This window comes from Balearica regulorum, chromosome 21, assembly GCF_011004875.1.
Source record: "Balearica regulorum gibbericeps isolate bBalReg1 chromosome 21, bBalReg1.pri, whole genome shotgun sequence".
NCBI classification, from domain to species: domain Eukaryota; kingdom Metazoa; phylum Chordata; class Aves; order Gruiformes; family Gruidae; genus Balearica; species Balearica regulorum.
This window is the reverse complement of record NC_046204.1, coordinates 8,258,288-8,527,907: the sequence shown is the minus strand read 5'-3', so window position 1 is coordinate 8,527,907 and position 269,620 is coordinate 8,258,288. Positions and strand designations below refer to the sequence as shown.

Below are 269,620 nucleotides of genomic sequence, written 5' to 3'. Positions count from 1 at the left end.
ACTCAGTGGATAAGGAATTGGCTGGATGGTCACACTCTAAAGAGTTGAGGTCAACAGCTCGATGTCCAAGTGGAGACCAGTGACGAGTGGCGTTCCTCAGGAGTCGGTGTTGGGACCGGCGCTGTTTAACATCTTTGTCAGTGACATGGACAATGGGATTGAGTGCACCCTCAGCAAGTTTACCGATGACACCAAGCTGTGTGGTGTGGTCGACATGCTGGAGGGACGGGATGCCATCTAGAGGGACCTGGACAGGCTGGAGAGGTGGGCCTGTGTGAACCGCATGAAGTTCAGCAAGGCCAAGTGCAAGGTCCTGCACATGGGTTGGGGCACTCCCAGGCACAAGTACAGCCTGGGTGGAGAATGGATTGAGAGCAGCCCTGGGGAGAAGGACCTGGGGGTTTTGAGGGACGAGAAGCTCAACATGAGCTGGCAGTGTGGGCTTGCAGCCCAGAAAGCCACCCGTGTCCTGGGCTGCGTGTCCAGCAGTGTGGCCAGCAGGTCGAGGGAGGGGATTCTGCCCCTCTACTCTGCTCTGGGGAGACCCCCCTGCAGTACCGAGTCCAGCTCGGGGGTCCCCAGGACAAGAAGGACATGGAGCTGTTGGAGCAAGTCCAGAGGAGGCCATGGAGATGGTGGGAGGGCTGGAGCACCTCTACCATGGAGACAGGCTGAGAGAGTTGGGGTTGTTCAGCCTGGAGAAGAGAAGGCTGCGGGGAGACCTTAGAGCCCCTTCCAGTCCCTGCAGGGGCTCCAGGAAAGCTGGAGAGGGGCTGGTGACAAGGGCAGGGAGTGACAGGCCAAGGGGAATGGCCTGAAGCTGCAGGAGGGGAGATGGAGATGGGATGGGAGGCAGAAATCCTTCCCTGTGAGGGTGCTGAGGCCCTGGCACAGGGTGCCCAGAGAAGCTGTGGCTGCCCCTGGCTCCCTGGCAGTGTTCAAGGCCAGGTTGGATGGGGCTTTGGGCAACCTGGGCTAGTGGAGGGTGTCCCTGCCCATGGCAGGGGTGGGACTGGGTGGGCTGTGAGGTCCCTGCCCACCCAAACCATTCTGTGATTCTATGATTCTATGGTTTCTCCTGACAAATCCAGAGGAAAGCCTGAACTGTGCCCCTGTCATTAGTGCTGTGGCTTTTAATTGCTGTGGAATGTAATTAGCTGCTTTCCCCATCAAAGCCCTTGCCGTACAGCTGAGGCCAAGGAGTCTGAGGGTGAAGAAGAAGATGCCCCTTTGAAAACATAGTGTGGCCGGAAGGAAAATAGCTTGGGCCTTGTATTTCTGACGTGCTCAGAGTGAAGATCCTGGACGAGGAGAGCGTGCAGCTGCACGAGAGCAAACTCCAGCTCTCTGGCCTTGTGCCCACCTCGCAGCGCGCACTGAGGAGTATCCATGCTCCCAACACAGAGGTGAGACTCTGAGAGGGCTTGGTCTCAGCAGACAGATTGCAGGAACTGATGTCTCCTGCAAATGAATCATAGAAGCATAGAATAGCTCAAGTTTGAAGCGACCCATAAGGATCATCAAGTCCAATTCCCTGCGCCTTGCAGGACTTCCTAATATTGTATTGTAATAACTGTATGACTATGAGGGTCGTCCAGACGCTCCTTGAAATCTTGAATGAGGGTTGGTGTTTGTAGCTGCAGCTGAGGGTGCTGGAGAACAGATGAATCAATCCTTCGGTAGGGATGGAAAGGGACACCAAACACACAGCAGATTGCAACGGCTCTGTCGGTGAGGAGGGACTTTGTGGGGAGTTGAAAGCCCGGTGCACTTGCCATACTGCTCCATCCCCGAGCTGCTGCACCATGAGATCCTTTCTCACTTTGGTTCTTTTGCAGATTTAGAGTTGTTAAAAGACCTTAGTCTTAAAGTTAGCTCTAAAATCAGGAGAAATAACCCAGAGCTGTGTGGTTGGGAATGTTACTCCTGCGAGCCAAAAAACCTCGGACGAAGCTGACCGATAGTATCGACTACATTGACCTGAATGAAGATATGCCTCACCTAACAACAGGAACCACCAGATCCTCTTCATGGCCCCGCAGGAATGGACACTGCACCACCTCGCCTCACCTCACCTCACATCGCCTCTCCCTGGGGAGCGGTGGCAGGCAGGATTTGGCGGGTGCTGCCGGGTTCCAGACGCAAACAGAGGAGCTGAGCCCCGAGCTGGGGCACCCATCACCTGTTGCCGCCTGTATCAGCGGAACCCACACTACCTGGAGGGGAGAAGAGTCCCGCTGCAGTAGGGGGGCACAGCCCAGAGCCATCTGCTCCCCATCGAGGCCGGCACTTCCTCGCTGCAGCATTGGTGTCGAGGCTGCTGCTTCCCTGGAGCCACCTCTGCTGAAGGCTGCCAGAGGCTGCCCTTCTGTCGTGTTGCTCTTCCTTCCTTTCCACTCTCTCCTGTGGTGCTTTGGGGTAAATGGCCTTGAACGTTGTCGATACTCCTGCTGGGTCTCCGTCTGCGCTGCTGCCGCTGCAGGCAGGGAGAGGCAATGGGCACTGGCGTGTCAGAGCTACCCCCTAAGAGCACGTCTGCAGTCAAAAGGGATCCGTTTGGTGCCTTGCCTTTGGGTTAGACTCTTCTTTTGAAGCTGGGATTACGAAGAGGCCCAAGGAACGGCAGCCTCCAGGGGCCTGATGCTTTTCTTGGCTTCCCCGTGGGCTGAGGGGGTGAGCGCCGAGTGCTCTGTCGGAGGCTGAAGTCTGGATTCGGGGCCCCCTTGCCAGTACCCGGTGGAGACAGAGGATGGGGATGGGCTGGGAGCTGGGACTCGGGAAATGAGAGAGGATCCCAGGTGGAGTCACCCGGGGTAAAACCTTAAATGCTACACGCGTGCACGCAAGGACTCTTCCCTCCAGGCCAGGCAAATAATGCTATTATTTGGAGCTTTTTATTTCTGCCAGTTGCCGCGCGGTCTCCTCCTGCATGCTCCATGCTCTCTCCAGGTCCCATGTCAGAACTCTAATTGTCTGCATCAGTGGTTCTTTCCAAGAGGTGTCAGTGGTCTTGATCTCTTCTCTTCTGGCTTGAGCGGCTGCCTGTGTCTAAAGCAGAGGGTGCAACTTCAAGAAACAGGAAGAGAAAGGCAATGCCCAGCCCTCTCAAACAAACCTGCTCTTGCTGCCATTTTCATATTTTAACAGCCTACAACGCTATATGGAGGAGGATGAGGAGAAGGCTGCGTATTCTTCAGGCACACGGGTCCCACGACGCACACAGCAGCACTTTGACGCAGCCTTCTGCAGCTCCCCAGCTTCCCCACAGGAAAGCCGAACCCACCGCACTAACAAAGAGAACTAGATGCCCAAGACAAAACACCTAAAAGGCCATGACCGCAGCCACAAGTGAACGCAACGCCGACTACACATACAAATGGTCCGGGAACTGACCTGCAGACGTGGAGTGAGACCACGCATCTCTCTGTCTGCTTCTTGCGCTCGCTGCTCCCACTGTTTTCCATACAGCGCTGTTGTGGCATGACCCTCCTCAGGAGTCGCCAAGCGATGCGGCAGAAGAGCCACCAGCTCTCGCAGCTCCTGATTTCTGGCTTCGAGCTGCAGAGATATTTCGGACTCCAACTCCAGCTGCGCGGAGAGCTCGCACATCTGTACGCGGGGAAAAAACAATCTGCCTTAGGCTCTGTGGGGCCTACAGCCTCTGCGAAACTCCATCAAATGTATGGACCGTGATCATGGCTGTTATCAATCCTCTGCGTTTGCATTTCAACCCAGGGAAAAGCCCCTTGGATGTCTGAACGTAAGCATGCCTTTTGGGCCCTTGCTGACAAGGCCGCTGCAGCTTCCATCCGTCCCTCCCTTCCAAAACGGCAGCACGGCAAAGGCCCTCGACTCCTTCTACAGCATCAGAAGGCCCCCGTGCCTGTGAAGATGCTCTTTTGCATTTCATGGCATTCCCTGCATTTCCTTTTGCTTCCATCGCACTCCTGTTCTGCCCCATTCCTTCTCATACGCACACCCCTGCGCTAATGCCGGGGGCGGGCAGCGTGGCAGGAGGAGACCAGAGGTTCAAGGCCTTCCTTTTAGAGGGAGGGTGAAGCCTGGCTTACGAGACAAAAAGGCAAACCAAAGGTTACTTTCCTTCCCCCCAAACCACCACTACCAGGGAACTAGACGCCATCTTTGTGCAGAGGCCGAGAGAAGAAAAACCGTGCAAAGAAAGCAGCCCGGCCCAGAGACGTTTGGGAGCGCGTGGCTTGCGATATCGCACCACCATGGCCACGACCTTTGGATGGTGTCGGAAGAGTCTGGAAAGCGCACAGCTGCTTCGTTCTTCCCCACGCAGGTGCTGCCCCCAACCCACCACTGCTTTGCCCCTCAGCCTCCACACAAGCTCCCTGAAGAGCCGGCTGAGTTTTACAGGGCGAGAGGGGAGGAGGCAGGAGCTAAAAGCACCCTCTGGTCTGGACAACAATTGTTAAGGATGTCGAAGCTCGTAACGTCCTCAGACAAATCTCTCCTGCATTTGTTGCCCGACTATTTTCTTCTCTCCCGGCCCTTGAAGGAAAGGAACAGCTTCCTATATGCTAACACGTTGACAGACTCGGTATACCTTGGCCTTAGCCTTGTCCAAGTCCTCTTGCAAGATGGAGTTTTCTTGCTTCAGGTAATCCCGTTGGCGTGTGCAAGCTCTCAGTGAACCTTCTGCTGTCAACAGCTTTCTGAAAGCATCGTCGAGCTCTCCTTCCAGCTGTGCCACTGTTCTCTAGGGCAACAACGTCAGAGGAGTGTGAAGAAAGAGGTAAGAAGCCAAAATCTCTATTTTCACTGTCAGCTACTCGATAGTTCATATACCGAGATCACTTTTCTAAGTGCATCGCAAAGCGGATTGTCCACGGGAAGAAGATGGCATCTGCACAGCTGACGATCTCTGCCATCCTTGGCAAGTGAAGACAACTAAAGAAATGTCATCTCCTAAGGAAGATTCCTCTTTCACAGCACGTTCTTCTCAGAAGATGCTGAGACTGTGCCCTGGCGGGGTCATGCTTGTTTCTTAAGATAATGCCAAAACCGAATCGGATGCCGACGCAAGCGCTGGAGTTGTCCTGCGGCCAACTTTCTCCAGTGATCAGAGGCAAGGCTTCCTATAGCCGACTCTGCGTATCAGCCTTTACGCTCTTCTTCTGCTACGCACACAAAAACCAATGCATGCCTAAGCATTTCTATGTACCTACGTGTCCATAAGCATGCCTCAGGGCTTGCCAGGACCTTCCGCAATTGCCACAAAACCAGGACAAACCAGAACCAAGCTGAGTGATGGACTCCCAGGCACATACCTTGTACCTGGCGACTTTTAGAAGCACCAGATAGCCTTGGGAACTGCTCCCCTTTAAGTCAGTGCTCACCTCCCCTCTTCTCCTACTTTGTCAAAGGCATCACTCACCATTTGTTCCTGGGCGGTCTTGTTCTTCATGTCTTCCAGCTGCTGGCGGAGTAAAAGGTTTTCACTCCGGAGCTGGGCCAGTTCGTTTGCCTGACTCTGGGCCTGATTTAATTCTCTTTCTCTCATTTCTATAGCCAACGTCTTTTCTGACAGAGTTTCTTTCAGGTTATACACTTGGTTTTCCAGCCCGCTCTTCTTTCTTTTGGCTTTCCTCAGCTTCTGACAGAATGAACGGTTTTCCCTCTGGAGCTGGGCTAGTTGTTGCTGCAGCCGTTCCACCTTCTCGACAGCGTGTTTTCTCTCTTGTTCTTTCCTAAAGTGGGGAGCATACTGTTTCTTTGCCTGCCTGTGGGCTTGACTCAATTCTCCTTCTCTCATATGTAAAGCCAATGTCTTTTCCTGGAGAGTCTCTTTCAGTTGGCCCACTTCCTTTTCCAGCATGCTCGCTTTTCTTTCAGCTTGGCTCAGCTGCTGAGACAACTTCTTGTTGGTTTCCATCATGTGAGACACATACGTATGTATACTGAGCCGATGGTCATATTCTCTCAGAAACAATTGTAATAACCGATCGCTTCCAGTGCTCAGGCGGGAAGGGCAGGGATCCAGCCCCTCCGTTGGTATTTGGGCTCTGACGTCTTCTGCCTGGTCAAAGTTAAAGAACGCAAACGGACACAACTTAGGAAACGAGCTCGAAACAGGAGATAGCGGCAGCATTTCATCTAACCAGAAGAGGACTGTCGCCAACGTGACGTCAGATGATCAAAGAGTTTTCAACAACTCTGCATGAGACATTATTCATGGAAAAGTCTGATGTGGCATTAGCGTGCAATATAATCCGATAACAAAGACTCTAAGTTAAAATCTTTGGGTTTACATACCTCTCCACCAAAGCTCTTGATCTCCTCGGTGGCTTCTTCATCTGCTTGCAACTTAGGGAGGGCGGACTCCAAGTATACGGCAAGCTCGTCTATATTAAAACCAGATATTTTTGGAACTAGAGTGAGCGAATACAACTCCTTGATGCCTAGAGCGCTTTCCAAATCGTCATGCTTCCAGACACAATCTTAGCACAAACGCAGGCCGCAAAGCCATGAAATCCTAGCGAGCAACCTATCAAAATGCGGATTCAAAATCCATCTATTTTCCTGCTTGGGAATTCGTTTCCCCCAGTGTACGCGCCTTTTCTGTATGCCAGGGAGATCACTCAAAGTGACCCCAAACGAGCCCAAAAGGAATCAGTCTCTTGAGAATTCTGCTTTCCAGGGACAACGTCTGGCAGTGCATTTTTTGCTGGATCATAAGCAACACCACATCAGCATTTCCAAATTTCCTGTCTCCATGGCAGCCTGCCAAAAGGGCAGGCCACAGGCCTTTTCCCCATCACCTCCTCCACGCTGGGGAGTCCTACCTGTGCTCCACCAAGTGGGTGAAAGCAACGTAACTCCAGCAGCTCCTGCCCCATGGGGAGCGCTGGATGCTGACACCTCTTTTGCTTGGCCTGGAGCAGCTTCTCCCTCGCTTTCCTGCTCCCAGGGGTCCACTGGCCATGCATCAGGACTGTGCCTGGAAAGACAGAAAGCACATCCAGTTGTACACCCTGCTTGTGGCAGTGATAACGGCCCCTTCCTATTCCGCCTTTCCATATTGACCTCCCTTGAGAACGAGCACCCACAGGCACAAAGCTAAGCCCTGGGGGAGGAAAAAAGCCCAGGAGTCTCCCAAAGAGCACCCGCCTGCTGGGGCCCCCTTACCTGTCGTCCCTGTCCTGGCACTTCCTGTCGCGCTGCTTCACCAGTGGCTGCACTGGGGACAAGTCGCTGGTGGCGGCTTCCTGGCGCAGCTCAGTCCAGGCCCTCCGGCTGCAGCTCATTGCCACCACTGCTCCCTGAGGACACGGGCCCCACCCGCGCCCTCCTGCCCCGCAGAAACCAGCCAGATCCGCTTCATGTCCCAGCAGGAATGGACACCACTGCCTCGCCTCACCTCACCTCTCCCCGGGGGAGTGGTGACAGGCAGGAGCTGGCGGGCGCTGCCGGGTGCCGGCCACAAACACAGGAGCTGAGCCCCGAGGAGCGGCAGGGCACGGGCAGGTGCCTACGGGCTGACCAGCACCGGCACCACTGGCACCAGCAGCACCAACTTCACCAACTCCACCAACAGCACTGGCACCACCAGCACCAGCAGTACCAGCACCACCAGCACCGGCACAGCACCAGCAGTACTAGCACCAGCAGTACCCCCGGCACAGCACCAGCAGCACCAGCAGCACCAGCAGGTACTGTGTGTGCAGGGCCTGTGCCAGCGCCCCAGGTCTAGTGAATGTGTACGCTGATGTCATGAATGGCTCCGTGACATCATAAGGCGCTGGTGGCTGGGTGGGGCCAGGGGAAGAGGTCGGGGGGCAGAGGGGCGCGTGCTCAGAACCTCTCTGCCACACACAGGCCATGTGGCCAAGGGAAACAGCCCCAGCGCACTGTGTCCAGGGGCACAGGGGTGCCCAAGGCCACCTCTCTGAGGCTCCCACCTCCCTGCACGCTCTGCGGACCCACTGTTCTCCTCTCCCAGCACCTCCGCAGCGCTCGCCTGCGTGGGAGATGGATGGGCTCGGCCGAGCAGGCTCTCGCCAGCAAGGCTGCCTGGAAGCACAAGAGACGGTGGCTGGACACCCCCATCTGCCTTTTTGTGCTTCCTGGGCTCCCGGCGTGAGTTCTGGGGCACCCTGGACCCCTTGGTGTGCCTCTCCTCGCATCCCTGGAGCCCTGAGTGTCCCTCTGAGGGCACCCCAAGCCCCTGGTGTCCATTCTGGGACGCCCCTACACCTTGGTTTGCTGTCTGGTGTTCCCAGTCCCCCCGAGCGTGCCTTTCGGTGTGCCTGGGACCCCTGCGTGTGCCTCTGGGGTCTCCCCGCACCCCTCAATGTGCCTTCCAGGGTGCACGGCATCTCTGCATGTGCCTTTCGGTGCACCCAAAATCCCTCGGTGTGCCCTTTGGTGCACCCTGGAGCCCTCTGTCTGCCTCAGGCCCCTCAGTGTACATTTTGGGCTGCTCCGAGACCCTTGGTCAGCCTGTCGGGTTCCCCTGCGCTTGTCGATTTGCCTTTTGGTGCTCCCACGACCCGTGCCTGTGCCTGTCGGGGTGCCCCCGTCCCCTTAGGGTGACTGTCGCTCTTCTCCAGTGCAATTGGTGTGCGACTCAGGAGGCCCAGAGGCCCTAAGGATGCCTTTCTGAGCACCCCAGTGCCCCTTGGTCTGCATTTCAGGCCACCCCAACTCCTTGGCCTGCCTTTGGCTGCAGGCTTGGCAGTGGAGCAGGAGAGAAAAGAATCACAGGATGGTTTGGGTTGGAAGGGATGTTTAAAGCTCGTCTAGTCCAAGCCCCCTGCCGTGAGCAGGGACATCCTCAGCTAGATCAGGTCGCTCAGATCCCCACACAACTGGACCTCGAATGTTCCCAGGGATGGGGCATCTACCACCTTGCTGGGCAACCTGTACCAGTGCCTCACCCCCCTCAGCATAAAAGGTTTCTCCGTTATATCTAGTCTAAATCTACCTTTGTTAATATAACAAAAAAGGTAGCTTTTAGTCTAAAAAAATTGTCCTATTGCTACAGGCCCTGCTAAAAAGTTTGTCCCCATCTTTCTTATCAGCCCCCTTTAATTCCCCCCAGCACCTTCTCCAGGCTGAACACCCCCAACTTGCTCAGCCTGTCTTCATAGCAAAGGTGCTCCAGCCCTCTGAGCGTTTTTGTGGCCCTCCGGGCACACTCCAATGCCCTCCAGATTGATTTTTGAGGACTTCTATCCTTCCTGCTCTGAGCACTCAGATTTCTTTGGTTCCCCCTCCTGCAAACTGTGATTCCTAGTCATCCCATGTCCTCCTGAGGATGCACAGATCTCTTCCATTCTCACTCACGTGCACTCAGATCCCTTCTCTCCCCCACAGCTCACACTCTCATCCCTTCTGATCCACCTTGTTTCATTCTCTGGATGTTCAGATCCCCTCCTTTCTTCTCCACACACGCTCCTATTCCATTTCCCTTGTCCCCTCCCTCTCAGCGGGCACGTGGCAGGGACCGGTCGGGGTCAGACGGTACAGAAGGGAACTTTTCTGAGTTTATTCGCAAAGCTTGCAGTTTTTGACTGGACAAGGAATTTGGGTTCAGGGGGAGATAAGCTTCACCCTAGCCCTCCTCCGCTTCACTGAATTGATCTACAAATTCCAGTCTCCAGGTGGATCTGAGATGATGCACACAGACAGCTGCAGTTAGGGAAGTTAAAACAAAAGCTGTTGAATAATTTCACTGAAATATATCCCAGAAATCACCAGGTCAGTCCATTTGGCAATTCTTGCCCTGCAGTCCTTGTCATCCCATGGCAACAGGAGCCCAAAACCTTGCAGTCCAGCTAATATTTTACAAACATATTTCCCCGTTTAGAAGTTCTCGGAGCTGATGCTCTGACTCTCCTCTTGCAGCTGGGAGGCTGTGGTGTCTCCAGGCGAAGCTACATTTAGGTACCCGATCTCAGAAGGTTGAGAGGGGGATAAGCAAAAGGATGAGTCTTGGCTTTCGGCTTCTCCTTCAGGCTTCGTGTCTTGCGTGGCCTTCAGGATGCTCAGAGAGTCTGGCGGTTCTCGCGATGGGAAACTGAAAACAAATTTCCTCTCTTAAGTCATTCTGCAAACTCATCTGACCCTCGGCCACCTGCACGGCCCCAACGCTCCTCCCAACGTCTCTGCGAGGCAGTGCAGGGCCATGGTCAATGCCTTTCGCTTGGACTAAGGCTTCGACGCTCTTCCTCCAGGCAAGTAGCTGATGGCCCTCGTCTACCTCAGAACGTTCTCTGACTTGCAACAGACTATCCGTCACCCTCCATAGCACCCAGAGGCTGCGAGCAAACCCACTGCACTGGGTCTCCAGCAAGCAAAGACCACATCTGCAGAGTCTGTCTGCCTCCCGCTTGCCCGTTTTGGCACAGATCGTGCTGCTCCTGGCTACGCAGGTGGAGAAATAGCTCAGGCTCCCTCCTGCCCCATAGCCTGGGATGTGGGTCACAGCTCCGGGCAGCAGTGGTCCTCTAAGCCTCATAACCTCTGGTGTAAAGACACTCGTCCAAAACCACTGGGCACCAGGCTGATTTCTAAATCCCACAGCGTTCCACAAGAGATTTTGAAAAATTTACTTCTCCATCCCCTTAGTTTCATGGAGTCGTTTTAATACCATTGTCTCTATAATTTGACAAAAAAAAAAAAAAAAGAGACCCTTGGAGGTGAAAACACAGGGTGGAGCAGCCAGAATGCTCAACTTCTCCCTCACCACACGCAGAGAGGCATTCCCTGCCTCCTCCTCTTACCCCACAGTACCTGGTACGGGGAGATGGCAACACCTTACTCTGGCGTTCAGAGAAGTTAACACTCTTCGAGTCCTGGAAGGAGGAACAGAGATTTTCAAAGGAGGACATGCTTGTCAGACCCCGAATTTCAACATACAAACTTGGTATTCAAAGTCACCCCAGTTCTCCCCGTGAACTCCAGCCCCACAGAGGCACCAATCATAGATTTGTCCTTTGGGTCTGAATTTAAACTTAAAAAAAACCAAAAACCAAAAAACCCCTAAACTAGCCCAGGTGAAACAAAGAAATTGTTTGGCTTTCTGGGCTGCAAGCTCATACTGCTGGCTCATGTTGAGCTTCTCCTCCCCCAAAACCTTCTCCCCAGGGCTGCTCTCAATCCATTCTCCACCCAGCCTGTAGTTGTGCCTGGGAGAGCCCCAACCCATGTGCAGGACCTTGCACTTGGCCTTGTTGAATACGATGTTTACCTAGGCCCACCTCTCCAGCCTGTCCAGGTCCCTCTAGATGGCATCCCTTCCCTTCAGCTTGTCCACTGCTCCACACAGCTTGGTGTCATCGGTAAACTTGCTGAGGGTGCACTCAATCCCATTGTCCATGTCACTGACAAAGATGTTAAACAGCGCCGGTCCCAACACCGACTCCTGAGGAACGCCACTCGTCACTGGTCTCCACTTGGACATCGAGCTGTTGACCTCAACTCTTTAGAGTGTGACCATCCAGCCAATTCCTTATCCAGTGAGTGGTCCATCCATTGAATCCATGTCTCTCCAATTTAGAGACAAGGATGTTGTGTGGGACAGTGTCAAATGCTTTGCACAAGTCCAGGTAGATGACGGGCTGTCACTCTTCCCTTGTCCACTAATGCTGTAACCCCATTGTAGAAGGCCACCAAATTTGTCAGGCACGATTTGCCCTTAGCAAAGCCATGTTGGCTGTCACCAATCACCGCATTGTTTTCCATGTGCCTGAGCACACTTTCCAGGAGGATCTGCTCCATGATCTTTCCAGGCTTCCACAGAGGTGAGGCTGACCGGCCTGTAGTTCCCTGGATCTTCCTTTTCTCCCTGTTTAAAAATGGGGGTTCTGTTTCCCCTTTTTCAGTCAGTGGGAACTTCACCGGACTGCCAGGGCTTCTCAGATATGACGGAGAGTGGCTGAGCAACTTCATCCGCCAGTTCCCTCAGGACCCGCGGATGCATCTCATCAGGTCCCATGGACTTGTGCACCTTCAGGTTCCTTAGATATTCTCAAACCTGATCTTCTCCTACAGTGGGCAGGTCTTCATTCTCCCGGTCCCTGCCTTTGCCTTCTGTGACCTGGGCAGCGTGGCTGGAGCCCTTGCTGGTGAAGACTCAGGCAAAAAAGTTGTTGGGCACCTCAGCCTTCTCCATATCCCAGCTAATCAGGTCTCCTGTTTCATTCCAGAGGGAGCCCGCATTTTCCCTCGTCTTCCTTTTATCACTAACATAGCTATAGAAGCTTTTCTTGTTGCTCTTGATGTTCCTGGGCAGATTTAATTCTATCAGGGCTTTTGGTTTCCTAACCTGATCCTTGTCTGCTCAGACATTTCCCTGTATTCCTTCCAGACTACCTGCCCTTGCTTCCAGCCTCTGTAGGCTTCCTTTTTGTGTTTGACTTTGTCCAGGAGCTCCTTGTTCATCCATGCAGGCCTCCAGGCATTTTTGCCTGACTTCCTCTTTGTTGGGATGCATTGCTCCTGAGCTTGGAGGAGGTGATCACAGAATGGCAGTGGTTGGAAGGGACCTCTGGAGATCATCTAGTCCAACCGCCTGCTAAGGCAGGATCACCTAGAGCAGGTTGCATAGGATCGTGTCCAGGTGGGTTTGGAATCTCTCCAGAGAAGGAGACTCCACAGCCTCTCTGGGCAGCCTGTCCCAGTGCTCGGTCACCCGCAGAGGGAAGAAGTTTTTCCTCATGTTGAGATGGAACTTCCCGTGTTCCAGTTTGTGCCCGTTGACCCTTGTCCTGTCACTGGGCACCACTGAAAAGAGTCTGGCCCCATCCTCTAGACACCCACCCTTTAGATATTGGTAAGTGTTGATCGGATCCCCTCTCAGTCTTCTCTTCTCCAGGCTAACCAGCCCCAGCTCTCTCAGCCTTTCCTCATACCAGAGATGCTCCAGGCCCCTCATCATCCTCGCAGCCCTCCGCTGGACTCTCCCCAGTAGTTCCCTTTCTGTCTTGAACTGGGGAGCCCAGAACTGGACACAGAACTCTAGATGTGGCCTCACCGGGGCAGAGTAGAGGGGGAGGAGAACCTCCCTCGACCTGCTGGCCACACTCTTCTTAATGCACCCCAGGACACCATTGGCCTTCTTGGCCATGAGGGCACACTGCTGGTCATGGAGAGCTGCTTGTCCACCAGGACTCCCAGGTCCTTCTCCACAGTGCTACTTCCCAGCAGGTCACCCCCAACCTGTACTGGTGCTTCGGGTTGTTCTTCCCTAGGTGCAGGACTCTACATTTGCCCCTGTTGTATTTCATTTGGTTCCTCCCCACCCAACTCTCCAGACTGTTCAGGTCTCTCTGAATGGCAGCAGTCCTTGAATACTAGCCAGCTTTCTTGGGTCCCTCCAGGGCTTTGTCCCATGGTATTCTACCAAGCAGCTCCCTGAAGAGCCCAAAGTCTGCTCTCCTGAAGTCCAGGGCAGTGAGCTTGCTGTGTGCCCTCCTTGCTGCCCTGAGGATCTTGAACTCCCCTATTCCGTGGTCACTGCAGCTAAGGGTGCCCTTGAGCTTCACATTCCCCACCAGCCCTCCTTGTTGGTGAGAACAAGGTCCAATGTGGCACTTCTCCTCCTTGGCTCCTCTATCACTTGGAGGAGGAAGTTATCATCAATGCATTCCAGGAACCTCCTGGATCACTTGTGCCGTACTGTGTTGTCCCCCCAACAGATATTGGGGTGGTTGAAGCCCCCTGTAAGGTCCAGGGCTTGTGAATGTGAGGCTGCTCCTATCTGTCTATAGAGGCCTCATCTGCTCGGTCTCTCTGGCTGGGTGGCCTCTAGCAGATCTCTGCTATGATGTCCCCTGTCCCTGTGCTCCCTTTAATCCTGACCCTTAAGCTCTCGGTGGCTCCTCACCCATCCCCAGGGGAGCTCCATGCACTCCAGCTGGTCACCGACATAGAGGTGACACCCCCTCCCCTTCTCCCCTGCCTGTCCTTCCATCCCAACACTCCAGTCATAGGAGCCATCCCACCACGTCTCCATGATGCTGATGAGATCACAGCCCTGCCGATGTGTGCGCATCTCTAACCCCTCTTGTTTGTTCCCCGTGCTACGTGCATTTGCATGGAGGCGTTTCAGTTGGGCCCCGATGGAGCTGACTTACTGGCTGGAGTGGCTGGAATTCCTTTGTGCTGCACTTCAGGTGCTCTCCTGCTGACCTGCGATCCTTCTCCCGGCTCTGCGCATCTGTTGCTGGCACTGGCATCAAACTGGTAGGAGTGAGATGGATTGAGGTTCCCCTCATAGTCATAAAATAGCCATAAAACCAGAGAAGTGCTGGGAAGAGACAGGCTCCCAGAGCTGTGGACATCATTAAGTGCCTACCTGCTCTGCAGGGTGGCAATCGTAGACCGGGTGCTCCAAGGGGTCTCCTCTTGGTCAGTTATCTTCTGGAGGAGCCGTCGTCTTTCCTGGAGTAATTTCTCATTCTCAGCAGTGATCTGTGCAATCAGCGCCTTCCCCTGAGCAGTGTTGCAGAAGGAAATAACAACCAGCGGTTAACGCTTCGCTCTTCTCTGTCCTCTGTAAACCTTAGAGCGCTTTAACAAAGGGGTCACCATCAAGCACGTTCACTCCTAGAAGTGATGCGCTATTTGATGTAACATACCTCAAAGAGGCTTTTGAGCCACTTCCCAGCAGGAATCTTTCTGAGGCAAAAAAATGATGAAGCTTAGGCAGTTTCTGAATGGGATTTGAGGACACGAGTTTCCCCCGAGGGCAAATTTGAGCCAGGAATTTCCCTTTGGCTTTTTGATCCTACAAGGATGGGCTGGTCATTCCTGCTCACAGGGCAGGAGCAGCACCTCAGGCAGAGCTCTCCTGTTTAACAGTGCAATCCCGCTGCCTGCCAACCAGCTGTTCCTAAACCTCATTTCCTTTTTTCCTAAACTGCATTTTGTTGTGGGGGAAGAAGGGATGCCCCCACAGACATGCTGTAGCCTGCTCCCCACGTTCCCTTGCGGTAGAAGCCCTTGATGTGTTCTCTCACCTTTTCCACTTGGAGCTTTGACTCGCTGAGCTCATTTTCAAGCTGTTTAATTCTGCCATCCCTTTGTTTCACCTCATGGATAAAAGTCTCCTTGGCCCTGCGCATCTTGTTTTTGTGGCGGAGCTGCATTTCGTTGTATTTCCTGAGGAGACAGAGACACAAACATCAGGTTATGAAATTCTTTTGTGTTCTGGGTCAAGAGCAAGGTAGAAGATGTCCTGTATTTATTCAGGCTCTTCAAAGCCTGAACTGGGAGCCTCAGCCATCTACCCAGCTCCTTTCTGGCTGCACAGCTAAAGGCAGAATGAGACACTGACTCTCCGGACTGTGCTTTTCACTGATCAGTTTGGGGTTTTGTTTGTTACAAAGGTTAAGTGTCAACCAAATTGAGGGAAAGGGACCCAAAGCATTGCCAGAACTGATACCCAGCTTTACAAATCCTTGTGCTCGCCCCTCTCAGCTCTTTATACCAAGCAGGGTTATAAAGTCACCGAAAATTGGAAGGAACGGGGAAAGGGTAAGTTGTTTATTTGGGTGGGGATGTGGGTGGTTAAGGGGAAGTACTTGTGGATGGGGGGAAAAGGCCGAAAAAGAAGAATCCTGAACAGCAAGGGTCAGGTTGCAGAAAGAGCTATTTCAGTGAGCGCTTCTTAGAGCTGCAACACTGGGGTTAAATATTTGTGTCTACTGAGACTTGTGATCGTTGCTCTTCCCCTCAAACTCATCCCATTCAGGCAGTGCTCTTGTTTATCTAGTTGGGATAGAAGGGAAAATAATGTCAGAAAAAAAAAAAAAAAAAGATAAATCTCTACCATGTAAGGGACATTTGCCCATGTTTGCTCAAAACTCAGGACAAAAAGGCTACTGTGCTTTGAATTACATCAAAAGTGCTCTGGGGAGAAACAAGTAGCTCCATGGAGTATCTCTGCCAATGCCAGACCCTAAACAGCAGCACCCACAGCCCTCCCCAGGCACCCATTGTTTTCTGCGCTGCCTTCAGCTGCCAAGGAGAACACGACAGCAGACGTGCGATGCACAACATAATTGCACGCAGGGGCATCAGGTTAAGGCAGATCTCTCAGTGCTAAATGCCTTGAACAGGAGAGCCAAGAAAGGCTACAGAACAGACAAATCCAGTGGCTCTGCCGGCACATAAATGGCAATTCCTGGGCAGGTTTTTTTTGTGTCTACACATCCCCTGCTGCTGCAGTCATTACCTGACATACAGGTCCTTCTGGTTCAGGAGACGGACTCCTTCCTCATAAAGGGCTTTGTTTTCCTCCTTCAGCAGTGAAAGTTGCTCTGAAAGCTTCTGGTTCTCCTTCTGACACTGGAGGTGCTGGAAAACATCTATTTCTTATTTGTGTGTGTGTGTGTCCCCTCAGCTGTAGGGGTCCCTCTGCCTCCTTTTGCTCTGGTCTCCAAAGCTGGGAGTGTGGATTTCTGTCCTGCTGGGGGGGTTGTAGGCTTCAACAGGGCAGAGGGAGGCGATGCATCCTCCCAGCAGCGGACTCTGCCAAAAATTTTCCTGCAAAAAGCTCTGCAAGAAAAGGGAATGGCCTCTTCCCCCCCCTCTCTTCAAGTCCTCCTTCTTTGCCCTCAGAGCTGCATCCCCAGGAAACCTACACGAGATGGGACGGTGCTTTTCCTCCAGCTCCTGTTTAAATCAGTGGGATCTGCAAGGACTCGGCACCTGGCTGGATTTGACCCTATTTCAGCAGTTCCCAGGTACACATTTCACACTGCGAGGGTCCCATTTCCCCCTAGAGCTCAGTGGTCTGCTCTGGAGTCCATCCCTTGGGTGATGGGGACCCATCCATGCTGCAGCTCACCTCGCTCGAGTCAGTTTTCCTTTCATCTTCTAGGACATGCAGAGTCTTGGCCTGCAGCTCCACGTGCATCTTGGCCAGCGACGCCTCCGTCTCCCGCGAATGCCAGAGCTGCTGCCGCAGTTCCTCCACCTGCTGCTCCAGGAGCTTCCTAAAAGCATGTTGGTGTGACAGTGAGACGCTGATGTGGAAGCCAGCCCACAGTGTGCCACCGTGAATTCAAGGCTGGCTGGGGATCTAAAAACATCACCACACTGCTCTGCACCTGCCCTGGGCGACATCGAGGATAGAAAGAAATCAGTACAGCCTGGTTGTCCCATGTCCCAGCGGCACACGAAAGGGTGCGTGATGTATCTGGGATCATCATCCCAGCTGCACAAGACAGGGGACTGCCGGCATCTTTTGGTAAACCAAATCACTGGGCTGGCAGGAGGGACCACGCACTTTCCGAGGCAGCTGAAGTCTCCAAAAATCTTTTAAATCTCAAAGAGGGAATCCTGTGGAGCTCTGCCAGGGACTCTGGCAGGTCAAAAGGAGAGACAGGAGGTAAAACCAGTGGTGCAGTGACTCCTTGAGCCCACCTCGGGCCAGCCACGGAGCTGCAGGAGGTAGCTGCAGGCTGGCACAGCAGCGTTTGCTGGCACGCACCTCCCCTCCGCACGCAGCACTGGCCTTACGCAGCTCTGGGTACCTTTTCAGCTGCTCCTCGTGAAGTTCTTGCTGCACACGAGCTTCATTTTCTCGGGCCTCCTTTAATTCCTCCTCTAGGAGTTTCTTGTCTGAAACACGGGCCTCTGCCAGCAGGAGTTGGTGTTGTGAATCTTTTAGCTTTTGCTGGAGTTTTGAAATCTCGGATTAAAAGTGGACACAGATTAAGTTTTCTGAATTTATAGGCCAGTTAACTGAATCCAAGGGATTCCCTTGGATCCCTCAGTATCTGAGTCATGGGAATGAAAGATTTGCTTGCTTCTACTCAAAAACACTTCTGCATGTCTGTGTCAAAGCCCATTAAAAGTAAAACCTTTCCAACGGCTCCCAGCTTTTGGATCAGATACTATGTCATGAGTTAGCAACAATCCTTTTTGCACCTAAATTGATCCTGCACACTTCAAAACCAAATCCAACGATTAGTGCAGGAACACGGCAGAATGGAAAACACAAGCTTTTGCAGTTTACCTGATAGCAAACAGCAGCAAATTTCCTTGGCAGGAACATGATCTGGGCTCCCTGCGCTTGCCAGCCCTACTACCAGTATTTTCAGAGATAATGAGCTTTAGAGAAAGGAGTTGAGCCATCAGATTTGGCTTCTATTGCCTTGATTTTGCTCCCACTAACAACAGACATTTTTCCTAAACTATTTAGCCAAGTGATTGCAAAACGGACTAGCAAAACGAACTTCAGGGAATCAATTCATGAGCTGCCAGTGCTTCTTGTTCCTGAACTGCAGCTGCACAAAACTGCTAAAAACATCCCTCCTGTTAACTTAGTTCACGCTGATGAGTTACCTTTTTTTGTGCTTCGCATACTTTAGATTTCTCCTGCGCAAGTTTCTCTTGCAGACTGCTCTGCAGTTTATCAGCCTGGGAGCACTTCAAGAGCTCTTGTTCGAGTTCTTTGACCTTCTGCTGGCTTTTTTCCCACTGTGCTGAGAGAGAGGAGCATGTTTCAGTTGCGTCCGAGAGTTTTGCCCGGGCTTGCTTCAGCTCAGCTTTGACCTGAATTTCAAAAGAAGAAAAACATCAAGTTTGCACTTCAACAGATATCATCTGAAATGTCCTGATTAGGAAAGAGTCAACAGGATTACTAGAGAGTGAACAACAATCAAAGAGAAATACAGGGAGCAAGTAGAGCACACACAAAGTTTTATTTGGAGGCAGTGCAATTTCCACGAAGCTCAGACAGAGCACGCTTGAAAGCCCTGGGTGCTGTACGGTCAAGGGCAAACGAGGCCCAGTCTGCTAAAATCAGCACCTCAAACCTCCCATAGCTTGTAAAATGATGTGATGCTCTCTTTAAGCAGTTCTCCCTGCTCTGTTCCTACCTTGGTGCATTCCTGTTGGAGCAAGAGATTTTGCTTTTGTAAGTCGACGTTCTTCTCCCTTTCGTATCTAAGCTCCCTCTCGGCTGAGCTGCACAAGTTCTGAACACGACGCAAGTCCTGCCGCAGTTGCTGCAATTTTTCCTCCTGCTGCTGGAATCTCTCATCAGACAGACTCTGCAGGAACAGCAAAATGAGAAAAGTTCCACGGAAGTTAACTTCAAGGAAAGATAAAGACTGGTAAATAAGAAAGGTAGAGGGATACCCGTAGGATTTAAAAGCATTTAAATAGGAAGATGGGTAAAAAGCCAGCATTTCTTCTGTCCCCACACTATGTCCTGCTCCCTACGCTGTCCATCCCCTCAGAGAAGCTGATACAACTCCTGAGGCTGAGGGAGAAGATGCAATAACCCGGATGAGGGAATAAATCCCTGTTAAAACCTGTCAAACAAAAGCAAAACCACCTGGGTTGCTCTTAACTCTTGTGCCAGAGTCTCACTAAGGCAACTAAGCAGGAGCAGCACATCCAGCCGCGGCTCCCAGAGGCAGCAGGAACAAAGCAAGTCCTGGCAGCAGTAGAGGAACAGACACGCTGGCACGGTGCAGCAGCAGCCTGGACACCATGAGGTGGTCACCGACGGTCTATGATGGCTTTCAGAAGATAACTGAGCTCTTGGGTTCACCCATCTTCTTGCAAGTGCCTTGCACCAAGCATGGGAAGGACTTTTAGCCTGTGCACACCAAATCCCTTCTTCCCAGCATCGCTTTCAGCGATCTGTCGATCTGCATTCCCGCTTTGCATCTTCGCCCTCTGCTCTCGGGACCAGATGAAATCTAGTGAAGACCAAGCTTCCCTTCTCAGATAAATCCCCAGATAAATTCCCAAGCTGGGAAGTCTTGATCCAGCACTGTGGGATCTCAGTTGTCCTCAAGATCAGTTAGGTTTTGTGGGGTTTTTCCCCACCTGCTTCTATCGGGATCCTTTTCAGCATCCCCTTTACACCCTGTATCTTGCTTTGGTCTGCTCTAACTGTACAGATTTGCTGCTTCTTGGTATCAGCACGACTGATCCTCCCCTTTCTACTCCCACACCTGCCTACAGGCCACCCTGTCCTCTCTCTTCCAAATTCTTCGTGTAATCCTTGCTCCTCCTCAGACGCCCTGTCCTGGGGACACAGGAGCAAGACTTGTGGGAATAGCAAGCCAGGTCTATTTCTCATACTCCAAAAAGGAGCTGAGAAAGAGCTCCAAAAGCTCTAAAACATCATTTAAGGACTGTATAACTTATTTCTTTCATGTGCACTAAGGGGGCCAATCGGTTTGTCCAAGTTCCCACTACATCCAAAAACACAACAGAAGGAAATTATGACATTCATAATTTCCAAACATTTTCCCCATGGAAATCAGTCAACCTCATCTCCCCTCTGCGTGCTAACACTACAGGACTGCCTTCCAGTCCACTTTAATTAGGTTTTGCCACTAAACTACTGAAAAAAAAAGTACGGTGCAGATGGCAAAGCTGCCCATACCTGTTTAACGCTCCCATCTAAACTGACTGCAGAGCTCTGAGACACGAGAAACCTGTTCTCTCTACGCACCATGCCTTGATTCATCCTCCAAGTTTCTTCAAGCATGCTGCCGTCCTGCTCCCGGGTAGTCAGGAGATCTTGTTTTAGCTGGGCAATTTCTTCCAGTAACAACCGTTTTTCTTCATTGCTGTCTTTTAGCTGCTTTTCTAGCTCCTCCCTCTTCTTGTTGCTTTCTAGTAATTCAGAACTCGAAGGAGAAATAGTAAAGGAGAGAGATAACTATACACATCCAAGAGAAACCACCCGCTGAAGGGGAAAAACTCGGGATACAAGAGTCCAGAGGAACACTCACGGCAACAACTCAAGTATCTCGGGAGGCCCCAAAGGGGATTTAATCCTGGTTCTGGCAGTTCTGGGCAAGGGTCAGTCTCCTCTGGACACTGACCCACAAAAAAACGTGTGTCCAAAGGTTCAGCTCTCAGTCATTCACGAGCAGGTTAACCGCTGGCCAAGGAAACGCTCGCCTGGGGCCACGGGCGCTGGTCTGCGCTCACAAGCGGCACAGAAGCACTCACCGTATGGAAGTATGGGCTCAGGTCTCCCGCTCATTCACCAAGCTGTCTGACTTATCTCAATCCAAAGTATATGTCCTTATAAGCTAACCTACCTGTCTTACCCTGGTTTTATTTTATCTCAGTACCTTGTTACCCAGATAACTGAGCTGACTAACTTACGCTGGATGTAATCCAAGCTTTTCCTTACTAATGTGAACCTGAGCATGGATGCTCCAACTCCAAATTTGTATTAAATTTTTGTAAAAAGGCAGGAGTCAGGGAGACCTGTAAGAGGTTTAAATTACAACCTTGCTGCCTGCTGACATCTGGCCTTCAAGGACAACCAAAACCCACAGCAGGATGTATATCATCAGCTGCTGCACCAGCTCCCCAAGGAGCCCTAGCCCACAATGGGAGCTCTTTGGGACCATGTTAGTCCAAATACTACCTCACTCCAAGAGAAGAAGCCTCCTCCCTAAGGACAACTCTCACTTATGTTCTTCAGAATCTAGAATAGCAGCATGAAAAAAAAAAAAAAAAAAAAAGGAAAAAAAGGCATGGTCCTGACTAATCACAGCATCACTAAGGGAAATGCTTATTCACCAAAATCTCTACAGAGAGACGATTTCCCGATAAGGAAGACACAAAGCTGCTGTGCCTATTTTTGCCAACAGCAGCACTACAGGGATTTTTAAAAGACTAAAAAAAAAAATCAGTCAGGAAAGATAAGGAGCAGAAAGTACCACAGGCCTTGTTAAGGTTTACCAGAGCAGTTCTTGTTCATCCCTCAAGTTTTTGATCTGTTCTTCCAAAAATACTACTTTAGCCATCTGTTCTTCATATGTCTTTTCATCTGTACATAGATCTTCATGTTTCTGCTCAAGTTTATTAATCTTTTCTCTTTCTTCTGGGAGCTCAGAGACCTGTAAGGTCAGAAAACACCACGACTTTGATTTTCTTTGGTCTCACGGAAACCTTTTGAGCAGTACAAGGCAACCTGTGGACTCCATCAAGACATGGCTTGTGGTTCCGTAGCTAAATTATTGTAGTTCTTCACCCTTGAAGAGACACGTGCAAATCCTTGTTTTCTGCGTGGGAAGTAGCTGTGTGTAAACTATCATCAAATCACATTTCTTTATTTGATTTCATCCTTCTGTTGCCCATCTGTAGTTCTCAGGACTTTATATCATGCGTCCTATTTCTTTACAAAACTAGCAACTCTTGGAAAAACGGGAAGAGTACTAGGTATGTATTCAGCAGTCTCACACAGAGAGTGTTCTCCAGCCAAGTCAGCCCAAAACAACTTTCTGCTCTCCACTTTCAACATCACCTAAGACATGGAGAGAAGATGCCAAGAAAATAAACAGGGTGGAAAAGGAAGGCATGAGGAGCGCATAAGGTCACAGGAACTCCCAGACTGGATCAGAACCAGAATCTGTCTAGTCTAATATCTCCTGCTAAGCAGTGGTGAAACCATATCCTTCAAAGAAAAATGCTATTAAGCCCACTAGATGGTAGCGATGACTTTGATTCCTAAACCTTTTTAATCAATAGCTCCTCCTGAGTGTATGCTAGTACTAATACTTCAATTCCAGGTCTTATCTACACCAAGATGAATTTATTTACACTTGAGTAATATATTCTGGCAGCTTCTGTCTGCATCAGACACCAGAACAACAGGGATTTCTTTACATTTCTCACCTCTGTATCTAACTGTTATCTTTTTGTAACAGGATACATTAATGAGATCCCTGCTTGCTGATGTTCTTTGGAGACTCAGGAAGTTATTACAATGGCTTGTAAACTCTGATTTGGAGTCAGGCAACCCCTGGTGAGGAAACCACAGGAGTTAGCAGATGTAATACACCCCTAACTACAAGCTCAGGAATAGCTTTCTCCTCTCAAATGTACAAAAATGTCCTAAAAACAAGAAGAGAGTTCCAAACAAATGCGAAGAGCTCTTTGCATAGCATCAGTTCATAGCACATCATTAAAATCTACAAGAACAAAAATATGGTCGAATTTACTCGCCCTTTCTACGCGCTGGACCTCCTGACAAACACAACACTGAACAACCTCAAATCTTGACCTCCAGGTGTACATCACCCCTGAGAACCCGATGATTTCATGTCGAGCTGATTTCCAGCACTCTGTTGGTAAACGATTTGTCCCAGTACAGCTGCTCTATCAAAAGGGAATGAACGCATTTGTGAAGTCAGGAATCCCACCAAACACGTGCAGAGTCTTCTATTTTAAAGACTGTTACAGTCTAATGCAGGCCACTGGATTTCATCTCGTGATCCCTTCGGTGGAAAAACAATCCCCTCCTTAGGCAAAACCACCGGCCAACCAGTGGCTCAATTACAACCAATCTTACAGGGAGGGATGATTTTGATTAAAAGGTCTCTGGATTACAAGTAGATTGAATTATTGGAATGCAAAGATTAAAGAGGGACTCTTCCCATTTTCCTCATCATTGCCCCAAATCAGGTCATTCCTTTTTTGTGTATTCATAGACTGACCTAGCCTCTTCCTAAACTGCTCTTCAGCAAGGCTTGGTCTGCATCCTGAGCTTTTACAATGTGAATTTATTGCCTAACAGCACTACGAAAGTCCCGTCCTCTAGATGCCACTGTTCCTCCAGTAAGAGTCTTGTGTACACGCAGTTGCACCAGCAGTTCAGGACTTTGGTTTTACTTACATTCAAGGAAATGATACAACTCAGAGCTGGCTTAAGGCCTTTCAGAGTGCTAAAAAAAGGGGTTTGTAATAGATGTAACCCCCTCCTGTGCCAGCCTCCCTCAGGTCCCCCTTGTCTGCCTGATCCAGGCCACAGATCTGCAGCGCTCCTAAATTTTTTGCCTAATTTTCAGTCCCTGTCCTGCCTATGTCTGCACCAGCCCTTGTGCAATTTTGCTGGCATCACATGCTCTCTCTCTTCTACAGCCCAACTGGAAGACGAGAGCACCAACAACTCTCCCAGCAGAGATAAACCACCCAGAAGTCTACATAGCAGTTAATTACTTCAATTAAAGTGTCCTGAGGTCCTTAGGGCTCGTAACAAAAAGCAGCACCAGGATCCCAGCAAGCTGCTCATATAGACTTCTCCAACTCTTAGGTGTTCCGACTTCTTTTCCTGCCGTATTCTGGTTAAGAAAGATTACAATCGATATTAAAGGGGATCTGTGTTAAAGACTCAGAATTAGCCGTGATGGTCTTGGCTCAAATCTACAAGTACCCTACCACGTTGTGACATGGAGAGATGAAGGCTCATGATGATGAACCTTATGATCACAAACAACTCTGCAATAAATACCTAAGTGTGAAAACTTCCATTCTGCCCTCCAGAGAAGGCGACTTTGGCTACAAACTTTGAATTACTGTTTTTTTATTAGATTCACCAAAAGGAAAAATAAATTACTGAGTTAGAGACAGTTCCGTTAAAGCAGATGGATTTAAAACCATCTACAAAGAAGCTTTGAAACTGGCTGGACTAGAGAAATGCATCAATAGAAGTCAAGCAATACACCTGGGGGGCAACTGGGAACATTTTATGGAGTGACAAAGGCAAATGTCTCCTGCAGGGAGTGCCACTGCAGGACCTTACATACCTGGCTGCCCAGTACCTTCTGCTCAGCCTTCAGATCTTCTCGTAACAGTTCAAGCTCTGATGCAAGTTGCTTTCTACGCTCTCTCCGCTCTCCCAGTTGACTTCCCAACTTTTCTATCGTTTCCTGACAGCTTTCCAGCATCTAGAACAAGCAAAATTAAGAATCACTTCTACAGCATTATTTACTCTAGCAAAAGAGGAAACAAATTGCAGAAAATGTGTCTTCTAGAAAACAAGGATAGGAAAAATGGTTCTCAAAAATTGCAGCAGGATTCCCACACCTTATACCCAGGTGTGGCTGGACATCTCTGAAGGTCTGGAGCATCCACCTGACCCAGGATACCTTGGGAAGGTCATCTCCCACATGTAATAATCTCTATCTGGCTTATACACCCAACAGATCCAATTGGCTGGCTGGCAAGTAACAAATTGACAGCAAAGTCAGCCCAAAACCAGCTGGGAAACAGCCTTGTAAAGTACCTACGCACCACCTGGCTTTCACTAGACCCCAAACGAGAGTCAAGCACCTTTACACGTCAACCCTTCACCCTCACCGGGGAGTCAACAAGCTCCACAGTGCCGAAGGCAAGACAATCTCCTAAGAGAGATGAGTTATCAGGGACATAATATTGGCATGTTAGCTGCTTTCCTCCAAAGACAACCATCTGTCTTGCATGAGCTGATGGGCTACACATTCACGGAAGATGGTGACAAAGAGCATTCACAGGAAAAGCTCATTTAACACGTTTCTAAACAAAGCAATTTATTTCCCAAGGAAAACCTCTTACCTCTTGCATCTCTTGTGCTCCAGATGATGCCTGCTCTTCCCCACTCATATCAGTTTTGCTCTTCTGCACTTCAAGTAACTCTGTTTCTAAACTTGTGATCTTAACATAGAGAAACTGCAAGTTAAAACCAAACCAGCGCTCACAACTAGTACTACCTGCACAACTACTACTAAATTGCTCCTTGTGCCACTATTACAGAATAAGCCCCATGTTTGGAAGCAAGGAGTAGGAGGGGACATAGGCAGCCACCAGCATGGACTAGCTCCAGCTCACACCTTTCATCCTGCGGCTCCAAAGGGTGAAGGAACCATTCAAGGCCAAGTCAGAAAATGGAAGAACCCTGCCCCACAAAAGGAGAGAAACGACCCAGACACATGGGTCGTGGGGCCTTCTACATGCTGCTCTCCCAACACAGAGGACCCCATGAGACCCTGATTTATATTGTGGCCATCCTCCTTTCCCATGCTGTTGCACTCCCCCACAGCTGATTTAACCCAAGCAAATGTTTGATCTGGTCTACCAGGACTTGTCCTGGTCCCTCCACCGCTCAGAGGAGGTTGTAACTCCCTCCTGCAAGGCTCCAAGGACTCTTGACTTGAGCCAGAAAAATGCTGACCTCTGTGCTTCTCCTAGCAGGCAAGAGTTTCTCCGTACACTCTGCAGCTGCACCATCTCTCCCGAAGCATCTGCCCTCATGGGGGATCTCGTGGGAATGAATATAAGTGCTGCAGTTTTAATGGGCTTAAAGGAGCTAGGAGCAGTCCAGCTTCTCCTCCCCATTCCAGTTCCTGCAGACCCTTTTGCAAGATCCAAGTCTCGGCACTCGCAGCCACTCTGCCCCGCTGCCAGCCAGCACGGCATTCGGCAGCCTCTCCTTTCAGCTCCTTACGCTCAGAAGAAAGTTTGTGCTGGTTTTCTTATTTGTAAACCACCAAGCTGGCCTCCCTGAGCTGGGTTTCACTCAACGAGGCTGCAGAGCGAGCGGGGGACATGGAAGGAGATGAAGTTCAGCTGCAGGTGAAGTCCAGCTTCATCTGTACACACAAGCAACATCCATTGTCCTACTCATACACGAGCGTACGGTGAAGTATATAAGAAGTCTTAGGCCTTTCTCACCCTGCTTTCTTTGCACTTATTCGGAGATGATTTTTCATTCCTCTCCAACGAGAAGCCGAAGAAGTGCTGAGTCTCTGCTGATCCACGTCCATTTAAAGTGATTACGAAGCAGCAGGGCAAAGCCCCGGAGCTCTGGTTTCACTGGCAGGCTTCAGGCACAAGATGGCTCTGTTGAAGCCCCCAGGAGGCAATGATCTCTAACACAGAGGAAAGCTGCTGTGATAGTGTGCTTTTTGGGGGGTTGTTTTTGTGATTGGCTTGCCTTTTTTTTTTTTTTTTTTAAAAAGACCGATGATGTGACCCAACCTATGCGTTAAAAGCAAATCGGTGGGGTGAAACACCCAGGCCTCTTACAGAAGAGCTAGAAGGCAATAAACTCCCCTCCTCTTGCACGACAAGATGATAGGTTGGGGTTCAACAAGACTTTGAGTTCTGGAAGGGATCTCAAAGGCAAAATACACCTCCCTTCCCCACCCCCAGCCAACCTTTGGTCATGAAGCTGATACCTGGTAATGCATTTCCATCGTTTTGTTTATTTTTCCTCCAAGCCGCTAACTTTTAAGCATTTAAGTTGCGTTGGTAAGTCCCGTGCCAACGGCAGAACAATACTCACATTGTATCCTGGTGTCCTTGTTCTGAGTCAGTGGCCTAATAGCCAAGATTTTTGTAGGCATGCCAAAACAGAAAAGACTTGGAAGTCCTTCCCACACGGGGCAGGCTGGCAAATACCCAGCAGCGCTGCTTTCCCCAGGCTCCAGCGCACCTGCCTTCGTGCAGCCCTTCCCTCATTACCTCCGAGGCACCCAAAAGCCCCCTGGAGATGAAGGGTGCAGCTTTGCATCTGCAGATGTTGGATCTAACCGAGGGTTAGCCCACTTCTCCGCCATCCCGCAACCTCCCTGTCTCTCCTCCGCTGCCCTGCATGCTTCATTTCTGTCTGTCTCAGCTACAGTGGCCGCAAGCTCCTGCCAGGCGAAATGCCTTGCATCTCCTTGGCTACTCGGTGCGTTCACTCTGCGTCCCCCAAGCGGCGTTCCCAGGGATCTGTTTAACAACACACTGAGCAAAGAAGGGATTTCTCCAGACTGAAAACCCATCTTGTTTGATTTGTGGAGGGTTGTGTTTATTCTACTTCAGTGGGAAAGTGGGAAACGTTTTAGCGCGTGATGAACAAACCCTGATTTAAACAAAAGCACAGTCATGGTGGACAGACCTTTTGCCGTTCCCATCACAGAGTCTGCCCTTGGCTCCTCAGTTACACACTTGGAAACACGGTATCTGTGGGCATCCTTCACTAAGATATTTGAACATGCCTTCAGTCTGGTTTACTGTATTTAGAGACCTTTCCCTCACAGCCAGAGGCTACTGACAAGTTATTCATCTTTTCTTCCTTTGAACGATTCATCTTGGAGATGTGTGGCCACTTCAGCATTCACATGGGATACGCCTTCACACTTGCACTATCTCCTACATCACGTTTTAACACAACAGCAAGTGTATGGACAGGTCACTCCTGACTGAAAACCTGTGCGTGCCCTTCCTTCTCACCTCCGAAATCCAAGGTCCTCTAGGGACACTATGGACTGGTCCTGCCGCCTGGCAATCCAGGACCACTATCACTGCAGCAAGCACCTCAACCACAGCCCAAGGAAGGAAGAGCTTTTGGCCAGGCAGCAGGGCTTCAGCCGAAGGAAGAAACCTCCGCAGCCAGCCTTTTGGGGAGAAGCCCACCTACCCATCTAGCAAGACTAACTTCTGGCTTCCTCTGGCTATAAATTCTTCAACTGCCTTGTCTGTGAGGGACCACGTGCTACGGTAGCGATGCTTCAAATGGTATTTTCCCTGGGGGCAAGCAGGGACAAACCAGTCCTTAAGTGCCAGTGCCCGTCACAGAGTGACACCTCCAGAGTGATGGAGGGTCCATCCAGTAAATCAAGGCTAAAGACCGCTCTGACAAAGGCAGCACAGACTGAGACGCTTCAGCAGTAACTTAATCTTTGCTTAAAACGTGGATGAAGATGGCTCTGCAGGTGTTGCAAGGCGACCTTAGTTCTGGTAAACCGTGATAATCAATGTGGTGCTTCAAGTCTGCAATTTTCACAGAGGTTCCCTGTCACATGCAAACGAGCGGAAATAAAGACTTCTATCAACCTCCTAAAGGCAAAAGATGATCTGAACAGTCTTGTCCTGTTAACAGGAAAAGATCCAGATCGCCCTGGGTTGAGCGTGCCCAAAATCGAGTAGGACAGGTGTTAGGAAGACTGGTGAGATCAAATCTTGATCAAGATTGAGCAGAGCTTCTCCAGATGATCAGCTTATCACCGCTCTTCAAAAAGGTGTGTCCAGCCATGCCTGCCCCATTCAGCAGCAGATGCAGTAGCAAGAGAGCAGATGATGAGAGAAACTCACTGTCCCCTCAAATTCAGTATTTTCAGCAGGGATGTCCCCAGGCAGTACAGATCCTGGCCCCCCACACCCAGAAGTGCCTCGGTGTTTGCCACAAATCTCCAAAAGCGCAGTCTTTTGTCACCAGCATGTTTAACTGGTGACCTTTCCTGGGATCAAGGAGCATCAGTATCCCACACTGACCATTTTCATCTGATGGACAGATCTGGAGAGGGGTTAGGGATTCCAGTCAAAGCCTGGACTTCTATCACGGGTGCCAGGTTAAGGGACAACTCATGGGCTTCAGTCTCACCTCTCTCCTGAGCCTCAAGAGGACTTGGGGCTTCTGGAACTTGCTCTTCAGTAGGAACCACAGGCAGAAGAAACAACCGGAAAAGCATTTCCTGCAGGAGACCAATGCTGAAGTCTATCAGGAGCACTGTTGCCATCTAGGACAGCCTCTCAGGGGAGGAAATCAGAGCTTCTAAGCTACAAGAGCTTCAGAAGAAATAGCTCCAGAGAAAAAAAAAGATGCAACTTGAATTTGAAATAAAGAGGCTTTGCTTCAGCTCAGCCAAGAAACCGAACAGTGCACAGCCCACACGTACAGAAAGGCTGTACGGGAGGGGAACGTCGCCTGATCTCACTCCTGTGGATGCAGGAGGTACTTTAGCTACTGAACTTCGCTTGCCCAAGCGCCAAGGAGCGGGAAGAGACAATGTTGCTGTAACACTGGGGGGAATCTGCGCCTCCAAGCAAGCATCACTTTCTCACTGCTGGAATTATATTTCTTCTTTCTTTTCCCCTCTTTTCTGAAACTGGCAGATTTTGCTTGTTGCGTTCTTGTCAAACTAAAAAAGCAGCATGCAGGTTTAGGTCAAACATAATTGTATTTTACTAATCAATATGCAGAGAGAAAAGCAGCTAGAATTAAACAAAACCAAACTGTATTTCTTCCATTCCTTACTTACTTTCCGGTGAAGTCCTTCCACCTCACTCTCGAACTGCTCTTTCTCCTGCTTGGTTTGGATCTGCGTCTCTCCCAGAATCAATTCCAGCTCTTCATTACGCTCAACCAAATCCTCATGCTCCTGCTCCAGTTTTTGCAGCTTGTGAAGGAGCTGTGAATTCCTGCCCTCGATGTTTTCAATTGCCTCTCGGCACCTACGCAAAGACCAACATCACCCAGGCTAGAACTGCTACGTAAACACATCGACACACATCCAAACCGCTTACTGCTGGCAAGGAAATGTATTTTTCACTATGCAGTATTATTGTCCTGCTAATTTTGAGTCTTGCATCCAGTATGACCTGTGCCTGCTCTTATTTAGGTGATGATGCATGGGAATTATTAGTGATGGGCTCTGCAAAAGTAACAATGAGGGTCTGGGGACAGAACTGGTCAGGGCATGAGGATGCCAACAGCAGAGGGGCAACGGAAAATTCAACTGCTTGAGGTGGGGGAACAGGCTTGGGCATTTGAAGGGAGAAAGAGGGATGGAATCAGACCGCCTTTCCTCCTTGAACCTGCTAAAAGAGTCTCAGCAGCAGCAGCAGCTTCCTGAGCAGGCCACAGGAGAACAAAGCTTTGACTTCCCTTAAAAATCTGAATTTACATATTTATAAGTCTGAAAGTCAAGGGTTTTGGTTCACCCCTGGACAGCAACCAAATCCAGAGGAATCTTCCCAGCAACCAAACAATTTCAAACACCACGCTTTTGTCTGCAGAGAGCCACAAAAGCCTAAGCCTGGTTTTTTTTTTTTTAGGAAAGCAACAAACTGTACAAAGTGCCAGAAAACAGCCTTCATTCTTGATACCAAAGGCTACAGACCCACTCAGGACTATGTTACCTCCAAACTTTCCGATTTGGGAGCAGAGGAACAAAGCTGGTACCCGAGAGTGTTCTAAAGAACCCAATACTTAAATACACTGTGCAAGACAGAATGCCAGCAAACCAGAGCACCAGATAACCACCGTGAAAATACAACAGGTGAAGAAGGATTTCCGCATTGCTCACCTTTTATGAAGTGTTTCACTACCCTGATATCTTTCTTCTTGATCCGAGACAGTTTTGCCTGAAACATGGTCTCCTTCAATCCTCCCTTCATCCTTTGTGCCCTGTGTCTCAAGAGAAAAATCAAAAGTTAGCACGTAATCAAGACTGATATCTTAGCATAATGTGATTCCAAAGCTACCCGAGTCTCTCATAAATAAACAAGACAACCAGAAAACATGAGCTGCTCTGTCCGCATTAGATAATCTACCAGCCGCAGGAGGAAAAAACCCCAAGACCTATAACGATATGAAGGCACTCATGGGTATTAGCTTACGCCAACAGACGTAGTCCACACGTCATGCCCAGCGTAAATCCTACATCACACCTGCAAAAGATGCACTCACACATACATAGAAAGGAAAACACAAGCGTTTCTGCACCCATTTGCTCAATTCGCTTTCTAGAAAGGCAAACAAAAAGCCCTTGAAAATACCTGCAGCAAGCACGCTGCGACTTCTTCGGTCTCGGTGGGCATGGGCAACAGAAGTCCTTGCTTCTCGCTTTTCTGATACTCACAGATCTCCTCTTTGAGCTGTTCAACCTTCAAAAGGAAAACACTCGCTTTTATTTTTGGTGAATGTTTATCTCTGTCTTAGAGAATTAAGATTCCCCTCAAATTTGCTGTAGATAAATTGCAGATTTACTTATATTAACCACTCAGCTTAAGGGATCGGTTGAGATCATGCGGCTGCTCCAGCTGGGTGGCCTCAGAATATTGAGAGAGCTAAAGAGCAGTAAAGGGGGGAATGCTGTGCTGCATTAAAGGGCAAGTGAATTTTTCTTCATTTAATTCAATTACTGATGATGCACCCATCAGTAATTGAACAAATTGTACATCCCCTTTTACTGGAGGGGATTGAGTGCAGAGGCATAGCCAGATCACAACCACTATTTCTGAGGACACCTTTGAGTCTTTGCTGTTATCGATGGGATCAATATAATATTATTAGCAGGTAACTCTTCACACCACACAGTCACTTACTGGCACACGCACTCTTGGTTGGAGCAATAGCTGGGAGGCTAACTCCAGCCATTTACTTGGAAGTGCAGGGTCACACCATGGTGGCTTCTAGGTGGGTGTTCGAGTCCTGCAGGCAGCGCTCACCTTCACCAGATGAAGATACAATCCTGTACTCCTTGAGTGTGCCCAGCAGCACACGTGGACACCATCTGAGCCTCACACAGGGACCTTGCACAGGTTCAGCAGACCGTTGGTGTCCCAGGTTTATCATTTTTTGCAGATTTAACAGCACTGCTAGTCTCTGGAGCTATCAGCCATTGCAAAGCTTTCATATGTCACCTTCTCAGCATGCACTTTTCCTTTCTTCAGCCTCTTCAGCCTCCACCCACACTCACAGGCGCCTGCAGAGCCCACTCACACGAACTCACACCACGCAGACACCAGATCCTGCATGGTTGAGGCTCAATACTCCAACTGGTGGAGGTCACGGCAGGAGCAAGGTCAGTCTCCCATGGACCACCAAACCAGACCCAACTGGCCAGCTTGCTCCTCACCCTGCTGTCCATAACTCACAGGCAGAAAAAAGGACTTGAGGATGCAGAACTTCTGTGACTCATAATAAAGGACACTTTCAGCTTCTGCAAACTAGAGATCATGGTTTTCTAACTTTTCTGCCAACAGTTAAACCTCATTCTATGGCTTAACAACATGGTTGGTTGGAAGTGATTTGGAATTAAGAAAATGTAAACCAAGGAATATGAACTAAATAATACTTTTTGTAGACCCAGAAACAGACTGTCCTGTAAATACAAGGTTTGAGAGTACAGATTTGCTTAGACGCTACGCTGAGGAAGAACCAGCAACTTTTTTAAATGCAAGGAACAGAATTACATACTAAAATTTTGAAATTCTCAAACATGAATATTCAAGAAAGTAAATCTTCAGTATTATTGTAAAAAGATGGGCATGGTATTCTCAGAGATACTTATATTAATTTAAAAGTACTCATTTTAATCCAAGAGACTCATGAGATAGCTGCTGAGCTATCTGTGCTGGGATGGCATAAGTAATTAGAGACTGCTGGCAACGAATTACAGCCCGCTGAAGGACTGACAGAAAGAGTTTGAGGGTAAAGAACAGAAACAGAATTTGTGCCAAATGACACATTTTAACAGGAAACAGATTGTTATATTAATTCACTCTTGGCAACCTCGGTAAGGAACTATCTTGTTGATAAAGCCCTTTGCATTTAAAGAATCCTAAATTTATTAGGTTGAACATTAAATTAATGGTAATGACAGTCAGTTAAGAAAGTCTACACAAAATGAAGAGGAAGAAGTTTATCTTCTACTGAGCAAATCAACATAGCCACATTAAAAAGCCAAAGAGGCTGAGAGGTATCAAAACACGAGCATAAATTTAAAATTGTTTAAAAAATAGCTAGTTTGGGGTTTAGACTAAACTTATTTGCTGTCTTTAAAAATGGTTCCCAAGAAAAGGTAGAAATGTTGCTTCTTCTGTTTCCCCACTTGATTTTGCACAAATACTGGCTAGTAACAGAAAGCATCGAGCTGATCCTGTGTGCTGGGCACAGGAAAGGACACATTTCAGGGTGCTACGCTGCGAGCCCTAAAGCACATCTGCAGCCTGAGCACGCACAGCCCCCTCTGCTTGGTGAAGCATCGAACTCTTCCTGCACCGCAGGATACTACGAGAACTGAAACTTTTCAGGGCTGCAGTAAGAGCAGCTGCTTTAAAACACTCTGGTTATTTATTCCACCTGTTTCCCAAAGTTTATTACTCCACGAGCCACGAAACATCAGAACTGCAGCTCTGGAAAGACTCACGATAGAAAAGAGGGGAAATAGGGCGAGTTTAAGACTTGGGCTGAAGATCAGGAGCCAGCCCAGGAGTGTCGGCTATGCAGAGGCTCATCGATGCCACAGCAGATCAGGAGGCGGGTACTCACCAAATCAAGGAATGCTTTTCTTTCCAAATCAAGCGTTTGGACCCGTGCTCGCAGCGCCAGAATTTCCTTGTCCAGCCTGCTGTTGTGCTCCATGGCCGTCTGTAGCTCGGTCCCGTCTGTACAGAACAGAAAAAAAAATGGGGTGACCAACACCGGTTCAGACCTTGATCTCTGCTGAGCTCAGAGGGGAGCTATCACATGAATAAGGTTTGTGAAATTCCATTGCCCTTATGCAGAGGTGTACGATGGCAACAACGCAGCGGGGAGTTCCCCATACATACGGGAACGTGTTCTCTTACTCACGTAGTAGAGGTTTACATTTCAGAGATCCAGATTCAATAGCAGCGCTATGTTTATTATAAGAGCACAGCAGTCTCTCCATAGTTATATTCCAGGGATTCTGTTTACCTCTAGATCATGCAAAATGCCTCAAAATTTAGGTATGGGTTTCACAAACAGCTAGGCTAAGCTTCGAAAAACCCAAACAGCCATATTTCCTACTTTCATCATAATTTGCTACAAGCAGAAACACAATCAGTTAATGATTAGTGTTGTGCTAGCATTAATATATAATAATGGCCAGTACAGTAACAATTATGGTTGCGTACCAACCCTTCAAGTTCTCATCAATACACATACGCAACCCTCACACCAATTAACGCAGACTATCGAGTATTTCAAGTGCAAGAAGTAGGAAAAGATACTTGTATTGGGAGCACAATGACAGAAACGTGTCCAAGTATACACTGGTATCCTAATAAAAATTACTGAGAAGACCGTTTTCCTTGCAGAAAAGGAAAGATTATTTGTTCTTTCTCCCCTTTTCAGCTTAACAATGGGCACAGGAAGTTTCAGCTTAAATTTGACTTTTATTCAGCCAAAAACAAAAATATATCTTCTTTCTTGGTCCCAATCTGACAAAAAGAAAAACCACAACCCCAAACCCCTGTTTCAAACAAGGATTTTGACAGTGGATTTTCAGTTTTGTAATCTGAAATAAGAGGCAAGGAACACCTTCTACCAAAGCACTCGTTTTGCTGAAAAGGCCATTTACCACTACAGAAAACCTTGATAAAATTCTAGATCTTCTCTCCTTGCGATTAGTGTGACTTACCACTCTCTCTCCACTCATTCACCCCTCCTTCCCGGCTCTCAGGTGCTTGCAGGGCTGACCATGAGACCGATTCTACAAGGATAATAAAGAGACAGTTTTGCTGTGGCAGACCGTTTGTATGCTTCTGAACACAACTCTGCAACATTTATTATGCACTTTTTAAATATAGAGTTGAAGGAAAACTAAAGGAAAAAAATTAAAGCAGCAGACAGCTAGGCACACAATTTAAAAATCTGTAATTGCCAAAGACCCAATAACTGGGCTACAAACTGGTCAGGAGCAACGTTGTATTTTCTCTTCAAGGCAAGCAAGCGACTGCAAATTATCACTGAACCAAAATACACTGTTTAAGTGGAGTTTTACTAAAGATCAGAGATTTCATTTGAGGTCTGTACTAGAAAAATCAATTTATTTACAGAGCTGTTGGCTCTGAAGCTCATCAGGAGGAGAAGGCATGCAGATGTACATCACCAGTGAAGCCACTAAGATGTTATAACACTAATTTTGCACACTAATACTCGCAGCAGAATAAACCACACAGATATAACAAGTGTTAAATCCTTACTCACAGTTTGGAAAGCCTTATATTCATTTGATACTTAAGAAGATTACAAAACACAGATTCCCCACGCAGGCTACGATCCACTGAGAAGAGTCGCACGCTGCAGCCCGTCTGTGATCTGGAGAAGCAGTTCTGTTTGGAGGCTGCAACACCACGCTCGCTCCATCCCCTGGGATGCACGTGTATCAATCGATACACAAAGCAGATGCCGGCAGAAAGCTCATTTCCCTGCCTTTGATTAAAAGGCTGTAAACGATGGGTTGGAGGCTGGCGAGAAGGTTTAAGCTAGGTCTGAGTGTTGTGTGTGAACTGTGAGGTCAGCATCAGGATCTGCGAGTCACATATAAACCCTACCCAGGTAATACCGGTCTCCTTAAGTAAATCAGTCTCTGCAAAGGGACACGGGGCAGGAACATGTTATCTCATCAGGTTTTGCTGTTCTCCACCAAAATTCTGCATCATGGATTTTGGGACAACGTAAGTAACCCAGAGGAAAAGCATCCAGAAAGCAGTGTTTGGCTCAGAAAGTCTCCTGTAGGAGGTAGCGGTGAAGCATCTGGCTTTAAGGACCACTCCAATAGGAGCTTTATCAAGTAGTTTGATTTCCCTCCAGAAAACTGTTTATTTTTACAGTCAGTATTTAAAAAAAATAAAAATGTAATACTTAAGGGCTGGACAACAACAGTTATTTCAATAGGGAGGTTAAGCAAATATTAGCAGCGATAAGAATCTAACTGAAGACTACTGATAAGCTCCGGTTATAAGCACTTGCTAACAGCTCCTAAAGAGGCAGCATCGCAAACACAGCATCTGAAGAACCTAGAGAGGAGCGGTCCAGCTGTGCTAACGCTCTGTACGGGGTATTTTAGCCACTCTGCTTCTGAACCAAGTCATCATTTCATCTCCGTCCCCTCCCAGGGGGTATGAATTTCTCCCTGTATGTGAGCCAGGGAGAGGAACGCAGTCAAGACACCGCTGCTGTAATCACACATCGCATAACCCCATGTCTCGGCTTTCCCCACTCAGAATTAATTGATTTGTGACTGTGAACAACCACATTCAGACCTCCTAGGTACCAGGCTAACGTCTGACACTGATTTTTTCCCACATTACAAGCAGAGAAGACCCAGGACAGCCCGCCTCCAACTCCCCTGGTGAGGCGTCCAAGGCTTACACTAACCAGAGCCGGGCTGAGAGCAGGCCAGTAATTAGGAGTGGCCACAAGAGAAATGCTTACCTATTTCGTTCTGCTCCTTTCTTTGTGCATCCAGCTCATCTGTCAGCCTCCGGATCTCCTCCTGGGCCATCAGCAGCCTCTGTGCAGCCTCACCCAGATCTTGTTCAACTCTTGCACGTGATGCTCGTTCCCTCTCCAGCTCTTCCCTGTAGAACTGAAACACAAGGGCTAACAATCCAACAGAAAAGAGATGACCCTCCCGGTGATGTGACTGGGTCAGGTCCCCCCTCCGCACTCCTCCTGACCCACCAGAACAAGGGTAGCAACACAAAAAGAAGATTAGCTCAGGGAAGCCGCTGCAGAGGCAGCGGACAGACATGCAGAGGACAACCCTCTTCACCACAGACACATGCCAAAAAGATGCTGAACACCATGCCATGGCTGTTTCCCTACAAAAGGCTCTGGTTTTCCCTCCCTGAGACAACGCCATTAACGATGATGCATTTTCAAACAGATAATACATGAGATTTTCCAAGCAGAAGGCCCCACCACACCCCATGGGAGTTTGCTCCAAGGACAAGTCAATTCTGCACATTTGTGGTCCCATGGCTGTTGTGGGAGCTAGCCCCAGGCCAGCCTGGCACGGCTATCCTCCCCTTCCAGTCTGCGCTTCATCCTAGAGTGCAGGAGAAAGGCACTGCTCCCACTGACCTGTGAATCTGCAGAAAAGTCATTTCAGCTGATATAAAAAGAGTTATTTTGGTCCACTCATCTCCAATGACATTTTTTAGACATAGCATTGATGGAGGTGAGTGCTTCCATGCCAGGCCTGACCCAAAGCTGGGGGGACATTAACTCTGGCTCTCAGCAGAAACAGTTAACTCACGTCTAGCACCAGGCTGATGTGGTTGCACAGCCTGAAGTTCAGACCTCACTCACATCCCATCAGCTAAAACCAGTAAAAAACCTCACGGCATGCTCAAGAACTGACGCACTGCTTGAAATCTCAACTACGTGCCACGTCATCAGCAAGAAAACGTGCAAATGTATTACCTGATTCATTGTCTCTCCAGTAACCCGTGTCAATTCATGCTGTTCCTGGAGTTCATCTTCTAATGTCTGATGAATGTGATCAAATTCATCCTGGCACAGAAAGAAATTTTAATAAATCACCACCACCAGAAAGCATGCATCCCTCGAAACCAGCATGTAGAATTTTCAGCTTCAACCTATTTTGATTAGACAGGATTTTGTAATCATACCTTACATTTGAAGGGAACGTTTCAACCAAAGTCACCCCAAATCCTTGTGAAAATCCCTCAGTTGTCTCAGCTAGTAGTGGGAACTCTGCGGGTTCACGACTTCTTTTAAAACCTGTCATCTCCTTGGCATCTGCCTTTCAGAGCCTGTGGGCTCAGCTTTGCCCAAAGAAACATACGTGGGCTGAGCCTGCTTGACTCGCTTTATCAGAGTAAGACTGGGTTACTTCCCCATGTCCCTCTCTCTCTTGAATCACTTACTGAGTTAACAGATCCCTGCTCCCCTGCGCACATCAACCAGCATTAAGGATTTGCTAACGCTCAAGAAGTTGGTCATCATTAATACTCTGCACCTTGGCTCTAGAGAGGTGAGCGCACTTGTACACGCCATACCTTCTGCCAGAGCTTAGAAAGCATTTCCCCACGTATACATTAGAGATGACTACACAAGGACACGTGTTTGCACCCTGGCTTTTTGCATTAGTGAGGATGCATCAAGAAAAAAAATAATCAATTATGCTTGAGCAGTCTAGCTAAAAGCTGCATTCATTTCTGTAACAGACAGGAACGTCTCTGGACCTTCAGTGTAAGAGTGAAACGAGTACTGAACAGGTCATTTGAGAATAAGAAAGGCTACACGTTCCAGTAAACAGAGTAACAAGAGCAATTAACCTATTAACCTGTAACACTGCTGGGACTCTAATGATTCTGTAAAACAAGAGTGATGCTACCCCAAACAATGGGGTGCTTAATCAACAGTTTCTAGTTCGCAAGCATGGGCAGCAATGACATCATCAGGGGACTAAAAAACAAAAGTCTGCTTTAGAGAAACTGTTTTCATGGAAACTAAATCTCCAGTATCTCTTTCACCTGGTTTTAAAAACACAGAGAAAAAAGGTGTCTGGTATAAGAACTGCAGAGAAGTTGTGTTTGATTAGCAGTGAGGAGCATTAAGCTTATAATGTGTTTTAATCATCCAAGAATACATTTTCCTTTAATAAGTCTCATTCCTCTAAACAGCTGCATGAAAAGTGGGTAAAAATGAGGTATTTACAGCCCTGTCTACCTACTAGGGGACTCTGACACCACATACCAGGAGGAATTCAAGTGAACTCCACGCACAGACAGCCTATATTAAAGATTTTGCCTTGGCTTTGTCCTTCGCCCAGCTGCAACACCACTCTCTCCATCTTTACCCAGTAGTCAAGACCGGCCTTGTTACAGAAACACGGAGCGTTAGGAAGAACGGTCCTGAGCGGGGCCTGCGAGGAGAAGCTGCAAATGCTGTACATCACACCAGAAGTCTGAACATGACGTAACTGCTGGAGCTCTTTTTCATAGACTCATAGAATGGTTTGGGTTGGAAGGGACCTCAAAGATCATCTAGTTCCAGCCCTCTGCCACGGGCAGGGACACCCTCCACTAGCCCAGGTTGCCCAAAGCCCCATCCAACCTGGTCTTAAACACTTCCAGGGATGGGGCATCCACAACCTCTCTGGGCAACCTGTGCCAGTACCTCACCACTCTAACAGTAAAGAATTTCTTTCTAACATCTAATCTAAATCAACCCTCCTTCAGCTTGAACCCATTCCCCCTTGTCCTGTCACTACACTCCCTGATAAACAGTCCCTCACCATCTTTCCTGTAGGCCCCTTCAGGTACTGGTAAGCTGCAATTAGATCTCCCTGGAGCCGCCTTTTCTCCAGGCTGAACAATCCCAACTCTCTCAGCCTGTCCTCACAGCAGAGGTGCTCCAGCCCTCCGATCAGCTTCATGGCCCTCCTCTGGACTCTCTCCAGCAGCTCAATGTCTCTCCTGTCCTGGGGCCACAGAAGTACTCTTCTGTACTTCGCAGGGAAAAAATGGCGTGTTTGCAGCAAATACTTGTATCAAGTGACAGGCATTCACGTGTAGATTATTCAGGATTTGCAGAGAGGCATTTTCTATCCAAGAGTAGGAGACAGCGCATTGGGGAAGTTTCTCTGCCCCACTGCAAACCGATTCTTTGATTCCAAGGTGGATATTTACACCCGAAGGTGTTATTGTACCATGGATGAATCCTGAATGACACCCAACTCTACGACAGTCAGAGCATCCCAGCCAGAAAGGGATGCTCTTGAGGTTGGTAAAGTCCCAAGCGGCACAGAAAAGGCAGATAAAAAGGCAATTGTTCACCGCCTCTTAATACAAGAGCTGGAGAGCATCAAACGAAGCCAGGAGACGGTAAGTTGAAACGAAAGAACTTCACGTGACAGTAGCTGAACTGTGAAGGTCCTTGCTATAAGATGTTGAGAATATTAAGAAAATGGCATGGGTTTAACAAGCAACCAAATTCATGGAAGAGAAAAATTAATCAAGGACTACTAGATGCAAGGATAGCGCAGCTGGTTCAGACACTGCACACCACTGGCGACAAGGGAGCATTTCTGAGGAACTGTCACGACGTATTTGCCCTCCTATGACACCGTCTTGTGAGGTTTCACATTTGGCTTCTGGTCAGATGGTTCAGCACAGCCCAAAGCAAACCAAGCTTCGCAGCGGGTCTGCAGAGCCTCTGCCCTTCGGCAAGCTTGCTCAAAAAAGGCCAAGAAGTTTTTCAACTCCAAACCTTTTCCCCTAAGCTCGCCCACTGGGTGCCCAGGCAGGAGCAACCCCTCTCTCTCCAGAGGGGCAAATCAGCCTGGACGCATCTGAAGCAGCAGCAGGAGATTGGGAAAAAGAAGAACAACTTAACACTCTGTATCACAAATCCTGCAGGGCTAAACAGGCTCTAGACCTGACCCAGTGCAGCAATTTTAATGCTCCTGTACGCCCAACAGCCAACAACTAAGTTCCACGAAATGGTCATATCCAGGAGTAGGTGGAAATCGGTGGCCTTGGTGGGACGGAGATCTCCCTCCCCAAGGTGATCCATCACAAACTGCCTCTCCCACACACAAAGGCTGCTCCTGCTCCTCCACCTTTTGTCAGTGTTTGTCATCTTGAGCTCAGAAAGCAAAAAATCAAGACATGGATGGTCCTGTCTAACCTGCCAAACATCCAGTCATGCTGTGAAATTTATTTACTGAACTCAGTTTGTAAGCAGAGGTTGCTTAACTTCCATCCTCTAACTTGGCAGCTGGAAGACAAGGGAAGAGCTTTAATCTCACCTTAAGTATAGGGAAGGTTTTTTCTTAAATTAATGATTTTTCAGGGGAACTCAGTCATCTGAAATACAATACTGGATCATCAGGAAGTCTGGATTAGTAGAAAGTCATTATTACCCAATGAAGATTCTCAGACCAACTATATCACAAACTCTTCATCATTCGCTGTGTTAAAAGTAATCCTATTCACTATCCCTAAGCAAGACATGGGAGCAAATCAAGTGTATATATACAAGTGTGAAAACTAATAAAGAAATCAACTTCAGCAGTAAGAATCCACAGCATCCTCATGGATAGGAGAAATATTTTTCACTTTAAAAAAAAAAAAAAAAAAATCTCAAAGACCACCTTTTCCTCAGTGCATTTTCAGTCAGCCTGAGCGGCTAAAGCAGGAGGTACCTGAAGCTGCACCGCACACAGCCTGTCCACGTGGCCGCGGGAATTCCACTTCTGATCTGCCATCTCCAGTTTCTCCAGCAGTGTCGTTCTTTCCACCAGTAAATAAGCAATCTGTTCGCTGGCATTACTGTGAGCTATTTCGGACAAGCCTTCCTGTTCCAGCATCTCCTCAACCTCCTTCAGCTGGGCTTCTGCAAGACAAGGCTTTCCGTGAACAGAGGAACAAATGAAGCCCAATTCCTTCCAGGTCTGCATCCTAGCTCCTCTAAATGCTCCCCACAACAGCCCTGGAGCTCACCAACAGCTCATAAAGCATTTCGGTGGTTCTCCTCCTTCCCACCTCCCTTTCTGCCTCCCAGCCCCTGTTCTTATCTCAGCTCTATTCCCACTGTCCCAACATTTCTGATTCCTCCCGACGTTTCTGCTCACATCCACTACCTTGCCTGCCAAGCAAAGCGATAGGATCTGCTACACCTAGACTGAGTTCTCCTGCCTTGCGTTAAGTGGGGGAATTATTACAACCATTTTCCTCTACCCAGCAGCTAAATTTCACCAACTTGGTTATCCCCAACCCTTTTACCACTTAATACAGTTTGGTGGAAATTAAACAACAGATTAAAAAGAGAGAAACCAGACAGACAGGCAATCACATAAATGTTTCCTTTGGAAGAAGAGACACAAAATACCATCTCAGTATTTTCCTAAGGACTCTCTGGTAGGGAGGCAGATCTGAATATCTTATTTTTCCCCATGCACAGCAGCGACGTGCAGCAGCACCTGGTGCATTGTGCACAGCCCGTGCTGGAAGTTGGGGGGTTGGATCCCACGTGGTACGGTAGGAAAGCATGGTGAGGGACCAACAAGGGCCTGAAGCTGCTGAAGAAACAGCACCCCGTGGGCACAAAGGGACTCAGAGTACCTCCTAAAACATGACTTTAGAAATCACTCCCTGAACAGCGGTTCCTGACCCATTCCTCCAAAACCAGGTATAAACCCAGGGTAAGGACACTTCTGGTAACACAAGCCTGTTCTTTGAAGCTCTCCTGTAGGATTGAAGGAGCAAAAAATCCTTTTCAAATTAAACTGTCAATTCTTTGCTGCTTATCCCAAAATTACAGCTAGGAAGACTCTGTGCTGGCCTCCAAGGCAAAGAGATGACAACGACATTTACAAGAAAAGTTGGTTTATGGCTAGGGACCATTGTATTTGTGCAACAAACATTGTTAAAAAAGAGCCCTTCACTTGCATGGTTAGAAATTTATCTGCCAGAAGAACAAGAGGAAGCTTCGGTCTCCCGTGTGGTCAGGGCAGCAACGCCTGCACTGGATCCAAGAGCTTGTTAAGCTAAGGAAGGGTTTTTCAAAACCTCCCTATGTAATTCATATTAAAAAGAAAACCAACAAACCCTGCTCCAAATTTCTAGCCCAAACCAGATTATAAAGGTTTCCAAGTGCGGAAGGATGGGAATTGGGAGGATTTGTGGGGTTTGTACGGAGGAAGGAGGGATATTCACATTCTTTCACTGCTTAGGGAGCTGGAGTTAGACTTCTGAAGTTAAGCAGAGCAAATATTCCTCATACTCCTACAGAGGATACATACACAGCTCTGGACAAGCCTGTTCCTCACTTCTATCCACTGGATTTAACAAAGGACCCAGTGCAATCACATCCTAAGGCTCAAATCAATCGCATGTTTCCACTCTGCATTTTGCAGCCAGCTCCGTCCAGCCCTGTGGATGGAAAACACCCTGCGGTTTCTCGTTCGCCTTCCCCTGTGGTTATAAATTACAAACTGTTCAATGAAGAGGTCAAACATGGCTGACTTGCAGCTTTCCTGCGTGAAGCAGAGCAAAATACTGTGTTTTGCAGTTTAAAAATAGCTGGCTGCTTGCTCCATATGCATTATGAAGAGCCCACAGCTCATACTCAACTGAAAAATCCCCCTTGCCTTCAACTCACCTTGCAATTTCCTCCCATCTAAAATAAGCTGAAAGCTGCTCTGCTTTATGGCCAAAAACAGGACAACCATCTCCCTTTAGTACTAACACTCTGAACTCATATGGTGGCTCCTACACTGATAGTTTTACTTGCAAGTACTTCCCCTACACTTAAGCAGTATAGTTTGGGGTAATGAGACTTAGAAATGTTCCACGGGCTGAAGAGGAAAAGGACCTGGGAGCATGAGGGGAGTCTGCCGTACACAGCACGGATCACCTGCTTGTAAAAGCCCAGTAATTTCTTACAGGTATCTCAAACACCCTCCCTACCACATCCAACACATCCTATTTCCCTGCCCGCAGCAGGGGGGTTGGAACTAGATGATCTTTAAGCTCCCTTCCAACCCAAACCATTCTATGAGTCTGTGATTCTATTTGAGAAGGACAAACACCTCGTACAAGCAACGTTACACCACCAGCACGTATCTCCTGCACCACATCTGCACTCGCTTCTTTGGAAGCCAGTTTTATATTTGCAAAGGTGTCTGACCCCAGGAAGTTTCTCTAGAAATAAGCAATTCACTGGTACCCTCACACCCACGACAGAAGTTGCATCCTCTCATCCACATTGGGTACATTTAAGCAGAATGGCTGTTACAATAACCAAGCTCAGGCCATGACTATTTATTCTTTTTGTTTCATTTTTTAAACAAATCAAGGCAAGCCCCCAATTGCGTTGTGTTTTCCTGCCATTACATTTGTTTTTCAGAAAAGGCTTTTGATAATGCAGTGCATGAGTTATCGATCTGCCCTCCAAAAACACTGAGGCGTATTTGACAAGAACCATCAGAAACGGATTATGAACTGCCTCGAGGAAAGGAAAAATTTCATTCAGGGCAGAGGTACCAAATGAGGTAAAGCTCAGATCAATAACTCAACAAAAAACCAGCAGCGGCTGCTCTCTGCAGTAACCCTTCGAGCCCGTTCTGGGTAAGAAGTAAACATGTAAGTAGAAACTTACTTTATATCAGAAATAGCTTTTAGCAGATCAAATTGCTCCCAGCAACCCTTGGGTGAAGCAGAGCTTTGGGTCTGTTTGGCTGCTTTTGGAAGCGGGTGCTCAGCCCCGGGAGCCCGCCCAGGTGATCTCCTGCGTTTACCCAAGCCTGTGCCTCTTCCCGTCCCCAATCCACCTCTCAGCTCCCCAAAGCTGGGACTCCCAGCTGTCACTACAAGATGGGGACAGATCCTGTCCACTCGCAGGTCAGGCCTCTCCTTTGCTCCACAGGCGTGAACCAGCCTCTGTCCTCATCTGCCCTTTCTTATCTGAACTCGTTATCACCCCAAAAGCTCCCAACCACCATCCTCTGTTCTTGCCTTGCCCACATTTTTGTTTTAGGAGCCTGGGAGCCTGCCTTTCCACAAAACCCTTCTCCAGCCCCATTTCCAGCCTGACCTTGTTCCTACAAAGCACAACCAGCTACCCCGCAAAAATAAGAGGGGGCGTAAGACCCAGAGGACAAACCAACGTCTAGTTCAAGGCCTTCGGCCAGAGATGACCAGTGGAGTTTTTGGTTTTGTGACCTGCGAAGCAAAAGGCCAGTCCCTCAAGAAAACAAACTACAAGCATCCCTAAACACATCAGGGCTGGCATCCCTCACAGCAGAGGACAGCCTGGCAGAAGGTAGGGCTTTATCCACTGCCCAGATCACTAAATGATCAATGCATATCGCAGAACCGCAGCTAATGTCATCAGTGAGGTAATAACAAGTCTTAAAAAACAAAGGCTGACAGCGGTATCCCAAAGCAAACTCCTCCAGAAAGCTGCACGGAAACACCATACGGCACCAAAACACCGCAGAACCACAAAAACCCCTCGGGGACGGCAGGCTGGTAACAACTTGATTGCAATTAGCAACCGACCATGGACATAGACCGAGATCCATGGACACAGATCTTGGTTTCCTGTCGAGTGTTAATCATTGCTCAACAGCCACAAGAATCCTTAAAAAAAAATAAAAATGGAGAAAGTCCAAAGCAGCAGAGCAACTATGAGGAAATAAATGCAAAGCCAGCTTTTGGGACGTTTTTGTCCTTCGCCTGCCACCTCGTGGGGAAGATGAGAGAAGAACCAGTAATAGTTTTCTGCCACAGCGATGCTCCCGAAGGCTCATTAGTCATTTAAAGCCTTGCGTGCCAGCATTGTCAACACTAAACGATGGCTTTACGTGCCCAGAGGAACCAGATTTTCAGGCAGTGGTTAAGCACACCCATCTCTGAAAAGTCCCTCCGCCAGATGTGCTCCCCGAAACCTGCAGGATGGCCAAAACTGAACAGAGACTCAAAACCGCAATTTCTCAAAACTATATTTGCTGCACCAAATAAAGCATGCATAACAGAGAAACTCTTCGAGCTGTGCTATCACCTTAATTTAATACACACCACAAAAGGAGGAGTTAACGATAACGGTGTGCTGGTAGCAGTACTCAAAGCACAACAGAAGACTAGGAAGACTGAAGAAAATCAAGAATTAAACCCAGCAGAATATGTTTGTCCTTACTGGAAGTGATTCGAGAGTTTGAGAAGAAAGCAAATCATTTGAAGTGAAATAGAAGTGAAATCATTTGTTTTAAGCAAAGTGATGATAGTAAAATAAGCACACAGCACAAGTTTGGAATCACCATCGCAAACATACCACCGTCCTTCAAAGTTGTTTTAAAAAACCGTGGACTTTAATGTTTAAACCAAAGCCAAAGGCAAATTCACTGAGTTCAGAGGGAAGGCAGCTCGGCACTCAGTTACCTGAGGAGTCACTGTCAAATAATTTGCAGTTGGAAAACAAACAGCACCATCAATTCCGTTCTTCAAACAGCCTCTGGAAGATGCTTAGTGCGACAATGGAGCCACACGACGTGAGAAACTGCCAGATTTGCTGGATAAAGGCAGTAAAAGCAGACAAGAAACTCTAAGCCTGTCACAAATCAGTTCTAACAGTTCATGAACACTTCTGCCAGCAACATACCACGCAGGCTGGCCTAGCAGAACTCGCTGAGAAACGCTGCTCTGCTCTTAAAGAAGCTTTAAAGCAGCTCTGCTGAAAGACCCACACACCACTACCTGGTAACACATCCCCTTGGACCATGTTTCGGAGGGAAAGGAATTACCCTGCTGCAGCTGCAGCCGCGTCAGCTCAAGCCTGAGCTGTTCATTTTCTTTTTCATATTCGATGGTGATAGCATCCCGTTCCTCCGTCAGGTTACGGACATGACCCACATAGCTTTCCACCTAGAAATAAAGAAAAAATTGCTATACCTGAGCACGCTTATCGACGCCTGGCCAGCGAGTCGTTGGCGCAAATAGCTCTCAACCCCCAGGTATTTACAGGATAACGTCAAACATGGGTAGGACGCTACTTCTTTACGCCTCTGTAACGTCTGGGGATGTTAAAAACTTGACTGAAAGGTCTGCAAGGTGGGAGGGGATGGGGGGACTCTCAGCCCCGGCTCTGTGGGAGGAACCGGGCCGTACCCCCGGGAGTTCTGGAAGGCAGGAGGAAAGCAGCTTTCAGCCGTGAACCCCCATCAGCCGTCAGAGGGGGGAAACGGGTGCGTTTGGGCCCGCAGGGGTTAAAAACCGAACGGGGTAACTCTGGCCTCCTTCTCCCGGCCCTTACGTCTCTCATCTCCTCGGCCCGCCGCCGCTCCAGGTCGCCCAGCCGGGCCTCGGCGCGTCGCAGCAGCCGCCAGGCCAGGCCCAGCTGCTCCTCGGCCGGGGCGGCGGGGTCGGCGCCCTCCGCCCGCAACCAGCGGCGGACGGTCTCTGCCGGCACCGGGGCCTCCGCCTGCGGGGGGAACCGAGAGAAACCGTGAGCGCGGAGGAGGGGCCCGGCGGAGCAACTGCCCCCCCCCCCGACACCGGGCCCGGGCACCCACCGGGGCGGCGGCGGCCGCCTCCATGCGGCGCGGGCCTGGGCCGCAGCCCAGCCCCGCCTCCCGGCGCCATGGCAACGCGGGGGCGCCGGACGCCCCGCCCCTCAAGCCGCTACGCGAGCACGCCCCCCCGCGCTGAGGCCACGCCCCCCGCGCTGAGGCCACGCCCCCCGCGCTGAGGCCACGCCCCCCGCGCTGAGGCCACGCCCCCCGCGCTGAGGCCACGCCCCCCGCGCAGACGGTTGCTCCTTGAGGTGAGGGTGGGGGTGCAGAAGCAGGGTGACAGACTGACAGAGTGTCCCGAGCGGGAAGGGACCCGTGAGGATCAGCGAGTCCAACTCCTGGCCCCACACAGGACCAGCCGAATCAGAGCATATGACTGAGAGCGCTGTCCAGACACTTCCTGAACTCAGTCAAGCTCAGTGCTGTGACCACTTCCCTGAGGAGCCTGTTCCAGTGACCAACCACCCTCTCGGTGAAGAACCTTTTCCCGATATCCAACGAAACCTCCCCCGTCACAGCTCCATGCCGTTCCCTCGGGTTCTATCCCTGGTCACCAGAGGGAGGAGATCAGTGCCTGCCCCCTCGCTCCCCTCATGAGGAAGCTGTAGGCCACGATGAGGCCTCCCCTCAGTCTCCTCTTCTCCAGGCTGAACAAACCAAGGGACTTCAGCCTCTCCTCATACATCTTCCCCTCTAGACCCTTCACCATCTTTGCTGCCCTCCTTTGGACACTCTCCAATGGTTTGATGTCCTTTTTGTACTGTGGCGCCCAAACCTGCACACAGTACTCGAGGTGAGGCCACACCAGCACAGTGTAGAGTGGGACAATCCCTTCCCTAGACCAGCTAGCAATGCCGTGCTTGATGCACCCCAGGGTACGGTTGGCCTTCCTGGCAGCCTGGGCACGCTGTTGACTCATGTTCCACTTGCTGTCGACCAAGACCCCCAAGTCCCTTTCAGCATGGCTGCTCTCCAGCGTCTCATCGCCCAGTCTGTATGTATAGCCAGGGGTGCCCCTTCCCGGGTGCAGAATCCGGCACTTGCCTTTGTTAAACCTCATGCAGTTGGTGATTGCCCAGTTCTCCAATCTGTCCAGATCTCTCTGCAAGGCCTCTCCGCCCTCAACGGAACCAACAGCTCCTCCCAATTTGGTATCATCTGCAAACCTCCTCACGACACCTTCTAGTCCTACATCCAAGTCATTTATGAAGACATTAACAAGAACTGGCCCTAAAATTGAGCCCTGGGGAACCCCACTAGTGACTGGCCGCCAGCCTGATGTAACCCCATTTACCATAAATGTCCCATTCCTGCCATCAATGCCATAAAACCGGTGGCACTCAGGCTCCCCTGTTTTCACCCATGCTTCAACTCCATTGCACAATCAAAGGATCAACCAAAACACTGCTGCTGGCTGCAAAAACTAGCAAAACAGGCTGAAGGTTTTTCCAGTTTTCTTCCAAACGCCGAGCAGAGCCGCTGGAGACAAAGGGCTTCCCCAGGTAAACCAGTAAAAACGTGAAGGCAGGATGGAGAAACTGCAAGGGACAAGGTAGGCTTCGCCCTGCAGAGCCAGCTCACCAGCTGAAGGCACTGCGCAAGAGGATGAGGAAAGGAGAAGACAATGACATGCAGAAAAGGAATGTCACGGTGCACAGCGAGGACCTTCGACAGAGCAGAGACTGGGGTCCTCAAAAAATGAGGTATGGATGGTCCTGGATCTGCAGGAGCTGCTTCCCACTTACGGTACCGCTACCAGCTGGTGCCCAAATGCTGCCAGCGCTACGGGCGTTGGTGGGGTGGCAGCTCCCGAGGTCTTTGTTCAATGCCCCACGTGAAACAGGACCGGCACCGGATCGAGGCGGCTTCGGCTTCGTTTGGGTTTTAAAAGTCTCCCGGAGCCAGGGCTCAGCACCCTGAAGGAGGGGGAGCAGCAGTGAAGCCCACAGCATTACCCACATCTACGGACAATCTCCGCTTCTCTCTCCACCTTCTGCAAACACCAGTCCCAGCCGCGTAGTTGTTCATTTTTCTCCTCAGTGACTTGCTGGATCTCAGCACTCCTGACGAATCTGAACACCGTACCAGTCCTTCAGCGCTCAGTGCTCGCTGCTGAGCCCACCCTCACCGTCTTTTCTCACTGTTCTGGGTTTCCTCACTTTATGCGCACACCTAATTTTCAGATGATGTCATTACAAAAGCACTGTTGCCTTCTTGAACGCTCAGTGGTTTTAAAAAGAGCAGAGTCTCACCTCTGGAGAGGCTTCAAGTGCAAGAATCACATTCTCGTGCATTACTGTCTTTCTTTACAGACTTCCATTGAAATTATTTCATGTAAATAGACACGCAGTGGACAGCGGCAGAGCTGCAGTTAAGGTTTTTTTCCCCCACAGACTTGCACACTTTGCTTCTTGCAAGCACGAGGAATATATATGCTTCAAAGTTGGTAATCCTTTAGAGAAAGCCAGGAGCATCCTGGTTCTAACCGGCTCCATTTTAATCCCATCCACGAGGCAACTCTTCTCCCAGGGCTGATCGCTGCCACCTCACCCGCTCACACCCTCACTGCCGCCTCCTCCTCCTCCCTCTCAGTCCCCAGCCACGCTCACAAGGCCACCGCTTGCGCTCCGTGTCTCCTTGCCTCTATCCCAGCAACCTACAGACACTCAAGACAGAAGGAAAACGTTTGCAAAACAGCTGGTTTAGGGACACTGCTACAGTACTGATTTTTTAACCATGTTTCTGAGCAGAGTTCTTGAAGCGCAGGTCCACTCATCTCCCCTGGAACAGATGCTCTCTCCAAAGCAGTTCCCACCTAGTTTCTCCTTCAGCCTTTGACACATTTATTTCACCATCCACTCTCAACACCAGCCAATTGTCAGCTCTGCTGCTCCAGTATTAAAAACAGAACATCTGATTTTCTGCAAAGCACCATTCCTTCCGTCCAACAATTCGAAAAGAAACTCTGAAGAGGCAGATTCAAGAAAATCTTTTATATACAGACATATATACCATTTTCTCCACCTCCCGGTTCTCCCAGCCCCCGGGACAGAAATAAAGCAATATATCCTTTCCTTCATTAAGACACTAGAACAAATATCATCCTTTGGAATGTTTTCACTTCAGTATATTTTTCTTTTTCAAAGCAAGCAACAATAACCATTTACCAAGCTGAAGGAAAGTTACACGGTTTTGGACGGCAGCCTTTCCCACAGCGTTTCGCTGAGGATTGTTTTATTTACCTGGGACAGAGAATTGCTCCAGTTCCACGCCCTCTCTAGTACAGTTTCCCTTGTTTCATTCAGAGCCGGTCCTCAGACTTTCTTCTCTATAAATGCAGTATGTTGGCCCTGAAGATAGCTCACTATTTTCTCCTCTATTTCCATGCCTTGCGCTACTTCCTCATCAGAAAGAGATAACGGAGTCTGGGAGTCTTTGGTTACGATAATAACAGAGGTTCTCCGTGACTCCAGGATATTTGCAACCACCACCTGGTGACGATATTTCTCCAGAGCCTGCCGTGATTTATCGATTAAGATCAAGGGATCCGTCTCTAGTTTAAATGAAATAACAAACGCCTCCGGGGCCCATTCTTTGACAAGAGGAGACAGCATTTTTGGCACCATCTTCATTGTGATCTGCAGAGAAAAGTTTCAGTATAAACATTATGATGAGTTTTAGTAAGAGATACAGGGGGAGCTAGGGAAATTCCAGCTTCACTTTGTGTTATATTTACACTGGGAAGTTTTCCAAGGCAGTATTTGGTCAGATCTCACCAAACAAGGTTAAAATGTCACTGGCATGCACTGTAAAGTTAAATTAAATTATCGGTCTGGTATTAACAATAAGCAGGGTGTTCTTAAGCAATGAAGCAGGCCCACAGTAACTGCATAAATATTTTGTTATTTAAGAGCTAAAACTCACTCTGGGAACATAAACATAAGCAGAGGAACATAAAAAAAAAAAAAGAATTATGACTGCAAAAGTCTGAGTTTTCAGGTCTCCAAAATCCAGGCATTTATTGAACCTTAAGCCTTCTGTCTATCAACTCTTTAAGCACAAATATGCCAAAGCACGGCAGGGAAAAGTAGGAGTCCCTGTTCTTCAGCTTCTTAACCTCTGGGTCTGTCCCTGGGAATCAGGTCTGGTCTCATTTTTCCCACGCTAAGGATAAACAATTAAGCCTAACAACTTCTTAAAAGCTAATTAAACTAAACAAATTGGGTATTTGTTATATACAGAGCTCTAGATCCACCTGCTCCCGTAGATGAAAGGGACCTGGGCGTGAGACACGCACTACACCTTTGGGCTGTTGTCAGCGTTAAGCAGAAAGAAGGAAACAACTCCAGCAGCAACTGTTCTTCAGCCAAGACCCACCATCTCCGTGCTGTAAGCACCGACAGCTTTAAAGGGATATTTCCACGGGATTCTGCTCCTGTGGAAATCTGCCCTTCATTCCCACAGGCTTTTATGGCCAGCCAGCCGTTGCTCTGCCACCTTCCTCAGGTTTTATTCCCAGCCAGTCCCCAGGCAGCCGTGACACCGGCAGGATGCTGGGCCAGCCGGGGTGCTGGGAAGGGACCGGAGGCCGTGCCCGGGGGTGCCTCACCTGCAGGGGCCCCTCCAAGGACTGGATCTTGTGCTCAGGCATCTCCGAGGCAGGGATGTAGAAATCTGACACGGCGGCTGCCAGGTAAAACATGACGCTGGAGCCTGCGAGGAACACAGCCGCTGTCACCCGCCGCAGCTGACCCCACGCCCCGGGGTCTGACACAGTCACCCACCGGGGCCGCCTCGTCTCCTCACAGCGAGCCCCAGGGGCGCCCAGGGACCACCCAGCCCCTCACGCCGGGGTGCTGGGCCCCCCACGGGGCCACTTGTCCCCTCACGCCTGAGCCCCACGGGCCCTCGGGCCACCTTGTCCCCTCACGCTGGGGCCACTCCGGGGCCGGGGGGGGGTGGGGGGGGGGTGTCTCCTCACGCCTGGGCCCCGGTCCCGTCCCCTCACGCCTGGGCTCCCCGCCCCCGGTGCCGTCCCCTCCCCGTACCGAAAGGCGCCAGGGCACGGGCGGCAGCTCGCAGCAGCGCCAGATACTCGGTGAGCCCGGTGAACTCGATGGCCAGCAGCGCCCCCGCCTCGGTAGCGCGGCGGTAGTCGCGGAGGGCGGGCAGCAAGGCGGGGAGAGCGGCGGGGTCGGCGGCCACACCGGGCGGCGGCCCGGGGGTGAGGCGGAGGGCGTCGAGCAGGGCCGGCCCGGGCGGCGGGAGGGCTCTGGCCCAGGGGAAGGCGGAGCGGGCCCGGTGCAGGAAGCAGACGCCGTAGCCGGCCCCCACCAGCCGCTCGGCCGAGGCGGCGCCGCGCCTCCCGCTGCTGAAGTTCTCCAGGAAGCGGACGGCGCGCGCCTCCAGCGGCACCTGCGTCCCCCCGGACGTCACCAGCGCCACGCGCCGCCCGCGCGCCGCCTGCCCCGCCGCCCAGGCCCGCACGCGCTCCTCGGCCGCCGCTTCATCCGCGCCGCCCGCCGCCATGCCCGCGCCGCCCCTTCCCGCCCCTTCCGCCGGAAGTGCGTCCGCCCCTCCCTCCCCTTGCCGGAAGTGTTGCCTTGGCAACGCGGCGGGGTTCGCGGGGAGGGATGCTGGCGGGGTCCCGCCGTTGCGAGTTGTGCGGGGCGGCGGCGCGGCTCCGGTGCGGGCGCTGCCGCCTGACGTTCTACTGGTGAGAGCTTCCCCCCGCCCCCGCCCCGGCTGCGGGAGGACGGGGGCAGGCCCCGGGTGAGGCCCGGGACGAAGCGTGGGAGGGAGCCCGGGAGGCAGGGAGCGGGTGCAGGGCACAGGGAGAAGGCCCGGGGCGAGGCCCAGGAGGGGCAGGAGTAGCCCTGGGGCACAGGGACCGGGCAAGGGGCAGGGACCAGCCCCGGGACGAGGCTCAGGGCGCAGGGAGAAGGCCCGGGGCGAGGCCCAGGGGCCAGGGACAGGGCGAGAAGCAGGGAGAAAGCCCGGGACAAGGCTCAGGACACAGGGAGAAGGCCCAGGAGGCAGGAACAGGCCCAGGTCAGAGCAAGAAGCAGGGACTAGCCCCACAACAAGGCTCAGGACACACAGAGAAGGCCCAGGACAAGGCCCAGTGCCAGGCCTAGGATACTGGGACAGGCTCTGGGCAAAGGCTGAGAGACAGGGGCAAAACCCGGAATGCGGGGACCAGCCCTGGGATGAGGCTCAGGACAGAGGCACGAGGCTCAGGACAGAGGCACGAGGCTCAGGACGCAGGGATGAAGCCTGGGAGGGAGGGACAAGGGCTCAGCCGCAGGGTAGTGGGAACTGGAGGGAGCACACAGCAATCGCTCACCTGTAGCGTTCCTCCTCACTTCCAACAGTGCCCACATCAAATAGAGGGCAGCGCAGTGAGCGTTCTAGATGTTTACACAAACATCTGCAGTTACACAGGGTCCTCAGTGAAGTCATATGTTAACTATACATTTTATGGGTTTCACAATAACTCGGGGGTTGTTTGGCTTTGGGCTTCGGTGGGTTTTATTTTGTGTACCGCAGTGTTGAAAGCCAGGCAGTTGCTCAAACCTGACTGTATCAGGAGTCTTGTGAGTGATTTACATAAGGTTTTAACGTACAGAATCATCGGCAGGACAGCGCTGTGGTCCCGTTTGGGAATGTCAAGTGTATGTGAGATACTCTGTCAGCAGACTGGTGGCTGTTGTGGGTGATTCTTGTGGTGAAAGTCCAGAAGACGCAACAATCTTCCCATACATCATTTCCAAGCAAACAAAAATACCGTTCTTACCTTATTTTGTTAGTGATGTAGATCATCAAAAAGCTGACTGGGTTAGCATCCACAAGAAGATATGCCAGCTCCTGATTCCAATCCGCACATCCCTCCCTTTTTTCCTTTCTGAAAAAGAAAGAAAACATGGCATGGAACAGTTGGTGAAGAGGCAGGTATGTACAAGAAAAATGAATCCCACTTCAGAGAACTGCCAGTGAGATTGAATTTGATCTCTTCTTCCTATATTTTGATGTATGTAGCGTTGGGAGGGCACCTCGTTGGTTGTTCAGTACTTAGTTGCAGAGCTTTAATTTATTTTTTTGAACAAGAACTCTATAATAAGGGGAGGGGGAGCATCCTCACTCTGATTCCACCTTTTTCGCAGTCCTGACTCAAAGTCCTGAGGTTCCTTAGGCAGCAGCAATCCTGGATCTCCCACTTTGCCAGATAGTTAGTCCTTCTCCCCAGTTAGCCCAGCATCCAACTGACTTTTGCTTCTCAGAGGTTGTCATGATCCGTCGCTGATGAGGGGGATTCCCCTTTCTCAAAGCAGGGGAGCAAAGAAATAAAGTCCCTTCCCTTTGTTTACCTGGCCAACATTACACGCCCTTTCCCACTAACTACTGTCTTTTATCTCTGCATTTTGGCCTCGTGGGTGGTGCAGATGTGCAGCTCCTTTCCAACCCAAGTGGTTTTCAACTCTTTTTTGTTGTTGTTGTTGTTGTTGATGGGGTGGCAGGATCTGCTTTTCCGCGATGTTGATAAAATAAAATAACCCACCCAAATACATCTGCTGCTTAAAATCTCACCCATAAAAATAAATTATCCTTCTATCGTTGCATAACTCCTAATCGCAGAATAATAGGACAACAGAACAGCTGAAGGTGAGCTGGTAACAATCAAACGGTGTCACTGAGAAGAACATCATTAATCTTCTGGATTTTACATTCTATGTTATTTGTAAGGTTGTTTCTGGGCCAGGTGCTAGTGCTTTGGTGACTGGCTCGTTGCTGTGGTCTTTCGTGGGAGCATCCAGAAAGAGAAGGCCTAAAAGAAGCAAAACCTGTGTAGACAAAAGTCCTGCAACAAGCTTTAGGCAGCAGATTCCTGTAGGTTTTGTAGGAATTGGGTGCTGACAACCCAGTTTGATTTTGAAAATCCCATCTGCTTGAAAATCACATGTGAGATTGTTGACCAAAGTCCAAGGAAGGTGTGTTTAGAACTGTATGTCCCAGAAGTGTCAGGAAAAACGCAAAAGCTCCTTTGTTCCATGTGACATTGAAGTTCATCTTTCATAAAATCTGCGAAGAAAAAAAAGTTAAAATTGGTCTTGTTGTGGGCAGTGGCAGAGGTTTTTTTGCACCCTTAATCGCTTAAAGCTTTGCCAAGAAACTTTACCTACATATTGAACACTGATGTTGAAAGCATCTGTTATTATGTCACTGAATTTATAGCAACTAAAATTATGACACATTATACATGGCAAAAGAGCACGTGACTGCCAGATCGAGGAGGTACTCCCTGATTAGATGGAAGCTAATCACTTGGTTTTATTAGAATCCAGGAGAAGACAGCAGGAAGACGGGGCTGGTGGAGAAGGGAGAGTCACTCTTGACTAAAGTGCACACCCAGGTTAGCCCGCAGCTTGAGCCGAGGCTTGGAATGACTTCATGGGAAAAGTCAGAGAGAGCAGACTGTGTTTTGTTTTTGGTTTTTTTTTCGAAGTAGAGATTTTTATAGGATCTTTAACAACCCTATTACATTTGTTCTTTGACCTTTGTCTCTAGGCTATTTAAATAAAATAGAATCTGGGAGCGTTATGTGCTGGGACACTTTGTCTTCCTTGTCTCCTAAGGAAGGAGTGAAAAAGTGGAAACACCCTGGTTTTTTACCTGCTTGTTTTCACAGCGAGACTGCAGCTGTGAGCCCACAAGTGAAGGCTGCCTTCATATACAGCAAGGTATAGGGCAGACAAGGGTGGGCCTAGACTGGCTGGAAGAGCGGTACGGAGAGGGCAAGATTATTTAATGCCCTGTCTTGCCAGCTTCATCACATTCCTACTCACAGAGCCAACAAAAATGCTTTAAAAAAGTCTTTTATTGCTCAGGGAAAAGCTGTGTAGTATCATGATGATCAGAAAAGAAAAAAAAAAAACCTTCTGCTCAAAGCCTGCCCATAGGTTTATTATTTTTTTGAAGATTTCTGCTGTACTTCACAAACTCCTGCACGGTGTTTGTTTAGAAAACACACAGCTCGAGCCTTAGTCAGGACACAGGAAAGCTTGTGAACATCAGAATGCCCTTTGGCTTAAGGGAAGGCGCATGAAGTTGAGAGCCAGGCGGTGTTATGAGTTTCATACCTCTGTACTCCAAAGCTTTGTTGATAGAAATCTGCTTTTGTCAACATAGCCGGGGGGGGTGCCCGCAGACGGTACCTCCAAACTGACAAAACTCCAAGTTTCTGTTTGTAGAATAGCCTCACCTGCCTGCGTGATGTCAGCTCACCGCAGCCTCTGGGTACGGGAAAAGATCCATGCCTCAGCCAGCTACAGCAGTCCTCCCGCACCGCTGCTCGCTCCAGGTTTCAACTCTGACTGAGAGCCTGCCTTCCTCTTTACATCGTCGTTTCTTCAAGCGCGCCATCGTTTTTGGTGCCTGTGAGCGAGTAAATGGATGTGGCACCGACCCCCCGGTGTGTTCCCAACACCCTCCGCGCCCACCTGGAGCAGAGCTGGGGTCCTCAGCCGCCTCAAACCCCAACTGGGGCAAAACTGCGTGGGGGCATCTTCAGAGAAACCTCTGTAATTGCAACACACATGAAAAGAACCCAAAGTGTGCAGGTCTGGGGGCGTGGGGCTGATGAAAACCAGCACAGGGCCAAAGCTAACGAACCCCCCAAGGCTTGTAACTGCGCAGTCTTAAATATTCAGTGCTGCAGGGCCGCCGTGGTCTCCTGCCCTTTCCTCTCCTCCTGGGAGCTGTGCAAGAGTCTAACCCGTAGCTTGTCCTCACTGCAGATGTTTTAAGATAGCTGACGTTGTGGGAAGCAGCGATGATCCTATTGACAAGGAGTAAAAAAAAGAATGATCCTGATCTCCAGCACCTCCCCAGATGACAATCGGCTCGATACCCACGCACCAAAGCCAGTGCCGGTTGTGATGGAGAAAGGGTGGCATGGACCGAAAAGGCAGCCTGATAAATAACAGCGTTTATTGCTCCTTGCCCTGAGCGTGTGCTGACTTTCTCCTGGGCACAGGAGAACCACACGGCTTGGTTTTGGTGCATGCCTTTTTCATTCTCTATCTGCTGGTCGCTCAGGCGCTAGAGAGGGGATGGCAGCTGTGTTTTCTAGCTCTTGGCTCTCCTTGCTGTAGCAGAGTGTTGTCGCTTTGGGGTGTGTTCTTCAAAGCTCTCGTTTATCCAGAATGGATGTCCCTTTACCTCAGCCAGGATCTCCAGGAAACACTCGCAGGCTGTCCTTGAGGTTCCCTATCCCTAAACTGTTCCTTCACCCTTGGCATGATTCTCTCTGCCCCTCTCTAACCACTTAAAGCTCAGCAAAATGCCAAAGCCTGGCCTCCAAAAGCACTGGGATTTGTTTCTTCAGCCGCAACTGTAAAACAGAAGGCAATAAAGAGGTAAAATGGTGTTTTCTGCCGGCGCTCACTGCCCAGGCCTGCCCGTGCCTCCTAGCAAGAGGAGAGCGAGTGCCTTACCATGGCAGCGCTGCTAGGCACACCAGCAACAACATTTCTTTCCAGGCAACTTTCCCGCTGCACCACTTTTGTGAAAAGCCGACGCAGAATTGTTGGGAGTTGGCAACAGTTACGCTGCAAGCAAAGAGAAATAGATAAATAAGCATCTTGGCTCTTTTTTGCTGGCATCCCTCAGCACGTCGTGAGGGCACAGCACCTACAGCTGCCACAGAGCTCTTGGCAGTGAACGGGCGTTCAGAGATACGTTTCTGGAGCTGGTGAATAGATCAGATGCTGCAAAGGGTGAAAAGACCAAATGTGGACTGCAAGGAGCAGCAAAAGGCAGGAAGCGATGATACCTACGGGAAACGTTCTGGATTCTGACAACAAACAGAAATCCTGCAGAGGCTGCTTGACCACCAAACCCAGCTTGGGTGATGGGTGTCCAGGGGTGTAATGCACGAGGGTGTTCTGATTTTAACCGACTTTCCAGGCTCTGCACCCAAAAACACCAGGCCCAGAGCTGGCCGGGAGAGGTGGGAGGAAGCTGCAGCACCACGTGAGGAGCTCTCTCCCTGCTTCCAGCCGATGTCTCCCGCAGCTGAAGCTGTGCCATGCTGGCAGCAGCTTGGCAAACCATACGCTCCACTGCCTGCTATGAGTCACCGTTATTACCGTCAGCAAAACCTCGTCGTAGCCCCTTTGTCTAATCTTTTCTATGGTCTTGTGATGATCATTTTCTGTGCTTCACAGCTTTTATTGCTGCAGCCTTATTAGTCCTTTTTCGTAGGCTTCAGGAATTCTTCACCTCCTCAGACACCACATGACCTAGGAGGGTGTCCAGAGCTGTTCCTGCTAGAAGTAGGAATGAAAGCCAGGCTCTAATATGACAGCTTTAATTTCCATCCATTAATTACAGACACAAACAATGTTACAATCACTGTTTTACAGTTTGCAAACTTGAATGTAAAAAGAGACGGTGCATATTCTTTCTCCTTATCCTTGGCTCCCTCTGTCCCATTTCTGTGTTTCCCTGCAGAAATACATCATCGATCTCGCGTACGGCACAGCCCAGGAGTTTGTTTTGGATGGAAAGCATAAAGAAGCGATTCCTGCAGCTTTGCATGCCCTGCATTTCAGTACTGAAGTGTACGGCTCAAATTCTGTGCAATTGGTGCCTGCTTATCTCCTCTTGGCCGAGGCCTCCACTGGCAAGTATTGTCTAAATAGTAACTTGGCAAGGGCAAGACCTCCCTTGGGTCAGGTTTCTGGTTTCCTTTTACCATTTATCAGGGAAGGACCAGCTCTGCATTTCAACATTGTGCCATGCCTCTACCCTGCCCAGCCTCAAGGGCATTTCAGAGAGATTTGAGAAGTCACACACACACCCCTGCTGCCTATTTCTGTGTCCCTCTGGGGAAAAGAATCAGTCATCGGGGATGGGAGATCAATGAAAGTAAATGAAATGTTTTCTCCATCTCTACCGAGTCCCACAAGAGAAGCGGTATGAAAATCTATTCTTTGCCTCTGTGGTTTCGTATGACTCTCAAAAGCATTAAATTCCCGAGGGTGGGTGGTTGCGCTCTTATCTCAGGGAACCGGCAAACATTTCTCAGGCCGTGTCATCAGAGGAATGCCTCAGCTCATTCACAAAAGCGTGCTCTGCCTGCAGCAGAGCTTTTTCTCATTGACTCTATGCTTTATTAAAAAAAAGTCAAATTAGGGCTCTGCGTGTGGAGAACCACTCTCCTCAGCTGCAGACGTAAAGGACCGAGAAATCGCTGTAAGTCGTTGCCATTACGGGAGTGTACACAATGCTCTGCTGGCAGAGCTGAGCTGTCTCAGGGATTGTCATAAATCGGGTGGTGAGAGAAGGCAAAAAAAATCCCGTGAGTAATTCTAGTGTGATAATACGTCAGTCATTAGTGGCTGCCTGTAGCTAACCTGTTTTGAACACATGTTTCAGAATGCAATATGCAGTTTCTGGCTTCTCCTGTAGTTCTAGACACTCGGTCTGTCTGTAAATTAGATTTTTGAATACCTGCCTGACTAAGGAGCACTTGGGAGAGAAGGAAGGAATCCACAAACTAAGTCTCCATATCAAATGACTGCAAGGGTATAGCAGGCAGTATCCTGTACATTTCTAAATAAAAAAAAATGCTCTTTATCCTGCTTATTTCGACGTGTCATTTCAGGTGTTGGCCATCTTCCGCAGGCATCCAAGTATCTCTCCCAAGCCGAGTGGATTGTCCTCAGAACTCCAGACTGCAGCGCTGATATTCAGTATCAGTTACATCGTGGTCTGGGACTCTTCTGTGCTGCTGAAGGAAACTTTGAACAGGCTTTATATCACCTGGCAAATGATGTAAGACAACTCAAATACAGAAACACTTCAATTTTTCTTCTCTGATGCTTCCAGATCGATATGAAAATCCCAGCAGACTTGTAATCTGATTTTAGGTACCAAGAGGATACATGCTATGAGCACCTGACATGTCTAGATCTAGGACACTTGTGCATCCACGTGTTACCAAAGTTGTGTTTTACCAGTTTTCCTTATTCCCTTGAAATGACATATACCTTGTCTTCACTGCATTGCATCTGCTTATAAATGTATCTGTCAGCTTGGTTACGGCCCCGAGATGAGCAGACGTTCCTACCCCAAACTGTTATAATTGGCGTTTATTTGACACATAAGTTCCTTTCTGTTTTGGCTGTCATTTTCCTCAATACTCTTCTGTTAGACAGCAGTCCTCTGCCAGCTGTTATTTAACAAATGCCCATTTAACTATTTAAATGTCTGCTTCAACAGCGTTTTCCCCGATTCAATCTGTTTAGCCGGGAAAGCGGTTTGTCAGATTTGAAGTGGTTGTTGCCAGCTGTGTTCCTGAGGATGCTTTGCCTGTCATCGGATCCCCCAAAGGCAGATGAACTCCGCGACATCCTATTTATGTCCCGTGTAGACTAAATTTATCCAGTGCAGAATGATGTATACCCACGACTGTGAAACTTGATAGTAGCTTTGTGTGGGTGTAAATGATGGGGAGAATTAGATCCTTTCTATTATAATATATACAACTCCATCTTTTCTTAGTTTGGAAACCTTTTGGGAGATTCCCCACTGCTGCTGGGTTTTTTAGGTTCAGAATCTGGTGCCTGAAAGAGTGTCAGGTAATAATTTTTTTGCTATTAGCAAGTGACTGGTGTACATCAGAGCAGCCCAAGACCTGTCTGAACTTTGGCTGCGTGTCTGAGATCTGCTGAGAGTCACACGCCAGCTCAGAATAGCTGGAATGCACCGCTGCCTTCCCACTCCCCTGGCTTTGCCCGGGACTTCGGGGGGGAGAAACGGGCACTCAGGGCAGGACTGCAGAGCTGAAAAGCGGCACCAGGTTGTGCGTTTGAAGACGTGAGACATACGGGACGCACAGCGAGAGAAGATGTGGGAAACCTGCCCCATGCTTCAGTGGGGTAACGTGTTGTGATAAGGGTTCCTCTGCCCCAGCGAGCGGGGGATTCGGGGGCGTTGCATTCCTTTGCGTAAACCCCAAAATACAGCTTTGTTTGGTACCACATTCTACAGTCATAACTAGGTATAGCTAACGCTGGAGTTACGCAGAAAAAACCTGAATGCTTCCAGTATTATTATTCCGTAACGAAAAATTTCCCAGGTTTGATATGAAGGTTAAACTTCTGCTTTGTTTTGTTTTTTAAATACTGATTTCAGATTTACCTCGCTAGTTCCACGTTTGGACTAAAATCTGTTGAGACTTCTGGAGGGTATTTCCACATGGCTAATATTTTCTTTCACCAGAACAAAATGGACATAGCAAACTCACTCTATGCTAAGGTTGGTAAAACCACAGGTCATCCTTTATATTTTTCTTGTTATTTTTTATTTTCTGTGTTCTTTTTTTTCCTGTTCCTGACTGCCCTTAATGTGACAGTGTCTGTATCGAGCATCAGCATTGCCTTTTAGGATCAATCCCAGAAACCCTTTTCATCCTTAAATATTCCTCTCAGTTAAAACCAGGAGGGAGAAATTCTGTACTCGGTTAAAAATTGTTATGCAAATTGTCTTCAATTTGGACAGCCAAACCTTGTTTAAAAAATAACTTTGCTACCAAATACCCCGCGCTAGAGGTTAAAGAGATTCGCAGAAGCAGAGAGAGTCACTGAGGAGTTTCCGTGCCCAGGGAAGAATTTCTGAGCAGCAGCGGAATACAAACGAGCCGCGGAAAATTTACGCTGAGAATCAATGAAAAGTCACACTGATAAAAGACGGTCAGAATGGAGCGATCAAGCAAGGGAAGTTACGATTATCTAATCACTCTAATAACTGAAAAAAAATGAGCTTTCAGTTTTTTGGCCTGATTTTCTGCGGAAACGGGGTGTTGGCAGTGCATGATCTGCCTCCCTTCCCCTCGCAAAATTCAACCAACTTTTAGTGAGTTAGATTTGTTCAAGCTTGATGAAAATTAATAGTCCGATGGAGAAGCGAGCTTCCAAGTGAGGCTGCCACTGGGAGGAGAGCGGTCAGATCGCCATGAAATATCCAGCTTGGCAGCAGCCAGCTCCCTACCTGGCAGGCAGTCCGGTTATTGTGGTAGGGACATGCATTGCAGGGCACATTGTTTATAGAATGCTAAATAACGTGTATTCATGCAAATGAAATAATTCATTTGCTTCCTGATAGGTAACCGACATCTGGCATGCCTTTCTCCTGAAGTCACTTCAGGTGCAGGAGCAAATTCTCAAGTCACAACCGGAAATGTCTCCGTTCACTGAGGACAAGAAAGTCAGCGATGACCGTATGAGTAAGCACTGCTATTGTGCAGAACTGTTTGGAAGACGGGATTTTAAAGAATCTGAACATCCCGCCGCTTATATTTATGGCATTGGGTTTTGTGCAGCATTTCTGTAGGCCAAATTTAATGGGAACAGCGGGTGTTTCTGAGGTTGATGCTCGGGGGATTGTGCTGGGTGAAGCAAACGAGGCCACTTTGGGAACGAGAGTGTTCAAATGGAAACACGGCTTTGCCCTTTTTGTTTACGGGCTCCTTCCCTTGGCCGTGACTGTAACAATACAAGATTTTTCCCTTTCGGGATTCGATTCCACTTCAACATTCTCGTTTGTCTGCAGTTCCTTTGTCTCCATTTAATTACGTGAAAGTGACATTTCATCTCACTTAGGTGGGTTTACAACTCTGAAGCGGTAGGACACAATGGAATAGCATGTGCTGATAATTGGATGTATTAATCTGGAGAATACTCCCAGGACGGAAGCTGGAGAGTCTCCCTGGGACATAAAGGTGGATAAAGCATGAGGAAAGCCGCTAGCGTGCACGGTACTACCGTGAAGTCAGGCTAGAGTCTGGGTCTTCTCCCCTTTCCACCATCTACGCTGATAAGAATATTGTCAGAGGAGAGAAACGTTGCTGTAAATCCCATTGTCTGGCATTGTCTCCATCCCATAGGAGCAACGGCAAGCCAGGACTGCGCGACACCATCTTCAGTTACGGCAGGAGTAGGAAAGTTACTCTTTTCATGCAGCTGTTATGACTCCACATCCTTACTAAGGGCTAATCAACACAATTACTGACTGGATGAAAAGATAGCTGTTAGTGGGTATGGAATTTGTGTGGAGCTGGGATGCCGCGTTGATGCTTGTAGTAGAAATGCTTTGATGTCTAGAAGAGATAATCGGACAGTTTTGAATACATTATCCGCCATGCATACATACATCCAACAAGATTATTTCCTTCTCGATGCAGCTGAAGCCCAGCAATCAGAAGGAATCCGAGTGCTGAATGCAGTACTGCGTATCAGAGAACAGGCACCAAAGCCACAACCTGGGGAAACTGCGAGAGTTTTGCACGCTCTTGCCATGCTTTATTACCTGACCATGGATTTACCAAAGGTGAGTTTTATCCGGTGCCTAACTCTGTTTCGGTGCTCGCCCCAGCCCGGGAAGCCAGTTGTCTGCGTTCACCTGGCACCTTCCTGAGTCGACAACAGCCTCGGAGCGCTGGGTGACTGAGGATGGAGCTGCCAGCTCGCGATCCGTGCTCTGCCAAGGCCGATAAATCCCACTGGATCTGTTTTGGTCTCTGCCAGACCATCCACAGTAGTTATCCACATTTTCTGGGTTTGTCCTTTATCTGGGATGTCCTGGCCCCGTGGCTGCCTGTCACAAGCTGCATTTAGACTTCAGGTCAGACGTTATGCAGCGAGCAAGACGTGGGCCAGGCACATGTCTCTCCATGAGCCAGACTCCTTGTAATTACCATGATGTCGATGTAGGTTCACTCTTGGACCCTGTAATTCAGTTTTGAATTTTCACTTCTGTATTTTTATGGCTCAGAATTTCAGATATGACTGTTAACTTCAGCGTGCCAAGTTCTCTGCTCTAGAAATCGTTGACTTTGAGGAAGTGCTGAACAGTAACCATCTGGAAATCAGGCCTCTGTGTTCGGGCTAAGCACTCAAAAGCCCAAATTTCTTCTGCCTGTGTTTTGGAGGGTGAAAGTACAGATTACTAATGGTCTTTTAATTGTGTCAGAGAAAGCCATAATGATGTGAGTCCATGGAAGACACAAAGAAACAAATCCAAATGAGAAAAAAGGCAAAGCTTTATAATTGTGAGAATGTCTAATCCCTGGAAGTGCTACCAAGGGAAATGAGGGATTTAGTCCAGACAGAGTCGATACAGCTGTTTTTTTCCTGAAATAGCTTTGGGAGTGTTCAGATGAGCTGCTGTACTAGACGGGAGGTAACAATCTCCAGCGCAGGGGGCTGGGGTTCATGACCTCTTCTGTCTGCACCACTGGATCCGAAATACGGGGTCTGCTGGCAGCTTTCCTCCTCGTACAGGTCACCCGCTGAGCGGCCAGAGCCTGGATCTGCCCCAGCGCAGCTACTCCAGTGAGCCTCCGTGGGTATTTTAACTATCCCTTGAGAAAAGCCCAATTCCTGACAATTACTTTGTCTTTTCTCTTTCGTTCCAGGCCGGAGAGCTGGGGGTGAGAGCCTTCGGCCTGGTGCAACAGCTGCCCCAACAAGAGTCTCAAGAAACCATTGGTCGTTTGCTGAAGTTGATTAACTCCAAGCTCTCCTCCACGAGGTTTTCTGTTTAACTAAGGCAGCTGAAAACAGAAAGCATGACAAGACGCAGGTCCTTTCTGCTGCTACCATCTTCCCACGTGTCCCTTCCTGTCTCAAAAGTGTTTGAAAATTAAACATTTTGATACCAGTTAATTTTCATGTGCTGCTCAACCTCCATAGCCTGTCACAGAGTTACAGCACAAGAGCGGGAAACAAAAGCAGAACCACCACACAATGCCTAAATCATTATCTAATGATTTACGAATAAGCAAACAGCCTCTTACGTCCTCATGCTGTCTGTCCAGACACTAAAACAAGCTGAGGTGTGTTCATTACCGGTTTCCTCAATTTACCTTTCAGTTTGATGAGGGAGGTACCAGGGAGGGGACGCAGGGAAGCTCCTTGCTGCACACCTACCTCGGGTGGTTGACACCTGCTGCTCAGGATGTGGTGGCACCTCTCTGCAGTGCCCCTCCGTCTCCATCTACACTTTCTCTTTTTGCAGTGCTTTAGAGGAGTCTCGTAGCTCTGGGCACTGAGAGATTCACTTGTTCCGCTTGTGGAACCACGAGAACAGCGTGAGGGCCCATCTGCAGCCTCAAGGGAAAGGAGTAAAAGGCCAGCTAGCTCCAGTCAGAGCTTCCAACACAAAGGCAACGTGGTTTTCTCGGGGCCGAGAGCTCGCCAGCACGTAGGCATCCCATCGACTCTGACGCCAGCCCCAGAGGAGGAAGCTCCTCGTGTCACCGTGCGCTTCTGCCTGCAGACCTGCACCGAACACGCTCCCAACGCGCAGCTCTCGGGGGCGTCTGGCCTGGCGGAGCGGCAGGGCACGTGCGACCCTTGGCGTGAGGGTGACGGGAGGTTGGAGAGGGCCCGGAGAGGACTCCAGGGGAGCGAGGAGGGGGAAACACGGTCTGTGCGGTGAGCTCGGTGCAGACACCGAAGCGCGTGACAACCTTGCGCAGCTGGGAACGAGGCGAAGGGAAACTTGCCCTGCTGTGAAGGGCTGAGTTCAGCTGAGCTTTAAGCCTGCGATTAAGTCTCATTTACTTCAGGAGGATTTATGAGTGCATTTAATTGCCTTGCTGAATTGGGATGGAGTCAAGTATGCTTTTTTTAAATGCTTTGTCAAGCCAGGACCTGAGCAATTAGATGGGATTGATGCTGCTGGGAAAGGGAAAGTCTGGGGTTTGGTCAGGAGTGGGACAGCACTGGTTGGGGTGACCAGGGCCCCACAGCAGACGGGTGGGAGATCTCCGGCTGCTCCTGCGGGAGATGCCGGGGGCAGGGGGCACATCCACCCTCAGCTGGAGTGATGGGGGATGTAGGGGGACACTGGGAGGGGACGCTGCTGGCACAGTGCCTTGGTGCTTGGAGGATTTGGGTCACCACGGCCGGGGATTTGGAGCTGTGGGCGCGAGTGCGGCAGTAAATCCCCTGGGACGCTCTGCAGCCAGGCTGAGCCTGCGAGATGTGCTGGGCCAGCGGCTTGGTGTCACCGCTCCTGGTGTCACCGCTCCTGGTGTCACCACTCCTGGCTGTTTAACGCCATTTAAAAAAAAGAAAAAAAAAACAGTGTGAAAATTAACTTTGCATAGGGCTGAGTGTCTGCAGGAGCAGCCACAGGCAAGGGCTGGGAATGGAAACGTTGGCGCAGGCGAGAAGAGCCCTGGGCAAGTAAAGAACAGTTTTGGGGAGCTCTGATTTTTACAAGAGCCATTTCCGACGACACAGCTGTTTGCAGTGCGTGTGCTTCAGGACAGAGACATTTTAATAGAAAAAAGCCCGAAGTGACCAAGATCAGCATTTCTTTGCCCGAAAGCGTTTAGACCTGCAACGCTTGGCCCCACATCAGCACAAAGCAGGGGGAAGAGGCAAAAAAAATAATTCTGCCAAGCAGCAGCACCCTCCCTCTCCCCTCCCCACCTTGCTCAGCTGCTCGCAGCAAGAGGCCAGACGATCTTCACAGCCCCAGGGGCAGGTCTGGGTCCAAGCGATGGCAGGAACGCAGCCAGGACGATGAGGAGGATGCAGTGAGGGGGTGGGGGGGCTGCAGTGCTCCGAGCTTCCCCTCACTCCAAGCAGAGGGGAGAAGCCCGGCTCAGCCGAAATAAAGGCACAGGACACGGCCAGCTGGGTCGCTGCACACATTCTCCTTTATTGTTAGCACACCACACACCTTTCTCCTTCCTCTTGGCACTTATTTTTATGTATTTTGTCTTAAAAAAACACACACATGCACGCTGCATGGGCACCATGCTGCGCAGACACAATGAGTTATCACAGGGTATTATACAGATTCCCCCCCCCCCCCCCCAACCTTTTATTTTCTTGCAAGTGTGGTCAAGCGTAATCACTTTGAAAACAGACAAATAAGTTAAAAAAAAAAACACAACCCAAAAATCCCAAATATTATCTAAAAAAACTGCCTGTGGCTTTGGGAGTGTGCCAGTAGCTCCCACAGGGGAAAGGGATGGTTTTTGTGGGGGGAGGGAGGGGGCGTGTGTTTTTTTGCAGTTTTGCTTGAAAAGGACAGTATTTCTCTTTTTTTCCTTAGGTGTTTTTGTTTTTTGTTTGGTTTTTTTTGTTTTTTTTTTTAAATATACTACAGCCTGAAATTCAGTGCAATAGATATAACTACAGTGCAGGTAATGAACTATACAAAAGTCATCCTAACCATGTACAAGCTTTTCCTTAGTTGCTATAGAAACTATACCTTTGCATCTGTACCTTTTTGTATACATTATACAGTGTGAATATACTCCAAGAATATTTACAGTACTTTGCTTGTCAAATCAGAAACGCTATAACTTAAACATCTACTATTAACAACCATTGAACAAAAATATATATAATATAAATATCTTCCAGTCTATACACAGAGCAGGAACTGGATGTATCCTCATGATGATGAATTTTGGTGAGTCCGGGACTGGGGTTTCATCATCAGGCAAATATTGCCGAGATTAAACCAAAAAAAAAAAAAGTGATATTCCCTCTCCTAGCTGAAATTCAGGGAAAGGAGAGAAGCCGCTGGCAGAGACGACACTCTGCGATGGGACACGGACCTTCCCCAGCGCTCGGGTCCCACCACTCAGTCCTCGGCGTGGAAATCCCCACCCGCGAACCCAGCAGGGGCTTGAAATCAATTAGACTGCTTTAAAAAATAACATTTTTAGATTTAGTCAATTTACATGATTTTTTTTTTCTTTGTTCTTTCCTAGGATTAGAATGTTAAAAAAAGTTTTCAGCTTTAAAAACTTCCACTATGTGATTTCTCATTAAAATAACCTATCGCGTCGTTAAAAGTGGGAGCCGCCCTCCCACTGGCGGAGGTTGCGCGGTTGGTTTTTAAAACATCTATTGGTTTTGAAATCCTGGACGCGAAACCAGCTAATAATAATAATCATTCCTAGCAGAAAAAAAAAATAAAATAAACCAGTGGGGGAAGTCTGGAAAAGGGGTGTACGCAGGAGCGCCGGACGCCCCGCTCCCTCCTTCCTGGTTTCTGTACAAAAGAATTTTAAAAAATAAAACCCCAAACTCAGGAGGGAAGGCGGGCGGCTGGGAGGAGCCAGGCAGAGGTTAGACCTGGGAGTCGGCACCCAAGCTGTGGAACTCATCCGGGGTTTTGTCGCTCTGGCTCGCTCCCCCCTGACGGAAACCCGAGGCGATTTCGTCGAAGGTCCGACCCTTTGTCTCTGGCACCTTGAAGTAGGTGAAGATGAAGAAGAGGACTAGCAGCACCGTGAAGATGATGAAGACGTAGGAGCCGCAGAGTTGCTGGGAAGGAGAGGGGAGGAGGAAGGGGTGAGTGACGGACCCCCCAGCGACCCCCCTGCCCGTACCCGCCATCGCGGCCAGGACCCGGCTCCTCCATCCCTTCCGGAGCTGGAGGGGCCCCCTCAAGGTCCTTCCCCAGATCCCAGCCCTGTCCCTCTTCCCTCGGGGCCCTCACCCCACTGAGCCGTCCCAGCCCAGCTTTCAGGGCTCAAGAGACGCGACAGGAGCCAACCGGTGCGAGGCGAGGCTGGCCTGCCCAGGCCCTGTTCCCACCAAGAGCGCCAGGAGATGATTACCGCGATGTACTGGAAGCCCATGCCCACGATGAAGTTGGAGGTCCAGTTGGACAGCCCAGCAACAGCGAAGGCAGCGGGACGAGGGCCTTGGCTGAACAGTTCCGCCACAATAAACCAAGGGATGGGGCCTGGACCGATCTCAAAGAAGGCCACGAACCCGAAGATGGCCACAATGCTGAGGTAGGACATCCAGGGCATTCGGTCCTAGATCGAGGGACAGAGACAAGGTTGGGTCGGTGAAGGGGGACGAAGCGTCTGGCCATCCCAGGCTCGAGCGTGGTGCTGGCAGAGAGGCCACGAGGTCAGAGACTGGATTTCTGGGACCTCAGGAGAGATCTGGGCAGCAGAGACCCCTCAGCCACCACCCCTAGGAGAACACGTCCTTCCTCCTCTCCAACCAGACCTCTTCCTCCTCCTCCAGGCCGCCACAGCAAGGGGTGGCAGGCTGGACCTCCTCCCAGCCCACCCATCCCCTCAACACCCCCCCGCTCACCAGCAGCGTCAGGGCGACGGTCATGAGCACCGCACACCCTGCCATCCCCGCCAGGCCGATGAGGTGGAGGGTCCTGCGTCCGGCTCGCTCCACCACAAAGAGCTGTTGGATGGAGACAGGTGTCCATCAGCATGTCCCCTGCCTGGAGAAACCCTCCCCCCCCCCCCCCCCCCACCTTCGCCGCTGAGAGCTTGGTGGGCCCAAAACTCACCGAAACGACAGTGAAAGCTGTATTCACCACGCCGGAGCCGATGGTGGCATAGACGGGCTGCTCCACACCCGCCGTCTCGAAGATGCTGGTGGAGTAGTAGAAGACCTACAAGGGCAAGGATGCACCATGAAGAAAGGAGTCAGGCCTTGGAGCCAGCACGACCCAAGCTCTGGGTGAAACAAGCTGACCCGTGGCAACTAGGTCCCCCCAAAACTCACCGCGTTGATCCCTGAGAGCTGCTGGGACAGCTGCAGGACAATCGCGATGAGGATGGGCTGGCGATACATGGGGGAACGGAAGAGTTCCATTATGGTGACCTTCTTCTCCCTCATCATTTGCCGGCTCTCCTCCTTCATCTCCTGGAGGTCGCTGCTGACGTCCGTTGTGCCCCGCAGCTTCTTGAGGACTAAGGGGAAGAGGTGGGGTCAAGAGCAGCCGAGGACCCTCCTGTGTGGTGGGACGTGCTCAGGGACGGGGTCACTCACCGCTCTTGGCTTTGTTCTCCTCGTTGCGGTTGATGAGGAGGAAGCGGGGGCTCTCGGGGGCGAAGGGCAGGATGATGCACTGCAGCAGGGCAGGGACGAAGATGAAGCCCAGAAGCAGTGGCCAGAGCGAGTCGTTTCCCATGATCAAGTCCAAACCAAACACCTGAGGATGAGAGGAGTTGAGCCACCCTTTCCCAGTTCAAGTTGGACACCACTCTGCTGCTCACAGGTGCACCGCGGGCTTGGCCACCCATCAGAGGGACAAGGACAGCCGTGTTGCTTCCAGGTGGCCAACAGACATCACATCACAATGCTCCCCATCCCAAATCTTGAGATCTCACAGTGTTCCTGCTCCCACTGGGCTCCAGGTCCATCCCTCCAGCCCCAGCCCCATCTGAAGGGCCACGCAGATCCCCAGCGCAGGCAACGCTCTGCACCGCGGCACTAAACCCCGTCCTCTGAGGAACATCAGCATCAAAGATGGGGGAACACCCCCTCCCCCCCCAACAGCCAGTTCTCTGGCACTTACTTGTGCGATGAGGATGCCCAAGACGATGCCAAGCTGGTGGAACGTCCCCAACGCGCCACGCAGCGCAGTGGGCGACACCTCACCCACGTACATGGGCACAAAACCAGTGGTGAGGCCGGAGTAGAGGCCGATGATGAAGCGGCCAAGGATGAGCATCTCAAAGGAGAAAGCCATCTTGGAGAAACCCATGAGGACGGCTGCTATGAAGGCGAGAACGTTGGACATCAGCATGGAGTTGCGCCTGGGGAGGGAAGGGAGGAGGGTGGTGAGGACCATGGGCGTCAGGAGAATCAAAGATCAGCTCTTGGCAGGAGCGGGGTGTCCCCAGGATGGAGTCAGGCTGCATGACCCCCTCGTTGAGGTCCACCATGCTAGTGCTCACCGTCCAAAGCGATTGACAAAGAGCCCCACGGAAAAGGATCCGATCATGCCTCCGACGGAGAAGATGGCGACAGAGAGGGACCAGAGCGTGGTGAGGGTGGCAGGGCTGATGGGCTCGTCGTATCGGTACAGCCAGGTACGGTTGTAGAAGTCCTCAATCACCTGCAAAACAGGGTGGAGAAATCAAGCCGTGGGTTAAAACCATCGCCATTTCATCTGTGCCACCGCTGTTATGAATTGCCCAGCCACCTACAGACCCTTGGCCGGCAAGCGCGGCTCACAAGACGATGTGTCACAGAGCTGGGAGCCGCCCAGCCGCCGGGCCAGTGGCTCGGCTCCAACCCAAGAGAGGAGGAAACCTGATGGGATGCGCAGGGGAAATGCAGCCAGACAGGTTCTGGTCTCGCCCTGCTGAAAGAGGCTCGGCGTTGCCAAAATACCTTTCGCCTCACCGGGCGGCTGCGGGGAGGTCACGCTCCTCCCCAGGGCACGGGAGGCTGGGAGGGATACCTCCATCACCAGAGGAGAAGCAACGCAGGGGTGAGATGGCAGAGATGCTGGAGGAAGGTGAGGAAGCAGCAGGGTCGTCCGAGCAGCTGATCAATTCCCATCCCCTCAGACACTTCCTTGAATTTAATTTCTAGGGGGTTTTTTTCCGCAATACTTCCGTAATGCAACACTTCCACTGATTCTGCAACACTGCAACGCTTCTGCGACGCTAACATCCAAGACAGGTGCTTGTTTTTAATTACTGTCTTCACAGAACACCCTTTTTAATATATCTTTTATCTTATCTTTAAAGCCAGCCCACTGCTGAAAGCTTCAGTTAAGTTATTTAAGGGTCACCCATGCCCAAAACAAAAAAGCAAAGGGCTCGATAACACATCCGACCAAGCCTGGCTGGAAGGAGCAAAGATTTCATGCAAGCAGGGGAACCTGCTGCGGGACATCCAGCCACTCAAAGACCTTGCTGCTTCCAAGGGTTCCTTCCGCACGCGCTCAGCTCCCCGTTGTTTGCACAATCGCACTTCATTTTCTAGTTCTTCCCATCGCTTCAAGCACAAAGGAGAGGCCCTGGCAGGGGCTGCACAAGAAATACACCCGTGCCACACTATAAATGTCAATAACGTGCCTTTTTTTTTTTTTTTTTAAAAGTTGTTCCTTTTACAAAGCCCCTAAACCATTAGAATTTCAATATTTAAGCGATTTTGTTTGCCTCCTGCTTCACTTGGAGGTTTTGACACTTTGGGGGCTTTTTCCCCTTTTCCTATCATGACCAAAATAATTGATATTATTGTTTGGAGAACCCAGGACTGGCTCAGGCTTTCGGTGGGGGTAAGCAGGTCTCCGCACACATCCCTTCAAACCTCGCAGTGCTCTAAATTCCTCCCTACTTTCCCCAAAAGCCTCCAGCTTTCTCTCCTTGAAGCAGAAGAAAGTTGATCCAAGCAACAGCGGATGCCCCAGCGCTGGCTGAGCTACGCTGGGCTGTGGCTTAACAAAAAAGAACACCCAAATACCCCCTGCCTGGCCCCTTTACCTCCCGCAAAAAGACGGAATGGAAAAACCCACCACGAGCCAGTTATTGGGAGAGGAGGAGATAAAAAAATTACGAGTTTAAAAGCAAGAAGCATGAAAAAAAATAATTCCATTTCCCAAAATTTAGGGTTTTTTTCCCCCCCTCGTCCTCATTTCATTTCAGCTGAGTGTTTTCTACCAGTCCTTGCCCAGTTCCGGGCCGTCCCCTCCACACATCACCTCTGCAAACACACCCCACAAACACCAAGCCATGGTTTCAGCACCGGGGAGAACTGTATTAAGACGACCCCAAACCCAGCGCTCAGCCCTCCACGTGCAAAAGGAGCCTTTCCGCAAGGCCACGGGGAGCTGCCGCCAGCAAACGCTCCTGCGTTCGCATCGCTGAAGCCAGGGGACTGATGCATCCCAGTCCTGCACCCCCATGCATCCCAGTCCCAGTCCTACACCCTGATGCACCCCAGTGCATCCCAATCCTGTGCCCCAACCCCAATTTATCCTCATGCCAATCTTGCACCCCAAAGTGTTCCCCATCCCACACCCTCACCCTTAAAGGTGAGATGAATCCCAGAGCATCCTGCCCCCAATACAGAGCACCCCAAATCCTTTCCCCTCATCAGTGCTGCACCCCAAACGCAGTGTCACTCACCAAGTGACTCACCCCTAAAATACACAGCCCATCCCTGGCCTGAGCCTCAAGGGCCTAATTCTGAAAAGCACGAGGGAAACTGAGGCAGCACCCATTGTGGGGGGGGGCCCTTGCTTTGCTGGGGGTCTGCAGGAGCCGGAGCTCAGTCCCGAGGGAAGATCCCAGCTCAGTGGTCCCAGCCCACGTCACCCAGAGCGGCATCTCCCTGGGTCAGGATGGAGAAAAGTCCTTCAACTGCTGGGAAACCACGCGCGTCCTCGGGATGCGGGACCAGGCTCCGACGCAAGGCGGTAATTATAGAGCGCCTGCTCCCCGTGGCACTGGAGCTCGGGGAAAAACGAGGGCAGATGCCAGAAAGCAGCTCCTCAGCGCATTTCCAGGGATTTCAAACGTTGCTCCCGTCTCCAGAGGATGCTCGCCGCCAGCCAAGCACAAACATTGCCAGCGCGGACTGATCCCAGGAAGGTGAGCATGGGTCAGGATTTTTTTGAGCAGGGCGATGCTTTCTGCAGACAGATGCATGCACCATGGCTGAGGGTGCTGGATGGGAATCGCAACCTCTGGCTGTACGAAATCCTGCTCGGGCCACTCACCACGATTAAATACAATGTAATGCGGTACTTTGAATAAAGGCAATTCACGTCTTTTTTGTTCTTTCCACGCTGATGGGGTCTGGGAAGTTTTTGCACAGGGTCTTCTCTCCCACAAGGGGTTTTTTCCAGCACTTGAAGCAAGATTTTTGCAGGCCATTCGCTGGTAATGGGATTAATGGTCTGGTGGCGTGAATCCTGCCTCGGTGGTTTTAATTATTTGGGATGGCACAGCAGAGGCTTCGATGATGCTCTGCTCTCACGCAGCAGCAGCGGTACCCCGGTTTGTCCCGGGCAGCTTTGCCCAGGACACGTTGAAGTGCCACATGGGATTTCTGAGCTGACGTTTCCAAGTCTTTAAGACTCGAAAAGCCACATAATTTGCAGAAAGCCAACTTTTTCCAAGGCTCCCACGTTACCTACCAGTCGCTGGAGCATCCTGGCCCCCGCAGCTGTGCTGAGGAAGGAGCAGCTGCCTCCTGCTCTCCATCCCCCTTCGCACACAGCCTGCCCCAACCGACACTCTCTCCTCCTGGGGATGTCCTGCCCCCAACGCTCCGGGATGCAAAGCTCCCATCGGAGCAGTGTTTCCTCTGCTTCGAGATGACTCAAACCCTTATTATCTCCCAGATCTTCGCTAAGAGCCGAGGTTAAAAGTTACGCCCAGAGACCATCCTGCTGGCGTTCCTGGGATTTTTCCCGGCAAAAACACTAACCGAGGAGGAAACTAATTCTCCTGGGAAGGCGGGAGCTAAATAACTCTCTCGCAAATCCCATTACAGGCAGTAAGCTGCCTAGCGGGATGTACTATTTTAGCCGAGTTGGCAGCGGATGCAGGTTTGTTTTCAGGCACGGGGAGGTTGCTCGGCACACGCTCACCTTTTGTGGGGCGTTGATGACGCCGGTGTTGTAGCCGAATTGCAAGGAACCCAGCACCGCTCCTCCCACAGCAAGCATCAGGCGAGCCGTCATCTGCAGGAAAAGTAGGGGAAAAAACCAAAAAGAAGAGGGGTTAAACTTGGGGTCCCAGCTATGCCCCCTACATGCACTCCCATCGGAAAGGTCCTCCAGTGCTTCTTCCTAGGGAGCAACAAGAGGAAGAGGGATACTCTCAGGGCTGCAAGCATGAATATGCACGGTAAAAGAGAAATTTGCCTTTTTTTTTTTTCTTTATGGCATCCACACAGGCTAGGGGAAAAAAAATAAATTTAAAAAACACTGTTTGGGGATTCCAGGAATTTTTTGCCTCTGAGTGGGGTGGGAGGTTTTATGAGGGTTTGCAGGGTCCCATCCGAGGGCTCCACGTGACACCCAGGCAGCATGCCAGCACAAGATGCTTTTGGGGACGCCACGGTGACACCACCGGCCGGCCGAGCATCATCGCAGCATTGGCATCAGGATGCCCCAGACAGCTACCACTAACGAAGTTTTTGCATCAGAGTCTAATTAACAGTCGCTAAGCAAAATCCCGGCTATTTGGCAAACCCTTTGCCCGCCTCCTCTTCCTCCTGCTTAAGCCGGAGCGACAATCGTAGCCTTGTTTGGGAGCGGGGTCAGGGCAGGCCAGCACTCCGGCCACCTTCGTTAACAGCCCAATTATCCCAGGCAGGAGATTTTCCCAGCGCTCAGCCCCAAGAACCAGGATCCGACATTCCCAGTTAATCAGCTTTGGGATGATCCACGTGAAATTTATAAGCCCCTTAATTTGGGGGGCTGGGCTCTCCCCAGTTATCCCAGGTACTGGTGCATCACCCCAACCCAGGGATGCTCCCCCGGTGTCTCGGATTAATATTCCCAAGAGATTGGTGCCGGTCAGACCCCACCTAAGTGCAACCCCTAAATCAGGAGGGCTGACTGTAAAGCAGACACAAAATAAAAGCCTATTTGCTTATTTAAGAAGCATTTTCTTTTTTTTTTTTTTTTTTAAATAAATACAAATAAGCGCTGCTCACTGACCTCGTCTCTCTGGCCAAGCCGCCTCCCCCCACATTAAAGTTTACAGGGAAAAAGCAACAGGGAATAAAGCCAGCCCCGTTAATGAAGCTCATTAATTAGGCTTGGCCCCAACACAACTAATCAGGGAGGTTCTGGCACTTGGTTTTGTTCAGTGCGTCCAAATAAACCCAACCCGAGAAGAAAATGCCCCGCTTGGGAGGGCAAAAACAGGCTGGAAAGTTGCTGGCATCCCAGAAAAACACGGAAAAGCTCCAGGAGCTCGGAGAGGCGAAGGGACAGAGTCGGTAGGAAGGCCGATGGCATTTTTGGAGGCTCTCCCCAGGCAGGGTCACCGTGAGTCAGCTCCTCCTGCTCGCTTCGGACTTCCCAGCTCCAAACACGCTGCCCAGCCCGATCCGGGAGCCTTTCGGCTTTAACCTCGCCATTAAAGGAGAGGCTTAAGATGGCGAGTTAGGGAAGAAAAAAAATAGAAAAAGTTTATTTTTAAGGGCAGCCTTGCATGGGAAACTCCTGCAAAACCATGCATGGGGTTTGTCGGGTTTTGTTTTGGTCTTTTTTTTTTAACTGCTTGCAGAAGAGACCAGCTTTATTTGGAGTTTAGGGGGGAAAAAAAAAAGGCAACATACTTCCCCTCCTTGCTTTTGCGCCATGAACTTATTCACAACCTGGAGGTGTCCAACACTCATATTTTTTTTGCTACTAACACCTATACCTTATAGGAAGGTGAGCATAGTGCCTGTACTTTTAATAAATCATATACACTTTTTTGCTGCTTCCTGCTTCCTTCATCACTTGAATGAGGAAGCTGAGACGCTTGGAGGAGATAACTTGTGGGGTGACAGCACCCCCCAACCCCACAGCACACTGTGGGCAGCTTTACAACTCTTTTGTCTTTTCTACCCTTTTGTCTTTTACCTCAACACGGAAGGACTTCAGGATGCTGCCTGCCTCATGCAACAAGAAAATGAATAACCCTTTAAAAAATTAATAATAATATTTTTTTTTAAAAAAAAAAAGGTGTCCCAGGGGGGAATTTCAGGAAAATTAAAGAGTCCATAAAAATTAGCCAGGAGACATTAACGAGCATCCCAGAGGCTGATTGCAAGAGGTTCTGTCCTGCGATGGATGCAGGGGATGATTGCGGGGAGGGGGACGCAGCCTCGCAGCACCTTGCAGATTTATTTGCACACTTGTGCACACTCACCAGAGTGAAGATGACCAGATCCAGCCATTGCCTGAGATAACACGGCTGCACGCTGGCTCCCAGCCCAGGACAAAAACTTACGCACCCACCGAGGGCCGGGTAAAACCTGCTCCTAAAGCCACGGCATGTGCCACAGCCCCGGCATTTACCGACCGGGGGTTTGGGGTTTTTTGCAGCCAAAGAAGCAGGGGTAACACCAGCACCACGGGGATCAGCTGAGATTTTTGGGATTATCAGCATGGGAGAAAGCTCGCAGTGAGGAGAAGTAGAGTCAGAGCAGCCTTATTTTTTTTTCCTTTTTTTTTTTTCTCCTTTTAAAGGTCAGCTGGGGACGGCGACACGATCCGAGTTTTGTAACCGCAAGAGCGTCTGCGATGAGCCCGGAAGATGTTTTCGCATGCAAAAAAACCAGAGCAGCCCAGCTCCATAGGCAGAGAAGCACCTCCAGCTTCAATAATACTAAATATTAAATTTAAGGGTGGAGGGGTGAGCTCGTCCCCCACCTCCCAGCACCCCTACTGCCAGCTGCTTCCATAAAAATCCCTTTCGTCCTTGCAAAACGCACTCCGGATCTAAGCATCGCCCACGAGAACGCAGCAAATTGTTCTGGCAATTAATTACCTTAAAGAAATTTAATCATTTCTAACCCAAATTTATCTAACAGAGTAGTTAAGATGGAAAAGCAGAGGGAAGCACATCGCCGGCTCCATTTCGGTAGCCGGGAGTTGAGCCCGGCCGGCAACGCATCAGACTTCTTCGTTACGAGAGCAAATTTCTTTTTAATTCCTCCCCCCATCGACGCGTTGCCGGCCGTCACGTTCCCAGCTCCCAGCCCCAAACCCACACCTCGCCCCGAAAAAAACAAACAGTGCTGGGGTAAAGCCAGCTTTAAATAAAAAAATAAAAAGATATAATATATATATAAATCATTATATAAGTTTTTTAAAAGAATAGTATTCCCAATGCTCCAAAGCTGGGGGGCCAGGGGTGGGGGGGAGGGTCACTTGCTAGGGAGAAATATAAGAGATTTAATTGGAATAAAATCATTATTTTTGTTTTTAGTTATGTGTTTCCCAGCACTTTGCACCGCCACAGAGCGAATTTTTTTATTTCCTTCTCTGGAAAAGAAAACCTACATACTTGAATAGATCCCAAAACACTCCCGGGAAGGAATATTTTGGGGGGCAGCATCCCCAGGCGAGGCCCGGACAAGCAAACTCTGGGGTCTAACGTTAATGACCGCACCGCAATTAACTCACCTTCCTCATTTAGGGCCTGACGTCGCAGCACTTTAACCCACCTTCACTATTACAAATCGATTTGAGGCAGGTCAAGGAGCTGGAAGGATTCAGCTGCTGGCAACCAGTCAAATGAGTTTATATTATTTAATAATTCAATTTGGGGGGGAAAAGGGGGGGGGGGAATTGATAGAAATTGGGTCAAAATGGTGCAAATTGCTCAGGCTGCGGTGCGACCCAGCCGTACCCCGGCGCAGCTGGGGGGTCCCAGGGGTGTCACCCCCGTGTCACCCCCCGTGTCACCCCAGCCTTGCACCCCGCAAAAAGCAAACTGGGCAGCTTTGGAGCCTTGTTACCTTTGTCCTCACTCCCAAACTGGGGCCAAAAGTACCTTTTTTTGGCTCTTTCCTTCACATTTCCTCACCTCAAAAGGCTTTGGGCTTTTTTTTCCCCCCTCGAAAAAAGTCCTCCCGAGGTGCGCTACGACGGCGGGAGGCTGCGGGCTGAGTTGCTTTTTGAGGTAATTTTTTTAAAAAAAAATGTTTATTTCGCGGCGCGGCGCCCACGGGCGGGCACCCACGCGTGTCCGCGTCGCGCCCGACGGCTCGGGACACCACCAACCACCCCAACCGGACCGCCCGCGGACGGCCGCTGCTTCTCCGGTTGTGTAACGCGGGGAAGGGAGGGAGGGGAGCGGGACGGCGGGCATTCTCCACGCGCGGCGCGCTCACCTTGCTGCCGGTCTCCATGGCGGCCCCGGGGTGGCGGCGGGGCGGCAGCGGGGCTGGCGGTGGCGGCGGGCCCGGGCCGGGGGGGGCGGTGGTGGCGGCGGTGGTGGCGGCGGTGGTGGCGGAGCGGCGCGCGGCGGAACGGAGCGGTGGCGCGCGGCCGCAGCGAGGGCATTGAAGCGGCTTAAGAGCGCGGGCGAGTAGGGGGGAGCGCGCGGCGGCGCCCATTGGGCGGTACGGAGAGAGGGCGGGGCGGAGGGGGGCGGGAGAGGGAGGGAGGGGCGGGGGCGGGGCGGGGGCGGGGCGATGAGGGGCGGGGGCGGGGCGTAAGGGGGCGCGAGCGGGGCGGGAGGGGGTGAGCGCGTGCGGGTCTGCACGTGGGCATGGGGGGGCGGGGGGAGGGGGTGGGGTGGTGCACGTGCCGGGGGGGGGGGTGCGTGCGCGTGTGCGAGCGTGCAAGCGCGTGCGCGCCTGCCTTTGCACGCGCGCGAGTGGGGAAGTGTGGGCGCCCGCGGGTGTGCGCGAGCGAGTGTGCAAGGGGGGGCGTATGCGTGTGGGTGCGCGAGTGGGTGTGCAAATATGCGCGTGCCCGCACGTGTGCTTGCCTCTGCGCTCGTGTGTGTGTGTGTGTGTGTGTCACTGTGCACACGTGAGCGTGCTTGTGGGCCTGTGTGTGCACGCGTGAGTGTGCAAGTGTGTGTGCTTGTGTGTGCACACGTGCGCGCGTGTGTGTGAGCACATGTGAGTGAGCAAGTGTGTGTGTCTGGACATGTGCGAACCTTGTGTGTGTGAACATGAGTGTGCGTGTGTGTGGCTGTGCCTGTACATGTGTGTGCGCTTGTGCAAGCACTTCTTTGCAAGCCCGAGCTGTGTATACACGTGCGCACGTGTGTGTGTGCCTGTGTGCACGTGTGCACACACCTGTGTGTCTTCGCACGTGCACGTGTGTGTGTGCGTGCACCTGTACACGTGTGCGTGTGAGTGCCTTGTAAATGTGCACCGGCACCTGCGTGTGTGTGCACGTCTGCAATGCATCGGGGGGGGGGCGTGTGCGTCTGCGTGTGCGTTCTGCAGGTGAACGCATCTGTACGTGCCTGTGCTTGCCTGTGCGTGCGCGTGCAACCACCTGCACGTGCTCGCCTGTCCGTGTGTGTGTGTGTGTGTGTGCGGATACACGGGTGCAATACCCCGGGCCTGGTGCAAAACCTGCACCCGGTGCAATACCTGCAGCTGGTGCGACACCCCGCGTGCATTGCAAACCCTGCGCCGGGTGCAATTCCCCCCCCAATGCGATACCCCGCGCCCGCTGCAAAACCCTGCGCTCGATGCAAACCCCGCGTGCATTGCAAACCCTGCGCTCGATGCAAACCCTGCATGCATTGCAAACCCTGTGCTCGATGCAAACCCCACGTGCATTGCAAAACCCTGCGCCGGGTGCAATATCCCCCCCCCCCCAATGCAATACCCCGTGCCCGGTGCAAAACCCTGCGCTCGATGCAATACCCCGCGTGCATTGCAAACCCTGCGCCGGGTGCAATACACACACAACGCAGTACCGCAGGCCTGGTGCAAAACCCTGCGCTCGATGCAAACCCCGCGTGTTTTGCAAAAACTTGCACCTGGTGCAATTCCCCCCCCAATGCGATACCCTGCGCCCGGTGCAAAACCCTGCGCTCGGTGCAAACCCTGCATGCTTTGCAAAACCCTGTGCTCGGTGCAATACCCCGGCCCCCGCGCAGAACCCCGCGTGCTTTGCAAAACCCTGCGCTTGATGCAATTTCCCCCCCAATGCGATACCCCGCGCCTGCTGCAAAACCCTGCGCTCGATGCAAACCCTGCATGTATTGCAAACCCTGCGCTCGGTGCAATACCCTGGACCCTGTGCGAACCTCTGCGTGCATTGCAAACCCTGCGCCGGGTGCAATACCCCCCCCAATGCAATACCCCGGGCCTGGTGCAAAACCCTGCGCTCGGTGCAAACCCCTGCATGCATTGCAAACCCTGCGCTCGGTGCAATACCCTGGACCCTGTGCAAACCTCTGCGTGCATTGCAAACCCTGCACCGGGTGCAATACCCTGGGTCTGGTGTGAAACCCCCGCACGCCTCGCAAAACCCTGCACCGGGTGCAATATCCCCCACATGCAATGCAATACCCTGCGCCCAGTGCAAAACCCTGCGCTCGATGCAAAACCCCGCGTGCATTGCAAACCCTGCGCCGGGTGCAATACACACACAATGCAATACCCCGGGCCTGGTGCAAAACCCTGCGCTCAGTGCAAAACCCTGCGTGCATTGCAAACCCTGCGCCCAGTGCAAAACCCTGTGCTCGATGCAAAACCCCGCGTGCATTGCAAACCCTGCGCCGGGTGCAATACACACACAATGCAATACCCCGGGCCTGGTGCAAAACCCTGCGCTCAGTGCAAAACCCTGCGTGCATTGCAAACCCTGCGCTTGGTGCAATACCCTGGCCCCTGCGCAGAACCCCGTGTGCATTGCAAACCCTGCACCGGGTGCAATACCCCGTCCCCCACGCAGAACCCCGTGTGCATTGCAAATCCTGCACTGGGTGCAATTCCCCCCCACGCAATGCAATACCCCGGGCCCAGTGCAAAACCCTGCGCTCGATGCAAACCCCGCGTGCATTGCAAACCCTGCGCTCGATGCAAACCCCGCGTGCATTGCAAACCCTGCGCTCGATGCAAACCCCGCGTGCATTGCAAACCCTGCGCTCGGTGCAAACCCCGCGTGCATTGCAAACCCTGCACCGGGTGCAACCCCCCCCCAACACCCCCGCTGAGGTGCGGGGCAGGTTGGGAGCAAACCGAGCAACCCCCCTCTCCCCCTTTGCCAGGGTGCAAGGAATATTTTTGGGGTGCGCACAACCGCGAAGGCGGAGGGAAAAGCGGCGGGGCAGGGGGTTCTGGGTGGATGTGCCGGCGCGCACGTCCGCCAGCTCCTCCCATCCCCACGGCCCACAAAAGGGGACGCCGGGGGTCCCGCGCGGGGACGCGCCTCCAGCTCTTTGTCCACCCTCGGCCACCCAAAGCTCCCCTTTTTTTCCCCCTGCCCGGAAACCATTAAAAAAAAAAAAAAATCATTAAAAAGCATAAAAATCACTGAAATTTCAATCGCCGCGTTGTTTTTTCTTCCATCCCCCCACCCAAAAAAAAAAAAAAAGCCCCCAAAAAATTGCAAAAGAAAAAAAAAAATGCAAAAGCAGAAATTGGGCAAAAATTCCAAAAAGTCAAACTCAAGAATTACATTGATTTTCCTAAAGCTGCAAAATTTTGCTCCAAATTTGACCATTTCAGGCAAATCCTCAACTCTAAACTCCAAGAAACATAAATTTTACCAATCCCAACCTCTTCCTTTTTTTTTTTTCCCCTTTTTTTTCCTTCCCCTTTTTTTTTCCCCTTTTTTTTTCCCCCCCTTTTTTTTTTCTCATCCCAAATGGGAAACGGGGAAAAAATTGAATTTTTTTTTTTTTGGTTTGTTTTGGTTTGTTTTGCCGATTTGGCATTTTTATGATCAGGAGAAAGAAGAGAAGGAGGGAGGCGGCGGGTCGGGAATGCTGACGCAGGGAAAAGGGCGGGAGAGCGCTAATCCCGGCCGTGCCGACGAGCCCCGGGGGATTTGGGGATTTGCTCCGACCGTCCCTTCGAACGGGGAGGGGAAATGGTTCAAATCCCATCGCGGGGCTCCCCGGGGCGTTGGGGGGGACGGGAATGGGGGAAGAAAAGGGGGAATTGGGGATTTGGGGGGCGGGGGGGAAGGGTGAAGGTGGGGGGAGGCCAGAGGCCACGGGGATGGGCTCAGGGATTGGAGTGGTGGAGACCAAGGCCACGGGGATGGGCTCAGCTTCTCCGTGAGAACTCAAGTTGGGGGAACGGTGGGCAGATGCCACGGAGACGGGCTCAGGGATTCCAGCGGCCGTGGAGGCCAGAGGCCACAAGGATGGGCTCAGCGTCTCCAAGGGATTGGAGCTGTGTCAAGGCCAGAGGCCACAGGGATGGGCTCAGATTGTCCGTGGGATTCAGGTTGGGGGCGATGGTGGAGGCCACAGTGATGGGCTCAAGGATTTGAGTAGTGGAGACCAAGGCCACAGCGATGGGCTCAGGGATTCAACTGGTGGAGGCCAAGGCCACGGTGGTGAGCTTGGTTTCTCCAAGGGATTCAAGTGGCCGTGGCAGACAGAGGCCATGGGGGTGGACTCAGCCTCTCCAAGGGATTCAAGTGGTGGTGGAGGCCAGAGGCCACAGTGATGGGCTCGGGGATTCAACTGGTGGAGACCAAGGCCATGGTGATGAGCTTGGTTTCTCCATGGGATTCAAGCGGTGACAGTGGACAGAGACTATGGGGATGGGCTCAGGGATTTAAGGGGTGGAGACCAAGGCCACAGGGATGGGCTCAGATTCTCCATGAGAACTCAAGTTGGGGGAACGGTGGGCAGATGCCACAGAGACGGGGTCAGGGATTCAAGTGGCCGTGGAGGCCAGAGGCCACAAGGATGGGCTCAGCATCTCCAAGGGATTGGAGCTGTGTCAAGGCCAGAGGCCACGGGGATGGGCTCAGATTGTCCGTGGGATTCAAGTTGGGGGGGATGGTGGAGGCCACAGCGATGGGCTCAGGGATTGGGGTGGCCATGGAGACCAGAGGCCATGGTGATGGGCTCAGGAATTCGAGTGGTGGAGACCAAGGCCACAGGGAAGGGCTCAGCTTCTCCGTGAGACTCAAGTTGGGGCGGGGGGGTGGAGGCCACAAGGACGGGCTCGGGGATTCAAGTGGCCATGGAGGCCAGAGGCCACGGGGATGGGCTCAGCTTCTCCATGGGATTCAAGTGATGGTGGTGGACAGAGGCCACAGTGATGGACTCAAGGATTTGAGTAGTGGAGACCAAGGCCACAGTGATGGGCTCGGGGGTTCAACTGGTGGAGACCAAGGCCATGGTGATGAGCTTGGTTTCTCCATGGGATTCAAGCGGTGACGGTGGACAGAGACTATGGGGATGGGCTCAGGGATTCAAGTTGTGTCGAGGCCAGAGGCCATGGTGATGGGCTCAGCCTCTCTGAGGGATTCAAGTTGTGCCGAGGCCAGAGGCCATGGTGATGGGCTCAGCCTCTCTGTCCTCACCCTCTTCCCCGCTGCAGATTTCTTCTCTGACTCACCGTCACGGCACACGTGCGTGCACACATGCGCACGCATGCCCCACCGCCACGCGGCTGGCAGGATTTCTGCTGAAAATGGCTAATTCCCCACAGACGAGGAAATCCGGTCTCTTTTATATCCCTCTCCTGTGTCACATCACGTTGTCATCTAACGACGTCATTATCTCGCGGCCTCTCCCATCCCTACCCACATCCCCAGCCGTGAGGACGCCCGTGCCATGGGTGTCCCGGGGACACACAGGATTTTGGGGGGTTTTTTGGGCATCAGCTGCCGGTTTTTGGGGGCAAAGTCCAGGCTGGGACAGTCTTTCCGGGGATTTTTTTTAGGTAATAAAATCGGCATCACCGGGCGGCGCAAGGGGAGGAATTTGGCTTTGCCAGGACTCAATGCTGTCAGCGTCTCCGCAGTCAAAAATCCCAGATTATCCGTAAAAAATTTTAGCACTTGACCTCCGATACCGAACATCCTTGGGACGGAGTTAATCCACTTCGGGGGGGGAATTTATTTTAATATTTCCTGGGTCTTCCAATGCATTTGAGGAATTTTAAAATAAATCCCTGAGCCAAAAATTTGGGTGTTTTTTTTTTTTCCCCTTTTAAAATCCAAGCAAAAATCCCCAAAAAGGTGATTTCCAGAGATGCGCCATCCCAATTTCTCCCCATCCCCAAAAAATCATGGAAAAAAAATCCTCCAAAACCCAACCACCGGAGCCTGTAATTCCCATTGCTGCTTTCACAACAGCCCCAAACAGCTGGAAGCAGCTGTCAACATCTGGCTGGCACCGCACCCCAGTGACCCCATTGCCATACCGGCAAATTGGGTCAAACCGTGGCGGTTTTGCCGGCGTGAGGCTCTTTGAAGGCGCGGGTTGAGATGAGGTCGGGTCAGGAAATGGCTGAAGCTGGAAACGTCAGCCCAGGTGATGAAATTTGGGTCAAAGTCCATAAGGAAATGGAGATTTGTAATAAAATTGGGTTGGGCACAACCTTTCTCAGGGATTTCAGCCTTAAAATATCTCGGGTTGATTTTTCCGTCGGGATTTTGTCTTGCTCCCGGAGGGGTTTTAGGCTTCATCCTTACCCAGGGGATGGTCCTGTCGCATCCCGGCACCGCTCGTCCAGCTCAAGGGATGCGGTGAAGCAGCAGCGGCCCCATCACCCCAACCCTGGAGCCATCAAAGCGCTTTAACGTCCCTTGGGTTTGGAGCTAACGCCTGGATCCTCTTGGATTTCACTTTTTATCGTTAAACCAGGACTAGTTAAATCCCTCTCTTCGTTAGGCCGGGATTAAAGTGCATTAAACCCTCCAGTCTCTGGGTTGGAGCGAGACAGATGGACGCTCCGTGTCCAAGAAAGCGAGAACACTGAACCCAATAAAATCAATTATTGTCATTTAATTTATCTCAATTAATAAGCACAGAGCCTCGTTTAAAGTTTTCCAAGCTGGGCAGCGACTTTCTAGTCCTAAACTGCGCTGGGTTTGGTGGCTTTTCACTCTTTAAAACAGAGAAAAAAGGGAATTTCTGGTTTATCCATTAAAGGGGGAAAATGAATCCCCTAGTCCTGGGTCTTGCAAAGGTTGGGTTTGCATTTCACCCTTTATTTTTTTCATTTTTAGGGCAACCCCACGTGCATGGAAACATGGGGACAAAAGAGGCCGGGGCTAAAAATAACCGGGTGAGTCACGCCGCAGCGTGTCGTGCCGACGGAGCCGGAGCCGAAAACTATGAGAAGAGGCGGGGGGAAAAAAAAATCCATTTTCCCTTCGGCTTCACACGTTCATGCGAGCGGATTCCTCTTCCTCCTCCAAGCAGAAAGAAAATGGGGTAGAGAGATACATACACACGCACGCACACATTTCCATACACCTATATACGTAGACACACGTATATACGTATATAACGCTGCTTTTCCCTGCCCGTAAAAACTCCTTGGACGTCCCAAACTACCCTCACCCAGCCAAAATTGCAGAAAAAGGCGTTTTTTTCCCCTTTTCCATAACACTGAGATGAAATAATTCCCGTTTGCCGGAGTTTTCTTCCCTTCGGGAGCTATTTCTGGAGCCAAAGGAGGGCGGCTGTTAACGAGAATAATTAATCATTAATGATAATAAGTGGATAACGGCCACTCCCGTGTCTTAATTTGCAGGGATGCTCCTTTTTGTTTAATTTCTGCTTAATTCCGTTATTTTTTTCATCCCGTTGCCACGGTGTAGACGATGCTATGGGGGAATTTGGGCTGTTGCGGGGTTTTTGTGGTTCAGCCACCGGGATTTTCTCCTCCTGGGGAGAAAAACGGGTGGAATAAAGACATTTTTGCCTGTTTGCTGCCCCGAGGCCGAGCGGCCGGCACGTCCCCAAGGCCACCGACCTCGGCTCAAGGTCGCCGCGATAAGGGATCCACGAGCAAGAGTCACGACGGCGGTGCCCCAAAAACTGCTGCCAGCAAAGCCCCCTGCACCCCGGCACCCCGCAACCACCTGCCTCCCCTCCCCGGCATCACCATCCCAAAATTGTTCAGAATTTCGGAATTCTCCAGGTTTTGGGGGGGATTTTGCAGCAGCCGGAGCATCCCTCGGCGCCCGGAGAAGTTGCAGGTTTGCTCCCGGTGCGATGGCGTTCGCTGCAGGCAGATTTTTGTCTGCCCATCCCAGGTTCCCTGTTGGGCTTGGCAAAGCCAAAACTGCTGATTTTTCACCCAAAATAGCTTTATTTTGCTAATCGAAGCCATCCTGCTAGCCTGCAAGCTGCCGGTGCGGAGGGAGCATCCCCCAAATGGGCTTTCGGCAGCCGGTCACTTGTGGGGAGCCTGGAAAGGGGCTGGAGGATGATTTTGGGGGGATTTTTAGGGGTTTTGGGGACGGGGAGTTGCATAAATGTGGTTTTAGAGGCTGGGAGCGTCATCGTTGTTGCACTATGAAGTGTGAGGGTGGGCTGGGGTCTGCCGGGGCAAGGCAGGGTGAGATGCTCCCCGCATCCCGCTCCGGATGGAGAATGAAGATCTAAAGAGCTTTAGGGATGCTCCACGGAAGGCCATTCCATTTTTAATTAATTAATTGAATAAATCATTTTCCTCCCCCTCCGCACAAGGCTGGAACCGGGTGGGTTTTTCCCCCTGCACCCCCGGGGAGCACGTCAGATGTTGGGCGCAGACAGGGTCGGTGTCCCAAGCTGTGAAACACCAGAAAGGGAAAGAAAAAGCTCCAAAATCCTCCTATCTTACATTAAAACTCCCTCCAGCTACGGGCAAGACGGGCTTTGCCCCGCCATTCCCTTACTGGACCGGGAAGCGCCCGGTTTCTGCACTGGGAATACGTTGGAGCAAGCTCGCATCGGCAATTACCGCCCCGCAGGAAGACGGATTAATCCCCATTACCTAATTAACTCGCTGAATAATAATTAGTCAGGTATTTCTTTGCTCTTCAGTCATAAAAACTCTTTTGCAGGGGCATGTTTTAAATCCGGTCCCGTACATCAAACGCGTTTCTGCTAACTCAGAAGTAAAAGAAAAAAAAAAAAAAACAAAACCAAAACCATCCCCCTTGCCCCGGGGCAGGGAGCATCATCCCTCTGCCCCGTGTGCTCCCGCTCCGGCTGCGCTGGGCTGGGGGTTTGGAGGTCATCATCCTCCCAGGATGATGCAATTTGATTTTTTTCTGGGGGTCATATTCCTCCCAGGATGGTGGAATTTGATTTTTTTTGGGGGGTGGGGTGGGGTGTCATTATCTTCCCAGGATGATGCAATTTGATTTTTTTTTTGGGGTGCTCCTGGCATCCCGCCATCTCGCAAAGACTCACCCGCCCTCTCAATAACCCCGTTCCCCAAACTCATGACTCAGCATCTCCCAAAAATTCAGGAGGCGGATTGCAAAACTCATGACTTGACCTGTTCTTTTCCAAGCCGGGAGAAGAAGAAAAGCCACGCCGCCGGCTCGCCTCCAAAAACAACCCAAAAAAAACCCAACACACAACCTCCCCAAAAAGCGTCTCCGTCAGCTTTGGGATTTATTCAAATTTTTATTTAGGGTTTATAGACGATGAAGAATGAAAAGGTTGGATAGAAATTATCTGTGTCGTTATTAGCTGCGTCAGGTTGGGAGAGGTGAAGAGTCAGCAAACTCATGCCCTGAGCATCGATGGGCGAGATAAAGCAGAGCTTGCAACCCTTTTGCTCCTGGATTTGGGGATATTCTCCCTATTTTTTTTGGGGGGGTGATGCAAAGCCATCGGATAAAATCGACGGCAAATAGCCCCCCGCAAATAACCCCCCCCCACCCGTGGTTGATTTTCTCGCAGTGCTGGGTCGCCGGCCCGGCGCTTCTCCCAATTAAAAGAATTAAAGAAAGGAAATTGGAAATGCGGCCCCCGCTGCACCTCGTCTGGAGTAATTAAAGCTCGAGGTTTTCATGAGCGGCCGATTAAATACAAAAGCAGAAAGAAAGGGAAATTCTCCGCTCATTAGAAGAAAGCGGAGGCGGTAGAGCGGGGGGCTCGGACCCCCCGAAAATGTGGGGTGATGTATAGGGTCTTGCTGCGGCCGTGGGGAAGGGGAATCTGTACCATTTGCTGGTAAATCCCCAACTTTGGGGTCGTTTTCCTGGCTGGATTGGGCCGGAGGCGATGCCGAGAGGCTTTTTGCACCTTATCTGAGCAGTTTGCAAGGTTTAATGCTTTTCAATCCAATCTGGAGGCTCCGATGGAGCCTGAAAGTCCCCGATGGCCAAACCGGCTCCGATATCTTCCAGGCTGGATTTTTCCTTCCCCATTCCCAGGGGCTGTAAATGCGACGGGACCGGTTCAAAGCCCCAGATCTTTGCCAAAGGGCTGCACACAGGGCCTGAGTCCATCCCAGAGTGCACGAGCGCAAAATATCCCCCTCCATCTTAACCCCACATCCCCCAAAATCCTTCATGCACCTGCAAAAGTGGCTTTTTCCCTGTTTTCAGGATTTGCTTCCCATGCAATTCCATGCAATTATCCCATGCAATCATCCCATGCAATCATCCCATGCAATTATCCCATGTAATCCCATGCAATCCCACGCAATCCCATGCAATCATTCCATGCAATCCCATGCAATCCCATGCAATTATCCCATGCAATCCCATGCAATCATCCCATGCAATCATCCCATGCAATTATCCCATGCAATCCCATGCAATCCCACGCAATCCCATGCAATCATCCCATGCAATTCCATACAATCCCATGCAATCATCCCATGCAATTCCATGCAATCCCATGAAACACCAGGCGATCATCGCATGCAATTCCCATGCAATCCATGCAATTCTCCTGCAATCCCCATGCAATTCCCATGCAATCCCATGCAATCATTCCCATGCAATCCCATGCAATTCCCATGCAATCCCCATGCAATCCCATGCAATCATTCCCATGCAATCCCATGCAATTCCCATGCAATCCCAAAAGCCAGACCCTGCGGGCAGCATCAGCGCCGCATCCCGCAGGGAGGGTGGGATTGAGACAGAGCAAAGCCCTCGGCACCGGGTTTTTTAGCACCAAATTCTTTGCATAAGAGCAGAGAGAGATAGGAAAATGCTGGAAAAGCAAGTGCTTCCCGGCACGTCCCGGCATGCCGGAAAACCGGCCCAGCTGCAAACATGCCGGTGGGTTTGGGGGATGCTCAGAGCATCCCGAAAAAGCCAGGTGTCCAAAAATACACCCCCCCCCCTCCGAGGTCCTTTAGGTGCTTCAAGCCCCAATTCTTGGGGGGGCGGGGGGGTCAGCCAGGCGCACCGGGACGGTGAGTGGTGCCGGTGAGTGGTGCCGGTGAGTGGTGCCGGTGAGTGGTGCCGGTTGGACGGGCCAAAAGTTTTGGGGATGTCAAAGCGGGGTCACCTGCGGATCCTGCCGGGGCTTGCGAGGTTCCCACGCAGCCGCTTTCATCCCTCCCTCAATTTTTAGCCTCCGAAATTCTTGCGGCTTTTGAATTACACCCTGCGCTCCCCTGCCCGGCATTTCTGATTTATTTTTACCTCCTTTGCACATTCCCCGGCTCGTCGGGGGGGGTCAATATTTTAGGGGTTCCCCCACCCCCCACCCCATTGCCCAGGACCCCCCCCCCCAAAAAAAACCAAACTTGATGCTCTGCTTTTGCAAGAGGAACAAAAGAAATCCCAAAACTGAGGTCAAATCCTGACAGCACCCACCCAAAAATGATCCACCCCGGAGCTGCAGGGACCTGCCCTCCCGCCGGTCCACAGGAGCCCCAAAATTTTTTTTTTTGGGGGGGGTGGTGTCATGCCAAGGCTTGTTGCCTCCTGTTGCAATAATTGTTGCCCGTTGCCGGCTGGCGGTTGGGGAGGGTGGCGGAGATTTGCTCCAGCACGTCGGGCTCCCGGCCGGCAGCAAGCGGCGGCTGAGTCCTGGGAAAGTTGTGATGCTGATGGTGCCATTTGCTGGTGGGATTGGCAGGGGCCATGGGGGGTGAAGGACATCGGTGGGGTGAAGAAAAATTGTGGAGGTGGACATCCATGGGGTGTAGAACATCTACAGGGTGAAGGACATCCATGGGCTGAAGGACATCTATGAGCTGAAGGACATCTATGGGGTGAAGGACATTCATGGGGTGAAGAAGATCCATGGGGTGAAGGACATCCATAGGGTGAAGGACATTCATGGGGTGATGGACATTGGTGGCGTGAAGGACATTCATGGGATGAAGAAGATCCATGGGGTGAAGGACATCCATAGGGTGAAGGACATCCATGGGGTGAAGGACATTGGTGGGGTGAAGGACATTCATGGGGTGAAGAAGATCCATGGGGTGAAGGACATCCATGGGGTGAAGGACATCCATGGGGTGAAGGACATCTGTGGGGTGAAGGACATCTGTGGGGTGAAGGACATCGGTGGGGTGAAGGACATCTGTGGGGTGAAGGACATCGGTGGGGTGACCACCAGCAGACACTTTGCAGCATCTTTTGAGCAGGGACCCCCACCGAGAGGGGACACACAGGTCACTGCGGGGTGGGGGATGGATTTTGGGGTGACGCCCCAGCCAGGCTCCAGCACCCTTTCCAAGACGTGAGGAGGAGGAGGAGGAGCAGGACGAGTTCCTTCCTCATACCAAGCTCTTGCACAAGGGCGGAGGGCAGCGGGGTTGGGCATGTAGCGGCCTGACGCCGGGGTGATGGGCACCATCTTGCCCAGGAGCAGGCAGCTGCCTCCTCCCTGCCTCTCCCAGGCGCTTCATCCCCCGGTTCCCATTTTTCGGGATGCTCCGGAGCTGGATTCACCTTCCTGGGAGGAGACGTCCCCCTGGGATGGGGCGGGGGGGGGGCAGCTCTTTTTCCAGGGTCACGGTCCCCTCCAGCAGCCAAAACCAGTCACGGGTACCAAACCGTGGGGCTGGGGGGGCTCCTGTGCCCCCCCCGGGGTCACCCGCTTTCCATCCACTTGTTCTCGAGCCAAATTTAGGCAATTTGCACCCAAAAAAAAAACCAAACCCAAACCCCTAAAAATGACCGTTCCCAGCCCTGGGTGCATGGGGCACCCACGTGGGTGCTAACGCTGGACGCCCCCCCGGCTCGCGCGCGATAAATATCTCTTTTTTAAAGTTCCTTTTCGAAAAGGCAAGGAGGAGGGGAAAAAAATAACGAAAAATGAGCTCTAAAAGGATGATATTTTGGGATGATCGATAGCAAACGATGATATTTTGCCCCGGCGGGGGGGGGTGGGAGCTGCGGCGGCGTTTGTGCTGCGTCCGCAGGGTCAGGCCGGGGGGGGGGTCGGGCAGCTCCCCTTGCACGCTCACCGCCCTCGCACGCTTGTGCCTTTTGCGCGCTCGCTCCCCTTGCGTGCTTTGCACGCTTGCTCCCCTTCCACGCTTCCTCCCGTGCACGCTTGCTCCCATTGCATGCTTTCTCCTCTAAAATGCTTTGCACGCTTGACCCCCTTGCACACTCGCCCTCCTTGCGTGCTTTGTGCACTTGCTCCCCTTACACGCTTGCTCCTGCGCATGCTTGCTTCCCTTGCACACTCGCTCCCTTTGCAAGCGTTCCCCTTGCACACTTGACCCCCTTGCACGCTCGCTCTCCTTGCGTGCTTTGTGCACTTGCTCCCCTTACACGCTTGCTCCTGTGCATGCTTGCTCCCCTTACACACTCGCTCCCTTTGTAAGCTCGCTTCCCTTGCACACCCACTCCCTTTGCATGCCCGCTCCCCTTGCACGCTTGCTCCCTCGCACACTTACTGCTTGCCAAGAGATACGAGGCTGAATAAACCCAGGGAAGGAGAAATCCCCCCTTTGCCCCCCAAAACGCCGCCCCCCCCCCCCCCAACCCGCGGGCGCTGGGGAGGCTGCAGGCATGAAACCCCCCCGCGACGACAACGCCGAGCGCCATCGCTCGCCCCGCCGGCCTCGAGCGCGCGGGAAACGCGCTTCGCCCCCGTCGCCGTCACCACGTCATCCCCATTTTGGGGGGATTTCAGGGGGCGGAAGCCCCTCACCCCCTTTCCCACGGCCCCGGCCCCTCCCCGGGGGTTTATTTTCTCTGCCCCCCACGGCGCGAGCTTTTCTCTCCCTTCCCTTCCCCTGCCCAAGATTTCCTCCCGGCTTCCTGGCCCGCCTGTTTATTCCCTTTCCCGCTCCCAAATCCCGGATTTCTTTGTTCGCCCGACGGTAATTTTCCATCGAGGCTCCGAATCCGACACGACGCCGTAAAATCCTCCGTCACCGTGCCGAAAAATTCACGTCCCACCGCAAAAATAGCGTATTTATGATTTTTTTTTTATAGACAAAACCACCCCCCCCACACTCATTTATTTTCCCATCGAATCCCTCAAATGAATTTCCAAAGGAGGTTGGAAAGGTGTGAAAATAAAATAAAATTGGGAGAAAGAAGCCGGGAAAAAAAAAATATATATAATTCTGCATGGAAGATTTTGCCCAAAATATCAAATTTTCCAAAATTTTGGAAAAATTACAGTTTCACAGCCATTGAAAATTAATTAACATCTGGATCTGAGATGCCAGGGAACAGCTGGAAGAGTTTAATTCCCAGGATAAGATTATTCCTGACGGAAGAAACCCCTGAGGATGCTGGTTTGGGATGAGCCGAGGGCTGGTACCCAGGCGGGATGCCGGGATGCGGGGCGCTGAGCCGGGCGGAGATGCTCGGGCACAAAATTATATATGAAAATAAATATCTGGGGGGGTTGGGGTCTTTTTTGCACTAGAAAGCTGAAAAATAATGTATAAATATATATATGGGGAGTTTCAGAGTCCTTTTTGCACTAGAAAGCTCCAAATTATATAAATATGTAATATCTTCTAAAAAATATTATATTTATAGATTAATAAAATTATATGTAATGTATGTTATATTGTAGATATATAATAATATACTATTACACACAATATTATACTATATATAAACTATATATATACTATATATACGCTATATTATATATATAACATAATAATAGAATAATTATTTATAATTCTATATAAATAAAAGACAATATTATACAACTATGATGGAAATAAATGGAATGAAAAAATATACTAATAAAGAATTAATGAGAAATTTCAAATCCTTCCCGCGGCAAGCTGCTTTTTTTTTTTTTAAGTCCCTTTTCCGTAGGGGACACGGAGCAAAAATAATATCCCGGCGAAGGGAAAGCGGGGCCGGAGAGAAGGCTGAGCCCGTACGAACTCGTGACACGCGTGGCGCCAGCCCTGAGCCCTTAAATCCCACGGTGGGGGCGGGGGATGGGGGGGGGGGATTTTTTTGGGGGGAGGATTTTTTCCAAAATCTAGGGGAGCTCGACCCATGGGTTACGGGGTTTTTTTGGGGATGTCCCCCCCCCCCGTTTAGCATCCCGCTGGCGGTGGGTACCAAAGGCCAGTGACGCGGGCAGGGATGCAGGAGACGCAGCATCCTCCCGCATCCCACCGCCCGCGCTCGTTAGGAAAGGCCTTTTCTAACGAGCTTTAATCCACGACGGATTTTTTTTCTTTTTTTTTTTTTTTTTTTCCAGGCATTAACATTTTTCGGATATTATTCTCTGCCGTCACCTGACGTCCAAGGAGGTTTTTGGGGGCTTTTTTTTTTTTTTTTTTTTTTTTTTTTTGTTGTGTGGTTTGTTTTCCTCTTCCCGGAACAGCCGGAGAACAAAATAAAAAATAATAAAATAAAGCACAAACGGGGGCATTCGCGGGGTCAGGAAAATTCCAGAAAGGTGGGAAAAAAACCGTGTTTATTTGATTCAGGAAACCCAAAAAAAACCCCCTCCCGGTGCTATTGAAGGCGGGATGTGCGTTGTGCCCGGGCGGCTCCCGCTAAGGGCGCGGGGGGGGGGGGAACAAAGCGGCGGGAACCCCCCGTGGGGTGGGGGTGCAGGGGGGGAGCGGGGGGGGGAGGAGGAGGAGGAGGAGGAGGAGGAGGTGTGAGCGCTCCTCAGCCGCTCCAGCGCAAAGTCATTCCCGTCCCGGAGTCGCTGTTCCCGGCGGAGCACGTCGGGGGGGCACAGGAAAATGATAAATGTCGGGGGGGTACGAAGTATTAGGTTTATTAGGTTTATTTTTCCATTCTTTTATTTTCCCATTCATTTATTTTTCCATTCATTTATTTTTCCATTCATTTATTTTTCCATTCATTTTGCTATTCTTTCATTTTCCCATTCTTTTGTTTTTCTATTCTTTTATTTTCCATTCTTTTATTTTCCATTCTTTTTTTTTTGCACTCTTATTTTTACATTTGCTTTTGCATTTTTTTATTTTCCCATTCATTTATTTTTGTACTCCTTTTTCTGCATTCTTTTATTTTTACATTCTTTTAAATTTTTATTTATTTTACCACTTTCGATTTTGCATTTTTCTTTGTGCATTAGTTTATTACGGCGTTACTTTACTTTTGCATTACTTTGGGTTTGCATTATTTCAATTTTTTGATGATTTTTTTTTTTTTTACTATTTGTATTTTTGCATTAGTTTTATTTTGTGTTTATTTTTCTGTTCATGTGGGATTTTATTATTTATTTTACTGGTTTTATTTTCACATTCGTTTCTTTTTCTATTGTTTATCTTATTATTCTCATTTTTACCTTCCCCGATTTGTTCGGGTTTACATTTTTCATTTTATTATTTTCATTTTTGCCTTACTTTGGTTTTGCACTATTTTACTTTGGCATCATTTTACCTTTCCATCATTTCCTTTTCATATTATTTCTGATTTTCTTTTCGTATTATTCTTCCAGTAAAACACTACATTTTACCCATTTCCAGCCCTTTTTTCCGGGTCTCCAGCCTTAGCGGAGCATTTTCTGGCTCCCCGAGTGCGTCCACCCCCGGCAGCTGATGTTCATCCTCCAACCTCGCAACTTCTATCTATGAAAAAATGGGGCCAAAGCCATCCAAAACCCTGTTTAAAACCATTTCAATGAAACATTTCATTTCTCAAATGCATTAATTTTTAATTATTATGATTTCTATTTATTTTTATTTTATTCTTATCTTTATGTTTTTATTTATTTTTACTTTTACTTTTATTTTTCTTTCTTTTTATTTTTATTTTATTTTATTTTTATTTTTATTTTTATTTTTATTTTTATTTTTATTTAATTTTTATTTAATTTTTTATTTTTATTTTTATTTTATATTTTTATTTTTATTTTTATTTAATTTTTATTTTTATTATTGCAGTGGGCTCCTGGGCAACAGGGGATGGAAAGAAAAGGGGGTTTGGGGGCACGGGAAGGGGCTGCGCTCTTTAGGCCGGGTTTATCTTTAGGCCAGATATTTTTAGACCGGCTCTAGCAGTAAAAATATCCCTCTCGGGGGGGGGGGGTCCGGGCTGCAGAAATGCAGCTCCTGGGGGTGGGGGGGGCTGCTGGGGTTCCCTGGGGACCCCCCCGCTGCCAGACGAGTCTCTTGGGGGAACCCCGCTGCAAAAATAGATTTATTGGGGGACCCCTTGGGGCAAGACTGGGTGTCTTTGGGGACCCCCAAATAGGTTTATTGGGGGACACCGTGCTGGGAAAAAGAGTTTTTTGGGGGGACCCCCCCATGCTGCAAAAAAAAAAAAAAAAAAGGGTCTCTTGGGGGACCCCACGCTGGAAAATTAGGATTCTTGGGGGACCCCATGGTGGAAAACTGGGTCTCTTGGGGGACCCCACGGCGCGACAAGTGGTTTATTGGGGGACCCCAACGCTGTCGTGGGGGACATCGTGCTGCACAAAAACCAAATAGGTCTGGGGGGGCCCCACGCTGCAAAACTGGGGGTCTCGGGGCACCCCAACACTGCAAAAATGGGGTTATTGGGGGATCCTGTGCTGCAAAATGAGGGGTTTGGGGGAACCCCCGTGCTGGAAAAAAAAAAAAGGTCTTTGGGGGGACCCCACGTTGCAAAATTGGATCTTTTGGGGGACCCTGTGCTGAAAAAACGGGTCGGGGGGGGCCAGGCTGGAGGCGCCACGTGTCCCCTTGTCCCCCCCGCCGGCCACCAAACCCCCCATCGCTCCAACCCCCGGGCCCAGCTTTGGGGGGCACAACCGGGTTTTGGGGTGCAACCGGCCCCGGCAAAGACTTTTCTGCTCCAAATGGGGAATTTTGGGGCTGGTTTTTCTCCGCTGTTTTTGCTGGACCGGGGGCGCGGGGCCGAAGCGCTGAGCGGATTAGCGGGGGGAAATCACGCGGGGATGAGGACTCCCCCGCGAGGCACCCCACGAGGGGCGGCCGCCAACCCCAGCGTTTCCCAAACTCCGGCTTTCGGGGAGTTTAATGCCTGTTTAGGGGTTCAAGACCCATTTCCCGCAGGGGACGGGGTGGGAAATCCCGGGACACCCGCTGCTCGGTGCAAACCTGGGACCCTTTTTGCAAAGCTGGGACCCCGTTTTGCAAAGCCGAGGTGCCTTTTTGCAATCCTCGGGCTGGTTTTTTTGCAAACCTGGGCTCCTTTTTTCTTAAATCTGGGGTGCCTTTTTGCAAACCCGGACCCCCTGGTTTTGCACATTCACGACCCCTTTTTGCAATCCTGGGGTGCCTTTTTTTGCAAAGCAGGGCTCCTTTCCTTAAACCTGGGGTGAGTTTTCTCAAACTTAGGGCTCCTTTTTGCAAACTTGGGGTGCCTTTTCTTAAATCTGGGGCTCCTTTTTGCAAACCTTGGACCTTGATTTGCAAATTTACGACCCCTTTTTGCAATCCTGGGGTGCCTTTTTTGCAAACCAGGGCTCCTTCTCTTAAACCTGGGGGGAGTTTTCTCAAACTTGGGGCGCCTTTTTGCAAACCTGGGACCCCGTTTTGCAAATTTACGACCCCTTTTTGCAATCCTGGGGTGCCTTTTTTGCAAACCAGGGCTCCTTCTCTTAAACCTGGGGTTTTGCTGGATTTCTAACATCCACTTCTATTCCCAGGCATGCTTTCCATTTCCAGGTGAAAAAAAAACCAAAAAAAACCAACCACTTATTTCACCTTAAAAACCATAAAACTGAGCCTAAAAGCTGCAGGAGGATGTTTGAGGGCAGCATTATGGGTCGAGATTAAGATAAACCTGGGTTAAGCGGCAAACCTGGGATTTAGGGGCACGTGCCCCAGCAGGAAATATTTTCGAGCATCTGTAGTTTTATTTCACCGTTTAGTGAATAACGGGGCTATTCTTCGTTAGGAGCTGGCGGGGGGGATTAAGCTGGAGGCAGCTAAGCTTGAGGTTGGGTTCTCCCTTTCCAAGCAAGCCCTTTTGCAGGGAAAAGGGGTTATAAATGTATAATTTTATATATTGTCTATAAATATTTATACATAAATAATTTCATATATTAGATAGAATATTTTTTATATATATATATATATAAAAATGTATAACCCCCAGGATAGCACAGGCTGGGGGATTTAAAAGCTCCGCCCCCCTCTCCACCAGGGCTACAAAAATCATAAATACAACTTAAATCCCCCTTTTTCTTCACTTTAAAGATCGGGATGGACCCGATCCGTTGGGCATCTTCCCCGTCCACCTGTACCTGGGATGCCGGGATGCTAACCCGGGCTGTATCGCCACTCAGAAAACTCTGCCGGGAAGGATTTTTTTGGGGGGAAAAACCCTCAGTTGAGATGTTTGCCGTGGATTATCCCTGCCAAGGGCTTCATCGGAGCCGGGTGGATTCGGAGCCGGGCGATGGGCTTTGCTACGACCCGTATTGCGATTGGACGCGCGGCGTTGGCGGCTGTTCTATAGGGTCGGCGAGGGTGGATGTGGAGGGGGTTTTATTTACATTAAATTTCTCCCGCCGGTGCAAAGAGCTGGAAAACAGAAAGCGACAGCTCTGCCGGCGTCTTGGCCTCCTTCCGACCTGTTGAGCTGAAATAATTCGCAGGGTTTTTGTTTGAGGTTCCCCCGGTTTCGTTGCGGGTTTGCTACCGAGTTATAAAACGCAAAGAGGAGAAGGAGGGCTGAAACCGGGGGGGTTTCTGCATCTCCAGGGCTTGCATTGCCCCACGTTATGGAGATGGTGTGTTGGGGCGTGTTGGAATTGAGGTTATTTTAAGGTAAATTTGGATTTTCAGGCAGGTTTGGCACCGTCCTCTTTGGGAACACCCTCTACGTCGCCGTGGTTGTGGTTACATCCTCCCCTTACCCTCTTCTTCATCAGCATCCCCCAGCCCAGCTCCCCCATATCTCCCAACGTGTGTTGACCTGGGCATCTTGGTGACCCCACATTGGTCCTTCTCCTCTTTCTCTTACCTAGGGGTCTCCAAACAAGTCACATTGTCCCAAGAAGGTGCCACCAACCCAAGGGGCAAATGTCTTGACTGGCCATGCTCTTAACATCAAGAGCATGTTGGAAATACCATCTTACTCCTCAAGAAGAGAGCTGTCACCTTCCCTGGTCACGGGGCTGTGACTTCTCCTGGCCAGAAGAGAATGGAGAAAGCCAGGCTGATATCTTAACGTCTTTTTCTCTCTCATCCTTCTCCCTGGAGCAGCGTGGGTCATCCTACCCTACGTTATTCACATCTTTGCCGGGAGAGCACAGGAACTCCAGGCCGACTCCAAAGGAAGTAAAAACTCTGTTTCAAAGGGTAGGAAAAGGAAGAAGCCAAGTGGTAGACAAACAATCACGGCCACAAGAGCAAAGCAGGAGGATGCAACCCCATGGAAACAGTGGTGGGAATGGGGTTGAGTCTCGTCTGGTACTGTGTATCCAACTCGCAGTGCTCTTGGTGGGAGCAAGAGATGAAGGTCTTGGTGGGAGCAAGAGATGAAGGTCTTGATGTAAACAAAAGATGAACATCTCAGTGTAAACAAGAGATGAAGATCTTGGTGTGAGCAAGAGACGCAATGAGGCTGGGCTGGAGAACAGAGCCATGAAAAGGAGGAGATGGAGCTAACGTTGAAGATCTCAATTATTTTGGGTGGACCAAGCTGCATGCAAAGCCAACAGGAGCTTTGCATCAGGAGATCCATAACTTTGCATGCTCCCTGCTCTCGTTTGCATGTGACTCAATGCGGTGCAACAAGGCTTTGTGGCCCACGTGGTTTTAATATCAGCTGGAAAATGAAGCTGGAGGAGAAACTCAACCAGCAACAGCTCAGCGCTGGACAAAGCAAGGAAGGAGCGTTGCATGCCCAGTCACTCCCTGTTGCTCCCAGAGATGACAAAGGCAGCTTTTGGCCCCCAAATCTATTAATAGAGCAACAAGGAGGGCTTGAGTTGGTGGAAGACTTTGTGTCAATGACCTCAAGGTGGCTCAAAACCATCTGGTTGGAGAGGAGCTGAACGGGGATGGATGAGGCTGTACGGCTCCAGCCATGTCCTGGCTCCATCCCATGCTGGAAGAGATACGGCAAGAACATTGGAGCATCATCCATGAAGGTCTTAGAGGGAAGAGTTTAAACCTTGCGTTGGTTTGGGGTCAGATGCGTATGATGTGTCTGGGTAAAGCAGCTGGAGGTGACACCATGTTTATTTTGCCCTAAAATGGCATTATGTGCCCCAAAAGCAACAGGAAATCAGGCTGGATGCAGCTATGGGATATGGTCACCCGCTCATAGACTTACACACTCAATATTTATATGTAATAGAGAAGCCACCTCTTCCCAGGTAATTACATCCTCACATGCCAATACCTATCTTAACAACCAAGCCCATCCCACCTAAGCCCAGTTTAAGTCCTAAATCCACTGTTTATCTTCTGCAATTGGAGATAAGGGCCTGGATCCGGAACTGTTCCCACCAGGTGATACTGAGCCTGGCTTGCTGCCACGTTAAATAACCTGGGAAGAGCTCGCCGTGTTTATTTTTCCTCACCGGCGTTCCCAAGATCCAAGCAGATCGTTTCCGATGGGTGGTAGGACCATTGGGGAGACGGTTGGAGGAGAAATTCCTGGTGATGAGGGACTATATGGGGTTTGAGCATCTTCGTTAGAGCCGGGCTCTTGGCATATAAAGATTTTGGAGGTGATTGCACCCAAATGATGGATGGATGTACCCAGGGAACAAGGGTTTTGCAGCTCCACAACACCATCTGATAGCAAGATGGCCAAGCAACCTCATGGTGGGCTTCAAAATGAGCCCAAATCCTCTGTTAATTAGCAGCAGCACTCCATCCCTGCTCTAGAAAATGTCTTTTTTTGAAAATTTGGGTGGTTTCTCCACCAAAACATCTCCCTAGGAGATGCCCAGGAGCTGGGCAAGGGGCTGTGAAGCATCTCCAGCAGCATCAGAGCATTGTCACGCATCCCCGGTCACGGTGGGGAGCACGGGGAGGACATCGACTTGCTGCTCACTGCACGCCCAGAGGGATAAACACCCCGTATCTGCAGGAAAAAACCCACAGCTCCATTTGCTCCACCAAGCAATCGGGGGGGATTTTAGCTTCACGTGCGCATCGCAACGCGGGTTCAGCACCGGCACAGGTTTTTCCCTGGCATTATAAATAAATTGAGGAGTATTTTGCTGCGGGGGGGTGGGGGGTGTGTGTGTGTGTCTGTTTTTCCTGCGTTATCTCCTTTTTTGCTTGATTTGGCAGGTGTTTCTGGTTTGGAGAGGGGGAAGCAAACCTGGATGAGTTCACCAGGATTTACCGGCGATAACATCTTTGCCTCTCCTAGGAAAAATCAAAATACCAGGAGCAGGTTCTCCAGGAGGTTTCTCGAAGGGTAAAAATCCACGCGGGATGTTCCCACGCACCCATGGGTGACTGTACCCATGCAACCGGTTGTGGGGCCGGGTGAATCATTCCATTTCAACGTGGGTGAAAACTCTCCGACCCGAGCTCCTCTTCCTTTATTTTGGATATCAGGGATGAAAACAAGCAGTTGGGATGGGCTGGAAACTTCTCAGACCAGTTGTGAGATGTCTTCTCCAACTCCATCCCCAAATGACTCCTCCTCGGTGCTTTCATCTCGGCATCTTGCTCTGCCAATCGGGATTTGGGATTGCAAATAAGATGGCTGGGGAAATTTCCAGCAAAAGGCATTTCCATCCCCAATCTATTGCAATTCGGAGCTGGATATATGTAAATTCTTTTTTTTGAGGGGGTGATGCTGAATATCCCCCACAGTGCAAAGCACCATCAGATCCCACTGGAAATAGGGAAAAGCTCGAAAGCAAAGGGAAATCCCACTGGTGGAGTAGCCCCGTTAACAGAAAAAAAATTAAAAATATAGAATATAGAGAGATAAATGCAGGATTTATTATAAAAGAAGTTCATTGTTGCGTTTTGTCCCCAATTCAGGGCGAAACGATGGGGAACAGAGTTCAGCATCACTGGCAGGTTAGCGATACCCAACGTGGTATGGTATCAAGAGGTAGAAAAGCCATAAATTAGGATCACGAAAAAGGCAATAAATCCTTATTTAAGGGAAAATGGATTATTTTATTCCCTTTTCCCAAAGGAAAGTTCCCGGAAAAGCAGGGGGACAGCGAGCACGCTTGGGTTTGGGTTGGGTCAGTGGCTGAGCTGGCCCCAAGGAGGGGATGCTGCGGAGCTGGGAGCCGGGTTGGAGCTCTCCCACCCAAATCCACGTTAATTTATTTAATTGATGCACGATTGCTCATCAGATAAGGGCCGTGGTGGGATTTTATTGACTTTTGCATTGGAGTAAATGCCTGGAGTGAAGCAAATTTTGCAATTAGCCGGGCTGGTTTCCTCTGCAATACAAATCTCTAACGGAGGCTGACTGTAGCATCCAATTCCCTCCAATATGGTAAAAATGCAAATAATTCCCCCAATTTAGGGGCGTATTTAGGTCTTCTTTTAAATTTAAAATAAAATATATTCTTACTAATTTGACGATTAACATTTCCTGGTTAAAAACAAGGGGCAATTGAAGCAAAGCGATGCCCGGCGGTGGGTGAGAGCGAGTCCAGGATGCCCCAAGCAGGACAACCACCTCATTTTCCAGCTCTTCCCTAAAAATCCCAACCTCAGACGAAGCTGTGGGAAAAGTGGAGACCGACCCGGAGGTCGCTGCTGGCAGCTCTCATAGATCTGCAAACCCATTTTTTTGGGCTTCACCTCTACCGTGTTAGCACCGTTCTTGCTCAGCAGCAGGGCTGGGACCCTCCGCTAGCGTTTTCCGGGAGAAATCCAAGCACTTCCCACCATAAATTGGATTTATGGTCTCCCTTGAGGTGGGAAACGGCACGGATCAACGCTCTTTAGTTTCTGTCCCTCTCCGATGTCCGGCCCGTAGGAAGGTCCCTCGGTAAGTGGGAAAATTGGGATCTCCTCGTTACGCCACCAAATATTTGGCTTAACTGTGAGACGGGGCGAAGCGAGGGTGGGGGACCAGCGGAGACGTGAGACCGCTCAGGTGTGCGAGGAGCAGCCCAGTGTAAGCCCGTTGCAAGCCTATAACAAGCCCATTGTAAGCCCATGGCGTGCCTGTGCGAGCTGATTACAAGCCCGTTGCAACCCCATTGCATGCCCGCTGCAAGCCTCTTACAAACCCATTGTAAGCCTGTTGCAAGTCCATTGTAAGCCTCTTGCAAGTTCATTGCAATACCCACTGCAAGTCCATTGCAAGCCCCTTGTGAACCCGCTGTAAGCCTATTACAAGTCCGTTGCAAGCTCGTTGCAAGTCACTTGCAAGCTCATTGCGCGCCCATTGCAAGCCTGTTACAAGCCCGCTGCATGCCTGTTACAAGCTCATTGCAAATCTGTTGCAAGCTTATTGTAAACCTATTACAAGCCCCTTGCAAGCCTGTTGGAGCCATATTACAAGCCCATTGCAGGCTTATTGCAAGCCCATTGTAAACCTCTTGCAAGCCTGTTGCAAGCCTGTTGTAAGCCATTGAAACACCATTGAAAGCCCCTTGCAAGCTCATTGCAAGCCTGTTGCAAGCTTGTTGTAAGCTTGTTGTAAGCCTATTGTAAGCCCATCGCACCCCCATCACCGAGGGAAGGAAGAAGCCGGGAAGTGATGCCCGGATCAAAGAACCCCCCACACTGCAAGCCTGCCTGGCCTGAATTTCCCAGCCCGGACTCCCTCCCTTCTGGTTCCAGTTACTCGGAGGCTCCAGGGCTTTCTTCATCTCGGCCATCCCGACTTCCCGCGCGTCACCAGCCGCAGCCCCACGCAGCCGTCGCACCTTCGGGGTCCTGCTCTGCAGCGCCGCGGGGTTTTTCCACCCTCCCTTGGCTTCATGCGACTCTTTAATCTCCCACTTTTAGCAGCTGCTTTTCCTTAAATCCCAGAAAGCAAAGCAAAGGGCAGGGGGGCGGCTTGAAAGAAAACCTCTCCCTGGATGGTCTGAAAGGAGAGGCGGCCCTGGGAGCGCTGGAAACCTCACCAGGGCGTTGGGAAACCTCGGCGCCGGCTCGGGCCAGCCTGCTCTTGGGGAGGAGGTGCAAAAAATCGGGAGCTGGGATTCGGCTTCCTGAGATGCGCCGGTGGTTCTGCCCGCCTGTATCGATGGAAGCTGGTGCAAGCCCGTGGCAAGCTCGCTGCAAAGGCGTTGCGCGCTCGTTGCAAACCCTTTGCAATCTCCTTGCAAACCTATTGCAAATCCGTTGCAAGCCCACAGCAAGCCTACTGCAAATCTGTTGCAAACCTATTGTAAACCTTGGAAGCCCATTGCACAACCCTTGCAAGCCCATTGCAAACCCATTGTAAGCCCATTGCAAGCCCATTGCAAACCCCTTGCAAGCCCCTTACAAGCCCATCGCAAGCTTACTGCAAACCTATTGGAAACCTTGGAAGTCCATTGCAAGCCCCTTGCAAGCCCCTCTCAAACCCAGTGTAAGTCCATTGCAAGCCTATGGCAAGCCCATTGCAAACCCCTTGCAAACCCATTGCAAGTTTACTGCAAACCCATTGTAAACTCATTGCAAACCCCTTGCAAACCCTGGAAGCCCATTGCAAACCCCTTGCAAGTTCATTGCAAACTCATCGCAGTGGCTTTGCAACGCAGACCCATTGCCCGCAAACCTGTTGCAAGCCCATTGCAAGCCCACTGGAAACCTTGGACGCCCATTATGAACCCATTGCAAGCCCATCGCAAACCCCTTGAAAACCCATTACAAGCCCATTGCAAACCCATCACAAGCCCATTGCAAACCAGTTGCAAGCCCATTGCAAACCCCTTGAAAACCCATTACAAGCCCATCACAAGCCCATTGCAAACCCGTTGCAAGCCCGTTGCAAACCCCTTGCAAGCTTATTTCAAGCGCATTGCAAACCTTGCAGACTCTTTTCAACCTCCTTGTGCAAATCAATTGCAAACTCATTGCAAGCCCATTGCAAACCTGTTGCAAGCTCATTGCAAGCTCACCAGCTCCCTATCCCACCCTATTTCAGAAGCCACCCAAGCCCCGAGCTCGCCAACCCGTATCTCCAGTTAAATTTTCTTTAATTAATTCTTTCCTGTTGGAAAAATGAGGGATGCGCGAAAGCCGAAAGAGAAAAAGCAAATCTCTTCTCGTAGCCTCCCCCTCGCCAAGCCCAACGCCTCGCCGGGGCATCACCCCATCGCTCCCAACCCAGCCGGCTCAGCAGAACCCGCCGTCGGCCTCATCGGGCCCCTTGGCCTCGTTAGGGCTCATTAACGAAGCGTCCGTCTCGCTTTTCCAAGCTGTCAGTGCCCATTACCATCCGGGTCTCCTTCACCCCGTCCCGCGGGCTGGGAACGGGACGGGACCGGGAGGATCAAAGGCGACGGGTGTCCAGCTCCAGCGGGGCAGAATAATTTAATAGAGAAGCTTAAAATTTATTTTTACAAGGGGGTTTTTTGCTATTACCAGGGGTTTTTTATTTTCTTTGCTATTACCAATCTCAATTCAGCCCGTAAATCTTTGGTGCCGGCTCCGTCCGCTCCCTTTCCACCTCCACCACCAGGAAAAATTGGGGTTTTTATTAATTAAGCTCAAAATTTTTGGCAAATTCCACTTTTTTCTTTCCAGGGAAATTAAAATTTGCTGGAAAGGCCGGGACGGGCGAGGGAGAGGCAGCAGGACGCCGGTGTGTTACCACTGCTCTCTGCTGGACCCGCTGCGCTTCCCGCAGCCAGAGCCGGACACCGGCCACCTCCGGGCTGGAGCAGGGGAGGAAGAGGAGGAGGAAGAGGGACGGTGCTGGGGCATCCCCGTCCTGAGCATCCCCGGGTGGATCGTGGAGATCCCGTTGCCCTGCCGCAGCGTGCCTGCGGGCAGCGGGGCAGCGTCCAGTGGGGCAGCCTTCCCCTGGCGTTGCCTTTTGCAGAATTGCAACCCTCTCCCCAGCACCCCAACCCTCTCCCCAGTGGTCCCAGCCTCTCCCCAGCACTGCAACCCTTGCCCTAACGTTGCAGCCCTCTCCCCAACATTGCAACCCTCTCCCCAGCGTCACAACCCTCTCCCCAGTGTCACAACCCTCTCCCCAGTGTCACAGCCCTCTCCCCAGTGGTCCCAGCCTCTCCCCAGCATTGCAACCCTTGCCCTAACGTTGCAGCCCTCTCCCCAACATTGCAACCCTCTCCCCAGTGTCACAGCCCTCTCCCCAGTGTCACAACCCTCTCCCCAGCGTCACAACCCTCTCCCCAGTGTCACAGCCCTCTCCCCAGTGTCACAACCCTCTCCCCAGTGTCACAACCCTCTCCCCAGCATCACAGCCCTCTCCCCAGTGTCACAGCCCTCTCCCCAGTGTCACAACCCTCTCCCCAGTGTCACAACCCTCTCCCCAGCATCACAGCCCTCTCCCCAGTGTCACAGCCCTCTCCCCAGTGTCACAACCCTCTCCCCAGCATCACAACCCTCTCCCCAGCATCACAACCCTCTCCCCAGTGTCACAACCCTCTCCCCAGCATCACAACCCTCTCCCCAGTGTCACAGCCCTCTCCCCAGCGTCACAGCCCTCTCCCCAGTGTCACAACCCTCTCCCCAGTGTCACAACCCTCTCCCCAGCGTCACAACCCTCTCCCCAGCGTCACAACCCTCTCCCCGGCGCTGCCATTCGTGGAAGGCTCTCGTCCGAGCACTTGCAGGACAGCACCCTGCCTGTGGCCAGGCTCAGGCTCCGCTGGCGAAGGTTTATTTGCCCTTTAGAAAATCCGAGGAGCCCGCTGCAATCTCAGCTGGAGCCGCTGCTCTGCCCTGGAAGAACCGGGGGCACCAGCTCCGCAGGGTGAGAAAACCCGGGCTCGGCCCCGGCGCCGGGGTTTCGCTTGGGGTCTGGGTAGGACACGTGAAAATCCCTCTTGCCCGTAAACTCAGCAGCGCCCAGGCTGGTGCCGCGGCCTCGCTGGGGGGTGATGTGCAATGCAGCACCCCGGGAACGACACTAAATGCACCAATATTTAATGCCCCAGAGCGAAACGCACCGACGCTAAATGCTCTTCCGCTAAACGCACCGGCGCTAAATGCACCGACGCTAAATTCCCCAGCGCCCCAGTGCTAAATACCCCGGAGCCGAATGCCCTGGGGAAAAAAAATTCAGAGCAGCGGCTCCGTTCTGGAAGATTCTCCCTCCCCATCGCAGAGTTTAAACCGTTTCCGAACTAATTGGCATGATTTAATTGCCACAGGAGATGACGCAAGGGGGACACGAGCAGATTTAAAGCACTAAAAGGTGCTGGGTTCCCGGTCCTGGCGGGATTTCCAGCCCAAAAATAGGGGCTGAATCACTCCCATATGGATCCTATAGGATATTCGTTACCCAGTAATAGTTAATGATGGTAAATTAAGGTTTTAATTGCAGGGAGGTGAGTGCGTCCCCCCAAAGAAGCCAACGCTGATGGGTTTGGGGTGCTTTGGGACGGACGGACGGACGGCGGGGCCGGAGAGGGGGCTGGAGCTGACACCAAGTGGAGGGAAATTGTAATTTCTGCTCGGTGAGCAGAAACCGCAGGATTTGGGGCAAAAATGGGGGGAATTGAAAAAAAAAAAAAAACCGAAAAACCAAAACCCTACCCTGCAACCAGACAAAATTGTGCAAAAAATCCCCAATTTGGAACATCCAGAACAAGCCGGGGAGGGCGAGGGGGTGGGGGGGAACCGCGCCAGCCTGCGATTTCCTTTGGAAAAATACCCGAATCCATCGCAAAGAAATTAAATAAAACCCCAAAGCCGACTCAAAATATTTATGTAACCTCGGTCATTCCCTTTTCCTCGCTTTCCTTCCCGGGAAGGGGGGGGGATGCTCGAGGTTGGGGGGGTCTCCAGGCGTGGAGGGGTGATGCTTCAGGTCGTCACGGTGACCTTAGCATCCCGGGATGCTCGTGGAAGGGAAGCACGGATGGATGGGGGTCCCTCAGCACCCCGACGGGGGGGTAACGAGCTCCCAGCCTCGTTAAATCACCCCGCCTTCATTAAAAAAGGGACGCGGTGACACCGCGCGTCAGCAACTTGGGGACCACCACGGCGCGACCCCCCCCCGCCGCGCTAAGGATGCTCGCAGGGAGGTGGGAGCCTGGCGCTCATACGGAGCATTTCTTTTGCCCCCAAAAAGCAAATTTTTTCCCCAAAAGTCTTTTTTTCCCTGAAAAAAAACCCCTTTTTTCCCCCATAAAACTTTTTTTCCAAAAAAAAAGTCTTTTATTTTCCCCCCCCAAAAAAAAAAAATAAGATTTTGCCTTTTTTTGGAGGGATTTAAACCAGCTGGAGGCCGCAGGTAGGCGGATATGAATCGGCTCCGGCTTCGGCTCCGCTCACATCAGAAAATATCCGGCTTCATTGTTCGGGGGGGAACGCGCCGCGTCCGTGCTTTGTTCCCTTGGGACCTTTTTGAACCGCATAAATATTTGCAGAGCCCGAACGCACGGGGAGGCAGAGGAATTTTTTCTTTCCAGCTCTCTCCCTCCCCCCCCCCTTATTTTTTGGGGGCCAAACGTGGCTTTTTGTACCTTCGGAGGGAAATTTCCGGCTGGAAACCCAACCCTGAGCGTGTTTTGAGGTTGAATGGTCGCCCCGCTGCGTGGAAACAATACGGATTTTTGCTTAAAAGCTTTTCCTGCCCGGTTCCCCGGAGCGATCAGGAATTACATCCCACCGGCATCATCGTGGCGCGGTGCCGGCGGGATGCACGAGGAGCATCGGGACGCCTGGATCTTGGCAGCGCTTGGATTTTTTTTATTATTATTATTTATTTTTTTTTTGGGGGGGGGGGGGGGGGGTTCAGTGCAGAGATACGGAGCCGGGGATGAGGGTTGGGATGCGGGATGGGGTACCCCAAAATGACATCCCATCTCCAGGGCAAAGGATGCTGGAGGTGGCCTTGATGGGCGTCATCTTTTCCCCGTGGTGGTACACCCTGTCCGATCTCAGCCACGGTCGGTGATGTCATTTTTGGGGTGAAAAGGGTGAGATTTGGGTCACAGGGTGGGCTGAAGTGGTTTTGGGGTGGGCAGGGATGCTCGGGTGGGCCCAGAAGATCCTGAACCCCGGGAGGTCCTGGGGGAAAAAAAGGAGGAAAAAAAGGGGAGGGGGATAAAAAAAGAGGGGGGAAAGGGAGGAAAGGGGGGGGGGAAGGGAGGGAGAGGGGGGAGGAGGGGGGAAAAGCTTCAAAAGTGAAAAAAAAATGGGAAAAAAGGAGGGGAAGAAAAAGCAGGGCTAAGCCCCGCCCCCCAGGCCCCTGCGGGCAGCGTGGGCAGGCATCGCCCCCTCGCGGCAGCACCCACGAAGCCCAAAATGGGGGGGGGGGGGGGGGGCAGCCGACCCGCGGCCCGTCGCACGTCCCCCCAGATCCCCCCCAGAGCCCCCCCAGACCCTTCCCTGGGGTTCCCATAACCCCCCCCAGTGCCCCCCAGTGTTCCCCATAACCCCCCCAGCCCCCCCATAACCCTCCCAGCTCCCCCAGTTCCCCCCGATAGTCCCCCCAGTGCCCCCCCACAGCGCCTCCCAGCTCCCCCAGTTCCCCCAGTTCCCCCCCCCCGGGGCCCTGCCATCCCCCAGTGCAGGCAGGAGAGGGCAGCACCCGCCCTCACAAAGCCAAACTGGGGGGGGGGGGGGGGGCCGGGGGAACCCCCAGTGCCCGCAGCCGGGATGGACCCCCCGAGGCAGGAGGGGGTTGGTGGCCTTTACCCCCCCCCCCCCCCGGGGGGCTCCTGCTGCCCCCATCTGCAAACCCACAGGTCCCACCGCGAACTCACCAGTCCCCTTTGCAAACCCACGGGTCCTTTTTGCAAATCCACGAGCCCCACGTGCAAATTCTCGAGGCCTGCTGCAAATCCTCAAATCCCATTCCCAAATCTCAAGTCCTGCTTGCAAACCCACGAGCCCCCTTTGCAAACCCACGAGCCCCCTCTGCAAACCCACGAGCCCCCTTTGCAAACCCACGAGCCCCCTCTGCAAACCCATGAGCCCCCTCTGCAAACCCTCAGGGCCCGCATGCCAACCCACGAGCCCCCATCGCAAACCCGCGAGTCCCCGTCACAAATCCTCAAGCCCCTTTTGCAAATCTTTGAGTCCCGCTCACAAATCCTCAAGCCCCGCGTGCAAACCTACGAGCCCCCTTTGCAAATTCTCAAGTGCCACAGGGAAACCCACAAATCCCCTTTGCAAACCCACGAATCTTCTTGCAAACCCCCGAGTCCCTTTTGCAAACCCACAAGCCCCTTTTGCAAACCCAGAAGCCCCTTTTGCAAATCCATGAGCCCCTTTGCAAACCCCTGAGCCCCATTGCAAACCCACAAGCCCCTTTTGCAAATCCACAAGCCCCATTGAAACCCCCGAGCCCTTTTGCAAACCCCGGAGCCCCGTTGCAAATCCACAAGCCCCACTGCAAATCCCCGAGCCCTTTTGCAAATCCACAAGCCCCGTTGCAAAACCCTGAGTCCCTTTTGCAAATCCCCAAGCCCCGCTGCAAACCCACAAGCCCCTTTTGCAAATCCATGAGCCCCTTTTGCAAACCCACAAGCCCCGTTGCAAACCCACAAGCCCCACTGAAACCCTCAAGCCCCTTTTGCAAACCCCGGAGCCCCATTGCAAACCCACAGGCCCCACTGCAAATCCCCGAGCCCTTTTGCAAATCCCCGAGCCCCGTTGCAAATCCACAAGCCCCTTTTGCAAATCCACAAGCCCCATTGAAACCCCCGAGCCCTTTTGCAAACCCCCGAGCCCCACTGAAACCCTCAAGCCCCTTTTGCAAACCCACAGGCCCCACTGCAAATCCCCGAGCCCCTCAGCAGCCGCAGCGGGGGTTCTCCAGCCCGCGGGGTGCCCAGCACCCGGGGCCCAGCACCGTTCGCCCCCACCGGACGGATCCCCCGGCGGGTGCCAAGGGCGGCCCCTGTCCCGGGGCCAGCAGGGACGGACCCACCGGCCCCACCGAAATTTGGGGGTTACCCGCCGGGTTGGGGGCTGCAGGATTTTCTGGGGCACCCCGGATGAAGAGGTGTTAATTAGCCAGCGGGTAACGAGGTGCGATTAACAGCCCAAATTTCAGCGCCCCAAACACCCCCCCCCCCCCTTGCAAATAACATCGTCCCTGCGGCGCAGAGAACCGGGTGGGCCTCAGGGTGACCCCGGGCAGCACCGGGGACACGGGGCCCGGTACCACCACCCCTCCGGTGCAGCATCCCCCCGCCGGTACCGGCGCTGGACACCCCGGGGTGACCCCAGGCAGCACCGGAGACCGGTGCCACCACCCCTCCGGTGCGGTGTCCCGCCGGTACCGGCCCTCAGCACTCCCGGGAGCACCCCGAGGTGACCCCAGGCAGCACCGGGGCCCGGTACCACCTCCCCTCCGGTGCAGCATCCCCCCGCCGGTACCGGCCCTGGACACCCCGGGTGACCCCAGGCAGCACCGGGGACACGGGGGACCGGTGCCACCCCCCCGCCCCGTACCGCAGCATCCCTCCGGTACCGCCCCCCCCCCCCCCGGGGCGCATCCGCTGCCCGGGGCGGGCGCCGGGACTCCCCCCCCCTTCCTCCCCCCTCCCCGTTGCCATGGCGACCCCCCCTCCCCTCCCCACGTTGCCATAGCGAGCGCGAGCGGCGGCCGCCGTCGCGGCGGGCGCGGGGCTCGGTGGGCGTGTCCGTCGGGGCGGGCGGAGCGGTGATTGGCCGGCCGGCCCACGTGACGCGCGGAGGAATGCAAATGAGTTATGGCATCGGGCCGCCGCGCCGCCGCCTGAGGGAGGAGGGAGCGGCCGCGGGCCCGGCCCCGCCGGCACCGGCACCGGCACCGGCACCGGGACCCCCCGCTCCGCCCCCCGCCCGCCCCCGGAGCCGCCTGGGCCATGGCCGTGGCCGGCGGGAGCCGCTCCGCCCGGGCCGCAGGTACCGCGCTTGCCGCCGCTACCGGGCCCCGGCGGCTTTGTCTGGGCCGGGCCGGGGCCGGGGGGGGACTGAGAGAAGGATGGGGGGGGGGGGGTGAGGGGGGGCCGCGCCGCGCATGCGCCCCGGGACCGGCCGTGCCTCAGTTTACCCATCGGGGCGCCCACCGCCGCCCGCCCGGCCCGGCCCTGCCCCCGCCGGTGTCCGTGTGTCCCCCCCCGCCGGTGTCCGTGTGTCCCCCGCCGTTCCCCGCCCCCCCCCCCCGGTATCCCACCCCCACTAGCGTTTCCCACCCCTCCCCGTCATCCTGCGCCCCCTCCTCTGGCTTTGCACCCCCTTAGCATTATCCCCCCCCCCCCGTTTCACTGCTTACTGTCATATCCCCCCCACTAGCGTGCCCCCCCAAACCACCGCATCCCGCTCCTCACCATTCTCTCGCACCCCCCGTTTTGATTTTGCACCCCCTTACTATTCCAGCCCCCTCCGTTCTGTCTGCCCCCCCCGTCCTATCCCACCCCCCCGTTACATCCCACCCTCGCTATGATTTCTCCACACACACACACCCCCCCCCCCCCGTAATTTTTCACCCCCATTTTTGGGGGGTTCCAGCTCCACGGCTCTTCCCCGTGCCAGCTGTGGGGGACACCCCCCCCCCTGCGCCCCCCACCCGTGGTGGGTCCTGCCATCGCTCAGCCAGGGAATTCCTCCCCTTTCTTGTCTTATTTTGGGTGGGTTTAATGGTTTTTGGGGGGTTTGCGGGGGTCGGAAGTGGATTGTGTCTGTCAGCTGTGGCTCAAAAGTGAGGTCCCCCCCCGTCGTGACACCCCAAAGTCCACGGGAGTTTGGTGCGGGGCAGCTCGGACGCACGGCGGGTGGACGATGGGAGCTGCCGGGGGCTTTCCACGCCGTGCTCCTCCCAGGGGGATTGTGGCTCCGGATGGGCCCAGCGTGGTCCCTCAACCTGTCACCGTGGTGGCCTCGTGTCACCCCAATGCCACCGGGGTCATCTAAGGGGGAATAAAAAGTCCGTGGCCGCTCAGTGGGGAAAAGCGCTTCCCAAAATTTCTCCTGCTCGTGGTGGACACGTGCCAGCGGACAGACACGGGGCTGGGAGCGTCATCGGCCACACGAAGGAGCGGTGGGGACACGTGCCACCACCCCCGTGGACACGTGCACGTCCCACCCCATGATCCGGGGCGCTGATGCCCTCAGGGGACGCAACCCCACGGGCCACCGAGGCCGGGGACATCGCCACTGCCACGCCCCTCGGGCGCCAGGCTGGGGCTGGAGGTGGCTGGTGTGGGTTGGTGGGGCCATGCTGTGGCATGGCCACCGTGGCCACCCACCGTGGCCACCGTGGCCACCCACCGTGGCTGCTGTCCATGGTCTGCAGCGCCCCGCGTGCTGTCCCTGGTCCTGCCATGGTGGCACCCGTGGCGGTGGCACCCATCGTGGTGGCACACATGGCGGTAGCACCCATTGCCTGGCAGCGCAGGGGCTCGGCAGGGACGGGTGTTGTGCATGAGGCCACCGGAGCGTGGTGGCTCTGGGTGGCTGTCAGTGACCACGGAGCCTCACGGCCACCGTGGTGGCGGTGGTGATGGCCATGCTGCCCCCTGGTCCCTTTCCTCTTTCCTTCCATCTGTCTGTCCATCCTTCCCTCCCTTCCTCCATCCCTTTCCTCTTCCCGTCCATCCTGTCTCAGGCCGTCCTTCCCTCCCTCTCCATCCATCCTTCTGTCCATCCTTTTCCTCCTCCCGTTCTGTCTCTCCTTCCACCTTTCCCTCCATCCCTTTCCTACTTCCGTCTGTCTTTCTGTCTGTCCTTTCCTACCTCTGTCCCTCCCTCCCTCCCTTGGTCTCTCTTCTTCCTTCCATCCCTTTCCTCCTTCCTTCTGTCCCATCCTCCTTCCGTCCGTCCTTCTGTCCTTCCCTCCTGTCCTTTGTCCCTTTCCTACTTCCCTTCCTCCCTTCCCTCATGTCCTTCTGTCCATCCGTCCCTTCATCCCTCTCCCCCTCCCGTCTGTCTGTCCGTCCCTGCATCCTTACCTTTGTCTCTGCCTCCCAGCCGGCCCTCTGTCCCCATCTCCCCCCGTCCTGGGGGCTCCTCCTCCCCCAGCACCCAGGGCAGGATGGGGCCCCGGCACCCGTCACCCTGGGGGGGGGGTGGGGACCCACTGACCCCCCTTTTTAAGGGGAGAGGATGAACCGCGGGGCCTCCCACCATCCTTCCTCCACCTCGTCATCCTCTTCCTCCCTCTCCATCGATATCAGGGGGGTCTTATCCCCATCCCAAACACCCCGGGGGAGGATGCAGCAGCCCCGCACGCCCATCGGCACGGGCACGCCGGCACCCCAGCCATAACGCTGCGCCGAGGCTCGAAGCAGACATCGGGTGCCAACTTTGGGTGCCACGGGGTGCCCCCACACACGCTTTTTCGCCCTCCCCCCCCCCCCCGCCAGCTCTAGCCTGACCCCCACCGCCTCGCAGCGCCCCGGCAAACCGCCATGGAGAACGAGCAGCTCCCGGCACCGCCGCCCTCCAGCAGCGCCGGCGGCACCGCCACGACGCCCAGCAGCACCGGCACCACCCGCCCTCCCGCTCCCCAGATCTCCGTCTACAGTGGCATCCCCGACCGCCAGACCGTCCAGGTACGGCATTTCGGGGAGGGGGGGGGGGGGGGCGTTGAAGGTTGGGGGTGGGGGTGGCGTTTTGGGGTCTGGGTGCAGCCCGGTGATGCGTTCGCGCCCCCAAAAAGGTGATCCAGCAAGCGCTGCACCGGCAGCCCAACACGGCGGCGCAGTACCTGCAGCAGATGTACGCGGCGCAGCAGCAGCACCTGATGCTGCAGACGGCCGCGCTCCAGCAGCAGCACCTCACCAGCGCCCAGCTCCAGAGCCTGGCCGCCGTCCAGCAGGTACGGGACACCTCCTCGGGAGGGGGGGGGCACCCATGGGTGCTGCGGTGGCGGCACGCGGCTGACGTTCGGCTCTTCTCCCCAGGCGAGCCTGGCGGCAAACAGGCAGAGCGGCTCTTCGGGCGGCAATGGCGCCCAGCCGACGCCGGCGCAGCAACCCACGGTGAGTTCCCCGTTCCCCGGCATCCCATCTCGCCGTCTCCCACCCGCCGATCCGGCGCGGCACCCCAACGTCTCCCGCCGCCCCGTTGCAGATCAACCTGGCGACGTCGCCGGCGGCCGCGCAGCTCCTGAACCGGGCGCAGAGCGTCACCCCCGGGGCGTCGGGCATCGCGCAGCAAGCCGTGCTGCTGGGTAACGCCGCGTCGCCCGCCCTCACCGCCAGCCAGGCCCAGATGTACCTGCGGGCGCAGATGGTAAGGGCCGGGGGGCGCGACCGTCGCGTCTGGCACCCTGCCCCACGGCGCTGTGGGGTGGCCGGGACCCGTGGGGTGCCCGTCGTCCTGCTGGGGGGGTGGCCAGGACTCAGAGGGTCCCCATCGCCCCCTTGCAGGGTGGCCAGGACCCTAGAGGGTCCCTGACCCGGTAGGGTGCCCCTCACCCTGCTGTGGGGTGTCTGGGACCCACAAGGTGCCCATCACCATATGGGGTGTCCCCTGCCCCACTGTGGGGCACCCAGACCCACAGGGCACCCACAGCCCGCCCATTGCGGGGTGCCCAAGCCCACAGGGGTGCTCTTTGCCTTTTGGGGGGTGCCCAGACCCCATAGGGTGCCCGTCCCTTGCACCCCTCCTGGCCCCGCGGGTCCCTGGGGACACGGGCAGGGGGACACGTGTCACCCCAGCCCATGGGGGACACGCGGGGTGCCATCCCCCCCGTAGGGACCCACGCACCCACTCTCTGTCACCCTCCCCAGCTCATCTTCACGCCCACGGGCCCCGTCAGCGCCGTCCGGCCCGAGAGCCCTGCGCCGGCACCGCCGCCGGCACCGCCACCCGCCCCGCCGCCCGCTGCCCCCCAGGTGAGCCCCCCCCAACCCACCAGCCCCCCAAATCCCCTCTCCGGGGACCCCCCTGACCCGCTGCCGTTGCAGGTGCACAGCCTCGCCCTGCGCCCCGCCGGCCCCCACCTCCCCGCCCTGGCTATGAAGCCCCCCGGTGGCCCCCCACCCCGGGCCGGCCCCCCCCGGGGCCCCCCACCCGACCCCCCTGCCGAGCACCTCAAAAAAAACGAGGGGCCCGAAGCCCGCGCCCACCCCCTGGCCCGTGCCGCCGCCCCCGCTGCCGCCCACCCGCTCGTCACCCCAGGTAAGGTGCTGCGTCACGCTGAGGGGGGGGCACCTGTGGGTGCTGGGGGAGTCACGAGGTGGGGCGTTCACTCTGAAACCCAACAATGGTTTTCTGGTCTGTACGTGGGACCGGGAGCCCCAATTCGTGGGCGTGGTGCCACCCCCTTTGGGGGGGGGGTGCAGCCAAGCAGCCTCATGGGGTGTTCACTCTGAAACCTAATGATGGTTTCCTGCACTGGTGTTTCCTGCGTGTCGGCATCCCCCTTGTGTTTGGGATCTGTGGGCCTGCTCCCCCCTCAGGGGCCCTGCCTGGGACGGGACCCAGCACCCACCACACCCGTAGGAGCCCGAGGCCCCCTGGGGTGAGCCTCTGGAGTGGGGTGCAGGGGGCCGGAGCAGTGAGGGTGTGGGGCAGAGGACCCCACAGGGTGATGGATCCTGGGGGTGCTGTGCTGGTGCGGCTCCCAAAACAGGGGGACACCCTCCCCCCCTGGGATAGCCTGAGCCCATCCATGCCAGGAGCTGGCAAAGCTGGTTGTCAGTAGGCACCAGAGTGAACAGATGTGAGCGTGAGAAGCAGCCTCGGGGCGGGGGGGGGGGGGCGGGGAGCAGGCAAATCCTGGGGGTGGGGTCCCCTGGGGCTGAGGCCTCGGTGACGAGGGGGGGGTCCCTGTCCCCCCGTCGCTGTCCCCGCAGCCTACGCCCCGCTGCAGCCCCCCCAGTTCCTGCAGCAGCCGCCGAAGCCGATGCAGCCGCAGCAGCAGCCGCAGCAGCAGCAGCAGTTCGTCATCCAGCAGCAGCAACTGGCTCCCCGCGGGCAGCCCCCCCCGGGCCCCCCCGCAGCCCCCCAACTCCAACCCCTGCCCCCCGCCAGCCCCGGCCCGGCCCCTCAACCCAAAACGGGGGTTCCCCAAGGAGCGGGGGGCGAGGGGGGCCCCCCCAACGGTCACCCCGGCTGCCACGCCGCCCCCCGCAAGTTCCAGCACGCCTCCGCCGTCATCCTGCAGCTGCAGCCCGCCGCCACGGTGAGGGGCGTCCGTCCGTGTCCCCCCCCCTGCACCCCCCAACCCCCCGGCGCGGTTTGGGGGGGCGGGATGGGGGGGGGGGGGGCGTCCGTGTGCGTGGGGAGGAGGGATGGGGGGGCCTGATCTGCGCACACGCGTGCGTGCGTGTGCACCCCTGGTCTGTGCACGGGGCGGGGGGGGTGCAGGTGTGCGTGGCCCCTGCATGTGCGCTTGGTGCGTGTGTGTCTGATGCGTGTGTGTGTGTGCGCGTGCACGCTCGTGCCAGCTCTGTGCGCGTGCAAGCGTGTAACTGGTCTGTGCAGATGTTTGCCTGATCCGCAGATGTGTGTGTGTGTGCGCGCGCGAATGCGTGCCCGATCGGTGCGCGTGTGTGTGCATGTGTGCCCCTCATCCACGCGTGTGTGTGCACACGCGCTTTATCCATGTGTGTCAGATCCTGCATGTGTGCGCACGCTCGTGCCAGCTCCGTGCACGTGCGTAAGTGGTCCGTGCAGATGTGTGTGGGTGCGTTTGCCTGCTCCGTGCACGTGTATTTGTGCAAATGTATGCCTGATCCATGCACGTGCGTGTGCACGTGTGCTTTAGCCATGTCTGATCATGCATGCGTGCGCACACTCGTGCCAGATCCGTGCACGTGTGTACTGGATCCATGCACACGGGTGTGCACAGGTTTGCCAGCTCCGTGCACCCGTATGCGTGTGCACACGTGTGTGCGCGCACTCGCATGCCTGATCCCTGCACGTGTGCCCCCAATCCACGCACGTGTGTTGCGCGCGTGCTCGACCCACGCGTGTCTGATCCATGCACGTGTGTGCAAGCACTCGTGCCAGCTCCGTGCACGCGCGCGCACGATCCACGGACGTGCGTGTGCCTGACCCATGTGCGCACGTGCACGTGATCCGTGCACGCCCGCGCGTTGCCGTCCGCGCACGTGTGTCTGACCCTTGCACACGCGTGTGCCCCCGCCGCGCAGCCCCCACTCGGGGTCCCCGAGGGCGCCCGCCGGGACCCGCTGCCCGCCCCGAGGAGCGCCGAGAGCCCGCCCGCCGCCCCGCCGCAGCCCCCCGCCCTCTCGCCGCCCGCTGCCCCCCCGGGCCCCGACACCCCCGAGGGCGAGCGGCCCCCCGCTCACGGTAAGCCCCACGCCACCCCCCACGGGCACCCACTCGTGGGGTGGAGCTGCCCCCTCCCCCTTCACGCACACAGCCCGGTGGGCCTCAGTGCAGGGAAACTGAGGCAGAGGTGGGCGTGCGGCGCCTGCAGGGCTTCAGCTGCGACCCCGCGTGGGGCGGGGCTGTGCTGGGGGGTTCCGTGAGCCCACGGGTGCTCATGGCATCGCCCCACGGGTGACAGAAGTGGGTGGGGGGTGTCGGGCTGAGTGTAGGGGTCCTCTCCGGCTGGAGGAGGGGGTCCCCGATCCCTTAGCAGCGGAATGGTGGTCCCCGCCGGTGGGACCGGCCCCCCACGCGTGGGCACGGGGGGGGGGGGGGGCGGCTCCGGCTGCTGGGGGCGGTGTGGCCCCGCCCCCTCCCCGAGGCCCCGCCCCCTCCCCGAGGCCCCGCCCCCGTCCGAGGCCCCGCCCATCGGCCCTCCCCCCTCCTCCCTCCCCCCTCTCCCGCGGCTCCGCCCTCTGGTGGCGGCGTGGGCGCGCGCGCGCGGCGGCGGCCAATGGCGGCGCGGGGGGCGTGTCCAGCGCCAGGCCCCGCCCTCACCCGCGCAGTCGCCGCCGCCGCCCCGGCCCGGCCCGGCCCCGCCGCCGCCGCCGCCGCCTTTGTCCCCGCTCCGCCGCCGCCGCCCGCCCGCCCGCTCCCTCCGCCTTTGTCCGCGCCATGGGGCCTCCGAGCCGCTGAGCGCCGCCGGTGAGTGCGGCCCGGCCCCGCCCAGATCCGCCCCGACGAGGCTCGGGCCTGGTCCGGCCCGGCTCGGCCCGGCGGGGCGGCGGGCGCTGACCTCACTTCCGCATCCGCCCCCCCCTCCTCCTCCCCCCCCCGGTCCCGGCCCCGCCGCCGCGGCCCGGGCACAGGTAGGGGCGGGGGGGAGCGGGTCCGGCCGCCGGACAAAGGTGGTGGGGCCTACCGGGGCCTAGCGAGGCCCGCCGGGGCCTTACCGGCACCTACCGGGCCGTGCGGGGGGCAGATGAGGCCTTACTGGGGCGTACCGGGCCGTACCGGGGGAGATCGGGCCTTTCCGGGGGGGATCGGGCCTTACTGGGGCGTACCGGGGCCTCGCTGACATGTATTGAGGCTGTACTGGGGCGTACTGGGGGCTTGCTGGGCGCCTCGGGGGGCTCCTGAGGCGCTGCCGGGGTGTCCGGGGGCTGCCTGGGGACCGCCAGGATGTTTCGGGGCTCTCGGGGGGGGGTTTTGGGGCTCCCTGGAGCCCCCTCCCGGGATACACGAGGACCCTTGGGGGCATATCGGTGTTTACTGGGACCCACTGGGCCACACTGGGAGCGGCAGCAGCTGCTTCCCCCCCCCCCCCCTTCCCCTCCCCTTTCCCCAAAGCAGCCCAGCTGTATGGTAATACAGGCCCCGGCGTCACCGCCGGCGTCACCGCGTCCCCCGTAACCACCCGTGTGTCGTGTGTGTGTGTGTCCCCCCCCCCTTCTTTCCTTTCGCCCCCGCAGAGCCGCCCGCCGACCGCCTTCATGCTCAGCCCCAGACCCTCGCCAGCGTTCCCGGCATGACCTCGGGGACCGGGAGCTCTGCCTCCACCGTCGCCGGCGCTGCCCCCCACAATGGTGAGAACAAACCGCCCCAGGCCATCGTGAAACCCCAAATTCTCACCCACGTTATCGAGGGCTTCGTCATCCAGGAAGGGGCAGAACCGTTCCCGGTAACGTATCCCCCGTCCGTATCCTTAGTCCTGCTTGTGAAGCTGGATTGGGGGGGGGTGGGGGGGGCGGAACCCACTAGTGTTTTTCCGTCTCAGGTGGGGCGCTCCTCGTTGCTGGTGGGGAATCTGAAGAAGAAGTATGCGCAGGAGCTGCTGGCTGAGAAACTCCCGCAGCAGGACAACACCACCACCACCGACTCCGAAATGGAGGAACCCTATTTACAAGGTAGCGCCCGGCCCCCCCCCCCCAAAAACCCGATTTCCTCGGCAAGCGGGGGGGTGGTAGAGCCCCACCCCCACCCCCCCATCACAGCCGGGTGATGTTTTGGGGGTGTCATGTGTGTGTGTCCCCCTCCCCACGGCTGAGCTGGTTGCGTTTCTCTCTCTGGGTGTCCCTCCGCGCCCCCCAGAATCCAAAGAGGAGGGGAACCCCCCCAAACTGAAGTGCGAGCTCTGCGGCCGCGTCGACTTCGCTTACAAATTCAAGCGCTCCAAGCGCTTCTGCTCCATGGCTTGTGCCAAGAGGTAACACGCGTCGTGTCCCCCCTGCCCCCCCCCCCAAAAAATCCCGGGTGTCCCCCCGGGATCCATCCCCCCTCCCTCACCCCTTCCCCTCCCCGCAGGTACAACGTGGGGTGCACGAAGCGGGTGGGTTTGTTCCACCCCGATCGCAGCAAGCTGCAAAAACCCAGCGGTCCCCCCCATGGCCGCCGTCGAACCTGCAAGGGGACGTTGCCCACCCTCAGCAAAGACGCCAAGAAGCAGGTGAGGGCGGGGGACGGGCGGGATTCGTCCCCAAATTCAGGGCGACGCGCGCGGGGGTGGGCTCTGAGGCCGGCGCTGCTCCGTCCCGCAGCCGCCGGTTTCTCTCCCGCCGGGTTCGGTGCCTCTTTCCGTGACGGCGTCGTTGCAGCTCAACCACAGCCAGGAAGATTCGAGTCGTTGTTCGGATAATTCGAGCTACGAGGAACCGCTCTCCCCCATCTCGGCCAGTTCCTCCACGTCCCGCCGACGGCAGGGCGAGCGGGACCTGGAACTGCGCGAGATGGAACTACCCGACGTTCACGTCCGGGACTTGGCGAGTATCGGCCATCGCTTCCTCCCCAGCGAACCCAGCAAGTGGAACGTGGAGGACGTCTACGAATTCATCCGTTCCTTACCGGGTGAGGAATATTTAGGGATGAATCCTTTGGAAGGAGGGTGGCGGGGGGGGGGGGGTGTTTGCTGAGCGTGGCCCCCTCCCCGCAGGCTGCCAGGAGATCGCGGAGGAGTTCCGGGCGCAGGAGATCGACGGGCAGGCGCTGCTGCTGCTGAAGGAGGATCATCTCATGAGCACCATGAACATCAAACTGGGGCCGGCCCTCAAGATCTACGCCCGCATCAGCATGCTCAAGGACTCCTAGAGCCGGTGGAGGGGAGGGGAGGGGGGGCACCCATGGGACACACACACACACACACACCCCCCCCCCCCCCCCAAAACCCTTGTCCGGCTGTGGGGAGGGGGCTGGAGGGGGGGGGGAGCCACTTCTGAGCACAACCAACCCCCGGCCCCCCCAGGTCCCCCAGGGTGTGTATATAGCCCGTAGCAATAGCGTCCCGCGTATGGGGGGGTCACCCCCTCCCTCCCCTTCTCCGGCAGGGAGGGGGGGTCCCTATGTCTTCCCTGTGTCCCCCCCCAACCCCCGAAACGGCAGGGCGAAGCAGGACAATTGCCTTAACATGTGCCCCCCCCCCCCCAGCTGGGATTTCGGCTACCAGCCCTGGGGGGGTGTTAGCCCCACATTGGGGGGGGGGGGGGAAGTGTCTCGGGGTGCCGGGGTGCAGAGAAGGCGTCACCCCCACGCTGGGGCTGTTTTGGGGGCACCTTAGTAGAGGAAGGTGGCGGCGAGGGGTGCCCCCCCCCCCCCCCGGGCAGGTAAGGACCCCCCCTACACCCACCCCCCCCCGGCCGCCATGGTCTTTTTAAGAAAAAAAAAAAGAAAAAAAAAGGAAAAAACCACACAGCCCCCACAGCCCCTTTTTTCCTGTTTTGTTTTTAATAAACACTGAAGAAAAAAAAAAAATCTTGGGCCCCCCCCACTTTTCTTCCTCTTCCCCCCCCCCCCATTTCCTTCCCAGGTAAACTGAGGCAGCACCTTGGGGATGGGTGGGACGCTCCGTGGGTGATGGGCGTCACCTCCCCACTGCCCCCCTGGCCCGTTTGACCCTGGGGGTGTCCCCTGCCCCCCACATTGGGGGGGGGGAGCTCTGAGGAGCCCAGGGTGGAGGTGGAACCCTCCGCATCTGCAGGGTGACCCCAAAATCTCGGGGCTGCAACGGGGCCCCAGAGCACTTGAGGTGGGGAGGGGACACCTGCCGTGGTGGCACCGTGGGGATGGCGGCTGTGGAGATGGTGTCCCCGGAGCCGGTGGCCTTGGTGACGCGTCCCTGGGGCTCCTACGCGTGATGGTGACGCGTCCTCGGGGCTGGTGAGGTGTCCCCAGAGCTGCTGGTGGCCGTGAGGTGTCCCTGGAGGGGGTCCCCCATGGTGACCTGTCCCTGGAGCCGGTGGCTGTGGTTGGGTGTCCCCAGAGGTGGTGGCTGCAGTGGTGACGTGTCCTCGAAGGTGTCCCTGGAGCCGGACACGTCCTCAGAGGTGGTGGCCACGGCGGGGTGTCCCTGGAGCTGGGGGGACGCGTCTCTGGAGGTGGTGGCCGCGGTGAGGTGTCCCTGGAGCTGCCACCCCGTTGGTGTGTCCCCAACGTGGCGAGGGGTCCCTGGCCATGGTGGCCCCGGTGCCCCTGCAGCGGCAGGTCCTGGCGTGTCCCCCCCAGACCTGCTGGGTCCCCCCCAGCTCAGGCCCCCCCACCCCAGGACACGGAGCTGCCACCTTCACCCCGAGACGCTGCCGCCCCCCCCCGGGGACACCCCCACCCGCTGCCGGGGTGACCCTCGGCTTCACCGGGCCACCGCCTTCGTCCCCGGAGGAGCCACCGGCCCCTCGCTCACCGCCACCGTTTCCACTTTTAGTCTCAATTTTTTGGGGGCTTTTCCGCAACAAACACAAACAAAATTGATTAATTTGGGGTGTTTTTTTTTTTGTTCTGGTTTATTCTTCTTTTTTTTTTTTTTTTTTAAACCTTTTTTTTTGAAACGGGCACCGGTTTGGGGGGGGGGGGTCACTCCTTTTCCACACCACGAACGCTCCCGGCGAGGCCGCGGTTCCCCCCCCCCGGCTTTTCCGTGAACCACAACGCAAGACGGGGGGAATGGGAAGGGCTTTTTTTTTTTTCTTTTTTGCTTATTTTTCTCTTTTCTCTTTTTTTCCTTTTATTTATTTTTTTTTTTCTCCTTTTTTAATAAGGTAAGAACTAGCTCTAGGGACGCGTGGCCTGGATTTCCATCGAGGAAAATTAAAAAAAAAGCCCCAAAACGAGGGGAAGGGGGGGGAAAGGGGGGTGTTAAGTGTATAAGAGGCGTATTTACACAGTATTAACATGCTGACAAAAAAGATTACAATATTGAGTATCGTACAACATCAAGGGGGGGGAAAAATGAGGAATTGGGGGGGGGGAGAATAAAAAATAATGGGGTGGGGGGTTAAAAATTAATAAACAAGGTAAATAAAACACCCTGGGGGAAAATAAAACAACACCAAAAAAAAAAAAAACCAAAACAAAATAACCGATGAGTTAAGGCTTAAAAAGTGTATAAAAAAATAACAGAGTTAATATCCAAAAACGGAACCAAAGAGTAGAGAATATAGATGAGTTTTTTGTCGCGGCTCTGCGGGGGGCGCGACCCCCCCGGCTCTATACACGGGTTTATGTACAGGCGCCCGGGGCCGGCGGGCACAAGGCAAAGCGACTGCTGCCCCCCCCAAACCCCCCCGTGACGGAGTTTTGGGGATCCTGGGAGCTGGGGGGGGGGGTCGGCTCCAGCCCCGGAGGGACGTGGCTCCATCCGCCGGCTTCTCCCTCAAAAGGGACCCCAAAAATAAACACACACACATCCCCTCCCCGCCACACCCCCCCCCCCCCCCCAAAATGTTTAAAAATCAAACCCCGAACGTCCCCAAAGAGGCGGCGCCGCCGCGGTCCCCGAGTCCCGAATGCTCCCGCCGGAGAGTCCGTGGGGGGGGGGGGGTTGGCAGCGGCGGGACCCCCCCCCCCAGCTTCATTTTTTTTTTTTTTTTTTTCTTTTTCTCTTCATCCACGGTTCGTTTTGGGTCTTAATTTCTGGGTTTTTTTTTTTTGTTGTTTTTTTTTTTTTTCTGTTTTTTTTTTCGCAGCACCAACTTCTTGGCCAATAAATATATATATATATTTGTATCCAAAAAAAAATGAGAGGGGAGGGGGCAGGGACTGGCAGGAGAAGAGGAAACCTCTCCCTACTGCCCCCTCCCCCGGGGGGGAAAAAAAAAAAAATTAAAAAAAAAAAAAATAAACCAAACCGCAGAGATTCAAAGTGCTCTGAAACCGTCTTTGGATGTCACCAAACCTGCGGGGACGCGGAGCAGGGTGGGGGGGACGCGGCCCCGGGGCACGTCCCGCCTGGGCTGGGCTGGGGGGGGGGGGCGGGTGGGCTTCGCTTCTTCCTCCTCCTCCTCCTCCTCCTCCTCCTCGGTCTGGGGGTGTCCCGTTCTCCCCCCCTCCCCGCCTCCCCGCTGCCGAAGGCGTCCCCGCTCAGATGAGGGAGATCCGTACGGGAATGCCGGGCGACTCCGTCCTCTGCGGCGAGTGCTGGCTGACGAGGTGCTCCACCACCGTGTGCTTGGACATGTGCTTCATCAGGTAGGTCTCCTGCGGGGAGAGGGGGGCTCAGCGGGGGGGTCGGGGGGGGGGGTGTGGGGGGGTTTTGGGGGGCGTCCGTCCCCCCCCCGCGTCTCACCGAGGTATAGGCGCGGCCGCACATGCTGCAGCAGTAGGCCTTGGCGTGTTTGATGGCGTGAGCGGAGAGGTGGATCTGCAGCGAGGCCGAGTCCGTGTACGCCCGGTAGCAGTTGGGGCACTTGTAGGGTTTGTCCTTGTTGTGCTGTCGCTGGTGAGACTGAGAAACGGCGCGCGGGGGGAGGGGGGGGTCAGGGGGGGCACGGCAGCCACCAGGGGGGAGGGGGGGGGGTTTGGGGTTCCGTTCCCCCCTCCCGCTGCGCCCGCCGCCGCCCCGCGGAGCTGACCTGGAGGTTGGAGAGTTGCGTGAAGGCCTTTTCGCAGCCGGGGTGCGGGCACTTGTAGGGTCTGTCGCCGGTGTGGATTCTGGGGGGGCGCGTCAGGTCAGCGGCCCCTCTCTGCCCCCCACCCCCCACCCCAGCACCCCCCCAGGACCGGCGCTGCTCCCACAACACGGGGGGGACCCGGGGCTGAGAGCCAGGAGGGCTGGAGGTGACGGGGGTGGTGGGGATGATGAAGGCGCTGGAGATGACAAGTGTGGTGGAGGACGATGAAGGCAGTGGGGATGGACTGGCATGGCGGGGATGGATGAGCATGGCAGGGATGATGAAGGTGGTGAGGATGATGAGTATGGTGGGGACAACAAAGCTGCTGGAGATGATGAGCATGGTGGGGATGATGAAGGCGGTGGGGATGGACTGGCATGGGGGGGATAGATGAGCGTGGAGGGGACAACAAAGGTGGTGGGGATGGATTGGCACGGTGGGAATGATGAAGGTGCTGGAGATGACAAGTGTGGTGGAGGACGATGAAGGCAGTGGGAATGGATTGGCATGGTTGGGACGGATGAGCATGGTGGGGATGATGAAGGTGCTGGGGACGAAGAGCATGGTGGGGACAACAAAGCTGCTGGAGATGAGGAGCATGGTGGAGGACAATGAAGACGGTGGGGATGGACTGGCACGGGGGGACGAATGGGCGTGGTGGGAAGGATGAAGGTGGCGAGGATGATGAGTATGGTGGGGACAAAGGTGCTGGAGATGATGAGCATGGTGGGCATGATGAAGGCGGTGGGGATGGACTGGCATGGGGGGGATAGATGAGCGTGGAGGGGACAACAAAGGAGGTGGGGATGGATTGGCACGGTGGGAATGATGAAGGCGCTGGAGATGACAAGTGTGGTGGAGGACAATGAAGGCAGTGGGGACAGATTGGCACGGTGGGGGCAGATGAGTGTGGAGGCGCAATGAAGGTGGTGGGGACGGCTTGGTGTGATGGGATCAGTGAAGGTGATGGAGATGATGAGCGTGGTGGGGACAACAAAAGCGTGGGAGACGAGCATGGTGGGGATGATGAAGGTGCTGGAGATGATGAAGGCAGAGGGAATGGATTGGCATGGTGGGGACAGATAAGTGTGGTGGGGATGATGAAGGCGGTGGGAACGGCTTGGTGTGGTGGGGATGATGAAGGTGATGGGGATGATGAGCGTGGTGGGAATGATGAAGGCAGAGGGGACAGACTGGCACGGTACGGACGATGAAGACGCTCAGGATGATGAGCACAGTGGGGACAGAGGAGTACGGCAGGGATGAAGACGACAGTGGGGACAACAAGCACGGCACGGGAGATGCCACCACCCCCCTGAGGGAAGACGGGGCTGAAGGGCCCCCCCAGCCCCGTGGGGACACCGTGCCCTCACCTGGTGTGCTGCTGGAGGTGGGACAGCTGGCGGAAGGACTTCTCGCAGTAGGAGCAGTGGTAGGGTTTGACGCCCAGGTGGATGCGGAGGTGCTGGGCCAGGTAGGAGGCGTTGGCGAAGGATTTGGAGCAATGGGGGCACTTGTGGGGCTTGGCCTCTGTGTGCGACTTGGAGTGGATCTGCATCTCCGACTTGGTGAAGAACGTCAAGGGGCAGACCTTACACCTGGAGAGGGTGGGGGGGAGAACCCCGCAGGGACCGGGCTGGGCTTGGGGGGGGGCACCCCGCCATCACCCCGACCCCCTCCCAAAACGGGCGGGTGGGCGCCTACCTGTACGTCTTCCCCTCTTTGGCGGTCTCTCCCGAGGCCAGGATGGGATACGGCACCACCAGGACCGGCGGTCCCGAAGGATTTTCCGCCTTGATCTTCTTACGGCCCCGTTCCGCCTTGGGTGCCCCCAACAAGCCGTGGCCCTGGATTGTCTTTATGGAGTCGAGGAGGGGGGGGCTGGTGATTCCTGAGATTAGGGTGGGCGAGGAGGCGATGAGGCGGCTCTGGCTGGTGGAGGTGGGGGTCGACGGGGTGGTGGTCCCCGTCCCCGTGCTGGATTCCGAGGTGCTGACCGCCGGCGCGCGGGAAGCCAGCCCCAACCCTGGCGGGGCGAGGAAAAAAAAAAAAAAAAAGAAAAAAAAGGAAGGGGGGGAGTGTTAACGCTCGGGAGGGTCCCGTCCCCTCTTCTCTCACGGCAGCGTCCCAAACTGGGGGGATCTCTCCCCAAACACACCCCCCCCCGCCCCCACGGCGGTACCTGTGACGGTGCTGGTGGCCGGCCGGGCGTGCAGGGCCACGTCGGGCTGGGGGACGGCTTGGGGATGGAGACCCGGGACCTGCTGCAGCTTCGGGAGGGACATGATGGACTGGCTGCTCTCGGCGGGCGAGGGGGGCACCAGGAGGGGCTGCTGGGAGGCCACGGAGGTGGGGGGCAAGTGCGGGGGTCGGATCTTCTCCGCCATCAACTGCTCCTTGATTTTGTTGATCAGGACCAGGTTGTCCAGCTTGGGGGGGGGGGGGACGGAGAAGAAAGCAGAGAGGTGGGTCGGGGGTGGAGGAACCGGGACCCCCAGCTTGCCCCCCGCCCCCAGCCTGCTCCGGGCGTCCCCCGTGTCCGTCTGTCCTCCCGCCTCCCCGAAATCCCGCTGTCCCAGGGTGGGGGGGTCCCTACCTGGCTGGGCATGGTGGGGGGGGGGCGGCCAGAAGTAGGGGTTGTTGAAGCGAGGCTCCGCCATCCTGCGGGAGAGACGGGGGGAGGTTACGGGGGGGTCACGGGGCGGCACCGGGCGACACACGGACACCCCCCACCCCGACTCCCCTCCAGGGCTCGAACCCCACCGACACCAACCCCCCTCCGCCCCAAAAACCAACACCCGGGCTGTAAGAGCGGGCAGGGAGCGGGCAGGGAGCGGGCAGGGCCAGGGAACCTCCGGAGCATCTTCCCAGCTGGAAATTCCTGCGGGATCAGGGCGCTGCCGAGCACCCCAAAACGCCAGCGAGCACCTGAAGACGCAATTTGGCAAAGGTGTGTGTGGGGGGGGGTGTCAGGAAATTTGGGGAAAACCCCCCAAATCTCTCAAACCCCAGAGGTATCCGCACTGCTCCGCCGGTATCTCCAGGAGGGGTTACGGAAGCGGACGGGACGCCGCCGTGGGAGAGGACGAGCAAGACGGCGGCAAAGCCAACCCCGGCAGAATCCCCCCCTGACCCCCCAAAAAAATAAAGCCCCCCCCGAACCGCAAGCGAAGTGACCCACAATGAGCGGCTCGGCAGGAAAACTGACTGCACCGGGGCCGGGAGATTTACGGAGACGCTTAAACACGTTGGGAAAAATGAATTCTAAATCCATTTTCGGGTAACAGAAAACATCTGAAAGGGGGACGGCGAGAAAACGACGCCGGCAGAAACGGGCATCGCCGCGCCGGCAAACCCCGTTACCGGGGTGCGAAGTCGTTAAGAGACCCTGGCGGAACGTACAGCGGAGGTCCCCGAGGAGCTCTGGACGGAATATAAACCAGGCCGCGGCCGGGATCCCGGGAGAAACTCGACCGGTGCCTCCGGCAAAGCGCATCCCCGAAAGCGGGAATTGGGGGCGAGGTGCCTACGGCAGGGCGGCGGCGGCTGGGGAAACCGAGGCACGGAGAGCCCCGGGTCACGGCTGCGGGGATTCGGATGGGGTCCCGCGACTGCTGGGTGGGCGGCCGCCTCCTCCTGCCAAGGGTGCCGGTGGCGTGCGGGAGCAGCCCTGCTCCCGGAAAAACCAGCACCCCGGGGTGGGATGGGGCGATGAGCCTTCCTCCTCCTCCTCCTCCTCCTCCCCACGCTCGCTCGCTGCCCCTCGGTTTAAATCGGCCCCCGAGGTCTCCGCGGGCAGCACCCGGCGAAGGGGGTCCTGGTCCCACCAGGGACTCAGCACCCATACGGCCGCCCCGGCCGCGGGCTGGAGCCCTCCAGGCTCGTTTTTTGGGGGAAACTGAGGCAGGGAGGAGGGGACAGCCCGACGGAGCAGCACGGCACAGGACAAGGCGCGTTTTGGGGTGACAGCCGTGCCGGGAGGCCACCCGGGTGCCGAGCACCCCGACCAGCTTTGGAAATTCCCCCTTCCCTGCCTCGAACCGCTCCGCATCACCAAATTTAGGCTTTTTCAAGTGAAAGTGGACCCGGATCCTCACGATCTCCCCGGGCGCGACTGGTGTCCCCCCCATTTTCTCTCCATCCGCCGTATTCCCCCCCGGCTCTGCCCCACGCCTGCGCGCCCAGAAGGGCAATTGCTGGGGCTATTAAACACGCTTTCCCGTACGCGTGCGCGCCCGTCACCGGCTCTTTTATATAGATTATATATGTACCCGCACGCCGCCCACGCGTGAGTTCACCCACCGGCTACGTGTGTGTATATATACATATATATTTATATGTAGGATCGGTCCATGGGATGGGGAACTGTGGGGTGGGGGATGACGGCGCGAGGGGCCGGTGTGCCGGGGCCAAAAGAGGAGTTTGGGGCAGGGAAAAGCGCTCGGGATGGAGCCAGGCAGGAGAAGGGGCAGGCAGAGCGCAGGCAGAGCGCAGGCAGGAGGGCGCCGGGTCCCGTCCGTGCGTGTCCCCCCCCTCCAACGCGGCCAAGCACCCCGGCACGCGCCCCCCGCCACCGTCCCGGCTCGGCCGGCGGCAGCCCCGCGGCATCGGAAACCAGGAAAGCGGAGCTGTGGTTGGAAAAGGGATTTTTTGGAGCTGCTCCCCCGTCACAGCAGGTGCCCCCCGACCTCCGTCCGTCCGTCCCGACGGCGCGCCGGGCTCCGTCAGAGCCATCGGTGGCACCGAGGATGGAAACACCGCCGCGGCCCCCGAACCGTCGCCGGGACACGGCACGAACCGCTACGAACAGTCCCAGGACCCCTCGTGCAAAGCTGGAGGCGTGGGGGGGTGTTGGCAAAGGCACGAAGGGAATTTTGGGGTGAAAAGCGCAAATGTCACGTGTATCTCCGCCACTCTGCCTCCACCTGAGGTCTTATTAAATAAATTATAAACTATTAGCAAAACCACCGCGCTCAGAAGTTGATGAACCTGCCCGGAATAGAGAGGAAAGAAATGGTCGGCGTGCCAAAAAATAATAAAAAAATAAATGAAATTTAAAAAAAAAAAAAATCCCTGTTCCTGTCCCGATGTGATGTTAGAAATCGTGTGGTATTTTGTCGGGAGCGGAGGGAGCGGCTTCCCCCTCTCCCAGGCTGGGATGGCTGGAGGAGGGAGCGGGAGGGGATATAAAGCAGATGGAAAATATATATATATATATATATAAAAAACCTCCCTTTTCCTATATTCTCAGCTAACTATGAAAAATGGAAGCTGACACAGAGCAAAGGGGAAAAAAAAAAAAGAAGGAAGAAAGTCCATTAAAATGGAAATTATGAAGGGTGGGCAGCGCTGCAGCGCGTCTCCCCCCGGGCTCTGCGGGGCGCGTTGGGGCTCTCCGTGCCCCCCAGGTTTTGGCCAGGCAGGGGAAAAGCCCCCCCCGGCATCCTGCGCGGGCACCGGATTTGACGAGGGGACGGCGAGGGTCGTCCCGAGGGACAGGGGTGGGTGCCAAAAGCATCGCGGCCGCCCGAGCGGGCACGGCCGGAGGAGACGGATGTCGGAAGGACAAGCGGGAAGATGCGCAGGACCCCAAAAACCGGGGGCCGAACCCCCAAATTCCGGCAGAACGGCGCGGTACCCGGCGTCGCCGCTCAACCGGGCGACCCTAAAAAAAAAAAAAGACACCAGAAAAAAAAAAAAAAATTTTTTTTTTTAAAAATTTAAAATCATCGCCTCCGCACCCGCGGGGGAAGGAAGAGAACGCGAGGAGCCGGTCAGCCGGGGCCAGGGGTGATGCCGGGGCGGGAAAGGGACGGTGGCGGCGGCGAGATACGGCGGGACGCCGGTGTTTTGGTACTCACAGGCTGGGCTCAGAAGCCAGGTGGCCGCAGCTGCCTGGGGAGACGTGTCGATGAGGCTCCAGACTGATGGAGGTAGATGATGGCACGGGTGGGCACGAGCTCACTAGAGCCTCCAAGTTCCCACCCAACTGCCGCTAAGTCAAGCTACAGTTCTCTAGGGAACGCCTCTACCTTGGCAGCCCTCTCTGTCTCGCCTTCGCTGAAATAAAAAGAAAGAAGAGATTTCTTTTCACGGCATCGCCGAAAAAAAAATTTAAAAAAAAAAAAAAATTAAAAAAAAAAAAAAAAGGGGCCCAACGTCCCGGTAAAGCCTGAGGATGGGGAGCGATCGCCCCAGCCGGTAAAGCCGGGAAATTTGGGGGGGATGAGAAGCGAGGGGAGGGATTCGGGGGGAGCGGAGGGGTGGGATGTGCCATCGGCCGAGCAAGAAGCAGAGCCCTCGGGGTCCCCGACCGCAGCGTCCTGTCCCCAAGGGTCCCGGCGAGAGCATCGGGGCACACAGATCCCCCCCCGCCCCCTCCGTGCCAAGCGGTGAGCGCAGGAAAGCCGGCGGCGGCCCGAGACGGCGCGGTGGGCAAAAGCCAAGCGGGGTGAGGTCCCCTGTGTGCGTGTCACCCCCCTTCCCGCCCCCCCCTCCCCCCCCCCAAAATCCCAGCACGCCCTCGCCGCCGTGGGACAGACGGGGGACGGTGACGCCGGCGTAGCCGCGTGCCCCCCACCTCCCGCGGCTGGGCGAGGGCAGCACCCGGCTCTGCCCCAACGCCGTGCCTCAGTTTCCCCAAAACACCAGGAGGTCACGGCCGTTCTCCCTGCCCCCACCCCCCCCCGTGAGGACACGCTTCCCCCCCCCGCCCCCGCGTGCAAGCAGGGTTTGCCCGGAGCAGCAGGATTTTCCAAGGGAAAGAGAGTGCCCTTCTGCCAGAAAAAGAAAAAAAATTTAAAAAAAAACCACCAAAAAATCAAAAAAAAACCCAAACCAAAACCCATCCCAGAACCGCCAGGGTGGGAAACGGCGTCCAGCAGCATCCCGCTCCCGTCCTCGGGGAACCCGCATCCCTTCCCGCCCGGATTGTCCTCATCCGGGCGGGATTTACCCCAAAGCAGCGGTGGCAGGAGGCAGGCGAGGCCGAGGAAGCAGAAACGACGGGCGAGACCCAAAATTCCCCATCGCTCGGGGAAAGGGGGCGGGGGGGGGAGCGGGGGGGGCCAAACCGCGCGCCAGAAGAATTCACCCAAGATGGAACCAATTAAACCCCGCGTTTCCGCCCCCCCCCCCAAAAAAAGGGCCGTTCACTGGTGGTTCTCCTGCGGATTTTCAGCCAAATCAACCCAAAACGAGCCCCAGAGCGAAGGAAGCCCCGTCCCGGGCTGGGGGTCCCCGCGTGGGAAAAGGGGGGGGGGGGGGGGCGCGGGGACCGTGAGCCGAGCGCCGGCGGGAAGCGGAAGGGGGGGGGCAAAGCCAGGCTGGGGAGCACGGCGGGGTGCCCCCTCCCCGGGGCGGGGGGGTGAAGGAGGGGAGACAACGCTCCCCAAAAGATGGGGGTCGAGGCGGCACACACCCCCCCCCCCCCCCCCAAATCCTCAGGGGGGGTTGAAACGCCGTCGGTCCGTCCCGTCCCCCCGACGGGGACACGGGGACAGCACGCAGGGAACACCGGCCCTGAACACCCCCCCCCCAAAACACACCGCTCCCCAGCGCTGGGGGGGGGGCACCTGCTCCCCCAGCCCCCCAAATACACCCACCCCCCCCAAAAGAGACCACCCAGGCACCCGCAATCCAGCCGGCTCCGGGGGTAGGCACAACCGGCCCCCCACCCCCCACGGCAGCGGCGGGGGGGATCCGGAGAGCACCCATGGGTGACACCGCACACCGACGGGACCGCCGCGGCGGGTGGGGAAACCGAGGCACGGGCGGCTTGGGCGGGGGGGGTGTCACCCCGAGGAGGCAGCGAGCGCGCGCCCAACCCGCCATGCACTTGTCGTGACATCGCACCCGCCGACCGAAAATCCGCGGTTTTAAAGGGGGGGAAAAAAAATAATAAATAATTGGGGGGGGGGGGGGGATGGGGGTGTGTTTCGAGGGGGAAAAAGATTATTTTACACATATAAATACACGTTATCGCCAAACGGCAATTTCAAGCGGTCACGCTTACGCCGTGAGCGGGGTCCCCTCCCTGCGGGGGGGGGGGGGGGGCCGGCAGGTGACACCCACACACCCCCCCTCCCCAAAATCCCCCAGGGAGGCCCAAAATCTGCCGCCACTTATATATAAATATATATACGCACACGCTAATACCCACGTTATCATGTGCACACACATATTATTTTCACATGCATATCTATAACCGCACGCATGCACACCACTGAGCCCATATACATTATTTTACCGCGTAAAAAAAAAATATATATATATATAAAAATAGGGTGGTGGGGTTTTTTTTTTCCCTTTTTTGCCCTAATAATGCCCACCTCTGCGAGTACTGGCGTTGCTTCCCCTTATCCGCGTCCATCTCCAGCTCTAGCTGAGACCGGGTGCTGCACGCGGGGCGTTTTTCTACGGGGGGACAAGGAGGAGGACAACTTCATACACCCCGAACCCACCGCCAGCCCCCGGTACGCGAGATCCCAGAGCGAAGGAACAAAAGCGAAGCGGCTCCGACCTACCCGACCCGTGGGAACGTGAGGTTTTTCCTGAAAATAGAGAGAAAAAAAAAAAAAAAAAAAAAAGCAAAAGAAAAAAAAGAAGGGAAAAAAAAAAAAAGCAATTTTTTGGGGGTGGGTTTTGTTGGGTTTGTTTTTTTTTTTTTTGTTAAGCCCAGTTTAGCCCCAAGCTGCCTGCGAAGCCGAGGGATGGGGAGCTGGCTGGAAAATCGGGGTTGAAATCCATCCCCTCGCCCCGGACCCTCCGCCTCTCGGCAAATTGCACGCCGGGAGGGCCCGAAAACTTTTTTACCTCTCTGCTAAAATATCACTTTATAATCTCAAAAGGCCTCAGGCTCGAAGCCGCTATCGCCCGCTTCATCCTCCCCGGATTAAAAAACCCGGTTGATATCCGAAGGACCGCGGGAGGGGAAAAAAAAAAAACAAAAAAAAAAAAAAAAAAATCAAAAAAAAAAAAAACCCCAAAACAAAACAAAACAAGGAGCATCCTCCGACCTTGCGGGGTATTTGCTGGAGGAAAAAAAAAAAAAATAAAATAAAAAAAATAAAATAAAATCAGCAAATTAATCATTCCTGGGTTAAAACGCATCTTGGTTCGGTTTCGCCGCGGCCACGCCGGATTTTTAAGCTCCCCACCCCGGGCCCCCCGACGTGGCCGGGAGATTATGGATGTATAAATAGTATATGGCTAAATATACGTCCAGGCGGACAGACAGACCTCTCTAAGTACCGCCACGGAAATTTGGGTCCCTTGCTAAAGCTGCCGCATTCCTGCCAAAGCGCGATGCAAAAAAAATAAATGAAATATTCCCGCCCCCCCCAGCCCCCCCCTTCCCTTAGACCTTCCAGCCAGCGAGACCACTTTGGAGACAAAACCGGTTAATGCGGAAAGAGAGGAAAGGAAAGGGGGGGAAAAAAAAGGGGGGGGGGGGAATTAAAAAAGGAATAAAAATGAAGATGATGATGATGATGATAATAACCGCCCCCCCGTGCTTCTTCCGCCACCCCCTGCATAAGAAAAAAGCCGTGAATAAATAAAAATGCAAACACCCCCCCCCCAACATGCAACATCCACAAAAATAGGTACGTTCGGCTGCAATTAACTTTTCCATTAGACCATCCAGAGGGAGAGAAAAAGAGAAAATCCAGCAAAATGGGGATTTTCCTGGATGTCCCCCCCTTTTTCCTCCCTTCCCCCCCCCCTTTTTTTTTTTTTTTTCCTCCTTCTTCTTCCTCCCCGGTGCAAAGGGAGGGGGGGAGGTAAAAAGAAAATATAATAATAATAAAAAGGGGTGGAAAAAGGCGAAGTTTGGCGTTAAGTGAAGTTGAAATCCTCGACCTGGGAGGGGAAATTGGGGGGGAGGGAGGGGGGGGGGGGCCTTTTTTTTTTTTTTTTTTTTTTTTTTCCCCAGACAAAAAGGCCGGGGGATGGGGATGGAGGGGAAGGGGGGGGGGGGTTGGCCCGGCCTAGGAGCTTCCCCCCCCCCCCTTCATCCGTCGCCTCTCCCACATTCTCAGACGGTTTTATTAAAATTCGCAGACAAAAGGAAAACAAAAATGGCAGCCCCGGCTTATTTTTAAAACGCTAGGACGGGGACGCCATATTCTGCAGATCTGCGAGGAGGGGAGAAGGGGGGGTGAGGGGAAAAAAAAAAGGGGGGGATGAGAATAATAATTTGGGGGGAAAAAAAAAAAGAGTTTAAATTAAAGCCGCCCCCCCCCCCCCTTCAAACGTAGCGCGGGAGGGGAGGGAGTGGGGGGCCGTGAGGGGGGGTGAGGGGGGGGAAGTGCGGTGGGAGGGGGGGGGGGGGGGGGAAGAGGGGAAAAAAAAAGAAGAGGGGAAAAAAAAAGGGGGGGGAAGGAGAGAAAAAAAAAAAAAAACCAACAAAAAAAAAGAGACACTTCCTATACCAACAGCCATGCTGCCCCCGCCGCGTCCCGCCGGCTCCGCCGCACGGAGGAAGATGGGCGCCCCGCGCGCCGCCCGCCCCCGCGCCCGCCCCCGCCCCCGCCCGCCCAGCGCGGGACGCGCCCGGCACCGCCCCCCCACACAGGGACCCCCCGGTACAGGGACCCCCCGATACAGGGACCCCCCGACACAGGGACACCCCGACACAGGGACCCCCCGATACAGACACAGGGACCCCCCGGTACAGGGACCCCCCCGGTACAGGGACCCCCCGACACAGGGACACCCCGATACAGGGACCCCCCGATACAGACACAGGGACCCCCCGGTACAGGGACACCCCGATACAGGGACCCCCCGATACAGACACAGAGGGACCCCCCTACACAGGGACCCCCCGGACACAGGGACCCCCTGATACAGACACAGGGACACCCCGGTACAGGGACCCCCCGATACAGACACAGGGACACCCCGGTACAGGGACCCCCCCACACAGGGACCCCCCGACACAGGGACCCCCCGATACAGACACAGGGACACCCCGACACAGGGACACCCTGATACAGGGACCCCCCAACCCAGGGACCCCCCGATACAGGGACCCCCCCGACACAGGGACCCCCCCAGACACACACACACACACACACACACACACACTGCCCCCACACACACACAGACACAGCCCCCACACACACCCCCACACACACCCCCACCGCCCCCCCCAGCCACACACAGCCCCCCCCCCAGACACACACACCCCCCCACACACACAACCCCCCCCACACACAGACACCCCCCCCACACCCCCACATACACACACCCCCACTGCCCCCCCACCCCCCCAGATACACTCTGCCCCCCCCCAACACCCCCACACCCCCCCAGACACTGCCCCCCCCATCCCACCCCCCCACACCCCCAGACACCCCCCGACCCCCAGCCCTGGGCAGTTCGGGTTCCGCTGGGCACCGCGGGGGCACGCGCACCCCCCAGTCACCCCCCTGCACCCCCAGTCACCCCCCTGCACCCCCAGTCACCCCCCTGCACCCCCCAGTCACCACCCCGCACCCCCCCAGTCACCCCCCTGCCCCCCCAGTCACCCCCCTGCACCCCCAGTCACCACCCCGCACCCCCAGTCCCCCCCCTGCCCCCCACGCCAAGGCGGGGGCCCTGCAGCCCCTCCCCCGGGCCTGGCCCCCCTTTAGTTTTTAATTTTACGTTTCTCTGGGTTCCAGCACTTCAATCCCGTGTCCCCCCCCCGCCCAGCCCCTCGCCCCAAATCTGCACTCAGGGCCCACGAGGGGAGGGGGGGCACGTCCCACCGGGGGCCCCCCCGTCCCCCCAACGCTCAGGCTGCTGAGGCTCCGATATAAAATAATTTAAACAAAAATAAAACGGGGATTTTTCCCCCTTTGCCCAACTGGGGGGTCAAGGCAATGGGGGAGGGGGGGACCTGAGCGGGCAGAACCCTGACTGGAACGGGGGGTGTCCATGGGGTGGGATTGGGATGGGATGGGATGGATGGATGGGATGGGATGGGATGGGGATGGGGATGGGGATGGGGATGGGATTGGGATGGGATGGGATGGATGGGATGGGATGGGATGGGATGGGATGGATGGGATGGGATGGGGATGGGATGGGATGGATGGGATGGGATGGGATGGGATGGGATGGGATGGGATGGGATGGGATGGGATGGATGGGATGGGATGGGATGGGGATGGGATGGGATGGGATGGGGATGGGATGGGATGGGATGGGATGGATGGGATGGGATGGGATGGGGATGGGATGGGATGGGATGGGGATGGGGATGGGATGGGATGGGATGGGATGGATGGGATGGGATGGGATGGGGATGGGATGGGATGGGATGGGGATGGGATGGGATGGGGATGGGATGGATGGGATGGGATGGATGGGATGGGATGGATGGGATGGGATGGGGATGGGATGGGGATGGGATGGGGATGGGATGGGATGGATGGGATGGGATGGATGGGATGGGGATGGGATGGGGATAGGGATGGGATGGGATGGGATGGGGATGGGATGGGATGGATGGGATGGGGATGGGATGGGGATGGGGATGGGATGGGATGGATGGGATGGGGATGGGATGGGATGGGGATGGGGAAGGGGATGGGGATGGGGATGGGGATAGGATGGGATGGGGATGGGATGGGATGGGGATGGGGATGGGATGGGATGGGATGGATGGGATGGGATGGGGATGGGATGGGATGGGATGGGGATGGGGATGGGATGGGATGGGATGGATGGGATGGGATGGGGATGGGGATGGGGATGGGGATGGGATGGGGATGGGATGGGGATGGGATGGGGATGTGGGGGGATGGGGATGGGGATGGGATGGGGATGGGATGTGGTGGGATGGGATGAAATGAGATGAGGTGGCATGGGATGAGGTGGGATGAATTGGGATGAGATGAGGTGGCATGGGATGGGGATGGGAAGGGATGAGATGGGGATGGGGATGGGTTGAGTTCAGATAGGATGAGGTAATATGGGATGAAGTGGGATGGGATGGGATGAGGTGGGATGGGATCAGGTGCGATGAGCTTCCAAGAGATCTCCCCTGAGGTGCAGGCGGCCATCTACAGCTGCCCTGGGAAGCATGAAGCCCCTGGGGAAGGTCCTGGCCAAGGCGATGGCGCTGGGCAAGAGGCGCTGTCACCCCCGGTGCCCTCTCGTCTCTGGCTGCGTCCCCTACCCACGTCCCCACCGCTTCTCGAGCAGCACCCCCAGCTGACTGGCCTGGGATCCCCCGTCGCCCGACATTTCCCCACCTTGGCGGTCCCCAGGTCCATTAATTATCCGTGACTCAACCAAGAACCTCAGCCAGCAGCTCAAAAACTCCCTTTTTATCTGATTTTCAGACGTCGACACCTAACAGTTCCCACTCGACGCTGGTGTCACCCCAAAACGGGACGCCAGGACAGACTGGAACATCTCGGAGCTTCCCTGGTGTCCTTTAAGCCACCGGTGTCTGTCCCCGCCGCCGCCAAATTCCCCCTCGTTGGGTTGATTTTCATCGGCGCTTTCACTTCTGCCGCAGCGCCGGGGCTTTCGGCTGCCGGGATTTTTAATATTTCTTTTTTTTTTTTTTTTTGGCCGTGATTATGAAACTGGCAGTTTTAAACCTCTGCACCGTTTCAGAGGATTCGTGTCCAACCCCAAATCTACGTCGGGGGGGGGGGTCCGTCAAGGGTTGGCGAACGTCTCCTGGGACCGTCCTCGTTGAGATAAGAAACGCTCCGGGCTTTTTTTTTTTTTTCCGATCTTAGGTTGGGTGGATTTAATCTTGGGTGTGGGAAAGGGGCCCCTTTCCTGGGGAGGTGGTTGGTATGCAGGGATTAAAAAAAAATGTAAAAAAATAAAGTAATAAGAATAAAACCGTGCCCGTCTCCATCCTGGGTTGCAAAATGGAGGAAATAAGCGCTCATCTTCCCAAATAAAAAAAAAACCCACCCAAGATGGTTCCAAGGCTGGGTTTGCCCCCGGGATAGATCCGACCGCGATTAAAAGGAGAGGAAGGCAGGAGCGGAGGTAAATCACCGCCGTAAATCGCCGCCGCAGGGGGTTCGGCAAAGCCACGGGGCCGATACACCTGCGCGTTCCCCCCTGGAATGGCGGCTCCTTCCCGTTTCGGCATCGCCGTCACGCCGGATCCGTCCGGCACAGCACCGGTGCTCGGCGAACCCCCTCCGGTTGGCTCAGCGGAGAAGGGGAGATGTTTCCGGAGGGCAGCCTGGGGCGTGCCGGTGGGAAAACACGGTCCCCGAGGGGCGACGCGGGGGTCCCGGCCAGCTGCTTCGGTGTCCCCAAGGTCCGTGTCCCCGTCTGTGGGACTCCGGGCAGGAAATCCTTGGGGAATTGCCTCTCCGAAAAGCCTCCATCCCGCCCGCCCGCTCGCTTCCTTCACAAGAAATCCTTCGTTTTCCACGAAAAAACGCCAAAAGCGCCCGCCACCTGCCCCGCAGGGGGTGTCCCCGTGACGGCGCGGCCGCGCCGGGTGTCGGTGATGCCGGCGTTCCCGGTGCTGCTCGGGCCGGATGGCTGGAAATCCTTATTCCCGGTTTCTTGGGGCTACCGAACCCGTAAAGTGGGGTTTTTCACCCCGGATTGGCGGCGATGCGGGGCAGGGGTCGGGCACCGAGGTCCTCGCCGACGCCGACGGAGGTTTTGGGGTGTTTGGGGGGGGGGGGCGTGTGTGGAAATGAAGGCGCACGAATTTCCTTTCTCCTGGTAAATGGGAGGGCCGTTTGGTTCTAATTAGGTAATGAGTTAATTAGGATTAATTAGTTAATGTTTGCAAAGCACTTAGGAGATGAAAAGTGCCAGCGTGGGGTGGCTTGGTGCGTCCTCGCGCTCTCCGTGGCGGGGGTTTCGGGTAAAATCCCCTTCCCGCGACGCCATCGGGAGGGGACTCCTTAAACCGAGCCTAGCCAGGCCGGGCTTAAAACCCAGCACGAAGGTGGGCTCCGACAACGGGAGGTCTCAACAAACGACGAGGGATGCTCCCGGCTCTCCGCCGGCGTGCCGGGATGGAAGCACACATACCGAGAGCCAAGCGGGCACGTCCCGGCGTGCCCATCCCGCCGGCAGCGCCGTTTCATCGGGCGCCGGGGAGGGAAAATTCCAGCTCGGTGGTTCGGGGGCCTCCCTTCCCGCCGGCATCCCGCGGGCAGAGCCGGCACACGCGGCACACGTGGGAAGGAGCAGGGTTTTCCCTGCCCGGCGGGCTCATCGTCGCACTTTGCCCGCGTCGCCCGGACCCTCGCACCGTCCCGGCGTCCTCCGGCACGACGGAGCCGCGGCAGAGAAAGGGGCTGCGTGTCCCCCCCGCCCCAAAAAAAAACCAACCCGGGAATTGAGCCCCCCTCCCGGCTCGCGCTGGGGTTACCTGGAGGTAACGAAGCCAATTTACTAATTAACCGGGATTAATTTCCCTGTTTGCCCAAACACACCCGCCCCGCGGTTTCCCTTCGTTGCCTAACGAGCCGCTGGGATGAGCGACGGCAACCCCGGCTGGCCGCCACGTGCTCCGGCAGGACGATGCTCTCCGTCACCCAAATTTCCCGGCTCTTTTGGGATACAAATTAAATCATAACCCGTTAACGACCCAGGACGGGAGACCCCTCCAGCCCTGAATCTGAGCTGGGCTGGATTTGGGGTAAAAAAAAAAAAAAAGGTGGTTTTTCTTTTTTCTCCGGCAGAGCTGGCCTCATCCCGGCGCGCCGGCGCGGCTCTTTGATGATTTAATTTCAGCCGTTCCTCGGTCCCCGGTGGGTCCCGGAGGGGAGACGAGACCTGAATTCCTAATGCAGAAAAACAAGCAGAAAAAAACCAAACCCATGTGGGTTTATTTTTTTTAATTTTTTTTCTGGGTTGGGTGGTTGGTTTTTTGGTTGTTTTTTTTTTTGGCTTTTTCCAAGCTTTTTGGGCCTGGTGGGAAGAGGAACAACGTGGGTGGTTATTCCCTGAAAGGAGGGGAAGGGATACGGGGCGGGGGGGGGTACCCGCGTTGTGCTGGGGGGGGGGGATGGAGGACATGGGGGTGCCGGTAACCGGAGCGGGGCGATTCGGCGGTGAAAGCCGAAGAGTTTGTTCCCTTTGGCGCCCGGCCAGGCGCTCACGCCGCCTCCGAAATATGCAGTTTAACCCCCCCCCCCCCCCGCCCCGGGAACTCTGTGTGTGTGTCCGCGGGTGTCCGTGTCCCCCCTCCGCCCCCGTTCCCCGGCCCCAGACCCCCTCGTCCCCTGCCCGCCGCCCCCCTCCTGCCCCGGGGCTGGGGGGACCCGTCCTCCAGCTTGCTTGGTCCTCGGGGGGTTCCCTGGGGTCTTTTGGGGGGTGAGAGCTTCGCCGTAGGGCAGCCGGCGCTGGCAAAGCCCTCCGGTCCCCATAGGTCCCCATAGGTTGCCATAAGTCACCATAGGTCCACATAGCTCACCATAGGTCGCCATAGGTCCCCATAAGTCCCCATGGGTCACCATAGGTCCCCATAAGTCACCATGGGTCCCCATAGGTCCCCATAGGTTGCCATAAGTCACCATAGGTCCCCATAAGTCCCCATGGGTCCCCATAGGTTGCCATAAGTCGCCATAGGTCCCCATAGGTTGCCATAGGTCCCCATAGGTCCCCATAAGTCCCCATAGGTTGCCATAAGTCACCATAGGTCCCCATAAGTCCCCATGGGTCACCATAGGTCCCCATAGGTTGCCATAAGTCCCCATAGGTCCCCATAGGTTGCCATAGGTCCCCATAAGTCCCCATGGGTCACTATAGGTCCCCATAGGTTGCCATAAGTCCCCATAGGTCCCCATAGGTTGCCATAAGTCCCCATAGGTCCCCATAGGTCCCACCACCTTGGCTGAGCGTCATGGTGACCATGGGAGGGGACAGCAGACACCCGTCACCCGAGAGTCCTCTCAATGTGAATTGTGGTCAAATTGGTAAAATTCCGGGAAAACAGGTGTTTCCTCAGCAATACCTGTGCCAGGGTCACCTGCGGTGTGCCCGGTCCCCTGTCCCCACGGGTGCCCTGCGGGGACGACACCGTGGGGTGGGCACAGAAAGCTGGGGGTGGGCAGATGGACGGAGGGAGGGATGGATGGATGGATGGATGACAGAGGGATGGATGGATGGATGGACGGATGGATGGACGGACGGATGGATGGATGGAGGGATGGATGGATGGACGGACGGATGGATGGACGGACGGATGGATGGACGGACAGAGGGATGGATGGAGGGACGGACGGATGGATGGACAAAGGGATGGATGGATGGAGGGAGGGATGGGGGGACAGAGGGACGGCAGGAAGGACAGCAGGATGGACAGATGGGGGGATGGACAGGGAGGTGGCTGGCCGGGGGGCTGAGGGACGGGTGGACAGCTGGACGGACCGAGGGCTGGGGGGGGCGCACGGGTGGCGGCCGGATGGCCGGACAGACGGACGCTGGAGGCGGCAGGACGCGGGTGGAGGTGCCGCGGAGCGGGGTGCTGCGGGGCCGAGGGTCGGGCCGGAGCCCCCGGCAGAGCCCGGGCAGTGGCTCCGGGGGGAGGCCCCGAGCGCCGCGGCCCCTTTAAGAGCCCCCCCCAGGCGGCGCCGTGGCCCCTTTAAGCGCCCCCCCTCCCCCCCCGCGGGCGGGCGGTGGTGCGCTCCGGTGGGCCGCGCCGCGCGGGGGACACTGGGGCGGGGGCGGAACCACTGTGGCTGCGGGGGGGGGGAGAGGGCGGGGGGCGGGCAGGAAGTGCCGCGCGGCCCCGCCCCCTCCTCCTTGCCCACCCCCCCCCGCCTGTCGCGGCGGGGCGCGCTGTGAGGCGGCGGCGGGATCGTTCCGTCCGGCACCGGGCACCGGGCACCGACTGCGGCTGGGTGAGGGCAGCGGGCGCCGGTGGCTGGGAGAAGGCGGGGGGCGGTCTCGAACCCGGGGTCTTGGCGGGGCGCGGGGCGGGCAGCGGTCTCGAACCCGGGTCTTGGCGGGAGCGGGGGGGGGGGGGGGGGGGGGGCGGTCTCGAACCCGCGGCCCCCCGGTGCGGCTTCACCCCCTGTCCCCCCATGGCAACCCCCCCGTATCGGCTTCACCCCCTTTCTGCTCCCATTGCAACCCCATGGTATCTCCCCCTGGAGCTTCCCCGTGTTGGCTTCACCCCCAGTTACCCCCAGTGCAACCTGACCCCCCCGACTCCCCCCATTGCAACCCCCCCATTTCAGCCCGACCTGCCAATTGTCCCCCATTGCAGCCTGACCCCCCAATTTCCCACCCATTGCAGCCTGACCCCCCAATTTCCCCCCCTTGCAGCCTGACCCCCCCCAATTCCCCCCATTCCAGCCCCCCTTGCAGCCTGACCCCCCAATTCCCCACCCATTGCAGCCTGACCCCCCAATTTCCCCCCCTTGCAGCCTGACCCCCCAACTCCCCCCATTCCAGCCCCCCCCATTCCAGCCCGACCCCCCCAATTCCCCCCATTGCAACCCCCCTCCCCGGCCCCCTCACGCGCAGCCTCACGCCCAGGCCCCCCATTCCCCCCCCCCAACCTGCCCCCCATTTGCCCAGGCCCCCCCCTTTACCACCTGCCCCCCCCCAGCCATGGCCTGCAGCCTGAAGGACGAGCTGCTCTGCTCCATCTGCCTGAGCATCTACCAGGACCCGGTGAGCTTCGGCTGCGAGCACTACTTCTGCCGCCGGTGCATCACCGAGCACTGGGTACGGCAGGAACCCCAAGGCACCCGCGACTGCCCCGAGTGTCGCCGAACCTTCGCCGAACCCACCCTGGTCCCCAGCCTGAAGCTGGCCAACATCGTGGAGCGTTACAGCGCCTTTCCCTTGGACGCCATCCTGGGCGCCCAGCGCAGCCCCTTCCCCTGCAAAGACCACGAGAAGGTCAAACTCTTCTGCCTCACCGACCGCGCCGTCGTCTGCTTCTTCTGTGACGAGCCCGCCGTGCACGAGCAGCACCAGGTCACCAACGTGGATGATGCTTTCGAGGAGCTGCAGGTGGGTCCCTCCGTCCCTCCATCCCACCATCCCTCCGTCCCTCCATCCCTCCATCCCTCCCTCCATCCCTCCGTCCCTCCCTCCGTCCCTGCCTGGCCCTGGAGCACCCTCCCCGCAGGGTCCCCTGCCCCGAGCGGCTCCTCCGAGCTCCTTCGTCCGTCCGTCCCCTCTTGCCTCGGCGTCGCCTCCCGCCCGTCTGTCCCTGCTCCCTTTCTGTCCCGGTCAGGGGCAGCCCCGGGGTTTCCTCCCGTCCATCCGTCGAGCCGCACGCACTTCTGGGGCTGCCCCCGTGGATCCCCCCCCTGCTCCATCCGCGCTGGGGGGTCCTTTGGGACCCCCAATCCAGCCGGCCGTGCACCCCCATGGGTCTGCCGAGCTGCCCCCCAATCCATCATCCACCCCCCAGCTCTGCCCTGGACGGGACCCCTGTGCCGGCAGTGACCGACCGTGCCCCTGCACCCCCTGCACCCCATTTCCCACACCCCCCCGTAACCCCACGAGCCGGCTTTTGGCAAGAGAGCTGCTTGCTGGGATCCTGCCCCCCCCCCCCAAATCCCCTGTTTTCTGGGGTTTTTTTCCCAGCGGGAGCTGAAGGAGCAGCTCCAGGGGCTGCAGGAGAGCGAGCGCGGCCACACCGAAGCCCTGCACCTCCTCAAGCGGCAGCTGGCCGAGACCAAGGTAGGAGCAGGGACGCGGCCGTGCCCCCCAGTAACACCCCAACCCTCGCAGACCTGATTTGGGGACCTCCAAAGACCCCAAACCCCTCAGTTCCAGGGATCTGCCCCATTTTTTCCTTCTCCAAAAACCCGTCGTTCGACAAAGCCACCCGTCAAGTTGCTCATCCCTCTTTAATCTCCTTCAGGGCTGCTTTATCTTTTAAATCAATTTTTATTTTATATTTATCGCTTTCTTCTTGCTCAGGGGTTCAAGTCTCAGCGAGGTTCAATTTTTCTCTCCATTCCCGGGGTTTTGGGCGGGTTTTTTTTAAGGTTTTCTGTAGGGGCGCGGGATCAAACATCCATCCTTGGATGCTTGGAGCACGCGGGATCGTTTGGGTTAACGGGGTTGATTTGGGCAATTACGGATCCGTGGAGGGGTCGGGGTGGGTTTGGGGGTTCCTGACACCCACCCGCACCCCAAAAAGTCCTCAGCCAAGAGCCTGCGGGTGACTATCGGGGAGGCTTTCGAGCGGTTGCACCGGCTGCTGCGGGAGCGGCAGAAGGCGATGCTGGAGGAGCTGGAGGCGGACACGGCGCGGACGCTGACCGACATCGAGCAGAAGATCCAGCGGTACAGCCAGCAGCTCCGCAAGGTGCAGGAGGGCAGCCAGATCCTCCAGGAGCGCTTGGCCGAAGCCGACAAACACGTCTTTTTAGCCGGCGTCGCGTCCCTTTCCGAGAGGTGAGCGGTACCGAGGCGACGCCGGGGTCCCCCCCGCGGAGGGGGGGTGTGTGGGGGGTGTGTGGGGGTGTCCCCCCCAATTCCCCGTCGTGTCCCTCGCAGGCTGAAGGGGAAAATCCACGAGACCAACCTGACCTACGAGGACTTCCCCACTTCCAAATACATGGGGCCGCTGCAGTTCACCATCTGGAAATCCCTTTTCCAGGACATTCATCCCGGTGAGAGCCACGGGGACGAGGCGGCGGGGTGGGGGGGGCTTCCCGGCGAGGGACGGGCACGCGCCGGTGACCCCCGCGGTTTAGCCAACCTGCGCTGATGTCCGTGTGTCCCCCCCTCACCCCGCAGTGCCGGCGGCGCTGACGCTGGACCCCGGCACGGCTCACCACCGCCTGATCCTCTCCGACGACTGCACCATCGTGGCGTACGGCAACCTGCACCCCCAGCCGCTGCAGGACTCCCCCAAACGCTTCGACGTGGAGGTTTCGGTTTTGGGTTCGGAGGCGTTCGGCGGCGGCGTGCACTACTGGGAGGTGGTGGTCTCCGAGAAGACCCAGTGGATGATCGGTTTGGCCCACGAAGCCGTTACCCGCAAGGGCAGCATCCAGATTCAGCCCAGCCGAGGGTTTTATTGCATCGTCATGCACGACGGGAACCAGTACAGCGCCTGCACCGAGCCCTGGACCCGGCTCAACGTCAAGAGCAAGTTGGAGAAGGTGGGGGTCTTCCTGGACTACGACAAGGGGCTCCTCATCTTCTACAACGCCGACGACATGTCCTGGCTCTACACCTTCCGGGAGCGCTTTCCCGGCAAGCTCTGCTCGTACTTCAGCCCCGGGCAGAGTCACGCCAACGGCAAGAACGTCCAGCCCCTGCGGATCAACACCGTTCGCATCTGACTGGGGGGGGGGTGGCTTCTGCCCCCCCCTGCCCGCCCGCCCCTCCCCGGGCGTTCGCCCGCAGTTTGGTGGAGGTCGGGGCCGATCCTGCCCCAGGAACTGCCGCCGGCGCTGGGCGGGATCCGGCGTTTCCACCCCCCTTCGCTCTGTGCCGTGCTTCCAGGAGGGGCCCGGCGCGGGGGGCCGGGCTGCTGCAATAAAAGGATTTGGAGAGAAGGGGCTGGGTGGTGGAGAGCCCTGCGGGGCTGCCGGGGTGCACCGTGCCGCCAGTACGGCACCGTGCCGGGGTGTGCCAGGGTGTGCCATGCTGCCGGTACGGCACCGTGCCGGGGTGCGCCGTACTGCGGGTACGACTCTGTGCTGGGGTGCGCCGGGGTGTGCCATACTGTGGGTACGGCTCCGTGCCGTGGTGCACCGGGGTGTGCCGTATGTGCTGCAGCGTGCCGTGGTGCATCATGGTGTGCCATACTGCAGGTACGGCAACGTGCCGTGCCATACTACCCTGTGCCATGGCGCACCGGTGTGTGCCATACTGCACATACGGCACCGTGCGGTGGTGTGTCATGGTGTGCCATACTGCAGGTACGGCGGCGTGCCGCGCCATGCTGCACCGTGCCGTGGTGCCCCGGGATGTGCCGTACGTGCTGCATCGTGCCCTACTGCGCCGTGCTGTGGTGCACCGTGGCATGCCATACTGCCAGTACGGCACCGTGCCGTGGTGCGCTGAGGTGTGCCGTACCACACTGTGCCGCGGTGCGCTGTGCCATACATACCGCACCAGGCTGTGCCAGCCCGTGCTGCGCCACGCCATAGGTACTGCACCGTGCTGTGCCGCGCCGTAGGCGCTGCGCTACGCCGTGCTGTACGCGCTGCAGCGTGCCGGGGTGCGCCGTGCCGTGCCACACCGTACGTACTGTGCCGTGCCGCGTGTACGGCACCGCGCCATTGTGCGCCGTGCTGTGCCACGCCATACACACCGCAGCGTGTCGTGGTGTGCCGTGCCATATGTGCTGTGCCGTGCTGTATGTATGGCACTGTGCCATCGTGCACCGTCCCGTGCCGTGCCATACGTCCCGTGCCGTGCCACGCTGCGCCGCACCGTACGTACTGCACCGCGCCGTGCTGTACATCCTGTACCGTGCTTTGGTGCACCGTGATGTATGTATTGCACCGTGCTGTGCCGTGCCGGGCGTGCTGTGCCGTGGCGTGCCGTGTGCCACGCTGTCACCGCCCCGGGGGGGCGGGGAGGGGTCTCGATAGGGGCTGCTGCCCGTGTATAGGAGCAGTGCCCATATAGGGGACGCTATCTATAGGGCCACGGGGAGGGGCTGGTCTGCGGGAGGTGTATATAGATCTATAGATAGGTATGTATAGGGGACACGGCACGGAGTGTGCGGCACTGCTGTGGGGCGCTGCGTGTGTCAGGCTGTGTGGGGTGGGCTGTATAGGAGGTATGCGCTATAGGGGGGGTGATATACAGGAGGTACGATGTATAGGGGTGGGCTATATAGGAGTATGATGTATAGGGGTGTGATGTACAGGGGATGTGATCTGTAGGGGTGTGATATACAGGAGGTATGATATATAGGGGTGTGATATACAGGACGTATGATGTATAGGGGTGTGATATACAGGAGGTATGATGTATAGGGGTGGGCTCTATAGGAGGTATGATATGTAGGGGTGTGATATACAGGACGTATGATGTATAGGGGTGTGATATACAGGAGGTATGATGTATAGGGGTGGGCTCTATAGGAGGTATGATATATAGGGGTGTGATGCACAGGGGATGTGATCTATAGGGGTGTGATATACAGGAGGTATGATGTATAGGGGTGGGCTCTATAGGAGGTATGATGTATAGGGGTGTGATGCACAGGGGATGTGATCTGTAGGGGTGTGATATACAGGAGGTATGATGTATAGGGGTGGGCTCTATAGGAGGTATGATGTATAGGGGTGTGATGCACAGGGGATGTGATCTATAGGGGGTGTGATCTATAGGGGGTGCTGAGCTATAGGGCAGTGCAGGACGGCGCAGCGGCCCCGTGCCGATCGTACTGGGGTCACTGGGACCGTACTGGGGCACCGCCCCCGCGGCTGCCCGCCCGCCCGCCAGGCGGCGCTGTTCAACTCCGCGGCGCTCTCGCCGGCCTCGCTTGGACACACGGCGGTGGCCGTCGGCGCATGCGCGCTGGGGGAAGGCTCGCGGCGCCTGTGGCACGTCTGCGCGTGCGCCGCAGGCCGGGCAGCTGCGCCCTGAGTGGGCGGGGCCTCGCCGCCATCTTGGCCCGGGCAAGGCCCCGCCGGTACCGGGGGCTGCGGGGACCCGGGGGTGGGGGGGGGCTGTGGGGAGCGGGGGGCTGTGGGGATGGAGGGGGGCTGTGGGGCATGGTGGGGGCTACAGGGATGGGGGGCTGCGGGGAATGGAGGGGCTACAGGGATGGAGGGGGCTGTGGAGATGGAGGGGGGCTGTGAGGGGGCTGTGGGGATGGAGGGGGGCTGTGAGGGGGCTGTGGGGATGGGGGGGCTGTGGAGATGGAGGGGGGGTTGTGGGGCATGGTGGGGGCTACAGGGATGGGGGGCTGCGGGGAATGGAGGGGCTACAGGGATGGGGGGGCTGTGGGGATGGAGGGGGGCTGTGAGGGGGCTGTGGGGATGGAGGGGGGCTGTGAGGGGGCTGTGGGGATGGAGGGGGGCTGTGAGGGGGCTGTGGGGATGGGGGGGCTGTGGAGATGGAGGGGGGGTTGTGGGGCATGGTGGGGGCTACAGGGATGGGGGGCTGCGGGGAATGGGGGGGCTACAGGGATGGGGGGGCTGTGAGGGGGCTGTGGGGATATGGGGGGGCTGTGGGGAGCGGGGGGGCTGTGGGGATATCGGGGGGCTGCGGGGATGGAGGCGGGGCTGTGAGGGGGCTGTGCAGCAGAGTGTGGTGAGATGGGGCAGCTGAGGGGGCTGGGGGACACGGGGGGTGTTGCGGGGGCACCTGTGGGGCTCAGGATGGCTGGGGGGGCCCTATGGGAGCCGAGGTTGGCTCAGGGGAGGCGTTACGGGCCGTGGGGCGGGGGTGGAGGTGCAGGCCCAGGGGGGCTGTGGAGCCAGGGGTAGACATGGGGGGCTGGCCGGGGGCTGAGGGCGGTGGGGCTGGCAGGAGGGGAGGGGAGGGGAGGGGGGCCCTGAGGTAACCCCCCCCATATACCCCCCCACTGCTCCAGCCATGGAGCCGAGCGGGGCAGGGCGGAAGGAGAGGCCGAAGCCCCGGGAGCCATCGGCCCGGCTGGAGAAGGCCAAGCAGAAATCAGCCCAGCAGGAGCTGAAGCAGAGGCAGAGGGCGGAGGTGAGCGACTGGGGGGGTCACGGCAGGACGAGGGGGGGACGGCAGCAACGCTGAGGCCGAAGCCCCACCCCGTCACCTCTTTTCCCTCTCCCCTCCCCCAGATTTATGCCCTCAACCGAGTGATGACGGAGCTGGAGCAGCAGCAGTTCGACTCCTTCTGCAAGCAGATGCAGGCCTCCAGCGAGTGAGGCGGCGCGCGTGGCCCCCCAAAACGACCCCAGGCTCTCCCATCTGTTGCCCACCCACCCCCTTTTCTAACTCCTTTGTTATTTATTACCAAACATTTTTGTTTGGTTGATTTTTTTTTTAAATAAAATCTGTGGTGATTCCACGTTTCTCCGGCTCCTGGTCCCTCAGCAGCGCCGGTGGCTCCATCCTGCCCCGGTGCCGGGTGGGAATGGCGCGGGGGTGGCTGGGTCAGGGCCGGGGGCCAGAGCAGCTGCGGCCACCGGCTGCCAGCTCCGGCCTTCTTTGTGCCGAGCCGGACCTCGGCCCACCGGTTCCCCGCCAAGGTCTTGGCCCGCCGGTGCCTGGATTCGGCCGCATCCAGCTCTCGCAGCTGCTCGTGCCGCAGGAGCCTCCCCGGGGACCCCGAGTGTTTCTCTCCACAGCTCGGCGCAAGGTTTGACCTTCGTTTCCTTCCTCCACCCACACGCCCTCGGCTCTCCAGCCGCCGTGGTCCGGCATCCTCCGGCTTTCCAGAGAGTTCGGATTGACGGCTTTAAATCCCGCTTTCCCCTTCCGCCTCCCTCCCGCACCCCAGCAAGCGAACACCGAGAAGTGGGAGGGGGGAAATAAAACACTAATATTAGAGAGATTCTTTCCATACAGCGGCGGGAAAATTAATAAATACCAAAACTCTCCTGGTGAATCGGGTTTCAAAAACTCTCTGGAGAGTTGATCAGCAGCCTCCTCCCCCCTAGGGAGGGGGTGTCCTCGTTTTTTGGGGGTGTAAACCTCTCCCTTGTAATAAATTAACAACGTACAGTGGCGGCCATCCCTAAATTTCGCGTTCCCCTCGCACGGGGAAGGGTTTGGGGGTCTCTGGAGCGGAGCTGTTGTTCTCGTAGTGGGGGATGAGGGTTCACTCGTGTGTCCCCCTCGGGGGACGGGACGCAGGGGGGTATTTTGGGGGTCCCCTGCAGCGGAGCCTTTCCTACCGCTCAATCATTTCCCTTTTCTAACCAGGCTCCTGCCGCGGCTCAGATTCAGCGAGAAGAGCGGAGGGAGATCATCCCGGTGGAGGAGGAAGAGGAGGAAGAGGAAGGCTTTACTAGGCGTTAGGCGGAGGCGGGGGTTAGGCTTTGCAGCTCCAGACAGCGCAGGGAAAGATGATGTAGGACGTCGACCAGGTGAGGCAATAGACGGAAGCCACCGCCGCTGGCGAGAAGAGAACAGCCGCCACCCCTGCGGATCGGGAAACGCTTTGTGGGATCCGCTCCTTCCCCCTCCGCCGCCATCTCAGTGGGTTTAATTAACACCCCCCCCCCCGCCTTAATTTTGTCCTCGTCCTTACCTCCGGCGTAAACCACTTTCTTCCAGAGCTGGGACTCCAGCACCTTGTCGTGGGGGTAGAAACCCCGATCGACCATGAAGAGGATCATGACGATGGCGGCGACGCAGAGCAGGGTGACGTTACCCCCCGTCAGCAGGAAGGTGCCCGCCAGCAGCGAGGAGGCGTAGGGACAGGGCAGCCCCCGGTACGTGAAGGGGATCCCTGCTGGGTGCCAGATGTTCAGCCGAGGCGGAGGAGGGGGGGAAAATCACCCCAAAACCTTCCGCCCCTCCCTGCCATCCCGCGAAACACCCGGCTTACCGCTGGAGAAGAAGCACAGGCGAGCGAATACGGCCATCACGTAGGCGATGGCCAGTAGCCCATCCAGGACGCCCCGCGGCTGCAGCAGCAGAGCCGTAGCCAGCCCAAAGGTGGTGAAGTCGGCGAAATCATCCAGTTTGGCACCTGCAGGCAGCGAACGGGCAGCTGCCAGACGGCGACGGGGAGGGGGAGAACCCGGCGGGGGGGTTTCCCGGGGCGGCGGGACGCACTCACCCAGCGCCGAGCAGGCGTCGAGCCGTCGGGCGACGGCGCCGTCGGCCAGATCGAGCAGGAATCCTACCAGCAGGAGCCAGCACGAGTGGTGGTACTGCCTGGGGAGGAGGGAGAGGGTAAGAAACCGGGGTGACCCCCGCCTTAACCCCCTTCATTTTACCCCATTTCTCCTTTTTTTTTTTTTCCCCACCTGTTGAGGCTGCAGAGGATGGAGGAGAGCCCCGCCACCAGATTGGCCACCGAGAGCCCGTTAGCCGCGTTTTTCCGGATGAACTCCAGCATCCGCCCCCGGCCTGCTCGCTCGCTCAGGAACAGCTTCTTGGTGGACTGGAAAATACCTGCAACCCGCCGAGGCGGCCGGTGAAGAGCAGAACCCGCGGCCGATTTCCAACCGGGGAGGTGTTTAAACCCCCCGCCGAGGTAGCGAGTCGGTGCTGGGGAAAGCGGGGGGACACACAAAACCCCGCAGCCCCCCACCCCTTCCAGCGCTGGGAAGGGGCTGGAGGAGATTTGGGGGGACGGGGAGGGGGGTTTTCTGCCGACGGCAGGAGCCTTGCTGGCTGTTCCCCCTCCTCAAACCGAAACTCCCAAACTTTTAGCGAGCAGCGGGATTTTTATTGCGTTTTTTTTTCTTGGTTTTGCAAGCCCTGCCTCTTATCTACCCGCCGGAGGTAATAATAAAACCAAATAAACCAATAAAAGAACCGCAAAAAAAAAAAAAAAAAGAAAAAAAAGAAAAAAAAATCCAAACCCAAGCTTAGACTAAGAGCCAACCCCGGTTTTAAGCTCTATTGATCTTATATACCTATAGAGCTAAGCTTTAGAGAAAGAGTTTAAGGGTCATGTCCTACTAGTGGGCTTTGCACCCTGCCTTTGCCGTGGTCCCAAAGCCAGGCAAGCTGGTGAGATCCTTCATCTGAAAGAAAACAGCACGTCAGAGCAAAACAAAAACCACCCCCTCCCCTCGCCGCCCCCCCCCGTTTTACCCGCTCCCGGCTGAGCCCAGGCCGATTCATCACCGTCCCGGCGTCGAAACGCCGCCGAAAACGGCTCCTGGGGTGTTAAAAAAAAAAAAAACCCCACCACCAAAACCACCCTAATTTGCAAGGGATTAAAATAAATTGGTTTTGGGAATCCTGCCAGGATCGGTGGCTCAGCGTGCCGGCGGTGGGATGGATGCGGCCACCGCCGGTGACCTTTGGACACCGCGCCCCGAGCCGCCGGTACGGGCTGAGCCGGGCAGGTGGGGATGGAAAATCCCCCCTCGATCTGCTGCTGCCCTCGCTCCGCCGCCTCGGATTTTACCAAATCTGGTGGTTTTTTGGGGAGCTGAGCGCATGCCCGGCACCGTCCCCTGCTTCTTTTCCTCGGTTGGGGCTAATCCGGTGGGTTTTGGGGTCTCCAAAGGTGAAATGGGGCAAAACCCAGCGATTTTGGGGCTCGCGGTCGCCAGCCCCACCCTCCCCAGCGCTGGGCAGGATCAGGCCCCTGGGGAGAGTTACCGGTGCTGCCGCTACACGGGATCCGGGCGCCAGCGAGCATCATAATCCCCGGGCATTGCCGCGGTGCCCAGATTTGCCCGTTCTTGTCATTTCTAGCCCCAAAACCGAAGGGCCGGGGTGGGATGGACTTTCCCAACCCCACACCGCTGCCGGTGCTCTTTACTACTCTTTTTGGAGGAAAAACCAGCGGTTTTGGTTCTTTGCAGGTGACCCCGTGTGCGTTCCGGGGGGGGGGGGGTGTGGGGTGTGTCTCACCCCCCCCAGGGACGAGGAGAAAAGGGGGTTCAGCCGGAGGAGCTGCAGAATTAACCTGTCTTTTTGGGGCTGCTTCATTGGTTTTTATGTTTTTCTGCCCCAGTTCGCAGGGCTGAGCAAGCAGCGCTCAGCCCGTGACCCTTATTTTTCTGCTAAACCCTCCAAAACGGCGATTTTTGAGGGGTGGGTGAGCGTAGGAAAGACGCGAAGGAGCCGAGCGGTATCGGGGCGTCAAGTTGGCACTTACCGACCGGCGGTGACACCATCCACATGGCTGCGGCGGTGGCGGTGGCAGCAGTGACGCCCCGGCCGAGGCGGGGTGGGGGGGGGAAACTGAGGCAGGGGCAGTTCGGCGGGCGTTCGCCCCGGCGCGACGGCGACGCCGCGTTATATAAGGAAAGGCTTCGCGGGCTGAGTCACCGCGCCGGGGGTGGGTCCGGCCAGAGGACACGGGGGCTTTCGGAGGCGCCTGGCACTGCCGGCGAAGGAGGAGCTGCCCCCGGGGGGGGCCCAGGCGGCCGTGCCAGCCTCACGGCACCCGTGCCAGGTTCACGGCGCCCGTGCCAGCCTCGCGGCTCCCGTGCCAGCCGTGTAACGCCCGTTCCAGGGCTGGACCACCCGTGCCAGGCTCACAGCACCCATGCCAGCCTTGTAGCGCCCGTGCCAGGCTCGCACCGCCCATGCCAGGCTGAATCCGCCTGTGCCACACTCGCAGCACCCGTGCCAGGCTTGCACCACCCATGTCATGCTCACAGCACCCATCCCGTGCTCACAGCACCCATACCACACTTGGCACGACCCATGCCATGCTCGCAGCACCCACACCGTGCTCGCAGCACCCACACCGTGCTCGCAGCACCCACCCCACACTCACAGCACCCACCCCACACTCACAGCACCCTTGCCAGCCCCCAGCCCCCAGCACCACCGCGCTCCCCGTGCCCGCCGCCACCCCCAGGCGCAGCACCCTCGCACCGCCGGGCGGCTCAACCCCACACCGTGTTCACGGTGCTGGTGGGGGGGGGGTCGCAGCGGGTGCCCCCCCCCCCCCATGCCAATAAGCGGCCGGCTCAGCCGGGTGCCACCGCGTTAGGTCACCCCCGTGTCTGTGTGTCGTCCCCCCCCCGCCCCGGGGCCTCCGGCGGACGGCACCCACTTGTGCAAGGGTGTCACGAGTTGGGGAGGCCTCAGCCCCCCACCTCGAGCAAAGGGCCCGTGATAGCGGCGGGGCCGGGGCGGCACTGACGGACCACGGGGGCGACGCCGGGCCACCGCGGGGAGAGCAAAGGTCCCCCGGGACACGGTGACGAGGGGCCAATAAAACTTATACAGCCCCGGCGCCCCGCCGTGGGAATTTTCCACCCGGGTCCCTGGTGGAACGGGGGGTGCTCGTAGCACCCGTCCCCACGGGGTGCCTGGGGGGGTTAGGGGGACCTTGGGTGCCCCGGCTGGGGGTCCCCGGGGGTGCCGGCCACGGCGGGGTCGCCAGTGAAAGGCCTCTTTGTTCGCCGGTCACGCGCCGGCGGCGGCGGTTGCGAAGCGACGACTACGGGAGAGAGCCACGGCCGTGGCCGTCCGGCCCGGGGGCGCCCGGAGGGGGCCATCCCCGGGGCCTCGGGGCGCCTCGGGGGGCCACCCCCCATGGTCACTGGGTGGCCATCACCGCGGCATCGGGGCACGTTGCGGGGGGATGTGTGCATGTGGCCATCCCCGTGACCTCAGGGCACCTCGGGGGGGGGGAAGCGCCCGTCCCCGTGGTATCTGGGTGTCTCTGGGTGCCCGTCCCCGTGGTATCTGGGTGTCTCTGGGTGCCCGTCCCCGTGGTATCTGGGCGTCTCTGGGTGCCCGTCCCCGTGGTATCTGGGTGTCTCTGGGTGCTCCCCACGTCTGCTCGGCCGGTGCCCCCCGCGTGCGCCCGCCCCACACCCCAGCACAGGACGCGCGGTGCCAGAGCCGTGGGTTTATTTGCCCAATGCTGTGCCGGGAGGGTGCTGGTGCTGCCGCCGCCGCCGCGCTCAGTTCTGGCTTATGATCTGGAAGGGAGAAGCAGCTCAGGGAGGGGTGCGGCACCCCGGCACCCACGTAGCACCCCGGCACTGGGGCACCCAGCACCCAGGTACCCCGGCACCCCAGCACCATGGCACCCCAATGCCCTGGCACCCCAGCACCGTGTTCCCCTGGTACCACGGCACCCTGGCACCTCACCACAATGACGCCCAAGCACCCCAGTGCCCTGGTACTTCCAGCACCCAGCACCCCAGCACCCAGCACCCCAGCACCGTGGCGCCCCAGTCCCTTGGCACCCCAGCACCCCAGTGCCCCAGCACCACGGCACCCAAGCATGCCAGTGCGCTGGCACCTCGGCACCCCAGGGCCCCGGCACCCCAGCACCGTGGCGCCCTGGCACCCAGCGCCCTGACACCCCAACACCCTGGCACCCCACTGCCCTGGCACCCTGGTACCCCAGCACCCCAGTGCCGCGTTCCTCTGGTACCACGACACCCCGGCACCCCACTGCCCTGGCACCCAGCACCCCGGTGCCTTGACACCTCAGCACTCCAGCACCCTGGCACCCTGACATCACAGCATCCCATTTCCCCGGCACCCCGACACCCCGTCGCCCACCTCGGCGATCCAGTCCTCGAAGGCGGACACGCGGGTGAAGACCGTCGGCTTCTTGGCCGTGTCGCAGCCCAGCCCCGAGACGAAGCTGGCGATGCCGTGCACCTCCCAGTGCCCGTCGGCCGCCTGGCAGTTCAGGGGCCCCCCCGAGTCGCCCTGGGGTGCGGGACAGGGAGGGTGTCAGCGCCGAGGTTGGGGGGGGTGGGGGGTCATCCCGGTGCGTCCGCCCGGCCCGGCGCGGCGCGGCACTCACGTTGCAGCCGGCCTTCTCGGCGCCGCCGGCGCAGATCATGGTGGGGCGGATGGCGAGGATGCCCCACCAGTCGGGCTGGGTGCAGCGCTCGTAGGACACCACGGGCATCAGCGCCTGCTGCAGCCGATCCGGCAGCGGCCCCCCCCGCTGCCAGCGGGGCGTTAGGGGGTGGCACGGTCGGGGTCCTGCCTGCTGGCGCTGCCTGGCCATGGCCGGCCATCCACACACCCCTCATCCAGCCAGCCGTGTGTCCGCATCCGTCGCCCATCCGCCCACCCATCCATGCGTGTGTCTGTCCACATCCCTCCATCCAGCATCCCTCCGTGCCCCCAGCCACCCGTCCATCCCTCGCCCAGCCCTGTGTCTGTCCACTCCACATCCATCCCTCATCCATCCATCCCTCATCCATCCATCCCTCATCCCTCATCCATCCCTCATCCATCCATCCCTCATCCCTCATCCATCCTCCATCCATCCATCCCTCATCCATCCCTCATCCATCCATCCCTCATCCATCCTCCATCCATCCTTCATCCATCCATCCCTCATCCATCCCTCATCCATCCTCCATCCATGTGTCCGTCTGCTCCACATCCATCCATCCACCCATCTCTGCATCCTTCAAGTGCTCCCTCCCTCCAACCATCCCTCCCTCCCTCCCTCCCTCCATCCCTCCCTCCCTCCCTGCCCAGCCCTCCCTGGCCCCCCTGGCCCGGCCCGGGACGCACTGGCCAGCCGCCCCCAGCCGCTCAGGTAGCAGGGGTACCCGTCGGGCAGGACCGTGTCCGCGGGCGGCAGCTGCCCCGTCTGCACCTCGGAGTTGAGCACCGCCGGGCGCTGCAGCTTCAGCAGGGCGATGTCGTTGCTGCCGCGCAGGGACGCGTGTCACGAGGCGGGGGGGAACGGGGACGGAGACCCCCGCAGACCGGGGACACCCCGCCCCTCCCGGGGACCCCGCTCACCCGCAGGCCACGCAGGAGCTCTGCCACTTGGGGTGCACGAAGATGTCGGCGGGGGCCACGGGGATGCGCTGCTCGGGGCCCTCCCCCACGCCCATGTCGTACTCGCCCAGCACCACCTGGTAGGTGAGCGTGGAGCTGGGGGGACACCGGGGGACGGCGGGGGACGTCAGGGCACGCCGCAGCGTTCCCACGCCCCCCCTGCACCCAGCACCCCCCACACGCACCCATCCCGCACTGTACATCACCCCTCCGTGCACCCAGCACCCCTCCCCGCACCCATTCCTGCACCCGGCACCCATCCCTGCACCCCGCACTCCCCCATACCTCCCATACCCTCTGTGCACCCACCCCCGCACCCAGCACCCCCTCCCTGCACCCTGCAACCCCCCCCATGCCCATCCTGCACCATAACTCACCTCTGCACCCATCCCTGCACCCTGCATCCCTCCTACACTCCCCCATCCCCTTGGTGCACCCATCCCTGCACCCCCCTGCACCCTTTTGACACCCTGCACCCCCCGCCCCGCCCCCTACATCCCCCTGCAGCCCCCATCCCCTCCCTGCACCCACACCTGCACCCCGCACCCCCCTGCACCCCCCCCGCACACCGCGTGCCCCTGCACCCTGCACCTCCTCTGTGCACCCGTCCCCGCACCCTGCGCAACCTCCGTGCACCCAGCACCCCCCCCACCCATCCCTGCACCCCCCCTGCACCTCTGCTGCACCCATCCCTGCCCCGCAGCACCCCCCTGCACCCAGCACCCCCCCTGCACCCCGCACCCCCAGCGCCCGCCGTGGGTCCCTCACGAGATGCAGTGCGCGGCCGTCATCACCCAGTCGGCCGTGATGAGGGTGCCCCCGCAGGTGTGGCGGAAGGTGCCGTCCCGCTCGTACTGCAGCGAGATCTGCGGAGACACCGGTGGGTGCCACAGCACCCATGGGTGCCACCACCCACCCTACCCCCCCCCTGCCACCCACCTGCCAGGGCCAGCTGTAGGGTGCAGCATCCTCCCCGTTCACCACCCGGGACTCCAGCAGCACCGCAGCCCGGCTGCCTGTGGGACACGGCACCCGTCACCCACCGGGCACCCGTCACCCACCGGGCACCCGTCACCCCACCGGAGGTCGGGGACGCGGGTGGGGGCTCGGGGACGCGGGTGGGGGCTCGGGGACACCTTACCGCCGGCCACCAACAGCAGGAGGAGGCTCAGCATCGCGGTCCCGACTCAGCCAGGGCGCACCGGGGTGGCCGCCGGCCTTAAATCCCCGGCGGTATCGGGGCACCCAAGGGCACCCCTGGGAACGGGCCCCTGGCACCCACCTGGGGCGGGGGGGCGGGGGGGGGCAGGGGGGGGTTAACCGTTAACCTTGGCCTTGGGAGGACGTGGCGCCCGGCGCCCAGCCAGCCCAGCCGGTGGGAACCTATAGCCCCCATCCCCCCCGCCCCCGGTGACCCCCACAGCCCCTGTAGCCCCCCCGGGTGCCCCACAGTGCCCCACGCCCCCAGGGTCCCCCTATGGCCCCTATAGCCCCTATAGCCCCTATGGCCCCTATAGCCCCCGTGGACTCGGTGCCCCATACATCCCCCCCTCCCGGACCCCACAGCCCCTGTGCCCCCCGGACTCTCAAGTCCTGGTACCCCTATAGCCCCTATACCCCCCTGCACCCCATGGCCCCTCTGCCCCCAGTACGCTCCACACTCCCCAGTGCCCCCAGTTCCCCCATAGCCCCTACAACCCCCCATGCCCCCTATAGCCCCCATAACCTCCCGTGCCCCCTATAGCCCCCATAACACCCCTGCACCTGGTGCCCGACAGCCACCTATAAACCCCGTGCCCCCTATAGCCCCTATAGCCCCCGTGCCCCCCATAGCCCCTATAACCCCTGTGCCCCCCATAGCCCCTATAACCCCTGTGCCCCCTACAGCCCCTATAGCCCCCGTGCCCCCTATAGCCCCTATAGCCCCTGTGCCCCCTATAGCCCCTATAGCCCCCGTGCCCCCCATAGCCCCTATAACCCCTGTGCCCCCTACAGCCCCTATAGCCCCTGTGCCCCCCATAGCCCCTATAAACCCGGTGCCCCCTATAGCCCCCATGCCCCCTATAGCCCCTATAGCCCCTGTGCCCCCTATAGCCCCTATAGTCCCCGTGCCCCCCATAGCCCCTATAGCCCCCATGCCCCCTATAGCCCCTATAGCCCCTGTGCCCCCTATAGCCCCCACACTGCCCCATGCCCCTGGTGCCCCCACAGCCCCCTGTGCCCCCTGTGTCCCCTATAGCCCCCATACCGCCCCATGTGCCCTGGGCACACTCGTGTCACCCCGGTGTCTCCGTGGGCACCTCCTACAGCCGCATCCCCAGCTACGTGGCACAGATGGTGTCCCCACGCACCCCCGTGTCCCCGTGGGTGTGCACAGAGGTGTCCCCCGGTGTCCCCACGCACCCCCGTGTCCCCGTGGGTGTGCACAGAGGTGTCCCCCGGTGTCCCCACGCACTCCCGTGTCCCCGTGGGTGTGCACAGGGGTGCCCCCCGGTGTCCCCACGCACTCCCGTGTCCCCGTGGGTGTGCACAGGGGTGCCCCCCGGTGTCCCCACGCACCCCCGTGTCCCCGTGGGTGTGCACAGAGGTGCCCCCCGGTGTCCCCACGCACCCCCGTGTCCCCGTGGGTGTGCACAGAGGTGCCCCCCGGTGTCCCCACGCACCCCCGTGTCCCCGTGGGTGTGCACAGGGGTGCCCCCCGGTGTCCCCACGCACCCCCGTGTCCCCGTGGGTGTGCACAGGGGTGCCCCCCGGTGTCCCCACGCACCCCCGTGTCCCCGCGGAGGTTCCCAGTGGGGTCTCCCCGTCCCTCACGGCGTTCCCACGCGCTCCGTGTCCCCGTACAGGTTCACGGCGGTGTCCCACCGTGTCCCCACGCACCTCGTGTCCCCCTGCAACTTCCCGGAGGTGCCCCCCCCCAGGCACCACTGGGTGTCCCCACACACCCCCGTGTCGTCTTGCAACTTCCCAGAGGTGTCCCCACGGTGTCTCCACGCACACTCGTGTCCCCCTGCAACTACCCAGAGTCGCCCGATGGTGTCCCCACGCACCCCTTTGCCCTCGTGTAAGTCCACAGAGCTGTCCCACGGTGTCCCCACGCACCCCCGCGTCCCCCTGCAACTTCCCAGAGGTGTCCCCACGCACCCGCGTGTCACCGTACGAGTCCACAGAGCTGTCCCACGGTGTCCCCACGCACCCCTTTGCCCCCGTGTGAGTCCACAGAACTGTCCCACGGTGTCCCCACGCACCCCCATCTTCTCGTGTGAGTCCACAGAGCTGTCCCACGGTGCCCCCACGCACCCCCGCGTCCCCCTGCAACTTCCCAGAGGTGCCCCCACGCACCCCTTTGCCCCCGTGTGAGTCCACAGAGCTGTCCCACGGTGTCCCCACGCACCCCACGCCTCCCCGCAACTTCCCAGGGCTGTGTGTCCCCCCCCCCCCCGCCGTGTCCCCACGCACCCCCGTGTCCCCGTACAACTTCCCCCAGTTCCCCCCCCCCCACCCCCCACCCCCCCGTCCCCGCCCCCCCCCCCCCCCCGTGGGCGCGCGCTCCCGGCCGGCCCCGCCCCGCGCGGTTCGGGGAGGGGCGGAGCGGGGTCCCGGAGCGGCGGGGCCGGAGCGGCGGGGCCGGAGCGGGGCGATGGGGCTGCGGGACCCGGCGGCGCTGGGCGCCCTCCTGCTGCTCGGAGCCCTCCTCGGAGTGAGTGGGTGTGGGGGTCCCCACGGAACCGGGGTGCCCCCCGCGGGTCGGGGGGTGGGGGGGGGGGGGGGGGGGTGTCCCGGAACGAGTTGGGGTCCACGAGAAAGGGGGTGGGGGGGGGGGCCCGGCCCGTGTCTCCCCCCGCCCCGAGTTTGGGGGTTCTGGAGGAGTTGGGGTCCCTCGGAGGAGTCGGGGTCCCCCCCCCCCCCGCGGAGTGGGACCCCCCGAAGGAGTTGCGGGGGTTGCGATGTGCCCGAAGGGATTTGGGGCTCGGGGGTCCCCGGCACCGGGCTCTGGTGCCGAAGGGAATCGGGGTGTCTGCCCCCCCCCCCCCCCCCGTGTACCGGGGGCACGCGTGGACCCCAGCATCCTCTGCCGGCGCCTCAGGGAATCGGGGTCCCGCCGGGCTCCAAGGAGAGGGGGGTCCCCAACTCCGTGCCCTGTCCCTTCTGGGAATTGGGGTCCCCCGTGACCGGGGGGGGTGTCCCCATCCCCATCCCGCCCCCTCAGGGACTCGGGGTGCCCCCCTCCCCGGGGAACCCCCCCCATCACCCCCCAAAGCCACCCATGGGCCCCTGACCCTGGGGGTCGAGCTGTGCCCCCCCCCGGGACCCCACTGCCCCCCTCACCCTGGGTGGGGGCCACCTATAGGGGCGCGTCCTGCTTTTGGGGTGCCGCCCCCCCCCGCCCCCCATCCCCCTCTCCCACCCCGGCTAAATTTAAAGGGTGACGGGCGGCGCCGCCACCCTAAAAATAACCCTCCCAAAATACCCCCCCGGGGGGGGCTGCGTCTGGGGGTGCCCCTGGGGGGGGGGTGTCACACCCAGCTGGGGTGCGGTGGGGGGGGGGGGAGGGTGACACCTCTGGGTGCCCCCCCCCGGGGTGGGGGGCGGGGTGGGGGGCAGGGTGGGGGGGGGGCACCCAGAGGCAGGACACCCCCTGTTTGGGGGGGGTGGGGGGGGCTGATGGTGATGGGGGGCCCCCCGCGCCGGGGGGGGGCAGGGGGGTGGTTTGGGGCTGGGCCGGTGCCCGGCGCTGGGAACAGAGGGGACCTTGTGCTCGGGGCCATGCTGGCAGGGCTGCCCCCCCCCCCCCTCCGTGGGGCTCCCACCCACGTCCGGGGGGGCCCTGCTGGGGACAGAGGGGGGGGGTCCCACTTAGATGTCCCGTGTCCCCCCATTCCGCTACGGGCCGGGGGGGGGATTTGGGGACACCCTGATGGGGTGGCACCCCCACATCCCCCCCCCCCCCGGGGTGCTCAGCGATGTGCCCCCCACTAAAAAATATATGGGGGGGGGTGGGGGGGGGGTGTCCACCCACTCCACGGGGGGGGTGGGTTGGCGTGGGGGAGGGGTGATGGGGGTGCCCCCCCCCCCCCCCGGGCTGCGCAGGGTTAATGTGGGGGGCGGGGGCGCAGTAAGATCGCCAGGCCTGGGGGGGGGGGGGGGGGTCACGCACACGCGTGTACACGCACACGCACCCACCCGGGGCGCTGCCGGCACCCTCGTGCTTGCGTGCGCGCTCTTGCACGCTCGTGTGTGCTTGTGCACGCTCGTGGGCACGCTCGCGCCAGCTTTGCTTGCTCCCACGCCTCGGGGGAGGGGGGGGGGTCCTCGTGTTCCCCGTGGGGACATTTTGGGGGGGGACGACGACACCCCCCCCCCCCCCCCGGGGCCCCCAGCGCACGTGGCCCCGCGCGCTCCCGGCCCTTTCCCATGGCCAAAGATGGCCCGGCCGGGGGGGGGGGGGGGGGGGGGGGGGGGGGAGGAGGGGGGGGGGGGGGAGGAAGAGCCGGCGGCCAGCCCGGACGCGTGGGTCCCCTCGGCCCCCCCGGGGCGTTCCCGCTTCCCCCCCCCCCCCCCCCCGCGGGGGAAAACCCCCCCAAAGCCCAGCCCAGCCCCCGGCGGCTCTTTGGGGATAAATTAGGCAACGGGAGCGGGCAGGAATGCAGCGGGGGGGGGGGGGGGGGGGGACCTCGGGCCCCCCCTTGTGGCGTGTGTCTTCCCCCACACCCCCCCCCCCCACGAGTGACTTTGACCCCGCAGCTGTTTTCACCCCCAAATCCCCGGGGGCGGGCAGCGGGGGGGGTGTAGGCAGCTGCCTGTACCCCAGGGACCAGCATCCCACCAGCTGTGCTGGCAGCACCCCCCAGCACCACCCCCACCCCCCCCAAAGCGGGGGTGAGCTCAGCACCGCAGCGGGGTCCCCTCCCTCCCGGGGGACCCCAGGGCAGGAGACAGGGGTTTGGTTTTATTTGGGGGGGGACGGACACACCCCAACACCTTGTAGCCACGACCTTGGGGGAACAATAAGACTGAGGGGGGGCTGCTATTAATAACAGCCCCGGTTATTATCCCCGCCGTGCGTCACCTCCTCTTCCTCGCCCGGATGAAGTAAGGGGGGGGGGGGACACACACACACATCCAGATTTGAGGGGGAGACATCCAGAGTTTGGGGGGGACACATCCAGATTGTGAGGAGGGGGCAGATCCAAACTGGGGTGGGGGGTGATGGCCCCCCCAGTTTGGGGTGCGAGATTCCTCGAGCAAAGGCGCACGTGGGACAGGGTGGTGCTTCCTCACCCTCCTCTTCCTCACCCCCCCCCCAGTTTTCCCCAGGGTGCGGGGCAGGATTTGGTCTGGCCAGTGGAAAATGTGAGCGGCGGCGACGGCGTCCGGCCGGGCGCGGTGCCCCGGCGGGGGGAACCCAGGCGTCCGGGTGCGGGGCCACGGCGCGGGGAGGCTTCCGGTAACAGGAGAGGGGTGATCGTCCCCTCCCCGGCCACCGCCGGCGACAGGACGGGCAGCTGCCCTTCCGCCTGCCTGGGATGGGGCCCGCTGCCTGCCGGGGCTGAGCACCCGCCCGCTCAGTGCATGTGTGGGGAGGTGGGGGCAGAGCACCCACACGCTCAGTGCATGTGTGGGGGGGGGGGGGCTGCAGCAGAGCACCCACACGCTCAGTGCATGTGTGTGTGTGGGGGGGGGGCTGCAGCAGAGCACCCACACACTCAGTGCATGGGGGGGGGGGGGCTGCAGCAGAGGACCCACACGCTCAGTGCATGTGTGTGTGTGGGGCGGGGGGGGGGGGCTGCAGCAGAGGACCCACACGCTCAGTGCGTGCACAGGGGAGTGGGGGCAGAGCACGTACACACTCGCTGCATGTGTGAATGGGGGCAGTTGCAGAGAACCCACATGCTCGGTGCATGTGTGGGGAGCTGCAGCAGAGCACCCACACGCTCAGTGCATGTGTGTGTGTGGGGGGGGGCTGCAGCAGAGAACCCACACGCTCAGTGCATGTGTGGGGCGGGGGGGGGGGGGCTGCAGCAGAGAACCCACACGCTCGGTGCATGCCCGGGGCAGGGGTGGCAGAGCACGTACGCACTCGCTGCACGTGTGAGTGTGTGGAAGGCCGTAGCAGAGAACCCACATGCTCGGTGCACATGTGGGGGGGGACGCCGGTGGCGGAGCACCCCCGCGCTCGGTGCACGCGTGGGGAGCCGCAGCAGAGCACCCCCCCAGCTCAGTGCACGCGTGGGCTCCTCCGTGCCTCAGTTTCCCCCTCCCAAGCAGCCGGGGCCGGGCTGGCACCCACGGGGTGCCCCCACCCACCCCCAGACTCCCCTGGGACGCTGGGTGTGCCCCCCCCCCCCCGCCGTGTGGGTGAGCAGGCGTGTCCCCCCCTTTGTGTCCCCCCCTTTGTGTCCCCCCCGTGTCCCCCCCCGTGTCCCCCCCCCGTGTCCCCCCTTTGTCCCCCCCCAGCACCCGGTTAATCCCCCGGCGTTTGTTTGCACAGCAAAGTGCTGCCCCGACGGATTCCGCGCCGGGCGCCGGGGGGGGGGGGGTGTGGGTGGGTGGGTGGCACCCGCCGCAGGCACCCGGCGTGCAAATGAGCGTGCACACGTGTCCGTGCGTCGGTGAACACGCGGCGGTGGCGCAAACGTGTGCGCGCAGCGGCGTGTGGGGGTGCGTGTGTGTGTGTGTGTGTGTCCCCCGGTTTGGCGTGCGGGCGGAGCGGTGCGAACGAACGCGCACGGTGCCGTGTGGCCGTGCAGCCGCGTCGGTGCACGCACGTGGCGGTGCAAATGCGTGTGCGCGGCTCCGTGTCGGTGTGCGCACGTGTTCCGGTGTTGGTGCGTGCATGGCCACACGGCACCGTGCGCACGCATCCCCGTGTCGGTGCACGCGTGGCAGCGGTGCGAACGCGCGTGCACAACCACGTCGGCGTGCACACGAGTCCCCGCGTCGGTGCACGCACGTGATGGTGCAAACAGACGTGCACGGCCACGTCGGCGTGCACGCGCGCCCCCGTGTCGTTGCGCACGTAGCGGTGCAAATGCACGCGCGCAACCGCACGTCAGCGTGCACACGCGTCCCTGTGGCAGTGCACACGTGCAGTCGTGCAAACACACGCGCACGGCCGCACGCACGGCCCCGTGCCGGTGCACGCACGCAGCGGTGCAAACGCCGGTGCGCAGCCACGTGTCAGCGTGCACGCGCCTCCCCGTCTGGGCGCGCAACTGCGCGAACGCGCGCGCGCGGCCCCCCACGCCCCCTCCGTGCGCCCGCACACGCGTGTGCCCGCTGCCGTGGCGGTGCCGTGGCGGCGCAGGAATGCGGTGAGTGGGTGATGAGCTCATCGCGCCCCCCCCTCGCGCCGCGCCGGCCGTGACTCCACCGCGCAGCTATGCGGCCCCGGCGCTGCCAGCACCCACCCGCGCACGTGCGTGTGTGCGTGTGCGCGTGCGTGCACACGCGTGTGTCCCGGGTGACGTGGCCGGGCACCCAGCGGGGGGTGACGGGTGTCCCCCAGGTCACCCGCGGCACCCGGGGCTTGGCCGAGACCTCCTTCCCCGAGGACACGGTGGCCGACGACGTCGGGGGGACGCGGGGACGCCGGTACTACGCGCAGCTCTCCGATGACGAGGACCTGGTGGCATCTGGCGGTACGGTGACACTGTGGGTGGGTGTCACCAGGGGTGGGTGTCCCCTGGGTGGGTGCCACCATGGGCTGGTGTCGCCATGGGTGCCACCTGCGCTGTCCCCGTTGCAGATGACAGTAAGACCGGTGGCATCCGGTGGTAAGGTGGCACCGGGTGGGTGGGTGTCACCAGGAGTGGGTGCCACCATGGGCTGGTGTCACCATGGGTTGGTGTCACCATGGGTGTCATGCACGCTGTCCCCGTTGCAGATGGCAGTGGGAGGTGGTGGCATCCTGCGGTGGGTGTCCCTCTGGGTGGGTGTCACCAGGGGTGGGTGTCCCCTGGGTGGGTGTCACCAGGAGCGGATGTCCCTCTGGGTGGGTGCCACCATGGGCTGGTGTCACCATGGGCTGGTGTCACCATGGGTGCCACCCGCGCTGTCCCCGTTGGAGATGACAGTAGGACCTGGTGACATCCCACAGTAAGGTGGCACCGGGTGGGTGGGTGTCCCCTGGGTGGGTGTCCCCTGGGTGGGTGTCCCATGGGTGGGTGTCACCATGGGTGGGTGTCCCCTGGGTGGGTGTCCCATGGGTGGGTGTCCCCTGGGTGCCACCCGCGCTGTCCCCATTGCAGATGGCAGCGGGGAGGACGGCAGCGGCGTCACCTGGTCACCGACGGCCGCTACCCACGTACCCGCCGTCGGGTTGGCGCCCACCGGTAAGGGGACGCCGTGGGGTGTCACCCGCGCCCCCCCCGGGCGTCACCCGCGTGTCACCGCTCTCAAGCTCTGTCTCCTCTTCATCCTCCTCTTCCTCCTCTTCTTCCTCCTCTTCCTCCTCCCCCTCGGCGGGCAGCGCCCGGCCGCCCCCCCGCGCCGGCGGGCATGGTGGTGGCCGAGCCCGAGGACGACCCCCCGCTGAGTAAGTGACGCTTTTGGGGACCCCCCCCCTTGCTGCACCCCACTTTTTTCTCCCAGTGCTGTATATTGGGGAGGGGGGGGTGTCACAGCTGGATCGGGGGGTCACAGCTGGATGAGGGGGTCACAGCTGGATGGGGGGGTCACGGGGGGTAGTTTTTTGGGGGTGCAGGTGCCGCCCCCCCATTTTTTACCCCCCCCCCCCCCAGTTTATTTCCGGGCGCTGGTGAACTTCACCCGCAGCATCGACTACAGCCCGCGGCTGGAGGACCCCGAATCCGAGGAATTTCGGGAGGTTTCCGAGGCCGTGGTGGATACGGTGAGGGGGGGCGGCGGGGGGGGCACTGGGGGGGGTGCTGGGGTTGGGGGGGAGCACCCAGGGGAGCACCCTGACCCCCCCATTTTCTCTGTGCCCCCCCATATCAGCTGGAGTCGGAGTATTACAAGGTGCCCGGGGAGCAGGTGGTCAGCGTGGTCTTCATCAAGTGAGCGGGGGGTTTGGGGGGGCAGGGGGGGGTTGTGGGGGGCGGGGGGGGGTTTTGGGGGGCAAGGGGCATTGGGGAGGTTTGGGGGGGGCAGCGGGAATTGGGGGGATAGGGAGGACCGGGGGGATGGGGACGTTGGGGGGCTATGGGGAGGTTTTGGGGTGCAGAGCGGGGTTTAGGGGTGTGGGGGAGGTGGGGGTGATGGGGAGGGTTTGGGGTGCAGAGGGGGGTGGGAGGGGCTGTGGGGGGTTTGGGGGGGTGGGGGGTGGTGGGGAGGGTTTGGGGGGTCTGGGGGGATGTGGGGCTGGGGAGGTTTGGGGGGGCAGGAGGGCTGGGAGGGGATGGGAAGGTTTGGGGGTGCAGGGAAAGTTTGGGGGTGATGGGGAAGTTTCGGGGGACAGGGAAGAATTTGAGGGTTCAGGGCAGGTTTTTGGGGGTGCAGGGCAGGTTTTGGGGTGCTGACTCCCCCCCCCCCCCCCCAGGGAACTGGATGGCGACGTCTTCGTGGAGCTGGACGTGGGCTCGGAGGGGAACGGGGACGAGGCGCAGCTGGGGGGGGTCCTGCGGGACCTGCTGGCCGCCGGCTCCATCGCCTCCTACCTCACCTCCCCCCACGGCTTCCAGTTCCGCCGCCTGGGGGCCGGTGAGCACGGGGGGGGGGGGTTTGGGGGGGCCCTGGGGGAGATTTGGGGGGGTCCTGGAGGATTTTGGGGGGCTATGGGGTGAGGGGGGGGCTCAGACCACCCGTATGAGCCCATAGTCCGTCACATCACCCGGTCCCACGGTGCATCTCGACCCCTCCCAAGTTTCTCTTGGGGGGGGGGTGTCACCCTGATTGTGCCCCCCCCCCCCAAACCAGTGACCCCCCACCCACGCGCCTGCACCCCCCTGGAGTTCACCTGCGGCAGCGGCGAATGCGTCGCCGGCGAATACCGCTGCGACCGCCGGCCCGATTGCCGCGACGCCTCCGACGAGGACGGCTGCGGTGAGAGACCCCCCCACAAACCGTCCCCCCGCGGCACCCAAATTTCCCCCCATAAACCCCCTGCACCCCCATTTCCCCATAACCACACATAAACTCCCCTTGCTCTCCCATTCCCCCCCAACCCCCCCATTTCCCCCTATACCCCCCTAAACCCCCCTGCACCCCCGTTTCCCCATAACCCCCCCGCTGCACCCAAATTCGTACCCGTCGCCCCCCGTAACCCCCCACTGCACCCCCATTTCCACCCATAACCTCGCATAACCCCCCCACCGCACCCAAATTTCTCCCTAACACCCCCCATAACCCCCCACTGCACCCCATTTCCCCCCATAACCCCCCTGCACCCCCATTTCCCCCATACCCCCCCAATAACCCCCCATCCCCGCAGACCCCCCGACGCGGATGCCCCCCACCACCGCCCGCCCGGCCACCACCCGCCCGCTGAGCACCGTCACCGCCGCCGCCACCCCCCCACCGCGCCGCCCGCTCACCCCGCGCCCCCCCAAACCGCCGGCGGGCGGGTGCCAAGCGGGCGAAGCCGCCTGTGCCGACGGGCGCTGCGTCCCCCGCGATTACCTCTGCGACGGCGAGCCCGACTGCACCGACGGCAGCGACGAGGAAGCTTGCGGTGAGTTCGCGGTGCCGCGGCGAGGACGGGGTGAGGGTGGGGGCACCCTGTGGGTGCTGACACACCCCCCCCCCGTCACCCAGGCACCCCCTCGCCCTGCGAACCCAACGAATTCAAGTGCCGCAACGGGCACTGCGCCCTCAAGCTTTGGCGTTGCGACGGCGAGAACGATTGCGGCGACGGTTCCGACGAGACCGATTGCCGTGAGTACGGCCGGGCTGGGGGACGCGCTCGGTGACGCGTTCCCGTTTGACGCGTGTCACCGTTCACCGCTGCAGCCACCAAGGCGCCCGGTGCGGCGTGCGGACCGGCGGAGTTTCGGTGCGTGGCGAGCGGGAGCTGCATCCGTGCCAGCTACCAATGCGACCGGGAGCCCGACTGCCCCGACCGCTCCGATGAGGTCGGCTGCGGTGAGTGACACCGGCAGGGGACGTGTCGGTCAGGGGAGGGGACGTGGTGCGGCGGTACCGTGCCGGGGATGTTGTGCCCGGGGACCTCATGCCATGGCACCGGGATGGGGACGCTGTGCCAGGGACCCCGTGCCGTGGTGCTGAGCTGGTGAGCGCGTGCCCAGGCGGTGCCATAGTGGGGACGCTGTGCCACGGCACGGTGCTGGGTGCTGTGCTGGGAACCCCGTCCCCAAGCTGGGGCCCGGTGCTGGTGACCGTGTCCCCCCGGGCTGGGGACCCCGTGTGTCCTGGTTCTGGCAAGGATAGAGTTAATTTTCCCGAGGAGCCAGGACGGGTGAGCCAAGCTGGCCGGGGCTATTGCATACCGTGTGACGTCATGCTCACCGTACAGCACCATGCTCACCGTACAGGGCCGTGCTCACCGTACAGCACCATGCTCACCGTACAGCACCATGCTCACCATACAGCACCGTGCTCACCGTACAGCACCATGCTCACCGTACAGCACCATGCTCACCATACAGCACCATGGTCACCGTACAGGAGGCCAGGCAGGGAGGGGGGCTCGGTGCCGCTCCGGGACGGTCTGAGCGCAGGCTGAGCGTCCGGTCGGTCGGTCGTCGGATCGGTGAATCGCCTTGCGTTCTGCCCCGCGGTGAGCGTCCCCTTCCAGCACTGCTGCCGCTGTTTCCCTCTCCCTCGTGTCCCCAGCTGTCCTTACCCCGACCCACGAGTTCTGCCTCTGTCTCCTCGTCCTCCTCCCCATCCCGCGAGGGGGGGAGCGAGCGGCCGCGTGGTGCTGAGTCGTGGCTGGGGCTGAACCACCACAGTCCTTTTTTGGTGGGTCTCGAAGGGTTGAGATAACGACAGGTCTGACCCGAGCGCGTTAAAACGAAGTTGTGATGAGTATTTATAACGTCATTTAAAAGGTCGCCGGTCACAATGATGTTCCGTTCGCACGCGTGGCTGTGGTCCGTAAAGCCGTGCTTGCTCGGTGCAATCCCTGCGGCGCTGTTTGTCATCGCTGGGACGGGGCTTCGGGTTCTCACCTCCTTGTGCCGTGCGATCCCGACTTACGATAACGGCGACGGGCGTGGGGTGGTATCTCTGTGGGGCATTGCTGTCATGCCTGTGCCTCGGACAACCGCTCTCCAAACTGATTAATAACGGCACCCGATCTGTGGGGACGATGGGGGACACACACCTCCTCCCACCCTTTCACCTCCCCTTTTCCCTCTTGGCTGGTCACAGCAGCTTTTGAGGATTTTGAATCCCCTGGGGATGTTCAGGCCAGCACGTTCCTATCGCTGGGTCTCCTGAAGGTGCTTCAAGTCCTGCTCAGGGTCACAAAAAAGGGTTTTAAGAATTATCACCCAGGGATCTGCCCTGAGGCTGGGTAGTCAGGGCTGGCATGGCGTGTGGGAGAGTGTGGGCAGGTATCTGGAGACCTTCTCACCCCCAATGGTTTGGAGCTTCACTCCTGAAGAGCTGCAGGACACTGATAAAGTGGTGGAATATTTGAAAGGAAAATACTGTGGGGATTCCAAGGAGACACAACTTACCGCGCGGTGCTGGGCCCTGGCCACGATCTACCAAACACTGCTGGATAGTAGACAGTGCCATCAGGGGGAGAGAGGGAGAACAGACCCACCGGCACGGCGGATACCCCGACCACCATGACAGGCACCGCAGGTGAGCCAAGAAACCAACCCGTACCGGTACCAGCCGCCCCTGTACACAAGAAGAAACACACCAAGCAGTCGGTTCGCTTAGTGCCGGATGATGACGAACTGGAACCATCACGAGAACAAGAAGAAGAGCCAGAACCAGAAGTGATCACCCGATCCCTGTCCCTGAGTGAGCTGCGAGATATGAGAAAAGATCTCAGCCGCCTTCCAGGGGAGCACATCGTTACCTGGCTGCTCCGCTGCTGGGATAACGGGGCCGGTAGCCTGGAACTGGAGGGCAGGGAGGCCAAGCAGCTGGGATCCCTGTCCAGGGAAGGGAGCATTGACAAGGCGATTGGGAAGAAGGCGCAGGCCCTCAGCCTCTGGAGGCGCCTCCTGTCAAGCGTGAGGGAAAGGTATCCTTTCAGCGAAGATGTCGTATGTCGGCCAGGCAAGTGGGCCACCATGGAACGAGGTGTCCAGTCCCTGAGGGCGTTGGCTGTGCGGGACATGGTTTACTACGACCTGGACAACGCACAGTGACCCACAGACCCTGATGACGACCCGCGAGGCGGAAGTTTGTACAGAGCGCACCATCATCCTACGCCACAATTGATACCGCTAACGCGTTTTCCTCGACGCCTTTGGCGGCAGAGTGCAGGGCACGGCTTGTGTTCACTCGGAGAGGGGTCCAGGACACCTGGAACCGACTGTCCTGGGGGGAAACACAGCCCCACCGGTGGCCATGGGCTGATCCAGGGCGTGCTGGAACAGGGTGAAGCTCCAGAGCACCTGCAGTACGTCGATGACGCCATCGTACGGGGCAGCACAGCAGCAGAAGTCTCTGAGAAAGGGAAGAACATAGCCCAAATCCTGCTGAAAGCTGGTCTTGCCATAAAATAAGGTGAAGGGGCCTGGGCAGGAGATCCAGTTTTTAGGAATAAGATGTCAAGATGGGCGTCGTCAGATCCCAATGGATGTGATCAACAAAATAGCAGCCATGTCTCCACCGATCAACAAAAAGGAGACACAGGCTTTCGTAGGCATTGTGGGTTCCTGGCGAATGCACGTTCCGAATGGTGGTCTCGTTGTAAGCCCCCTCTATCGCGTCACCCGGAAGAACGGTTTCAAACGGGGCCCTGAGCAGCGACAAGCTTTTGAGCAAATTAACCAGGAGATAGTTGATGCGGTGGCCCTTGGGACAGCCCGGGCAGGACCAGATGTACAGAACGTGCCGTACACCGCAGCCGGGGAGAACGGCCCTGCCTGGAGTCTCTGGCAGAAGCACCGGGGAGACTCGAGGTCGACCCCTGGGGTTTTGAAGTCGGGGTACAGAGGATCCGAGGGCCGCTACACTCCAACGGAAAAGGAGATATTGGCAGCCTACGAAGGGGTTCAAGCTGCTTCAGAGGCCATAGAACCCCAGACTGGTTTGGGTGGGCAGGGACCTCCCAGCCCACCCAGTCCCACCCCTGCCATGGGCAGGGACACCCTCCACTAGCCCAGGTTGCCCAAAGCCCCATCCAACTTGGCCTTGAACACTGCCAGGGAGCCAGGGGCAGCCACAGCTTCTCTGGGCACCCTGTGCCAGGGCCTCAGCACCCTCACAGGGAAGGATTTCTGCCTCACATCCCATCTCCATCTCCCCTCCTGCAGCTTCAGGCCATTCCCCATTGGCCTGTCACTCCCTGCCCTTGTCACCAGCCCCTCTCCAGCTTTCCTGGAGCCCCTTCAGGGACTGGAAGGGGCTCTAAGGTCTCCCCGCAGCCTTCTCTTCTCCAGGCTGAACAACCCCAACTCTCTCAGCCTGTCTCCATGGCAGAGGTGCTCCAGCCCTCCCATCATCTCCGTGGCCTCCTCTGGACTCGCTCCAACAGCTCCATGTCCTTCTTGTCCTGGGGACCCCCGAGCTGGACTCAGTACTGCAGGGGGGTCTCCCCAGAGCAGAGGGGCAGAATCCCCTCCCTCGACCTGCTGGCCACACTGCTGGACACGCAGCCCAGGACACGGGTGGCACGGAAGCCCAGCTCCTCCTGGCACCCCGACTGCCGGTGCTGGGCTGGGTGTTCCAAGGGAGGTCCCCTCCACACACCACGCAACCGATGCTACGGGGAGTAAGTGGGCGGCAGTGATCACACTGCGGGCTCAAACAGGAACCCCCAACTGTCCAGGGATTCTGGAAGTGATCACAGACTGGCCAGAAGGGAAAGATTTCGGAATGTTGCCAGAGGAGGAGGTGACACGTGCTGAAGAAGCCCCACCATATAATAAACTACCAGAAGATGAGAAACCATATGCCCTCTTCACTGATGGGTCCTGTCGCATCGTGGGAAAGCATCGGAGGTGGAAGGCCGCTGTATGGAGTCCTACACGGCGAGTTGCGGAAGCTGCTGAAGGAGAAGGCGAATCGAGCCAGTTTGCAGAGGTGAAAGCCATCCAGCTGGCTTTAGATATTGCTGAAAGAGAAAAGTGGCCAACGCTGTACCTCTACACTGACTCATGGATGGTGGCCAATGCCCTGCGGGGGTGGTTACAGCAGTGGAAGCGGAGCAACTGGCAGCGTAGAGGCAAACCCATCTGGGCTGCCCCACTGTGGCAAGATATTGCTGCCCGGCTAGAGAAGCTGGTTGTAAAGGTACGTCATGTAGATGCCCACGTACCCAAGAGTCGGGCCACTGAGGAACATCAGAACAACCAGCAGGTAGATCAGGCTGCCAAGATTGAAGTGGCTCAGGTGGATTTGGACTGGCAGCGTAAGGGTGAATTATTTCTAGCTCGGTGGGCCCATGACACTTCAGGTCATCAAGGAAGAGATGCGACATATAGATGGGCCCGTGATCGAGGGTTGGACTTGAGCATGGATGCCATCTCACAGGTCATCCATCAATGTGAAACGTGCGCTGCAATCAAGCAAGCCAAGCGGGTAAAGCCTCTGTGGTATGGAGGCCGATGGTTGAAATATAAATATGGGGAAGCATGGCAAATCGACTACATCACCCTCCCACAAACCCGCCAAGGCAAGCGTTATGTCCTTACAATGGTGGAAGCAACCACTGGATGGCTGGAAACATATCCTGTGCCCCATGCCACTGCCCGGAACACTATTCTAGGTCTTGAAAAGCAAGTCCTGTGGCGACATGGCACCCCAGAGAGAATTGAGTCAGACAACGGGACTCATTTTTGGAACGACCTCATGGACACGTGGGCTGAAGAGCATGGCATTGAGTGGGTGTATCATATCCCCTATCATGCACCAGCCTCTGGGAAAATCCAACGCTACAATACACTGCGAAAAACTACCTTGAGAGCAACGTGGTGGGACCTTCAAACACTGGGACACACGTTGAGCAAAGGCCACTGGGAGGTCTACCAACCGGGCTGGCCCTGCCCAGTCGAAACTTCCACGTCCTGCAGCAGGAGATAAAGTCCCCACAGCGCACAGGAAGAACGTGGGGAAGACGGTCTGGGTGAGCCCTGCTTCAGGCAACACCAAACCCGTCCTGGGACTGCTTCTGCTCGAGGACCTGGGTGCACCTGGTGGGTGATGCGGCAGGATGGGGAAGTCCAACGTGCGCCCCAAGGGGGGTCTGATTTTGGGTGACAACAGCCAACGAATGAAATGTTAATGACTACATAACCCTGGCACTGTACGCCGTCACCGCTACAATCGCGATAGCAGGAATCACCCAAATTAACGAAGGATGGACTGTGATGGAACTGAGCAAAGTGCCACGATGGTGGAACCAGAACCGACCTCGGCACCGACCGGCGCCCAGCAACTCCCGTGAAAATCGACATCTTCAACGCGCAGACCGCGAGCACGGACCACGCCGGGTACCCCAGCCGCGACACTCCGGACGCAGCGTGCGGCAACCCAGCAGCGCGCACCACCGCGCCTGTCCCGAGAGACCGTGGTGACAGGTGGAGCCCCAAGGGACGGACCCAAGGAACTCGAGGGACGTGTGAGAGGGACGGCCGCGGCCTGGGGGAGCGACGCCTGAGTGGGAGCTGGGCGTGACGCAGAGGGCGGGGAGTGGGGCTGGATGACACCCCCGCGCCTCCGTGCGGAGGGCTAAACCACGTCACCGTGCCGTGGCACGGCGCTGGGTGCCACACTGGTGGCTCTGTACCCAAGCTGGGGACCCTGTGCTGGGGACCCCGTCCCCAAACAACACCATGCTGGGAACCCGGTGCCGTGGCACGGCGCTGGGTACCACGCTGGTGGCTCTGTCCCCGAGCCGTGCTGGGGACCCCATCCCCAAGCAGTGCCACGCTGGGGACCCGGTGTCATGGCATGGTGGTGGGCGGCATGCTGGTGACTCTGTCCCCAAGTTGGGGACCCGGTGCTGGTGACTGTGTCCCCAAGCGGTGCCACGCTGGGGACTCTCTGTCATGGCACGGTGCTGGGTGCTGTGCTGGGGACCCTGTCCCCAAGTGGTGCCATGCTGGGCACCCAGTGCCACGGTGCTGGATGCCACGCTGGTGACTCTGTCCCCAAGCCGGACTGGGGAATCCCGTGCTGGTGACCCCGTCCCCAGTCTGTGCCACGCTGGGGACCCGGTGCCATGGCATGGTGGTGGGTGCTGTACTGGGGACCCTGTCCCCACGCTGAGGACGCCTGTGATAGGGACCCTGTCCCCAAGCACACGCCATACTGGGGACGTGGTGCCGTGGCACGGCGCTGGGTGCCACGCTGGTGGCTCTGTCCCCAAGTTGGGGACCCGGTGCTGGTGACTGTGTCCCCAAGCGGTGCCACGCTGGGGACCCGATGCCACGGTGCTGGGTGCTGGGTGCTGTGCTGGGGACCCCGTCCCCAAGCAGTGCCGTACTGGGGACCCGGTGCCGTGGCGCGGTGCCGGGTGCCACGCCGGTGGCCGCGTCCCCGAGCCGCGTGCCGGTGGCCGCGTGCCCCCGGGCGGTGCCGCGCTGACCGGGGGGGGGTGGGGTACGGGCAGTGCCCCCGCAGGTGGTGACGCTCCCGCGGGAGTCGGTGCGGGCGGTGCCGGGGCAGACGGTCACCTTCACCTGCGTGGCCACCGGGGTCCCCACCCCCATCATCACCTGGCGCCTCAACTGGGGCCACACCCCCAGCAGCCACAGGTGGGGGCGGGGCCTGGGGCGGGGCCTGAGGGGGTGGGGCCTGTGGGAGGGGCTTGGGGAAAGGGGTGGGGCCTGTGGTGGGAGGGGCTTGGGGAAAGGGGTGGGGCCTGTGGTGGGAGGGGCTTGGGGAAAGGGGTGTGGCCTGTGGTGGGAGGGGCTCGTGCTTGAGGGAGGGGTCTGTGGAGGGCGGGGCTTGTGCTTGGGGTGGGGCGGTGGGGGCGTGGCCTGTGGTGGTGGGCGGGGCTTTCAGGGCAGGGCTCCCATCAAGGGGCGGGGCCTGGGCACATGCAGCGGGGGCTGCTCCTGTGCCGGGAGTGCTGGGTGTGCTGGGTGTGCTGGGTGCTGGGGGTACCAGGTGTGCTGGGGGTGCTGGGTACCGGGGGTGCTGGGGGTGCTGGGGGTGCTGGGGGTGCTGGGTACCGGGGGTGCTGGGGGTGCTGGGGGTGCTGGGGGTGCTGGGTACCGGGGGTGCTGGGGGTGCTGGGGGTGCTGGGTGCGCTGGGTGCCGGGCGTGCTGGGCGTGCTGGGTGCGCTGGGGGTGCTGGGCGTGCTGGGGGTGCTGGGGGTGCTGGGTGCTGGGGGTGCTGGGTACCGGGTGTGCTGGGTGCCGGGTGCCAAGCGTGCCGCGCAGGGTGTCGATCGTGAGCGAGGCCGGGCAGGGCACACTGACCATCCGGGACGTGAAAGAAGCCGACCAAGGTGCCTACACCTGCGAGGCCATCAACACCCTCGGCATGGTCTTCGGCATCCCCGACAGCATCCTCACCGTCACCCGCCCTGGTGAGTGTGCCCCGCGCTGCCCTGCCCTCCCCATCCCACCCCCCCGCCACAGCGCCGTCACCGTCCCCCGCTGTCTCCCGCAGGGCCGTGCCCCGAGGGCCACTTCCAGGTGACGGGGACGTCCCGCTGCCTGCCCTGCTTCTGCTTCGGCGTCACCACCGCCTGCCGCGCCACCGCCTGGCACCGGCACCGCCTCCGCCTCCGCTTCGACCGCCCCGACGACTTCAAGGGTGAGTTCTGGGCACGAGGGACGGGGGACAAGGGACGCGCCAGGCGCTGAGCATCTCCCCGCAGGCGTCAACGTGACGGTGCCGGCCGCGCCATCCTCGCCGGCACTCTCGGCCACCCAGCTCCACGTGGACGTGGGCACCGAGGAATTCCAGCTCCTGGATCTGTCCCGCCGATTCCTGGCCCTCGACGCCTTCTGGGCGCTGCCGGACGCCTTCCTTGGGGACAAGGTGACACCAGGGTGGGGACGGGGCTGGGGACGCCGTCGGCACGGCCGCTGACAGCCCGCTGATGCCGCCAGGTGGATGCCTACGGGGGAGCGCTGAGCTATGGGGTGCGGTACCGGCTGGGACGGGGACCCCCCGAACCCACCGCCCACCCCGACGTGGTGCTGCGGGGCCACGGGCGGCAGCTGCAGGCGCGCGCCGGGGCCACCAGGCCTGATGTCCTCAACCGGCGGCACGTGCCCTTCACTGAGGTGAGTGGGAGCCGGGCGGGGGGCGATGGCGGGGCTGGGTGGGCAATGCTGGTGATGGGTGGTGGCGGTGGTGGGTGATGGCGGTGGTGATGATGGGTGGGTGATGGCAGTGATGATGGGTGGGTGATGGCAGTGATCATGGTGGTGGTGGTCGTGGTGGGTGGGTGATGCTGGTGGTGGTGGTGGTCGTGGTGGTGGTGGTGGTCATGGTGGGTGGGTGATGCTGGTGGTGGTGGTGGGTAGGTGATGGTGATGATGGCGGGTGGGTGATGCTGCTGGTGGTGGGTGGGTGATGCCAGCGTCAGCGGCACCCTGGGGTGACACCCCGTGCCACCATCCCGGCAGGACCACTGGGAGGATGAGGAGGGTGCCCCGGTGAGCCGGGAGCTGCTGCTGCTGGTGCTGCAGGGGCTGGAGGGCATCTTCATCCGGGCGGTCTACGACGGGCGCATGGCCAGCGTGGGGCTCAGCGACGTGGCCATGGATGTCACCAGCCCCGGTGACACCGGCCTGGGGCCGGCCGGGGACGTCGAGGAGTGCAGGTGACCTCCGGTAACGGGATCGCGGGCTCGGTGCCACCGCCACCGTGATGCCACCGTCAACGCCTCTGTGTCCCCAGGTGCCCCGTGGGCTACGCGGGGCTGTCGTGCCAGCGATGCGCCGCCCGCTTCGAGCGGGTGACGAGGGGACCCTACCTGGGGACCTGCTCCGGCTGCGGCTGCCACGGCCACTCCAGCACCTGCGACCCCGTTTTCGGGCACTGCCTGGTAAGGAGCAGGGGGGGTTGGTGGTGACAAGGGGACGGGGACACGGCGTGGTGTCACCACCCCCCCCCGTGCCACGTGTCGCACGCCCCACCAGAACTGCCAGCACAACACGGAGGGTCCCCAGTGCGAGAAGTGCAAACCCGGCTTCTTCGGCGACGCCACCAAGGGCACGGCCACCGCCTGTCACCCGTGTCCCTGTCCCTACACCGAGCCAGCTCGCAGGTGGGTGCCAACCCCAGGGGACCCCCCCCCCCGACCCCAAAATGTCACCGCCGCAGCGTCACCGTCATTGTCACCCGCAGGTTTTCGGAGTCGTGCTTTTTGGACACGGACGGCCAAGCCACCTGCGACGCCTGCGCACCCGGTTACGCCGGCCGCCGCTGCGAGAGGTGGGGGGGGGGTCGGGGTCCCTATAACCCCCCCCTTTCCACCCGAGACCCCCCACCCATCACCCACCCGTCCCCATAGGTGCGCCCCGGGCTACGAGGGAGACCCCATCCAGCCGGGTGGCAAGTGCACCCCAATCGGTGAGTGGTGGGTGCTGGTTGTGGGGTGCCCCCCCCCCCACCGAGGGGTGCCCCCCACCCTCACCCTCGCTGCCCTCAGGCCAGGAGCTCGTCAAGTGCGATGCCCGCGGGGGCAAGGACGCGGCCGGCGGCACGTGCCACTGCAAGGTGCGGGCAGGGCACGGGGGTGGGCAGGAGGGGCTGGGTGCTCCCGTCCCCCACCGCACCCAGTCCAGTCCCTGAGGCACCCAGTGTGACCCCCCCATGGCACCCAGTCTGATCCCTGGGGCACCCAGTGGCATCCCCCATAGCACCTATTCTGACACCCCCCCCGACACCCAGCCCAATCCCAACGGCACCCAGTCTGACCCCCCACGACACCCAGTCCATTCCCTGTGGCACCCCGTCTGACCCCCCCCCAGCACCCAGTCCAACCCCTGTGGCACCCAATCCAATCCTCCATAGCACCCATTCCACCCCCCCCATGGCACCCAGTCCAGCCACCCACTCCCACCCCCCACCCCCCCATTTCCACTCCCCAGCACCCCCCTCCCCACCCCAGCACCCCATTTCCCAGTGCCCCAGCACCCCGCTGGTCCTATCCCCCCCCACCCCGACACCCCCCACCCCGACACCCCCCACCCACGGCTCCCACCCCCCCGGCAGCCCAACGTGCGGGGGCGGCTGTGCGACGCCTGCGCCGCCGGCACCTTCCACCTGAGCGCGGCCAACCCCGAGGGCTGCCTGCAGTGCTTCTGCATGGGCGTCTCGCGGCACTGCGCCAGCTCCGCCTGGAGCCGCCACCAGGTACCCGGCCCGCGCCGTGTCACGTCCAGCTACGCCGCGTCACGCGACATAGCGCCGTGCCGTGTCATACCATGTAGCGCCGTGCCGTGGCATGTCCTACCGAGCTCTGCGTTGTTGTGCCGTGTCATGCCGTGCCATATCGTGCCACGCCACGTCGTGTCATACCACGTAGGGCTATGCCATGTTGTGCCGTGCTGTGTACTGCCGTGCCATGTTGTGCCGTACCGTGCTATACCACGCCGTGCCTTGTTGCGCCATGTAGTGCCACGTCATGCCACGCGGGACCGTGCCGTGCCATGTTGTGCCGTGCCGTGCCATGCCATGTGTTGCCACGCTGTGCCGTGCCATGCCGTGTAGTGCCATTCCGTGCCGTGTCATGTCGTACTGTGTAGCACCAGGTCACGCCATGTCGTGCCACGTCGTGCCGTACCGTTATACGCCACGTTGTGCCGTGCCACGCCACGTTGTACCAACCCATGCCATACCGTGCCGTCGTGTGCTACGTCGTGCCAATCTGTGCCGTGTCGTGCCAATCTGTGCCATGTCATGCCAATCTATGCCGTGTCATGCCAATCGATGCCATGTAGCACCATGCTGTGCCGCGTCGTGCCATGCCGTGCCGTGTCACGCTGTGCCGTGTCGTGCTATGCTATGCCACGTGGTGCCGTGCCGTGCCGTGCCGTGCCGTGCCCGCCACCAAGCCCCTTCCCGCTCCCCCTCCAGGTCGTCCTCAGCTCCGAGGAGTCGCCGCCATTGCCCCTGGCCAACCTGGCCGGCACGGAGACGGCCGGCGGCGCCCGCTTCTCCTCCCCGCGGGAGCTGCTCTTCGACACCTTCCAGGACCTGACCCGCGACGTCTACTACTGGGTGCTGCCGGCACCCTTCACCGGGGACAAGGTGCCAGCGCCGGGGCCGGCTGGGGGGGACAAGGGGGACGTCCCCACGCCCGGCTGAGCCCTCGCCGCATCCCGCCCCGCAGGTGACATCGTACGGCGGCGAGCTGCGGTACACGGTGACGCACCGGGCGCCGGCGGGCGCCCGACCTTTGCCGCGCCGGCCCGACGTCCTGCTGCAGGGTAACGGCATCCTCCTGGAGCACTTCTCTGATGCCAGCCCCCCCTCCGGCGTCCCCACCACCGTCACCGTGCCCTTCCGCGAGGTGAGGACCGCCGGGTGTCGTGTGCGTCCCCCCCGGCCCCGGGATGGGGTCGGGGACGCGGCGGTCACCCCCCCCGGTCGTGCCGCAGCGTGCCTGGCGCCGGGCGGACGGGCGCGACGCCACCCGCGAGCATCTCCTGATGGCTTTGGCCGACGTCGACCTCTTCATGATCCGGGCGTCCTACGCGGATCAAGCGGAGGAGAGCAGGTACCGGGGAGAGGGGAGGGGACGCCGGGGCCGTGGGGCCGGGGAAGGACGGGGCGGTGGGGACGTCCCCTCTCGCTCCGCAGACTGGCCGACGTCAGCCTGGACGTGGCGGTGCCGCACGCCACCGGCCGCCCGCCGGCGCTGGAGGTGGAGGATTGCGCCTGCCCACCCGGTTACCACGGTGCCTCCTGCCAGGTAAGACCCTCGGCGTCCCCTCACCCCGGCGCTGGGGACGCTGAGCGGTGGCCCACCCCCCTGTCCCCGTGTCCCCCCCCTCCGCAGGACTGCGACACCGGCTACACCCGCAGCACCGCCGGGCTCTACCTGGGCACCTGCGAGCCCTGCCAGTGCCACGGCCACGCCGGCGAGTGCCACCCCGAGACCGGCGTCTGCCAGGTGAGCTGGGGACGGCGAGGGGACACCCCGGGGACCCCCGTGGCGGTGCCACCAACGCCCCCCCCCCCCCCCCCCCCCCATTCCTTTGCAGGGCTGCCGGGATCACACGGAGGGAGCCCAATGTGACAAGTGCCAACCCGGCTACTACGGTGATGCCACCCGGGGCACCCCGGGCGACTGCCAGCCCTGTCCCTGCCACGGACCCCGTGGGGACACCCAGTAGGTGCCCCCCCCCCCGCCCCCAGTCCCCTCCATCCCTGGGGACGCCGGCGGGGGCTCAGCCGTCCCCGCGTCCCCTCCGCAGGGCGACCACGAGCTGCTTCGAGGACACGGACGGGCAGCCCACCTGCAGCGCCTGCGCCCCAGGACACAGCGGGCGCCTCTGTGAGAGGTGCCAGGGGACCGCGGGGTGGGGTGGGGTGGGTGGGTTTTGGGGTGCAGCTCCCCCTCATCGGCTTGTTTTTGTACCCCCCCCCCCGCCCCATAGGTGCTCGCCCGGGTACGTGGGGGACCCGCTGCGGGGAGAGCCGTGCCGAGGTGAGCTCCACGGGGAGGGCACGAGGGGGTGTCCCCGCGGTGGCACCGAGGGGGCCGTGCCTAACTGCCGTGTGTCCCCCGCACCCCGCAGAGCCGGGCGGCCCCGTCGGGCAGTGCCGGTGCGACCCGCGCGGCACCATCGGCGAGGGCTGCGACGCCGACGGGCAGTGCCGCTGCAAGGTGAGCCCTGTGTGGGTGTGTGTCCCCACCCTGGAGGGGGTGACAGGACGATGTCACCCACCCCGTGTGTGTGTGTGTGTGTGTCCCCACCCCCCCCCCAGGCCAACGCGGAGGGTCCCGGCTGCGCCACGTGCCGTCCCCACCATTTCCACCTGAGCGCCAGCGAGCCGGCCGGCTGCCTGCCCTGCTTCTGCATGGGCATCGTCCAGCACTGCGCCAGCACCGCCCGCGCCCGCGGCACCGTGAGTGTGTCCCCCCCCCAGCCCCCATGTCCCCGGGGTGTCCCCAGATGTCCCCGAGCCCGCTCACCCCATATCCCCATCCCGTAGGTCCGGACGCCCTTCGGTCCCGGTAATCCCCAGGGATTCGCCCTGGTGAACCGGCAGCGCAGCACCCGGGTGGGCACCGGCTTTGCGGTGGAGCCGGGCACCCCCCAGCCCCGTTTGACCTACAGCCGTTTTGGGGAGCTGCCCCCCGACTCCTACTACTGGCAGCTGCCGCCCCCCTACCAGGGGGACAAGGTAACGGGGTGACCCCCGCCCCGGGGACAGGGGTGCCCACGGGAGCACCCAGCTTGCCGGTGCCTGCACCCGCTCCCCGCGGGCACCCCTGGGTGCTCGCCCCAGGGTTCTGTCGGAGGCGGAGGTGGGTGCAGCCTCTCCCATCTCCTGCCTTTTCCTTCTTCCTCTTTTCCTTCCTCTTTTTCCTCTTTTTTTTCCTTTTCCCTCCCCCTCCCCGTTCCTGCCCTATTCCCATCCCTTTCCTCATCCCCTCCCTGTTCCTTTTCCTCTTCCCTTCCACTTTCCCCATCCCCATCCCCTTCTCCCTTCCCCATCCCAATCCCTGTCCCATCCTCTTCCCTTTCCCCTTCCCCATCCCATCCCCTTTCTCTTCCCTGCCCCATCCCCACCCCATGTCCCATCCTCTTCCCTGTCCCTGTCCCCATCCTGTCCCCACCCCGTCTCCCATCCAGGTGGGCTCCTACGGCGGGCGCCTCCGCTACACCCTGACCTACACCCCGGGGGGGCAGGGAGCCCCCCTGCCCGACGCCGACATCCAGATCACGGTATGGGGGTGCTTGGCGGGAGGGGGACACACACGCGGGGTGACGCCGGGCCCCCCCCTGACCCCCCCCCCCCCGTATCCGCAGGGCAACGACATCACGCTGGTGGCGTACCAGCCCGACCTGCCCCCGCGGACCCCCCAGGCCTTCGAGATCGTTTTTCGGGAGGTAGGAGGGGGCTCGTGGCTTTTGTCCCCGACGTCCCCCGTCCCCGCCGTGTGCCAGCGGGTGCCCCCCCCCGTCCCTGACACCCCCCCTCCACCCACCCGCAGCAATACTGGCAGCGGCCGGATGGGCAGCCGGCAACGCGGGAGCATCTCCTGATGGCTTTGGCCGACCTGGACGAGATCCTCGTCCGCGCCACCTACTCCACCAGCACGGCCGCGTCCGGCATCGCCGACGTCGCCATGGATACGGTCGTGCCCCCCCAACCCGGCCTCCCCCTGGCCCCCGAGGTGGAGGAATGTCGCTGCCCCCCCGGGTACCACGGGCTGTCCTGCCAGGTGAGCCCCCAGCGTCCCCCCGCAGCATCCCCCCCACCTTCCCAGGGATATTTTTGGGGGGGGTGTGTCACAACCCTGAACCCCTCCTTTCCCCCCCCACCCCTGGCAGGATTGTGCCCCCGGTTACACCCGCACCGGGGGGGGGCTGTACCTGGGGCACTGCGAGCTCTGCGAGTGCAACGGCCATTCGGAGAGCTGCCATCCCGAGAGCGGCGTCTGCTCCGTAAGTCTTTACGTTAGGCGGGGGTTTTTTTTGGGGGGGGCTGGGGTCTCATCCCAGCTGTGCGCCCCCAAATATTTGTGCCCCCCCTCCTTCCTCCCAGGGATGCTTGCACAACACGGCCGGGGATTTCTGTGACCAGTGTGCCCCCGGTTTCTACGGGGATGCCACTGCCGGTACCCCCGAGGACTGCCAGCCCTGCGCCTGTCCCCTCCCGTACCCCGAAAACCAGTGAGTGCCGGCGCCGGGGTGGGGGGTGCCGGGGAAGGGGACGTACCCCCACCTCGCCCTGTCCCCGCAGGTTCTCCAGGACCTGTGAGAGCTTGGGAGGCGGCGGGTACCGCTGCACCGCCTGCGAGCCGGGCTACGCCGGGCAGTACTGCGAGCGGTGAGGGCTGCGGGGGGGCGGCCAGCACCCCCAAATACCCACCCCCCCGTACCCAATCCCGTATACCCACCCCCATACCCACCCCGATGAGTTCACCCCCCCCACACCCACTCTGATGTACTCACCTCGATGGGCTCACCCCAATATACCCACCCCAATATACTCCCCCTGATATACCCACCCCAATGGGCTCACCCCGATACACCCACCCCGATACACCCACCCCGATACACCCACCCCGATATACCCACCCAATGTGCTCATCCTTCTCCCCACCCCGACACACCCACCCCAATGGGCTCACCTCGATATACCCGCCCCGATATACCCGCCCCGAAGTGCTCACCCCAATGCACCCACCCAATGTGCTCATCCTTCTGCCCACCCCGATGTGCCCACCCCGATGTGCTCACCCCGATGTGCTCACCCCAATATATTCACCCTGCTGTGCTCATCCTTATACCCACCCTGATATACCACCCTGCTATAGCCACCCCCATGGGCTCACCCCAGTACATCTGCCCCAATATACCCACCCCAGTTTGCTCACCCCGATATACTCACCCCGATATACTCCCCTTGATACACCCACCCCGATGTGCTCACCCTTATACCCACCCTGATATAGTCACCCCGATGGGCTCACCCCAATATGCTCGTCCCAGTATGGCCACCCCGATATACCCACCCCGATATACCCACCCCGATATACCCACCCCAGTGGGTTCACCTGACTGTATGCACCCCAATATGCTCACCCCGATACACCCCCCTGCTATACCCCTCCCGATATACCCACCCCGATATACCCCCGATACACCCCCAATGGGCTCACTCCACTCTATGCACCCCGATATACTCACCCTGCCATACCCCCCCAATATACCCACCCCGATATACCCCCCCAAAGGGCTCACCCCGATATACCCCCCTGCCAAACCCCCCGATATCCCCCCCCGATACTCACCCCCTCTATCCCCCGCAGCTGCGCCCCCGGCTACACGGGCGACCCCACGGCGCGGGGGCAGACGTGCGTCCCGGTGGGCTCCCCGCTCCCGCTGGCCGTCCGCGTGCACCCGCCGCGCACCACGGTGGCACAGGGCAGCGCGGTCACCCTGCGGTGCCAGGCCAGCGGCGACCCCCCCTTCTATTACCACTGGACGCGAGAAGACGGGCGACCCCTCCCCGAGGGCGCCCAGAGCCGGCGACAAGGTATTGGGTGGCTTTGGGTGCGCGTGGGGGGGTCACCGGGGTGTCCCCACTGCGGGGGGGACGTGGGGTGTCACCCACGTGTGTCCCCCCCCAGGCGAGGAGCTGCACTTCGCCAGCATCCAGCCCTCCGAAGCCGGCGTCTACGTCTGCTCCTGCCGCAACCTACGGCACAGCAACGCCAGCCGCGCCGAGGTCATCGTCACCGGTACGTCATTGTCACCGAGCGGGGTGGGGGGGGTGACACATGGGGGGGCACACGGGAGGAGCGGGGCTCAGCTCTCCCGTCTCGGTGCAGAGACCCCCGGCAAAGCCATCACCGTCACCGTGGAGGAGAAGCGGGTGCAGCGGGTGAAGCCCGGGGCCGACGTCACCTTCGTCTGCACCGCCAAGAGCAAGGTGAGCCGAGGGGGCACGGCACGGCGGGGGGGTGTGTGGGCACCCTCGGGTGCGCACGGGGATGTGCAGGGTGCACAGGGACACCCCTGGGTGCCCACAGGGACGTTCAAGGGCACATGGGTGCCCATGGGGCCATGCAGGGCACGGGGACACCCCTGGGTGCTCACCTGGCCAAACAGGGCACAGAAGCACCCTTGGGTGCCCATGGGGATGTGCAGGGCAGAAGGACCCCCATGGGTGCCCACCTGGCTGTGCAGGACGTTCAAGCACCCCTGGGTGCCCCCAAGGCCCCACAAGGCATGTGGACACCCCTGGGTGCCCACCTGGTCCCACAGAGCAGAGGGACACCCCTGGGTGCTCATGAGGACATCCAGGGCAGGTGGGTGCCCACGGTGTCACGCAGGGCTCAGGGACACCCTTGGGTGCCCATCCAGCCACGTGGACACCCCCCCCCCCCCAAACACCCTCAGGTGCCCACATGCCTCTACGGGACACACCGACACCCCTGGGTGCCCACCTATCCCTCCCCACGGGTGCCCCATCCCCTCCAGCCCCAGCAGCCCCCCCTCGCCCGCCGCGTGCCCATCCCCGTGGCCTCAGGCCTCTCCGTCTCTCCTCCCGCCAGTCGCCCGCCTACACCCTGGTGTGGACACGGCAGAACCACGGCACGCTGCCGGCCGGCGCCGTGGACTTCAACGGCATCCTCACCCTGCGCGGCGTGCGGCCCGAGGACGCCGGCGTCTACGTCTGTACCGGCTCCAACATGCTGGACATGGACGAGGGCACCGCCACGCTTTACGTCCAGGGTGAGCAACGGGCACGCTCGCCGCCCGGACGCCGGGGCGATGGGCACGCTCGCCGCCCGGACGCCGGGGCGATGGGCACGCTGTCCTGAGACCCGCGCCCTCTTGCAGCCCCCTCGAAGACTCAGATGTTTTACGGACCCGTTGAGTTTATGGAGGGGCACAGACCGGGTAAGTCACCGCACGGGGACATCCTGGGGGGGGGGGGGTCCACGTGCTCCCCGCACCCGCCGCATGCCGGGGCTCCACCGCGCACCCCGCTACCGGCCGTGCCACGCCGCGCCCCCCCTCCATCCGCTTCCCACCGCCCCCACCGCCTGGGGTCGGCACCGTGGGGAGGGGCCCCAGCGCGCCCTGACCGTCCCCCCCGGGGTGTCACCGCAGCCGGCACCGCCGCCGCCCCCACCGCCGCCGTGGAGCCGGCGCAGCTGAGCGTGGCACCGGGGCAGCCGGCCGAATTTCGCTGCGTGGTCACCGGCAGCCCCCCGCCCACCCTCGAGTGGCTCGGTAGGTGCCTGCTGGGGATGTGGGGGGGGACACCGGCACCGGGCTCGGGGACACGGTGAGCGGGGGTGACGCCGGGTGGTGTCCCCGCAGGCGCGCTGCCGCCGCGGGCGGTGATCCAGGGCGGGACGCTGCGTTTCGGCGCCGTGGAGCCTGCTGACGAGGGGCACTATGCGTGCCGGGCACGCAGCAGCGCCGGGCAGCACACGGCACGGGCCTTCCTCCACGTGCAAGGTGAGCGTCATCCCCATCGTCCCGGTCATCCCTGATGTCCCCGTGGTCCCCATGGTCCGTCCCCATCATCCCTATCACCTCCATCATCATCATCACGTCATCCCCATCATCCCTGTCACCTCTGTTGGCCCCATCGTCCCTGTCACCCCCATCGTCCGTCCCCATCACCGCCGCCGTCCCCATCGTCCCTGTCACCCCCATCGCCGCTGACCCCCCACTTCCCGCAGACGCGGGCGCACCCCGGGTGCAGGTGAGCCCGGAGCGGACGGAGGTGCAGGAGGGCTCCACGGTGCGGCTCTACTGCCGGGTCTCGGGGTCCCCCACTGCCACCATCACCTGGGAGAAGCAGGGGGGCACCCTGCCGCCACAGGTGAGCTGGGTGCCGGCACCCTTGGGTGCTCCTTGGGGTGTGGGGGGGGGCGTGGGTGCACCGCGGGTGCCGCTCACGCCCGCCCCGGTGCCGCAGTCCCGCGCCGAGCACGCCGACATCGCCACGCTGGTCATCCCTGCCGTGACGGCAGCTGACGGCGGCGTCTACCTCTGCGTGGGCACCAGCGCCGCCGGCACGGCCCGCGCCGCCATCGAGGTGGCGGTGGTGCCAGGTGAGGCGCGTGGGGGATGCCGGTGGGGTTCGGGGCTGGTTTTTGGGGGGGGGGGCGCGCAACCCACCCGCGTCCCCCCGCTTTTCCTCCCTGCAGGGATGGCGCCGCCCGTCCGCATCGAGTCCTCGTCCCCGTCCGTCGCCGAGGGACAGACCCTGGACCTCGACTGCGTGGTGGCAGGATCCGGCCCCGCCACCGTGACGTGGTACAAGCGCGGCGGCTCCCTGCCCGCCGGCCACCAGGTAGGGCGCGGGCGGCGCGGGCAGCACCCCGAATCCTGCCCGTCCCCCACGGTGTGACACCCACACCTGTCCCCAACCTCAGGTTTCGGGGTCCCGGCTCCGCGTCCCCCATGTCACGGCGGCCGATTCGGGGGAATACGTGTGCCGGGCGAGCTCGGGCACCGCCGTCCGGGAGGCGTCCGTTGTCGTCACCGTCGTGGCCGGGTCCAGCTCGTCCTACGGTGAGACCGGGCTTGGTGGCACCTGGGGGCGGGGACATGTGCCAGTGCCGGTGCCCGACGGGTGGTCACAGCTCCATCTCCCCACCCAGGGCCACCGATTTCGGGGGTCCCCGTGCGAATCGAGGCGTCCTCGTCCTCCGTGGCCGAGGGGCAGAGCCTGGAGCTCAACTGCGTGGTGGCCGGGCAGGGACAGGCCACCGTCACCTGGTACAAGCGCGGGGGGGCCCTCCCAGCCAAGCACCAGGTAGGTGGGGACACCGAGGGGGGTGTCACCAAGGGGGGTGGTTGGCATTGACCCGCGGCCCCGTGCCAGCCCAGGTGGCCCCGTGCGAGCCCATCTGGCGCTTCTGCAAGCCCAAGTGGCTCTATGCAAGCCCAGATGGCACTTGGGCAAGCTTGAGCAGTCCTGTGTGAGCCCAGTGCCCCCCATACAAGCCCAGATGGCCCCACAGAAGCCCCGGTGACCCCCGTGTCCCCTCCCCGCAGGTGTCCGGCTCCCGGCTGCGGCTGCTGCAGGTGACAGCGGCCGATTCTGGAGAATACGTGTGCCGGGTGACCAGCGGGGCCACCAGCAAGGAAACCGCCGTCATGGTGACGATCCAGCCCAGCGGGGCCAGCGCCTACCGTGAGCGGGGACGGGGGGGGGTGACAGTGCCAGCGGGGAGACCCCACGTGCCCCGGCACCGAGCCGTGTCTCTGCGCCCGTGCTGCCGGGGCTCTGCCGTGGTCACCGGTGTCACCCCCTTGTCTCGGTCCCCAGCCCCGGGCACCACGACCCCCCTGCGCATCGAGACCCCGTCCTCCACCGTGGCCGAGGGCCAGACCCTGGACCTCAACTGCGTCATCGCCAGCCCCGCGCAGGCCACCGTCACCTGGTACAAGCGCGGGGGGGCCCTGCCGGCCAAGCACCAGGTAGGTGGGGACACCGAGGGGGATGTCACCAAGGGGGGTGGTTGGCACTGACCCATGGCCCCATGCAAGCTCTGGTGGCCCCATGCAAGCCCAGATGGCCCCATGCAAGTCCAAATGGCCCCGTGCAAGCCCCAGCAGCCCCATGGAAGCCCAAGTGGTCCCGGTGACCCCCCTGTCCCCTCCCCGCAGGTGTCCGGCTCCCGGCTGCGGCTGCTGCAGGTGACAGCGGCCGATTCTGGAGAGTACGTGTGCCGGGTGACCAGCGGGGCCACCAGCAAGGAAACCTCCGTCATGGTGACGATCCAGCCCAGCGGGGCCAGCGCCTACCGTGAGTGGGGACGGGGGACAGGGGACGTTACCCACGGTGGGTGACACTGCCCTGCGGTGTCCCCGGGTGCGGGATGAATCGCTCCCTGGGGAAGCCACCCGTGCGTGTGCCCATCCCGGCTTCCTGGGCTCCTGGTGACCCTTGGAGGGTCACACCTGATGGTCACCAAGGCCTCTGACCCTTCTCGGTCCCCAGCCCCGGGCAGCACGACCCCCCTGCGCATTGAGTCCTCGTCCTTGTCATCGCCCGTGGCCGAGGGCCAGACCCTGGACCTCAACTGCGTCATCGCCAGCCCCGCGCAGGCCACCGTCACCTGGTACAAGCGCGGGGGGGCCCTGCCGGCCAAGCACCAGGTAGGTGGGGACACCGAGGGGGGTGGCCCCGAGGGGGGGTGGGTGTGCAAGCCCACGTAGCCCAGGTGGCCCTGGTGCAAGCCCACGTAGTTCATGCAAGCTCTGGTGGCCCCATGCAAGCCCAGATGTCCCCATGCAAGCCTAGGTGGCCCTGTGCAAGCTCTGGTGGCCCACGCAAGCCCGAGCGAGCCCACGGAAGCCCAGGTGGCCCGTGGAAGCCCAAGTGTCCCCATGCAATCCCGAGTGGCCTTGTGCAATCCCAGATGGCCCCGTGCAAACTCGCGCGGCCCCGGTGACCCCCGTGTCCCCTCCCCGCAGGTGTCCGGCTCCCGGCTGCGGCTGCTGCAGGTGACAGCGGCCGACTCGGGCGAGTACGTGTGCCGGGTGACCAGCGGGGCCACCAGCAAGGAAACCTCCGTCATGGTGACGATCCAGCCCAGCGGGGCCAGCGCCTACCGTGAGTGGGGACAGGGGGGGACAGGGGGGCACACGGTTTCCTTGGGGTGACCCTCCCGTCTCTGTCCCCAGCCATTGGTGTCACCCCCCCGGTGCGCATCGAGTCCTCGTCATCCTCCGTGGCCGAGGGACAGACCCTGGACCTGGACTGCCTGGTGGCCGGGCAGGGACAGGCCACCATCACCTGGTACAAGCGCGGCGGGTCCCTCCCGGCCAAGCACCAGGTAGGTGGGGACACCAGAGGCACGTTTTGGGGCAGAAAAGGGTTTTTTGGGGGGTTCCAAGAGGTTTGTGACCCCTCGTCACCCATGTCGCTCCCCCCCAGGTGTCAGGCACCCGCCTGCGCATCCTGCAGGTGACGGCGGCCGACTCAGGGGAATACGTGTGCCGGGTGACGTCAGGCAGTGTCACACACGAGACGTCCCTCATTGTCACCATCCAGACCGGTGCCGGCTCCTCTTACGGTACCAGGGACGGGTGGGAGGTGACACGGGGACAACAACGGGGACGCGGTGGCTGTGTGTCGTCCCCCCTGCTGACCCCGTTGCCGCCCCCAGCCGTCGGCGTCACGCCACCGGTGAGGATCGAGACCTCGTCCGCCGCCGTCACCGAGGGACAGACGCTGGACCTCAACTGCATGGTGGCGGGACAGGGTCACCCCCACGTCACCTGGTACCGGCGCGGGGGGGCTCTGCCCCCCAACAGCCAGGTGGGACGCCGGGGAGGTGGCATCACCCCGCAGGGCATGGCCCCGCGTCAGACGCTGACGTGTCCCCAACTTGTCACCTCCCCAGGTGTCGGGCACCCGCCTGCGCCTCGTCCAAGTGGCGGCGGCCGATTCGGGCGAGTACGTGTGCCGGGTGACGCTGGGGACCGTCACGCAGGAGGCATCGGTCATCGTCACCGTGCCCGGCGGCACCGGCACCTATTACCGTGAGTGCGGGCGAGACGGCAGCGCTTGGGGACGTGGGTGCCACCTCGGTGACAAACATCTCCTGTCCCTGTCCACCTCCTCCAGCCTCCGGCGTCTCGCAGCCCGTCCGCATCGAGTCCTCGTCCTCGGCCATCGCCGAGGGACAGACCCTGGACCTCAACTGCGTGGTGGCAGGATCCGGCCCCGCCACCGTGACGTGGTACAAGCGCGGCGGCTCCCTGCCCGCCGGCCACCAGGTAGGGCGCAGAGGGGGGGTGTCACCCCAAATCCTGCCCCGTCCCCTGCTCTCCAGCACTCATGTGTCCCCACATTGTCCCCACCAGGTGTCGGGCACCCGTCTGCGCATCCCCCGGGTGACAGCGGCCGATTCGGGGGAGTACGTGTGCCGGGTGACATCAGGGGGCATCACGCAGGAGACGTCCCTCATCGTCACCATCGATGACGGAGCCGACCCAGCCCACCGTGAGTGCCACCCTTCAGGGGACGGGTCCCCACCGGTGCCGGGGACCGGTCGGGGACATTTACCCTCACCTCTGCCCGCGCAGCCACCGGCGTCACGCCGCCCATCCGCATCGAGTCCTCGGCATCCTCCGTCACCGAGGGACAGACCCTGGACCTGGACTGCCTGGTGGCCGGGCAGGGACAGGCCACCATCACCTGGTACAAGCGCGGGGGGTCCCTCCCGGCCAAGCACCAGGTAGGTGGGGACACCGACGGGGTGGGGGGCGGTGGCCGTGGGTGGCCGGTTGATGCCACCACCCCCTGCCGTCGCATCCCCAGGTTTCGGGGTCCCGCCTGCGGCTGTCACAGCTCTCGGTGGCCGATTCGGGGGAGTACGTGTGCCGGGCAGACATGGGCAGCGTCTTCCGCGAGGCCACTATCACCGTCACCGTCACCTCCCGTGACAGCTCCAGCTACCGTGAGTGTGGCCACGGGACAAGGGAGGATGCCGGGGGGAGATGGGGGTGACCTCGGTGGCTTCCCTGTCCCTTTGTCCCCGCAGGTCTGCAGAGCCCCATCATCTCCATCGACCCACACAGCATGGCGGTGGCACCGGGCGAGGACGCCACCTTCAAGTGCCGCATCCACGACGGTGCCCGGCCCATCAACGTCACTTGGCGGATGGGACCTGGCCAACATCTCCAAGGTATGGTGGTCCCCAGGGTGGCCCCGGTGCGGTCCCCAGGGTGGTCCTGGTGTTGACGGCTCCTCCTTGCCCAGACAACGTGAAGATCAGCACCAACGGCTCGGTCATCTCCATCACCGGCGCCCATGTGGGCAACCAGGGCGCCTACCATTGCGTGGCCTCCAACCGCTTCGGTGTCGCCAGCAGTGTCGTCAACCTCCTGGTGCAAGGTGCGAGGTGGCCGGGGTGGCCCTGTCCCTGTCCCCATGTGCTCCAGATGCCCCAGCACGGTGGTGTCCCCATCCCCATGTCCTCGGTGTGCTCCAGGGGCCCCTAGGATGGTGGTGTCCCCATTACCATCCCCATGTTGCCATCCTCCATGTGCCCCAGGTCCCCCCGCTGTCGTGGTGTCCCCATCCCTATGTCCTCTCTATGCTTCAGGTGCTCCCGGGGTCGTGGTGTCCCTGTCCCCATCCACATCCCCCATCCCCATCCCATGCCGATGTCCTCCAAGTGCCCCAAATACTCCCGAGGTGGTGGTGTCCCCATCGCCATGCTGATGTCATCCATGTGCTCTGGATGCTCCTGGGGTGATGGTGTCCCCATCCCCACGCTGATGTCCTCCCCATGCTCCAGATGCCCCCGGGGTGATGGTGTCCCCATCGCCATGCCAACATCCTTAGTGATGGTGTCCCCATCCCCACGCTGATGTCCTTCCCCTTCTCCAGGTGCCCCCACGGTGTCGGTGATGCCACCGGGCCCCGTGACGGTGAAGGAAGGCAAATCCCTCAGCGTGGAGTGCCTTGGCCGGGGCGAACCACGGCCGCTGGTGCGCTGGAGCCGGCCGGGCTCCCGGCAGAAGGTGGAGCACCAAACGCTGCTGCACATGGACAGCCAGGCCATCCTGCAGGTGAGCGGGGCACCCCGGGGTGCCGCGAGATGCCGGTGGGTGCCGTTGCTCACCACCCACCCTGTGTGTCCCCCCACCCTCCACCAGCTCTCACCAGCCAAGCCGGAGCACGCCGGGACCTACGTCTGCACGGCGCACAGCGCCTTGGGTTCGGCGCAAGCCCGGGTGGACGTCCACGTGGAGACGGCACAGCGGCACCCCGGTGCCCCTGAGGTCACCGCGCCACCCTCTGTCACCGTGGTGGCCGGGGACACCGCAACGCTGCACTGCACGGCCAGAGGTACGGGGAGGGTGGAGGGGGGTGGTGGTGGTGGTGGTGGAGGGGTACCTTGCTGCGGTACCCTGACGCTGCGGTGATGGGCACTGGCGTTGCCCGTAGGCGAGCCGGCGCCACGGATCGAGTGGTCGAAGCTGCGGGCGCCCCTGCCCTGGCAGCACCAGGTGGTGAACGGCAGCTTGGTCATCCCCCGCGCCGCGCAGCAGGACTCGGGCCAGTACATCTGCAACGCCAGCAGCTCCGCCGGCTCTGCCGAGGTCTTCGTCACCCTCGACGTGGAGAGTAAGAGGGTGGGGGGGTCAGGGTGCCCCTGGGCCCCTCCTGCCATCTCCACTGTCTCCTTCCCCCTCGCTGTTGCCGTCACCCGTCCTCGGCTCCTCTCCGTCCTTCCTCTGCACGTGGCCACCTCCATCGCCGCTCCCACCCTCCCATCACGATTCCCTGTGGATCCATCCTCGCTCCATCCCGGCACTCGTCCTCCTCCCATCTCCTCTCAAGCTCCGTCATCCAGCTCTTCCTGTGGACGTGTCCGTCTGCTTGTCCCATCCCTGCACACATCCATCTCCACTTCTGCTCTCTCCTCCATCCATTCATGGATCCATGCGTTGCTCATCCATCCCAGCTCGCACCCACCTCTCCGTCTCCTCTCACACTGCTCCATCAATCTCTTCCTCATGGATCCATCGATCTCGTCCATCCCAGCACACGCCCATCTCTCCATCCTCTCTCAAACTTCTCCATCCATCCCTTCCTTGTGGAGTCATCCATCTCTCATCCATCCCAGCTAACAGCCCTCTCTCCACCTCCTCTCACATGCCTCCGTCCATCCCTTCCTGGTGGATTCATCTATTACTCAACCATCCCAACACATGCCCATGTCTCCATCTCTAACCCCTCCATCCATCCCTTCCTTGTGGACTCATCCATCTCTCATCCATCCCATTTCACACCCATCTCTCCACCTCCTCTTACGCCCCTCCATCCATCCCTTCCTGGTGGATTCATCCACCTTTCAACCATGCTACCTCACACCCATCTCTCCATCTCTGCTCACACCCCTCCATCCATCCCTTCCTGGTGGATTCATCCACCTCATCCATCCCAGCACACACCCATCTCTCCATCCCCTGTCAAACTCATCCATTCATCCATCTCTTCCTTGTGGATTCATCTATCACTCAACCATCACAACTCAGCCATCACTTCACTTCCTCTCAAACTTCTCCATCCATCCCTTCCCTTGTGGATCTGTCCATCTCTGGTCCATCCCAGCACACACTCATCTCTCCATCTCCTAACTCCTCCATCCATCCCTTCCTTGTGGATCTATCCATCTCTCATCCATCCCAGCTCACATCCATCTCTCCATCTTCTCTCAAAGTTCTCCGTCCATCCCTTCCTGGTGGATCCACCATCATTTGTCCATCCCAGCTCACTTCCACCTCTCCACCTCCTCTCACGCCCATCCCTCCCTCCCTCCATCCCTTCCTCATGGATCCATCCATCTCTGGTCCGTCCCAACACAGGCCCACCCCCATCTCCACCCAGACCCTCCCACCGATGCCCTCCTTGCCCCGTTGACCCATTCGTTGCCCCATCCCGGCTGTGGCCGGGCACTGACAGTACCGGCCGTCCCCGCAGCGCCGCCGTACGCCACCAGCCTGCCGGAGGACACCGCGGTGCGCGCCGGTGATGCGCTGCAGGTGCAGTGCCTGGCCCACGGCACCCCGCCGCTGCTCTACGCCTGGGACAAGGTCAACGGCAGCCTCTCGGCACGCGCCATCCACCGCGCCGGCCTCCTCCGCATCAGCCCGGCGTTGCCTGCCGACGCCGGCACCTACCGCTGCCTCGTCACCAACCGCGTCGGCACCGCCGAGACCTTCGCCCGCGTGGCCGTCCACGGTGAGCCCCCCCGCCCGCCGCCCCAGGGATGCCGCCCGCCGGCGATGCCCGCACCGCCGGGTACCAACCGTCGGGGCTCTGCGTCCCCCCCAGGCGATGCCGGTGACGGTGGGGACGCCGGCGGCGGTCCCTTGACCGTACGGGTGACGCCGGGGAGCCTCGTCAAGGGGGTGGGCAGCACCGCCGAGTTCGCCTGTGCCGTCTCGGGGGACCCGCGGGCGCGTCTGGAGTGGCTGAAGGACGGCGGGGAGCTGCCCCCCACCCACAGCGTGCGGGATGGGGTGCTGCGGTAAGGAGGGGGGGGCACAGGGCGGCGGGGACCCCCCCTGCCCGCCCCCCCGCAGGGTCCCACACCCCGGCCGTGTCCCCGCAGGATGCCGGAGCTGGTGTGGGGGGCGCAGGGGGTGTACGTGTGCCGGGCCAGCGCCCCGGGCGGGGGGCAGGCGGAGGACAGGGCCACCCTCACCGTCCAGGGTAGGAGCCGCACCCACGCTGGGGCACGCGGGCACCCCCCGGCCGGTCCCCATGGGCACCCCGGTACCCCCAAACCCAGGGGCACCCACTGACCTGTTCCCCCATACCCACGGGCTCCCTGGTACCCCCCTCCCTCTCCCTGAACCCACAAGCACCCCAAAAACCCCCATTTCTTCCCAGGCCCAGGGGCACCCCAAGTCCCCTCTATATATTCCCACGTCCATGAACACCCCAGCACCCCCAATCTCTCCCCACACCCATGGGAACCTCGGCACCCCCAATCTCTCTCCACACCCACAAACACCCTGGTACCCCCAATCTCTCCCCACACCCATGGGAACCCCGGTACCCCCAATCTTTCCCCACACCCACAAACACCCTGGTACCCCCAATCTCTCCCCACACCCGCAGGCACCCCAACACCCCCAATCTCTCCCTGTGCCTACGGCCACCCCAGTGGTCTCCCCATTCCCACGAGCACCCCATTTCTCCCCATCTCTCCCTCCTCCGGTTGGCACCCTGAGCCACGATGCCTCCCCCCGTGCCGGGGGGGTACCCCAAAACCCCACTCTCGCCCCGCCAAGCTCTCCCCAGGGCCCTGATCAACATCCGGACGGCGGTGCAGACGGTGCTGGCGGGGACAACGGTGGAGCTGGAGTGCCTGGGCTTGGGCGAACCCCGTCCCCACGTCACCTGGAGCAAAGTGGGGGGCCGTATCCGACCCGGGGTGCTGGTCCGCGCCGGCGTCCTCACCATCGAACGGGTAGAACGGGCGGACGCCGGGCAGTACCGCTGCACCGCCGCCAACGCCGTGGGCAGCGTCCAGTCCCACGTCATCCTCCACGTGCAAGGTGAGGAACGGGGACGCGGAGATGGGGACGCGGGCGGCGTCATCGCGGGGTGATGACACCTCCGTGCGTCCCCAGCCACCCCCCAAATCGCCGGGCAGCCCGAGGTGAAGGAGGTCTCGGTGGGTTCGGCGGCTGTTTTGCCCTGTTTGGCGTCCGGCTTCCCGGTGCCGGAGATCACCTGGAGCAAGGTGAGACGGAGGGACGCAGGGATGGGGGTACAGATTTGGGGCGGGGGGGGGCACCCTATGGGTGCTGACACCCCCCCTCGCCGCTCTGCCGCAGCTGGAGGGGGAGCTGCCGGCGGGGGCCAGGGCGGAGGGGAACGTCCTGACGCTGCCGGCCGTGCGGCACGAGGACGCCGGCGTCTACGCCTGCGCCGCCACCAACCGCCGTGGCCAGGAGACGGCTTACTACGTCCTCAAGGTCCGAGGTGAGGACGGACAGACAGACCGACGGAGGGGCGGGGGGGTGTGGGGGGGGGTGTGGGGGGGGTGTACCCCCACCTCTCCTGACCCCCCCGTCCCCGCAGAGCGCCTGGTCCCCTATTTCGGGCAGACGCCCCGCTCCTTCCTGCCCCTGCCCACCATCAAGGACGCCTACAAGAGGTTTGAGATCCTCATCACCTTCCGACCCGATGCCGCTGACGGTGAGCACCGACGGGACCCCCATGTGTCCCCCCATGTCCCCCCTCGTGTCCCCCCCGTGTCCCCCCCATTTCCCCCCCCGTGTCCCCCCATCCCTCCCTCCCCTCTCCTTTAGCTCCCATTCTCTGTTGAACCGAGCCCCCCCACACCTTCTGGGGGGTTTCCCCTCCATCCCAGGGGACGTTTCGGGGTCTCCCCAGGACGTGCCCCCCCCCCCCCCAGCCTGGGGGGCACCATCCTGCTGACCCGCTCCCACCCCACAGGGCTTCTCCTCTACAACGGGCAGCGCAAAAACAGCGGCGCCGACTTCATCTCCTTCGGTTTGGTGGGCGGCCGCCCCGAATTTAGGTGAGACCCAGGGTGCTATGGGTGAGGGGAGGAGGAGATGGGTGCTGGCACCTTCCTACACCCATTGTACCCCCCCCCCCCCCAAAAAAAAAAATAAGGTTCGATGCCGGTTCGGGCATGGCCACCATCCGGCACCCGACGCCGCTGCGGTTGGGCGAGTACCACACCGTGCGTCTCCTCCGCAACCTCACCCGGGGTTCGCTGGCGCTGGACGGGCACCCCCCGGTTAACGGGACCTCGCAGGTAAGGAGAGGGGTGGGGTATGCGTCGGGTGGGGGTCAGGGTGCTGGAGGTGGTGCCCACCCGCTCGTGCCCGCAGGGGAAGTTCCAAGGGCTGGATCTGAACGAGGAGCTGTACCTGGGGGGGTACCCCGATTTCGGCGCCGTGGAGAAGACGGGGCTCAGCCGCGGTTTTGTGGGTGAGCGATGGGGTTTAGGGTGGCACCGGGGGGGTGCGGGGAGCATTGAGCATCGTGTCAACCCCCCCCCGCCCCCCATCCATCTCCATCCCTCCGCAGGCTGCGTGCGCCAGCTCCGCATCCAAGGGGAGGAGGTGGCTTTTGGGGACATGGACCTGCAGGCGCACGGTGTCACCAGTTGTCCCACCTGCCAGGACCGGCCGTGCCAGGTGAGACTGGGCGGGGGGTGATGCCCACCCATCGCCACCCATCGCCGACACCCTCCTCACACGCATCCCCCCCCCCCCCCCCAGAATGGCGGCGTGTGCCAGGACGCCGAGAGCGGCACCTACGTCTGCCGCTGTCCCCACGGCTTCACCGGCAGCAACTGCGAGTACTCGCAGGCTTTGCATTGTCACCCGGGTAAGGTGCCCGCCGCGCGGGGATGTCACCCCGGTGTCCCCCCCTGCCTGGGTGCTCATCGCTTGTCACCCTGCAGAGGCGTGCGGGGCTGATGCCACCTGCGTCAACCGGCCGGACGGGCAGGGCTATACCTGCCGCTGCCACCTGGGCAAGGCTGGCGAGAGGTGCACCGAGGGTGAGCGCGGCCGAGGGGACGGGGACGGGGCTGGCACCGCCTTGGGGACGTGGGCACGGGGTGGCGACCAGCCCAGGGATGTGGGCACGGAGCAGGGACCACCCTGGGGAGATGGGCACAGGGCTGGGACCACCCTGGGGACGTGGGCATGGGGTTGGGACCACCCCAGGGAGGTGGGCACGGAGCAGGGACCACCCCAGGGATGGGGACATGGGGCTGGGGACCACCCTGGGGACACAGGCACAGGGTTGGGACCACCCCAGGGATGGGGACATGGGGCTGGGAACCACCCCGGGGATGTGGGCACAGAGCAGGGACCACCCTGGGGACATGGACATGGGGCTAGGGACCACCCTGGGGACATGGGTACAGGGTGGGGACCACCCCAGGGATGGGGACATGGGGCTGGGGACCCCCCTGGGGACCCTGGCACGATGGAGACATGGGGTTAGGCACCATCTGGGGACGTGGGCATCATGGACATGATGGAGACGGGCCGTTGGGTCCCACCCCGGGGAGGTGGGCACTGCGGGGATGGAGGATGGGGTCCCACCAGCCGGGCGCTGATTTGGGGTGCTGCAGGCGAGGCGGTGAGCGTGCCATCCTTCGGCGAGGCGGGCGCCTTCGTCTCCTACCCGCCCCTCACCAACGTCCACCACGAGCTGCGGGTGGAGGCCGAGTTCCTGCCGCTGGCACCCGACGGGCTCCTGCTCTTCAGCGCCGGCAAAGCCGCCCCCGTCGAGGACTTTGTCGCCTTGGCCATGGTCGGCGGCCACCTCGAGTTCCGCTACGAGCTGGGCTCAGGTGAGCCGGCACCGTGACCGGGGTCCTGGTGGCACCGGGGGCCTGTGGGGTGACCTGCGCGGTGACCCGGCATTACTGGGGTCCCCTGGGCGTCCCCATGGTCCCCTGGTATCCTTGGGGTGCCCTGCAATCACCCCGCGTCCCCAGGCACTGCCAGTGTCCCCAGGCATCACTGTGGCGCCACCGGGGTCCCCTGATGTCACCGGGCTCCCGTGGTGTCACCGGGGTCCCCCAGCATCACCCAGGGCACCAAGCACCCCTGGTGTCCCCCCGCCCCGTGACACCCCCATCCCGTCCCCACAGGCCCTGCAGTGCTCCGGAGCGCCGAGCCGGTGACGCTCGGCCGCTGGCACCGGGTGACAGCCGAGCGGCTGCACAAGGACGGGACGCTGGCGGTGGACGCCGCCGCCCCGGTGAAACGCTCCTCGCCCGGCAAGAGCCAGGGCCTGAACCTGCGCACCCCGCTGTACCTGGGGGGCACCGAACCCCCCCTGCGCCCCCCCACCAACGCCTCCTTCCGCGGCTGCATCGGAGAGGTGAGACCCTCCCCCACCCCCTCCCCCACCCCCACCCTGCGCCCAGGACCCCTCGGCGGGGGAGGGGACCCCAAGGGTTCACACCCCACCCCCCCCCAACCTTGGCGTCCCCCCCAGGTCTCCATCAACGGGAAGAAGGTGGATTTGTCCTACAGCTTCCTGCGGAGCCGCGGCGTGGGGCAGTGCGGGCAGAGCTCTCCCTGCCTGCACGCTGCCTGCCTGCACGGGGGCCGCTGCCTGCCCCTGCCCGCCGGCACCCCTGCCTACCGCTGCCTCTGCCCGCACGGCTTCAGCGGTCAGTCCCCCGCGGGAACGGGGTGCTCACGTGCGCGTGCATCGGGCGTGCACCGCGTGCGTTTGTGGCTGCACGGGCGCGTGCGTGCATGCTGCGCATGCGTGTGCTATGCGCGTGTGTGCCGTGTGTGCGTGTGTGTGTGCTGTGCACATGTGCGCTGTACACGTGTGCGCTGTGCACGCATGTGCGTGCACCGTGCGTGCGTGTGTGCTTGTGTGCGGTGCGCGTGTGTCCTGTGCGTCCATGTGCACCGGGTGTGCGTGTGTGCGCATGCGTGTGCGCCGCTCGTCCGTGCGTGCTGCGTGTGTGCTGCGCACTGGGTGTGCATGCGTGTGCAGTTTGCAAGCGGGTGCGTCTGCTCCACGTGTGCGTGTGTGCAGCGTGCATCGCCTGCGTCTGCTGGGGGGGGGGTGTGCGTGCGCGGGTGCTGTGCACGCCTGTGTGCACGGTGGGTGCAGTTTACACGTGCGTGCACCTGCTGGGCATGTGCTGTGCACGCGTGTGCACGCATTTGGGGTGTGTAACACGTGTGCTGTGCACTGTGCGTGCACCTGCCGTGCACGCGTGTATGTGCACGTATACACTCTGCGCACGCGTGCAGTTTGCACTTCCGCGTGGCGTGCACGAGCGCGCGCCGTGGGTGCCGTGCGTGCACACGCTTGCCTTGCCCGCGCGGGGCGGCAGGCGTGCGCGAAGGCCGCCCGCGTCACCCGGTGCGTGTCCCCCCGTGTGTGTCCCCCCGTGTCCCCAGGCCCGCGCTGCGAGCGGGAGGAGGATCGCTGCCTGCACCACAACCCCTGCCTGCACGGCGGCACCTGCAAGGGCAGCGCCTGCCTCTGCCCCCGGGGCTACACCGGGCCCTACTGCCAGCACAGTGAGGGGGGCACGGGGACATGGGGGGCACGGGGGACATGGGGGGCACGGGGGACATGGGGGACATGGGGGGGCATGGGGGGACACCTGGGGACATGGGGGGGCACGGGGGACATGGGGAACATGGGGGGGGCACGGGGGGGTACAGGGGACATGGGGGGGCACCTGGGGACATGGGGGACACGGGGGGGACATGGGGAGCAGAAGGGGGCACCTGGGGGCATGGGGGGGACATGGGGGCATGGAGGGCACGGGGGGCACAGGAGACATGGGGGGCACCTGGGGACATGGGGGGACACAGGGGGCATGGGGGGACACCTGGGGACACGGAGGGGCATGGGGGGCATGGGAGGGCACGGGGGGACACCTGGGGACACAGGGGACACAGCGGGTGCATGGGGGTCACAGGGGGACATGGGGGGCACAGAGGGACACGAGGGGGCGTGGGGGGGCACCTGGGGACACAGGGGGACACAGGGGACACGGGGGGGCACGGAGGGACACGGGAGGACACCTGGGGGCACAGGGGACACCCGGGGGCACGGGGGGACACGTGCCACCTTGCCCCCAACCCCTCTCGCCGCAGGCTTGGCGCTGGCGGAGCTGGACCAGGACTGGCAGGAAGGCAGCGGGGGTGGCGGTAGGTCCTCGCACCCGTTTTCCCCCGTTTTTGCACCCAAAAGTGACGCCGCGGGCGTGGCAGCTGGGCGTGGCGCCCCCTCACCGCCCCCCCCTCTCCCCACAGACGCCCCCGGACAGTTCAGCGCAGCTTTCCGGGACGGCTCCTACCTGGCCCTGCCCGGTCACCTCTTTCCCCGCGGGTGAGTGACACCGGGGACGGGGCACCCCGAGCAGGGGGCTGCACCCCCACCCCTGGCATCGCACCCTGCACAGGGGGCTGCACCCTTCCCGGGGTGCTGCAACCCCCCGGGAGAGTTGCACCCTGTCCCACGGCGTTGCACCCGTCGCAGCGTTGCACCCATCACGGTGTTACACCCTTTCCCATAGCGTTGTACCCACTATGGTGTTGCACCCGCTGCAGCGTTGCACCCTTTCCCCTGCTGTTGCACCCTTCCCGGGGTGCTGCACCCCTTCCCGCAGCACTGCACCCATTGCAGCGGTGCACCCTGACCGCACCCATAGCACCCATTGCAGCGGTGCACCCTTCCCGGGGTGCTGCACCCTTCCTTCCCGCAGCGTTGCACCCCATCCCTCACGTTGCACCCTCCCAGGGTGCCGGACCCCTTCCCGCAGCGTTGCACCCGCTGCCACTTAGCACCCTTCCTGGGGTGCTGCACCCATTGAGCACCCATTGTGCTGTTGCACCCACCCCGGGGTGCTGCACCCACCGAGCCCCCCCCCTCTCCTTGCAGCCCACCCGAGGCACCGGAGACCATCGAGCTGGAGCTGCGGACGGGCAGCGCCAACGGGCTGCTGCTGTGGCACGGGGCGGTGAGCGGGGTGGGGAGCAACGCCGGGGAGGGGACTGGGGTGCCGAGCACCCTTGGGTGGGGGTCAGGGTGCCCCCCACCCTACTCACCGCCCCGCTGCACCCGCAGGAGCCCGGCGAGGGCGGCAAAGCCAAAGACTTCGTTGGCCTCGGCTTGAAGGACGGGCACCTGGTGTTCAGGTGAGCGGGGGGGGCCCGGTGTCACCCCAGGGTGCCCCTTGTCACCCCAGGGTGCCCCGTGCCACCCAAGGGTGTCCCCAGCGCTGAGCCCACGCCACCCCTGCAGCTACCAGCTGGGCAGCGGTGAGGCCGCTATCGTCTCCGAAGACCCCATCAATGACGGCGAGTGGCACCGGGTGACGGTGACCAGGTGGGTGGGGGTCGGGGTGGGGGTTGGGGTCAGGGTGGGGGTCGGGGTGCGGGTGCTGACGGGTGCCGTGCAGGGAGGGCCGGCGCGGGTGGCTGCAGGTGGACGGGGAGGAGCCGGTGAGCGGGGAGTCACCAGGAACCAACGTCATGGCCAACACCCAGGGCAGCGTCTACGTGGGTACGGTGGCACCGGGGACACGGGGGGACACGGGGTGGATGTGGGATGGACACGGGGGGACACGGGGTGGATGTGGGATGGACACGGGGTGGGACATGGGATGGACACGGGGTGGGAAATGGGATGGACATGGGGGGACATGGGATGGACACGGGGTGGGACATGGGATGGACACGGGACGGGACGGGCTGGGCCACAGGATTGCCGTAGGATGGGACAGGGTGGCCGTGAGGAGGGGACATGGGGTGGGACGTGGGACAGGGCATGGGATGGACATGGGGTGGGACACAGGATGGACATGGGATGGACACGGGATGGATACGGGCTGGGCATGGGTTGGACATGGGCTGGGACATGGGGTGGGACACGGGATGGACACGGGATGGGACAGGGTGGGACAGGACACGGGATGGCCACGGGCAGGGTCCCAGGCCAGCCCTCCGGCACCCCGCGGGTGCCCCCCGCCCACGCGTGCCCCCTGTGTCCCCCCGTGTCCCCCCGCGCAGGCGGCGCCCCGGACCCCCGCAGCCTGACGGCCGGCAAGTTCAGCTCCGGCGTGGCCGGGTGCCTGCGGGGGCTGGTGCTGGCACCCGCCGGAGCCCCCCGGCACCCCATCGACCTGCGGCATGGCGCGGTGGGGGGCTCCCCTGCGCCCCCCTGCCCCTCCTAACCCCCCCCCAAATGTATTTTGGGGGGAATTTGGCCAATTTTATTCTTTTCCACAAAAATACCAAAAAACCCTAAAAAAGCCAGGAGGAAACGGTGCTTCGCTGCCCCGGGATGACTCCGGGGGGGGGGCCGGGACCCCCAAAAATGTTTACACACACACACACACACAGAGACCCCCCCCCCCCACCGGCCCCCCGACACTGTGGTGGGGCGGCCGGGCCGCCCGGGTGCCCCCCGGGGTGGCGGCGGGGTGGGGGCGCGAGGACAATCGGGGTGCTGGCGGGGCCCCGCGGGGACGGCCATTAAAGAGAGAGAACCAGCATGGCTGCGTGTGTGGGGGCACGGGGGGGGGGTGGGGGGTGGGATGGGGGATGGGGGGGATGGGATTGGGGGGTGGGGGGGATGGTGTGGGGGGGGATGGGGATGGGGGGGATGGGGGTGTGGGGGGGATGGGGTGTTTGGGGGATGGGATGGGGGGATGGGGATGGGGGGTGGGGGGGATGGTGTGGGGGGGGATGGGGATGGGGGGGATGGGGGTGTGGGGGGGATGGGGTGTTTGGGGGATGGGATGGGGGATGGGATGGGGGATGTGGGGGGATGGTGTGGGGGGGGTGGGGATGGGATGGGGGGATGGGGATGGGGGGGATGGGGTGTTTGGGGGGGATGGGGTGTTTGGGGGATGGGATGGGGGGATGGGGATGGGGGGTGTGGGGGGATGGTGTGGGGGGGATGGGGATGGGGGGTGTGGGGGTATGGGGGGGATGGTGTGTTTGGGGGATGGGATGGGGGATGTGGGGGGATGGTGTGTGGGGGGGGTGGGGATGGGATGGGGGGATGGGGGGTATGGGGTGTTTGGGGGATGGGATGGGGGGATGGGGATGGGGGTGTGGGGGGATGGTGTGGGGGGGATGGGGGTGGGATGGGGGGATGTAGTGTGAGGATTCGGGGGGATGGTGTGGGGGTTCTGGGGGGGGATGGGGTGTCTGGGGGAGGTGGGATGGGGGGATGGTGTGGGGGGATGGTGTGGAGGTGTGGTGTGGGGGTGTGGTATTGTGTACGGGTATGGAAGGCGTGCTATAGGGGTACGGTATTGCACACGGGTACGGTACAGGGCTCTGGGGGCAGCGGTACGGGGCACTACGGGGCGCCGGGGTACGGCACGGTACAGTTATGGCACGGCACACTTCCGGCACGGTTCCGGCACACTTCCGGTTCCGGTTCGGCTTGGAGGGGGCGGATCCAGCGCACGCGCGGGGCGGGGCTCCGCTGGTGGGGCGGGGCCTGAGGGGGGCGTGGCCTGGGTCAGCCACCTCCCACTGGGCGCGCGGGCCCCGCCCCCAGGCGCGTCGCGTGTCGCAGCCCGTTACCGTCAGCGCCTCGCGCCCGTCAGCGTGTCGCGCGCGTGGCGTCACCGGCCTTGACGGCGGCGGCGGCGGCGGCGGCGGGAGGGGCCGGGCGGGACCGGGCCGGGGCCGGGGCCGGGGCTGGGGCTGGGACCGGGGCTGGGGCTGGGCCGGAGCGGAGCCGGCGGCAGCGGCGATGGCGCCGCGGTTGCAGCTGGAGAAGGCGGCGTGGCGTTGGACCGAGACGGTGCCGCCCGAGGCGGTGGCGCAGGAACACATCGAAGCGGCCTACCGCGTCGGGCTGGAGCCCTGCCAGCGCGGCGCCTGCCGGTACCCACGGGTCCCCTCCCCGCACCCCCACACACACCCCTCCCCGGGCCCTCTCCCCTCCCGGGGCCGCCCTCTGCCTCCCCCCGCCCCGTCCCTGGGCCCCCGGGCCTCCCCCCCCCCCCCCGTGTCTGGGGGCTCCGCCAGCCCCTTCGGGGGGGGCCTCGCTCCCCGGGGCTGGGGGGGGAGCCCACGATCCTCCCCCCTGCCGTGAGGTTGGGGAGCACCCCGCCTTTTCTGGGGCCCTCAGGGTCGGTGGGGACACCACCGCCCCCCCCCCCCCCCCCCGTATTCCCGTCTTTGGGACCCCCAATCCCTGTGGGTGAGGTGGGGGGGGGGCTCTGCCAGCCTGGCCCCCCAGATGTGGGGGATCCCCCCGAGGTTGTGGGGGACCCTTCTCCCTGCCTGGCCCCCCAGATGTGGGGGATCCCCCCGGGGTTGTGGGGGACCCTTCTCCCTGCCTGGCCCCCCAGATGTGGGGGATCCCCCCGGGGTCCTGCACTCTTTCCTCAGGTCCCCCTTTTTCCCTCCTCTGGTTCCCCATCCCTTGGGGTCTCCTCGTTCATCCTTAACCACAGTTTTCAGGGTGTCCGGGGGACCCCTGTTCCACCTCGTTTGCTCTAATTAGCATGCTGGGGTCCCCCTTGTTGTCCTCATCCCCCCCCCCAGCCCCCCCCAGGGGACAGCAGCATCCCTTCCGCAAGGCTGACAGCTGGGGTGGGTGCTGGTTCTGCAGGAGGAACTGCCGGGGGAACCCCAACTGCCTGGTGGGCATCGGGGAGCACGTCTGGCTGGGCGAGATAGACGAGAACAGCTTCCACAACATCGACGACCCCAACTGCGAGCGCCGCAAGAAGGTAGACACCCCCCTCCCCCCCCCCCCCAAAAAAAAGCATCCCCCGCCCTTCTCAGTCCCCCGGGGAAGATGGGGACGAGGGGAGGCGACGCCTCGTGTCCCCCTGTAGCCGAGCAGTTTGGGATGCGGCTGTTTGTACAACGCCGCAGCGGCGTTTTCCCGACAAACGGCCCTACCCCGACTGCTGGATTTCTGCTCGCTCCTCCGCAGCGGCGAGTGACGACTGTTGCTTTCTCTCTTACGCCAGAACGCGTTCGTGGGCTTAACGAACCTCGGCGCCACGTGCTACGTGAACACTTTCTTGCAGATGTGGTTTCTTAACTTGGAGCTCCGACAAGCCCTCTACTTGTGTCCCAGCACCTGCAGCGAGTACTTGGTGGGAGAGGGCATCCCGAAAGACAAAGGTGGGTGGAAGCTGGGAATGCGAGTCGGGTTTTTTCCCTCGTTTTCTCCTAAAATTTCACGCCCTGATATCGGCTTTGGGATAACGTTTATCGGGAGAATCGACCAATCTACAACCGCTCATCCGATCTCCATGTTATTGGAGATATCCGGGAGGGTGAAAATTTAGGTCCCCGGTATGAATGAGGCTCCCAGTTGCCCGCAGAGTGGACGCAACGACCTCGGGCGACGTACCTTTACGTGTGGTCTGGTCTGGTCTGGTGCTATAGGTGCACTCTGGGGCAGGGCAGCCGCCTGACAACTTCTGTTCCTGTTTTTTATGGTATTTTTAAATGACATCTCACCGTTCAGGGTGAAAAAGAAGCTGTTACGACAGGGTAGTCGGCCGCACGCTGTTTAAACTGGTCACTCGCAGCCCGTGCTGGGCACTGCGGGATATGTCTGGTTGGAGTCGATCTTAAGGGTCTTTTCCAACCTGAAACGGTTCTGTGATCTTTAGCCTGGGACTTCGCTGACATGAACTGCTTCGGTTCTCGTGATAAGTTAAAACAGCTTTAAAAAAACCAAACGCGTCGTTTCTAGTCATTAAATTTGCCCGTACAAAGAAAGAACAAGCGAATTGCTTGGAACGGTTATCTCTTGCCTTGAATTACTCGCTGTAACTCGCGCGACTTGTTGTTTTACCAGACTACGAGCCGCAGACCATTTGCGAACACCTCCAGTACTTGTTCGCCTTGCTGCAGAACAGCAAGAGGCGATACATCGATCCCTCTGGGTTCGTCAAGGCGCTGGGCTTGGACACGGGACAGCAGCAGGTAGGTTCGAGACGCGCCCTTCGAGTAATTATCTGTTTTTAAAGGGTCTTTTCACAGGTTCTTTACGGGCTGCTCCTCCCAGGGCAGGGAAGTACTTGGAATGGGTAGTTGAGAGGGGTTTGAAGGCCCCTCGCAGGGTGAAAAGACATTTTGGGTCACCGAGAGCCGGCTAAGGTCCGATGTGAGCGTGTGGGGGGGAGAAAGGACGGTTAGAGAGGGGCGAGCGCCGCGGGTGAGTCCCGCAGGGCCGTCGCTGAAGCTGAAGAGAGTTCGGGAGAAGGGCAGGGCTTGAAAATACGCTTGGAGGAGTAAGAGGGAGATTGTTGGAGGAAGAACGCGAGCGTCGCTCCGCGTTTCCTCGGGAGGGGAAGGAAACGGTCGGTACCGACCGGTGATGCTGAAGGAGAGCTGGGAGAGGCCGAAGCCCGTTTGTTTTGGGAAGAGGCGAGCGAAGGAGAGCCAGGGTGGGGGAGGAGGACCCCGAAATAAGTGTGGGGAAGCTCTCGAGCCTTGCAGGAGGGGATGAATTCTCAGGGCACCTTCTCATTTTTGGAGTGTTTCAGTTTTTCTCCTCACCTATAATGCAAGCAAGGACAGCTCGAATCGCGTGCTGAGCCTTGAAAGACGAGATTAAACGGGATAGAAAACTCTGCAGGAGGGTTTTTGTTGGTTTGTTGTTTTGGTTTTTTTTTTCTTCTTCCAGAGCCCTGCGAGCAGCAGGACAGAAGTCAAACCACCCGGCGCGGCTGGCCGGGAGCCAGCTGAACTCACACCGTGGTCTCACGCTGGGGGCCTCGCGCTCCTTTTAGACAAATTACTCTTTTTTTGGTTTTTTTTTTTTTTTCCCCCTTTTCCCGACTGGTCTTTTTTTCTATTCAGTTCACGCCGGAGCCTCCGCGCAGCCTGTGTGTAGGGCTGCGGGTAATTTGCAGTAAATTAATGCCAAGGTTGTGATTTGGGCTTTGTGCTGCGGCGTGTTGTTAACGGACTCGGCTTTCTCTTCTAGGATGCTCAGGAGTTTTCAAAGTTGTTCATGTCACTGCTGGAAGATACTTTATCCAAACAAAAAAACCCAGATGTTCGAAACATAGTGCAAAAGCAGTTCTGCGGAGAGTACGCCTATGTCACGGTGTAAGTATTTGGTCTTTGGGAAGAACCTTTCTGTAAATATTTAAACGTTTTAGAAGATGTTGTGAGGGAAAAGATTCCTCCTCGCAGCTGGAGCAGGCAGGTAAGCTTCTGCAGAAATATTTGCTAAGAGATTTTTAGCTTTTAGAGTTTCCTGAATCTGTGCGCGTGGTGGTGTTGCAGTTCTCCGGCTGCTTTTAATCCCTTAATGAAAATTTGCCAATTGAACCTGCAAGTGAGTTAATGGAACATAAAGTCCTGCAGCCAGAAAATAAGAGTACTTGGGTGTCGCATTTTCATCCCTGCCTTCTCCGAGCTGTGGATTTCACCTCAAAAACGACACAGAATGGTGTTTGCGAGTCGTAAGCAGGCGCTCCTGGTTTTCCTGACAGATGCTGTTATCCTGTTACCACCTTTTTGCAGAGTGTTGGTGGTGTAAACCACGTTAATTCTGACTTAAACAACTTTTTCTCCTGGTTTTATAGCTCAAGGAATCGTTTGTTAGTGGCTGGGGAATTCAGACACATGAACCAGTGAACTGACCTCATGTGGTTTTGGTCTTTTTTTTTTTTTTTTTAATGTTTTTTTTAATTTTTTTTTAAATCCTAGCTGCAACCAGTGTGGCAGGGAGTCCAAACTCGTGTCTAAATTTTACGAGCTGGAGTTAAACATCCAAGGGCACAAGCAGTTGACAGACTGTATAACGGAATTTCTTAAGGTACGAGCTCATTTTTTTGAATCCTGCTATTCTTAGCAAGGTGTTTTAATTCCTTTGACTAACGGCCTTTGAGGTTGGTATGGGAGCGCAGCAGCTGAGTTGTCTCAGTGAGATGCACGCTAAAGGAAATGGGGTTTTTTTTCCTGCGGACCCAGAAAATAAGGGTTGAGTCACACGCTTGGGAAGTCAGGGAGCAAGGAGAGGCTCCGGACTGTTGCACGCGCGTGTGTTACGGCTTTAGAAAGCACTTGAAAGTCGCCTGTTTAGTCCAAATACTTTCCCAGTGAAGTTGGGAAGAAGTCCCTGAGTGTTTTGTCACGGACAGCACCGGGAGAGCGGCTGCTTTTTGTGTTTTCTATATCGGTGCTCATCTGCATAGCAACAGGAGACGTTCCCCGCTTTAAAACGTGTTCTCAAAAATACTAAAGAGGGCCGGGAATAGCTGCAGCTATTTGCCTAGATTGTAAATTAAGATCCGGGACGTTAAAGGTTTGAGGTGTGGATTCAACTAAAAATATTTAGGGCAGCACTAACCTGAGAGGTGATGCTGCACCTGAGCTGGCTGACGGGCAGCGGCGTCGCTGGTGCTCTCGGCAAACCGGTCGCTCTGCTTGCGGAAGGTCTGCTATGAAAAAAGACTGGTTTGCGTATGCGCCTTAACGGCCTGAAATGGTGAACTTCAAGTTTATCTGCTCCTCCTTCAAACAAAACAACCCGGTGACCTTGTTTACAGCGGCTGGAATTTTCCTCTGGCCTAATCCTTCCGTGCTTTTCAGTCTCCAGCTGTTGAGTAGCTTGGACTGGTTGACTTTTCAGTGGTAACCTCAGGACCTTTCTTTCCTTCCCCTTCCCCGCTCAGGAAGAAAAACTAGAAGGGGACAATCGTTATTTTTGTGAAACCTGTCAGAGTAAGCAGAACGCCACGAGGAAGATCAGGCTGCTGAGTCTTCCCTGCACGCTCAACCTGCAGCTGATGCGTTTCGTGTTTGACAGGTAAAGCTCTCGCTGGAGCGCGGGCTGTAAAAGCGGGAGCTCCCTGGGTTGCGTGGAAGTTCTTTGGGAAGCCATCCGCTCCACTCTTTCTGCGTTGGCTTGAGAGATTGAGGAATCGAGTGCGTGCGTGAGCTTCTCTTGGGGTGCTCGGTGGGTTTCACGGGGAGTTATTTGGAGGCGTGAACTGTTTGTGTTGTCCCCTGAACCGAAGCTTTGCCTCCGCACAGACAAACTGGCCATAAGAAAAAGCTCAACACCTACATCGGCTTCTCCGAGCTGCTTGACATGGAGCCTTTTATGGAACAAAAAAGTGAGTTTTGTGTGCTGCGGCTCATTAACTTTACCCACTGCCCCTCGACACACGAGAGGAGATCTCCTCTGAATCCCCTCTTTGGTGGAAAATTATGTCAAGAGTTGTCTGAAGCCTGCGTTTCAAATAACTGCCTCGCTCAGTGGCTTGTGGAAGCCAGAACCTACTTAGCGAGCTCTTGGTGAGATCCAAGTTCAAGTGCAGGTCTTTTTCCGCTGCCTTGCGAAAACAGTAAGCTCTAGGAAAGGAAAAAAAAAAAAAAATCTGTGCTGTTTGCTCCAGAGCACTGTGTAACCGCTGCTTTCCTTCCAGATGGCGTCTACGTGTACGAACTTAGCGCTGTCCTCATACACCGAGGCGTGAGCGCGTACTCCGGGCACTACATCGCCCACGTGAAGGATCCGCAGACGGGCGAGTGGTACAAGTTTAACGATGAAGACATAGAGAAGATGGAGGGGAAGAAACTGCAGTTGGGGATTGAGGAAGATCTAGGTAAAACCTTTAAGTTGTGAGTGCCCTTTTAAAATAACTCTTTTCCCCCAAACCACGGAGGCTGAATACGTGGAGGCCCCGTTACTCTTAAAACAAAAGCGCTCCTACGCGTGCTGTCACGTCTTAGGAGGAACCTGTGAAACGGCGGTTCTGTTAATTGCAGCCAGATTTTCTTCGTTTCAGCCCCGCGTGAGTGTTTACGCACACCTCGTGAGCAGTTCCTCTACTCTAGTATTTCTCTTGCCTGCCGTGTGGCAGATAAGACGCTGATAACTCGGGCAAGCGGTTGCCTATCGGGATAAAACAGGCAAGTTGCCGCTTCCTTGGCCAGCGTGCAAAAGGAGGCTTAGGAACAGATAACGAGATTACTTTCAGTTTCCATAACACGCTATGTTTTTATTTCCACTGAGGTGTTTGACTTGGAGGCAGGAGAGAGTCTTTGTTAAAAAAAAAAAAAAAAAAAATCTTGATCCAAATAATGGCTTGGAAGCCAAAATCGCCTTTTTACTTTGTGCTTTTTACTTCTCCTTTGCGCTCTTCTGTTCTGCCGCTGTTGGCTTGTCCTGTGCCGTGTTCGCTGGACAGGGTCCGGATTTCTTGGAGAGCTTGGGCAGAGGCTGGACCTGCGAGTTTCTCGCTCTGCAGACGATACATAGGAGCGGTTCAGCATTGAATCGGCAGTTTTGAGTGCTCGGATTTGCTCAGCGTTCCTTAGCTTTGCGGTATCGGGAAAACGGGGAAGTTAATGCCAAAAACTTCACTTACAGTGCAAGCGATCCGTTCCCAAAAACACCGGCCCGTCAGGACGCTGGCGCTTTGCTGCAACTGGACTTTACGAAACGTTGCCTTTCTTTAAAGCGTCCTTAATTACAGCTTAATGAAAAGACACCCACAGCTGTATTTTGCTCCCTCACCTTGTCGTAAAGCCTGAGCAGGCCCTTGAGCAGTCACGGGGCGTTCGCCTGCCTCTCCTGCTTCATTCCGTCCACGATGCCGCTTTGTTTTCAGCATTCTTGCTAGTAAACACCTTCTTGCATTTCATCACGGCCTCCGTAAACGCCGGCTGCCACCCGAGCAGCTTTGTCATCCCGTTAATGTTTGACTACCGCTTGCTTCCAACCGAATTGTGAAGCTGGTTAGACATCTAGTGGCATAAGATAGAAAAATAAGCCCTGAAAGGGGAAAAAGAGCTTCTCGGCTTTTCTTTTTTAACCTCCCGAGTTACCCAGCGTAGCAAAATAAGATGCAAATAAACCGCCGTGGCCTCGATCTTGTAAAGGTTTATGCTTAACCGCAAGTAAGCGTTCTTGCTGAAATACAAAGGATATAAGTAAAGTGCGTGTAGAAGCCTCTGGAGGCTGGGAGCCTTAATATATTTATCAAATGCTGATGTTATTTGCCTAGTCCGAGCAAAACTGGGATTCTTCTTCGTTTCAAATGTGTGCGACAGCAGGGGAAGGTCGGTAACGTAAAGCAGAGGTCTGCTGTGGGGAAGAATCCCTTGGCCTGGCCGTGCAGATGGGAACAATTTAGAAAACATTTGGAGAAAATGCAAATAAAGAGGGTGAAGGAAGTCCCCTGGATGGTGTGGTGGGAGAAGCACGTGAATTTTTCCAGAATTTAGGAAAGACAAGACACTTTTTTTAATATTTCAGCGTTCCATTTACAGTTTGAGCTATGGAGGGTTGTTCCTGGTTGATTTTTTGTGATGCTGCAGCTGTAGATAAATGTCTTTTCCTCGTCTGGAAACGGCAACTCTTCCAACATGAGTTTACGTCACACCACCAGCTGCTGCAAAACGACCCTTTTCGCGGCCGTTCGCTCCGTAAAAGCTTTGTTGCCCAACAGAAGGGTGCGTGTTTTTTTCACGTACACCATCACCTGTAAATAAGACTCTTCTTCTCTGAGGATTTGACTTTGTTCTTTGAAGTCGGGACACCAGAACGAGAGGCAGAGGGGAGAAAAGGATGTTTTTGTAAGAGCTGCTTTTGGCTCGGTGAGGTTTAACTGGGGAGAGAAGAAAGGCTCTTGTAGAAGGGCGGTTCAGAACAGGCTCCTAATTTTAGTCCCTTTGAATTACCCTGCCTCCAGAAATGCTGGAGGGATTCGGGTCTTTCTTTGGGATACAATTTTGGCTCACGCCAAGCCCAGCGCTTGGCAAAAAGAGGCCTGGCAGAGCGCGGCGGGGAGCGGGAAGCCGGCTAGGTGGCAAACTCGTCCCGTTAACGGAGAATCAGTAAGCGAGCTCGTGTGTTTATTGTGTTTTGCCTTCTGTATCACAGCGGAACCTTCTAAATCCCAGACTCGTAAACCTAAGTGCGGGAAAGGGACTCACTGCTCGCGCAATGCTTACATGCTGGTATACAGGCTGCAAACCCGGGAGAAATCTCTGACAATCGAAGTACCAGGTGAGTGAGCTTTGACTCTCTTGGCCTTTTCACCTCCTCTCATGGTGCTCCAGGCCGGCCAGGAGTCGAGATTTTCCTCAAAGCCCCTTTTATGACCGCTGTCCGTCAGCCCCCTGGGCTTTCCTAGCGCTTTTAATTAATATTAGCCCGATAATCCCAGCCCTGTGCCTGCTCAGACCTCGTTGTCTTAACCGGCGAGGCGAGATGGGAAGGGGTTAGGAGGAGATTATCCCGCAGGAACCGCTCAGGTGCCTGAAGGCGAAGGAGAACAGCGTGGTTAAATGTCATCGGCAGCGCACGTACTGTGCTGGAGGTGAATAATCCTGACAGATGTCAGGTTTCTTCTGCGAGCGCTTAATCTTTGCCGTATTGAGAATAAACGGCATGAAAATGAGAGGATGCAAGCCCTTACCGAGAGTTTTGTACAAGCCCGTTCGTGTCTTGCTTTAGAATTACTGGGGGTGGCAGAAATCCCTGTAGGTTTGGCCTGCGGATTTAACGATGCTTCGCGTTTGCGTGCTACTCGATTAGAAACATTAATTAGGCCCCTGGTGCTGATGGGGACGGAGGTGTGTTCCACCCTCTGCGAAGCGGGGCCGGCGGAGGCGGCGCATCCCCTTTGGACCTCCGCTGTTTGTTCGGGTTATCTGGATGCGGAGGGGGTAAATCCTACAGCTTTACCCCCCCGCAATAACAGCACCGACCCTTTTTCCAGCCCCACCGTTGCTAAAACCCACCCTCCGAGCCACCGATTTTTTGGGGATTAACGCTAATTCCTGCCTCAGATCTGTGTTTTCAGCCTGTTTCCTGAGTTCTCTCGTGCTCCTTTTCCTCCTACCCCTCTGCTTAAAACAATAACTCGGCAAAAGCCTCTCCACCCAGCTCCGAATTCCTGCGCAGCGCGGCGGTTGCCTTTGTTTCACGTGGAAGCCTGCCAGGGAACAGGGAGCGAAGGGCAGCAGTCGGAGCCGTGCGGTTGCGGGGAGGTTTCATGCAACTGTAAATTTGAGGCACGTTGCTTTGATGTTGTTAAAAGCGGCTTTTCCGGGATGGTGGAGAGAAGTAACTTGGCTCTGACCTCAAGGAGGTCGAGCTGGTTGGTTTTTAATCCTCTGTATTCTCCCAGGGTGGATGTTGTGCTCTCTGGCCACACAAGCGTTAACCTTTCAGAAATATTTTAGCTCTTCAAAATACTACTAAATAGGGAAAAGCTTTCAGATAAGCGGTGCTTTCCCCCTGCCTTACACCAGCCCTGCAAAGGAAGTGTTTTGTCGTCTTTTTTTTTTTTTTTTTTTTTTTTTCCTTCTGAGGTTTGATTTGGGATTTTTTTTCCATCAGTGGCAGCAAAAATTCCCAGTTCCCTCACCTTTCCATTGAGATCTTCCCCGGCTTATCTCCCATCTCCTGAGAGTTTTTTGCCCTGGGGTTTGCGACGTGGCTCGGTCCCTCTCCCCGAGATCACGCGCAGCCGTGGGGCTGCACGTCGGGACAGGCTTCGGGTGTATCTGTGGGGTGAAAAGCTCAGATAGTTGTATTTAATTAATCATCTACGAACCATAAATATTGGAGGGAACGACGTCCGCGCTCTTGGCTTTCGGAAACACCTCGTATGTCGGTAGCTGCGTGGGGGAATTTTTAGGCTTCCTTGTTATCCCTAGATAACCGATTGCAGGGATAATTAACATAATTGGCGTGTTTCCTTGAAATGACTCCTTTTTCTTCTTTTCCCGACAGCTTTTCTGCAGGAGCTGGTAGAGCGCGATAACTGCAAGTTTGAGGAGTGGTGCAACGAAATGGCCGAGATGCGCAAACAGAGCGTGGCCAGAGGCAAAATCAAACACGAAGAGGTGAAGGAGCTCTACAAAAGGTTACCCGCTGAAGCTGGTCTGTAAGATATTGTGGTAGTATTGTACTAGACCGTTGTTAAGATTAGTAATGTTTCGTAACTAACCCACTACTCGCTTCTGCGGCCCGAACGCTTCGCTGGAAGCCTTTAGCTGTAGCCCTCTCGAAGAGAAAAGCGATTGCTGTCTGTTGTTGCTGCGTGCGTGCTTAGGGTTGGCTTTCCCTCTCTTGTTTTTCTGCCTTAACCTATTTTTCTCCTTTTTTTGCTCGTTCTCATGGCCTCTGGCGTCGCTAATTCCCTCTTGCTCCTTCCCCATCAGTCAGTCTCCTGTGTGCTTCCATGCATTGCGACTGTTTTCTTCTGCCCGGTGAGCAGCTTGTCTCGTTAGCAGTTAGTAACATCGAGGCAGAATAACGGGCTGCTCTCAAATTGCCGACTCACGGCAAGTTCGGGAGCTGTTGATCCGAATTAATCGGCAGGTAACGGGGTATGAGAACGCCTGGCCTCCAGCAGAAAAGGATTTGATTCATCCCCGCCAGCGCTTCGAAGCGCTGTGTCTAAGCTTCGTAGTCCGTCCGATGGGTGACTGGGGTTCATCCTTTCCTACTACTCCTTGTATCTTGTCGCCTTAGTGTGTCCGAGCACAAGAATTTTTATTCCCCTCCTTGTTTTTTCTTTCCCATGTCCCTCAAAACAAGCGCAGGAGCACTTGCTCTTTCCCTCCAGTGTGGGGAGTCTCTCTCCACTGTGCGTCTCTCCTAAAAACTCCGGGAAGTTTGTAATTAAAAACTTGAAAATGTGTTTAATTGTGTAGCCAGTTAGACAATTTGATATTTAGCTTGTAATATTCGTTGCCGAATGCTCAGAACCAGCAGCGAGATCCAAGTAGCCGAACAGCAGACTCCTCGGCTCCCGTAAGCGTCTGCCTCTTCAATTTACGAACCCGGGTTTGCAGACGACGGGCGCTTAACTCGCCAACAGGAGGGTGTCGCAGCCCATCTTGCCGAGTCCCCGCAAGCCTGAGCGGTGTTAAAATGTCACCGTTAAATCAAAGTTGCGGTGGAGGGATGAATCTGCCGTGAGTCACCGTTAAAAAGGAGCGGCAAGCACAACTCCGGTGTGTTTCCTCTCCCCCTTAGCAGAAACAGAATAGTTTCCTCTTGGCATTTCTAACACGACGGAGGATTAAACCTCAAAAAGATCTTTTTTTTTTAATGTTTTACAAATGCAGGTAAAGCTCCTCTGCCCCAATTTGAAGATTGCGGGACCTGAAGCGCTGCCCTCGGGGCACGGGGCACGTCCTGGCCAGCGCAGCTGGAGACAGCGTTATCCCAGAGCTGCTCTGGGTCCCATCCCGCAGGAGCTCGGGACTCTCTCTGCAGCTGTGCAGACACGTTTTTCTGCCAGCTTTGTGTAGCCTGCCCCAGAAAGAGAACAAAAAAAACCAAAAAACAAACAAACCAAAAAACCCGTACTTTCCGGGGGAGGCAGCTTTCATCCCAAACTAGCAAACCATTTCTGACAGCGTTGCGATTCTCTGGAGGTCACGGCTGTGTATCTCTGCTGGCGTTGTGTAAGACGAAAATATTGCTGATTTATCCTGCAGAGGAGAGAGGGTTTGAAGCCCGGCTTTGCAAAGATCCAGTGCAAGCTGGAAGACAAAAGTATTTTCCTGTAGCTTCTCTGTTGCTTCTCTGTACAAAACTTTGTGCTTCTCTGTACGAAAGGATTTGTGTTCGTTTGATAAATGTAACTAACAGTTACGTTTCCCCTGGGTTTCAGAGCTGCCCTTGCCTTGTCAAAGAATTGATTTAATGTCCTAATTTCCCAATCGTCTCGCAGAAGGGTTTCCACATCGGTACTGGGTCTCGGTATCGAGATACGGGGCTTTCACCCAAAGCTATTTCACTGCTCACACAGACGCTGACCCCGCTCCTCAACCTTGGCTTTGTGCGAGGTGTTTCCCCTTCAGCAAACAAGGGCGAGCCCGCTGCTCGGTTTCAAAATAAAGATCACGCTCATGCTAAAAAAATTGAGCAAGTTTTCATTTGCACTGTAAATCTTAAAATGCGCGAGCGTTTCTCACCCAGAGCAGTAAGAGCAGCCCGGAATAACACTGAAATTTTGGTGCTGAAGAGACGGGGCAGACGCTGACCTTTTCTCTTTTCTCATGTTGCCTTTTATTTTTCAATTTACCCCGATAAACTTGCTCTGTTATGGAAAGAGCCTTTAATCTTTGATCATAATTTAAATATTATATTTGTCCCTCGACGGAGGATGGGAAAACCTTCCCCTTTCCTCGACTGCTCTCCAATAAACCCCTAAAGGCTTAGCAGTCTGAAAGCGCTCCTGCTCGGAGCGCTCCGCTCTTTCATATTGATTGCTTGAATTCGAAATGACCGCTTGTTCTTGCATATCTTAATTTCACAGAGCTCCTGGCTTCTGAATCTGTGGTACGGGGATGAGAATTGGACAAGGGAAGTTGTATCAGATGTTAGAAAAACTTGTACCGCAGAGATTTAATCAACAGCGATAGCCTGTTAATTTTTAAAAGTACCGTTGAATATCAGAGTAATTATAAAATACCATCTGCTGTATTGTGTAGTAGCTGACACGTCCGGGCTTGTTTCTCTTCGTGTTTTGGTTTTATTTTTCCCCTCCCAGGTTCCCCGTACGACTTCATCTCTCTCGAATGGCTGCAGAAATGGCTGGATGAGTCTACCCCTCCAAAACCTATAGATAACACAGCCTGCCTGTGCTCGCACGGCAAACTCCATCCCGATAAAATATCCATTATGAAGAGGATATCGGAATACGTGGCTGACTTCTTCTACAGGAGATACGGAGGAGGGCCCCGGCTGAACGGTAGGGTGTCAGGCTAGAAAATGCCCTCTCCAAATCAACGTTGTCATGTACCAACGTGTTTTAAGGGCCTAATTCTGGTCCCAGCCCCGTTTTGAGCCATCCTTTATCATCATAACTTCATTTCTGCGTGTAGTTTTTGTGCTGCGCTGGTGTTTCCGGGTGATTTTCTAAAATATTTTTTTTTAATATCGCTTAATTACATTAGCATTCAAACAAATACAGTTAGCCTGATTGCAGGGTCTGTTTCAGACCTGAGTTCTGCTCTCTCTAGGAAGCGCGGTGCACGGAGGAATTTCTGAGAAAGCAATGGTGCGTTTAGGTTAGAAAATGTAATAATTAGATGGTTTTATGAAGTTGATTCTAGAAAATAACAAAACTTGCACATGCAACCCCCCCAGACTCTTGAAAATGACTTTTTTTTCCCATGCCTGCGGCACCTACGGATCCTGCGTGGGCAGCGTTTGGGGGAGCGTGCAGATCTGTGCTGCCTCTTGCCAGCAGCCCGCGCTCCGGAGCGGCGTGGATGTGTGCTGGCCAAGAAAATCATTCCCTGTCTTTCACCTCCAGCCTGTCCCGAGCTGCCTGACCCGAGGGAAGCACCTACCTGTCGGCTTACGCACTTGCGTTGCGGGCATCTGTCGTGCATTTTGGTTTTTGGGGTCAGCCCAGCCCCTACGCTCTTTGGGCGTCCCTTAATCAAGCCCCAGGCTTAGCTTCTTTTACAAGAGCTCGATAACTCCCACCGAGACCAAATTAGCTCAGCTCCTACTAAGAGCTTATAGGGAAGAAACGCAACCAGCAGAGAAACTGCTGTGACGCAGGCAGCCTTTGTAGGGAAAAAAAAAAAAAAAACCAGCAAAAAAACCAGGCCAACGTTTATTAGTCGACTGGAAGATTGCCTGCAGGTTTTTTCATTGAGTACGGCTGGGAGGGATGGATCGGATGCGTTGTGTTCTCCGACTCCGCTTCCCTGGATGCGACCGCGGTGAAAATATACCCCCAGCTGTAGGGTTCCCACTCCTGTTTGTCCAGCCTAGCTTTGCAGGAGGCTTTGGCAGGGTTTTTTCTGGATTTAACTGGCAAAATGCCACGCTAGAGGGGGTTTTTTTTCCCTTGCTTATGCCTAAAGTGTCCTGCCTTTTGACTCCCGCGGCGCTGCGTTGGCGTAACCTGGCTCGCAGCTGTAATTGCAAACTGTCGATACCAGCGGTGGAGAGTTGTGAAGCTAGTGGAACAGATCGCACCTCGTCTGAACCGTTTTACGCTTATTTAAGCTTCAAATGTGGCCCGACCTGGCAGTAACCCCAGGGATCTCCTCATTTACACGTGAAATCTCCGATCGTGAGGCAGGAGAGTTGGTACATAACTTGTCTGAGCGCGTTCAAACCAGCGAGCGGCTCAGCCACGTGTGCAATAAATTGTGTTTCTTTTTTTTCTTCCCCCCCCCCCCCCCGCCCCACCCCAGTCAAAGCACTTTGCAAGGACTGCGTGGTAGAAAGGTGTCGAATCCTGCGACTGAAAAACCAGTTAAACGAAGACTACAAAACCGTTACGAACCTGCTGAAGATAACAGTCAAGGGGTATGTGAGTCCCAATGCTTTCAAACACTGTCAGAGATTTTTTTAGGAGTGCTTAAATAGTTTTTTTTTCCTAAAGATTTTACTGCTGGGGCTCCGAAGGAGAACGGAGTTGTTATTCGCGTTGCCAACGCTGTTCCCTCTCTGCAGGAACGACGGGTTTTGGGTCGGAAAGGCGTCCTTGCGGAGCTGGCGTCAGTTGGCTCTGGAGCAATTAAATGAGCAAGACGAAGACGCGGAGCACAGTAACGGAAAAATGAATGGAAATGCACAAAACAAAGGTAGAGACCCACCAGCTCTGACTGATACCTCCTAACAAAAGACATGTCAGGTGTTCCTGTAGCTTGTTTTCCTTCCCCTTGTATGAGCAGGGAGGAAAAGATAATAAATCAAATCAAAAGCTCCTTCATTTAAGGAGCTTTTTATTTGATAAGCTTCAAAACTGCTGGGTGATCTTTGTACCCGGAGAAGATGATGAGGTAATAAGTAGTTTTACAAAGCTGTGTAAAATTACCACTCCAGACACATGATCTTTTCATCTGCTTTTATCTGAATGAGAGAGCACAGGGGAGGAAAAAAACCATGAAAATTACCTTGGGGAAGGGAAGAAGTTGTTTATTGCAAAGGTCTTGGGATGATACAGCACAGCTGGTAACGCGGCACTGGGAAAACACAGCCTAGAAAAAAAAAAAAATCATGAATCAAACTCGTCTATGCCCACATCACGAGTCTGGGAGAATAGATGGGTGGGGTTTTATTTGCCTTCTGCTCTTTAAACCTTTGGAAACCGGATATTTTGTTGAGCTTTTTGTTTCGGAACTGAGGGTAAGAAGCTTGTTGGAATGGAAGTGGCGATGACCAGCTAATGGCGTCACTGGTTGAGAAAAGGCTCCTTTGCCGCCGAGTTACCACTCCTCTTCCTCCATGGCCACCTTGGTTTCACAACAGGTTGCAATCCCGGTGGTACATTTAAATTACTCACAAGCCAACTTGCTCGTTAGGCAGGTCGTTAGAGACGCTTCCTCATTGTGTTTATCCTGCTCCGATTCAGTGGCGGGCGCTTCTGTCTCTGGAGGTACTGGTTCTTAACGCTAATTTCTACGTTAACGTGGGGCTGGTCAGACCCCTGGCAGGCTCCCCCTTCCAGATGTCAGGCAGCATCTGGTTTAGATCAGTATCCCGAAGGCAAAAAGTGGAGGAATATTTTGCCAGGAAGGTTTCTGCTCCCTGCTCTCTTACCTAGACTTGTGTTTAGGTTCAATTCCGAGATCTTTGGGAGCAGCAGACCCCTGTGGTGTTTTAGCTGGAACAAATGCGTCCTTTGTAATCTCACAAAGGACGGGTTTGTGCTCCTCGCACTTCAAAGCACTCCTACGTGGCCTGTAGGCTGTAATCCCGCCTGCCCAGAGGCCGAGGCGTTTGAGAATAACAAATTTGCTTCAAAAGTCTCCCTTGGGTTAAGGGTTTTGCCGCAATTTGAAAGGCAGCCGGGCTAGTTCCCCCCTCAAAGATTTTTCCTTGGGAGGGGAACTCTCTGCCATCTTCTTGTACGTATGTATGTATGTATGTATTTATCTATTTATTTAGATGAATCAAATGAAGAGAAGAGAGAGGAGGAAGAGGAGTTAAATTTTAATGAAGACATCGTTTGCCCACATGGTAAGTCTCTACGAGGGATGGAGCTGAACATATCTGTTGTTGCCCACTCCTGAAGACATTAACCTTGTAGCCTTTGCTCCATCTGAGGCCAACGCGAGCGGTGACTGAGAAAATGCGCTTAATTCTCATTTGCCTGGCGTTTCTTCGCCCTTTTCTTTGCGAGCGCTATCACGTCGCAGTCCCAAGTTTCACAAGGCAGCGACAGGGCTGTAAACGCGGAGGTGCTCGGATGCTGCGGCAAACGCCGGGCTGCGGAAGCGAGCATCTCCTCCTCTACCGTCTCCTCCTCTACGTGATGGAGCGAGGGCAGTGCCACAGATCTGCAGCCACTTGGAAGCTCTCAAAGAGCTTTTAGGAGAAAAACAGGCGTAAATAAGTCAAGGTGGGAGCTGAGAGCATCCATTTATTCTCTCCTTTTCATGAAAACAGGGGTGCTCACCTAACAATTGTAGAATTGAGCTTATCTTAGCGGCTGGGACCACTAAGGATATCGATTTACCAACCTGCTGTGCCTCGGTGTCCGTTTACACAAGGTTTTGACCTGATGTTAGTTGTTTTGCTAAGTGACGGTTCGTTAGCCGCATCCTTGGCTACCCCGCGGTTTAAATCTCACTTTCTTTTAGCTTGTGTGTCGCTCCCAGACAGAACTCTGTTCTAATAAGCTCCTGTTTGTTCCTAGTAAGAAAAAAAAACATGCCATAAATTAGCAACACGCCTCCCATCATCAAGGCTAATCAAGGATGTAGAGTAACGGCTTGATAAAGCCTGGAGTGTTTAAGCACTTTGTCGCGTTGTTAGCTGCTTTTCAGAGCCTTTAACGCCGTATTTCCCATTGCTTCGAGGCTGCTGCTGTAGAATAAAAGCATGCAGCGTGGTGATGAAATATTTAATGTAGCCAGACATGACAAAAATAGGCGAATAGGCCTTTGAAAATATTATGCTGGTAAATCACTAGTTGAGCTGTGACTTTGGGTCAGAATAAATAATATTAAATATGGGGGCCGCTGGCAGGTCAGACTTCATCGTCTTGAGCTAACCTCTGATTACTCACGGGAAAACAACCTTTCCACCTTTAAAATTTCCCTCTGGAGTCTATCAGCACATCTGTAGTCTCGGTCATACAGCCTTAATTTTGCCGTGGAGGAAGCTCTGCCTTGATGGTTGGCTCTGGAAAAGCCAGCGCTTTATCTGTGAGGTCTGGCCAGCCTCCAGAAATGCCATCCGGGCGTTCTCTTAAGTCCCTTTGCATCTTTACTGCAATTTCTCACTCTCCAGTAGCTGCCCAACCCCGGCAAATAATTTTTTCCAGATACCAAGTTAAGACTTCTTTGATATCCGTGCCCAAAACGCGTCCCTGGGTGGTGGGAGGAGGAAGCAGGGTCAGCAGCGGTCAGGATCATCGTCTCCCAGATGGCAAAACACTTGTTCCCCACACACCTGGATCTGATTTTTCCACCTCTTTTGCTCAACAGCATATTAATCTGTTTTCATTAATCACGCGGTGTCAAGACACTTATTTGTACGAGCTCGTTTGTTGGGGTTGGTTGTTTTTTTTCCCCACCCTTGCTGGCTCTGGAAAGCAGCCTGGTCCTGCCTCCTCATATGGCAATGCTGGGCCGCTCGGTCGTGTTTGATGAAGAACAAGTGGCCAAATGCCGCATCGAAGCAGTCCAGCCCGACCTTTGTTTATTAGATGAAAAGCAGGAGGAGAACGTTGCTATTTTATTTTATTTTTACCCCCCCTCCTCCTTGGGGGCTGGCGGGAATCCAGGCTTGGCTGGAGCCAGGAAAGCTGACGGGTCGCTGGGCCTGAGGAGTCGCTTGTAATGTTAAAGAGCTACCGGAGGGCGGGGGGGGGGGAAGGAGCCTTTTCTCCCCGCCGTCTTTCTGTAGCTCTTCAGGCTATAGAAAAGCAGATAATAAGGTAGCGTGCCCTTTGCCAGACGTCGCTCAGCACCACGACTTTGCAGTTGCTGTTTTGCTTCCCTCTTGCTGGCGAAATCCGCGTCGAGGCATGAATATTCCCACGCCGTCTCCAAATCTGCTTTGCATCTCCGTGTCGCAACAACCGTTCCTCTTTATTTCTCTTGCGCCTAGCGCAGCCGTGCCTTGACTTCCCAGCCGCTGTCTCATAGGGAGACGCGATTGCGTTTTCCCCTCGGCGATCGTCAACCCTGCGCTGGTCAGATCCCCGAGCCTTCGCCTTCTCCGGTTTTCCCAAGCCTTGTTTGTCCATCGGAACACGTGTCGTCATGCGTACACGTGGTGTCCGAACTCATGAGCGTGACCTTTCTGCTATGGCTGTCGCTAGAATGACAAATCCCTCATGCTAGAACGTTTTTTGGGGGGCGGTTTCTTGAGCTGCTTGAGCATCGGGATAAATAATTACCACCGGTGAGTTGTCTAGAGGGTAGCTAGTAAATCTTGTTTTGTGTCTTCAGGCCCCAGTTATTCCCTAGAGCAGATCCAGGGTGCAAAAATCTGTCCTTTCCAGATTTTGAGGTGCTTGAATAGGGCCCGCAAAGCCACCCGAGGTGATACAGCACTAATTTTGTGTGTTGAAAGGTGCGGAAAGCACCTGGCTCCTGTTTCACGGGGCACGGGGTTAATCTGCAGCTTGGTAAACGGAGTCGCCGTGAAAATGTAGCTATGGATAGCCAAGATAAGAAAACAGTAGCCCTGTGCCCTCTTTGGCTTGTCCTCGCTTTTCCGAGCATCGCTTTACCGCCTCTTGCGTTTGGTCAGCTGCTCGGGTTCGTGAGCTTTGAAATCTAGAGGACATTTGTATGAATTAGTCGTATTTGTGGGGGTTTTTTACCTCCTGTCTAAACAAGGAAATGATAAAGAAGTTGAAGGTGACTTTGTGTATTAGTTGTGCTCTTTTTTGCTGACATGGTGTTGGCTGATAAATGCGTGAATATCTTCCCCTGCATTTATACCCTGTAATCTCTTAAATCTGGTTAGGGCTGCAAAACATCGCTGAGCGCGTCAAGAGCAAAGCCCTTCTCTTGGCTCTCTCCCTCCAGGTGACCTGTGCATATCCGAAAACGAACGGAGGGTGGTTTCAAAGGAAGCCTGGGAGAAACTCAAGCAATATTTTCCAAAGGCCCCTGAATTCCCAAATAACAAAGAGTGCTGTTCCCAGTGCAAGGTATTTGAATGCCAAGTAGTGTTGACTGTAAATACGCGGTCATATTTCTCCTTTTTTTTTTTTTTTTTAACACGACCCAGTGCAGGGGAGGAAAGTAAAGTCACCTTGCAGTAGCGGCTAGGAACTGACGCTGCGGTCTCATTAACTGTTTGATGCAGATTTTGGAGCGCGAAGGGGAGGAAAACGAAGCTCTGCATAAGATGATGGCCAGCGAGCAGAAGACTTCTCTCCAGAACCTGTTTCACGATAAATGCAGACCTTGCCTGGGCAGCTGGCCTCAGGTAAGGCAAGGAGGGCGAAACAGAGCCAGGGGGGAAGGTTTTTATTAGCTTTTATTCCTTTGCTAAGAAATTCTGTTTTGCCTGCAAGAGAGAGACTTGCCCGATAATCATTCACTCGGTCTGAGCGAGACCGTGCCTGCGCTGGGAAGCCTGCGCCGGCGGAGCTTACACGTGTGTTGTGCTGAGGTGTGATTTCCCCCGATTAGCTGCGCTGGCGCGAAGCCCTGCTAAAGATACACGAGAACGGTTTCGTGTGCCAACATAGCTGTCGTTGGCCCGGAGTCAGCTAGATAAGCAGCAACAATATTGTTGCTGTGGTTATATCCACCCCTAGAAGGACCAAAACGGTGCAGCCGTGCCGGTGGAGGTGGCTTTTCACCTTCCTTCCCGTGCAGGCTGGGTTTTTGCTGTCGGTCGGACAAAATTCACGTGTGCTCTGGCATCCTCGAGAGCTCAGGGGGAGCTTCCCTAAACGTCGAAGCCCTGCAAACCGAACAGCGGCTGTGCAAGACCTCTCGTACCGATTTTCTCCCCGCTACAAGCGCGCAGCTCTCCAGGATCTTCGTGGGGCTTCGAGGAGGCTCAAAAGAAATGGCACAAGCCGTTGGCTCCATGCCTTGGCTCCTGGACGTCTCGCGGAGCCGATTTAATGATTGACTCTTAGATCTTGCCAAGCTGCTTTGGCAGGTGTCTGCCTCGGTCGCTGCTACGTGCGGGGGCAGCCTGTCGCTCTCGGGTGCCTTCTCCAGCCGTGAATAAATATCGAGGTCAACACGGATCCGTGTCTCGGAACCGGGGAGCCCCAAAAGGGTTTAAACGGGAAACGGGGGTCTGTGCTGAGCTGGGGAGCTCCCAGGTCCTGCCGGTGGTATTTAAGGGTACTATCGGGTTGGGTCTGGTTTTGTGGCCAGGGTAGGCGATGGAAAGCTGGAGCCCATCACCATGGGTCAGCCCGAAATACGAGGGTCTCTCTGGGCAGCGAGGCTACATCCTCCGCTCTCTTTGAATTTCCCAAGGGAGCCTGATAAAAAAAGAGCTGAGGATCTTTTCCCTCAAGCTTTTTGAGTTTTCCTGATCCAAAGCAGCTGAGATTCGGGGAAGAAAATAAGCAGAGGGGGTTAATCCAGAGGAAATGAAGGGAGGTTAAAAAATATATATATATGCCTGAATTTTCCTGCAGAAGGATGGAGTGAGCCCTTAAATCTGCGTTACGGAAAGTGGGGAGGATAGGTGAGCGTGGAAATTATTTTTGTCACCCAGCTCTTAGGATCTGGCTGGTTTCTTGTCCAGGAGCAGACTATCTAATGGCAAATCAGTTGGGACAGAAAACCCACGGTTTATCCTAAAACCACTGGCTCGTGAAGGCGCGTGGCCGTGGTTTTGAATCCGGGCTGTTGCCGAAAAGGAGAAACTTCTGGATTTTGATGGGTGAAGCAAACGAGGATGCAAAGATGCATCTGCTTCAGGCTCTGAGTGCCCGGCAGGGAAACTCGGTGCTGGGGAGTCTTAGCTGCTCCCAGGGAAATGACTGTTTCCTGCTGTGAATTAAAGGTAATTGGATCTAAAGCTAAATTAACTTTGTAATAAACACGAGATTAGTAATGTAAGTGCTTAGTACTTGATCCCAAATTATTTTACTTGGCTTTCCCAGCGCGCTTGGATGGAGTTGTCATGGTAAAAACGCTGAGGTCTCGAAGAGAATGAGCGCTGCAGGAAAAAGCTGAACAGTCATCGCTTCTCTATTGTTGGATTAATTAAAAAAGATCCTTTTTCCCCCCCACCTCTTTTCACCTCCAGGAGACAGATGAGCTGTATATTGTTTCACAGTTCTTCGTAGAAGAATGGAGGAAATTTGTCAGGTAATTTGGCTTGAGGTTTTTAGTGCTTTTTATTCTTTTTTTTTGGGGGGGGAGGGCGTAGATAATGATTTTGCTTTTGAATCCCGGCGCGGTGTGGAGTTACCTGCGGTTTGCCTTTGCGGAAACGAGGAAGCCGATTTTTTTGCAGGACTCGTATCAGTTGTAATACATTGTAAGAAACCGAATTTCCTTGTTTACCGCGTCTTAACCAGATGGTGGGATTAGATGGTAACCTGATTAGTTTTTTCATCTGTCTGGAGCTATGTCCCAGGCAAAGGTCACCGCTCAGTCCTGTTTCCACAGGCTGCTGGTGGTAGGAGATGGGAATCTCTGCTAGATAGGAGAGTAATTTTGCAACGCGCAGGAACGCAGATCTGATTTCCTCGTCGGTAGCAGTTTAATAGTCCCTGTTGAATGCCTTCTGTAAATAGTCACCTGTGATTTCTTCTTGGCTGCCTGCAGAGTTGTGGTTTTTGTGAAATAATCTGCCCAAGCTTTGCAAAACCGCTTTCCTTTGCCCCGCGCAGGAGGCCGACGCGATGCAGCCCCGTGTCCTCGGTAGGAAACAGCGCTCTTCTCTGCCCCCACGGTGGCCTCATGTTCACCTACGCTTCCATGACCAAAGAAGACTCCAAACTGTGAGTTTCTTCTCTTCACGCATCTGCCTTTGCCCGGTGCCTTTGTCTCTCACAAGCCTCGGGGAGCGAATGCTTTCTCTTGATCAAAAACTAACGCAGACCCACCTTAGCTTTTACGCAAGGCAAGACCTAAATTGTCGAAGGATGCTGGGTCAGGAAAAAAAAAAAAAAAAAAAAAAAAGATGAGCTGAAGTCAGCTCTCTTTAGTTCCTAACAGTAAACTACCCTGAATTTGACCAGGGCGTAGAAACATCCGGCTTCCTTACGATTTGCTTTCCGTGAGACTTGCCCCCAGAGCACTCGACGCTGGGCTGGAGTTCATGCTCCGTAGCGTTGCTTCTGCAATGATGCAGAACTAAAAGTAGCAGATCTTCCACTCCTCCTCCTCCACCCTCCCTCCGGCATGACTGGAGCAGAGCAGCGTCACTAATAACACGCTACCGTTTCCCTGTTATCTTGGGCGTACGGGCCCTCCCGTGTAGCTGGAGTTACGGGTTGATTTTGCAGCTTTTCTGTCGTTAACGGACCAAAAAGAAAAGGGGAAGCTGTTTGGGAGCTCGGGGTTTGGCTTTTCCACGTCATAAAGCACGTTCTTGTTCCTTTGCACAGTATAGCTCTAATATGGCCCAGCGAGTGGGAGAGGATTCAAAAACTTTTCGTCGTGGATCACGTCATCAAAATCACCCGAACGCAAGCTGCCGGGGCGGACCCCGAGAGCACGCTTTACGTCTCTGAGCCCCGTGAGTGAATCTTCAGCCGCTGTCTGCGCTCTGTTCTTTTGCGAATTGGTGCCGGCTCCCTGGGAAATGGCCCTTTTTGGGATAAAGGGTCAGATCTGAGGGGATCCCGAGCTTGGCAGATGCCCCCGGTCACAGGATCCGCTCCGGGTTAGCGGTGAGAGGCGTTGGGCAGGTGTCTCCAAGGAGCCAAAGGAATTAAATGCATTTTTTTTCTTTTTTGCCTCCCCAGAACTCTGTCCCGAGTGCAGAGAAGGGCTGTTATGCCAACAGCAGCGGGACTTGCGTGAGTACACCCAAGCCACCATCTACATCCATAAAGTGGTGGATAATAAAAAGGTACGGGCTCTCTCCCCGGCTCCGTTTCATTTGACGGAAGCTACACCGATTACCCAAATAACGCCTGTGGCAGCCTGCCGCGGGGTTGGGGCCCGGTGGGGACACCGGGTGACGCGTGGCGGTGGGCAGGACCAGGACCGCGCTCTGCGGGCAAAAAGCAGCCGGCTCTGGCGCTCGTGGAAGCTTTGGCAAAAACAGCAAATGGGAAAATTCTGGCTGTAGCTGCTCTGAACGTTTGGTCTCCTCGAGGCTTCCTTTTGCAAAACCGAATCCTTTGCGTGATCAGGTATCTTCACGAATCTTCCCAGCTTTGATTTATTTCAGGCAGTGTTGTAACCGTGTCTGTCTTCACAATTGTGTTATCAGTCTCTACCTGTTCTCCTCCCCCTCCGATATTTGTCATTTCCTTTCCTGGTTGCTCAAGCGACGTTTATTCCTGGATAGAAATAAGCTCTTAACCTCCGTGCCGATGAAATGGCAGTGAACGTAGAGGTGGTTTTCAGGATCCCCTGTGAAGCTGCAAATTATGTCTCTGCTTTACTGGTGCCCGACGGGATCGGTATCAGGTCTAGAACTGGCTTTACCCAAAAGCTGGTCGCATTAAGTCTTCCTCCTCAGGGCTTGTTTTATGCTTAAGGGGGAAACCAAAGCTCGTGGACAAGCTCAGATGAAGATCTTCCCCACACTTTTGCAGTGTGGTGTTTGATTTTTGAGTTGGTTTCTTTTTTTTTTTTTTTTCTTTTTTTTTTTGCCTCTCACTGATTTCCACCTCCCTGCTGATCTAAGGAAGGAGCTGGAGCCCGGGATACTGCCGGGCGCCGGACGGGTTTCTGCCTCGGTTGTGAGATGTAGAGCAGGCAGCACGGCCTTGAGCCATCGGCTACGGGTTTTCAGCCTGTCTCAGGGCTGAATCCCAAGGCTGTTTCTTGGCTCTGCTGCAGAGGAGGGTGATTGTTTTGTTGTTGGGGCTTTTTTTTTTTTTTTTTTTTTCCCTGGTGCTGGACAGGCCCATGCTCACACGTGGGGCTGGCAAAAAAACAGGCAGCTATTCTTTGCCGAGCAGCTGGAGTTGGAGAGAGGGGGCGAGAGCTCGCCCGCGAGATCCCTCATTAACAGGGCAGCCTCGGCGAGATGCAAAGCAGCAGTAATGCCCGCCGGCAGCGCTGCCGGCGAGGATTGCGGGCGGCGGCACTCGAAGCCGCTGCTTCCATCCCTGCGGGTTTTGATTTGCAAAGTCGGGGAACGTTTCCCAGCCCCTCCGCACCCCCGGGGTAGGTACCTCCTTCGGCTGACGCTGCGAGAGAGGGAAGCCGCGGCCGTATTAAATCAGCGTAGGGCGGCACTGCTGGAATCCGGAGGGCTCTGGGGAGGCTGCGGTTGGTGCTGGATGTTTGGGAGCCGGGATTGCATCGTTAATTGTAAATAGGTTGATGGAGAAGCGAGCTCTCGGGCATCCAGGATGGAGAGCGTGCCAGTCTCCCGGGCTCCTGCAAACCCCAGCTCCAGCCAAAGCCTAGATGTGAATCCAGCTCCATGCCTCCTGGAGTGATCGATACAGAACCGAACATCCTTTTTATTTATATGTTTGTCTAAATTATTTAGATTACATTTACTTACAACCTCCAGACCCATAAATAATGGTGCCGAGTGCCTCTGCCGGTCTGCTGCAGGGACGGATAAGTGTCTAATTTACAGATAATATTCTTTTCTCCGTGTTAGGGCTTTCGTAATACACTTAGATGAACCAGAGAAGCAGCCAGCTAATGGGAAAGAAATCAGCCCGGGCCCCCGGAGACTTTCCCTTTGCCTAGAGAGGAGGGTTAGGTCCTGAGCCGCAGGAAGCACCTGCAATTCGATAGAGAAGCTCGATCTCCTGAGCCGAATCCTCCCCCGTGGTTCGATGCAGCTGGGAAGGGGCGAAAAAAGACTTTGCAGAGGCCGTGGAGCAGATCCCCTGGGTTATTCCTGCTCTGCCTCGGTTCGTTGGATCGAGGTGGCATCCTGGAGGTCTCTGCAAGCTGTTCGTTGTGCCGTGCCGTCGGGTTAGTTACGGAGAATGATTTTTGTGACTTCAGGTAATGAAGGACGCTGCTCCGGAGCTGAACGTGAGCAGCTCAGAAGCTGAAGAGGAAAGGGAGGAAAACAAGCCAGAGGGGGAGCAAGACCCAGATTTTAACCAGGTAGAGATCAAAAAATCCCGCCAGGTTCTGTGGTTTTTGCATCATCCTCTTGAGTCAGCGTGACGGGACAGCCCTCCCCCTCCGTTTTACCACTAGCAGGCGAAAACAACAGGGTCTTAAATTGTGATTTATGTTTTTTTTTTAATGGTCGCACCGCACCATCGCTTTGGTTTTTGGAGAGATCAGATATTGATGGCGAGTCGTACGCGTGGCTGGTAATCTGCTTTAGAAGCAGGAACCGAGGTTTCAAGGCAAGTCCTTCGGTCCTCTTAATATTTACGTGCGACAATTCGCTTTCCAAGGAGCTTTTCAGCGCTTCGTGCCTTCCCTCGCATGACCGACTTGTCCGAAAGGCGATCCGGGCTACGGGGAGGTCGTATTTTCCACCGATCTCAAATTTGGCCTTCTAAATTTTTTTTGCCTCTTGTTTCTCTAGACCAACGGCGGCGCGAAACGCCAGAAGATCTCGCACCAGAGCTACATCGCTTACCAAAAGCAAGGCATCAGGCGGAGCACCCGACACCGGAAAGTCCGAGGGGAGAAAGCGCTGCTCGTTTCTGCTAATCAGACGCTGAAAGAGCTGAAAATACAGGTAAGGCGTTTTTCCTCCGAGGACTGAGCCGTCTCGAGTAAGAAAACACAACGTTAGGAGCGCGCGGCTGGGAGGGGATGGAGGGAACGAGTCTAAAAACCCCACGCGGCGTCGAAAGGCGCGTCGTTGCTCGTCTAAACGGGGTGGGGTTCGTGTAGCTCGGCGGTATGGCTTTTTTGTTTGGTTGGTTTTTTTGTTTTTTCCCCTCCGCACAAAATCAGCGTGTCTCATTGTGTTGGCACAGATCATGCATGCATTTTCAGTTGCTCCCTTCGACCAGAATTTGTCGATCGACGGGAAGATACTGAGCGATGACACCGCAACGCTCGGCAGCCTGGGAGTCATCCCCGAGTCCGTCATTTTATTAAAGGTAACGCGAAGGCGTGGCTGCTAAAATAAAGTCGGAGAAAGCGGAGAATTGAACTCATTTTTGTACGACCTAAGGGAAACGCGTTGCGGTGCGTGTGAAAACTGCCGGGCGCTAAACGTGCTCGCCCGTGGCTGCTCTTTAGCCTAATTTAACGAGTTTTTCTTCGTTAAATTAAAAAAAAAACTTGGGTTTTTTTGGTTTAAAGAGCATTTATTAGCTGAGGTAGGTGCGTACCAGCCCAAAAACTGGGTAAATTAGGGAGCGAGTCCTCCCCTCTCGTTCCCAGATGGTGTTTGGGCAACACTGATCAGGCTGCGAACTTCCAAAGGAGGTTGGTTGCTCGTTAATCCCCCACTCCGCTTTCTTTTCCAGGCTGACGAACCGATCGCAGACTACGCGGCGATGGACGACGTTATGCAAGGTGAGAGGGAAGGTTTGGGGTTCGGGGAAGGCGCCTCGCCGCTGTGATTTGGGGAGAATTGTTGGCGGCCAGGGATCGTGTTGGATTTGGGTAGAAAACAGAGAGGTTGAAGCTTTCCTGTCGCTGTCAGCGGGAGATCGGCCGTATGCCGCCGCTTGGGCAAAAAATCTTTTTAAAATCGACTTCTAACGCCGTGCCTTTTCCTTCCCATCCCCAGTTTGTATGCCTGAAGAAGGATTTAAAGGTGAGTCTGGGGTTTGGGGTTTTTTTTCCTTTCCTCCCCCCTTACTTAAGCCCACGCTAACTTCATCTCCATCTCCTACGTGTTGTCATCTTTTTTTTTTCTTTTTTTTTTTTGTGGTACCTTTTCTCCTCAGGGACTGGTTTACTCGGACACTGATGCTTTTCTAAACACAACAGAAGAACGACCAGAAGGGAAGAGGATTTTGACATGGTAGGGCATTAAAATAATTTAAAAAAAAAAAAAAAAAAAAAAAAAGGTGGATACAGGAGTGAACTCTTTGACTCTTCCAGAAGGCAAAAACCTGTTCTGAAATGACTGGGCATCCCTCCCCGAGAGAAAAAAAAAAAAAAAAAAAAAAAGAAAGAAAAAAATGCCTTATGTCAAAGCAGATTGCACTGAAGGACATCCCGCCTTCAAGAGAACGTTCCCGATTTTATATTTAATAAAGCAAGAGGAAGGTTGGAAAGTTTAGCGGCAGTAAAAGCATCTCGTGTTCGCAGGCGAGGGAGACGGGAGGCGTTCTGGTGTGTTCCCCACCTCGAGTCCCGCGCCGCCGCGCTCGTCTCTCCGCAAAGGGGATGTGATCCGGTAGATCCAAACCGTCTCCATCTCTTCTCCAGTAACTCTTTAGGCGTAACCTGCAGCTAATCCTGTCTTTGAGCCGCTCTTGCTCTTTCAGTACAGCATGGAAGTAAAGAAATTGTTACTCGTGAGGAATGTCTAGCTCTTTCGAAACAAAACACAAAAACTTGATCTATTTAACCCAAAACGTAAGCTGTGGTCTGCCTCCGAAAGCCTTCCGTCGCGGAGAGGACGGGGAGCCGCCTTCCTCGCCGGCTTCTCAGCCGCTCGCCTTCGCTTCCAAAAGTTTGATGATGATTTTTTTTTCCTTTTTCTTTTTCTTCCCCCCCCCCCCCCTCCAATAACCACCTGGTCTTTGTGAACTGTGGGGTTTATTTTATTTTATTTTTAAGACACGTGGGGTATTTTAATGACTTTTGATAACATCTTTTCCTTTCCTCCGGGACCGTCAGGAGACGGCAAAGGGGATGCGGGTGGGTGGCGTGTTGAGGGTTTGTTGGTTGGGGTTTTTTTTTTTTCCCCCCGTCTGTTCTCATTTTTCACGAATGCACTAATAATTATTTGGGTTCGTTTGGGGTTTTTTTACATCTGTAGCTCCCAGGAAAAAAAAAAATCTCTCCCTTTGCCTGTTAGTAGCAGGAAACAGCGTACCGCTTCCAGACCTCAGAAAAAGGTCTGTTGAGGGATCTCCGTAACCAAGTCAGACGTTTCCTCTTCCTTTTAACTTGTTTCTGCGGCAAAATGTGCCGCGGGGAGTTGGGGTTGCTGCCCCGTCAGCTTTATTTTTAATTTTTAAATTTTTTTTTTTTTTTTAAAGGATTGCAGGATTTGGGGGCTGTGAGAAGAGGCAAGGGGGCCACGTAGCCCCTCCCTACGCCCTCGGTAACGTTCATTTTAAACGTTCTTTTTTATCCGAAGAATTGCAGCCGCCCTTTGCTCCGTCCCTGGTGGGTTTTGGGGCGAAGCAGCCGGCGTTTGGGGCCGCGGAGCTCTTAAAAAGGGGGTTTTGGAGCAATTTGGACCCGCGTGTTCTTTCCCAAGGTAAAGACGGCAGCAGGAATTCGGTGCACCAAAGCCGCTCCATCCTTCGGGAACAGCCAGGAGCTTTTCTTCTTCCCAGACTGAAGCACTCGCTTGTGTACATATTCCCTGGAAATTTTTTTTTTTTTTCCATTTACTGTTAATTTTTTTTAATGTTATAAAAAAGAAAAAAAATCTCTTCCTTGAGCTTATAACGTTGCAAAATTCAAGTCTAAACTCAGCGGGAAGGAATATAGCCGGGGTGGCGTTTCCCAGGAGCGATGTGCGGCGGCGGCGGCATCGCCGTGTGTGCCGGGAGGCCGCAGGTACACGACGCGATCGAAGGCCCAGTTACCGTTTTCTCTGTTATTTGCGAACATTATCGGATTAAAATCGTCATTTGAGCTGTGGAAGCTTTATTAAAGCGCTGTTCTATTTGAACACCGTCCCGCTCCGCCACCCGGGTGCTGGTGGGGGGTCGGGATGGGACCCGGTGGGATCCCGCGGCGGCGGGAATCGCCCCAATTCGGCAGCGGGGGGTCTTGGCGTATGGCGGCCACCCGTGGGTGCCGCTTTCCCCCGGGGGTGGGGTAACGGGACACGGGGACGGACCCCTCGGTGCCAGCCCCCCCCCCCCCCGGTTCCTTCCCCCCGGGCCCTGGGGTGCTGCCAGCCCCGAGGGCTGGGGTGTCCCTCCCGTCACCCTCCTGGCCCCGGGGTGGGTGGGGGGTCCTGGGGGCCGGGGAGGGGTGCAGGGTTCCCCCCCCCCCACCACCCTCCGTTAGCGGGGGCTGGGCAGAGCGGTACCCGGTACCGGGGAGGGGGGGGCGGGGAGACGGTTCCCGGGGCGCAGGGAGGGATTTGGGGGGCGGGATGGTGCCGGGGGGGGAGGGACACACCGGGGGGGGACACACACACACTGGGGGGGGGGTCCCATGCCGGGGGTGACGCGGTCCCCGCTGCCAGCATCCCTGTTCCCGGGGCCGGGGCCGTTTTCCCGGGGCCGTTTTCCCGGGGCCGTTTCCAGGTTGCCGGTTCCCCGGTGCCGGTTCCCGGTTCCGGTGCCGGTTCCCGGTCCCCGCCGCCCCCGGAGGGGCCGCCCCGCCCCGCCGCACGTGACGCGGCGCGGTGGCTGCGAGCGGTGGGGGCCCCGCTCCGCTCCGCTCCGGTACCGGCCCCGGCCCCGGCCCCCCGCTCCGGTACCGGCCCCGCCGGTAAGTGCCGCCCCGCGGGCACCGGGCACCGCGCTCCCTCCGCAGCCACCCCCCGCCCCGGCGCAGCCCCGGGGGGGGGAACCGTCACCCGGTGACCTTCAGCCGCTGCCGGTACCGGGGGGGGGGGGGGGGATGCTCCGGGTCTGGGCGGGGGGACCCCGGCGTCCGGGGGGGGGCGGGGGGGGATCAGCCCCCCGGGTACCTCCCCCCCCCCCAAAATCTCCCCCATGAATTGCCCCCCCCCCGCCTCCCCCCTTTAATCACCCCCCCCCGCCTTCCCAAACCTGCCCCCCCCCCCGGGTACCCCAAAACCTGCCCCCCCCTTTCTGCCCCTCCCGTCCTGGCCCCATCACCTGCCCCCCCCCCCCCCCCCGGCCCCCCCCGGCCCCGCAATCTGCCCCCCATGGCCCCCCCACCCCCCCCGAGCCTGGCCCCAAATTTGGGTCACACCCCCCCCACCCCCACCCTTGGGTGCTGGGGAGGGGGCGATGGGGGAGCCCCCCCCCCCCCCCCGGACCCCACTGCCCGGCAGGGTCACGCTGCGGCCCACGGGGGCGTGAGGACGGGCCGGGTTTGCACGAGGGGCCGTGGGGTTTGCACGGGGACGGGTCCCGTTTGCACGAGGGGCCGTGGGGTTTGCACGGGGACGGGTCCCGTTTGCACGAGGGGCCGTGGGGTTTGCACGGGGACGGGTCCCGTTTGCACGAGGGGCCGTGGGGTTTGCACGGGGGGGGGGGGGGGCGCGTGACGGTGTCGCATTTGCACGGAGTTGTGTTCGCACGGGGTGTTGGCACGAGGGTTGTGCTTGCACGGGGGTGGGTCACGCTTGCACGAGGGGTGCGCTTACACGCGGCCGGGTTCGCACCACGGTCGCGTTTGCACAGGGGGGGGGTGGGGTGGGGGGGGGGGGGAGCATTTGCACCAGCGTCACTTTTGCACCGGGGACACGCTTGCACGCCGCCGTGTTTGCACCAGGGCTCGTTCTTGCACGAGGGTCTCACGCTCCCGGGGTGTGTTTGCACGGGGGGGGGGGGGGGGGGGGTTGTACCGGGGCCGGTCCCGCCCGAGCTCGGCGCTGTCCGTGGTGCTGCCCCGCGCGGCACCGCCTCCCGCCGGCAGAGGGCGCCCTTCGGGGTGGGGGTCAGGGTGGGGGTGGGGGGGTCGGGGTGGGGGGGGGTGGGGGGGTGCGATGAGTTTGGGGGGGGGGGGCCCACAGCAGCCGGGCACCCACCCGTGGAGTCACCCGGCACCCGCCGCTCCTGGGCCACCGGCTTCCGGCAGCCAGCGAGGTGGCGCTTGGCTTGCTGCCATCAGTAGGCTTCAGGGGTAACGCCGCTGCCCGTGCGGCCAGGCGTCGCGGCAAGGAGCTGTGGGGGAGCACCCCTCTCCCTCGGGAAACACCATGGACCCCACTGGACCCCCCCGTGTCCCCACCTAGACGTGTCCCCAACCGCCACCCCCTCGGCCACCCCACCCCGAGGTAAGCCCCCATGGGTGCTCCCCACCCAAGGGTGCCCACCCTCCACGGCGGGATGAGGGCACCCACAGCCCCCCCGTCTCCCGCAGGGCGGCAGGATGGCCCAGCAGCACCACGCTGTCCCCCCACCGCTCAAGGTAGGCGTCGCTGGGGTGGGGGCACCCAAGCAGCACCCATGGGTGCCAGCGTGGCCTTCACCCACCCCGTTGTCTTGTAGACGGAGGAGGACTACATCCCCTACCCCAGCGTGCACGAGGTAGAGCACCCGCTGCCCTCCAGAGATGGGTGCAAGGGCAGGCGAGCGGCCGGGTGGGTGGGTGGGTTGATGGGTGGGTGGCTGGAGCACCCACCTCGGCTGTGGGTGCAGGTGCTGGGCCGGGAGGGGCCGTTCCCCCTCATCCTCCTGCCGCAGTTTGGGGGTTACTGGATCGAGGGCACCAACCACCAGCTGAGCGGGGCACCCGAGTCCCCCCCGACCCCAGCACCCAGCACCCGGGCAAGGCTTGAGGGCAACCACACGGCCAAGATCTACCGCAAGCACTTCTTGGGCAAGGTGAGGCCCCGTGGGTGCTCCAGGCATGGGTGGGTGGGTTCCCCATGAATATGGGTGGGCTTGGGCATGGAGAACCCATAAACGTGGGTGCTCATGGGTGCTCGTGGGCGTGGGTGTGGGTATCGATGGGCATGGGAGACCCGTGGATATGGGTGCTCACGGACATGAGTGCCCCATGCAATGGGTGCTCGTGTGTATGGGTGCTCACGGATGTAGGTGCTCCATAGGTGGTGGTGTCTGTGGGTGTGGGTGCTCACGGACATGGGGGGTCCATAACTATGGGTGCCTGTGGATATGGGTGCTCAGGGACTTGGGTACTCATGGGTGTGGGTGGCCCATCGCATGGGTGCCCATCAGTGTAGGTGCTCCATAGGTGGTGGTGTCTGTGGGTGCTCACGGACATGGGTGCCCCATGGGGACAGGTGCTCAGGGTTATGGGTGCACAGGGACCTGGATGCCCCATAGCATGGGTGCTTGCGGACATGGGTGTCCATGGGCATGAGGAACCTACAAGCGTCAGTAAGATGGGTGGCCCACAGCCATGGGTGCCCCGTAGGCATGGGTGCTCCTGGATACTGGTGCTGATGGGCATGGGTGCCCCACAGGCATGGAGATGGGTGCCCATGAGTATGGGTTCTCTGTGGACATGGGTGCGCCATGGGCATGGGTGCTCCACAGGAATGGGTGCCTCCAGGCATAGGTACCCATGGACCTGGGTGTCGCACAGACATGGATGCTTGCATGAGTGGGTGCCCCATGGTATGGGTGCCCCATGGTATGGGTGCCTGCTGGCAGGAGCACCCATTGGCGCGGTCACGGGTGCCTGGCCCCCTCCCCACAGGAGCACTTCAACTACTACTCCCTGGACCCGGCGCTGGGACACCTCGTCTTCTCGCTCAAGTACGACGAGCAGGAGCACCTCCACCTGCTGCTGCGGTGAGCAGGGTGCCAGGGGACACCCATGGGTGCTGGCCGGGGGCAGGGGGCCACCCTGACCCCCGCCTCACCCCGCAGCACCCGCGCCCGCACCCTGCACGACGTGGTGCCCATCTCCTGCCTGGCCGAGTTCCCCAACGTGGTGCAGATGGCCAAGGTGGGTGCAACACCTCTGGCAGCACCCATGGGTGCTCCTCCACCCTGGGCCACCCGTCGCATCACCCATCCTTCCCACAGCTGGTGTGCGAGGACGTCAACGTGGATCGCTTCTACCCCGTGCTCTACCCCAAGGTGAACAGGGTGCGGGGGGGTGAGCACCCATGGGTGGGTGGCACCCCGGGGCGCCTCAACCCAACCTCCGCCCCCTCCCGCCCCCGCAGGCGTCCCGCCTCATCCTCGCCTTCGACGAGCACGTGCTCAGCAACCACTTCAAATTTGGGGTGATCTACCAAAAACTGGGGCAGGTATGGGGTGGGGTGGGTGGGGGTTAGGGTGGGGGGGGGGGTCCCGGGTGGGTGCTGACACCCACCCCACCGCAGACCTCCGAGGAGGAGCTTTTCGGCACCACGGAGGAGAGCCCGGCGTTCGCCGAATTCCTCGACGTCCTGGGTCAACGGGTGCAGCTGCGGGATTTCAAGGGGTGCGTGACGGGGTGCTGGGTGGGGGGGCACCCACGGGCCCCAGGGTCAGGGTGCCTGTTTCTCACACCCCCACCCCACCCAGGTTTCGGGGGGGGCTGGACGTGACCCACGGGCAGACGGGCAGCGAGTCGGTCTACTGCCACTTCCGCGACAAGGAGATCATGTTCCACGTCTCCACCAAGCTGCCCTACACCGAGGGGGACGCCCAGCAGGTGGGGCACCCATGGGTGCTGCGGGGTGTGGGGGAAGGCTTGGGGGAACACACATGGGTGCTTGGGGGGGGGGGGGATAGGGGGTCCTGGGGCATCCCCGTGGGGTGCAAGGGCTGGCAGGGCACCCTGGGGTGCTGGGGGATGTGCAAGGGGCTCCTGGGGCACCCGTGGGTGCAGGGGGATGTCCATGGGGTGCAGGGGCTCCTGGGGCACCACCCATGGGTGCTGGGGAGGTCTCTGTGGGATGTAAAAGCCCCAAGGGGACCCTTGGGTGCTGGGGGGGGCTGCTAAGGGATGCAGGGGCTGGTAGGGCACCCTTGGGTGCCGGGGTGGAATCTATGGGGCACAAGGGCTAGCAGCACACCCCATGGGTGCTGGGGGTGTCTATGGGTTTCAAAACCTCCAAGGGCACCCATGGGTGCTGAGGACCATCTATGGGATGCAGGGGCCTGGCAGAGCATTTCTGGGTGCTGGGGGGTGTGTGTCTGTGTCTATGTGGCACAAAACCTCCAGGGCCACCCATGGGTGCTGGGAGAGGGGGGACACACATCCATAGGATGCAAAACCTGCAGGGGCACCCATGGGTGCTGGGAGGGGGGGAAACACACATCCATAGGATGCAAAACCTCCAGGGGCACCCATGGGTGCTGGGGGGACACACACATCCATAGGATACAAAACCTGCAGGGGCACCCATGGGTGCTGGGAGGGGGGGAAACACACATCCATAGGATGCAAAACCTGCAGGGGCACCCATGGGTGCTGGGGGGCATCTATGGGGCACGGGGTCTGCCATTCCCTTTGCCCCTCTGGGTGACCTTCCCCTGTGCCCCCCCGTGTCCCCCCCGTGTCCCCGCAGCTGCAGCGGAAGCGTCACATCGGCAACGACATCGTGGCCGTGGTGTTCCAGGACGAGAACACCCCCTTCGTCCCCGACATGATCGCCTCCAACTTCCTCCACGCCTTCGTGGTGGTGCAGCTGGAGCAGGGCGGCCCCCAGGGCCCCCTCTACAAGGTAGCGCCGTGCCTCAGTTTCCCCAGCCCCACGGGGTGCAGCGGGGTGCCCCCTCACACCCACCCGCCCGCCGCAGGTCTCCGTCACCGCCCGCGATGACGTGCCCTTCTTCGGCCCGCCGCTGCCCGACCCCGCCGTCTTCAGGAAGGTGAGCACCCATGGGTGCTGCTGGGGGGGTGTGGGTGTGGGTGGGTGTCTCTCCGCGTGGCACCCACCCAGGGCCCCCCCCTCGCCCCCGCAGGGCCCCGAGTTCCAGGAGTTCCTGCTGACGAAGCTCATCAACGCCGAGTACGCCTGCTACAAGGCCGAGAAGTTCGCCAAGCTGGAGGTGGGTGCAAATGGGGGTGCTGGGTGCTGAGCACGGGGGTGCTGTGTGTCTGGGGGGTGCGTCTGCAAGGGGGGGTGGGCGTGGGGGGGGCGGGACACGTGGGTGCTGGGTACAACGTGGGGCTGTGGGTGCTGGGCACAACGTGGGTGCTGTGGGTGTGGGCGCTGTGGGCGCTGTGGGTGCTGGGCAGAACGCGGGTGCTGTGCATGTTGTGGGGTTGTGCATGTCGCGGGTGCTGTGGGTGCTGTGGGTGTGGGTGCCGTGCCTGCAATGGGTGCTGTGCACGTGGGGGCCGTGTACACGGGGTGCTTTGGGGGGGGGGGGGGTCCACGTACACTGGGTGCTGCTGGGGGGGGGGTGCCTGCAGCAGGGGCGTGGGTGTGGGTGCCGTGCCTGCAATGGGCGCTGTGGGTGCTGTGGGCGCTGTGGGTGCTGTGGGTGCTGTGGGTGCTGTGGGTGTGGGCGCTGTGGGTGCTGTGGGTGCTGTGGGTGCTGTGGTTGCTGTGGGTGCTATGGGTGCTGCGGGTGCTGTGGGTGCTGTGGGCGCTGTGGGTGCTGTGGGTGCTGTGGGTGCTGTGGTTGCTGTGGGTGCTATGGGTGCTGCGGGTGCTGTGGGTGCTGTGGGTGCTATGGGTGCTGCGGGTGCTGTGGGTGCTGTGGGTGCTGCGGGTGCTGTGGGTGCTGTGGGTGCTGTGGGTGTGGGTGCTGTGGGTGCTGTGGGCACTGTGGGTGCTGTGGGTGCTGTGGGTGCTGCGGGTGCTGTGGGTGCTGTGGGTGCTGTGGGTGTGGGTGCTGTGGGTGCTGTGGGTGCTGCGGGTGCTGTGGGCGCTGTGGGTGCTGTGGGTGCTGTGGGTGTGGGTGCTGTGGGTGCTGTGGGTGCTGTGGGTGCTGTGGGTGCCGTGCCTGCAATGGGCGCTGTGGGTGCTGTGGGTGCTATGGGTGCTGCGGGTGCTGTGGGTGCTGTGGGTGCTGTGGGTGCTGTGGGTGCTGTGGGTGTGGGTGCTGTGGGTGCTGTGGGTGCTGTGGGTGCTGCGGGTGCTGTGGGTGCTGTGGGTGCTGTGGGTGTGGGTGCTGTGGGTGCTGTGGGTGCTGTGGGTGCTGTGGGTGTGGGTGCTGTGGGTGCTGTGGGTGCTGCGGGTGCTGTGGGTGCTGTGGGTGCTGTGGGTGTGGGTGCTGTGGGTGCTGTGGGCACTGTGGGTGCTGTGGGTGCTGTGGGTGCTGCGGGTGCTGTGGGTGCTGTGGGTGCTGTGGGTGTGGGTGCTGTGGGTGCTGTGGGTGCTGCGGGTGCTGTGGGCGCTGTGGGTGCTGTGGGTGCTGTGGGTGTGGGTGCTGTGGGTGCTGTGGGTGCTGTGGGTGCTGTGGGTGCTGTGGGTGCCGTGCCTGCAATGGGCGCTGTGGGTGCTGTGGGTGCTATGGGTGCTGCGGGTGCTGTGGGTGCTGTGGGTGCTGTGGGTGCTGTGGGTGCTGTGGGTGCTGTGGGTGCTGTGGGTGTGGGTGCTGTGGGTGCTGTGGGTGCTGTGGGTGCTGCGGGTGCTGTGGGTGCTGTGGGTGCTGTGGGTGTGGGTGCTGTGGGTGCTGTGGGCGCTGTGGGCGCTGTGGGTGCTGTGGGTGCTGTGGGCGCTGCGCGTGCTGCGGGTGCAGTGCACGTGGGGGCCGCGTGGGCGGGGCGGGTGCTGCTGGGTGTGTGGGGGGGTGGGTGGGGGACGGGCCCCCCCGTCCCCGGTCTCGCGTGGGGCGGCGGGGCGGGCAGCGCTGCGGGGCCGCAGGAGCGGACACGGGCGGCGCTGCTGGAGACGCTGCACGAGGAGCTGCAGGCCCGCAGCCAGGCCATGCTGGGGCTCGGCCCCGACGACGAGCGCCCCGACAACGGCGCCGCCGCCGCCCCGGGCTTCTTCGAGTCCTTCAAGGTGGGACACGGGGGGGGGGGGGGGGGGTCACCCGTCACCCCCCAACACCCACCCCGGGGCGGGGACACCGGGCGGCCCCGGGCGCTGCTCCCCCCGCCCCATCCCCGGTGCCCCGCCCACCGCGCTGGCCACGCCCCCTGACACGCCCCCACGACGCTGGCCACGCCCACCGCCCAGCCAATCTGCCTGCCGGCGCCCGGCTGAGGACACGCCCACCCTCGGGAGGACACGCCCCTAAAGCGCGGTAGCCCCGCCCCTTCCCGCTAAGCCCCACCCCAAGGTAGCTCCTCGTGCGCGTTCAGCCCCGCCCCTCTCACAAGCCCCACCCCTTTCCCCAGTCACCCGGAGCGTCTGACCCCGCCTCTTCGCCTAAGCCCCTCCCCTCCCCGTCGGCCCCGCCCCTCCCGGCAGCCCATTGGCCCTTGGCCCCGCCCCTCCCGGAGCCCCGCCCCTCCCGGAGCCCCGCCCCCGGCCCCGGTTCACGCCGCCCCCCCGGTGCCGCCCCCAGTCGCTGCTGGTGCCCGGGAGCCGGCGGGGACGCCGCGGCAGCGCCATCGGGCTGGGCTCGGTGGAAGAGGTGGGTACCCCCGGCACGGACACCCCCGCTGCCCACCTCCCCCCCCCCGCCCCGCCCCGGTTCCCGGTTAACGGCGACCCGCAGGCGCTGCTGGTGCCCGGGAAGAGCCCGTCGCGGCGGCGGCCCGGCCCGCTCGGCTCCCGCCGCTCCAGCGCTATCGGTATCGAGAGCATCCAGGAGGCGCCGGCCGGCAGGTGAGCGCCGGTCCCGGGGGCGGGGGGGTGGCACGGCCCGGGGGTCCCTCCCGGGGGCCCCTCACTGCCCGGCCGCCTCCCCCCAGGGACGGCCCCGCCGCCGCCCCCGAGGGCGCCTGCTCCGCACACAGCTCCCCCGAGAGCCACCGGCACCCCGACAGGTCCTGCACCGGGAGGGGGGCACGGGGATGGGGTGACACCGGGACTGGGTGACACTGGGACGGGGTGACACTGGGATGGGGTGACACCGGGACTGGGTGACACTGGGATGGGGTGACACTGGGATGGGGTGACACCGGGACTGGGTGACACTGGGACGGGGTGACACTGGGATGGGGTGGCACTGGGGCTGGAGTGGATGGGGATGGGGTGACCCTGGGACTGGGTGACACTGGGACTGGAGGGGATGGGGATGGGGTGACCCTGGGACTGGGTGACACCGGGACTGGGTGACACTGGGACAGGGTGGCACTGGGACAGGGTGACACTGGGATGGGGTGACACAGGTGGCACAGGGACGGGGTGGCACTGGGACGGGGTGGCACTGGGATGGGGTGACACCGGGACTGGGTGACACTGGGACTGGGTGGCACTGGGACAGGGTGACACTGGGACGGGGTGACACTGGGACGGGGTGGCACTGGGACGGGGTGACACACTGGGATGGGGTGACACAGGTGGCACAGGGACAGGGTGGCACTGGGATGGGGTGACCCTGGGACAGGGTGACACTGGGACGGGGTGACACTGGGATGGGGTGACACTGGGACTGGAGGGGACGGGGTGACACTGGGACAGGGTGACACTGGGATGGGGTGACACTGGGACTGGAGGGGACGGGGTGACACTGGGACGGGGTGACACTGGGATGGGGTGACACAGGGACTGGAGGGGACGGGGTGACACTGGGACGGGGTGACACTGGGATGGGATGACACCAGGACAGGGTGACATGGGTGACACGGGGACGGGGTGACACCAGGATGGGGTGACACTGGGATGGGGTGACGTGGGGACTGGAGGTCACTGGGATGGGGCGGTACGTGGACAGGGTGGCACCGGGATGGTTGGTGTGGGACAGCACGGGGACAGGGTGGCACTTTGGTGGCCTGGGGCGGGTGTGGCTTGGGGTCAGGGTGGGGTGGCACAGGGGGGTGGCACGGGGACAGGTTGGTGTGGTGACGAGGGACACGGGGATGGGGTGGCACGGGGGTGGGACGTGCCAGGGGTGGGATGGCGTGGGGACAGGTGACACAGCTGTGCCATCACAGGACGGGGTGACACGGGGCTGGGACATCCTGGGGACGGGATGGCACAGGGACGGATGGCGTTGGGGACCAGGTGGGACGGGGACGGGACATCCCGGGGACAGGGTGACGTGGGGACAGGGTGGCGTGGGGACAGCGTGGCGTTGGGGTGGGCCGTGGCGGTGCCCAGGCAGCGCGGTGCCAGCCCGTCCCCGGGGGCTCTGGGGACCGTCCCTTGGCAGGACCGAGAAGCCGGAGCCGCCGAATTTCTCCCGCTCGTCCTCCAGCGCCAGCAGCTTCGGCAGCGCCGCCGAGGAGCCCAGCGAGCCGGGCAGGGTACCGGGGGGTGCTGGGTGCTGGGTGCTGGGGGGGGCAGCACCCGCTTGACACCCCCTCTGCACCCTTAGGAGAGCCGCTCGCCTTCGGGGACCCAGCGCGACACCTTCGCCGACACCCCCTGGCCGGATGACCCCCCCGGGACCCCCCCAGGTAGCCCGTCGCCGGGGCGTTAGGCCACCGCGGGGCTGGGGGACCCCCCCGGGGTGCTCACGGCCCCCCCCTTCCCCCCAGGCTGCCGCCCCCTCGACCCCCCCTGCCCCGAGATCAAAATCCAGCTGGAGCGGCCCCCCAATAACCCGGTGAGGCTGTGCCCCCCCCTCCCAGCGCACCCCAGTATGGGGGTACCCGTATTGGGGTGCACCCACTGACCTCCCTCCGCACAGGGCTCGTAGTCACCCCCCCATCCCGGGGGGGGGGGGTGTCACCGCTTCGGCCCCCCCCGCCCCGTGTGCCACCCCCGTGCCAGGAGCTGAAGCCATCGTCCCCTGTGCAGGATCTGGGGGGACGGCCCCAAAAATGGGGGGGGGGGGGGTGTGTGTGTCCCCCAGACAATCTCCGTCACCCCAAATATCCCTTGGGGGGGGGGAACGGACCACAACGGGCCCCCCCCCCTCTTCGCAGTGACCCCCAATGCCACATGGGGGGGGGGGGTCCCCCCAAATGAAAAGCAGGTCCAACCCCAGCACCACACCCCCCCCCCCAAAAAAAGGAGGGGGGTGTGTGTTCAAATCCAGGGTAAACCCAAAGTGGGGTCCCCCCCCCCGCCCCCCCTTTTTTTTAAGGCAAAAAAAGCTCCGGAACGGGTTGGATGCTGGAATTGGGGGGGGGGGGGGAGGAATATTTTTTTTTCTACCCCCCCCCAAATTGTGTTTGTGTTTCCCGTGAGTCCTGTATAAAATAAAGGTTTATTTATCGCTACAGCTGGGGGATGCTGGGGGGGGGGGGTCCCCGATATCTGGGGGGTTCCTCTAAACCCCAACATCGGCAGGGGCTGATGCTCCACGTAGTCTTAAAAACACCCCAAATCCACCCAGTTTTGGGGTCATTTACCCGAATTTTGAGGCTTTCGTGGCAGCCAGGCTGAGCAAAGCCTTGATTTGATTTTTTTTTTTTTCCCTATTTTTGGGGTGCTACGGATACCCCAAGATGTGACAGGCGATGCCTTCACCCCCAAACACTACCCCCCACCCCCCCACCCCCCATTTTTCAGCTCCGGTGGCCAACCTGGCATCGGGAGCGGCGTTTGGCCGGCAGCCCCGGCGGCCACCGGCTTCGTGCCAAATCCCCAGCCAAGAAAAAGTGGTTGGTGTGTCCCGTCCCCGTCCCGTCCCCCCCCCCCCCGAACCCCCAAAAACCACGAAGCACCCCGGGACCGGTTAAACATAGCTGGGGACCGCCTGGTTTCTGGGAAGCCCCAGCGCCAGGGGTTGGGTCGCGGTCGGGGATGCCGGCGATGCCGGCGATGCCGGCGGTGGGTGCAAAGGGCGCCAAGCGAAGTGGGGGTGTCACAGGCCCCCCCCGAAACCCGGCGCCGCTCGGGTCAGCGCCTTTGCCCGCTCCAAAGTTTGCCGGTTAATACGAAACCGGAGCAGAGATTTATTTATAAAGCTGGTAAATAAATAAAAAAAAGGGGGGGGGGGGGAATTGGAGGGGCGCGGTGGGATTTTGGGGGTGTTGCACACGCACGCTGCAGGTGGGGTGTGCGAGGGGCTGCTCGTGCGCAGAATTTGCACGGGCAAGGTGGTGGCTGCAGAGCCGGGGAAGCGTTTGCACGCGCATACGGGGGGGGTGGGGTGGGGGATTTGGCACGTCCAAGGCACTGTACGTATGCGCACGGTGGCATTTGCACGCGCACGGTGGCACTTGCTGAGCCAGGGTAGCGTTTGCACGGTGGTATTTGCACGCGCAAAGCACTGGTTGCACCTGCACGGTGCCATTTGCACACTCGGAGCACCATTTGCACACCCACAGCACCATTCGCACGTGCAGGGCCCCTCTCCGGTGCAACCGCTGGCGTAAATCCCCCCCCAGCACCCTGCAAGGTGCAAACCTCCCCTCCCCTAATTACCCCCTCCCCTAATTACCCCCTCCCCTAATTACCCCTCCCCTAATTACCCACCCCTAATTAAGGGGGCGTGGCCCAGCGGGTGCCACCCCTTAAATCCCCTTCGCCCCCTTCTCCCTGGGAGCCTCAGCCCTGAAGTTGGTCCAAGTCCCCCCCTGGGCAGCGAATTGCCTTAAACCGAAGGATTTTAAAGCAAAAGAAACGACCCAGGAGGTGAAAAGAACCAAGTTTTGGGGACAAATTAACCCAGTGAGTTAATTTTTTTTTTTTTTTTCTTCCCATCTTGGTGTGGTTTCTGGGTGCCCACACATGTGACGAGTCAGGCGCTGGGGTCAGTCCTCAGCCAAAGGGAGGCGGTTTTTTTGGGACCCAGCCCCATCGCGTTTCGCTCAAAAAGAAGGGGTTTTATCCGCCGAGGCTCCGGCTCCCATCCCAAATCCCGCGGTGGGTTTGGGATGGGGCAGGGAACGATGCTAATTATAGGGGAAGGAACCGTGTATTTACAGAGGCAGCTCCCAGCACGAAACCGCCGGCGGCTGCTTTTGCTCCGCTGAGTCTTTCTTTTTTTCTCTTTTTTCTCCTCTTTCCCGGGTGTTGCGATCCAGAGAAAAAAAAAAAAAAAAAAAAAGAGGGGGGCAGGAATTAAAAATAAATCCCCCTTCGTGGTTTGCAAGAGGCGCTTTAGCAGAGGAGGAAGAGGAGAGCGAGGAAGGGCAGGAGGATGGAGGCGGCGGGGCGGCCGGCGGCGTTGCAGTGGGCTCGGTTGGAGCCGATGCAGGCGGCGTAAGCCATGGCGTGGGGGATGTAATTTTGCTCGTGGACCCCGTGGAGGAGGTGGGCCATGGGGCCGCGGGCGAAAACGGCCACGTCCTCGCCGCCGTGGGTCTCCTGGCGCAGCGGCACGGCTGATTGTGCCTGGTAGTCGGCGTGTGCTGGGGCAAGGAAAAAAAAAAGCCAGAAATAAGAATAACTTTTAAAAAGTGCCGATTTTAGCCATGCTGTGATAATTTGGGGGGGTTATGCCCCAAAATACGCTCACCAAAATCCACGGCGGAGACGTTTTCTCGCTCGCCCGCCACGATTTTATAGCCAGGGCCGTTGCCGTAGAGGATGGAGGTGAAGGGTTTGCGGTCCACGTCGCTCTGCATCGGGGCCAGACCTGGTGGCAGCGGCACCGTCACGTCCCCGAGGTCGCACATGCGCGCGTGTGTGCGCGCATCCCTGCGGCTCTGGGACCTGACGGGGACTCACCGAAAATGGGGTTCCCGCGGGGGGTGTAGCCGCCGAAGGTGAAGACGTGCGAGTGGTCGGCGGTGACGACGCTGAGGGTGTCCTGGGGCGAGGTGAGGCGGGTGGCCAGCCCGATGGCGCGGTCCAGCTCCACCGCCTCGTGCAGCGCCTGCTTCGCCTTCCCCTCGTGGTGCCCGTGGTCGATGCGGCCCCCTGCGGTACCCGGCAGCGCTCGGCAGCGCCCTCCGCGGCCCCCCCAGCCCCCCCCGGGCGTCCCCATCGCCCTCCTCCTCCCCGCTTCGTGCCCCCCCCCCCTTCCCCACACTCTGCTTTGCACCCCCATCACCCTCCCCCCCCTTTTCATCTTCCTTTTGCACCCCCATCACCCCCCTTTCCACCCCCTTTTTGCATCCCCCCACCCCTTCCCCCTCCGCAGCCCCCCCTGCACCCCCATCACCCCCTTTACCCCCCTTTGCACCCCCCCAATACCTTCCCCTCTCCCCCCACCTTCAACCAGGAGGAAAAAACCCCGGGGGTTTTTCTGGAGCATCCTGATGGCCACGGCCACCATCTCGGTGAGGGACGGATCCGTCTCGTTGTTCCTGTCCAGCTCGTACACCATGTCACCCGGCTCGAAGAGGCCTGGGGACAATGACACTGGTGGGGACATCCTTTCCCCACCAAAAACTAAACAAACAAAAAAACCGGGGGCGGAGGAGGGGGGGGCCCAAATCCAGCACCGCCGCTTGCTTCTTGTGCTGGCTCAAGCGTTTCGCCCGGATCCAGGGTGATTAGATAGGAGCCGGGGATGCTCCCAGCCCTTCCTTCCTCCCGCCCGGCCAAATCCTGCAGCGCCGGCAAAAAAACCCACAACTCCATCCCGGGGGGTGAGGATTACGTCCCTGGGGGGGTACCAGCATCCCCAGGGTGGGGTCCCCTCGGGGGGTACCAGCATCCCCAGGGGGTAACTGGCCACTCCGGCTGCCCCAGCACCCCAGGACGGGCCGGGGATCCCCCAAAGCACCCAGTTGGGGTGAGGGCACCCTTGGGTGCAGGGACTCACCCAGAAGGAAGTCGACGCGGCTGAGGTTGAGCGCCAGCAGGTCCCGCCGGTGCCACACGTACTTGGCGACCTGGGAGCGGGGAGGGGGGGGACAGGCAGGTTGTCACCTCCCCATCGCCTCTGCCGACCCCGGGGCGGCTTTATACCCCCCCCTCCCCAAAATATCCCACCCCTCCCGGGAACGGCTCCCTAAGGTTACAGCGGGGTGATGTTTGTGTACCCCAAAAAAACCCCCAAAACGAAGTCCCCGTCACCTTGCCGGGGGGCTTGACATTGTGCCACGCCTGGACGAGGTCCCTGCGGTCGAGGCGGGTACCCCGATGTTTGTCCTCGTGAGGATACTCCACGTCACTGGCGTTTTTTGGGAACATGTATTTCCGCCCGCCGCCCAAGATCACCTGCAAAAATGCATTTTAAAAATTCTTTTTCATTATTTTTTTTATTTTTCCCCCCCTCCCCCTGCCCCCCCTATTTGGCTTTAATAGGGGGGAACCCCCGACGAGGCGCAGCGGGATGTCCAGGAAAACCCTGGCGTTGCGCAAAAAACCGGGTGAAAACACCCGAGGAATTTCACCTCGCTCGAAATAACCCTGAATCTCTTCTCATTAATTAATACCCAGGACAAAAATAACCATTTCCAGCAGCAAATCTGTCTTTTTTTAAAAGGTTTTTTTTTTTTTCCCCCTCATATCTGTGGGAAGGATGCTCCACATCGGGGTCCCCGCGTGAACCCGCCGGGACGGAGCCCCATCCCGCAGCTCTCGCTGTTTGCTTTGGAGCCTGATTTATTTGGCCTCTGTTATTTATAACCGAGCAGAGATTTTTTACTTTTTTTTTTTTTATTCCCCCCTCCTTTCTCCGCGCAGGAGGTGAATTATAAAGCTGCAAAAAACACCGCCACCAAAATTATTAAGCCCAAAAAAAAAAAAAAAAAGGGAAAAAAAAAAAGTCTTTTCCCCACTATATAATTATTTCCAGCCTGGGACAGAGTTAAAATTATATTAAAGGGAAAAAAAACAGAAGAAGAGGCTATTAAAGAGCTAAATAACAGGCTGAAATGTTTTGCTTTGGGGCTATTTTGAAGGACAGAAGAGTATTTATTTACAGGGCTGAATTTCTGCGTAAATCCGCAGCGAGGGGCAGAACTGGGGGGGAAATGGAGGGTTTTGGGTACGGGAGGTATGAGAAAGGAGGGGGCTGGGGCGGAGAGGGGTTTGGGGGTCTGGTCCTATATGTGGTCGTGGTCTGATGGGGGTCCTGGGGGTGCGTCCATCAGTGGTCCTGGTCCCGTATCCACCCGACAGTCCTGGTGCCCCACCCATGGGTGGCCCTGGGCCCACATCTGCTGGGGGTTCTGGCTCCGCACCCAGGGGTGGCCCTGGTCCCACATCTGCTGGGGGTTCTGGCTCCGCACCCAGGGGTGGTCCTGGTCCTACGTCTCCTGAGGATCCTTGCTCTGCACCCATCGGTGGTCCTGACCCCGTATCTGCTGGGGGTCCCAGCCCTGCACCCATCAGTGGTCCTGGTCCCACATCTACCCGTGGCCCTGTCCTCATCCCGGGGTGGCTCCAGCCCCCGTCCCTGGTGGCCCCATCCCCGTCCCTACCTCGATATCAGGGATGTTCTCCACCAGCTGCCGGGCGATGTCCTTGCAGCCGCCCTCCAGCGCGTCCGGGGGCATCTCTCCATCCGAGTACCAGTCGCGGTTGGCGGAGTGGGCGTAGGCAGCGCTGGGCGTCGCGTGGGTCACCCGGGTGGTGGTGACGATGCCCACCGCCTTGCCTGCACCACGAATACAACGGACGATGGTGGGAACATCCCCAAATCCCACCGCTTTATCCCGCCCCGCCTCCCCCCGGCACCTGCCAGCCCCTCACCTCCGTCCTTGGCCCAGCGGAGGATGGAGGTCACCTCCTGGCCCTTGGTGGTGTTGCAGCGGTCGCGGGTGACGCCGGCGCTGACGCCCACCGTCCCCTCGTTGGCTTTGACGCCGCAGAGGTAAGCGGTGGCCGTGCCCGCGCTGTCGGGCACCTGCGCGTTGGTGTTGTAGGTCTGCGGGGCGGGGGGGGGAGATAATAAATCACCAACCACCATCATCACCAACCACCATCATCGTCACCATCACCTTCATCACCAGCCACCACCCTGGAGCTCCCCTCCCCGTGCCGTCTGGCCGCACCGGACCCCCATCCCGCCCTCTTTCGTCCCTTGCCCCCCCATTTCGCCCCTCGCTCCCCTCGGAGTGGTCGCACATCACCCCCTCGCTGCGTTTTGATGCTTTTAGCCTTTTTTCAGCCCATTTTTAGGCAGGGAGAGAGAAACCGCTGCCGCGAGCATCCCCCGCGGGGCAAAGGGAGACAGCGGGGAGCGGCCGAGACTTCCAATTTAATTATAAAAAAAAGCTTTTTGTTCAGCAAAATGACCCCAGGAGAAGTGGGGGGGGGGGGTCCCGCGGCTTCCCACGGCCGGGCAGCCTCATCCTGCCCCCCCCCCCCCCCGTTCCCACGGGCCGGACCCTGGCACGGCGAACGGGCACCGAAGCCAGCTCCCTTCGCCCGCCCCTGACCTAATTTCGGCTCCCGGTCGATGCCGGCCGCCCGCCCGTGACCTTGCGGTGGGTGTCGCGTCCCCACGGGTGTCCCGGGGGAGCTCAGGATCGGGCCCCTCCCCGCTCCCCGGGGGGGTCTCACCTTGGCCAAGGCGACGTAGGGGAACTTGTCCATCTCCAGCAGGCTCTCCTCACCCTTGCGGTTTTGCAGCTGCCCTTTGAGGATGCGGGCGGCCGTGACGGTGGAGACACCCATGCCTGCCGGGGCACCCATCAGCACCCCGACCAGGACAGGCCAGCTCGCCGCACCGGTGCTGCGCCACGCCGGCGGGCACCCGGTTTGTCCCAGCACCCCGTTTATTGCAAATCCAATTTATCGCAACACCCAACTTATCGCTGAGTTTGTTGCGGCACCCAGTTTACGGCAAACTGGGTTACGTGGTTTATCGCGGCACCCAATTTATCCAGGCACCCAATTCATCGCAAACCCAGTTTACCCAGCACCCAATTTATCACAGCACCCAATTTATCATGCCCACTTTACCGCAGCACCCACGTCATCGCAGCCCCACCGTCACCCGCCACCCCGGGGTGGGTGCCCCCGTCTCACCGTCACCCAGGAAGAGGATGAGGTTCTTGGCCACGTTCTGGTTGAGGCGCTGGAGCCGCAGGGCGTCCCGCAGGGTGTCCTGCGCCTGCCCCCGCCAGTACTCGGGGTCCTTCTCCCTCTCTGCGGGGGGAACCGGGTTCCATAGCACCCAACAGCACCCACTATTGGGGGTGCAGCCTTCTCCCTCCCCAAAACCTCACCTACCGGGGATCAGGGATGCAGAGCAGAGCTGGGCGAGGAGGAGGAGGAGGAGGAGGAGGAGAGCCTTCATCCTGCGGCGCTGAGCGGGTGCTGGACAGGAGAGAGCTGCGGGGGACGGGGGGGGGGACCCGCTCTGTGCCTCAGTTTCCCCAACGAGACCTTCGCCCCGGGGCTCGGCCAAGCGAGGACGGGAGGGAAGCGTCCCCTCCCCGCGCGGTCACCGATGTGACCCCCTGGGCACGTGCCAGGTCCCGTGTGTGTGTGTGTCCCCCCCCGCCACCCCCCGTCCCGCGGGGCGTCACCTCGCTGGCACCAACCTGGGGCTGGCAGACGGTGGCACGGCCCCCACGCACGCGTGGCACAGCGGGGTCCCCACGCACGCGTGGCACAGCAGGGTCCCCACGCGCGTGTGGCACAGCGGGGTCCCCACCGCACGGCCCTGTCCCCACCGCGTGTCCCTGGCCCCATCGCTCAGCTGTGTCCTCATCACACGCCCGTGTCCCCATTGCACACCCGTGTCCCATCCCACGTGTCCCCATCCCGTGTCTGTGACCCCATCGCACACCCGTGTCCCCATGACATGTCCACGTCCCCACCGCGTGCCCGTGTCCCCGCCGCACCTCCATGTCCCCATTGCACACACGTCCTCGTTGCACACCCCTGTCCCCATTGCACACCCATGTCCCTATCATGTGTCCAGGTCCTCATCACACACCCGTGTCCCTGTTGCATGTCTGTCCCCGTTGCACGCCCACCACACGCTCATGTCCCCATCACAAGTCCATGTCCTCGCTGTGCGTCCATGTCCCCACCACGTGCCCATGGCCCCATTGCACACCCATCCCATCACACATCTGTGTCCCCATCGCATGCCTGTGTCCCTGTTGCATGCCTTGTCCTCATCGCACACCCATGTCCCTGTTGCACGCCCATGTCCCCATCGCACACCCGTGTCCCTGTTGCACACCCATGTCCCCGTTGCACATCCGTGTCCCCATCATACACCCGTGTCCCCGTTGCACACCCATGTCCCCATCATACACCCATGTCCCTGTTGCACACCCGTGTCCCCATCATACACGCATGTCCCCGTTGCACACCTGTGTCCCCGTTGCACACCCGTGTCCCCGTTGCATGCCTTGTCCCCATCACACACCCATGTCCCTGTTGCACACCCGTGTCCCCATCACACACCCATGTCCCTGTTGCACACCCGTGTCCCTGTTGCACGTCCGTGTCCCTGTTGCACGTCCGTGTCCCCATCGCACACCCATGTCCCCATCACATGCCCGTGTCCCTGTTGCACGCCCGTGTCCCCACCACATGCCCACGTCCCCATCGCACCCCCGTGTCACCGTCGCACGCCCGTGTCCCCATCGCATCCCCTCCTCCCCATCGCCCCCCCCCCCGCTCCCCAGGTCCCGTGTCCCCCCCCGGGGGTGGCAGCGGGGGCCCGGGGGGGTCCTCACCGCGGGGGGACACGCACGTACCCGCACAAACTTGGGTCCCGACACCCACGTCCCTCCTGGGCGGCGGGAGGAGGCCGGGCCGGGGGGACAGCGAGCCCTTAAATCCCCCCGCACCCGGCCTTCGCCTCCTCCTCCTCCTCCCCTTCCTCCACCCTCCCCCCGCCGCCAGCACGGGGAGGGGGGGGGGGGGGAAGAAAAGGCAACAAACTGGGCTTACTGGTGCCCTCTGCCGGGTTTTACTGGGAGGACTGGGAGGACTGGGGTGCACCCAGGCGCCGATGTCGGTGCTGAACAACCCCTTCCCCACGCAGGGTGGGGGAAAGCGGGGTGCAGCCCTGGGGGGGGGGGAGATGTGTGTTTTGCCGGATTTTGCGTTGTTTTCACCCAAAACGTGGTTTTGGGGGGGGTGATGGGGAAGGGGGGGGGGGGTCCCCTGTGCCTCAGTTTCCCCACCCGGGTTCCTGCTGCAGCCCACGAGCGCGCTCTATCTGAAATGGCTTTTCTGTAGGTCCTACAGTAAACAAGGCTTCGCCACACGGGCGGCTGGGTGATGCCGCCCCCTGCCTCAGTTTCCCCATCGGGGGGGGGGGCAGGACCGTGGGGCTCCGTGGCCCGTGGGTGACACCCCCCCCCCCCCAGCAAGTGGCGGTCTCAACCCAAAAATCTGCACCCCGAAAGCTTCGAGGTGCCACCAAGGGTGCCCCGACACGGCCCCGACGCCACGGGGATGGGCACGGCTCCTGCAGACCCCCCAAATCCCTCCGGTCCCCCCCCCACCCCCCCCCGGCCCTTTCCCAGCCCAGCAAAGCGATTCGCAGCCCCACGCGTGAGATGAGTGTGTCAGTGCTCAGCCCAGCGCTGTGGCACAGGGCTCCGGGGCGGGGGGGGGGGGGGGGTGGCACCGTGTCGTGTGTGTGTGTGTCCCCCACATCCCTGTCACCCCACATGCGACGTAGCTGTGGGTGCTTGCTGGTGATGAAAAGCTAATTAAAAAGCTCGTCAGCCCGGCACGCAGAAAGCCGTGATCTGGGGAACTCCTCGCTGCAAGGCTGCGTGTGCAAACCCGGCCGGGCTGGGACCCCCAAACCCCTTCGAGGGGCTGTTAAACACGGGGGGGGGGGCAAGGCTGCAGCCCGAGGAGCACGCTTGCACGCTTACAAGCTTGCACAATTGCACGCTTGCACGCTTGCAAAATTGCAGGCTTTGCACAATTGGGTCAGTGCACGCGTGTACAATCCCGTGCTTGTACGCTTGCACAATTGCGGGCTTGCAGGCTTGCACACAATTGTGCACTTGCGTGCTTGCGCAATCGCCCGTGCGCACGCTTGCAAAATTGCACGTGTGCCCCCTTGCACACTCGCGCACGTGGCTATTTGCAAAACCGCTCGCTCGCACAAGCGCGCGCTTGCAACCCTTCCCTGCACGGCTGCACACTTGCATCCTTGCACGACCGCGCGCTTGCACGCGCGCATAGCCGCATCCTTGCACAACCGCCCGACGTTTATCTGCTTGCGAACCGCACGCTTGCACGAGCGCGGAAACGCCGCATCCCTTTGCCGGCGAGCGAGCTGCAGTGATTTACGGGGGAAGGGGGGGGGACGCTTTCAGCAGCTGGGGGGGGGGGGGGCGCGACATGGGGACCCCCCAAAATGGGGTTTGGGCCCCCCCGAAAGAGTTAAAGGAGGCGAGCGAGGAAGCCCGTCCCTCCCGTTGGCCCCATTGGTTTTCCCATCCCAGGTACATCCTTTGCTCGTCACCCTTCGTCACCCTCCGTAGGCCGCGGCGGCGTAACGAGCTGCGCCGGGGCTCAGGCGGGCGCTCGCCCCAACGGGGGCCGAGGTCGGCGGGAGCGGGGCGGCCGTCATGGTGAGTGGGGGACCCACCCGACACCCCCAAAATGTGGAGGTGGTGGGGTTCGGGTCACTCGGCCAAACAGGGATGGGGGGACGGGCGATGCGTCTCCCGTGGGATGCCCGGGGCACCCCCGTGGGACCCCTGTGCGCCCCCATGGGACCCCCATTGCCCCCCAGGGGACCCCCCTGCACCCCCCAAGGGATCTCCCCTTGCACCCCTGGGTGCCCCCCCCCGTCACCCCACATCGACTCCCCCAGCCGGGTTTGCTTTGTAGCCAGGGGGGACCCCGAGGCGGGTGCCCCCCCAATCCCCCCCCAGCACCTTGACCCAAACCCGCCGGGATTTGCACCGGGGTTCCCTCTGCAAGCAACGGGGTGCAGGGTGCCCCCCCCCCCCCGCAGCACCCACTTTTTGGGGGGCCGTTTCCAAACAACCCCAAACTGGGCTCCCCCCTCCCCCACTTCCCCTTTTTTTTTTTTCCCTCCAAACTTTAACCCTTTTTTGCACCTTTTAAACCTTTTTTAATTTATCTGCAACCGGGGTTCCCTGCAAAACTGGGTGCTCACCGCCCCCCCCAGCACCCCTAATTAACACCAGAGCCCCTAATTAACACCAGAGCCCCTAATTAACACCAGGCGTTGCTAGTTATCCCCTGAGCATCCTAATTAAAAGGCTGAGCCGCGCTAGGTGCTGACTTCAGGCTGTGGAGGTGCAGGGGGCACCCATGGGTGCTGGGGGGGGTGTGTGCTCGGTTTGGGGGTGACTTGGGGGGGTGTTGGGGTAAAACTGGGGGGGATGGGTGGCTTGGGGGGAAGCGAGAGAAGCGCCATCGCCCACGATAGCGACCGTGGTTGCTCCGAAATGGCGCCCGGGTGGGAATTGAAAGCAGTTGGTGGTGGCTCGGGGCGCCCTGATGCCGGGGTGAGGGGCTCCCCACGAGGGCGGTGGGTGCTCCACCCCCCCCCACCCCCCCAGGACTTTGCTCGGGGAGTGCGGGTTCGAAGCGTGGGGGGGTTATTGTGGGGGCTTTTTAAGGCAAAGGGGTGATTTGGGGGAAAACCAGGCGATTTAAGGCCCTGTTGAGAGTTTTAGAAGTTATAAAGATGGTGAAAATCCTTCGGCTGGGCGGTTAGAGTGTGGGTGCCCCCCTTGCACCCATGGGTGCCCCCTGCCCTGTTGGAGCTGGGGAAATGTGTTCTTATTACGATTTAAGCAAACAACAGAGCAGGAGAGGGGGGAGAAGCAAAACCCACCCCGTTTTCACCCAAAAAAGGGGTGTTCACACTTTGCAAACCAGGGTGCGGCGAGGGGTGGGGAGCACCCATGGGTGCTGCCTTGCCCCAATGCCCCCAATGTGGGGGAAAATGGGGAGGGGGGGTGTGTGCTACAAAACACCCCCCGGACCCAATTTCCCCCCAAATTAAGGATGGGGGGGGGGGTGATCCTGGTGCCCCCCAGAGGTGTTTTTGGGGGGGTGGGTGTTCAAGCTCAGCTTGGATTCTCTGGTGCCTAATACAGGGTTGAGCCAGTGCATCTCCAGTGAAAGGAAAAAAAAGTTGGATTTTTTTTTTCCTTTTTTTTTTTTTTTCCCCCCTTTTTCCTGCTGTTTTCAGGCTGGGGCGGGCAGGCGGGGTGGGGGCTCGCCAAAAAAAAAAAAAAAAAAAAAAAAATCCTCATTTCCTCAGGAAATGGAGTGAAAGCCTTGGCTGAAAGTTGGGACTCCAGGAATTTGGAGCAGCTGGGGGCTTCATGGATCTCCTTCCACTGCGTGAGCAGGGATTTGTGTCCGGAGCTGCAAATTTTTCAGCCATGTGCAAAAACAAGGGGAAAAAGTGAAAGAGGATGGGAAAAAATATAATATAAAATCAGATTTCACCAGCGATAAAATCTTGCAGTTAAAGCTTTTTCCCTCCAAGGTTCACAGGCATCCAGGGGAGATTTTGAGGCTGGAAAAGGAGTTTTTTGCACAACTGAGGAGGGAAACTGCCTTTTTCTTTTAACCCTTTTTCCTCCCCAGGTGGGTTTTATGGCTAATTAAACCCAGGCTGTGATTCGGGATCCGGGGAGAGGGTGGGATTCGTTATTAATTGGGTAAGGGGAGATTTGGGAAGGCTGTTATCGGAAACAGGGCTGAGAACTGGTGCGTTCGTTGCATGCCCCTCTCTACCAGGGGAAACTGAGGCACGGTTGTGCCAGGTTTGGGTCAATTCGGTGTCACTTTGGGGACAACGGCAGCGGGACAGGGACATCTTGATGGGTGCAGACACCCACCCTGTGCTGCATCGGGGGTGAAGAGATGTGACCGGTGCTGCTCGGCCCATCGGTGGCGGGGATTGGGGGGGGGGGGAGTTTGGGGTGCTCACCCCCCCCCCCCCCGGGAGTGGGGGGGAGGGTTGTTTTCCCCCGGCGGGAGACAATCCAGCTGGGTGGCAGGGCCGTGCCGGGGGGAAGGAAACGGCGGCACGATAAGGACCGGCTGCCAACCCGTGAGGTTCCCCTTGTTTTTCTGCTGGGGGGGGGCGGCAGCGTGTGAGATAAGAGCCGGCCACCGGCACATGCGATAACACCCGGGGGAAGAGGTGCTGGGAGGGAGCCTAAATTCAAGGTGCCATCGCCTTTGGGTGCTCAGAGGGACCCCACGGGGTGTTTTGGGGTGTGCACGGTTCACAGATGGGGCGTGGAACGCGAGCGAGCCAGTAGTTTCAGGGTGAAAAGCCATTTTCTCCGCTACCAGCCTTTCTCAGGTCCCCAGCACACTGGGGATCCCTAGCACGGGGGGGTCCCTCACCCCGTTTCGGGGCCGGGAGCTGGCGGAGGAGGAACCGGCTTTATTCCAGGCTGAAGGGGAGGTTGCACAACCCGGCCCCGGGGGAAAGCAAGGCGGGTTCGGGCTTTGCTCAGCTTTTGGCTCTGGCCGCGTTGCTTTCCATAACCTTCCTCCGGCGTTTGTTTAGCGCTTTACTACCCCGGAGCCATTCGGGATTTAGCTCCCCGGAGGAGGAGGCGGCTTTAGAGGGTGCGTATTCCTTCCTCGCCCTCTTTCCTCCTCCTCCTCCTCGACCTCCAGCCATTGAGCACCTCCGTCTGCCGATCTCCCCGTTCAGATGTCGACCTACAAGCGGGCTACGCTGGACGACGAAGACCCCCTGGACTCCATCAGTGAAGGCGATGGGTACCCCAACGGCTTCCAGGTAGGGCTTCATGTGTGTTTTGGGGGGGAAAAAAGGAGATTTTTAGGTCCTGGCAAGCAGCAGGGGGGGGGTTGTAGGAGGGTTTTCCGCTCGGGACCAGCCTTTCCGTGGGGCAAAGTCCGGCGTGGGCAGAGCCATGTTGGCTCCCGCTGCCCTTTGCTCCCCTCCCGGCACCCAGAGCCAGCGACAGCGGAGCCTGCAGGGCCGGATCCTGGCTCAGCTGTTTGCAACGCCCCAGCACCCGCTTTTTCTGCCGGCTGAACCCCTTCCCGGCGTGGCCGGGACAAGCAATTAGCGTGGCGGTGGGAGCTTTGTCCCCGTACAAAAAGGGATTAAGTTAATTCCTCCCCGAGCAGTGGGAAAGCAGCTTAAAAAAGGCCAAGGGTGGCGAGCAAAAAACCCCACGGCTGCCAGCGTCCGGCCTTGCCGGGAAAGATTTGGGATCGGAGCGATGGTCTTGGTGCTGGTTCTGCTCCCAGCCCCATGAGTTCCTGCCCAGAATGGTGTTTTCAGCCCCAAAAATCAGGGCTCCGCTGTGATTTTGCTTTCCCTGGTGGGGCCATCTCCGCTCGCCATCGCATCGGGATGTTTCCTGGGGATGTTTTTCGGCTGAGCGGGAGTATCCTGTTAAGGCACTTCCCGCCGCTGCCGCCGCGGTCCCCACCCTGTCCCAGTGCCGGCAGTGGGGACAGGGACACCCGGGGGGTTACAGCCATGCTCAAGGAGGGGTTCGGGGTGGCACGGGGTAGCAGGTGAGCCTGCCGAAACACTCACCCCACTCCTTTTCCTGCCATTGTGCTGCCCTTCCTGGCCAGTTTCTGGAAGGCAGCTGCCGCCTTTTCCAGCCCGAACAGTGCCGGATCCCTCACCGGGGACCGAATTCATGCCGCGGTTGGTAGGAAGCAAAATGGGGGATGCGCCGGTGGGTTTTTCCGCTGGTGGGGAAACGGCGTTGCTTTTCCCACAGGTGAACTTCCGTGGCTCCAGGAGCAGCCTGGGGTGCTGGGCTGAGCGGACGCGCATCGAGAAGCAGCTCGTGGTGCTGGTGGGGGTGCTGGCAGCCGTGCTGGTGGCATGTCTGCTGGGTCTCATCTTCCAGTACAGAGCCCGTAAGTCCTTGCGCCGCGTGGGGATTGACCCCCTTGACCAGGGTATGTTGCTGAGGGGTTCCTGGGATGGGATGCTCGGGTGCAGGATGGGATGCTCATCTGCATCCTCTATCCCGGAGCTCGACGCTCGGGTACAGGATGGGATGCTTGCCCACATCCTTCACCCCAGGGTGGGATGCTTGGGCGTAAGGATGAGATGTTTGCCTCCATCCCTCGCCCTGGGGCAGGACGGGATAATCGGGCATGGGACGGGATGCTGGTGCATATTGCTTGCCCTGGAGTGGGACGTTAAGGTATAGAGCGGGACGCTCAGGCACTGGGTGGGATATTTGCCCATATCCTTCATCACGGGGCAGGACGCTCCCTGATGCGGCTCATTCGTGTCGTGGTGGAAAAGCCTAACGTATCGTTCCCACACCCAGGGCCGCCTGCCGTGTGCCTGTCGGAAGCCTGCATCTCCGTCACCAGCTCCATCCTCAGCTCGCTGGATCGGGCAGTGAATCCCTGCGAGGATTTTTTTAGCTACGCTTGCGGGGGCTGGATCAAGGCCAACCCCCTTCCTGATGGCCACTCACGCTGGGGCACCTTCAACAACCTCTGGGAGCACAACCAGGCCATCATGAAGCATCTGCTGGGTGAGTACGCGGGAGCGGTGGGACCCGCGGTGCAGAAGATCCCCCCTTAGGTCCAGGGAAAACCAAGAACAGTCCGTAGGGATGTAAGGTCAGACTTAAACCCCAGCATCAAAACAATCCATGACACACGTGCTGCAAGGACATTCGGAAGCGGATCCCGGCAGCATTTGCTCTCCTGGATGTCCCTGGGATTTTTGATTGCGGTTTTGCAGCGCTTCGGTGCCGAGTAGGGGAAGGGTCCCAGCCTTGGCTCTGCAAACTGCATGGTGGTGTTCCCAGAGCTCTGAAATTCAGGATTTGTACCCCAGACAGCATCCAGAGGCCGCAGCAGCCCAAAATCACCCTAAAGATACGAGTTTTTCCTCCTGCTACAGCTTCCAGCCTGTGTGAGCAGCCTTTTTGGGGAGCTGACTGCCAATCTGGCCAGTTTTTGGGGCCAAAACTCCCCCAGCGGAGGGAGGATCCCCAGGCTCAGCCTCTGCGTGCAAACACCAAAGCGGGGCAGCTTATCCGAGCAACCGGCGGGGACGGTTTGTTCAAGCTTTGAGCAAACAACTGGCTCCTTATCAGCACTTTCCACTGCGCTGGGGCTGATTATCTGAAAAGAGAAGGTTTGGGAAGAGTGTTGTCTGTCGGGAGAAGGGGGGGTGGCGCGGGAACGGCTTTCGTCCCTGTCTCTTCCCGCAGAAATCTGGCGCTGGTTTTACCGGGAGAAGGGACCGGGCCTCCGGCCAAGCGGTCGCGCTCGGCATTTCCTTGAATTCCTTGGAGCTGAGGGACCTTTAGTTAATAAAACCACACAGCTGGGAAGCCAAAGGTGCAAGCTGTGTCATGAGGAAAATAATAATAAAAAAAAAAAAAAACCCAACCCCAAACCTCTGGGGAAGCAGAATTTTGGGGGGGGCGAAAGGATGGTTTTGGAGGCAGAGGAGAAAAATGGGTTTATTGTTCCCTCTTGCAGGAATAAATAATATAGGGGTGGGGAGCGCCAGCACAGGCACAAGGGCAGCGCAGGGGGCTGGATGATGCTGGGAACATCAGAGCTGCTGGAAAAACGCTTTTTGTTTTTGATTTCTTTATCTTTCTGTTCCAAAGAGCTAGAGCAGTCACTGCGGGTGGGACAGGAGATGGGGGCAGGAGGCCAGGAAGAGCTGGGGGATGCTCTCGGGGACATGGAGGGGACCAGTGGGGCAATCCTTGGTGGCTTTTTGGAACCTGGCTTTGCCCAAAATGGGGCTGAATATTTCTCCAGTGGAGGGTGGGGGCTCTGGCGCGTGTCGGCAGCCCCCACGGGGCACGGGGACCCCCTGCGAGCTCCCCTGGCTACCTTCCGCAGAAAACACCACGGCCAACGTGTCGAGCGAGGCAGAGCGCAAGGCCCAGCGTTATTACCAAGCCTGCATGAACGAGAGCAAGATCGAGGAGCTGCGTGCCACGCCGCTCATGGAGCTCATCCAAAAGGTTTGTCCCCTTCCTTGCGACAAAGCCGTCTTCCCTCTGCAAAACGGGGGGGGAAAAAACCTATTTATGGGCAGTGCCGGCACCCTCCAGACCCCATTCCCAGTGTTTCCCGGGGCGGAGCATCCCCCAGGGCAGGTGAGAGGCAGGGATTCATAGGATTTATAGGCGGGTCTTGCCTCTCCTGGGCTTTTTAGCCCCATTGCAAGATGTTTTCCCCCAGGATGGGTATCGGGGGGATATTTAAGCAACTCCAGGTGATGGTTCCTTACCCAAAAGCTGGCTGCTGTCTCTCCCCAGCTGGGTGGCTGGAGCATCACAGGTCCCTGGGCCAGTGACAACTTCAACGTGACGCTGCGGGAGGTGACGGCACATTACCGTACCTCACCCTTCTTCTCAGTCTACGTCAGCGCCGACTCCAAAAACTCCAACAGCAACGTCATCCAGGTGGATCAGTCGGGGTTAGGCCTGCCGTCACGGGATTACTACCTGAACAAGACGGAGAATGAGAAGGTAAAGATGTTGGGGGGAAATGTGGCTTTGCCAGGGAGGTGCCACGGGCGGGTGGCACCCACCGTGCTGATCTCCTCCCCATCCCACCATGTAGGTGCTCACCGGGTACCTGAACTACATGGTGCAGCTGGGGATGTTCCTGGGCGGCACCAATGAGGAGTCGACGCGCCAGCAGATGCAGCAGATCTTGGACTTCGAGACAGCGTTGGCCAACATCACCATCCCGCAAGAGAAGCACCGGGATGAGGAAGTCATCTATCACAAAATGACAGCTGGAGACCTGAAGGTAGGGATGGAGTCGGCAAGCCTCCCCGCTCCGCTGTGGTTTGGGAAGCAGGGTGGATGGGTGGAGGTGACGCAGCTCTTCCGAGGAAGCCCGATGCTGGCTGACACCGCCTGGGAAGCTCTTGTGCAACAGCCTGGCCCGTGTCCTCGGGGAAATCCCACCCTGTCTTGTTCCTCCCAGCCTCTGGACCACCCCCAGGGCCGGTGGCTGTCCCGCCGCAGCACTGACGCCCTCCCGGCACTGCTGCCTGTGGTCCAGCTGCAGACATCAGCCCAGTCACCTCCCCGTGTCCCCAAAGGGGCTCCAATGGGTCACGTCAACATTTTTGACACCCGTCCCACTTTCTTTTCCTTTGCGGGAGGAAGTTGTTTACTCCCCTCTGACCTTTCAAGGATGCTGCTGTTATGGGAACCGGCCTCTGTGAAATCAGCTGAATCCCTCAAACGGGGGCTGATGCAGCAGCTTCCAGTTTGAGAAGAGGCTGCCACCCCCTCCGATGGTTTTTGGGTCCGTGGCAGCAGCAGCAGCATGGCTTTTGCAGGAGCTGGCGCCAGCCGTGGACTGGATGCCCTTCCTCTCCACTGTCTTCTACCCTGTGGAGCTCAATGAGTCGGAGCCTGTCGTGGTCTACGCCAAGGAGTACCTGGAGCAGGTCTCCGACCTCATCTTGGCCACTGATAAATGGTGAGAGCCCCCAGCCTGTGCACAGGGATGCCCGGGGTGGGCAGGCACGTCCCGCTGTCCACTCACCACCTCTCACCGCAGTCTCCTCAACAACTACATGATCTGGAACCTGGTGCGGAAAACCAGCCCCTTCCTCGACCAGCGCTTCCAGGATGCTGAGGAAAAATTCATGGAAGTGATGTATGGGACGAAGAAGGTGAGGGGGGAGCCCCCAACACCCCTAAATCACCATTAAAATGGCAGCAGCTTTTTAAGCAAAGTCCCCATCATGTTGCATCCAAATTTAGGGATGGGGGGCAGGTTTGGGAGGGCCAGCAGGGGGATGGATGCAGACTCCATCTCCTGGCATGACAAGGGGGTGGGAAGGTGGGGGGCTTTGGCCATGCCACCGCTGGCAACCACCTCTCGTCCCCTGCAGACCTGCCTTCCGCGCTGGAAGTTTTGCATCAGTGACACGGACAACAACCTGGGCTTCGCCCTGGGAGCCATGTTTGTCAAGGCCACCTTCGCCGAGGACAGCAAGCAGGTGGTACGTCCCCAAGCGAGCAGCAATGGCGGATGGTTGGGGCAGCCAATGTTTCTCTGCGCACCTTTTTTTCCCACCGTGCATCTCCATTCACTGGGTTTTTCACCGCTCCACGTGCCATTTTGGCATCCCGGCCTCTTCCTCCCCACCAATGCAATGGGTCCTTGAAGTCTCCGGGGTGGGAAGCCAGCTCTCTGGACTGACACTGTGCCGCCCTGTTTTGCCTAGGCAGAGGAAATGATTGCGGAGATTAAAACAGCCTTCGAGGAAAGCCTGGAGACCCTGCAGTGGATGGATGAAGAGACGAGGAAGTCAGCCAAAGAGAAGGTGAGGAGAGGGTGATGGGGGAGGGTGGTGGGGCCGGCAGAGCCTGTCCTTCCATCCCTGGCACCAAAAGCACTCTGGTCCTTGTCACCCCCCCAGGCAGATGCCATCTACAACATGATCGGCTACCCCAAGTTCATCATGGACCCCAAGGAGCTGGATAAAGTCTTTAACGACGTAAGCTGTTCAGATACGTCCCCTGGGTCTCCTATTCCCCCTTCTACTAGCACGTGTGGGACATGTGCCCATCACCATGGCCTCAGGGCAGCCTTGAAGCCCAGGTATCCTCCAGAAGGGACTCACTAATGTCCTTGGCCCTTCTCTGGTACTTCCCAGAGAGCTGTGGGCCAGTCCTGGGATGGCTGGGGCTCTTGGGATCCCTGCCTGGGAAGAGGAGGAGCCGTTTTCCATAATGGTGACTCATTGTCCTCCCGGGACTCAGCAGATGTTGGAAAGGAGGACAAATGAGAGGCTGTAACTCTGCCTGCTCCAGGGGCTCAAACATGACAGTGGAGGGAGGAGCGAGGCCAGGCGATTACCACACGCTGCTCACGCCTTGCTCTTTTGCAGTATGAGGCTGTGTCTGACCTCTACTTTGAGAACGTCATGCAGTTTTACAACTTCTCGGCCAGGGTCACTGCCGACCAGCTCCGGAAACCGCCAAACCGGGACCAGTAAGTCCTCCACTCCACTTCCCCGTTGTGCTCAGCGGCGAATATCACAATAGCTGGAGCACTGGGATTTGGTGTCCACCACACCATGCTGGGTTTGGGGAGTGAAATTTGGGCCGACAGCTTTGCACCGTGATAAGCAGGTGGTGTCACAGCAAACATCAGCGATGGGTTTGTGCTGCCACACTGGCCGTGTCCATGTCCCCACAGGTGGAGCATGACTCCTCCAACGGTCAATGCGTACTACTCTCCCACCAAGAACGAGATTGTCTTCCCCGCCGGCATCCTCCAGGCCCCTTTTTACACTCGTGCATCTCCCAAGTAAGAACCTAGGGAAAATGGGAAGGGTAGGATCCCCAAATTTCCTCCTGTCCCAAATTCTGAAGCTACATTTCATGGCTGCGGGGAGCAGCGGCTGCTCTCTAATTCTCAGCACTGTCCTCCTGCAGGTCGCTGAATTTTGGTGGGATTGGCGTGGTGGTGGGCCACGAGTTAACGCACGCCTTCGATGACCAAGGTATGGCCAGGGCCAGGTGGGTGGGTTGCTGGGGGGGTGGCTGGTGGAGTGATGGAGGACTCACCGTGTTTTCGGCAGGTCGGGAATATGACAAGGACGGCAATCTGCGTCCCTGGTGGAAGAACTCCTCGGTGGAGGCCTTCAAGCGTCAGACAGAGTGCATGGTGGAGCAGTACAGCAATTACACCGTCAACGGCGAGGCTGTCAATGGCAAGCACACACTTGGGGAGAACATCGCCGACAACGGGGGCCTGAAGGCCGCTTACCGGGTAGGGCCACGGGGCTGGGGACATGCGGTGGGTGGCACGGTGTGGTGTGATCCGTGTCATCCCCTGAGCCCACTGTGCTCTTTGGCCTCCAGGCATATCAAAACTGGCTGAAGAAGAACGGGGATGAGGAAACCCTGCCAACCCTCGGCCTCACCAACCACCAGCTCTTCTTTGTCGGCTTTGCCCAGGTAGGTCACTCGGTGGTGGGCAGCGAGGACAGATACAGAGGTTTTTGGGAGGTGGAGGCACGCCCAGATGGTGTTGGGAGAGTGTGAGAGCAAAACCAAGGTCTCCAGAGATGCTGCGTGGTGGATGCAGAACCAGATCGGGGTGGTGCCGGTTACAAAGCGAGACAAAGCTGGAGCTTGAGCTGCGTTGGCGCCCATCACGCAAGCGGGGAGGTCTCATCCGGCACCAAGTGGGGCTCTGTGGTTGCGGACACTGACGCTCACACCTCTCACCCTCCACTTGCAGGTGTGGTGTTCAGTTCGCACGCCGGAGAGCTCGCACGAGGGACTCATCACCGATCCCCACAGCCCCTCACGTTTCCGCGTCATTGGCACCGTCTCCAACTCCCGGGAGTTTGCAGAGCATTTTGGCTGCCCCCTCGGCTCCCCCATGAATCCCCCCAAGAAGTGTGAAGTCTGGTGATGGCCGAGCGTCCGAGGGAACCTGCTGCTGGTTGCTTTGTCCTCTGCCAACGGCTGAATTTCCCCGGCTCTTTCGAGAGGCTCAAACCACTTCTCTGTAACGAACTGCCCAGCTCTCAACCGGAGCGGCGCCCCGCGTCCCCGGTATTGTCCGAGGTTCGATCCACTGTGAAAATTCCTCATCCTCTTGCTCATTTGTGAAATGACTTCGATTTGGGGGTCATTTCTCTCTCACTATGACCAGGCCATGTGTCAAGGCACGTGTGTCCATGGGCGCTACCCCGTATTTACACACGCGGCACTTCAGCCTGACCCACCGCCCTGACAAAATGTCTCTTTTTTTTTTTTTTTTTGGAGGCGATAAAGGGAATGCCACAACGCTGGCGGGTGTGGCTGCGTGTCTAAATACACCCGACATACCTTCCTCTCTCCAAAGATGCGCACATGAGGATGGAAAATATTTTAAGATATATTTTTTTTGGGGGGGGAAATATATATATTTTTTTCATGCGTTGTGGAATACACTGGAAAATTTCAGGGAAAATGCATTTAAAAGCCTTTTTTTAGTAAAAGATTAGTATATTTATTAATTTTTTTTTTTATTCAGTGCAGCTGTAGGTGCAGCACCCTGTGGTGACAGTCCCTCGACCCGGATGGGGCTGTCTGGGCTGCGGATAGTACTACCCAGCCTCAGATCCCAAGTTTCTCCGGGAGGGACTGTCCTCGGAGGATGCTGATGGGGAAATTGGGGACAGCGGGTCTGGGGACAGGGCTGGAGGGTGCTGCAGGTTGCAGAAAGGCTCTGCCAGGCTGCTGCGGCTCCTGGGATTAGCTTTAATTTCGGAGTGCAAAGGGAACAGTTGACGTGCCAAAGATGTAACCAAGGTGGTGATGGTGTGGATGAAGCACCTGGTTCTCCCTCCTGGCCCCTCTGAAGCGAGCTCAGCTGTGATTTCCCAGCCCAAAAGCTTCCCCAGACAAGCGCAGGCAGTTCTTACCACTGCTTTGCTCACCGCTGTGCCCGACTTCTACGCCCGGGAAACTGCAAGTCCCGAAATCACCGTGTGGCCCCAAATCTCCATCCCTCCATGGCCAGTTTGGCACCAGCATGAGATTTGGCTGGGATGGGGGTGAGGGGCTTTCTTAAGGTTTTGGTTTTTTAATATTCCTTTTGCAGTTTTTAGAGGAAACCACTGACAGTAGCGCAGGTGCTGCATTTTGTCTTGTGGGGCACCTTTTTGCTCTAGACAGAAGCAAAGATGTAGAGGGATTTTTAATATTTATATGCAAAAGGAGGGATTGGGGGGGGTGTTTGTAACTATTTTTTCAACCTACACTTGGGGCTTATCGTAATTGAAATAAATACTTTTTACTGGGTCTGGAGCTGCTCATGACTTGTTTTTTTCTGATAGCTGGGGACTCTTGTATCTCTTTATCTGCGTTTTTCTCTCTGTCCGCACTGATGAGACCATCCTGTGCTGACGAAACTGAGCCGAGGAGGCTTTTCCCAGCCTGCACTTGGCATCTGCCACCTCTCTCAGAGGCTAAAGCCAGGCTTTTGTGCCTAAAACAACCACCCGCAGCAAGTGAGGTTTTGCTTTCCACCTCTATGGCACGGCCCCACACATCTCCTCAGCAGGGAGGTCTTTCCCAGATGCTTTTCCTTCCTCTCGGGTGAGTTTTTGGCCGGCCGGGCTGTGCTCGGATCCAGCGGCACGGGCCCCACACAGGTTGCTCTCCAAACGGCCTTATTTATAGCTCCGTGATGCCGGCTGGATGCTGCCAGCTCAGTAACGCAGGCCAACGTTCGCTCCTGAGCGGATGCTCTGTGGCTTTGTTGGGCTTGCCCTAAAATGCAAGGCAGGACCTGGACCTCGGGCTCCCGGCCGAGTCTCACCCCAGCACCTGGGAGGGCTGGTGGCCATAAAGCAAGCAAGGTGCTGGGTGCTTGTTTGCTATTTTAGCCCCGGCTTGTTATCGGGGGCTGGATTTGGGCTGCAGCATCCTGGGTTTGCCCCATCAGTAGGGAATTTTGGGAAATACAGAGTGAATTCGCTGCCAGGCTGGGCCGGCCTGAGCCAGTGGCAAGCTAGGGATGTGAGTGTTGCATAAATAAGATGGTAAAATTCCCCTTTTGCTGTTTTCACTATGTTTTCTCTCCCAGATTGAATCAAAATGTAATAAGAGCACTTGCTCTCTGCTTGCACAACTTGGTGGAAGGCCCTCCTGCAGATGTTTCTGGCCTGCAATTTCCCTCAGTGGCCCTTTCACAGCCCTGCTGACAATGGGGCTGTGGGCTCACCCAGCCGCTGAAACAGTCCTAACAGTGCCTTACGTCTCTCTCACCATCTACCAGCGTCCAGCCTCCAAACTGAAAACGTCCAGCCCCTACTCCCAGATGAAAGATGCCAGCGAGCTTTCCTACAGAGCTGGGAGACTGGCCATAGCTGTTGTTTTCCCTGGGATCTGGCTGGAAATGGTGGTGCAAACCCACAGAGGGCAGTGGAGCCGAGAAAATCGCTGCCTGCACTCTCTGCTCCTGGACTGGCAGGAGTTAGCGATGTTACAGACGTGGTATTTTGGCCTGGATTCGGCCCCGTGTGTTTAAAATGTGGTGAAATGCCTGCGTTCCTAGGAAGACAGCAGCAGC

The 269,620-nt window shown here is 58.0% G+C and overlaps 16 protein-coding genes and 2 long non-coding RNA genes across 50 annotated transcripts; 10 read left to right on the top strand and 8 right to left on the bottom strand.

The window, feature by feature from the left end:
* Window positions 1-2,880: 2,880 nt before the first annotated feature.
* On the bottom strand, window positions 2,881-7,274 carry LOC142604774 (uncharacterized). The gene is made up of 6 exons (XM_075773627.1): window positions 7,156-7,274; window positions 6,813-6,967; window positions 6,283-6,371; window positions 5,405-6,046; window positions 3,394-3,609; window positions 2,881-3,048 (listed from the first exon to the last, which is right to left on the bottom strand). The coding sequence occupies exons 1-6, from the start codon at window positions 7,272-7,274 to the stop codon at window positions 2,881-2,883; spliced, it is 1,389 nt and encodes a 462-aa protein (XP_075629742.1).
* A 2,223-nt stretch (window positions 7,275-9,497) lies between these two features.
* Window positions 9,498-47,443, bottom strand: CCDC30 (coiled-coil domain containing 30). Of its 4 annotated transcripts, none has more exons than XM_075773393.1 (25): window positions 47,355-47,443; window positions 47,096-47,263; window positions 46,587-46,707; window positions 41,487-41,677; window positions 37,736-37,825; window positions 36,743-36,896; window positions 34,944-35,015; window positions 33,830-33,945; window positions 31,333-31,440; window positions 30,861-30,967; window positions 29,814-30,006; window positions 25,342-25,440; window positions 24,555-24,695; window positions 21,709-21,866; window positions 20,459-20,636; window positions 18,864-19,037; window positions 18,328-18,537; window positions 17,514-17,671; window positions 16,826-16,973; window positions 16,211-16,332; window positions 14,994-15,135; window positions 14,330-14,466; window positions 14,109-14,214; window positions 10,765-10,826; window positions 9,498-10,048 (listed from the first exon to the last, which is right to left on the bottom strand). In XM_075773393.1, exons 1-25 carry the CDS (start codon window positions 47,376-47,378, stop codon window positions 9,835-9,837), a joined length of 3,393 nt encoding a protein of 1,130 aa, XP_075629508.1. In that variant the 5' UTR covers window positions 47,379-47,443; the 3' UTR covers window positions 9,498-9,834. The 4 variants fall into 4 exon arrangements, with proteins under 4 accessions (XP_075629508.1, XP_075629510.1, XP_075629509.1 ...); XM_075773395.1 differs by having other exon boundaries at window positions 10,765-10,817; XM_075773394.1 differs by having other exon boundaries at window positions 30,861-30,961.
* Window positions 47,444-50,327: 2,884 nt separating this feature from the next.
* PPCS (phosphopantothenoylcysteine synthetase) lies at window positions 50,328-52,897 on the bottom strand. The gene is made up of 3 exons (XM_075773457.1): window positions 52,403-52,897; window positions 51,964-52,067; window positions 50,328-50,992 (listed from the first exon to the last, which is right to left on the bottom strand). Exons 1-3 carry the CDS (start codon window positions 52,881-52,883, stop codon window positions 50,669-50,671), a joined length of 909 nt encoding a protein of 302 aa, XP_075629572.1. The 5' UTR covers window positions 52,884-52,897; the 3' UTR covers window positions 50,328-50,668.
* Window positions 52,871-65,083, top strand: ZMYND12 (zinc finger MYND-type containing 12). The gene is given in 9 exon segments (XM_075773447.1): window positions 52,871-52,971; window positions 52,973-53,070; window positions 54,164-54,305; window positions 58,866-59,037; window positions 60,022-60,191; window positions 61,554-61,676; window positions 62,523-62,643; window positions 63,601-63,746; window positions 64,834-65,083. Coding segments are annotated over 9 exon segments (1,191 nt in total). The 5' UTR covers window positions 52,871-52,881; the 3' UTR covers window positions 64,963-65,083.
* Window positions 65,084-67,067: 1,984 nt separating this feature from the next.
* SLC2A1 (solute carrier family 2 member 1) lies at window positions 67,068-79,254 on the bottom strand. The gene is made up of 10 exons (XM_075773430.1): window positions 79,016-79,254; window positions 74,766-74,858; window positions 71,113-71,273; window positions 70,731-70,971; window positions 70,202-70,364; window positions 69,935-70,122; window positions 69,717-69,821; window positions 69,506-69,607; window positions 69,013-69,216; window positions 67,068-68,716 (listed from the first exon to the last, which is right to left on the bottom strand). Exons 1-10 carry the CDS (start codon window positions 79,238-79,240, stop codon window positions 68,519-68,521), a joined length of 1,680 nt encoding a protein of 559 aa, XP_075629545.1. The 5' UTR covers window positions 79,241-79,254; the 3' UTR covers window positions 67,068-68,518.
* A 32,402-nt stretch (window positions 79,255-111,656) lies between these two features.
* PHC2 (polyhomeotic homolog 2) lies at window positions 111,657-121,963 on the top strand. Of its 6 annotated transcripts, none has more exons than XM_075773414.1 (15): window positions 111,657-111,838; window positions 114,298-114,486; window positions 114,594-114,752; window positions 114,838-114,915; window positions 115,007-115,168; window positions 115,669-115,773; window positions 115,846-116,059; window positions 116,737-117,065; window positions 118,039-118,198; window positions 119,692-119,900; window positions 119,997-120,126; window positions 120,311-120,425; window positions 120,524-120,665; window positions 120,757-121,063; window positions 121,149-121,963. In XM_075773414.1, the coding sequence occupies exons 2-15, from the start codon at window positions 114,343-114,345 to the stop codon at window positions 121,301-121,303; spliced, it is 2,409 nt and encodes an 802-aa protein (XP_075629529.1). In that variant the 5' UTR covers window positions 111,657-111,838; window positions 114,298-114,342; the 3' UTR covers window positions 121,304-121,963. The 6 variants fall into 6 exon arrangements, with proteins under 6 accessions (XP_075629529.1, XP_075629530.1, XP_075629528.1 ...); XM_075773415.1 differs by having other exon boundaries at window positions 119,997-120,128; window positions 120,292-120,425; window positions 120,814-121,063; XM_075773413.1 differs by having other exon boundaries at window positions 119,997-120,128; window positions 120,292-120,425.
* Window positions 121,964-122,987: 1,024 nt separating this feature from the next.
* On the bottom strand, window positions 122,988-135,567 carry LOC142604741 (zinc finger protein 362-like). The gene is given in 11 exon segments (XM_075773439.1): window positions 122,988-124,681; window positions 124,770-124,928; window positions 125,056-125,134; window positions 126,468-126,692; window positions 126,799-127,120; window positions 127,277-127,523; window positions 127,691-127,714; window positions 127,716-127,755; window positions 133,425-133,509; window positions 133,620-133,646; window positions 135,528-135,567. Coding segments are annotated over 11 exon segments (1,335 nt in total). The 5' UTR covers window positions 135,538-135,567; the 3' UTR covers window positions 122,988-124,564.
* On the top strand, window positions 125,328-125,861 carry LOC142604759 (uncharacterized). Its single transcript, XR_012838596.1, has 3 exons — window positions 125,328-125,437; window positions 125,497-125,545; window positions 125,800-125,861. It is a non-coding gene; the product is annotated as an uncharacterized LOC142604759 (long non-coding RNA).
* A 7,237-nt stretch (window positions 135,568-142,804) lies between the features above and the next one.
* ERMAP (erythroblast membrane associated protein (Scianna blood group)) lies at window positions 142,805-146,586 on the top strand. Its single transcript, XM_075773438.1, has 6 exons — window positions 142,805-142,934; window positions 143,648-144,057; window positions 144,640-144,735; window positions 145,202-145,458; window positions 145,561-145,676; window positions 145,804-146,586. The coding sequence occupies exons 2-6, from the start codon at window positions 143,650-143,652 to the stop codon at window positions 146,352-146,354; spliced, it is 1,428 nt and encodes a 475-aa protein (XP_075629553.1). The 5' UTR covers window positions 142,805-142,934; window positions 143,648-143,649; the 3' UTR covers window positions 146,355-146,586.
* Window positions 146,587-148,538: 1,952 nt separating this feature from the next.
* SVBP (small vasohibin binding protein) lies at window positions 148,539-150,025 on the top strand. The gene is made up of 3 exons (XM_075773478.1): window positions 148,539-148,666; window positions 149,573-149,694; window positions 149,796-150,025. The coding sequence occupies exons 2-3, from the start codon at window positions 149,575-149,577 to the stop codon at window positions 149,880-149,882; spliced, it is 207 nt and encodes a 68-aa protein (XP_075629593.1). The 5' UTR covers window positions 148,539-148,666; window positions 149,573-149,574; the 3' UTR covers window positions 149,883-150,025.
* A 480-nt stretch (window positions 150,026-150,505) lies between these two features.
* TMEM269 (transmembrane protein 269) lies at window positions 150,506-153,884 on the bottom strand. Of its 4 annotated transcripts, XM_075773466.1 has the most exons (7): window positions 153,749-153,831; window positions 152,616-152,660; window positions 151,935-152,082; window positions 151,745-151,842; window positions 151,511-151,654; window positions 151,211-151,411; window positions 150,968-151,101 (listed from the first exon to the last, which is right to left on the bottom strand). In XM_075773466.1, exons 1-7 carry the CDS (start codon window positions 153,771-153,773, stop codon window positions 150,992-150,994), a joined length of 771 nt encoding a protein of 256 aa, XP_075629581.1. In that variant the 5' UTR covers window positions 153,774-153,831; the 3' UTR covers window positions 150,968-150,991. The 4 variants fall into 4 exon arrangements, with proteins under 4 accessions (XP_075629578.1, XP_075629581.1, XP_075629579.1 ...); XM_075773463.1 differs by lacking the exon at window positions 152,616-152,660 and having other exon boundaries at window positions 150,506-151,101; window positions 151,211-151,414; window positions 153,749-153,884; XM_075773464.1 differs by lacking the exon at window positions 152,616-152,660 and having other exon boundaries at window positions 153,749-153,849.
* LOC142604752 (uncharacterized) lies at window positions 150,968-152,604 on the top strand. 2 transcript variants are annotated; one of them, XR_012838587.1, is made up of 3 exons: window positions 150,968-151,158; window positions 151,237-151,394; window positions 151,950-152,604. It is a non-coding gene; the product is annotated as an uncharacterized LOC142604752 (long non-coding RNA). The 2 variants fall into 2 exon arrangements; XR_012838588.1 differs by having other exon boundaries at window positions 151,943-152,604.
* Window positions 153,885-155,446: 1,562 nt separating the features above from the next.
* On the bottom strand, window positions 155,447-158,567 carry CELA3B (chymotrypsin like elastase 3B). Its single transcript, XM_075773479.1, has 8 exons — window positions 158,519-158,567; window positions 158,317-158,393; window positions 158,146-158,243; window positions 157,339-157,473; window positions 157,103-157,241; window positions 156,377-156,523; window positions 156,127-156,279; window positions 155,447-155,534 (listed from the first exon to the last, which is right to left on the bottom strand). Exons 1-8 carry the CDS (start codon window positions 158,550-158,552, stop codon window positions 155,517-155,519), a joined length of 801 nt encoding a protein of 266 aa, XP_075629594.1. The 5' UTR covers window positions 158,553-158,567; the 3' UTR covers window positions 155,447-155,516.
* Window positions 158,568-160,931: 2,364 nt separating this feature from the next.
* On the top strand, window positions 160,932-204,626 carry HSPG2 (heparan sulfate proteoglycan 2). Of its 8 annotated transcripts, XM_075773340.1 has the most exons (94): window positions 160,933-161,077; window positions 165,887-166,019; window positions 166,629-166,712; window positions 166,850-166,915; window positions 167,121-167,230; window positions 167,338-167,396; window positions 167,879-168,039; window positions 168,256-168,381; window positions 168,770-169,009; window positions 169,093-169,212; window positions 169,288-169,419; window positions 176,042-176,186; window positions 176,818-176,966; window positions 177,050-177,196; window positions 177,261-177,424; window positions 177,496-177,672; window positions 178,018-178,214; window positions 178,292-178,439; window positions 178,534-178,661; window positions 178,742-178,828; window positions 178,908-178,966; window positions 179,046-179,113; window positions 179,612-179,752; window positions 180,476-180,649; window positions 180,732-180,911; window positions 181,000-181,118; window positions 181,202-181,313; window positions 181,401-181,514; window positions 181,606-181,733; window positions 181,819-181,905; window positions 182,002-182,051; window positions 182,143-182,231; window positions 182,333-182,473; window positions 182,561-182,752; window positions 183,205-183,297; window positions 183,382-183,462; window positions 183,567-183,797; window positions 183,907-184,020; window positions 184,121-184,248; window positions 184,319-184,405; window positions 185,391-185,617; window positions 185,712-185,822; window positions 185,913-186,013; window positions 186,639-186,819; window positions 186,928-186,987; window positions 187,201-187,323; window positions 187,414-187,554; window positions 187,782-187,924; window positions 188,021-188,156; window positions 188,253-188,398; window positions 188,481-188,619; window positions 188,709-188,863; window positions 189,106-189,244; window positions 189,380-189,531; window positions 189,721-189,859; window positions 190,055-190,212; window positions 190,531-190,669; window positions 190,741-190,892; window positions 190,994-191,132; window positions 191,226-191,377; window positions 191,463-191,601; window positions 191,687-191,838; window positions 191,926-192,064; window positions 192,148-192,299; window positions 192,383-192,521; window positions 192,606-192,749; window positions 192,824-192,958; window positions 193,457-193,638; window positions 193,726-193,918; window positions 194,018-194,197; window positions 195,557-195,817; window positions 195,911-196,106; window positions 196,191-196,291; window positions 196,876-197,142; window positions 197,218-197,330; window positions 197,425-197,572; window positions 197,672-197,788; window positions 198,050-198,134; window positions 198,233-198,377; window positions 198,454-198,553; window positions 198,653-198,762; window positions 198,847-198,955; window positions 199,032-199,130; window positions 199,713-199,934; window positions 200,238-200,470; window positions 200,588-200,765; window positions 201,517-201,639; window positions 202,225-202,278; window positions 202,384-202,459; window positions 203,012-203,090; window positions 203,198-203,268; window positions 203,375-203,458; window positions 203,532-203,635; window positions 204,142-204,626. In XM_075773340.1, the coding sequence occupies exons 1-94, from the start codon at window positions 161,018-161,020 to the stop codon at window positions 204,303-204,305; spliced, it is 12,648 nt and encodes a 4,215-aa protein (XP_075629455.1). In that variant the 5' UTR covers window positions 160,933-161,017; the 3' UTR covers window positions 204,306-204,626. The 8 variants fall into 8 exon arrangements, with proteins under 8 accessions (XP_075629457.1, XP_075629460.1, XP_075629461.1 ...); XM_075773341.1 differs by lacking the exon at window positions 166,850-166,915; XM_075773342.1 differs by lacking the exons at window positions 190,531-190,669; window positions 190,741-190,892 and having other exon boundaries at window positions 160,932-161,077.
* A 1,123-nt stretch (window positions 204,627-205,749) lies between these two features.
* USP48 (ubiquitin specific peptidase 48) lies at window positions 205,750-234,876 on the top strand. 7 transcript variants are annotated; one of them, XM_075773400.1, is made up of 27 exons: window positions 205,750-205,977; window positions 206,711-206,831; window positions 207,078-207,234; window positions 207,920-208,047; window positions 209,054-209,178; window positions 209,785-209,893; window positions 210,753-210,886; window positions 211,114-211,196; window positions 211,509-211,688; window positions 213,971-214,096; window positions 215,831-215,980; window positions 218,607-218,807; window positions 220,273-220,387; window positions 220,535-220,665; window positions 221,972-222,043; window positions 225,070-225,194; window positions 225,353-225,475; window positions 227,273-227,334; window positions 227,862-227,972; window positions 228,582-228,712; window positions 228,942-229,048; window positions 231,124-231,228; window positions 231,665-231,820; window positions 232,065-232,190; window positions 232,563-232,611; window positions 232,829-232,855; window positions 232,989-234,876. In XM_075773400.1, the coding sequence occupies exons 1-27, from the start codon at window positions 205,844-205,846 to the stop codon at window positions 233,009-233,011; spliced, it is 3,111 nt and encodes a 1,036-aa protein (XP_075629515.1). In that variant the 5' UTR covers window positions 205,750-205,843; the 3' UTR covers window positions 233,012-234,876. The 7 variants fall into 7 exon arrangements, 4 of the variants coding, with proteins under 4 accessions (XP_075629515.1, XP_075629516.1, XP_075629518.1 ...); XM_075773401.1 differs by having other exon boundaries at window positions 205,793-205,977; window positions 207,138-207,234; XR_012838581.1 differs by lacking the exon at window positions 232,989-234,876 and having other exon boundaries at window positions 205,793-205,977; window positions 232,084-232,190; window positions 232,829-232,861.
* Window positions 234,877-236,887: 2,011 nt separating this feature from the next.
* On the top strand, window positions 236,888-246,015 carry RAP1GAP (RAP1 GTPase activating protein). Of its 4 annotated transcripts, XM_075773427.1 has the most exons (21): window positions 236,888-237,151; window positions 237,238-237,285; window positions 237,366-237,404; window positions 237,516-237,701; window positions 238,543-238,637; window positions 238,716-238,794; window positions 238,875-238,928; window positions 239,018-239,101; window positions 239,177-239,277; window positions 239,361-239,490; window positions 240,350-240,505; window positions 240,582-240,653; window positions 240,747-240,833; window positions 242,600-242,740; window positions 243,249-243,317; window positions 243,402-243,511; window positions 243,598-243,672; window positions 245,001-245,094; window positions 245,166-245,247; window positions 245,329-245,396; window positions 245,481-246,015. In XM_075773427.1, exons 2-21 carry the CDS (start codon window positions 237,247-237,249, stop codon window positions 245,487-245,489), a joined length of 1,770 nt encoding a protein of 589 aa, XP_075629542.1. In that variant the 5' UTR covers window positions 236,888-237,151; window positions 237,238-237,246; the 3' UTR covers window positions 245,490-246,015. The 4 variants fall into 4 exon arrangements, with proteins under 4 accessions (XP_075629542.1, XP_075629540.1, XP_075629541.1 ...); XM_075773425.1 differs by having other exon boundaries at window positions 243,249-243,511; window positions 245,481-245,601; XM_075773426.1 differs by having other exon boundaries at window positions 245,329-245,586.
* A 1,386-nt stretch (window positions 246,016-247,401) lies between these two features.
* ALPL (alkaline phosphatase, biomineralization associated) lies at window positions 247,402-259,211 on the bottom strand. 3 transcript variants are annotated; one of them, XM_075773436.1, is made up of 12 exons: window positions 258,926-259,211; window positions 252,818-252,919; window positions 252,614-252,733; window positions 252,146-252,261; window positions 251,333-251,507; window positions 251,062-251,237; window positions 249,710-249,853; window positions 249,456-249,525; window positions 248,900-249,034; window positions 248,414-248,605; window positions 248,202-248,321; window positions 247,402-248,094 (listed from the first exon to the last, which is right to left on the bottom strand). In XM_075773436.1, exons 2-12 carry the CDS (start codon window positions 252,882-252,884, stop codon window positions 247,844-247,846), a joined length of 1,566 nt encoding a protein of 521 aa, XP_075629551.1. In that variant the 5' UTR covers window positions 252,885-252,919; window positions 258,926-259,211; the 3' UTR covers window positions 247,402-247,843. The 3 variants fall into 3 exon arrangements, with proteins under 3 accessions (XP_075629551.1, XP_075629550.1, XP_075629552.1); XM_075773435.1 differs by lacking the exon at window positions 258,926-259,211 and adding an exon at window positions 254,305-254,408; XM_075773437.1 differs by lacking the exon at window positions 258,926-259,211 and adding an exon at window positions 254,284-254,302.
* On the top strand, window positions 255,992-268,347 carry ECE1 (endothelin converting enzyme 1). 3 transcript variants are annotated; one of them, XM_075773421.1, is made up of 19 exons: window positions 256,056-256,149; window positions 259,092-259,153; window positions 259,242-259,328; window positions 260,296-260,437; window positions 260,860-261,072; window positions 262,409-262,533; window positions 262,831-263,043; window positions 263,138-263,329; window positions 263,871-264,013; window positions 264,095-264,209; window positions 264,432-264,542; window positions 264,768-264,866; window positions 264,963-265,040; window positions 265,434-265,537; window positions 265,745-265,855; window positions 265,984-266,051; window positions 266,130-266,320; window positions 266,413-266,508; window positions 266,795-268,347. In XM_075773421.1, exons 3-19 carry the CDS (start codon window positions 259,242-259,244, stop codon window positions 266,969-266,971), a joined length of 2,265 nt encoding a protein of 754 aa, XP_075629536.1. In that variant the 5' UTR covers window positions 256,056-256,149; window positions 259,092-259,153; the 3' UTR covers window positions 266,972-268,347. The 3 variants fall into 3 exon arrangements, with proteins under 3 accessions (XP_075629535.1, XP_075629536.1, XP_075629537.1); XM_075773420.1 differs by lacking the exon at window positions 259,092-259,153 and having other exon boundaries at window positions 255,992-256,149; XM_075773422.1 differs by lacking the exons at window positions 256,056-256,149; window positions 259,092-259,153 and adding an exon at window positions 258,665-258,742.
* Window positions 268,348-269,620: the final 1,273 nt, after the last annotated feature.

What these genes read in the sequence shown, in the direction of transcription:
- LOC142604774 (XM_075773627.1), bottom strand. Translation starts at nt 7,274, where the DNA reads ATGAGCTGCAGCCGGAGGGCCTGGACTGAGCTGCGCCAGGAAGCCGCC. An exon ending in TGCCAGGACAGGGACGACAG is followed by an intron (nt 6,968 to 7,155) that starts GTAAGGGGGCCC and finishes CTGTCTTTCCAG; the next exon opens with GCACAGTCCTGATGCATGGC. An exon ending in AGACCGCCCAGGAACAAATG is followed by an intron (nt 3,610 to 5,404) that starts GTGAGTGATGCC and finishes CCCCGCGTACAG; the next exon opens with ATGTGCGAGCTCTCCGCGCA.
- CCDC30 (XM_075773393.1), bottom strand. Translation starts at nt 47,378, where the DNA reads ATGGAGGCGGCCGCCGCCGCCCCG. An exon ending in AAAGGAGCAGAACGAAATAG is followed by an intron (nt 35,016 to 36,742) that starts GTAAGCATTTCT and finishes TTATCCTTGTAG; the next exon opens with AATCGGTCTCATGGTCAGCC. An exon ending in AATTCCAGCCACTCCAGCCA is followed by an intron (nt 10,827 to 14,108) that starts GTAAGTCAGCTC and finishes TCCTCCTTCCAG; the next exon opens with GACTCGAAGAGTGTTAACTT.
- PPCS (XM_075773457.1), bottom strand. Translation starts at nt 52,883, where the DNA reads ATGGCGGCGGGCGGCGCGGATGAAGCGGCGGCCGAGGAGCGCGTGCGG. An exon ending in CCGTGCCCTGGCGCCTTTCG is followed by an intron (nt 52,068 to 52,402) that starts GTACGGGGAGGG and finishes TGTTCCTCGCAG; the next exon opens with GCTCCAGCGTCATGTTTTAC. An exon ending in CCTTGGAGGGGCCCCTGCAG is followed by an intron (nt 50,993 to 51,963) that starts GTGAGGCACCCC and finishes TTTTCTCTGCAG; the next exon opens with ATCACAATGAAGATGGTGCC.
- SLC2A1 (XM_075773430.1), bottom strand. Translation starts at nt 79,240, where the DNA reads ATGGGCGCCGCCGCGCGCTCCCCCCTACTCGCCCGCGCTCTTAAGCCG. An exon ending in TCATCAACGCCCCACAAAAG is followed by an intron (nt 71,274 to 74,765) that starts GTGAGCGTGTGC and finishes CCTGTTTTGCAG; the next exon opens with GTGATTGAGGACTTCTACAA. An exon ending in GGAGAACAAAGCCAAGAGCG is followed by an intron (nt 70,123 to 70,201) that starts GTGAGTGACCCC and finishes TCTTCCCCTTAG; the next exon opens with TCCTCAAGAAGCTGCGGGGC.
- PHC2 (XM_075773413.1), top strand. Translation starts at nt 114,343, where the DNA reads ATGGAGAACGAGCAGCTCCCGGCACCGCCGCCCTCCAGCAGCGCCGGC. An exon ending in AGCTGCAGCCCGCCGCCACG is followed by an intron (nt 117,066 to 118,038) that starts GTGAGGGGCGTC and finishes CCCGCCGCGCAG; the next exon opens with CCCCCACTCGGGGTCCCCGA. An exon ending in CGAGCGGCCCCCCGCTCACG is followed by an intron (nt 118,199 to 119,691) that starts GTAAGCCCCACG and finishes TCGCCCCCGCAG; the next exon opens with AGCCGCCCGCCGACCGCCTT.
- ERMAP (XM_075773438.1), top strand. Translation starts at nt 143,650, where the DNA reads ATGGCCTGCAGCCTGAAGGACGAGCTGCTCTGCTCCATCTGCCTGAGC. An exon ending in ATGCTTTCGAGGAGCTGCAG is followed by an intron (nt 144,058 to 144,639) that starts GTGGGTCCCTCC and finishes TTTTTTTCCCAG; the next exon opens with CGGGAGCTGAAGGAGCAGCT. An exon ending in GTCGCGTCCCTTTCCGAGAG is followed by an intron (nt 145,459 to 145,560) that starts GTGAGCGGTACC and finishes TGTCCCTCGCAG; the next exon opens with GCTGAAGGGGAAAATCCACG.
- SVBP (XM_075773478.1), top strand. Translation starts at nt 149,575, where the DNA reads ATGGAGCCGAGCGGGGCAGGGCGGAAGGAGAGGCCGAAGCCCCGGGAG. An exon ending in AGCAGAGGCAGAGGGCGGAG is followed by an intron (nt 149,695 to 149,795) that starts GTGAGCGACTGG and finishes CCCCTCCCCCAG; the next exon opens with ATTTATGCCCTCAACCGAGT.
- TMEM269 (XM_075773466.1), bottom strand. Translation starts at nt 153,773, where the DNA reads ATGTGGATGGTGTCACCGCCGGTCG. An exon ending in ATCCTCTGCAGCCTCAACAG is followed by an intron (nt 151,843 to 151,934) that starts GTGGGGAAAAAA and finishes CCTCCTCCCCAG; the next exon opens with GCAGTACCACCACTCGTGCT. An exon ending in CGACGCCTGCTCGGCGCTGG is followed by an intron (nt 151,655 to 151,744) that starts GTGAGTGCGTCC and finishes CGCTGCCTGCAG; the next exon opens with GTGCCAAACTGGATGATTTC.
- CELA3B (XM_075773479.1), bottom strand. Translation starts at nt 158,552, where the DNA reads ATGCTGAGCCTCCTCCTGCTGTTGGTGGCCGGCG. An exon ending in CCTGCTGTTGGTGGCCGGCG is followed by an intron (nt 158,394 to 158,518) that starts GTAAGGTGTCCC and finishes CGTGTCCCACAG; the next exon opens with GCAGCCGGGCTGCGGTGCTG. An exon ending in AGCTCCTGCGTGGCCTGCGG is followed by an intron (nt 157,242 to 157,338) that starts GTGAGCGGGGTC and finishes CCTGCGCGGCAG; the next exon opens with CAACGACATCGCCCTGCTGA.
- HSPG2 (XM_075773340.1), top strand. Translation starts at nt 161,018, where the DNA reads ATGGGGCTGCGGGACCCGGCGGCGCTGGGCGCCCTCCTGCTGCTCGGA. An exon ending in CAGCGGGGCCAGCGCCTACC is followed by an intron (nt 189,245 to 189,379) that starts GTGAGCGGGGAC and finishes CTCGGTCCCCAG; the next exon opens with CCCCGGGCACCACGACCCCC. An exon ending in CCCTCCCGGCCAAGCACCAG is followed by an intron (nt 192,300 to 192,382) that starts GTAGGTGGGGAC and finishes TCGCATCCCCAG; the next exon opens with GTTTCGGGGTCCCGCCTGCG.
- USP48 (XM_075773400.1), top strand. Translation starts at nt 205,844, where the DNA reads ATGGCGCCGCGGTTGCAGCTGGAGAAGGCGGCGTGGCGTTGGACCGAG. An exon ending in GAATGGAGGAAATTTGTCAG is followed by an intron (nt 227,335 to 227,861) that starts GTAATTTGGCTT and finishes TGCCCCGCGCAG; the next exon opens with GAGGCCGACGCGATGCAGCC. An exon ending in GCCTGAAGAAGGATTTAAAG is followed by an intron (nt 232,856 to 232,988) that starts GTGAGTCTGGGG and finishes TTTTCTCCTCAG; the next exon opens with GGACTGGTTTACTCGGACAC.
- RAP1GAP (XM_075773424.1), top strand. Translation starts at nt 237,247, where the DNA reads ATGGCCCAGCAGCACCACGCTGTCCCCCCACCGCTCAAG. An exon ending in CCTACCCCAGCGTGCACGAG is followed by an intron (nt 237,405 to 237,515) that starts GTAGAGCACCCG and finishes CTGTGGGTGCAG; the next exon opens with GTGCTGGGCCGGGAGGGGCC. An exon ending in ACCCCGTGCTCTACCCCAAG is followed by an intron (nt 238,929 to 239,017) that starts GTGAACAGGGTG and finishes CCGCCCCCGCAG; the next exon opens with GCGTCCCGCCTCATCCTCGC.
- ALPL (XM_075773436.1), bottom strand. Translation starts at nt 252,884, where the DNA reads ATGAAGGCTCTCCTCCTCCTCCTCCTCCTCCTCCTCGCCCAGCTCTGC. An exon ending in CATCCTCTTCCTGGGTGACG is followed by an intron (nt 252,262 to 252,613) that starts GTGAGACGGGGG and finishes GTGCCCCGGCAG; the next exon opens with GCATGGGTGTCTCCACCGTC. An exon ending in CCGCTGGGCCAAGGACGGAG is followed by an intron (nt 251,238 to 251,332) that starts GTGAGGGGCTGG and finishes TTCGTGGTGCAG; the next exon opens with GCAAGGCGGTGGGCATCGTC.
- ECE1 (XM_075773420.1), top strand. An exon ending in ATCTTGGCCACTGATAAATG is followed by an intron (nt 264,014 to 264,094) that starts GTGAGAGCCCCC and finishes CTCTCACCGCAG; the next exon opens with TCTCCTCAACAACTACATGA. An exon ending in TGATGTATGGGACGAAGAAG is followed by an intron (nt 264,210 to 264,431) that starts GTGAGGGGGGAG and finishes CGTCCCCTGCAG; the next exon opens with ACCTGCCTTCCGCGCTGGAA.